The sequence below is a fragment of the Leopardus geoffroyi genome, chromosome E2 (genome assembly GCF_018350155.1).
Source record: "Leopardus geoffroyi isolate Oge1 chromosome E2, O.geoffroyi_Oge1_pat1.0, whole genome shotgun sequence".
Classification (NCBI taxonomy): Eukaryota; Metazoa; Chordata; class Mammalia; order Carnivora; family Felidae; genus Leopardus; species Leopardus geoffroyi.
In genome coordinates this window covers 14,625,527-14,901,147 of record NC_059335.1, presented here as the reverse complement: position 1 = coordinate 14,901,147, position 275,621 = coordinate 14,625,527, and the positions used below count along the sequence as shown (strand labels likewise).

Genomic DNA, 275,621 nt, shown 5'->3' with positions numbered 1-275,621 from the left:
TAACCGGCTGAGCCACCCAGGTGTCCTGAGCATCTGATTCTTGATCTCAGCTCAGGTCTTGATCTCAGGGTCATGAGTTCAAGCCCCCTGGGCATGGAGCCTATGGAGGGGGGCAGGGAGTGAAAAACTGGGTCTCTGGAAAACTGGGTAGAGATGTTCTGTCAACTGGACCACGGCCCTCAGGGCTGTAGGGTGGAAGAGAATTATACTTCCGTGGGGTTTTCTCATCCACTGGTTTTGAGAGTCTCTTTGTTACAGCAGCTCACCCTTTTATGCAAACTCTTTAGTATGAATTGTCTAGAGTTGTTCTCACTCGTGGGGGCATATCCAGGATTAAGTGGGGCTTGAAGCTTACGCCATTCAGGGGCTCCTTTTGAAAAACCGAATGGATGCAGCCACTATGGAAAACAGTATGGGGGGGTGTCCTCAAAAAATTAAAAATAGAACTACCATATGACCCTCTAACTGCGCTTTGGGTATTTACCCCAAGGATAAGAAGACACTAACTCAAAAGATATACACACCTCTGTATTTACTGCAGCATCATTTGCAATAACCAAGACATGGAAAGAACTTAAGTGTCCATCAACGGATGAATGGATAAAGAAGGTGTGGACTATATATAACAAGGGAGTATCATTCAGCTACAAAAACGAAGGAAATCTTGCCATTTGTGAGAACATGGATGGAGTTTGAGGGCATTGAGCTTAGTGAAACAAGTCGGAGAAAAGCAAACCCCATATGATCTCACTTATATATAGAAGCCACATATATCTATATCTATATCTATATCTATATCTATCTATCTATATCATCTACATCTGTATCTGTATCTAGCTTCTATATATAAACAAAAAACAAAAAACTCATAGACACAGAGAACAGACTGATGGTTGCCAGAGGCGGTGAGGGGGATGAAGGTGGCCAAGATGGGTGAAGGTGTTCAAAAGGTACAAACTTCCGGGGTGCCTGGGTGGCTCAGTCAGTCGAGCGTCCGGCTTCGGCTCAGGTCACGATCTCGCGGTTTGCGAGTTTGAGCCCTGAGTGGGGCGCTGTGCTGTCAGCATGGAGCCTGGAGCCTGCTTCAGATTCCGTGTCTCCCTCTCTCTCTGCCCCATCCCCACTCGTGCTCTGTCTGTCTCTCTCTCAAAAATAAAGAAACATTAAAAAAATTTTTTTAAAGGCACAAACTTCCAGTTATAAAATAAACAGCTATTGAGGGTGTGATTTACAGTGATTGTAGCTAATAATACTGTATTGAATCTTTGAACATTGCTAAGAGAGTAAGTCTTAAAAGTTCTCATCTCAAGAGAGAAAGTTATAAGTATATATGGGGATGAATTGAGGTGATCATTTCATAATGTATACAAATATCGAATCATTAAGTTGGACACCTCAAGTTAATATAATGCTATACATCAATTTTATCTCAATTAAAAAAAAGGAAACAGAAAGGGAAAATATTTTTTAATGTTTCTTTATTTTTGAGGGAGAGTGAAAGGGGGAGGGACAGAGAGAGAGGGAGACAGAGAATCCCAAGCAGGCTCCGTGCTGTCAGCGCAGAGCCCAACGTGGGGCTTGAACTCACAAACCCTGAGCCCATGACCTGAACTGAAATCAAGAGTCGGATGCTTAATCAACTGAGCCACCAGGGGAAAAGGTTTTATTTTGCTTATTTTACACAAACATGTGACCTTGTGAACCTGCGGAGAAGGCCCCGCCCCAGACTGAGAAGGGCCAAAGGCAAGGCCCTGAAGCTTGGGCTGTGTTGCGAATAGAGTGCCTGGTGATGCTCCGCCCACATCCCTTCTTCAAGACCAGGAGGCTCAGGCCCGAGCGGTTGGGAACGTAGCTGCTGATGGCTCCCTGCTGCACCCCACCCCCCACCCCCCACCAGAGGGGAGAGCTGTCAGCTCCAGGGAACTGCCTTGCCTCAAAATTAGTCCCTCTCCCAGGGAACTGGGCGTGGCCAATGGTTGGCTGACATAGAGATACCAAAGCCTGAGTCCCTGGCTTCAATTTGGGACAAGTCTGAGGGGCCATTTCGGCTGCAGAGCTCTCTGTAGGATAGGCTAACGTCTTGTGGAACTGCCTTGCCCCCCACAATCCTGCCTTCCTCATATTCTTACAGGTGCACCTCCCAAGAGCCCTCCCCTAAAAGCCTTCTGCCCAGGGGTCCCTGGGTGGCTCAGTCGGTTGAGCGTCTGACTTCGGCCCAGGTCCTGATCCCAGGCTTCGTGGGTTTGAGCCCCGCATCGGGCTCTGTGCTGACAGCTTGGAACCTGGAGCCTGCTTTGGATTCTGTGTCTCTCTCTCTGCCCCTTCCCCGCTCATGCTCTGTCTCTCATAAATATACATTAAAAATTTTTTTAAGATGAGGTCATTAGGTTTCGCCCTAATCCAATACAACTGGTGTGCTTATAAAAAGAGGGAGAAGAGACACAGAGGAAGAAGGCAGCCATGTGACAATGGAGGCCGAGATGGCAGTGACGCACCCCAGGAATGCCAAGGATTGTTGGCAAATGCCAGCGGCTGGAAAAGATGAGGAAATTCTCCTGCACAGGTTTGCAGATGAAAACCTGAATGGCCCTGCTGACACCCTGACTTTGGACTTCCAACCTTCAGAACTGTGAGACCACACACTTCTGCCATTTTTTTTTAATTTTTTTTAATGTTTATTTATTTTTGAGACAGAGAGAGACAGAGTATGAACGGGGGAGGGGCAGAGAGAGAGGGAGACACAGAATCGGAAGCAGGCTCCAGGCTCTGAGCCATTAGCCCAGAGCCCAACGCGGGGCTCGAACTCACGGACCGCGAGATCGTGACCTGAGCTGAAGTCGGACGCTTAACCGACTGAGACACCCAGGTGCCCCACTTCTGCCATTTTTAAGTCACTCGGTTCGTGGTGCTCTGTTATGAGAGCCCCAGGCAAGTAAAATATTATGTCTATTATTTCTACGTAGAAATACTAGATCATGACGTCCTGCCGGACATGTCTTCCAAACTCTGTGCTCAGCGATACCATGTTGGCAGCCTCTGTATTTACACCATCGAAACTGAAAATGCTACAAATTAGAGCTTTTCTTCTCTGAGAACCAGTCGGTAAACATTTACAGGAAGCCACTACCCATGGCCCTTACCTTGGTTAACAGGGCACTGGTTACAGGTGACAACTCAGACCTTTTGATGATCGTGGAACACAGAATCTGAATGAATATCGATGCCATTCTGGCCCTTCCGTTCGAGTGGGGGGGCATATGGAGGCAGGTGATTCATGGCATCCTGACCCAGGTCTCCCTCACAGAGCTGTTACAATGGGGAAGGGCTTCTTATAATAGAAATATCTGCAGCTGGCCCCTTCCCATCCTGATCATCATAACTAAGAAACAATCATCACACCCCCGAGGGCATGGCAGAGATCAGTGCCCTCAGACACGAAGAAGGCAAGAGTGGTGATCCCGTCATACCCTCACTTAGTTCACTTGCCTGCTCCCTTTGAAGCCCGTCTGGATCATGGTGGATGACAGTGGATGTGCACATTTAATCAGGCAGTAGCCCAAACTGCAGCTGCTGTGCTGGACAGGGTATCTTTGCCAGCGAGAATGAACCCAGCCTCACCGTGTGATATGTGGCCATTGCCCTGGCAAATGCAGTCTTTCTGTCCCTTATGGAAAGGAGAATCAGAAGCCGGTCGCATTTACTCAGGATGGCCAAGATGCATACTTAATCTGGCCCCAGGGATATGTTAGCCCATCCTGTCCTCTGCCATAACATTAACTGCAAGGACCTAGACCATCTGGACACGGAACGTCATGTTGGCCCACTCTTTGACAGCGACATGCTAATCAGATTGTAAGAGGAAGAAGTGACAAGTATGTGGAAGATATCCTCCCGGGGGTGGGAGGGAAACTCTTCAAAGGTCCGGGCACCTGCTCCACGAGTCAAGTCTTTAGGGGTCCAGTGGCACGGGGTATGTCAGGATGCCCACTTCAAAATAAACTATTGCAACTCACACCTCTTCCTGCTAAGAAAAAGGCCCAATGTCAGTTAGGCATGTTTGGACTCAGCAGACAGCATATGGGAATAATGCTCCAAGCCATAAATGTGAAACAGTGTCAGCTTCGAGTGGGGTACAGAGAAGAAAAGCACTGTGCAGCAGGTCCAGACTGTGATGTGAGTCCTCTGTCACTTGAAGCATATGATCCAACAGACCCTATGGAACTTGAGGTATCTGTGGTAAGAAAAGACCACTTGTGGCATTTACACAAAACCTCAATGGGAAAATCACAATGGAGCCCACTAGGGTTCTGGAGCAAGGTCAGGGCATCTACAACAAAGTACACTCCATTCATAAAGCAGTGTCTGGCGTGCTGCTGGGTCACAGTGGACAGGAAGTGCAATGTCTCGAGACGTCAAGTGACCCACCAAATCATAAGGCCAGGTGATCTAAGCAGCCATTCATTGTTAAGATCTAAGATCTAAGATGAGACACAGGCAGGGCCAGAGGACAAGTCTGCTTCATGAGCAAGTGGCCCAAGCTTCCATGTCATCTATTGCTGTTATATGGCTGCCTATTCCTCTGTTCACATGTATGGCCACACGGCAGGGGGTTCTTTGTGACTGGCCCATGAGAATGAAAGAGGCTAAGTTTGGCCCATGGATGGATTGGCTCAGTACTTGGGTCTAAGATGAAAATAGACTTATGTCTCATGACAGCCCATTCAAGGGTGACCCCGAAAGACAGCTTTGAGAGGAAACCTTGTCAATAGGCAGAGCTCCAGGTGGTAAAGCTGATCATCCAGTATGTGGAAACAGAAGTAGCCCAAGGTGACTATGCAAGAATTTATAAGCACTAGCAAATGGCCCTGACGCTTGGTCAGCAGCTTGAAATTAGCCTGAAAAAGACGAGATGACCTCAGATGGGGACATTTGGGATAGAGGTATATGGATGGACACAGGGGAATGGACACACAGCGTATTTTGGTTTTGCATGTCAACGCCACCGGAGAGCATCTACTACAGAAGTGACACTAATCAACCAAGGGGAAGTAATGATTTGGCCAGCTGACATCAGCCGCCTCCATCATCAGCCTCCCCAGATCTGCTACCATGCGCACATGAATGGGGGAGCCATGGTGGCAAGATGAAGGCCATGGATGGGGCCCAACAGCCTGAGCTGCTGCTCACAAAAACTCATCTGGATAATGCCACTGTTGAATGTCAAGCCTGCTAGCCAGAAGCACCGTGAACTAAGAAGACCAACCTGCCACTGGGTGATAAGTTGATGACATTGGATCCCTTCTACCCTGAATAAGACACTGATTCATCCTGATCGGGATAACCCAGCCAAGGGTTTGCCTCTCCTTACCTCAAGGCCTCAGCAAGAACTACCATCTGAGGGATATCAGAACTCAGATCCACCAACATAGGATCTTGCATAACACCCCCATGAATCAAAAGACTTCATAACAAAGGAAGCCCAGCAGTAGGCATGCAACCATGGGATCCACTGGTCCCATTTCATACCTCACTACCCAGAAGATTTGGCCTAATAAAGCTGTGAAATAGCCTCTTAAAGATGTAGCTGAGGCTTCCGCCTGCAATGGAAATTCTGCAATGGAAATTACTGAGTATGCAGCATATACCACAAATCAACCATCACCATATGGTATTGGGCCCCCAGCGAGTAGAAAAAATGAGTCTGGGAACCAAAGAGCGAATGCAAAAATGGCATTGCTTACCATCATTTCCACTGACCCACCTTAGAAAGTCATGCTTCCTACCAGAAAAATTTAGGTTCTGCAGAATGAGAGATCCTGGTTCCCAGTCAAGGGTCCCTTCCACCTGAAACTCAGCAAGAATCCCATTGAACCTTAAGTTCTGATTGTTACCCAGCCACTGCTCTTCTGTGAAGACACCAGTGAGCAACATTTTGGCAGGGGAAATTGACCCTGTTGTACAGTGGAGATGGGGAAGCATATGTTTAGCACTCAAGTGATCCACTGGATCTTCATTCAGTTAATCTGTTGGCCAGCTTTGATAGGGGAAAAAATGCATAGGTAGACTGCAGCCATAGATTGAGAAGGTCATGGTAGCAAGGGCCTCACACCACTCTGGGATAAGGGTCTGGGTTACCCATCCAAGCCAGTAGAAGTTCTAGTTGAAGATGAAGGGAATCTACAATGTATGGTGCAGGAGGGAATAATAAGTATCAGTAACTTGCCTGTGACCAGCTGCAGAAGCAGGATGTAGATCATCTTACTAAACCTTCTTTCTCCAGAAGACTGGACCAGCCAGAATCTTGGAAAAACTGTTCCCAGATGGGACAAGGTGAGTATATGGAGCAAGCGGCTTGACTAAGACAAGGGGTGGACTGTAGTGGACACTGTGGTGGTCAGAGCCAAGCTGCCGACAGTGCACAGCCAGGTCCCTCCATGGAAATTTCCATCATCCACTGGGAACCAGCTGGGACTATGTTTATACTCCAGTTCTTGGTGGGGGGGGGGGGTGTCCCACAACCACTAACTGACTGATATAGAAACAGAAAGGCCTGAACTCCTTGTGTCAATTTGGAACAATTCCAAAGGGCCTTCCCAGCTCCAGAGCTCCCTGTAAGACCTCGTTTTTCAAGTGTATGGTGGTTTAGCTTCCCCCTCTACCCAGTCCTGCTCTGCACACTCCCTTGTATGTCTATCTCCTGAGAATCCTCCCCAGTAAAGCTTGGGCTAGGAGGCTCTCATCTCATAATCTGTTTCCAGGAAATCCAACCAAAGGTGAACTTTGTTAGCTTTATGGCAAATCTGGTTCAGCCCCCTGGAATCTCCCCTTCCATTTCTTTTCTCCTGGTCTCTCCCTTCTTTCTGTCCTCCACGTTATCACCAGCCTGGAAGTGGCCTTTGTGGGAATGGTTGAATATCAGAAACTTCTTGATGAGGTAAGAACAGAGCCACCTTCCCTAGTAAACCACAAAAATCATAAAGCAAAAATGTTTGTAACTATAAAACTACCATTAGTACATGAATGATGTAAATGAAATATAAAAGTGGTAGCTTTATTTATTTTACCAATTTTTCATCAAGAAAGCAAGGAAAACAAAAAACTATGAGCATTTGTTACTTTTGAAAATGCTATTTTAAACTAACCTCTGTCTTTTTATTTCCATATGGCATCTCTCTCCTCCTCTACTTCATTGACCCCCATCTGTGTTCCTGTCTACCCTCATTCATAATTTCAGGGAGAGTCTGTACAGGGGTGTAAAGAAAACCACTGGGTTCTGTCGTGCAATAGTGTTGAAGAACCAGAAATAAGGATGGTCTCAGTAAAAAAAGTTTTACTTTTCACATTTACTTTTGTTGCCCATTTTCTTTTAGAGTCCATATATTATAGTGGTTAAGAGCACGGAGTCTGTCAACAATAATTTGTTTTGGGGCACCTGGGTGGTTCAGACGATTAAGTGTCCGACTCTTGGTTTCAGCTGAGGTAATGATCTCACAGTTTCATGAGTTTCAGCCCTGTGTTGGGCTCTGTACTGACAGTGTGGAGCCTGCTTGGGATTCTGTCTCCCTTTCTCTCTGCCCTCTCCCAGTCACACTGTCTCTGTCTCTGTCTCTCAAAAAAAAAGAAAACCCACAATAATTTGTTTCAAATCCTAACTTATTAGCTGTGTAACATTGAGTGGGCAATTTACCTCTTTGTTCCTCACTATTCCTGGCCTCAAAATGTATGTGGATAATAGTACCTACAACATAGGATTATTGTGTGAATTTAAGGACTTCACCTTGGGATAGTGCTTAGAATATGACCAGATCCATTGTGACCTGTCACCAACTTCTTGCTATTGTTATAAAACAGAATGGTTCTCTTTTTTCTATTATTATATTTCATGTCAATTTTTGCCAATATTGACAAGGAAAGAACATGCAATGTATGTGTGTGTGTGTGTGTGTGTGTGTGTGTGTGTGTGTGTGTGTTGGTAAAGTTGGACCATTCTCCTGCATGGCTTTGGGCAGGGAGAAATCACACAGATTCAGGACCACGGAGAGTGGTACTAATTGGTCTTCTATCCCCTAATACTAGTGTTAGACAAAACCTCTGGAGGTGTGCCAATTTTTTTACTCTCCAGGGCACTGGGCAGCCATGGACCCTGGGCAGACATTCACATTCATTCACACAGCATCGTACACACTTAGAGTATTGCATGGAGGGAAATTGTGTCTATTGTGGTCAAACTGTATTTTCCAGCAATCTCTATCTTATATGCTCTGCTGCAGTGTGGCACTTCCACTCCACCATCAAGACTGAGTTTTACTTTTCACCAGTCCCTCAAATCTGGGCAGGGCCTGAGACTGCTGGGACCAATAGAATTTAGTGTCATTTCTGGACATGGCCCTTAACTGGCCTCCAGCAATCACATCTTGTCCTTTAAACACCGTTTGGAGGTCAGCCAACCCCATTGTAAGAAGTTCAACTGCCCAAGGAGTGCAGTGCTGGGAGAAGTCTGAATCGCATGGAGAAGCCACTTACAGGTGCTCTGGTAACTCTCCTGGCCGAGCTCACAGCCAGTCATATGAGTGAGCCATCAATGGCATCCAGCCCAGTCAAAACTTCAGATCAATCAAATCCCAGCTGACATGTGGTCTGCAACCACAGGAGAGACCCTGAGTGGAATCACTCCCTTGAGATGGAACCAGAGAGGGAGAAGGATAGGACAAGGACAGGTGAGAAGGCCCTGACTACCTTCCCCACACACAGCAATTACCAATTCTGGACCAAAAAAAAATTTTTTTTTTTTAAATAACTATTTACAAGCACTGGAGAGAAACTAGAGGCAGGCAGAAACTTGGAGAGGATTCAACCTTTTAAAGACAAGAACGCACTGTATGAGATCTAAGTTTACATGGCTTTTCCCCTAGAGACGCATCTCTGTCTGTGCGGTAAGAGGCAGCTAGAACTCAAGCAGAAAATCGTAATCATTCATTTGAGGTGTCAGATGCCAGAGTTTGGGGCTTCCAGAGCAGGTAGAAATTGAGAGAAGAAATCTCAATATGGAGGGAGCTCCAGAAAGAAAGGACCTCGGTCTATATATAACTTACCCTGAATTTTCAATGTGCTGAAAGAAAAAAAGGCTGTCAACACAGAATTCTATAGCCACTGAAAATACCCTGGAAAACTGAAGGCAAAATAAAATGACTGTTCTCATTCTTGTCATTCAGCAAGAAAGGAGAAAGGAGAAAGAGACGGGCATTGCCATTTCCTTCAAAGGAATGACTCATGAGGTGCTCAGATCACTTTCACTCATATGCATTGGGCAATACCCGCTGCTGCAGTTGCAGGGAAGGCTGGAAAATGTCGTTAGTAGAGCGCTCTTGGATCCACTTAAAACTTAGTTTGTCTCAGTAAAGGAAGAAAGAGAGAATAAGTATAGATACAGCTAGCTGTAATCTTTGCCACTTCTGGTTTTTTTGTTTGGTTGGTTTTTTTGGTCCGTTATGTGATTGTGTGATGGCTGGATCTGTGGCAGCCATTTTATGATCATGATGAGAGACAGTACTGATACACTGAGGAAGGAGGAGCAGCCGGGTGGAAAGAGTCTAGAACCAGTAAGACATCATGCCCTCTAGACCAGCACTGTTCAATATAAGTATTATGTGAGACACATATGTAATTTTAAATTTCCTAGTAGCCACATTTAAAAAGTAAAAAGAAATATATGAAATAACATGTGACCAATAAATATATGAAAGAAAAAGAAAATAATAGAAATATTCATTAAATATATATTTAAATATATCATATCTGCAAATATAAATATTTATATTAAAAATATATAATTTCAACAGATAATCCGTGTAAAAAATTGTTTTAAGTTTATTTATTTGAGAGAGATAGAGCATGCACATGAGTGGGGGGGGGGCAGAGAAAGAGGGAGAAAGAGAATCCCAAGCAGGTTCCTTGCTGTCAGCACAGCACCTGATGCAGGGCTCGATCTCACGAACAGTGAAATCACGACCCGAACCAAAAGCAAGAGTCAATCGCTTAACCGCCTGAGCCACCCAGGTGCCTCCAGTGTAAAAGTTGTTAAGATTTTAGCCTTTTACGCTGAGCCGAAATTCTGTACGTACATCTGTCTATTCCCTGGCTCTGTCCCTCTGTCCTCAGAGAGAGTAGAAGCAATGGTGTTCCTGAAGCAATCAACCCACCTCGCACCCAGATCTCCGTCTCCAAACACTGTGCTCCACTGAAAATAACCAGATCTCCTTGGAGAAGCGGCTCTTTACAGACCTGGAAGGGGCGGGGGGATTACTAAAAATTGTATTCCAGAAAGCAAGGCGGTGCTCAAAGAATGACGGGAACACACACAAAGACACAGGCGCCCTCTTGAACCCTACTGACCTAATCCGGAACAACTGAAATACCAAAATAAAGGATAGCAAAGAATTACAATCCACTGAATAAAATAAGGAGTCATGAGTTTGTGCTGATGGAAATCCATCTGTAAATACACAAGTGAGGGAGGAGAGAAAAGCTCTTCCCAAGAGTAGAATGCCAGCGAATACGTGTAAAAAGAGAATCACTAGTCGGTAACTGTCCTAACAGTAGCCGTCAAATGACCACCGTCAATGGATGCCAACATGGACGGGTCAGAGGTAGGGAAGGAATACGCATTTACCTAGTCTCAAAGTCTCCTCACTTACTTGTTACAAAGAGAAAAAGAGTAGCTTTACAGTGGGGAAACTTGGCAGGCCCGATGTGAAAAAAAAATTTTTTTTAATAAAAATTCCTCAATTTCTGCAGAATGTTCTATACTTAGAGCAGAGCTCAGCTTGTACCAGCTACATTTCAAGTGCTGACTAGCTAGGTGTATATAGCCTGTGGACCACCCGGGTCAACACAGCTTCACACGAACCCTGCTGTTCCAGACTTCTCATTAAATACGATGAAAGAGGGGCGCCTGCGTGGCTCAGTCGGTTGAGCATCCGGCTTCGGCTCAGGTCATGATCTCACGGTTTGTGAGTTCGAGCTCCGCGTCGGGCTCTGTGCCAACAGCTTGGAACCTGTTTTGGATTCTGGGTCTTCCTCTCTCTCTGCCCCTCCCCCGCTCATGCTCTCTTTCTCTCTCTTAAAAATAAATATTAATTAAAAAAAAAAAAGAATCCTGATCTTAAGAGACAGAATCTTAATCTCTTAAGAGAAAATCTTAAGAGCCTGTTAAACTCAGCAGGGCTCAATCCCACGACCCTGGGATTATGACCTGAGCTGAAATCAGGAGTCGGACGAAATGTGGCGGAAGGGGAAGTCAGAGGGATTCGAAGCATGAAAAGGACTTGCCACATGCTGCTGCTGGCTCTGACATGTAGGGTCCCGTGAGCAAAGACCACAAAGAGGCCACCAACAGCTAAGGGTGGATGGGTGTTCACAGCCCCACGAGGGAGCAGGGATCTCAGTCTTACAACTGCCAGGAGCCGATCCTGCCAATAACTTGAATGAGCTCGGAGACAGATTCTTCCCAGGGCCCCGGATAAGAACCCAGCCAACCGCACTTTGTTCGGCCTCGTGAGACCCACGGCGGAGAAACTACCGAGCCCACGTGGATTTCTGACCCGCAGAACCGTGAGCTAGCAAATCCGTCTTGTTTTGAGAGGCTAAATGTGTGATAATTTGTTATGGCAGAAGAAAAAATATTTTTCTTTTTTTTTTTTAATTTTTTTTTTCAACGTTTATTTATTTTGGGGACAGAGAGAGACGGAACATGAACGGGGGAGGGGCAGAGAGAGAGGGAGACACAGAATCGGAAGCAGGCTCCAGGCTCTGAGCCATCAGCCCAGAGCCCAACGCGGGGCTCGAACTCACAGACCGCGAGATCGTGACCTGGCTGAAGTCGGACGCTTAACCGACTGCGCCACCCAGGCGCCCCGAAAAAATATTTTTCTTAAACAAATTTTTTAACGTTTTTTTCCTTAAATTTTTTTATGTAACTATTAATTTTAAAATTGGCATCCAAGTTAGCTAGCATATAGTGCAATAATGGTTTCAGGAGTAGAGGTCAGTGATTCATCCCCTATGTATGACACCCAGTGCTCATCCCAACAAGTGTCCTCCCTAATGCCCCTTCCCCATTTAGCCCACCGCCCCCTCCGACCCACAACCCCTCCAGCAGCCCTCAGTCTGTCCTCTGCATTTAAGAGTCGCTTATGTTTTGGGGAGCCCGGGTGGCTCAGTTGGTTAAGCGTCCGACTCCAGCTCAGGTCATGATCTCACGGGTCGTGAGTTCGAGCCCCACATCAGGCTCTGTGCTGACCCCTTGTTCAGAGCCTGGAGCCTGCTTTGGATTCTGTGTCTCCTCCTCTCTCTACCCCTCCCATGCTCATGCTCTGTCTCTCTCTGTCTCTCAATAATAAATAAACACTAAAAAAAAAAAAAACAACAACAAAAGAAAACAAAAAAAAAACAACTTAAAAAAAAAGAGTCGCTTATGTTTTGTCCCCCTCCCTGTTTTTATATTATTTTTGCTTCCCTTCCCTTATGTTCATCTGTTTTGTACCTTAAATTCCTCTTATGAGTGAAGTCATATGATATTTGTCTTTCTCTGACTAATTTCACTTAGCATAATACCCTCCAGTTCCATCCACGTAGTTGCAAAAAAAAAATTTTTTTTTAATAAAAATTACAAAGGGGCGCCTGAGTGGCTTAGTCTGGTAAGCATCTGACTTCTGCTCAGGTCATGATCTCATCGGTCGTGAGTTTGAGCCCCACATGGGGCTCTCTGCTGTCAACGTGGAGCCCGCTTTGGAACCTCTGTCCCCCTCTCTCTGCCCCTCCCCTGCTCGTGTGCACCACCCACCGTGCACTCTCCCAAAAATAAACATAAAAAAACCCTCACAAACTTAATCCATACAAACACACACACAGTCCCACACCACGAGGAGCGTTTTTTTTTCCTCATTTTTTATTTGCACCATGTTTATAAAAAGTGGAAAAATAAACATTTTATCAGGTCTGAGTTTGAGAATTCATGCACATGAATTCATAAATCATGATTTGGTGGCAATGAATTAAGAAAAGTGGTGGATGCATAAGTAATACCTAAGGTGTTGGGACAGGGTGCAGGTGGCTGTCAGGGGTCACACACACAGGTCTCCGCTGGCGACACATTTCAGGTCCCGGGTGAGGAGGCAGAAGAGGTTGAATAGAACAGAGGCCTCCAGGGGCGCCTGGGTGGCGCAGTCGGTTAAGCGTCCGACTTCAGCCAGGTCACGATCTCGCGGTCCGTGGGTTCGAGCCCCGCGTCGGGCTCTGGGCTGATGGCTCAGAGCCTGGAGCCTGTTTCCGATTCTGTGTCTCCCTCTCTCTCTGCCCCTCCCCTGTTCATGCTCTGTCTCTCTCTGTCCCAAAAATAAAAAAAAAATAAACGTTGAAAAAAAAAATTAAAAAAAAAAAAAAAAAGAACAGAGGCCTCCAGGCAGCCGAGGGACTCCGGTGGGGAGGAAGCGATGGGTCAGTGACTGCCTGTCATCTGGACTTCCGGTTGTGCTCAGACACCGGGTCACTCGCCTTCTTCGGGGCCTCGTGGAGACACTGCACCCTGTGATGGAGGCGGCCTTGGGGCCAGAGGCCTGCTTCAGACTGAGCCGAGACCTGGGGGCAGAGGAGGGTGGCGTGTGAGGCAGGGCCGGGGACAGAGAGGGACATTAGGGTGGGTGGTCAGAGCGCAGACACGGCCTGGAGCTCGGAGTGCATGTGGCGCAGTGTGTGAAGGGGCTGGTCCAGGATCCCCCCTGGGACCCGTCGGCCACGGTCCCCAGGACCTTCAGCGTCAGGGCCAACTCAGCCTCCAAGGCCACGGGGCGATCCCACACCTGGGGACGGGAGACAGAGGCAGGTGAGAGAGGACAGGTTGGGAGGGCGAGGAGAGAGGGGCGGTGAGAAGGAGAAGGGGAGGGGGCAGGGTGAGGGTGGGGGTGGGGGTGGGCCTGACTGTCCCCTTACCTGCAGCTGCCGCAGGTCCCAGGTCCTGGGGAAGAGGCGGGGGCGGGGCGTCAGGTCCGGGCCTGCAGGGCCAGTGACTCTTCCTGGAGAGCAGAGGCAGAGGTCGGCCTGTCAGCCCGAGGCACGGCGAGGAGACCACCCCAGTAGGACTGGATGGTGCTAACGACAGGAGGTTAAGTTGCAAAAGGACTGGCAGAGTCCCTCAGAGTCTGCCTACTGCAGGGCTGATGGGGGGGGGCGGGGGGGTTAGCCCAGGGAGGGAAGGGTGCAGGTCCCCCGCTGGGGGAGTGCGGAAAGGTAACCCACAGAGGGAGGGGAGGAGGTTAGCCCGCAGCTCTTGTGGGGACAGAGACTTGAACTGGGCCAAGTGGCAGCCCCCAGCATCCAGGAGGGCCCCGAGGGGCTGGGGGCCGGGCACTGCTCCCGTCCCGGTCTGGACCATAGCAATGAGCGCCAGCGTGCGTCCCACAGCCGGATCTGTGATACGGAAGGACAGAAAGGCGAGGGCTAGGGCAGCATCAGGGGCCGAGGGCGAGGGCTCTGGGGAGGGGAGGGTCGTGGACGGTGCTGTGGGGCTCGCCCGGCTTCATTCCTGGACTCTGGTCTTCCTCAGCAGACGGGGGTCTCCAAATGTCAAAGAGGCTGTCCCCCGGGGTCCTCAGTCTTGTCGGGCGTCCTCTCCCGGGTCCCAGCTGACTGTTCTGTCTGCGTCCCCGAAGAACGTGCAGCTCTGAGACGTGTCGTTCCTGCCTGAGCCCCATGGTGCAGCTTTTAACCTGGACAGATGGGCAGTTCCGGCTGATGTAGGAAAAGTGAAAACTTTCGCTGCCAGGGGAGGCCCCCAGGCCGGGGAAGCCCAGAGCCAGCAGAACATCTGCAGCGAAAGAGAAACCGGATTCAGTGTTTGCCTACGCGAAGGTGAGTTCCGAAGGTGAATCCTCAGGGCTGGGGCAGCGCCGGCCCCACCGGGAGGGGTCACGGTGCCCTGAAGGGACTAGCTTCAGGACTGGGGTGGGAGGGGACAGAGGGACTTGCCTTTCTACGGGACTCCCTAATATAGGGAGGGGAGGGGTAAGGCACCCTTGGTGGGTGGTGCCACAGGGAACTTGAGACTTCCAAGAGGGAGGCGGTTCAAGGGCGGGGAGAAATCCCAGGGAGAAGGCTGGCTGGACGCAGGCAGAGAGAGTCGAAAAGCTAAACATCCAAGAACAGAGAGGACACCAACCCTTCCCCACCTGTCCTCACCTGCCATTCATTGACAGAGAGCCCGCACGCACACCTTCCATCGTCCAGGCACAGAAAGACCCAGGGATCTGACGCTCTGCTAAGGAATGGGGGGTGGGGTGTGCCCAAGGACTTCAAAGGAACCAGCTGGTCACCAGTGGTGACAAACGCCTTCATGGATTCACCGGGTGCTTATTCGGTCCCCATTTTGTCAGGCACTGCTCAAGGTGCCAGGAATTGAGCACCGAAAACAAACAAACACAAAACGACCCTTCACAGAGCTTGTTACTAGAGAGGAGTAAGAGACAGTGTCCGGGGTTGGGGGTGGGGGTGGGGAGCGTGGCGTATGTATTACGTCAGGTAACAGAAAATGGGGGGGAAATAATGCCGAGATGAGAGCAGAGTGCGGGATTAATGAGGCAGCCTGAGAAAGTGACATGTGAGCAAAAGCCTAAAGGAAGGGAGGGAGGGAGCTATGTGAACATCTGAGGGTCGAGCCTTCTGGGGAAAGGCGGCAGCCAGTGCAAACGGAAAACAGAGACACCCCCCCCTCCCCCCCGCCTTTTGTCGAGCACTTCTGTGTCTCACCAGGTCACGGAAGCTTTGCCACAAGGCAGTGTTGAATGCCCATGAGAACACCAACTGCATATTATGCTTCGCCTGCCTTGTAAATAGGTAGTAACCTGCGGGGACTCAGAGAGGTTAAGAGACCTGCCCAAGGTCACACAGCACATAAGTAAGTGGTGAGGGCAGAGATTTAATGAACTTGGTCTGACACCTGGACAGTAACCACTGCAGTCTCTGGCCTTTGTGTAGCTGGAACTTCTGGACCCAGAAGGGATGAATTTTTTGGGGAGAAGGTGTTGGGTCCTTTCTGACACGTGATCCCCGCCTGCGGTCCTTTCCCTCATTGATAATTCCAGAGAAAGGGTAAACAGAAGTCCTCAGTTGGGAAAATCTTTGAGCTCTGATACAGAAAAATGTTTCAAAGCCAAAAGCAGGGATGTACCCCAGTCACCTACCAGGGCATTGTCAATTTCTGTCAATTGCAAGGGCCTTAATTCAGGGGAGAAGACATTGGATCAACAGCGAATTCTGAAAGTGGATAGAGTATCTCAAAATTCCTAAACTTCAGGCTTGTTTTTCTTAGAAAGGAAGTTCAGTGGGGGTGATTAAGAGCATAGGTTCTGAAACCAAAGGGTCTGGGGTTCAGACCTGGCTCTGACTTTCACTAGCTGTGTGACCTTGAGAATGAGGATCACAGTTAGCAACAAAGATCGCCAGCCCACAAATCTGGACAAGTCTGAAAAGCACAATTGTGTACTTCTCTGTGTGTGGTTATTTAATGGAGACCATTTACTAAGACCACACTATGACCTCACCTGGAAACTTTATAAACACTATTTCAAAATACATTACTCATTTGCAAGGACAGTATCATAATGTCATTGCATAGATGAGAAAACCGAGGCTCAGAGAGAAGCAATTTGCCCAGAGTTACTCCATAATTAAATGGCAGGGTCAGAACTGAAATTCAAGTCACCTGATCTCCCTGGTTCAGCATTTTTTTTACTGGACAGCGCACCCCAAAATGGTCACAAGGAAACAACCAATGCAAATGCAATAATATTTAATAATTGGCCATAAATGAACACCCGCAGACAGAATTGCAGATACACACAGGAATTTTGCAAGTGCAAAACATGCGTAAATAACAGAAATGAAAAAACTACAATAATTTAAGGCCTTTAGGCCTTTCCACTACCAAATCCCTCAGGGAACGTATGCCGCCTCCCCATTGGGGAGATTCAAGAATCACAGATTCAGACAATCCCAAAGTGGGCATTGAAGGTTCAAATCAGGGCCTGGGACCTGCCCTGGGAGAGGGCCGCTGGGATTCTGGGAACCACAGAAGTAGAAACTGGTACATGGCGCGTGGGAGTCAAGGCAGACTCCAGACTCAAGTCTCTTCCTGCCACACCAGGCGCCTGGAAGATCATGCGTCCCACGGAAGTATCGCTGCATCCCGGGGAACTCGTTCTGGCCTTGGGAAAAGCACCCGCACCTCTGGCACCCAGTGCCGGTGGGTCGAGGTCCCGCCAACCGAGGCTGAGGATCTCCCGAGCTGGCTGAGAGACCCGCCTGCTGCAAAGGACCCCCCAGAGGCCGGGGCCCGAAGCCTCCCGCCCGCAGAGCTTCGGGTCCCAGGCCCGGCCGAGCCCAGGCCGGATCACAGACAAGGCCCCCAGTCTGCCACCAGCCTCAGGTCCCACGTGAGCAGGCGCAGGAGGTTGAAGATGACGCTGGCTTCGTGGCACCCAGGCGAGTCCTGGAACCCGGGAAGGAGGCGGAGGCGGACTGAGCCAGGAATTCGCTTGCGGACCAACTCCCCTGCCGGTGCTCAGCGCTCCGAGTCCGAGCTCCCGTCCCGTCTCAGCCTCGCACGGCTCCCCCCCTGCAGACTCACCGCCTCCCCACCCGCGGTACTCGCAGCTCTGCGTGTTTGGGGACGCGTCCTCGGTGGCCTCAGGGACTTCCTCCAGGAGCCTGGCCGGACCAGCTCGAGCTGCAAGGGGAACAGGAGGGACGTGAAGACGGCGAAGAACCCAGGGTCCCTGGGACTCTGCCCGTGAGTGACTCTCCCACCGCAGACCAAAGCCCGGATCGGGGGACACTGAGACGACGCGAATCGTGTCTGGGCCGGCTTTTCGGTTCGGGGCACAGATTGGCCTCGCGGGGAGGCCCGGGGGCGCAGAGCGAGCCGGAGGGGCCGGGGGGCGCGGGCGGTACTCACGCAGGCCCCCACGTCCCGCCGCGCGGCCGCCAGCAGCTCCAGGATCGGGCCGGTGCCGGGGAACCGCTCCGGGCTCCGCCAGCGGCTCAGCACGGCCTGGGCGTCCTCGAGGCCCCGGGCCACCAGGCGAAGCCGCGCGCACGACTATGGGGAGCAGGCGGGAGTTAGAGAGGCCGCGCCCACCGCCCGCGCCACCCCCCGACGGCTCGCCCGCCTCACCCAGGGACGCGGAGGGTCCCTCCTTGGGCGAAAGGAGCAGTTGCGCGACCTCCAGCTCAGAGTCTCCTCCTCCTGTGGGACAAGGGTCGGGGTGAGGCTGAGCCTCCTCGCTGCGCTCCCCAAGCGCTGGGAAGGCGGGGATTCCTACACGTGGGACGCTCCCGGCCGGGGACGGTTGTGCGGATGGTGCACTGAGCCCCGTAGCTGTCGGAAGGCCTGGACGGTGGGCCGAAGGCACCCCGCGGTCGCCTTGCGAAGCCCGGCGCCCCGACGTGGAACCGAGTCGGCCTGGAGGGGGCGCCCTTTGGGGCCTGGCACAGAGGCTGAGCGTGTGCTGACCGCAGGGGCGCCCCGCAAGATGCCGCGGTCTGAATTCTGCCCTGAGATCCGAGGCGCGCCTGCTTGGGCGCTGGGGACGCAGGGGGCCCTCGGGGACGGGTGGAGAGGTCGGGGCGTCACTCACGTAGCGGTCCCTCAGCGCCTTGACCGCCGCCACCGCCCTGGGCTCCAGCGAGCGGTAGTGTGACAGCAGGCAGCGCCGGGGTGTCGTCACGCCAGGGTCCGCCGCCTCGCCCGCCGTCACCAAGACCCACAGCCCCACGGCCACCGCGGCTGCGCCTCTCGGCCCCATCTCTGCTCCTGCGCAAGGCGAGGCGCCAAGAGTCCAAGCCCCTGCCTCTGCTTGGCGTCGCGCCGGGACGGATGCTCAGGGCGCGGGCCCGAGACACGCCGCGAGCCCGCAGCCCCCTGGTGCCCTCGGCCCGTCTCCGCTCGCCGCTCACCTGCACGCTGTCCTCGGTGCCCCCTCGTGCTGCTGCAGCGCCCGCCTTCCGCTGTCCCCAGGCTGGAGCCCACCTTCGGCAGCGGCGCCTGCAGGGTCCATGCGGCTTTTATGTGCGGGGCTGGGGGACGGTGAGCAACCGGACTTCCCCGTCCCGAGCCGGCTAAGCTTTCCGAACGTCAGCGCTGGGGCGCCTGCCCGGGGCTGAGGACTTTACCCGCCTGTGGGCCGGTGCCAGCCGTGGCTCGGCCCCAACCCTCTGTCCTGAGCCAACCGCTTGGGTCTGTTTTCTGGACAGCTGTTTGTCTTGCGCGCCCGCGCGGGCCTTTCTTCTGCACTCTAGGAAGGAACAGAAAACATAGCTTTTCCTTCCCTTCCCAGGGACAAGAGTGGCAGGTGTCCCCACACCAGTGCCTGCCCTCAGGGAGCTCCTGGAGCAGGTTTGTAGTGCCCTGTGGTCAGCGGCTTCCTGGCTTCGCAGTCTTGTCTTCCTCTGTTTCTTTCTTTTTTTCCAAGAAAAAATTTATTTATTTATTTTGAGAGAGGAGAAAGAGAGAGCAGGGGAGGGGAGGGGCGGGTAGGGAGAGAAGGAGAGAGAGAGAGAGAGAGAGAGAGAGAGAGAGAGAGAGAATCCCAAGCAGGCTCTGAGCTGTCAGCGCAGAGCCCCACATGGGGCTGCAGTAGACAAAGCTGAGATCATGACCTGAGCCGAAATCAAGAGTCCGCACTTGACTGTTGAGCCACCCAGGCGCCCCTTGTCTTCCTCTGTTTATCTTTCTTGTCTCGCCCTGAATATTCCCCCTGGGTTCTCTTGGGTTTTCCTCATCCGGGTCTTTGACAAACTCTCTCTGGCTTCCTTGGCCTGTTCTTAAATATTTTTTTTTAAAGTTTATTTATTTTTGGGACAGAGAGAGACAGAGCATGAACGGGGGAGGGGCAGAGAGAGAGGGAGACACAGAATCGGAAACAGGCTCCAGGCTCTGAGCCATCAGCCCAGAGCCCGACGCGGGGTTCGAACTCACGGACCGCGAGATCGTGACCTGGCTGAAGTCGGACGCTTAACCGACTGCGCCACCCAGGCGCCCCCCCTTGGCCTGTTCTTAAATGATATGTATTCCTTTGCCAATTATAAATGTGCGTTTGCTGTTGAAAAGTGGAATCACGGGGCACCTGGGTGGCTCAGACCCTCGACTCAGGTCATGATTTCACAGTTGGTGAGTTCAAGCCCCACGGCGGGCCCTGTGCTGACAGTTCGGAGCCTGGAGCCTGCTTCGGATTCTGGGTCTCCCTCTCTGTCTCTCTGCCTCTCCCTGGCTCGTGCTCTGTCTCTTTCAAAAATAAAATAAACGTTAAAAAATTTTTAAAGGACTTAAAAAAAAAGAAAAGTGAAATTACATTTTTCTCAGTCATTGTTCATAATAATCGGAGCTAATTTATACTAAACACTTTCCCTGTGCTGGACCCTACTTGAAGCTCTTCTCTTGTATTTAATGCTTTATTCTCCCCAGCAGCGTTGCCACAAAGGTCCTCTTATTTGCTGACATTTTATCAGGGAGGAAGCTGAGGGACAGAGAGACCTAGTCCTGCCCGAGCTCGCATAGCTTGGAGATGTGACTTTGGGACTGCCGGTGTTATTATCGGTGATGCTCTACAATCTATATAGACTGGTCTGTGTGCAGAATAGCTTAGGTATGTTTTGGCCAAGTTCAACCAAGCTTCCTTCATGAGACTACCTCTAATTTATTATAATTATGTTCATTAATAAATATTGATAATTACAGGCAAGTTGTGACTCAGATGTAGGTCTTCCTCAGCATCAATGAGAAAATTGTTTTGTTTTTTCAGTGTTGATTTTCTTATTTAAAGGTGTAAAGTGTTTTTTCTAATTTTTTTTAACATTTATTTATTTTTGAGACAGAGAGAGACAGAGCATGAACAGGGGAGGGGCAGAGAGAGAGGGAGACACAGAATCTGAAACAGGCTCCAGGCTCTGAGCGGTCAGCACAGAGCCCGACATGGGGCTCGAACTCACGGACCGTGAGATCATGACCTGAGCCGAAGTCGGACGCTTAACCGACCGAGCCACCCAGGCGCCCCCAAAGGTGCAAAGGTTTTAAGAAACGTCTACATGGTTGATATGTAAGAACTCTGGGTGGTTAGGCGTCTGACTCTTGATTTCAGCAAAGGTCATGATCTCAAGTTCATGGAATCAAACCTCCCCCCACCCATTAGCTAGGAGCTTGCTGCTTGGGATTCTTGGGATTCTCTCTCTCTCTCTCTCTCTCTCGCTCGCTCTCTGGCTCTCCCCACCCACACATGCATGTGCACGTGCATGAGCACGCGCGCATACACACACACACTTTCTCTTAAAATAAATAAATACTAAAAAAAAAAAAAAAACAAGAAAGATAAGAACTCAGAAAAATCATGAGAGAAATTCTATGGAAATGTTAGAAAGGATCCCCCAAAGTGTCCATGCAGCCTGTTTTCCAAGCTTCCATTACCTCTCCCCCACCCATCCCCACATCCCCCATTTCAGTTGGAGATTTGGATAGTTCCAGAAGGTGACTTTTCCCCCTCCCCCATCCCTGGGATGGGATATGTGACCTGGCTGCAGCCCTTTACCACAGTTGTGCCTCTGGCTCCAGTGACTGGGTTTGTCGTGGATACATGACCTAAGCTAGTCCAATCAAAATCAGACATCTTGGGAGAGAGGCTGTCTTCGACCTCTACTGAAGAAGTTCGAGTGTAAAGCTGGGGAGCTCTTAGCACCCATCTCAGAATGTGTAAGGGGGAAGAGCTTCCCCACCTGTGGAAGGAAACCCGAAACATAAACAGAACTGGGAGGTTCATGATGTCCTACAGGATCAAACCTTACCCGAAGCCTTCCCTTAACTCCCGCATTCTGGTTTTATAAGTCCGTAAACTGTCCACTGTCCAAGGTGGCTTGAGTTGGGGTTTTGGTTGTTTGCCCCCTTATTAGTTAAGGTTATTCGTCCTTGACCAATATCCACTGTGGGGCTGAAAAGCAACCACATGTCTCCAAGGACCAAAGAAGTACAAGTAAGATTGGTAACAGCGGGAGGAGTGGAGCGCTGGGACGGACTCAGGGAAGCAGACTCAGATTCTGGACAATCAGGAATCCAGCCATGAGCCCCACCAGGCACGTTATTGAGCTGGAGTTACGTGCAGTAGAAAATAACATTTAATACTCTTGTACATTTGTCCCCTCAACATTTCTGTGTTGAAATCCTAATCAGCAAAGATGATGATATTGGTTGGTGGCACCTTTGGGAGGTGAGTAAGTCATGAATGGGGTTAGTCCGCTTGTGAGAGAGACCCTACGGAGCTCCCCAGCTCCCTTCTAGCACGTGAGAACTTTGCCTCCCAGCAGAGGGCCCTCACCTGACCAGGCACCTGCTCTTGGACTTCCCAGCCTCCAGCACTGTGAAAAAAATTCTGGGAGCACCTGGTTGGCTCAGTCAGAAGAGCATGAAACTCTTGGGGCGCCTGGGTGGCGCAGTCGGTTAAGCGTCCGACTTCAGCCAGGTCACGATCTCGCGGTCCGGGAGTTCGAGCCCCGCGTCAGGCTCTGTGGGCTGATGGCTCAGAGCCTGGATCCTATTTCCGATTCTGTGTCTCCCTCTCTCTCTGCCCCTCCCCCGTTCATGCTCTGTCTCTCTCTGTCCCAAAAATAAATAAATGTTGAAAAAAAAATTAAAAAAAAAAAAAAAAACTCTTGATCTTGGGGGTTGTGAGTTTGAGTCCTACGTTGGGTGTAGAGATTATTTCAATAAAGAAAATTTGAAGAAAAAAAAGAAAGAAAACTTAAAAAAAATCTGTTGTTTATAAACCACCCAGTCTGTTTTGTGACAGCAGCCAACCAGACTAAGACAAATACCAGTATAATAGCTTTCTTGTGACCCACTCACTGTGTGTGACCCATACTCTACTAAAAAAAAAAAAAAAACCTGCTTCAAGGGGCACCTGGGTGGCTCAATCGGTTAAGCGTCAGACTTCAGCTCAGGTCATGATCTCACCGTTTGTGAGTTCGAGCCCCACGTCGGGCTCTGTGCTGAGAGCTCAGAGCCTGGAGCCTGCTTCCGATTCTGTGTCTCCCTCTCTCCGCCCCTCCCCCGCTCACGCTTTGTCTCACTCTGTTTCTCAAAAATAAATAAACATTAAAAAATATTGTTAAAAAACGCTTCAAGCATTTTAGGAACAAAAACCAAAAAAGCTGTTTGTGAGTCCAACTCAAACATGATTGGGAAATCGGGTCAGTCCTATGTTGCTGGTAAGAACGTAAAAATGGTAGAACCACCCTGAAAAACAGGCTGGCGGTTTCCCATAAAACATGCAACTGATAGGTCCAGCCAGCAACTGCTCTCCTGGACCGTCACTCTGGGGAAATGAAAACGTATGTCCACCCAATAAGCTGCATGCAAATGTCCATAGCGACGTTAGGAAGAGCCCCAAACTAGAAACAGCCAAGGTGTCCCTCAAAGAGTAAAATGAGTTCTGCTACATAGATACCAGGAAGCAGGGAGGAATAATTGATACACGAAAATAAACCTGGATGAATCTCCAGGGAATTACACTGCGTGAAAAGAGCCATCCCAAACGGTTACAGACTGCATGATCTTACTTATAGAATATTTCTGAAATGACAATATTTTAGAACTGGAGGTTAGATTAGTGGTTGCCAGGGGTTAGGGACAAGGTGGGTTGTGGACAGGGACAGACGGGTGTGGTTATAAAAAATAAAAGCAACTTGGGGATCCTTGTGACTGAGTTGTTTTGTCTTGACTAGTGGTGGATACATGAAGCTACACATGTGATAAAATTGTGTGGAACTAAATGCACACACACACACACACACACACACACACCCTGTATATGAGTAAAACTGAGGCTGAGAGAGAGGGAGAGCACAGGGGGGTCAGAGAGAGAGGGAGAGAGAGGATCCAAGCAGGCTCTGCGCTGTCAGCATGGAGCCCAACACAGGGCTCTATCCCACGACCCCAATCATGACCCGAGCCGAAATCAAGAGTTGGACACTCAACCAACTGAGCCACCCAGGTGGCCCTAGGATCTCTCAATAAGAGGTGTGGATTGCATCAATGTCATTTGCCTGGTTGTCATATTGTACTATAATTTTGTAAGATGTTTTCACTTGGCGGGGGAGGGGAAAGAGTGCATAGGCTCTCTCTTGTATTATTTCTTACAATAGTATGCCAAGCTACAATGATCTCAATAACAATTTCAATGAAAAAATACGCCAGATAAAAATGAAAATTATCTGAAGCAGGTGACCTGCTCACATGTGCAATCTGGGCAAAAGTGGGCAGGTTAAGGGAACCAGCACCAAGGGGTGGTGTTGCACCCAGAGGCTAGCAACATGGAGAGCTCGTCTACCCATTGAGGGACGAGGCTGGGACAGAGGAACAGTAACACAACCACTGTCAGACATCAGTCCTGCACGGAGGGAACCAGGAGAATGGAGAATAGATACCCCAACCTTGCTCACCTCCCCCCTTCAGTCTCCTGCTGAACCCAACCTCTCCTGGGCTGAACCCAACCATGAGCCAGAGCTCACCGATGCCGTGTCTCAGGGCTCAGTACAGGCTGAAAATAGATCTGGTCAGTGGCACAGTAGCAGAAGGTTGGAGGGCCAGCCCAGCGTTTTACTCAGCCATATCAGCAAGTCTAGAGGTCAGATCAACAAGCTCTAACTCTTAGAAAGCTCTCAAATTTTTTTTCATCCTACCAGGAGTTAAATAATGGATGAGCTAGCATTTCCCCCATATCCAATGAATTGATTTTAGGTTTTTTTTTTTTTTAATTTTATCTTTAAGCAATCTCTACACCCAGCCTGGGGCTAGAACTCATGACACCAGGATCAAGAGTTTCATGCTCCACTGACTGAGCCAGCCAGGTGCTCCGAGTTTGTTTTAATTTTTAATTACTCAGGTAGATTTCCTTCTCCTTGTAAGGAATTAAAATATTACTGATAAGGTTAAATATTCCAAGGATTATCTCCTCAGTTCCCATGCCTTCCCCAGAGATACCCCACTATCTATTAATCTATTCGGGACACAAGTGCTTGAATACCTTTTTATACATTTTGAGGTACGTGAAATAGCTCGCAAGGCAATATGTAATATTTGTGTGTGATTGTGTTGATCCTTTTTATTTTCACATAATTTCAGATTCGCATGCAGTTGTAAGAAATAATACAAAGATCCTGTGGGTCCTTGACCCCGTTTCCTCCTGATGGTAACATCTTGCAAAAGTATAATACAGTGTCACATCGATACAGTTAAGACACAGAAAATTCCATCACCACAAAGGTCCTTCCTGTTGGCTTTTCAACAGTCACATTCAAATCCCTCCATCCACTCCTGAAGCCCTTGTAAACACTAGTCTGCTCTCCACTTCTTTCTTTCTCTTTCTTTCTTTCTTTCTTTCTTTCTTTCTTTCTTTCTTTCTTCCAGAGAGAGAACAAGCAGGGAGAGGAGCAGAGAATCTCAAAAATCCCAAAAGCAGGCTCCACACTCAGCACAAAGCCCAGTGCTGGGCTCGATCCCACCACCCTGGGATCGTGACCTGAGCTGAAATCAAGAGTCAGATGCTCAACTGACTGCCACCCAGACGCCCCTATCTGCTCCCCATTTCAACATTTCTGTCATTTTAAGAATGTTATGTAAATTGAGTCATGTCGTATATAATTCGGGGGGATGGGCTTTTTGCACTCGGCATAATTCTCTGGAGCTTTCCACAGATAGTTGCATATCAAGAGTTTGTTCCTTTTTATTCCTGAATGTTATTCCATGGTACGCATGTACTATAGTTTGTTTAACTGTTTAACTGTTCAAGGACATCTGGATTGTTTCCAGTTTGGGGCTGTTACAAATAAAACTGCTATAAACGTTCACATGCAAGATGTTGTAGGAACATAAGTCTTCATTTCTCTGGGATAAATGCCCAGGAATACAATTGCTAGGTCATGTGGTGGGTGCATGTCTGTTTTTTTTAAGAAACTGCCAACCCTTTCTTCCAGAGTGGCTGTACCATTTCTCCATTCCCGCCAACAACGGGTGATCAATCTCTCCTACATCCTCACCAGCATTTGATGTTGTCGTTATTTTCTGGTTTAGCCATTCTGAGAGCTGTGTAATGAGTGCTCATTGTGGTTTTCATTCGTATCTCTCTAATGGCTAATAGTGTGTCTTTTCATGTGCTGATTTCCCATCTGTGTATCCTCTTTGGTGAAATGTCTCTTCATGTCTTTTGCCCATGTAGACTGTTTACGTTTTGTTAAGCTTTATTTAAGTAATCTCTACACCCAACATGGGGCTCGAACCCACGACCTGGAAATCAAGAGCTGCCTGCTCCACTGACTGAGCCAGCCAGGCGCCCCTGGACTGTTTAATTTCTTACTGCTGAGTTTTGAGAGTTCTTTGTATATCCTAGATACCAGTCCTTGGTCAAATACGTGGTTTGCAAATATTTTCTTCCAGTCTTTAGCTCGTCTTTCCATGCTCTTGGCATGGTCTTTCCCAGAGGAAAAGTTTTCGATCACCTCCAGTTGATGAATTTTCCTCTTACAGACTGAGCCTGTGTCAAGTCTAAAAACTCTTTGCCTACCTCTGGATCCCAAAGATGTTCTTTGTAAAAAAAATTTTTTTTTCACTAAAAGTCTTATAGCTTCATAGTTTACATTTAAGTCCATGATTCATTTTGAGTTAATTTTTTATTTTAGGTGTGAAGTTTAGAGCAAGGTTCACGTTTTGGCTTATGGATGTCCAACTGCTCCAGCACTGTTGGTGGGAAAGGCTACTTTTCTCCACTGCACCGCTTTTGCACCCGTAAGTACTTCTGAACACAGTAGTGTATTGTTCAGCAGTGCACTTTTTTTTTAATCTCAACTCTGCTTCCACTTGGCTGTGTGATCTTAGGAAAGCTCTTCCCTCTCTCTCTCTCGCTCTCTCTCTTTCGAGTTTTTATTTATTTTGAGAGAGAGCGCGTGAGCATGTGTGCATGTGAGTGGGGCAGGGGCAGAGAGAGAATCCCAAGCAGGTTCCTCGCTGTCAGCGCAGAGCCCCACGCAGGGCTTGATCTCATGAACCCTGAGATCATGACCTGAGCCAGTATAGAGTTCGACGCTCAGCCAACTGAGCCACCCAGGCACCCCAGCAATGCACTTTTTTTCACTTTATAATATATGGTGAAGATTCTTCCACGTCAACACATATAGATCTACTCTATTCTATTTAACTGCTGCAGGCCTCGCTTACCCTGGAGTTCATGGACCCCCTCCCCCCCCCCCCACCACAGTAAGACTCAAGGGAGAGTTAATTTGCATGAGAAAAAGATGCATTTTCATCTTCACTAACCTCTGAGAGTATTTCTTTCCATTAGGAACAGGGAGGAGGAGGGGGGGAATAAAAGGAATGTAAGCAACAAAATACAATCGGATTAGCGGAACCTGTGACTTTGTTGCTAAAAGAAACCGCAGATATTTTATGGCACATTACAGACGGGGCACATATCTCAACTATCACATCCTCTCATTACTACCTCCCAAGTATAGTAGTCGTGAAACCTATTGCAATATCTTGTTACTTAATGCATTAATAAAGAGGCATGTGTATTATTGCAAACTTGTTCTTATGTTTTGGTAACTGTGTTTCAATATAATCAGTGTTCTTCATAGTCCTGTGTACTTATTTACTTATTTATTTTAGTTTTGTGTATTTAATGTTATGCATTAAAAACACATTTCTGAACCAAGGCGTGATTATAGCAAGGTTGAAGGACACAAGATTAATATACGAAAGTCTCTGGTTTTCTTGTATAAAAGCAATGAACAATTTGAATTTGAAATTTAAAACACCATTTATGTTAACACCCCCCCCCCAAAATGAAATACTTAGCTACGAATCTTTTTGAATAAAGCATGCAGCCCTTTCATATTATTTTTTAAATAATTTGTTAGGTTTATTTATTTTTTGAGAAAGAGACAAAGAGCGAGAGGACTTGAAGGAGGGGCAGAGAGAGAAGGAGAGAGAGAGAATCCCAAGAGGCTCCACGCTGTCAGCATAGAGCCTGACATGGGGCTCGATCTCACAAACCATGAGATCATGACCTGAGCTATGATCAACAGTCAGACACTTAACTGATTGAGTCACCCAGGCACCCCTTAGCTACAAATCTTAGTGAAATATGAACAAAATCTAGGTGAGGAAAACCACAGAACTCTAATGAAAGAAATCGGAGATCTACAGAGATATTCCATGTACATGGATAAGAAGACTCGATATTGCCAAGATGTCAGCTCTTCCCAAATTAATCTCTAGCTTCAACACAATCCATACAAAAATCACAGCAAGTCATTTGTGGGTATTGACAAACTGAAAATCCATACAGAGATTCAAAAGACCCAGAACAGCTAGCGCAACATTAAAGGAAAAGAACAGAGTGGGAAGACTGACACTCCCTGACCTCAAGGCTCCCTATAGAGCTGCAGTAATGAAGACAGTGTGGTGTTGGTGAAGGGCTGGGCAAATCAGTGGAACAGAGCGGAGAGCCCAGGAATGGACCCACACAAATACAGGCGATGATCTTTGAGAAATACTCAAAGGCAAATCAATGGAGACAAGAGAGTCTTTTCAACACAGGGTATTGAAACAAGTGGACGTCGCGTGCAAAAAAAAAAAAAAAAAAAAAAAAAAAAAAAACCACGGATCTACACACAGACCTTATATGTTTCACAAAGTTAACTCAATACGTGTCATAGAGCTAAATAATAAAATGTAAAACTATGAAACTCCCAGGACACCGCACAGGAGAAAATCTAGGGGACCTTGGATTTGGTGATGACTTTCTAGGTACTCGGCAAGCACAACCCACGAGAGAAAAAAATTGATGAGTTCATCTTTAGTCAACTTGAAAACTTCAGCTGGGAAGAGAATGAAAAAATTGCTCCCTCCCTTCTCCACCAGCCTTGAGAACCACGGCTTTAACAAAACCTGGAAATAACATCAGTGCCCACCAAGAGGGGATCGGTTATTAAATGATCCCCTTAGACTGGAAGCCTGAATAGTGGTCTGTGTGGGATGTTTTCCATTGCCACTCCAGCCTCACTCTTCCCACCTTTCCAACCTGTGCCAGACCCCAGGAGGCTGACCTTTGGCCTCAGTTGGGTTCAGCCAATTGGAAGCCTCGCAGTAAGGCCAGGGCGAGGAAAGGAGAGTATTCATCCTCTGAGAGGTGAGAGTATATTTTATCCCCAGGCTTCCTCCCTGCAGGGCCACTACGATTTGTTTATCTGTCCATCCTGTGAACAAGATTCTCCTTCCCAGGCCAGGTAACCACTCCCTCCTCTCCCCCGTCTTGTCCCTTCCTCCCTTCATCCCTTCGGGGCTAAGGATGACAGATCTCTCCCCCATCCAGGGCCCCAAGGCCGTTCACTACCCTTAGCCCTTTACTTTCACTCCCCAAACCCTTTGTAGATACTCCTGGTATTAAGCCCACCTCAAATTATCCTAAATTGATTGGGCCATCTGTTTCCTGCTGGGGGCCTGATACAGTATAATTAAAGATGCAGAGAAATGCAAATGACAGATACTCGTAAGACATAAAAAGCAGGCTACCAAACTGTACACAGCCTGGTTTCAATTTAGGAGAAATTACTCCTAGAAAGAAAGAAGAAAAAAAAAAAAAAAAGGAGGGGGGGAAAGGAAGGAGAGAGAGCCCTTCACAGAATTGCTACTAATTGATAAAAAGAATTACCTCCAAGAAGTGGGATTAAAGACTTCCTTTAACTCTCCAAGTCGTATGTGTTTGTAGTGATCAAATCCTTGAATGTGTTACTTTGGGAATCGGAAAACATATGCGCAAACAAATAGGCATACACTTTTCACCCACTGGAAACACGGTTCCAGAGCCCGGCTGAGGGGGAGAGGTAGGTAGTGAAGTTAGAGGCGGGAATTTTTTTCTCCTTTGTGCACTTCTGTATTTTCCAAGCTTTCTCCCATGAATCTGCATTGCTAATTTTATCAGAAAACAAAGTAGTAGATTTTAAACTAAAATAAGGAGATTGAGACAGACAGCGAAATCCTAGGCTGGATGTTTGTCAGCAAAAGGAATCAGAGGCATATGGAGTTAGACGAAGTCAGAGACACAGACAGGAAGGAGAGACAAGGGAGGCCTCTCCAGACGGGGGGAAAGAGAAATGGAATGAGATGAACAGAGATGGAGAGACAGGAGGGGACTGAATCAGATACTGCGGGGGGGGGGGGGGGGGGGGGGGGGAGGGAGGGGAGTGGGAGGGGACAGCAATTATGGCTTAGAGAGAAAGCCCTGGGGCTGGACTCTGGGTAGGCTCAAATCCAGCCTCTGTCCACTTACTGTGCATCTTGGGAAAGTTCCTTCACTTTCCTGTGCCTCAGTTTTCCCATCTACAAAATGGAGGCAATAGTAGGACAGCCCTTGCAGACCCACTGGAGCATTAAATGTGACACTTGCATAGCGATGACTTAGAACAGGGTCTAGTACACAGTAAGCGCCATATAAAGGCCGTTTAGTATACTAGAATGGAGATAAGGACACCCAGGCTGATGACAAGAGGAGAGGATTCAGGCGGGACAGAGACCAGAACTGGTGGCAGATCGTGGGGCCGAGCCACGGCTGGCACCGGCCCGCAGGCGGGTAAAGTCCTCAGCCCCGGGCAGGCGCCCCAGCGCTGACGTTCGGAAAGCTTAGCCGGCTCGGGACGGGGAAGTCCGGTTGCTCACCGTCCCCCAGCCCCGCACATAAAAGCCGCATGGACCCTGCAGGCGCCGCTGCCGAAGGTGGGCTCCAGCCTGGGGACAGCGGAAGGCGGGCGCTGCAGCAGCACGAGGGGGCACCGAGGACAGCGTGCAGGTGAGCGGCGAGCGGAGACGGGCCGAGGGCACCAGGGGGCTGCGGGCTCGCGGCGTGTCTCGGGCCCGCGCCCTGAGCATCCGTCCCGGCGCGACGCCAAGCAGAGGCAGGGGCTTGGACTCTTGGCGCCTCGCCTTGCGCAGGAGCAGAGATGGGGCCGAGAGGCGCAGCCGCGGTGGCCGTGGGGCTGTGGGTCTTGGTGACGGCGGGCGAGGCGGCGGACCCTGGCGTGACGACACCCCGGCGCTGCCTGCTGTCACACTACCGCTCGCTGGAGCCCAGGGCGGTGGCGGCGGTCAAGGCGCTGAGGGACCGCTACGTGAGTGACGCCCCGACCTCTCCACCCGTCCCCGAGGGCGCCTGCGTCCCAGCGCCCAAGCAGGCGCGCCTCGGATCTCAGGGCAGAATTCAGACCGCGGCATCTTGCGGGGCGCCCCTGCGGTCAGCACACGCTCTGCCTCTGTGCCAGGCCCCAAAGGGCGCCCCCTCCAGGCCGACTCGGTTCCACGTCGGGGCGCCGGGCTTCGCAAGGCGACCGCGGGGTGCCTTCGGCCCACCGTCCAGGCCTTCCGAGAGCTACGGGGCTCAGTGCACCATCCGCACAACCGTCCCCGGCCGGGAGCGTCCCACGTGTAGGAATCCCCGCCTTCCCAGCGCTTGGGGAGCGCAGCGAGGAGGCTCAGCCTCACCCCGACCCTTGTCCCACAGGAGGAGGAGACTCTGAGCTGGAGGTCGCGCAACTGCTCCTTTCGCTCAGGGAGGGATCCTCGGCGGCCCTGGGTGAGGTTGGCGAGCCGTCGGGGGCGCCCGATCCCCGAATTTCCCGGGCACCTGCGCGACCCTGGAGCTGCTGCCGGCCGCGCGGCGGGACGTGAGGACCTGCGTGAGTACCGCCCGCGCCCCCCGGCCCCTCCGGCTCGCTCTGCGCCCCCGGGCCTCCCCGCGAGGCCAATCTGTGCCCCGAACCGAAAAGCCGGCCCAGACACGATTCGCGTCGTCTCAGTGTCCCCCTATCTGGGCTTTGGTCTGCGGTGGGAGAGTCACTCACGGGCAGAGTCCCAGGGACCCTGGGTTCTTCGCCGTCTTCACGTCCCTCCTGTTCCCCTTGCAGCTCGAGCTGGTCCGGCCAGGCTCCTGGAAGAAGTCCCTGAGGCCACCGAGGACGCGTCCCCAAACACGCAGAGCTGCGAGTGCCGCGGGCGGGGAGGCGGTGAGTCTGCAGGGGGGGAGCCGTGCGAGGCTGAGACGGGACGGGAGCTCGGACTCGGAGCGCTGAGCACCGGCAGGGGAGTTGGTCCGCAAGCGAATTCCTGGCTCAGCCCGCCTCCGCCTCCTTCCCGGGTTCCAGGACTCGCCTGGGTGCCACGAAGCCAGCGTCATCTTCAACCTCCTGCGCCTGCTCACGTGGGACCTGAGGCTGGTGGCAGACTGGGGGCCTTGTCTGTGATCCGGCCTGGGCTCGGCCGGGCCTGGGACCCGAAGCTCTGCGGGCGGGAGGCTTCGGGCCCCAGCCTCTGGGGGGTCCTTTGCAGCAGGCGGGTCTCTCAGCCAGCTCGGGAGATCCTCAGCCTCGGTTGGCGGGACGTCGACCCACCGGCACTGGGTGCCAGAGGTGCGGGTGCTTTTCCCAGAACAAGTTCCCCGGGATGCAGCGATACTTCCGTGGGACGCATTGCTCTATAATCTTCCAAGTTTGTTGAAGAAGAAACTTCAAACCTTGGGCGACTTTGGGCACTGTCCCCCCCCACCCCCACCCCCCAACCACCTAGAGGCAGACTTACTTTTGTCATTGCCTGCGTTACTCTGACCGGAACAGGGCCGGGCCTCTGATTTGAACCTTCAACAGCTCCTCTGAGATTCTATGAATCTGCGTCTTGTATCTCCCCCACCTGAGCTGGTCTCATTTCTTGAGGGATTTGGGGATCGCAGATGTCAGAGCTCCCAGGTATTGTGATATTTTTGGATCTTCCTATTCATGTGGCCTTCTGCTTGTATGCGCTGTGTGCCTGTGGTGGTTATTCAGTCTCTCCTGCTGTTCACTTTCACTTATTAAATGGTGTTACACTTACTAGTGCAAGCAATCATTTGGAGATAGTGTGAGGCAGAGGAAACCAGACTTTGGACTCAGACCTGAATTTGATACCCAGATGGGATGTGTATTTGCCCAATGACTTTTAGTAATATACTAGCCTTTTCTGGCTTTTAGGTGTTTTTTTTTTTTTTTTAATGTTTATTTTTGAGGGAGAGAGAGAGAGAGTGGGGGGGCAGAGATAGGTGGGGTGGAGGGGGGGGTGGGGGGAACAGAGGATCCAAAACAGGCTCTGTGCTGACAACAGAGAGCCGGATGTGGGGCTGGAACCCACCAACCGTGAGATCGTGATCTGAGCCGAAGTCCGTTGCTTAACTCACTGAGCCACCCAGGCGCCCCTGGGGTTTTAGATATCCTCATCTGAAAATGACCTGGTGATATTTCCCTTTGAAAGGTTCATTTGTCATCCATCCATCCATTCCATCATCCACTCATTCCACATGGATGGTATTTGTTGGTTGCCAGTTATTTACTAGGTATTGGGGATATAGAACCACAGCCATGTTCTCAGGGAGCTTCAGACTGCTGAAGGAGCTGATCCTAAAAGTTTGAGCAGCAGAGAGGAGGCCAATGTGCTGGAGTCCAGAGCTCCACAGAAGGGCGGCTGGGAGTGAGGTTAGACAGGTTGGACAAGGGCCAGGTCTTATGGTGTCTGTGAGTCTTTGAAGTGCTTGGATTTCCGGGAGGATACAGAGGGAGGCCTTGCAGCGTTTTAAGCCAGGAAGCCACTGCTCCAATGTATGTTTCCAAAAGTTCTGGCCTCATCAAAGGAGAAGGGACTGGCTTGCCTAAGAGTGGTTGACGGAGTCTAGGGGGGATATGATGGTGAGTTAGACCTCAGCAGGGCAGGGAAGATGGTGATATGTATTCATAACTTTTGTGGATTTGAAATAATATATACAAAGCAATTAGCACCTGACCCGAGAGGTGGAAATATCTCCAGCATGATAAAGGAGACAGAATGGTTGTAGTGGTTAAAAACGTGAACTCCGAAGTCAGAGAGATCCTAGAATCTCAACTCCACCTACTTAGTTACCGCGTGATCTTGGGCAGATTACTTCAACTCTTCATTTCCAGTTGATAAAAGAGTTATGATATCTTTCCTCAACAGGTGGTTGTGGGAATTAAAAGTGTCCAATCATATCAACTGCTAAGGCATAGTCCCTGGCACAAAGTAAAGACTCAACATCAAGTCAATTTAACGTTACTTTTTAAAAAGCTTTAGGGGCGCCTGGGTGGCGCAGTCGGTTAAGCGTCCGACTTCAGCCAGGTCACGATCTTGCGGTCCATGAGTTCGAGCCCCGCGTCGGGCTCTGGGCTGATGGCTCAGAGCCTGGAGCCTGTTTCTGATTCTGTGTCTCCCTCTCTCTCTCTGCCCCTCCCCCGTTCATGCTCTGTCTCTCTCTGTCCCGAAAATAAATAAACGTTGAAAAAAAAATTTAAAAAAAAAAAAATAAATAAAAAGCTTTAACATGTAAACTGCCAAACAAGAGAGGAAGCATTATCCTAGGGTCTTATCTGTAAAATGGATAAAGGAGACATAGCTGTTCCCAGCCCCCCACAAATTTCTCATGTCTTTTTGGCAGATTTCTTCCCCCATGTTGTTCTTGGGTGAATCTTGATGGACCTAAAACCAATCATGGGATTCCCATTCCTCTAGGGATTAGCATAGGCATGACTATGTGCCTCTGTATATCAACCAGGTTCTCTGCAGCACACCAGTGTCATGGTTGAATGAGACATTTATTTAAGCAGCGATGTTCATGGTTAAAGGAAACCAACAAAGAGAAATATCCCAGGCCCAGCCAATGGCCAGAAGCTATTACCATTCCTAAATCAGAAAGGACATGGGAGGGAGTGATTATCAGTCCCTTGACAGAGAATCTGGAAACCTACTTCTGCCAGCACACAGCCCAGCAGAGTTGTAGACAGGGGAGTAAACACCCAACTGCTCTCCCTAGCCCCCACAACTCTCTACTGACACCTCCCATGGGCTAAACCCGGCTGGAAGACAGGAGGCAAGCGACTAGGTTACAGTTGAGGTAATCCAGATTCTGAGACCTAGAACAGAGCAGACAGTGAATCTAGATGAGAGAGGACATGTTGCGTGGTGATCCCTTTCTGGCAGATGATGAGGGCGATGTGGCTTGAGGGGAGACAGATGCTTGTATTGTTTCATGTGGCAGGCTGAAAAATGGTTCTCCAAAAGATATCCACACCCTAAAACTAATCCCAGGAACCTGTAAATGTGACCTTATCTGGGGAGAAAAATGGTCTCTGCAAATGTGATTGAATTAAGGAAGACGTGAGGTGAGATCCCAGATGATGGCGGGGGGGGTGGGGGGAGAGGCACTAAATGCCATGGCAAGTGTCTTAGAAGAGCAAGACAGTGGGAGATTACACACACGAAAGGGGAAGAGGCAGGGTGCCTGGCTGGCTCAGTGGGTAGGGCGTGCGACTCTTGGTCTCAGGGTTGTGAGTTTGAGCCCCATATTGGGTGTAGAGATTAGTTTTTTAAAAATCTTAAAAAAAAAAAAAAAAAAAAAGAGGAAGAGGAAGAGGCAATGTGACCACAGAGGCAGAGGCTGGAATCAAGGGATGTGGCCACAAGCCAAGGAGACTGGCAGCCACCAGAAGCTGGAAGAGGCAAGGAAGATTTTCCCCTAGAGCCTCCAGAGGGAGCATAGCCCTACTGATACCTTGATTTTGGCCCAGTGATACTGATTTCGAGCTTCTGGTTTCCAGAACTGTGAGAGATTGAATTTCTGTCTCACACCACAAAGTTTGTGGTAATTTGTTACGGTAGCCATAGCAAATTCACAGCATTCATTATAGAGACTAGAACCTAGTCTCGTTAATTTTTGCAAAAAGGGTTTTATTACAGGATGTTAAATGGCTGACAGAAATGTCAGGAAGGTTGAACAAATAGATTCTGTATGGACCATTCTGGTACCACTTCAAGAACCAAACCATAGATTGGGCTTCTCAAGGGCCCGCTTCTTTTCTATGATCAGGACCTGGACTGCTTCATTGGGAATTAGCTTCCACTGGCGTGTTCAGGAAGACAGCACAACCAGAAATCTGTCCCAGTGGGACAGCTGCCATCAGGAAATGCCTGTGATTAGAAAGACCACCACAGAACGGCATAGCCTTTCATGATGGCGGAGCCAGCGGGTGAGTGGTTTCTAGCTCATGTCCACCATTCAGATCTTGTATGAGGGCATCTGACTGGACAAACTCAAATGGAAGAAGGCAGACCCTGGCTGCAGGGGTGTCTGGGAAATGTAGTTTTTAAACCTTCTAGCCTCTGCAAGCATCAAGGCATACAAGAGGGAAGTTGAAATGGATGTTCAGCACCAACCCACCACATCCAAGACAGGTTTCCCAGCAATTACCAGGAAACACAAGGAGATCCCTTCTTCCCCTTCTTACCCTGAATGTCTCTGTGTCTCTATAAGATGCCTGGAACTTCAGCAGCCATCTTGAGACCATGAGGGTCTGAGAACAAGCTAATTCCCTTTAAAAAAAAAGCAGATCAGAAAGATGGAAGGAATCTAAGTCCTCCATACTTCCTTTTTTTTATTTATTTATTTTGAGAGAAACAGAGACAGCACAAGCTGGGGAGGGGCAGAGAGAGAAGGAGAGAGAGAGGGAGAGAGAGAATCCCAAGCAGGCTTTGCACTGCCAGCACAGAGCCCAACACAGGGCTTGAACTCATGAAACTGTGAGATCATGACCCGAGCCAAAACCAAGAGTCAGTCACTTACCCAACTGAGCCACCCAGGAGCCCCTATATACTTCTTTTTTAAAAATTTAGGGGTGCGTAGGTGGCTCAGTCAGTTGAGCATCCGACTTCGGCTCAGGTCAAGATCTCACGGTTCATGGGTTTGAGCCCCACTTTGGACTCTGTGCTGAAGCTCAGAGCCTGGAGCTGCTTCGGATTCTGTCTACCTCTCTCTGTCCCTCCCCCACTCATGCTCTGTCTCAATCTCAAAAATAGATAAACATTAAAAAAAATTTTTTTTAATTTATTATTATTTTGGGAGCATCTGGGTGTCTCATTTGGTTGAGTGTCTAACCCTTGGTTTCGTCTCAGGTCATGATCTCATCGTTCATGAGATCAAGCCCCGCATCAGGCTCTGCAATGAGAGCACAGAGCCTGCTTCACATTCTCTCTCTCCCTCTCTCTCTGCCCCTTCCCTCCCAAATAAATAAGTAAACTTTAAAATTTTTTATTATTTTTAAATTCAAGCATAATTAACATACAGCATTATATTAGTTTCAAGTGTACAACGTAGTGATTCAACAATGCTATACATTTCTCAGTGTTCGTCAAGATAAGTGTACTCTTAATCCCCTTTATCTATGTCACCCATCCCCCCCAACTCCTCCCTCCATACTTCCTTGACCTTCTAAAATGCACTATCCACCCCCCACCCCCACCCCAGCCACCTACATTTAGACTCCTTAATTGTGACAAAATACATTGTCCTTAATGCTTAAGCCCATGAAACAGGGTTTTCAGTTATTTGCAGTCTGGTGACCTGATACAGGCAAACTTTCTGTCTGGAAAGAGAAGGGCCTTCTAGAAGAGCACAGTTCTTTTATGTAAATATTTAGCAGTTTGCATGTGCTAGTCACTGGAGACAGTGTTGATAAGACCTTGTCCTTGTGGAGCTTTGGATTCCCCTTTTCATCCATTAAGGTCTAACTAGATCAGGGTGCCTGGGTGGCTCCGTCGGTTCAGCATCTGACTCTTGATTTCAGCTCAGGTCATGATCTCACCGCTCATGGGTTCAAGCGCCGAATTGGGCTCTGTGATGGTGGCTCAGAGCCTGCTTGGGATTCTCTCTCTCTCCCTTTCCCTCCAGGTCTCCCTCCCCCCTCATTCTTGCTCTTTCTAAAAATAAATAAATAAGTAAATAAATAAATAAACAAACATTAAAAAAAAAGATCTAACTAGATCACCTCTTCCTCTGAGAAGCCTTCACTGGACCCACTAGTAAGTCATTCTTTGTTTTTCTTCTTACACACTTTGCACATGACACTTACCAAGTTTATGTGAGCTCTTTGGTAATGTGGCCTCTGAGCCCTCAGAAGGCTGGGACAGTGGGCCACTTTGGATTCTAGTATCAAGGGCCAAGGCCTTGACTCTATAGCTATCTGGAACATATGATTAATGAATGAAGGAATGAACCAACAACTATTATGAAGTCATCACCCCTGAGCTGGGACATTACCTTGGGGGATCCCCTAGAAGACGGCATCCAATTGCATTGGGACTCTTTGTCATCATCAAGAAATGTCCTCTTGGGGCACCTGGCAAGCTTAGTAGAACATGCAACTCTTTAAAAAAAAAATGTGACTCTTGATCTCAGGGTTGTGGGTTCTAGCCCCACATTGGGCATAGAACTTACTTAAAAAATATGTCCTCTTAGGGGCACCTGGGTGGCTCTGTTGATTAAGCGTCCGACTTCGGCTCAGGTCATGATCTCGCAGTCCATGAGTTTGAGCCCTGCGTTGGGCTCTGTGCTGACAGCTCAGAGCCTGGAGCCTGTTTCGGATTCTGTGTCTCCCTCTCTCTCTCTGTCCCTCCCCCACTCACACTCTGTCTCTATCTCTCTCAAGAATAAATAAACGTTAAAAAAATTGAAAAAGCAAATATGTCCTTTTTTTTTTTTCAACGTTTATTTATTTTTGGGACAGAGAGAGACAGAGCATGAACGGGGGAGGGGCAGAGAGAGAGGGAGACAAAGAATCGGAAACAGGCTCCAGGCTCTGAGCCATCAGCCCAGAGCCCGACGCGGGGCTCGAACTCACGGACCGCGAGATCGTGACCTGGCTGAAGTCGGACTCTTAACCGACTGCGCCACCCAGGCGCCCCCAAATATGTCCTTTTAAAGTACTTTCTCCATTTAGTCAGTAAACATCTACTGAGTACCTACTCTGTGCTAGGCCCTGAACTGGGGGAAAATGGGACACAGTAATGACCAAGAGAACCGAGGTCCAGACCTCACCAAGTTCAGTTGATCTTTTATAGCTCAGGTCTTGATCTCGGGATCATGGGCTCAAGCCCTGCTTTGGGCTCCACGCTGGGTGTGAAGCCCACTTAAAATAAATAAGCAAATAAATAAAATATAGGTCAGTGGAGTAAGCATGGACAGCTTAACAGTTTTGAGTCTTCCAACCCATAAAAATGATACAGCTCTCTATTTTCTTTGATTTCTTTCATTTATCTCATTAATTAGTTTTCTGCACACAAATCTTGTACATATTTTGTTACATTTATTCCCAAGTACTTCATATTTTTGATGCTATTATATGTAGCACTGGCAAATTTTCATCATCTAATTGTTCATTGGTAGCATATAGAATTACAGGTGATTTTTGAATAATGACCTTGTTTCCTGTGACATTATTAAGCTTCTCAATTCTAATAGCTTGTGGTTTTTATTTTGTAGACCCCTCGGGATTTTCAATGTAGACAATCATGCTGTCTGTGAGTAAAGACAATTTTATTTCTTCCCTTCCAATATGTATGCCTTATCTTTCTTCTTCCTGCCTTTCTGCACTGACTAGAACCTTCAGCAAAATACTAAATAAGATGGTGAAACTGGACATCCCTGCTTTATTCCCAATCTTATGCAAAAATAGCCTTCCACGATTAAGTATGATACTAATTTTCCCTTATCTCTTTTCCCTTCCTCAGACGTGAAAATTATGCCTGGAGTTACGACAGCCATTTTGCCACTAATGAGAGAAAAGCCAAGAAAATCTGTTTTGACATCGTTGAGCCACTAAACTAAAGCAGTCATCTCTTCCAAATTGGTTTTAATGTGAGGAAAAGAAATCCCTATTTGGGGATATTCTGCTTCTTGCAGCCAAAGGTATTCCCAAGGTGATACAGTCAGTATTGCCCAGGATAGGTGTAGGACATTAACTCAGTGTCAGGTAATTTGTGGTTGACCAGATGTCCAGAATCGAGTGACTATTCCAAATTCTCAAAGTTTCCAACACCATTAGGCTCTTAATGTGATTGGAGGGGAAAAATTAAAAAGTAACCAACTTGGGGCACCTGGATGGCTCAGTAGGTTGAGCATCCAACTCTTGGTTTCAGCTCAGGTCATGATCTCACAGTTCGTGGGTTTGAGCCCCAAGTCAGGCTCTGTGCTGACAGTGCAGAGTCTGCTTGGGATTCTCTCTCTCCCCCTCTCTCTCTGCCTCTGCCCCCACTTGCTCTCTATCCCTCTCTCTTCCTCTCAAAATAAATAAATAAATAAAAACATTTAAAAAGAGAGAGAGATGTGAACATTAACTTATTCTGGCTACACGTGGATTGTTTTCTCGGAGGAAATTCTAGGGTGGACTGCCACACCCACCCTTCCTCCCAGTATCAGAAAAGGCAGGGCGTCCCACCTCTGTCTTCTCATCTACCCAACAATCTGCTACCCCTTCCGGGCAACCTGGATTTGCTGAAATTTACCTCAGCCTCTCAGTCTCCTACATTTGCCCCAGTCCTTTGCTCAACCCCTGCAATCTGGCGCCCAGCCTCCCCCGCCCACCACGACTGTCAGTGGTAAAGTTTGGGGAGCCTTTTATTTGATGGGATGAGGAGAGATAATTGGTGAAGCAGTATCCTTTCCAACCTCCTTGTACTGCTTCATGCTATATTATAGAAGCTGGAATGCCAAAAACATTTCCCTAACTCCCTTTCTGTTAGTTCTGGATGCAGATGAGGTTCTGCCAACTAGGTGCATTCACAGAGCTTTGAAAGGGAGAAGTGAAGTATAAACATTCTGTCCACTGCTTTGATTTTCTTCTACAGCAGCATCTCAGGTTTCAAGATTCACAGATGTCAAGAAACGGGGGACAACTTTATAATCGCTGAGCGCCAATCACAGGGTACGTTCCTGAAGTCAACAGTTCCGGTGATAAACTCATGACTCTGCCTCTTCTTTTACTTGTGGCAATGTTACTCATCAGAGTACAGTCAGGAAGAGAGAACCACTCTAGGTATTTCAAGTAACAGCGTTTAAATTCAGAGATTTGGTTGCATAGGTGTTTGGAAGACTAAATAAGCAAAAAAAGGAATATCAGAGTAACCCAAATATCAGTAATGGAATAAATCAGCTACCACCTCTGGGACTGAAGAAACAAAGAAGACAGATGGTGTTCCCAGAATCTAGGATCTTCGAGATAAAGCCCCACTTGATGGGGCTCTCAGACTATCAAGAGCTGGTGCTGGAAACCTCAAACCTCCAAGAAGGCACCATGGCAGCTCATGCTCAACTTCTTCTTCTTTTTTTTTAAGTTTATTTTTTTTTATTTTGAGAGGGAGAGAGAGAGAGTGCATGCACAGAGGAGGGGCAAAGAGAGGGAGATTGAGAATCCCAACAGGCTCCATGCTGTCAGCACCGAGCCTGCCATGGGGCTCAAACTCACGAACCGTGAGATCATGACCTGAGCCAAAATCAAGAGTAGGACGCCCAACCCACTGAGCCACCCAGGTGCCCCATGCTCAGCTTCTGAAGGGAGTTCCCTGCAGCAGGTGTCCAGGCTCTGAATAGAGAACTGTGAAGCTGATTCTCTGATCACCAAAGCTACATTCCATGGCGCTGGTTCTTTGACCATCCAGGGTGCATGGCACATTGGCCTACTGGTATACTTTAGGGGCTACAGAGCAACTAGTACTGGGAATACTGTCGTTTTCCAGCCGGAGCTCAAGCTGTCCATTGTGTAGTGGATGCTATGATAAATGACCCAGATCCTCATTCAAGAATGAAGAAGTTAGTTCTCTAGGTGCTGGAAGGGCTTAGCTGTCAGCTGTCTTTGGGAATTGCCTGAGTTGAAGAAAACTGCTTTGTCTAAATTCACACCTCCCTCCAGGGGCAGCCTGCATCCAACGATTGATAAATGTGGGGGTCTAAAGACCCAGATCGCTCACCCCAACTCAAGACAATTCTGAAGGGCCATCCAGAGCTCCCACAGGGTACAGGGAGGTCTTTGTTGGGAATACGTTAAAGCTCTGCTTCCCCCTACCGAATCCTGCGACATTCCCCTCCCCTCTACAGGTGTCAATCCTGAGAGCCTCCCCTGGTCTTCTTTCTGGGAACCTCAGCTATGACACACTGCTACTGGAAAGAGGGTGATCTGATCTAAAAGCAGAAAGAAAGCTCCCTTCTTCTCTCATTGGCAGACCTTAATCAGAAGATGGCAAAGGAGTTCAGGAAAATGTAGTTTGTAGGCTTTCAGCCCTATAATCATGGGGCAGGGTAGAGACACATGAGCTTGGGGCTGAGACTATAGATGAATGATTAGTCCTCCCGATTTGCTACTGAATTCAACAGCCCCACAGTAGTCTCCTGAATTCCCTGGTTGTGGGAGAAATAGCAGCTCCCTGGTGGGCAAGTTCTGCGGCATTGTTTGAGGGTCATTCCTGGAGACCAAGCCTACAGCTTTCTCCTCCAAGCCTTTGACTGATTTTATAAGTGAACTAGTCAGGGTTCTCCAGAGAAACAGAACCAATAGGAGATATATAGATATAGATATAGAGGTATTTAATATATATAATATATAATATAAACTATCATATATGGAGAGAGATTTATTTTAAGGAATTGGCTCACATAATTATGGAAGCTGGCCAATCCAAAATCTGCAGGGTGGACTGGAAAACTGGATACCCTGGGAAGAGACCAGGTTGCAGTTCAAGTCCAAAAACTATCTGCTGGAAGAATTTTCTCTTGCTCAGGGGAGGTCAGTCTTTTGTTCTATTCAGGCCTTTGAGTGAATGAAGCCCACCCACGTTATGAAGAACAATCTGCTTTACTCAAAGTCCGCAGATTTAAATGTTAATCTCATCCAAAAACGCCCTCACAGAAACATCAAGAATCACATTTGGCCAAATGTCTGGGCACCATGGCCCAGCCAAGCTGACATATAAAATTAACCGTCACAGTAAGTGCCTAAGTCTTACTATTAAGCCCCTTTTGTTTATAATAGCTAGAGTGGTTTATTCCTCCTACAAATGAACCCTGACTGATAAAAATATTGGTCTTTTCGCAAGATATCTGTTAGCCACTTCAAAGTCTTTCCCATTGCACAGTCTCTTTGTTGAAGTTGAAGAGAGTCAGAAAGATAACCTGGTGTGAGATCACTTGGATCCAGGTCCCAGATCTGCCACTTACTAGGTATATGTGACTTTGATCAAATCATCTCACTTCTCTGTACCTCACTTTCCTTTGAAATAAGGATAGGTAGAAAATAGTCCTAGCTCATAAGGTTATTGAAAATATAAGTATTTAATATATATAAACCACTTAGAATAATTCTTGCCACATCATCAGTGCTCAATAAATATTAGCTATCCTGTTCCTCCTCCCCCTCCTCCTCCTCCTCCCACTCCTGCTCCTCACTTTTCTGCAGCCCTGAAGCTTCATCACCCACTTAAGCTTAATGATTTCCCCAAACACTGGGATATAGGGACTCATGGCCAGTGTTTCCAAGGACTTCTGAGTCAGGGGAGGGAAAATAGGAATAAGGAAGGAAACAGAGACAAACAGACAAATAGATTCAGGCTGTGGGGGGATCTAGCTACAAAACTATTTCAAGAAAAAAAAAGCAAGAAAAATATATTTCTACATCGCTGTCAAAGAACACCAGAGAGCAGAAAATTTTTCTATCAGTGAAAATCCTTTGTTTATACTAGAACCGTAATTGATACTTCAAAATCTTGAAGACATTTGGGAATACCAATGGAATAATTGATTCAAATGAGGATCATCAATCAATTTGCAACCTTTGGGTGAAAAGTTGTTGAAGATACTCGCATAGCCTTCAGTATCATCCCACAGATGACTTCTTAAACTAGAAGGAAGGAAAGAAATCTTTACAAGGGCGAAATCTGACAGACTCCACCTTAACCCAATCATCAAAAAGGAGACAAACTGAAATCATGTTCCTCATGATGTGGTACACTGAGGATACAATGTCATCTCTGAGTCAATCTTGGCAGAAACGTTGAACCTGAATTTAAATCATGAAAAAACAATCAGACAAATCCAAGCCAAAATATTCTATACAACACCTAGCTTTGGACTCTTCAAAAACATCAATATCATAAGAGAATAAAACAAAACAAAAAGCCTGGGGAGATGCTCCAGATCAAGAGACAGAAAGAGACATGTCATTGACATCTAAATGCAATGCATGGTCCTTGGTTATATTGGTCCTGGATTTGAAACTATGTATTTTTTTAAAGAACAAAGATATTATTGATATAACTGGATAAATTTGCAAATGGAATGCATACTGAATAATATAGTGTTGGTCCTGTTCCCATAATGTTAACATTTTGGAGGATTGTGATTCGTGTCAGAGAATGTCCTTCTTTTGAGGAGATTCATAGGAGGTACAGTATTTAGGTATAAGGTATCGTGATATCTACTTTCAAGTGGGAGACAGAGAGAAAGGGAGACAAAGTGTTAACACTGGCAAATCTAGGTGAAGGGCATAGGAATGTCATTGTGCTACTATGACTACTTTTCTGGAAGAGTGAAAATTTTCAAAATAAAATATTGGAGGCAAATCAATAAGTATCTCTTTTTAAAATGTCTACCATGTTTCAGGGCACCTGCGTGGCTCAGCTGGTTGAGCGACCAACTCTTGATTTCAGCTCAGGTCATGATCTTGCAATTTCGTGGGTTTGAGCCCCACATCAGGCTCTGCATGCTGACCATGCACGGAGCCTGCTTGGGATTCTCTCTCTCTCTCCCTCTCTCTCTCTCTGCCCCTCCCCCACTTACGGTCTCTCTCAAAACAAATAAACTTTAAAATTTCTGCCATAGTTTCAAACAATTATAAGTTTTTCTCTGCCCCTTGAAGTATTAGCCAGAGGTACATTCATCCAACAGTTATTGAGTACCTACTATATGCCAGGCATTGTCTTAGGCACTGGGTAAGCAGTGCTGAACCAAACACAAAAGTCCTTGCTCTCAGGGGCTGGGTGGCTCAGTCAGTTAAGCATCCGACTTCAGCTCAGGTCATGATCTCACGATTCATGGGTTCAAGCCCCGCATCAGGCTCTGTGCTGACAGCTCAGAGCCTGGAGCCTGCTTCAGATTCTGCGTCTCCATCTCTCTCTGCCCCTCCCCTGCTCGCGGTCTATCTCTCTCAAAAATAAATAAAACATTGAAAAAATTGTTTTTAAATCTTTGCTTTCATAGAACTGATATTTTAGCGGAAAGTGCGTCTCAACGTGCCATTTCTGCTATTCTCCACACTGGCGCCCTCACCATCCGGCCATAGATGTGTGGCAAAGACCGCCTAGTGGCCCAGGCTGCCTCCATTCTTCGCTTGTTTAGTAACAGAACACTGATTTCATTGCTGGTGGCGACGCACCCAGCTGGAAGGTATTTGCCAGCCTTCCTTGAAGCTGGGATGGCTGAGACCAAAAACCCTCCAGTCAGTGGGTGGGACTTCCAGGAAAGTTTCCTGAAGGGGACAGGCAGCTGGCAGGTGACCCTCATCCCCTTTACTCCTCCCATGTCATTTTTGCTTTGAATATGGCCTGGGCTCCAGTAGCTGCAGGGAGCCAAGTGGTGACGTGTAGAACGGAACCCACGTGCTGAGACGGGCAGAGCAGGAGGCTGGAAGGCGCCGCATCCCCGACGACCCTGTGGAGCAGGAACACTCTTTGTCTCACGTGGGAGAGAAACAACCCTCTGTCCTGCAGGTGGTCTCCGTTCTAACAGTCAAACATAACTCACAACTGACGCGAGAGCACACAGGAACATCAACACACCAGCCACAGGGGACGGGGGAAAGCGCGGTGATGACACTGAGTGCTGTCCTTCAGCACTCAGCGCCCAGGCATTGACTAAGTATTTTGCAGGCATTCACTTACCTAGTCCTCACAACCCTGTGAAATGGATGAACATTGGCCCGTTTTACAGGTGAGGACAGTGGGACACAGAGCAGTTGAGTCACTGGCCCAAGGTCACACTGTTTAACAAATGGAGCCAGGCTACGAACCAGGCCATCTGGAGCCTGAGCTCATTCTCTTACAGCAAATTTTGCTGCCCTGTAAGCGAGGGGGACTCCCAAGGCAGGGCACTGGACTGACCTGAGCGGCAACCCACCACCCCAGGGCCCCTGTGCGGTCCCCTCCCGCACTGACCGTGGCTTGGTCACATGACTGGCTTTGGACACTGGGGCATTAACACAGAGGCGGGCTGCGAGCTTGTGTATTGGAAACCATCTTGCCACCTTGCCAGGAAGCCCAGTCTGGACTCCTGGAACATGAAAGACCTGCCCCACCCCCATGAAAGAAAGACCCACGCAGAGGAGCGTCTCAGCCGACCCCAGCCCCGAGCCAGCCCACTAGCTGACTGCAGTCTCGTGAGTGAGTACAAGAGAAAAACCGCTCAGCTGACTCTTAGAATCTTGAGAAATAATAAGTCGCTGTTGTTTTCGTTTACTATTTATTTATTTGAGAGAGAGAGAGAGAGAGAGAGAACATAGGAGGGACAGAGGGGCGGGGGGGACAGAGGATCCGAAGCGGGCTCTACCCTGACAGCAGAGAGCCCGATTCGGGGCTCGAACTCATGAACCAGGAGATCGTGACCTGAGCCAAATTCGGCCGCTGAAGCAACTGAGCCCCCCAGCCGCCCCTAAGTCATTGTTGTTTTTATCCACCAAGTTTGGGGATCATTTGTCATCTATCAGTAGATAACCGAAACAGGCAGACAGACATAGGAAGTGACCTGAGGAAACGCATAGAGAAGAGGCAATTCGATTCATCAGCCATTTATTAAAGCCCCATGTCCCGTAGGTCCCAGGGGAAGCTAGGAAGAGGGAAGAACGAAATCAGAGGATCAGACAGTCCCTGCCTTCAAGGAGCTGACATTCTCTGGTCCCAGAAGGCTCCTTCACACGAGAGACAGTATAGATTGGTTACGGGGCTCAGGAGCCTGTGAGTGTGGGTTTGGATCTTGGCGTCACCACTTCCCAGTTACATGAGCTTTGCAAGTTATTTCACCTCGCTGGGCATTATCCATTCATCCACAAATACCTGTTATTAAACCCTGGAAAACGCAAGCTAACCTATAATGACAGAAAGCAGGTCTCTCGATGCCTGGGGAAGGGAGTGTACAGGTGTATACAGATGTCAGGACGCATCAAAACATTTTAAATGTGTGCAGTTCACTGTATGCAAATTATTCCTGGACGTGATGGTTACTTCTGTGTGTCAACTTGGCTAGACTATAGTTTCCAGTTATTTGATTAAGCACTAATCTAGGTGTTTCTGTGAAGGCATTTTGTAGATGTGGTTAAAGTCTGCAATCAGTTGATCTAGGAGATAATCCTCAATAGTCTCAGTGGGCCTCATCCGATAGATGAAAGGCCTTAAGAGCAAAACTAAGTGGGGAGAAAAATTCTCCCACGAGGAAAAAGGAATTCTGCCTGTGGACCGCAGCATCACCTGCTGTATGAGCCAGTTACTTGTAATACATCAATCTCTAGATGATAGATGATAGATAAATAGACAGATAGATAGATATAGAGATATAAAGATATATATCCTATTGATTCTGTTTCTCTGGTAGAACCCTGAATGACACACTTGATAAATGTAAAAAAAAAAAATCTAAGAAATATATACAAATGAAAAAATAGCTACTAGTCTCTGTTGAAATAAAATTTGAAATTATGATTAAAAATGCTAGGCATGGGGGCGCCTGGGTGGCGCAGTCGGTTAAGCGTCCGACTTCAGCCAGGTCACAATCTCGCAGTCCGTGAGTTTGAGCCCCGCGTCAGGCTCTGGGCTGATGGCTCGGAGCCTGGAGCCTGTTTCCGATTCTGTGTCTCCCTCTCTCTGCCCCTCCCCCGTTCATGCTCTGTCTCTCTCTGTCCCAAAAATAAATAAACGTTGAAAAAAAAATTTAAAAAAAAATGCTAGGCATGGTTTTAAGTGCTGGGGATTCAACATAAACCAAGAACTTGCACTCTAGTGGAGGAGGAGGGAAAAAAAAATAAACAGACATACAAATAAATATATAATGTCAGGAAGTGAATAATACAAACTCTTGGTTTATGTCGAGGGAAAAGGGACAGAATGGTGGAAATGCTCATTTAAACAGGATGAAGTGAGGAAACAAGTCATGCAAACACCTGGGGAGAGAACACTTCAGGTAGCAGGAATTGCAAGTGCAAAGGCCCTGAGGTGGCAAGAGGACGTGTCATTTGTGTCTGCCCAACATGGATAGCTTGCTGTGTCAGTCCCGGTCCAAACAGGAGACAGAGATCACCCAGTAAGCTAAGTAGGGGTTGGGGCTGTGGACCTCAGAGCGGGGAAGGGACTTGGGAGGCAGCAGGATGTCTCAGACTTGCATGGGAGGAATGGGCAAGAGGTGGGGAGGAGGGTATAGAAAAGACTGTGTAAAAGATGGAGGTCCTCTGGGATTGGGATCTGGGGGTGGAATCTGAGGTTCTGCAGCAAAAGCTGAAAGCCAGGGAGCCAGCCCACCTCCTCTACCCTTAGGTGACCCAAAGTGCCCTTTTCTGCACATTTCCCACCCTCTGCCCCCAAGGAGGGTTCCCCTGATGCTGCAGTGGGGTCCCTGAGAGACATACCAGAGAATCCAAGGGGGCACTGTGTGAGGGATGGGCAGTGGAAGTGGAACCGAGATCCCACTGAGGGTTCCCTGGTGCAGTTCTGCCCACTCCACCTGCAACCTGTGCCTGGTAACTAGAACCTTCACCCAGACCTACCCAGACCACCCAGCACAAGTTTGGCCATTTTCAGGACCATTGCAAAGCAAGAAAAGCAAATTTCAGAAAAATGTATTCCATATGATTGGCTCTACTTTTGTAGAACTAATGACAAGAATATGTGCCACGAACATGCATTTGATATAAGTATACAGAAAGCTGAGTTAACGATGATTCTCTTAGGGGGTTCGAGTGGGAAAGGGAGAGGTAGAGAGGGAGTTAAGAATGAAAGGGGAATAATATAAGCTGAATGAAAAAAATAAGCATGGGATCATTTTTTCCTTTTAGTACATCTTAATCAACTTTAACTTCCATTTTTTTCTTGTTTTAAAATACTAGAAACTTACAAGAAGTTGAAAAAATACTTCAGAGAAGTTTCCCATACCCATCATTACATAACTATAGCACCTTCTCAAAACTAGGAAATTGACACCATCGCAATACGAATGACTAGACTACAGACCTTACTGCGACTTCACCGGCTTTCAAATGCATTCATTTTTTTTTTTTTGTATGTCTTTGTGCATGATTCAGTGACATTTTATCACATGTATAAATAAACACCATAATCAAAGATACAAAACTGTCTCCTTATCCCAAAGAAAGACCCAAGGGCCACCCCTTTACCATCACACCATCCCTCTGCTGTTACCTTAGACAACTACCAATCTGTTCTCCATCTCCATAATTTTGTCATTGCAAGAATGTTATATAAATGGAATCATATAGTATGTAACATTTTTGAGATTGGTTTTCTTCATTCAGCACAATGTCCTTAAAAGCCATCCAAATTGTGTGCCTCACTAGTTCCTTCGTTTTTATTGCTGAGTACTATTCCATTGTATACAATGGAATGGCTCCACCAATAATGGAATATTTAACCATTCACCTGTTGAAGGACATGTGGATGTTTCTAGTTTGGGATTACTACAAATTATTAACATTAAATAGTTTAGCTAGTACTAGTAGTTTAATGGGCTATTAAAAGTGCCATAAGGGGCACCTGGTTGGCTCAGCTGGAAGAGTCTTCAACTCTTGATCTCAGGGTCATGAATTCAAGCTCCATATTAGGTGTGGAGCCTACTTAAAAAGAGTTCAATGAATATTCATATCAAATTTTTGTGTCAACATGCATTTTTATTCCTCCATGATAAAATGCCCCTGAGTATGATTATAGCATCATATGATGTAAGTGTATGTTTAACTTTTTAAGAAACTGCCAACTGTTTTCTAGAGTGGCTATACCATTCTACATTCCTACCAGCAATGTATGAGAGTTCCAGTTTCTTTGAATCCTCACCAGCACTCGCTCTAATCAGTATTATTATAATTAGCCATCCTAATAGGTGTGTTGTGGTATTTCATCATTTAATTTGTTTTTCCCTAATGGTAAGCAATACTGACATCTTTTCTTGTGTTCATGTGCCATCTGAATATTCTCTTTAGTGAAATGTCAATGTCTTCTGCCAATTTTCTAACTGGATTTTCATCTTATTTTTAATTGATGAGTTTTGAGAGTTTTAAAAAATATTCTAGAGACTAGTCCTTGTCAGATATATGGTTTGCAAATATCTTCTTCTAGTTGGTTACTTATTTTCTTTTCCTCTTAACAGAGTCTTTCACAGAGTAAGTTTTTAATTTTGATAAAGTCCAATTGATCCTTTTTTGTGTGTGAGAGAGAGAGCACGTGTGCCAGAGCAGGGAAGGGGCAGAGAGAGGGGGGACAGAGGATTTGAAGCAAGCTCTCCTCTCCACTCAGAGTGAAGAGCCTGATACAGGGTTTGAACTCATGAATGTGGGATCATAACCTGAGCCAAAGTCAGATGCTTAATGCACTGAGCCACCAAGGCACCCCTATCCTTTTTGGTTTTTTTTTTTTTAAGGATTATGCTTTTGGTGTCAAGTCTAAGAATTCTGCCTAAACTACATATAGACCATTTACATTTAGTGTAATTATTAATATGGTAACACTTAAGTCTGCCATCTTTTTTTCTGTTCTTTTTATTTTTCAATACTTGCTTTCCTTTCTCCTTCTTTCCTGTGACTTATCTGAATGTTTTTCAGTGTTTCATTTGTTTTATCAATGGTGATTTTGCATATATCTCTTTGTGTCGGCTTTTTTTTTTTTTTTTTTTGTGGTTGCTCTCAGATTTCAATATACATATAAATGTAACTTATCACAGTGTAATACTACTGACATTTTACCACTTCAAATGAAACACAGAAACCTCATTGCTGTTTAGGTCCCTTTACCCTCTCTGCTTTATAATTACATCCATACCTTAAAAAATCTTTTAAAATACATTGAGAATAATGTCAGACAAAGTAAAGTGTACTTTGCTTTCAAACACCTAACATTATTTTTAAACTTCTGAAGAGGATAGTCTATCATATTTACCTACATATTTACTCATTCTATACTCATTTCTTCATTCCTCATGTTCTAAATTACTTTGGTTTTCCTTTGCTTTTTGCTTAAAGAATTTCAGTAATTCTTTTAACACAGGTCTGCTGGTAACAAGTTTTCTTAGTTTTCTTCACTTAAAAATGCCTTTATTTCACCTTCTTCCCAAAAGAATATTTTCGAGGCACCTAGGTGGCTCAGTTGGTTGAACATCCAACTCTTCGTTTCAGCTCAGGTCATGATCTCATAGTTTTGTGAGTCTGAGCCCCACGTAGGGCTCTGCTTAAGATTCTCTCTCTCCGCCCCTCCCCCACTTGTGCTATCTTTGTCTCTCTCTCAAAATAAATAAATAAACTAAAAAAAAAAGATTTTCACTGGATAAAGAAGTCTGGGACGGTAGTTCTTTTCCTACAGCATTTGGAAAATGTACCACTTTCTCCTGACCTCCATGGATTCTGAAGAGAAATATGCTGTCAGTCAAATTATTGTTGCCCCATAAAATGTAATGTGTCATTTCTCTTTCGTTTTTCTTTTCCTTTCTTTTTTTCTTCTTTCTCTTCCTTTCTTTCTTTCTTTCTTTCTTTCTTTCCCTTCCTTCCTACTTGTTTCTTTCTTTCTTTCTTTCTTTCTTTCTTTCTTTCTTTCTTTCCCTTCCTTCCTACTTGTTTCTTTCTTTCTTTCTTTCTTTCTTTCTTTCTTTCTTTCTTTCTTCCTTCCTTTCTTCCCCAGGTTCCAAAAAGGCTTCATTATATACAGAGGGGAGGGGTTCAGTCCTTTTTGAATGCCTCTTTCCTCATGACTACCAAAATATTGCTCAACTCCTCTCTCTCTCTGTCCCCATGGATGTGTGCCTCCATCCTTTTCTTGATGAACTTGAGGATGTGCTTGTCTTTAGAGACCATGAGTAACTCCATGGCTTGTGGCTCCTATGGGGTGAAGTCACACAACTGTCGGATCATGTCAGGTTATGTTGGATCATGTCGGATCATGTCACGAACTTGGTGTGCTTGGTGGGATGCCCGCAGCGGTGGCTGTGCCTCAGCTTGCTTACGGTCTTAATCAGCTTATGTCCTTTGTTGAGGCCTCCGGTCATAATGTATCACAGAGCCGTGGCAGCTGCTCCTCAGTGGCTCCTGAGGCAGAAGGCTGTTTACTTTCAAGATTCTTTGTCTTTAGTTTTCCAAAGTTTGATTACGATGTGCCTAGATACGGCTTTCTTTGCATTTATCACATTTGGGGTTTACTCAGCTTCTTGAATCTATAGGTTTATGTCGTTTACCACATATGTGATATTTCAGCCATTATTTCTTCAAAACTTTTTTTCAGACCCAAGTTTCTTTCTGCTTTTCTTCTGGAACATCAATGATATGAATGTTAGATATTTTGTTATTGTCCCAAAGTCCCTGAAGCTCCTTTTGTCTCAACAGGTACCTTTTAATTAAGAAAAAAAATCTACTTTTATTTTGTGTAGAATTCAATCTATTTACTCTCTGTTGTTCAGAGAGGATAATTTCTATTGGTCTATTATCAAGATCACTGACTCTTTCCTCTCTCATCTCCATCTTCCATGGAGAAGAGTGAGTTTCTTCCACTGAGTTTTATTTCAGTTACTGTATTTTCAGTTCTTAATTTTCTGTCTGGTTCTTTATGTCCTCTATTTCTTTGCTGAGACTCTATATATTTTTTAAAATATTTATTTATTTTGAGAGAGAGAGCAAGTGAGCAAGTGTGAGTGGGGGAGGGGCAAAGAGGGGGAGAGAGAGAGAGAGAGAGAGAGAGAGAGAGAGAGAGAGAATTTCAAGCAGGCTCCATGCTCAGCATGAAGCCCAACACAGGGCTAGAACTCAACACTGGGATCACGACCCAAGCCAAAATCAAGAGTTGGAAATTCAACCAACTGAGCCATCCAGGAGCCCCTGCCCTAGCCAGATTTTAAGCACTCAATAGCTGCATGTGGCCATACTGCATTGGACAGCACAGACATGGAACACTTCCTCCCTTGAAGAAAGTTCTATCGAACCGTGTTGACTAGACATTATAAGTTCAGGTATACCCTATGCCCCAGAAATCCTACTCCTGAATATATGTCTTAATCTGGAGTCTCCCAAAAGCATGGCTTGAGCCAAAGAGACAGGTGACTTAGTTGGGAGGTATCCCCAGAAAACACAAGTGAGTGGGGAAATTGGGGCTGGGGGAGAAAAAAAGCCAAAGTGATGAAGAATCTGGACTACAGTGAGGCAAGTAAGGCACCCAGGGCACTTGCCTGAATCTGAGAGTGAGTCCCTCCCTAAGTTTGTACCCCAGCTGCCTTGCTTCCCCACCCTAGTGCCAGCTCTGAAAGGGTGACTGCTGTGGGCAACTCAAGCTCCTTCCTAACCGGGGACCCTCCAAGGACATAAAGAGTCACACAGGACGCACCTCAGAATCGACCCACTGAGGAAAAGGGAAGCAAAAGTATTTACTCACTGCCTCCCAACCCTCGCTGGCGGAAGATTGCCCTGGAAATTAATCCTGGCCCTTCCAGGTGTATTCTGCATGCAGACAGGAAAAAGTCCTCAGATGGAGAAGAAAGGCACAGTCATATGAGGTGGGAAGCTGTCAAGGTGTTCGAGAACTGCCCACCAGGTCTCCGAGTGAGTGAAAAAATTAACTGAAGGGATATGGTGGGGCGCACCAGCTGGGGTGTTACGGGATATCCTAGAAGACCTCCCACAGAGAGGATCTGTATGAGCCTTATAGTGATAGGGAGCCAGAGACAACCTAAGTGTCCATCCCTAGGGGAGCAGATAAGTAAAAGTGTCGTGGGCACGTCACGGAATACAACGTGGCAGTTAGAAACGGAGAACTTGGTGTATACCTCTATATGGAGAGATTTCAGAAACAGTTATGTTTTTAAAAAAAAAGTGGGGGGGGGAGAGAAATAGAATGAAATTTATAGCACCATCCCATTTATGCAAATTGGAAATACAGATACACACACAAAATCACAAATTATAAAGATACATCTTTGCAGCCGTATATCAAGTGCATTAAAGTGGGTACCTGTGAGCGGGTGAGGTGGGAGTGGGGATAGAGTAGGGGAAGGGGGGTAAAACCTTAGAGAGTCTTTCATGGGCCAATTGTGATTCTATGTTATGATCTGAGGAGTATGATTAATAACTTTCTGCACCTAAGGGCCAAGAGAAAAAAAAAACAAAGGAATGAAAAATATGAAGTATCTGCACATCAAAGCAATTCCCTACCTGCTACACAATTATTATTACCGCAGGGGGATGAGGATAACAAAGCAACCAGACTCTGCCTGCCTTCTGGAAGCCCTCCTCTCTGCCTTCTCCCCAGGCAGCCTTCTCCCCAGGCAGCCCCTCCAGTCCCCAGCAAGTTCTCTTGCCCCTGGTAAAAGAGGAACTCCCTACCCTTTCATGCTACCTAGAGGGAGAGAAAGGAGAGCTGGCTGGCTGCGAGTCCCAAAGATTCCCATCTTCTTTGGTTGTATGTAGAATAGAGGGTGAGCTCATGAGGCGCTGTTCAAACCCCAGCTGTGCCTCAGTTTCCTCACCAGTAAAATGGGGATGATCATAGGTGTAACAGCTCATAGGAATGTTCAGAGCATAAAATGAGTTCCCAGAACAAGCTTGAATGGGCAAAGCTCCCTCTCTACCACTCCAGCAGCCTCCCTGCACGTACCCTGCCCAAGCCCCTGCTCCGCTGTGCCGGCTTCCTGTCCCTCTACCTGCCTGGGTCTCAATCGGGGCATTCTCAAAGCTCCAGGAATTCCTATACTAGGCTCGGGAACTCCTTAGGTTCCTCTTTGATATTGAATTTCAGTTTCTGTTTCCATCTTAGCTTAACTCTGGGCGCTCACCTGGCCCCACCCACACCTGTGAGCTCACCTGGCTCCACAGCTGGCCCCACCCACTCATCCCTTTTAAGCCATTGCGACTCGCAATTTCCATTTGCCTTTTCACTTTACACACATCAGCATGATTGCTCACTTAGCCGGGCTCAAAAGCAGAGCCATGCAGTCAGGGAAGCAGTCACAATTTGGCCATGGCTGCGGCACGGGTCCTGGTGCTGGTGGCTGCAGGGCTGAGCTTGGCCAGCGCGGGCCCCGTCCCCACTTCCAAGCCCACCACAGCCTGGACGGACTGTGACTTTGGCAGGTTCAAATCTCTGTCACCAAGGGAGCTGGAGGCCTTCAAGAAGGCCAGGGATGCCTTGGTGAGTCCCCATTGTTGTGGGCTAACCTCCAGCCTCCTGCTATGGGCTAGCCTCTCACTTTCCAGCCATGGTTAACCACTGTCCTTTCTGCCATGGATTAAACTTCAGCCTTCCTGCGGGGCCAACCTTCATCCTTGCTGCTTCGGGCTAGCCGCCAGCCCTCCTACTGGGGGCTAATCTCTGCTCTTATTCTCTAGGAAAATTCGCTGAAAAGCTGGAGTTGCACCACCCGCCCCTTCCCTAGAAACCGGGACCTGAGACAGCTACAGGTGAGTTGGAAGTGAGGCCACCCTTACTGGCACCTGGCCCCTCTCCCTGACTCCTCAAGGGGCCCCTCACCTCCTTTATCTCACCTATCCTTCCCTGTCTCTGGTCTCTCCTCACCTGTCCTGTGCTCCCCCCAGGCCCCCCCCTTCTGCTTCAACTGCTCCCTTGACCCCGTCCCTCCCTTGGATCTCTTTCTATCACCTCTCTGCCTGTCCCCACGTCCCTATCTCCTTCACCCGTCCCCGTCACTTTCACTCTTACCCAATTTCTTCTCATTCCTCTCTTCTTTTCACTCCCATCTCCTCAAGCTTCTGTGACCCCCATGAGGTCCCCTTTCACTTGTCCCATTTCACTTTTTCACCCGTATCTTCCCTTATGTTTCTGCCTTCACCTGTGTCCTCTCTTCATCTGCATCCTTCTCCTGCCTCCCTCTCACCTGGCCTGTCCCTGATCCCCAACCTGTGTCACAAACCACCTGCCTTCCCTCTCTGCACTCCCGGACCTGTCCCCACTTACCTAGGCCCTCTTGCCTACGCTTCCTCTCCTCGCTTCCTCCCCTATTCTTTGTCACCTCTCCGCAGGTGTGGGAGCGCCCCGTGGCCTTGGAGGCTGAGCTGGCCCTGACGTTGAAGGTCCTGGGCACCATGGCTGACACGTCCCAGGGGGACATCCTGGACCAGCCCCTTCACACACTGCGCCACATGCACTCTGAGCTCCAGGCCTGTGTGAGTGCTCGGGGCACCGAAGCCGTGTATGTGGGTTCTCCGCTTATGGGACCTCTCCTCTCTGCCGCGGGCCCTGCCTCACGTGCCACCCTCCTCTGCCCCCAGGTCTCGGCTCAGCCCACAGCAGGCCCCCAGCCTCAAGGCCGCCTCCACCACTGGCTGCACCGGCTCCACGAGGCCTCGAGGAAGGTGAGTGACCCGAGACGGGGACGGATGCCCAGGCCCTGTGTAAGGGAGGAGGTTGGACACCCCAGCAAGGGCAACCGTGTTCTCCTCTCGCAGGAGTCTCAAGGCTGCCTCGAGGCCTCTGTCCTGTTCAACCTCTTCCGCCTCCTCAAAAAGGACCTGGAATGTGTCGCCAGTGGAGACCTGTGTGTCTGAGGACGCAGACCCACCCCCAGCCCACGTGGGACCCCAGACCTTATTTATGCACGAAGAAGCCCCAACCCTGCCTTAAGTTATTTCCTCTCGCCCCTTATTTATGGAGCCGTGGCGTTGACCTAGATCCAAAAGCAATGCTTGTTTTTCTACTTTTATACAATATGCACAAATAAAGCAAAGGGTGGGACCCTCCTGTGAGAGTAGATCCTTGAGCGCGCGTGTGACTGAGTCTGTGGCTGCATGTGGACGTCTGTGTGGTGCGGGTGAAATGCGTGACTTCTGCGACTGTGCGTGTATGGATCTAAGCGAGTACCTGCCTGAACCTGAGTCTGACTGAAGATGTACAACGGTTCATGCCCACGCGTGCAGGGGTGTGTGCATTTAAGCGCATGTTTATATGTCTCTCTGTCTATCCCTGCCTGTGTGAACTGGGCATCCCTCTCTTCCTTGGGTACTTAAGACAGTTGGAGGTCCAGCTCAATCAAGATGCTTTATCCTATAATAAGTATCAGAAAGCTAACTCAAATGGGGAAAGCAAAAATGAGTTTATTATCATACATAACAAAAAGTCAGCTGCCAGGGCAGTTCTAGGACTGGTTGACTACTTAATATTCAATAATGTTATTGGGGAACCAAATTCTTTCCGTTTCTTTTTTTAAAGTTTATTTATTTATTTTGAGAGAGAGAATGTGCGCGTGGGCGCAGGGCAGAGAGAGGGAGAGAGAGAATCCCAAGCAGGCTCTGCACTATCAGCACAGAACCCGATGTGGGGCTCAAACTCATGAACCGTGAGAGCATGACATGAGCCAAAGTCGGACGCTTAACCGACTGAGCCACCCAGGTGCCTCTGTTGGCCGATTCTTACTCTGGCTACCTCATGGTCTCAAGACGGCAGCCACAGCCCCAGCTGTCACACACAAACAATATCCTCCAACTCCTAACCAACCGCCTCAAGCTTAATGGAGTAAAACAACAACCATTTTATCCTGCTCACAGATTCTGTGGGTCACGAATTTGGACACGGCCCAGTGTGGGCAGCTTGCCTCTGCTCCACAATGTCTGGGGCCTTCACTCTTCTCCCACAGTTTTTAAAAGCAGGGAAAGCCTTCCAGAGAAACTCCCTGTTGGATGTGCATGCTTGTCTCCTTGGCTAGAATTCAGTCACATGCCCAAGCCTACAGCAATCGGTGGCAAGAAAGATACAATTGCAAAGATAGTGTTGGGGTTGGGGGGGGGGGGGTCTGGCTGACTCAGAAGAGCATGTGACTCCTGATCTCAGGGTCATGAATTCGAGCCCCACATTGGGTGTAGAGATTACTAAAACAAAATAAATAAATAAACTTAAAAAAAAAAAAAGATGGTGTTAGACTAATCAAGATTCACCCCTGATACTAGAAAGAAGGCCTTTCCCTGAAACATGCCCCATGGAGAGGGGATACCAGAACAAACTTAGAGCTCGACCAGCAAGAAGAAGGTAGGAGATGGAACCAGGTAGCAGCCTATATTGGCACATGGAGGTTCCAAGTCATGAATCTCTTGCAGGACTAATACTCAGTGGGTCCCCAATGGTAGCACTGCTTCTGTTGTGGAAAATATTGAAAACACTTTCAAACTAGTTGGCAAGTAGCTATTTCCCCGAGATCCCCCTAAACAAACCAGCCCCATCCATTCCATCCTAGGCTGGCCCCTGGAATCCCTAGACCTCTCCACAATTCAGAATTGTGCCCCAAAAGAATTAGGGGCACCTGGGTGGCTCAGTCGGTTAAGCGTCCGACTTTGGCTTGGGTCATGATCTCAAGGTTCGTGAGTTCAAGCCCCCCATCAGGCTTCGAGCTGATAGTACAGAGCCTGCTTGAGAGATTTTCTCTCTGTCTCTCTTCCCCTCCCCCACTTGGGCATTCATGCATGTGCTCTCTCTCTCTCTCAAAATAAATTTAAAAACTTAAAAAAAAAAAGAATTAGTACCTGCTGCAGAAGGGATGAGGGGGCGGTTCCAGGATCTGCTCCAATGTGTGGCCAACATGCATTTTGATTCCAATAATGCCAGATATTAACTAGTTCCCTGGCATCTCCAATTTGTGCATGGTATGTGCTGTGACTTTTAAAAAGTGGCCACAGATTCTCTGACCTTCCTCCCTTCAAGAGGTGGAGTCAATGCTCCCCCCTCGTTCAACTTGGACTTGCGACTTCTTCAACCAATAAAGTACAGTGGAAGTCAAGACGAGTGACTTCCAACACCGAGTCCACTTAGCACTCTTGGATCATGAGTTCTCAGACTCTCCCCCTTTGGAACCCATTGGAACCCAACTGCCACGACGCAAGAAGCCCCAACCACGTGAAGAGGCCACATGTACATGCTCTGGTTGACAGTCCCAGCTCAGCTCAGCTTTGAAGTCATCCCAGCTCAGGAACCAGACGTGCGAGTGGAGAAGCGTCCAGATGGTTTCAGCTCCCAGCTGGGGCAGAGACAAGCCATCCCTGATCCCCACTGTCCCACGATCAAGCTCCTGGAGGCCCACCCGATCTGGGAGCATAACAAAAGAGTTTTTGTTTTGTGCCACTAAGTTTGGTTTTTTGTGAAGCAACAGATCGTTGGAACAGTGTGACAGCCACCGGCCCATCACAATCATTGTGAGGTGTGTTACAAGAAATTTCTTACCAAGCGTAACTCACTGAGGTTTCCGACTGGTTGAGTTTTTATCACGTTACAGGGGTTTCAGAATTATCCCCATAATTTCTAACTCTTACTTCTTTGCGTGCTCAAGGGTTTTCTCAGGAGACAAAGGGCTTGAGTACAGCCATCTACCAGAAATTATACACAACCCCTTAGCCACTTCTGCATTATACAGTGTGTGAGTGACAGTGCTCCAGTTTGGGAGGGGGCAGCAAGTTGCCCAGCCCATGGCATGAGTTTCTTTCCCCTTGCCTGACACCTGCCTCCCAGGACTCCCTTGCAGTTTGGAATGGCCCTCCGACTGAAGGGCTTCTTAAATTATTTAATTTATGTAAAGAGTTTAAAACAGTTCTTGGCACAGGTTAAGCCCCATATAAGTGTTTATTGCTTTTACTTTTGTTATTTTAGGTTTTTTTTTTCTTCCCTGAAACAAAGAAAACTCTTCCATTTGTTCCCTTCCTTCCTGCTTAATTCACTAGTATGAGGACGTGATGTCTGGAGCTGTGGTAGCTATTTTGTGACCAAGAGGCAACAAACCCAGCATATGAAGCTATTCTTCTAAGGAAGGTAGAATGGAAGAGTAGGAAATTGGGTCTTTGGTGATATCAAGGAGCCATTGCGTCAAATCCCCAAACCTCCTAACTCGAGACTTCTTATTAAATGAGATTACCAAATGTCTTCAGTCGTATTAATTGGGTTTTCTGTCTTCCGCAGCCAAATATACCCTCACAAATCCATCTCTGTATGCCCACCATAGAACCTAGAGAAGGTAGTCAATTAATATTTAATACCATGGGGTGACTGGCTGGCTCAGTTGGTAGAGCACGGGACTCTTAATCTTGAGGTCATGAGTTCAAGCCCCATGTTGGCCATAGAGCTTACATAGACATTTGGATCATATAGGAGATACCTAAATTCTGACATATGACCCTCCTCAGTGCTGCAATGGAAATAAGGTTGCAAATCCCTTCTCGGAAATGCCAAGGCCTAACAAAAATTTTTGACCTGGACGTATTTTGGTTTTGCCCTGTTCAGCATCCATTTCTCCTGGTAAACTCCTCAGTTTTCCTTTGAGGAATGGCCCCGTCTTCCGATTCCTTCATTTGCCTGGACACAGGACTCAGGTTTGCTCAATCATCTCCAAAGCACGGTGGCAAGCCTTCCCTTGATCCCCTCCCCCCCACCATGAGAGCCTCTGTATCAGCTGTTCCCTGCGCCCGGGACATGCTATTACTTTCCTGCCATCACAAAGTCTTCACCTGGCCAGTTCCCATTCATCCCTTACGTTTCACCTAATATCACCTTCTCCTTCAAACACCCTTCTGCATGGGGCACTGGGCATCCTATTGCTTTTATCTGTGTAAAAACGTCCCCATCCTATTTTTCTGGTGACTATTTAGGTTCAACCATGTGAAATTGCCAATGCTCTGCCATTTCTAACCTACAAAACTGGCAATTCCATATGGTTCAACCTAATTATTATTTTGGTAATCCCCAGGTCACACAACCCAGACCCACAACCCCCACCTGGCCAGCCAAAACATTACATTTCTGGGGTGTCTGGGTGGCTCAGTCGGTTAAGCATCTGAATCCTGGATTCAGCTCAGGCCATGATCTCACTGTTGGTGAGTTCAAGCCCCACACTGGGCTCCATGCTGTTAATGCAGCACTTGCTTGGGATTCTGTCTGTCTTTCTCTCTCTCTGGTCCTCCCCTGCTTGTTCTCTCTCTCTCTCTCTCTCTCTCTCTCTCTCTCTCTCAAAATAAATAAATAAACTTTAAAAATTATAGTCCCTTGGATGCTACAGTCAGTGCTGGGGTGGTACGTGACTCTGGTCAGACCAATCAGAGCCCTTCCCTGATTTTTTTTTTTTTTTTCATTTAGGATTGGAGGAGATTTTTGCCATTTTACCTTTAGGCTATAGGGCTAGAAGCATCCAGTCTGTGTCTGTAAATAAATGGCCATTGCCCCCACCACATGTGGTTGAAGAGGACGAATCTGAGCTGGGAGAAGCAGAGAGGAGAAATGAGTGAGAAAAGCGTCTGGGTGGAATTGAACCTGGGTTCCAGTCTCTGAGGCCAAGTTCCTTGTAGCTCTACCCTTCGTCGTCTGCTTCCCACATGTATAAGCCAACAGTGCCCACTTTTTATGTCTAGTCCAGGGAAGCTGAGCTCCTATCACTTGCTACCCAAAGACTCAGACTAATACACATGTCCTTGAACCTCTGGTCAGGGTCAGCTCCGTTACAGCAATATGGCTGCAGTTGCCCTGAGCCCCAGGAGGGCAGGGACTGGGTCTGTCTTAGTTGCCGCTGGGTCTCCAGTGCCCAGCACAGGGCCAGGCACGGAAGAGATCATCATTTCCCTTGGATGATACTATGCCCTCTCTCACCTAGTGTGCCTGTTCCTTGGGTTTAAAGCTCTCGACCTTTTTATGTTTATTTATTTATTTTTTGAGAGAAAGAGAGAGAGAGATCCAGGGAGGGGGCAGCAATAGAAGGAGAGAGAAATCCCAAGCAGGCTTCGAGCTGTCAGCACAGAGCCCAAGGTAGGGCTCAAACTCACGAACTGTGAGATCACGACTTGAGCCGAAACCAAGAGTCGGACGCATAACTGACCGAGACACCCAGGTGCCCCTTAAAGCTCTCGATTTTGAAAACCAAGCATGGCATTGACATTGATAAATACATCTCTACTAAAATGAAGAGGTTACAGGTGAAGGAAGGTGGATGGAGTGTCATCCAAAGGGCCGAACCGGGGATCATGTTGGCCCCAAATGTGTCAACGGGTAGATGCCAAACTCTGAGATGGCAGTTGCTGATTCAGTTTCTAAGGCACGCACACCCCACCTCAAAGCTGGGGTCTCCACAAAAATCAGACCATATACTGCCTCTACAGAAATCCCTCCATTGGCTTCCCGTAGCTCTGAGAGTAAAATCTTGACTCTTGACCCCAGTCCACAAGGCTCTTCAGAATCTCTTCCTGCTCACCTCTCCCGCCTCCTCCCCTCCCACTCTCCCACTCACTCCAGCCCAGACATAGTACCTCCAGCACACTGAGCACCTGTTTCCCTTAAGGGCTTTGCATGTGCCATTCGCTTTGCCTAAAATGCTTTTCCCTGGCTCTTCCTACAATGGATTTCTTCAGCTCCGTCACCACACTCCTTGACCCCCCGATCTGAAGCAGGCCTCCCCACCCTCCCACCCCCATCAGTCCTTGTCCTCTTCCATTTTCATTCTTCATGCGACATTTATTTGCCACCGGACAAGGCGTTTACTGTCACTCCCTCCCTCCCCTGGGGCATATAAGCTCCATGGGGCAGGGGTTTCTTGTTTTGTCTTATTTAACTATTTTGTTCACTGTTGTATCCCCTGCACAGAGCCAGGTACACAGTACATGCTCGAGAAAGCTTTATTGGGTGAATCAGAGACAATATAGTCAGCTGGTTAGGTGTGCAGGATTTGGAGGCAGTAAGCTTTCCGATCGTGGCTCTGCCCTTTGGTGGTTGTATGGTCTTGGGCCAGCTCCCTTAACCTCTCTCAACTTCAGTTTCCTCCTCTAGAGAATCGGATGCACATGCTACACACATCTGTTGCGGAGCATAAATGCGATCGTGCTGAGTAACTCCATTTTGCTGGGCACTGGCTTGCATGCTCTCTGCTTGCATCAGGGAGGGTCTGTGAGCACAGCGCCTGGCATGTGGGAAGCCCTCAGTAGCCAGGAGTCGTGATGACTGAGAGAAGTGTGGCTGGGCCACTGGGTGAGGGAGCCTCATGGCATGTGAGTCGCTGGTGCTTCTGTCCTTGCTGCTTCCCACCCTGTCTGCCCAGCTCCATCCCCCTCCCTCCTGCTTCGTTTCTATTTCCGTCTTTCTCTCCTCCTCTCCAGGCCTCAGGGGGCCCCTGGCTGGCAAGAAGCCTTTTTCCTCCTTCTCCAGGATCCAGGAGTACTTTTCACTGCAGGCCAAGCCCTTCTCCCCAAGGGCTGGGGCACCCCCATCGGACCAACTTCCCTTCCCCAGCCATAGCCCTCAGCCCCCCCTGAGAAACTCTTCCCCACACACCGTTCTCTGTGTTCCCAGCAAACTCTAGCACCTAGAATCCCTCAAATTCCAGACAGTGACCAATGAGCATTTTCCCTCATCCCCTCCCCCAGGTTGACTTTGGATACCCTCAGCTAACCAAGGTCTTTGGGGCCATTCCCTGGCCTCCAGATGGATGCCAGAGGCAATCTAGTGTAGTAGAGAGGAGTCGATACTGAGGTCAAACTGCCAGCTACCCTATTTCCTCAGCTGGGGGCCTTGGGATAGTGCCTTTCATTTCTCCCTGGTTCAGATTCCTGACTGTAAAATGGGATTAAACATATCCACTTCAAACAGCTAGCGGTCTGACCTCAGAGAGCTGAGCTGTGCTTAGCCCATGTGCAGAATGAACATCCACCAAGCTGCTCAGCAGTAGAGTTCTATGGTTAAGAATACAGACTCAGAAGTCAGGCTGCCTGCCTTTTTCAATCCCAATTTTGCTACCTTCTGTTCTGGCTATGTGACCTTGGGCAAGTTACTTAACTTTTCTGGGCTCCATTTCCTCATCTGCAAAACAGGATAACAGTGCAGGTGTACTAGGGTTGTTCAGAGGATTAAATGTCTTAAGTGCTTGGCACATAGTAAGCACTCACTAAATGTTAGCTGTTATCATTTTTATTATTCCCCACCTCTAAGCCAGAGGACGGGAAACTATCTGCAAGTATCCCTGGTCCCAACTAGCCATCCTTCCTTCAGTCTCACTTGAGTCGGCACGCTGTAATTCAGATCACACACACATATCCCCCCAAACACACGGACACACAGAGGTCAGCAGAGCGGCCTCAGACACAGAAAAAAGTTTAATTCTGCTGCGGCGGAGGGTCCCGGCTCCGGCAGGGAGGGGAGGATTTGGTTTTGGATCTTGTTCATGTGGGGGTTTATTTGGGGAAAGAGGAAGGGATAGGGGAGACTCTGGTCCTTCCAGTGGGACCTGCCCGGGAGAGTGTGTAGTGGGGAAGAGGTAATCAGGAGAGAGAGGGAGACTGGACAAGATATGGGAGGGAGAAGAGACGGCGGGACAGAGAGAGACAAATAGGGAAGGGCAGAGACGTAAGACAAAGACGACATAGGGCGGGACAGAGAGGAAGGGAACAAAGGGGGACCCCAAGCCAGACCCTACGGGACCAGGGAGGTGAATGGGGTGGGGGTGGGGGCTTTGGAGGCCGCCGCGGGACAGAATAGGATCTAGTCCAGCCAGATACAAGAAATGGGCCCCTCGCCCCTGCCCCGGTCCCGGTCCCGGGCGGGGGGAGGGGGCTCGTGTCTCAGTGCTGCAGTGTCGGGGGGGCCCTGCCCCTCCCCGCGCTTCGCTGTGTAAGGCACCGGCTCCAGCGAGGTCCGCGAGCGCGCGGGGGGAGGGGCAGGAGGGGGACGAGGAGTCCTTGGAGGAGGGGGGCCCGGCTGCCCGCCCCCTAACTCCCCCGGGCCCGGGGGCGTGGCCAAGAGCTGCAGACGAGGCAGCCTCGCCCCCTTCAGGGAGGAGAAGGGCGCGTCTCCCCCTCCAGTCTCTGACCACTAGGCGCCGTGCTTTCGCCCCCGAGTCCTGCCCCAGCGTCCGGGTGGCTGGGCGTTTGTCCGCGGCACCCAGGCGTCCCGGCGCCCGCCCGCCGCTCAGACGGTACTCTCCAGCATCCACTCGGTGCTGGTAAAGGCCAGGCGTGCCCTGGCGGAGCCCAGCCCCAGGTCTCCGTCCTCCCCGGCCGCGCCCCCTCCGGCCCCGTCCAGGTGCGGCGTGGACCGGTGGCGCTTTGTCCGCCGGGCGCGGCGCGGGTAACTGTGGCTCTGGAAGAGTGCCCCGTAGTCCCGTCGAACGAATAGCGCTGCTGCGGCCTCGGCCGGGCCGGGGCCCCCCCAGGAACCAGAGCTAGAGTGGGGGGCGCCGAAGCTGGCGGCCCCAGGGCCCCGGAACGGCTCCTCCGAGGGCCCGCCGTGGCCCGAGACTCCTCCCCAGAGATTTCCTCAGACGGCAGCAGGCACAGCGAGGTGGCTGAGCCGCCCAGGGAGCGTCCAAGGACGGCCTCTGGCTCGGTGGAATCCATCTCGGCGGCGGTGGCCTTCGCCTCGACCGCCAAAGCGGCAGCAGCTGGGGACGTCACCTCGCGCAGCGCCTCGTAACGGTCTTGCGCCGGTGGGGGCGGGGCCTGCGACGCGCCTGCGCCGTTGGTCTGCGAGCACACGTGGCTGACCCGCGGAGGTGACCTGGAGGTACCCTTGACGCGGCGGCCGTCTCCGTCGCCGTAGACCTTATAGCGGATCATGAGCAGAACGATGAAGACGAGGACCGAGGCGACGATGACGCCCCCAATGGCGATGATCATGGTGCCACCCAAGAAATGGGCCCTCAGTGGGCGGCAGGGCGCGGGATCCCCGGCAGTGGTAAACTGCACACAGCCCACCACTCGCGTGGCCGGCAGTGCAGTGGCCCCGTCGTCGTAGACTGCCAGCACGCACAGGTCGTAGGCGCGGCCTGCTGCCAGATCATTCACCAGGAAGGTCTGGCTGGTGGATGGGATCATCCTGCAGGAGGGGACGGCATCAGCACTGGGTTAGCTCCACTATGAACGGTACCGCTTCATTTGCGTGTCCCATCCGTGGTGACCAACAGGGAACAAACCGTGCATTCCTACCGATATTTCACTCTCTATGGGACAACAGCAGCCATTCAAGCAGCAAATGTACATCCTCTCAGGACCACTGCTACAGGCCACGCCCCTCATCTGCAAGCCCAGACCTCAGAACCACTCCCTGTGGTGTTTCATCACCTGCTACGATAATATCTGCCATTCGTGTTCCCTCGTCTACATATCCTGGACACTGCCTGGGAGGAGTACTACAGCTTTTAAATCCTGCCCTTAAGGAACATGCCTTTAATTTGGGTCAGCTGCCATTCAGAGTCTCTGATCTATAGATTTCCATCCTTGAAGGGGCCCCAATACTATATCCTGCATGTCCCATCCTCCCTCAAGTGGACACCGAAGTCAACTCACACCCGCTGTCTTACTCCTACTGGGACAACGGATGCTCTTCTAGTATTTTTTCTACGTATTCCCATCCTTTCCGGGAAACCATGATACAGGCCACGCCCCTCATCTGCATGTCCCACCTTGGGTACATACATCTAGCCGCCTCTATTTCCAAGCCCCTCAACTACATATTCCCACCCACCAAGGGGACCTGGCTATAGGCCACTCCACTTCTGATTGACCAATCACTTCCAAGCCACACTCCACAGGGCCTACTACAGATGGTTTCCCTACTGTGCCTGGGACCATGTCCGCTCTTTGCATGTCCTGCAATATCGATCACCTTGTGTTCATGCTGTGCCCCATACCACCAGAGGTCGTGAAATCATGCCCCCAGGGTAAATTTCATCCACAATCGGGTCAAAGGTAACCAAGCAAGCATGCCTCTCTCTTGCTATAGGCCCCTGCCTTCTAATGAGGGACAGTGCAAAGAAGTGGTTATGCCGACAAAGCCTGGGGGCCTGTGTTTGAGTCTCTCTGCTGCCCCTTGCTAGCTCTGTGACCTTAGGCAAGTTTCTTAACATCTCTGTGCCTCATTTCCCCAAAATGGAGACAGTAAGAATTCTTCTGTCTTCTTCATAGAGAAAGTGTGAAGTATGAATGAGTTAACCTACCTATAAAGCCTGGCACTGGATAATTTCATCATGATTAGCTTGCATCCCACCCAGTGCTGGCCAGTCACCCTTTGGCTCACACTTTACTGCCAATGGCACTCTTCCCCAGCTGGAAGAGCATTCCCACTAGGCCTTGACCCTCTTCTGTTGGGCACATCTCTTCTGTGCTGTTGGCCACATCCAGCCTTGGCTAAGCCAGGACTGCCACATCCACATGGATTTGTATGCCCAGCACTCAACCTCACAAGCTCCCCTCACCTAAAAATCTCATAATGGGTCACCAGAGACAAGGACTGTTGCCCAAGACCATGTGGCAGGAGCTCCATCTCCTCTGAAAGGCCACGCCCCCCCCCCCCCCCCCCCCCCTCTCCACAGGCCTCTAGCCCCTCAGCAACTTCACATTCTCTCTAACAAGCCACCTCTGCCATCTCTGGTCCTGAAGCCCACCTCAGCTCCCTTATAGCCAGAGCCACCCTTCAAACCAAAAGATTTCAAGTATGGTCCCCATCCCCCCCCCACCCATAAAGGCCTACCTGCTTTTCCAACTCACCCCCTGCCTGCCATTTCACACACTGCCCCCCACCCCTTCCAGCCTTGGGCCCCTGGCTGTAAGTCTTCCTCCTCCTCTCATCTCCTCTCCCAAAGAGCATTGGATTCCTCTTGCTCCTTTCCCCCAAAGTAACCAGTTGCTAGGGGCTCCCCACTTTTCAAGGACAGAGGCTGGCTCCTTAAGAAAGCTTCAGCCCATGTGTCTCTAATTGGCTGCAAGACGCAAGCAAGCAGCAGAGCAGGCTTCTGGTTGGATGTCACCTCCGCCCGTGGCAGCAGTGAGGAGGTTAACCCCTGCAGCACCGTAGCACAGGCATCTGCAATGGGGGACAGAGGACTGAACTGTGGCCTTGAGGGGAAAGGAAGAGAACAGGGGTTTGTTGCCCTGCTGGGGACACAGGGCCACCAACATCTGCATACATGCACGGTCTGAGGGTCTGTGAACCTCCCCTCACCGCACCACACAGAGGCTAAGAGTTAGAGAAGAAGAGAAACAGAGAGGTGGAGAGACACAGAAACTAAAAGCTATTGACAGAAATGTATTATCCTTCTCCCCTAATCCCTGCCTGGCAAAAAGTAGGGGCTCGATAAATGTGTGTTCAATGTATAAAGGGCAAGATTAGGAGTTAGAAGGGTTAGGGCTGGAATCCTGGTCACTTCGTCTGTGACCTTGAGCACGTGATTCCCCCCACTGAGTCTCAGTTTCCCTGTCTATAAAAAGGGAAGGGGGATCATGACTGCTTCACGGCAGAGTTGGGAAGCTCAAATGAGATAGCACAGGGCCTAGCACGGAGCAGGGGCTTGGTGCCTCATAAGGACAGGAGGGAGAGACGGGACAGACAGAGGCAAAAGCAAGAGAATTGATAGGAGAAAGTAGCCCTTTAATGCCTGTCTATGCTGTACAGATCTGTCCACACCAGGGCAAGGGCTGCTAACCCAGTGGATGGTGGAAATAACTTAGGTGTGTCTATAAAATGGGAGGGGGTATCATCATTGCTTCACAACAAAGTAGGGAGGATCAAATGGTCATTTATATATTTTTCTCATACTTTTCGTTCCCCGTTCTATAATGTACCTGATGTGTTGCTAACAGTAACACTGGTATGGGTTAATCATAAGTGTGTGAGAATATTTCATGTTCCAAAATGTTTAACTGACAAGGTGCAGAATCAAGCACCCTCGGCCAGCAGTGACGTAGACCATGAACCCCAGAGAGCAGGGATGCTGCTGGGCACGTTCACTATTATAACTCCAGTGCCCGGCCCTAGTCTGGCTCGTGTGGGTCCTCGACGAAGATTTACTAAACGCAGGAAAACCAGAAAGAGATAGGGAGACAGAACTAGAGAGGAGGAGACAGGGCGGGTGAGGGCCCAAGACAACTCCGCATGTCCATCTAGAGAACCACAGCTGAGCAAGAAGGCCAACGGAGTGGGCAGATGGGAGGGTGGGCCCCTGGAGGAGGTAGAGGTCCTGGGACTGCAGCACCCACCTGTAGACAAGGGAGTCATCTGCGGAGCTGTTGTACTGGACCTGGTACATGCGGATGCCGGGCACGGGCCTCTGGGCCGGCCAGCGGATGAGCACCGAGTTCGAGGTGAGCTCGGCCGCCACGAGCCGGCGCTCAGCGGCCGATTCGTTGGCACCGGGTCGGCCGGGTGTGGCGATGTCTGAGGAGCCGGGCTCGGTGAGGGGCGGCGGGGCGGCCGGCGGGGGCGCCATCAGAGGCAGGGGTACCACGCACACCTCCACGGGGGCCGTCGCTTCCCCAGCGGCGTTGGAGGCGATGCACGTGAAGGTGCCACTGTCCCTTAAGGTGGTGATGGTTACATCCAGTGTCCCATCCCCCCGAACCCGGGTCCGGCTCGAGTTCCCCAGCAACCGCCCATCGGGTGCGACCCAATGCACCACGGGCTCAGGGTCACCCACAGCGCGGCACCGCAGGCTGACCGCCTGGCCCTCCACCACCAGGGCCCGGCCCCCCGCCTGCCGTGTAATCAGCGGGGGTTCACACAGGAACTCCTCCTCGGGAATGGACCAGAAGTAGCGGTCGGTGAGGTGCTCCGGGGTGGCGCACGTCTCCAGGTCGTCCTCTCGGGTCAGCCGCCGCAGCCACAGCAGCTCGCAGTTGCAGTGCAGAGGGTTGCCGCCGAAGCTGACCGTGAGCGGCGTGGGCGGCTTCGGCCCCGAACCTTGGGACCTCAGGAAGAGCCCATCGGGGGGCAGTTTATGGAGGCGGTTGGAGGTCATGTCCAGGCGAACCAGTTTGTGCAGCTGCACAAAGGTACCTTCAGCGATATGGTCGATGAGATTGTGGTCCAGCGTGAGGGTGTTCAGGTTCACCATCTGGCCCACAGCCTCCCACGGCAGGGCCTCGAGATTATTGTAGGACAGATCCAGGTCCTCCACGGTGGACAGGAAGGCGTCGAAGGCAGCTGACTCGACCCGGCGGATCTGGTTGTTGCCGAGGATCAGGTGGCGAAGGTTGCCCAAGCCGCGGAGCTGGTCGCCACGCACCTCGGCCAGGCGGTTGCTGTCGAGGTGCAGGGCGCGGAGGGCGCGGAGGTCAGCGAAGGCGCCGGCGGCCACCTGGCCGATGGTGTTACGGGACAGGGTGAGGTGCACCAGGCTGGTCATGTTGGCGAAGTCTCTGCGGCGGACGGCCGCGATGAAGTTGTCAGTGAGCCGCAGCTCCACCACGCGCCGGTCGATGGCCGGCGGCACGAAGAGCAAGCCGGTCTTGGCGCACAGCATGGTCAGCGTGGGCGCCACGTTCTGGCAGATGCAGCGGCCGGGGCAGGGCTGCCCACGGGATGCCCCGGCCCAGAGCAGCAGCAGAAAGGGCAGGGCGGCAGGTGGCGGCGAGGGGAGCGCCGAGGAGAAGGGGCCCGGAGCCATGGTGCAGAGGGAAGGCAGGAGGAGTGGGGCGGGAGACCTGCAAGGGAACGAGACGGGTTACCCAGGCACAGGGCTTGACCACCAGCCTGGCCACCCACAATGTCCTGCTAGAAGTCTGCCTCAGGTCCCTGCCTTCCTGACATCCAGTCTGAACAGAGGCAGGACTGATCATCACCTGGCATGCATTTGTTGTTAACAGACAATATTTCCATGCTGGTTAGTAAATTACACGGCCCTCCACCCCCCACCCCCAGGGTCCTAATCCCATCTCTGACCTTCCCCTAGGAGGCCCAGACTTCTCATGATTTTCCAACCAGAGGGGTGCGGTGACACCTGGCCCAGTCTGGGCCTTCCAGTACCCACTAAATATTTTTAAACATCAGGGTTGACTAGGGTTTAAGGTTGTGGATTTCAAAGCCATAGTCCCCGGGTTCAAATTCCAGCTCTGACACTTACTAGCTGTGTGACCTCGGGCAAGTGTCTGAACCTCTCTGAATCTCGGTTTCTTCATCTGTAAAATGGAGATAAAAACAGGCCTTACCTCTGTGAGGATTAACTGGATCAATGAACATAGTGTACTTAGAACCGTGCCTGGAACATAAAATGTGTTCAATACGTGTTGGTAATTATTCTCATCATGATCATTGAGGGCCCAATATATGCCAGGTACAGAAGTGTGCACTATTATTAAGAGTAAGTGCTCTGAAATCAAACAGACTCAGGTTCAGTCCTGGCTCCCCACTAGCTGGTTCTGTGACCGCAAACCAATGATTTCCCCTAACTAGGCCATAATTTCCTAATTTGTACAACGGGATGACAATCATACCATCTTTGTGGGGTTGTTGCAAGGGTTCAGTGAGCTCATTCATTGGGGCCACTGAGCACAGGGCCTGACACACAGTAAGTATCCAGTAAATGTTAAGGGGAACCAACACCACCACCATCCCCACACACACACACCCTTGGGAGTGGCAGAGGGAATCTGAAGTTAGGAGGCGCTGAGAAAAACACAGCAGTCTCCGTCCCAGTCTTGGGAAGTCCTTCTCTGAACCTGGCTTCATCCTGGGCTCTGGTGAGCTCCCAAACAGCGGGCAGACTTCCACGCTCACATCAGCGGGCACATACAAGGCCCCATACATGCCCACACTCACACACACCCTCACACACTCACGCTATGCCTCTGCTCCAGGCAAAACCTTCCGGCAGGGATTCCCCTGCGGCGGCTGCAGCCCACGACATGTCAGTTCCCATCACAACACCGGGTGGGTGGGGGGGTGAAGAGGGAAGGATGGGAAGGGGGCGTCCCTGAAACTGTTTTCACCCCACCCCGCACCCAGTCCCTTGCTGGCCCACCTCCTAGGGATCTGCAGTTTGGAGCTGTGGCCTGCGGTGGCCCTGATCCTTCAGCCTGTGGGGAGGGGGACCAAGAGAGTCAGAGAGAGAGGGGCAAAGAGACAGGGAGAGACAAGTGGGCAAGGGGGGAGATGCACTGGCAGACACAGAGACACAGAGTCAGAGAGAGAGAGACAAAGGGACAAAAAGAAAAAGAAGCTGAGGGGCGCCTGGATGGCTCAGTCAGTAGAGCATGTGACCCTTGATCGCAGCGTGGCGAGTTCGAGCCCACATTGGGCAAAGAGCTTAAATAGATAAATAAATAAATAAATAAATAAATAAATAAATAAAGAAGGAAAAGAGAAAGACTCTGAAAGAAAGGTGCAGAGGCAAGGAGCCAGCCTGAAACCAAGACAGACTGAAGCACTAAGAAAGGAGGAAACAGGCAGAGAAGGGCGTTGAGCCCAAGAGATGGGGAGAGGAAGAGTGAGGGAGAGGCAGGAAGTGATCCTAAGAGATTACAGAGAGACCAAGATGGAGGAAGAGATAGAGACAGAGGGACAGCGCCCGGGCTGGAGAGAGAAAAAGAGGCAGAGGCAGGGCATCCCACCATCTCTGAGCACCCCCTATTAATTTGTCTTGCGATCCTCCTGGGATAAAGCTCTGTATGGAAAACCTGAAAGGCGGCACTCCTGAGTTGGGAGGCCCAGCTCTGCACCTGCCTGCCTGTGGGGTCTCTAAGGCTCAGAACCCCGATCTATGAAACAGAAGTGCCCAGTTTTGCCTTCCACAGCTGGGGTGGGACTCGAGTCGAAGGGATAATAACAGCAATGAAAATAGCTAACATTTCTTGAGAGGTAGTGCAGCATTGCAAGAAAGAACCTGGGCCTGGCCGCTCAGGTTCACACCCCAGTTCCCCGTTGCGCGACTTGAATCAAGTGACTTCCCCTCTTTGTGCCTCAGTGTGCTCCTCTGTAAAATGGGGATAATGATAGCACCTACCTCATGGGGTTGTTATGAAGTATAATACACTGTAACATGTTCAGAATAGTTCCTGACAGACTAAACACTACATAAGTGTTACCAGCTATTATTAACATCATCACCATCATCATCATCATCATCATCATCATCATCATCATCATCATTATTATTGTATCATTTTCTCTGCCTCTCTCCCAGCCACTAGCCGATCAGTCTACCAGGAGATCTTCCCACATGCATGCACGCACACACACACACAAAATGGTAAACCATGTCGCTCTCCAAATGCAAGGTTCACTTCATGTCACGAAACTCTCTGTACCCCCTACTGATATCATCAGGAGACTTCCTTGTCCCAACCACCTGACCCACCCAGAGAGGGGATGCTTCCAGGCCCGAAACCCCCACCTACCACCCGTGCCCTGGCTCTACCACGAGCCCTGATCCAAACATGATGCTCCTGATCTTGTTGTCATGGCCGCCCCCTCCCCCCGCCCCCCCTCCCGCCCCGGGGCCCTTTCGACACTGCCATACCCTGCCCTGAAATCCATACCAGGCAGGGCTCCAGGCCTCCAGCTGGCTCAGAACAGGCCCAATCACTCCACATCTCTCTCCCCAGCCTGAGGGACCCCACTCACCTCTCTGCAGGGAGTTAGGGCCTGGGCCGGTACCTGCAAAGGAACAAAATGACCCTATTAGCATCCTTCTGGCTCCTCTTTGAAGACCTGCCTCAGAGACCATCTCAGCCAAGGAAGTCCCTGGTGTGATCATTCTCTCAGCCCTCCTGCTGCAGGCTCTGCATAGGCTCAGACAGACCCAGTGAGTTGTTTCTGGAATCCAGGGAGTCTGGGTCTCAGGACTGTTCACCCTCCAAAACCCAGAAGTCCGGGGCTTTAACTGTTTGTCCTCTGTGGGCCCAAGAGGCCAGGAACCCCAGCCCCTTCCCCTTCCTTCCACCCTGGTGTCTACAACCCCAGCTTCCTCCTCCTTCAAACTCCAGAGTCCAGGTCTAAGTTTCTTCCTTTCTCAAGACCCAGGAATCTGGCCTCCCAGCAGCCTTCTCAGATGCAGGATTCCAGGCTTCCAGTCTCCTCCTTCCAGAGTTCACATCCTAGTCCTCCAACTTCAAAGAGCTGAGTGGTACTGGGGGTAGGAAAGAACCAGCGGTCCCCATCCTTGCCATTACACCATTGTCATACCAACATGTGTGGACATGCCAAAACCCACGTGGGCCCAAGTCTCTACATCTGGATTTCCATGGACCCACCAGCATGATGTGTGCCCCCCACCCTCCATGGCCTCTTAGCCCAGCATGTGGACGCCCTTGTGTCCTTGGACCCCCTGGATGGACCCCAGCATACCACGGGTCACACCACATGGGCCCAAATCTCACTGGGCCAAGAAGTGGTGTCAGCCTTATGCCAGGAAGACAGGCACATGTGTGCATACGCCCTGCACATAGACCAATCCCCAGAGACCAACACTGACACATAAATGGACTCACAACATAGACCCACACCCTCAAGGTTGACACAACCTGCACACAACCTGCACACAACCACACATGTTCAACATTGACTTTCCCTTGCACATTCATATATACATATGCACACACACAACAGAGAAACCCGTGCGCCTTCTTGCAGACAATCGGATACACGCACCTATAAGAGAGAAACACGTGCACACTAGCCAACACACAGGGGCACACACATATAACATATACTCACTTGCACAATCAAAGATACACAGGTGCATGCTTTTAAACGTCCAAACACACTCATACACACTCATACAACTTCACATATCCCCATGATGCATGGTCACAAAACTGATATATCCCCACACCAACAGATGCCCAAATGCACACCCTAGCTGATACACACCTCACACACATGACACAGAACTACAAGCACACACAGACACACAAAACTGATACACAAGCACACAGGCACAAAAAGATTCACCTTGCACAGACATTCTGAGATGTTCACTCATAAGACACATGCTCACACAACAGCCCTGTGAGGGATTTACACACTTCCAAAATGCATACAAAATATTGAACCACGGTAGCATAGTCAACAGATAGGCATAGATTCACACTCACATACAGTCATGAACACACATCCCTCCTGGCCCTGAGGTGCCCCCACCCCACCTACTTCCCAGGCCAAAGAAATCCTAGCATCCTTCCCTCCCAGCACATCCCCCCCAACCCCCAACCAAGGCACAAGCCAGGGCCTGAGGTCAGAGTTCGGCAGGTGGAGTCTCAAAGGGTTGGGGGACTGAGTCCCAGAGCCCCGCCACAAGGCAGCCCAGAGGTCCCCCGGCCTGGCCATCTGTATGCCGGCAAGTGCGGTCCGATCTGCGGAGATCTGGCGGGAGGGGGGGATTGGGGTGGGGTGGGTGGGGAAGGGCTGGGTCTGTGCCCCTCCCCTCGGGCCCATCTGTCCATCCCTCGGCCTCTCATCCCTCCATCTGTCCACCTACCGGCCGCCCATCCCCCCCACCCCCAGCCACCGGGAAGGGGAAGACATGGCCGTCTCCCCCAAGGACCGCTGAGGACCCCCCAATTGACATAGACCGAGGGAGCGGCAAACTCCCCTCCCCCAAAGCCACACAGAGGCCTGGTCCCACAAGGAACGAGCCCCAGCCCCCGGCCGGGAACCTGACGTGGACGCACAGACACACACCCTCGGAGACACACAACCCGCAGACACACACATACACACACACAAATGGACACCAGGACGGGCACACCCGGCTACACAAACCCTCGGATGGACATCCAACCTGGACACAAACACCCAGCGCAGCCAGCCCCGCGCACACACTCGTGGGGGGGGGGGGGGACACACACCTGGGCACACAACCCACGCACACACACCTGCACACAGCCCCTCCGATGGGCGCGCGACAGCCCCCCAGACACACAGCCAGAGGAGCAGCCGCTCGGGGGACACACGCGCGCGGCCGGACACAGCACCTCGGCTCGACACCCAGCACACACCCGGATGGCCACACAAGCAGGGCGCCGCACACGCCGGCGCCGGGCACACACAGGGCCGCGCGAGCGCACGCCGGGCCCGCCGCAGCGCCGCGGACACACACTCACACGCTCGCACGCTCACACCCGCGCTCCCACCGGCGCCCCCGCCCGCCGCCTCCCCGGCCGCTGCGGGCCGCGCTCACCCAGCCCGGGGGGGCCCCGGGCCCGGCCCCGCCGCCGCCGCCTCGCTCCGCGCCATGGTGGGGGGAGGGCCGGGGGAGGGGGCGCGGTGCCGCGGGGCCGCCTCCCTCCCGCCTCCCGCCCTCCCTCCCGAGCCGCCGCCGAGCTCCGCCCTCCGCGCCGCCCGCCGCCGGAGCCCAGCCGCCGCCACCGCCGCAAGGGGGGAGGGGGCGCCGACCGGAGGGGGCGGGCGGGGCGGCCGCGCAGCCCAGACCCCCGCTCCGGGGCCCGCCGCAGACCCCTCTCCACTGCGGAGCCGCCGGCCCGCCCCCGACCCCTCCCCAGCCCCACCCCCAGCCCTGCCGGCTTCCCCAGAGACCCCCAGACCACGCCCCAACTGGCGTGGGGACTCGGCGGAGATCTCGGGGAGCGTGTCCCAATACCCAGGGGAACCTCAGGCCATGCCTTACCTCCTTGGAGGACCCAGACCATGTCCTACAGCCACCCAGGACCACAAACCATGTCCTACTCTCCTTGGTGACCTCAGACTCTGCCCCATACTCCGTCGGGGACCCCAGACCATATCCCAGCACCTAAGGGGATTCGGAGCACCCCCATCAGGGACCCTAAATCATACCATAACATTCAGGTATGAATGTTACCACGCCCCAGAGAGGATCCAAACCATATATCAATATCTAGGGAGACACCAGATCATGTCTTACTCCCTCTGGGGACCCAAACCATATCCTACTGCTTCTTGGAGACCCCAGCAGTGTCCTTCCACACACCATTCCTTGACCCCCAATAGGGACTCCAGACCATGTCTAGTTTCTAGGAGGACCTCAAAATGTCTCTTATTCCCCCTAACTTTCCTCATTACCCCCAGTTAGACCCCAGACCATGCTCCCCTCTAAGGCACCCCTTGGTTTCCAGAACCAACCCCTGATTTGCCCCAGATTCTTTCCCTGCATCTTTTCTGTTCCTATTCTCTTTTTTGGACCCGGGAGACCCTTCCCCTTCCCTGTGACTTCCATGGATACCAGGATTCCTTACTCCCTCCTTGGTTAGACTCCTTTCTTGCCCAACTCCTATTCAACAGCTGACCCCTAGCCCCTCCCCGAAATCCCACTGAGTGTCTCTGGCCACTCTCCACCTCTTTCTGAGATACTCACCAGACCCCCAAACCCAGCAAGGCCTCCCCTCCAAACCCACCTTATTGCAGTCCCTGGCTCCCTGGCACCTCAACCCCTTCCAATTTTGGATCCTACTGTATCAAGGTCCTCTGCCAAACCCCTTCCCTAAGTTCTTCCTAGTCACGTCATGGCACAAAGCCTGCCTGCCCTCCACCCCCAGATCAAGGGCACCTCTGCAGAGCCTCCCCTCTAGTAAACCTTGACCCCACTCATAACCATTAGATGCCCCCCGAAGGACTCACAATCCCCCCCTCAGTCTTCAGATTCCAACATCACCACCACTACCACCACCGCCACCTCCCACCCTGGTTCCTGGTGCTCCCTGATGGGATACGGAGGTCCAGGGCTGGGAGCACGGAGAGAGAATAGTAACAACAGCAAAAGTGGACACATGTCCAGCACTGTTGTGCGCCAGGAATGGTTCTATGGGCTTCACATACGTGACTTCAGTTAATCCTTCCAGGAGCCAGACGAGGAGGCCCCATCACATCCTGATTTTACAGATGAGGAAAATAAAACCACAGAGAGCTTAGGTAACCTGCCTCAAGTCACACAGATAAGGGAAAGGAAGGGGAGGGCGGACCTGGGATGGACAGGAGGGAAAAAGACAGGATGAGAAGATAGATGAAAATTAGAGAGACAGAGATCCTCAGAGATAGGGAAACAAAGAGCCTGAGCCCAAGCAGAGAGCCCCACCCCCACCCCACAGACTGAAACTCTGGCCCCGCCCACCTCTTGACCTCTTCCCAGAGCTCTGGTTTCCCTGTCCCAACCAACCATGATCTTTCTACTTCTCCAGTATATCAGTTCATCACAGCTCCTGGGGTCTTTGCACTCTTTCCCCCACTGTAGTGATTCCTCCTTTTCAACCAAGTCTTAACTCAAATGCAATCGCTTCAGAGAGGCCTTCCTTTCCCAGCCCCAGTTCACACCTGCATCCCTACCAATTGTCCTATCTGCAGATTACTCTGAAATACATAAAAAATAAGATGGATTGACGGAAGGGTTGATGGATGGGTTTATGATAAAGCAAGTAAGATAAAACATTAATGGTAGAATTTAGGTGGTGGGTATATGGGTGTTCACTGTAAAATTATTTTCAACTTTGCTGCCTGTTTGAAATCTTTCATAATAAATGTTGGGAGGTGAGCCAGAGGACTCTCCTAGAGACTAAGGAGGCAGCAAAAGCATAGTCTCAACAGGTCCCACTATTTCTATCTGTCACATCACTTCATTTTATTTCCTACATGGCACTTATGCTTGTTAATCATCGTGTTTGCTTCTTCGCCTCTTTACTGTGTACTTATCTGTTTATTGCCTATTGTCTAGTCATTGATCTATAAGCCTCCTGAGGGGAGTGGCATGGGCACCACTTTTCTCCGGTGTCCACAACAATGAACCGCACCCAGGAGGTGCTCAGTAAAGACGTGTTCTTGAATGCCTCTTAGGAGAAGGCCTGGGAGCCGGGCCCACTCCAGACTCACTGCAGGGGCCACACTCAGCAATAAACATAATGCCCCAGCCTGGGGTCACTGGAAGGGAAGGAGGATACCCCGGGGGGTGGGGGGGGGGTGGGGGAGGGGAGGCGGGTAGAGAATGTCCCCTAAGGTCAGGGAATGTGAATTGGCCTGAAAAGAGGGCAACAGGTAGAAGTTTCCCTCTGCGTTGATTCCTGACCCAGATTTTCTAACGGAGACCCAAAACCATTCTCACACTTCCACAGTTCGGCCCCGCCCCCAAGCCTAGGTCCACCCGGTCTCCAAGACTCCGCCCAAAGCAAAACTCCCCAGCCCTTTCTGACCTAAGTTTGCCCCTCAGGCCTAGGTCCACCCACCAATCCCCCCACACTTAGCCCCTGCACTCCCCCCTGCACCTTAAACTCCACCCCAAAAGCATCTAGCTTTCAGGCCAGGCACTGGTCCCTTTTGCCTAGTCCTTTTGCCATTCTCAGTTCTGCCCTAAATCCCGTTTCTTCCTCTCCAACATAAGCCCTACTTTCCTTGAAGGTTAGCAAGAAGAAGTGCCCCCAGGGAAAACCTACAGCCTGGATTTAAAAATTACGCAGCCTGGATCTGCGGAAGCCCAGGAGAAGGTTGGTGGAGAGAAGGTGGTCCCTAGTTTGTTTGGGGGCCCCTTGAAGGAGTGGCCCCAAAGCTAGAGCCACGCCCCATTGTGCTGACTCTCCATTGGATAGTGTATTCTGTTATGGCCTCTCTGATTGGTTCCCCCACAATCCCTCTAGCCAAACCTACTCTGCATTGGGCAGTCCCTAGAGCCACCCTCTCTGATTGGTCCTTGCTTTCCAAACTCCCTGCTCCTGATTGGGCAACTCCTCGTACATGCTTCTTTCTGATTGGATTGTTTGCAATCATGAGCCTGGATGCCGACAGAAGTTCAACTACGTGGGAAGGAGGAAGAGCTGATTCCCTAAACCCCCTGCCTGAGAAAGGGAGTGGCCATTGACCACCAGATAGCCTTGAGTTGGAAGTTTTAACTGTACAAACCACTACCAGTGGGACTTCAGGCAATTACTTTTGGCTTTGCCAAAATTTTTGCCTCAGTTTACTCATCTGTAAATTGGGGATAATAAGGATGCCATCTTCATAGGGTATTGTAAGGATTAAATGAGTTAATACCTATAAAGTGCTTTTGGAAGTACCTGGCACATAGGAAGCCCTCAATCAGAGCGTTAACTGTTATTGATCACGTAAGTGCATGACCTTGGACAAGTTCTTTTGCCTCTCAGACCTCTGCAGGACGGCAGTTGCTTGGCCTCTTAATTGAACGGCCCCTCCTATCCCCAGCCCTCTTCTTCCATCTCTAGCCATCAGAGACTGAGGCTATGATCAGAGGGAGAAGTAGAGACGTGCCTGGCCAGAGATGGGGTGGGGAGGGCACCAGGACTGGTGTCAGAGAGGCGCTCAAATCCGCCCCTCCCCCAAATGCTGGCAGGGGGCGGAGAGAGGGGGGCGACTTATCTTTGCAAAGGGCTGGTCCAGTCTGGAAACAAGGGGGGCAAGTGTTGAGTTGAGCGGAGTGGTGAGGGGGATGGTGTGCTCTGGCGGGGAGGGCTGGGGAGGGCTTGGAGCTGGGCTTGTGGACCCTCCCCCAGGAATGACAGGGCTGGGGGAGGGGCTGCCCAAACCCAAGGTCATTGTGTCATTGTTTCCATGGCAACGAACACCTCTCAACAGGGAACCTGGAAGGGGGGGGGCGGTGTGTGGGGAGGGAGCTCCCAGGTCCCTGGATCTGGGGACAGAGGGAGGAACAGAGACCAGGAGGAGAAGCAAAGAGAAAGAAAGGGTGATTTATCTCTGTGAAGACCTGCCCATCTCAGAACTCTCGGAGCCTGGTACACCGTGGGTGCTCAATAAATGTCCCTCAGGGACAAAGAGAGCCTGAGAGAGTCAAAGGCTCAGAGATGCCAGAAGAAAGAAAACTCTCCACACTGGGGCGGGTAGGGTGTCCCTTTCCTGCCCTTCAACCTCATACCCCTCAGGGGTCCACTGAGAGTCCAGGATCCTCTCCCCTACCCCAGTCTGGGGCCCCCAGGCCTACCTAAGCACACAAACCACTCACCCCAGCAACTCCCTTGAAGCAATTACATTTGATCCTTTAACAACTTTTCTGCCTTTAAATTCTTCCTGCCTGGGGGCTCACTGAGGAAAGTAGCATTCAGTGCAGGCTAATGTCTGGTGCCCCTAGAGCCGGGGGTGGGAAAGTGGGAGGAGGGGAAATGGGCCCTCGGCCTCGTTTTTCCTCTCAGGAATTCAGGTGTCCTTATTCCCCTTGGGAGTGGCCCCTCCCGGATTCAGATATTTTCCCATTCCTCCAGGAAACCTAGCCCCCCTTCCATCCTCCCACCCACCCACACACCCACACACCCTAGAAAAACCTACAGGCCCCTCCCTTTCTGAGAAATCGGTATCCTCTTTTCCTCCTGGGACTCACGGCCATCCACTTGGTCTGCCTGCCCTCTGCTGGCCCAAGGCCGGTACTGCAGGGACTGTCGGCTAGGGCCCACAATGAGAAACAAACTGAGAGCTGAGGATCTCTTGCATTTTAATTTCTTTAAATTAAACTCCTCCTGCTGAGGAGTTCTTGCATTTTAATTTCTTTAGGGTTTCGGATGTTCAGGTCCTTAGGGGTCCGAGTCCCCAGTCTCTTCAGGAATTCAGACATGAGGATTTCAGTTCCCCAACCCAGAGGTCAACGAAAGAAAGACAACTTCTCTTGGAGCCAGGCCTCGGTGAGGTCTTCAGTGGTGCGGATTTCAAACACCTGGGCGGGGAGAGGTCTCAGCGTTGAGATCCAATCAGGAACTCAGAGGGCGAGCACGCTGGCCCCTTCCTCCCTCAGAATTGGAGTCCCGGACCCTCAGCCCATCCTCCCTCAGACCTGGAAGCCCAGACCCTCCCCCTCCTCCTCCCTAACACTGGGGAGCCCCAGGCCCAGACCTTTGTGAGCTCCGCCGTCTGCACCAATCTGTTTTTACTCCCCGCATACATCATTTGTTGTTCAGGCTTGCAGCCTGCATGGGAAAAAGGAGAAGGGAGCATAACTGGGGGACCCCGGTTATCACTAAGGCCCTAGCAACGTCATACAGGCTCTGAAGTTTTTCTAAGGGTCTTGGGAGCTGTTCCAAGGTGGTCTCTTGAAGCTCTACTCAGAGTTTTGGGACTTGTTTGGGGGCTTGCTATTCCGAGGGTTCCTGGAGGTGGTTTAGAGGCCAGAAAGGGCTTCTAAGGAAAAGGAAGAGGCTAACTTGCTTATACACCTTGGGACTGAGGAGGATGGGTGGATTCTTAAAGAATCTGAGCCCCCACCCCCACCCCGCTGCCCTCCCAACCCCCACACACACGCACACACCACATGCGCCACACGCTCCCGTACTCACCAAGTCACGTATACACACATTCACACAGTGCCCGGTCACATGTACCTGCACCCACATACACACTCTCGCATGCCGCACACACAGCATCTAAGACCCCCCCTTATCAGGACAGGTGTCAGCTGTGTCTCACCCACGGGGCTGGAGAAGATGAAACACAAGGGGTAGGACACTCGGCCGTCCTCGTGCACATACTTGTAGCTGTAAACCACGAACCTACACCAGTGAAAGGGGATTCAAATTCAATACTTCGGCCTGGCGCCCAGGTCCAGGGCCCATTGCCGGAGCCCACAATCTTGAAATCTTGCCTGAGTCTGAGAGCCTAGGGTTAACAGATGAGACCCAGGATGCTGGCCTCAAATGCAAAATGAAAATCAAATAGGAGGTGCTTGTTCGATTCACAATAACCGATGACATAAGTGCTATCATTATCCCCATACTACAGATGGGAAAACTGAGGCCCAGAGAAGTAAGGTCACTTACCCGAGGTTCTGTGGACAGAGGAAAGATTTGAGCCCAGGAAATTCAGTGCCGGAGTGTAAGGGCTCAAGCACTATGCAGTACTGTCCAGAGCTCTAGATCTCTGGCCTGAGACTAGGGCCAGCCACATAACTTCCAAGCCCAGCGCAAAATGAACACATGGGGCCTGTTGTTCCAAAGGCAGGAGAAAGGCTGTTCTTCTTCTGCAGTCTGTCTCCAGACTGACTGTGGTCTTTCTGTTTTTTTAAAGTTTACTTTTTTTGAGAGAGAGAAAGCATGTGTGAATGGGAGAGGGGCAGAGAGACAAGGAGACACAGGATCCGAAGCAGGCTCCAGGCTCTGAGCTGTCAGCACAGAGCCCGATGCGGGACTCGAACCCACAAACGGGGAGATCATGACCTGATCTGGAGTTGGATGCTTAACAGACTGAGCCACCTGGGCGCCCCGTGATGACAGTCTTTTCACGTTTGCTACCTAAAGTCAGGCTCTCTTGGGCATGAGCACACACGCAGGGGAAGTACAGCTGCTTGCAAACCCTGGAACTTGTCATGCAGGGGGTGTGTGCCAACCTTGACCCTGACTCTGACCCTCCCCCAACATGTGCACTCAGGCCCCTGACTGGGGCAGAGGGCAGCAGCACTCACTGGGTGGCAGTGACCAGGGGAGAAGCTGTCCAGGGCCAGAGGAGGGACCATGTGTGAGCCGGAGGAGGCTCCGAGCCCCCAGCACATGCTCCGTTGCCCTATCAGACCCTTACACAAAACACAAGGTCAAAGATAAAACCATAAAAAATTTCCAGATGGCAGGCAGCCACAGAGCATTAAGCTCTGTGTTCGAGGGGCACCTAGGTGGCTCAGTCAGTTAAGCATCCAACTCTTGATCTTGGCTCAAGTCATGATCTCACAGTTTGTGGTTTCGAGCCCCACATCGAGCTCTGCATTGACAGTGTGGAGCCTGCTTGGGATTCTCTCTCTCCCCCTTTCTCTCTGTCCCTTGTCTACTCTTGCTCTCTCTCTCTCTCAAAGTAAATAAACTTAAAAAAAAAAAAAAAAAAAAAAAAGCCCTGTGTTTGAGGCTTCCCTTCTGTGGATGAGGCCCAATGTGACTATACTTGTCAGATACCTAGGGAGCTGATCCTGGCTGAGATCTAGAGCCTGAGATTGAGGGTTGCAATCCTGGGGCACCCAAAATTCACCCCAGTGGAGATGAAAACTCTAAACAGACTAGATTTCATAGAAGGGTCAAAGAGCTCCTCCATACAAAAAGCACCAGCCTCGTGTGGCTTCGCACAGGATTCCCTCCAATCGTTAAAGGTCAAATAACTCCTCTGCTGCCCCAAATATTCTCGTGCGTTGAAAAAGGAAATTTTTGGGGCGCCTGGGTGGCGCAGTCGGTTAAGCGTCCGACTTCAGCCAGGTCACGATCTCGCGGTCCGTGAGTTTGAGCCCCACGTCGGGCTCTGGGCTGATGGCTCAGAGCCTGGAGCCTGTTTCCGATTCTGTGTCTCCCTCTCTCTCTGCCCCTCCCCCGTTCATGCTCTGTCTCTCTCTGTCCCAAAAATAAATAAACGTTGAAAAAAAAAAATTAAAAAAAAAAAAAAAGAAAAAGGAAATTTTTTTCATTTTTTGTTTAATGAAATGCAATAAGGAGACCAAAATCTAACAAAGTTTGTACCCAAAGGAAAAAATAATCCAGCTCTAATGTCACGTGACTGTCAGTATAAACCTCTGCAATAAACAAAAGGTCCTGGGGTGTGAATTCGTGGCCTCAAACACGGATCAGAGCCCGTGATTAAGACAGGAATCCAAGGGGCGCCTGGGTGGTGGCGCAGTCGGTTAAGCGTCCGACTTCAGCCAGGTCACGATCTCGCGGTCCGTGAGTTCGAGCCCCACGTCGGGCTCTGGGCTGATGGCTCAGAGCCTGGAGCCTGTTTCCGAATCTGTGTCTCCCTCTCTCTGCCCCTCCCCCGTTCATGCTCTGTCTCTCTCCCAAAAAATAAATAAACGTTGAAAAAAAAAATTAAAAAAAAGACAGGAATCCAAGGGGCTCCTCTGTCTGTTCCTTCATCATCACCCCTCTCCCCCTGGCCTGACCCTCCCCTTCCTTCCCCCACAATACCTCGGCTGTCTCTCTGGCAGCTCTGTTTTTAGTTCCTCTGGAGAAATGTTCTGGGGGGGGGGGGGGAGAAAAGACTGACATTAAATAAGCACTTCCAAGCACTTGCCAAGACACTGGTCTAAGAAACACACACAGATCAACTCATTGACCTTTCCCCCAAGGCTGTGGGGTAGGTTCTGTTATTACCCCCACTTTACAGGTAAGCAAACTGAGGCCCAGAGTTGTTACGACACCTGTTCAAGGTTGCAGATAGCGAGCAGCACGATTCAGATTTGAACCTGGGTTCAAATCGTAACCATTTGCTGCCCTGCCTTTCAGAGGACCTGAGAGAGCCCAGCTCCTGGCCAATCCCCCTCCCGTCGATCAGCCCCAGCGTCAGCCTCCGTGGGCCACCCTCCCCCCAATTCTTACCACGATACTATGAAGTAAGCTTTATTATCATCCCCATGTTACTGATAAAGACAGTGAGGAAAGAAAGGGTGGGCTCTACCCTTTTACAGGATTTCCGCTCGTTTTTTTTTTTTTTTTTTTTTTTTCACTTCTCTGGAAACTCCCATTTAAGTGCCAATAAAATATCGTCACCGTCATCATCATCATTTCACTGAGCCAGGCCTTCTTCTAAACCCACTACAAGGATTAAATCATTGAATCCATAGACAACCCTGAGAGAGAGGTACCGGTATCCCCATTTCACAGATGAGGAAACAGACCCATGCAGGTGAAATCTCTTGCCTCGAGTCACAACTGAGCGGGAACTTGACCCCCAGGCCTTTCTGGCCCCCGGGGTCAAGCTCTGAGCATCAGTTCCAGCCCCCTGGCTCTCCCAGTCCCACCCTGCACTTCTGGGGGGGGGGGTCCCATCCCTCCCAGCCCCTCACCTGAAATTCTTCCTCTAACACCACCATCTGCCGGTCTTTGTCCACCTTCACTGGGGAGGGATGGCACACAGGGGTTAGACGCCCCTTCCATCCACCCCCCCCCCCCCCGTGACACTGGCGCAGACTTCCTTGTTTGTCCCCACCCCTTCACCCATCCTTCCAGGGGAGAAGATGACACTCACTTATTATGGCTGCGTTGTCCGTCTCTTTTCGGAAGCGGAATTGCCTCAGCTTTTCCTTTAGCTCTGGGTCCACCTCGCACACCACCAGGGAATCAGACTGCCAGGGAAGCCCAAGCATAGCTGAGCTGACCTGGACCCAGCCCCTGCCCCCTTCCCCAAACCTCAGTTTCTCCACTAGTAAAGAGGAGGGCCCTGACGGCTCATAGGATGCTTCTGTGAACATTAGGAAAAAGTGCCCTTTCCTTAGGGCAGACACTGTCCCTTACCATGCACACCCTTGGGGTGCAGAGTAGAGGCTAGACTCCAGCCCGCTCAGCAGGCACACTTGGGGAACGGTCAAGGGGACCCAAGGATCTGCCTGCCTGCCTGGGGCTAAACCCGGAAACGGCATCTCTCTTCCCCCCAGCCAGGCCCTTTGCCACAGGGGTCACCCTCCTAGCCCCTGACCTCTATCCCACAGCCTGACCTTCACCCAGGCACTCTCCCAGCCCCCAGCCCTTCCCATACAACCCCTGGCCCCCTGACCATGACTTGTCTGTCCACAGGCCTCTTCTTTTCTCAGTTCCGCTGTCTTCTAGGGGTGGGGACCAAGGCTTCAGGGGGCGGGGTGTGGGGCAGGGGAAAGGTTTCATCCACCACCACATCCTGTTTATGCCCATTCTGGGACAACTGTCTCAGAAGGCCCCTCCCCTTCCTTCCTTCCCCTCATCTGCCAGGACCTCCCAGGCTTTGCAATCACCTAGACCTGGGTTCGAATGCTGCCTTGCTGTGTGATCCTAGCTAAATAACTTCGCCCCTCTGGTTCAGGATTCTTGTGAGGATAAAATAGCTTCACATACCTCCTGGTATGGTGGACATACTCAATACAGAGTAGATAACAATGAGCTCTTTAACTCCTCCCCTCCTCCAGGAAGCTTTCCTGGATCTCTCCCATCTGGAATATTTTAATTCTGGAGCAGAAAAGGGGGAACTTAGGGATGTTTGCTAATCAAACTGTCATTTGTTGTGCTGATGGGGAAATGGAGGCTCCACAGAGCCCAGGTAATGGTGAATTTTTTGCCTGCCATTCAACCTCAGGGGCCTAATAATCGGCCCTACAACAGTGGTGTTCAATTCTGTCAGACTGGTACCCCCTTTTTTATTAAGTGCATTTTGTGTTGCCCCTTTCCCACTCTGAAATGAAATTCCTGGGTAATGTAACCTACTTATGTACATAAATTCCTCCCCCCTGAATCAATATAATGTCCTGTCATACAAAGGAGAAATAAAAGGGAATGTAATGTATGGGAAAATTCCATGTATTTCAGTGAGAAAATATAAGCAAACCAAAGAGACTCTTCATAGGGGCACCTGGGGGGGGGGGGAGGGTTCAGTCGGTTAAGTGCCGGACTCTTGGTTTCATCTAAGGTCATGATTTCTCAGTTCATGGGTTCGAGCCCCGCATCAGGCTCTGTGTTGACAGCGCTTAGCCTGCTTGAGATTCTCTCTTTCTCTGTCCTCTCCCTCCACTTGCTGCCTCTCTCAAAAATAAACAATCATTAAAAAAAAGAATCTTCACAGGTCCCAGCTCCACGTTGGCTGGCCCGCTGTGCTGGCCCCATGGACAAGTGTAGTGAACAAGCTTTCCTCAAGCCCCTCCATGGGCACTGGTTCCCACCCTGTCCCATCTGCTTACAGGTCTCACTGTTGCTGTCCTCCCTCTCTCTGCATCACCAATGTTCCCACCCCCACTGGATCTTTCCTCTTGGCCTCCATGTGGGGTTAGGTCTTCCTTTTAAAAATTTTTTTTTTTTTAACGTTTATTTATTTTCGGGACAGAGAGAGACAGAGCATGAACGGGGGAGGGGCAGAGAGAGAGGGAGACACAGAATCAGAAACAGGCTCCAGGCTCTGAGCCATCAGCCCAGAGCCCGACGCGGGGCTCGAACTCACGGACCGCGAGATCGTGACCTGGCTGAAGTCGGACGCTTAACCGACTGCGCCACCCAGGCACCCCAGGTCTTCCTTTTTAAACACTAAGAATCCTATCTTCCATCCAGCCACTGCCCATTCATTTCCTTCCCTTTTAGCAAACTTCTAGAAGGAATCGTCTACGCTCACTGCCTGCAGTTTCTCCTCCCAATTTTCTCTTCAACTCTCTCCCAGCAGATTGTCACTCCTGTCCCCATTCTCTGACATACCCTTGTCAGGGCCACCAATGACCTAACGGTCAATTCTCAGTCTTCATCTGTCATGTGCTGTCAGCTGCATGTGACACCGTCCATCACTCCCTGTGCCCTGATACACTTTCTTCACTTGGCTTTCAGAACAACACCCTGGCCTGGTTTTCCTCCGAGTCCTCTAGCTGCAACTTCTTGGCTTCTCTTGCTGATTCTTCCTTTTGACAGTGGGGTGTTCTAGGGGCTCCGTCCTTTGTCCCTTTCTCTTTTCCATTTACCTTCCTCGCCTCCTGATCTCATCCAGTTTCTCAGCTTTCAAAGGGGACACCCTCAGTATTTCTCCAGCCTGGGCCTCTCCCTGAACTCTAGACTCCTACATGCAGCTGCCCAGCGGATGTGTCCACCTGGATCTCAGTCATATTTAAATTTTTTTTAAATGTTTATTATTGGGGAGAGAGAGAGAGAGAGAGAGAGCAAGCAGGGAAGGGGCAGAGAGAGAGGGAGACACAGAATCGGAAGTAGGCTCCAGGCTCTGAGCTGTCAGCACAGAGCCCGATGCGGGGCTCAAAGTCACAGACCGCGAGATCATGACCTGAGCTGTAGTCGGCCGCCCACCTGACTGAGCCACCCAGGCGCCCCATGGATCTCAGTCATCTTTAACCCAGCTCAGCATACATCAGAACTTCCTCGTTCTGAAATTCAAAATGTAACCAGAACCTGCCCACTTCCCACCCTCCCCACCACCACCACGGCCTGTACTCTGGTCCTGCCCAGCAGCCTCCTCCCTGTCCTCACTCTCCCAGCAGCCTCCTCACTGTCCCCGCTTCCCCTCACACAGTCTACTCTTCTAGAGTACTCTCTAGGACTGCTAGAGGGATCCTAATAAAACCCAAGGCATACGACATACTTCCTCTGTCAAAATCCCCCTATGGTTCCATATTGTTTGGGTAAAAGCTAAAGTCCTTACGGTGGCCTTTATCTGCCACCACCCCTCTTCAATTACCACTTGGACCTTGTCTTCTATTACCATCCTCTTTGCTCACCCCACTCCAGCCACGTTAGCCGCTTTGTGGTTCTGCAAATAATCCTGCCACTGTACCTTTGCATTTGCTGTTCCTTCTCCCTGGAACCCTCTTCCCCTTATGGTTTATCCTTTCATTTCCTTTTTTTTTTTTTTTTTTAATGTTTACTTATTTATTTTTGAGAGAGAGAGAGAGAGATTAGGGGAGGGGCAGAGAGAGAATCCCAAGAAGGCTCTACACTGTCAGTGCAGAGCCCAATGCGGGGCTCAAACCCATGAACCGTGAGATCATGACCCATGCCAGAATCAAGAGTCAGATGCTGGGGTGCCTGGGTGGCTCAGTCGGTTAAGCATCCGACTTCGGCTCAGGTCATGGATCTCACAGCTCACCTCAGGTCAGAGATCTCACGGATCTCTGTGCTGACAGCTCAGAGCCTGGAGCCTGCTTCAGATTCTGTGTCTCCCTCTCTCTCTGCTCCTCCCCTGCTCCGCCGTGTCTCTCTCTCTCAAAAATAAACAAACATAAAAAAAAAAAAAAAAAAAAAAGTCAGACGCTTAACCAACTGAGCCACCTGGGTGCCCAAACCCCTTCATTTCTTCAGATACCTGTTCAAATCTCACCTGACCCAAGAGGTCTTTCCCCACCTAAAATAGTGCTGACCTCATCACTCCATCCCCTCAGCTTGCTTTATTTTACTCCATAGTACTATCACTGAGTCACATTGTATTTATTTATTGTTTGTGTCCCCTCAACCAGAACGTAAGTGTGGGGTGGAGATATTTATGTGCTTTGTTCCACTGTTGAATTTCTAGAACCTTGAACAGCACCTGACACATACATATTAGGTACCTAAGTATTGTTGGATGAATAAATGAGTCTTTGTGTGTCTTTCAAGCACAACTACTCTATAGGGTGTGAAAGTTTTTGCTTAAATGTAAGGGTAGTGGATGGGGTTTGTGATATCCCCCACCCTGGCATGAAATGACCTTTTCTCACGCCTTCCTTTCTGTCTGGCTGCTCCTTTCCAATCTTCGAGACCCTCGATTCCTTTGCTTAAACCTTAGGTGTCCCCTTCTGTCAGGGTTCTGTTGGGTCCTTGTCTCCATTCACCCTCATACCCTCTCCAGGCTAGATCGCTAACACCCACAACTTCAGTCACCACCTCTGGTGATCCTCAAATCTTGGTTCCCAGCCCCAATTTCTCTCTTAAGCTCCAGACCCAGAGCTATGCAGCCTCCTGGCCCCTGCTGCTAGGTGGCCTGCACTGGGCTGAGAATCTTCCAGACCTGTTCTGGGAGGCACCACCAACCCCCAATGCCCCAGCCAGGGACCTTTTCTTGGATTTCACCCTCTCTCCCCATCTTCAGCCAGTCAGTCCCAGGGCAGGTTCACTCGGCCTCCTGGGCGTCCCCCCCCCCCACCCCGGCCACGTCCACACCCCCTCCCTTTCCCAAGGTCCCCCCTGGTGCAAACGCCCCAGTCCCACCCCAATGGCCTCCCTGGACTGAAGGCCCCCAGTTTTATACTTCCTCCAATCCATGCTCCATATGAAAGCCAGAGCCATCTTTCCAAACCCGCAACTCACCATGACTCTCCCTGGCTTGAAGCCCTTCCATGGCTCCCTAGTGTCCTCAAGACAAACTCCCTCAAGCGGCCAAACACCTGGCCACAGCTCATTTCCCACCGCTCCTTGCTTGGAGCTCTACACTCCATCCACCCCGACCGCATTTTCTTTGAGTTCCACTAACAAGCCATTTCTCTGTCACCTTCTGGGTGAGGGCCCCCGCTCCGCTTAGTCACCAGATCCAGGAAAGTTTGTGGAATGAACAGATTACAATAGTCAAAGCAACAACTCCCATTTGTTGACGGCCTCCATTGTGCCAAGCGCTTTCTACGCATCGTCTCTTTCAATCCTAGTCCCAATTGAAAGACGAAGCAACAGGTTCAGAGAGGGCTGCGGTGGTAAAAGCTGAGACTCCAGAAACCTGAGCGCCAACTCGTAACCTGGCGGCTCGGCCCAGCTGGGCCCAGGCCTCAGGCCGGGCGTGCAAGAACGGCGGGGAGGCCCGCCCGATCACCAGGTTCAGGAATTGTGACTTAGCTAGCGGCTGCTGAGCGAGACGCGCGCGAGACTGCCCCCTGCGGGCCGGGAGGCCCAATCCCCGGCTCCGCCGCGCCCGTTGCCCGTGGCAACGCCGCGCGCGCCCCGCCCCCTCCCCGCCCGCCAGCCCCGAGGCCCCGGCGGGGCCGCCTGCCCGTCAGCCCCGCGGCCAGCCAATCCCACCGCTCAGGGGGCGGGCCTCTTGGGCCTCGCTCAACCCCCGGCGCTCCCCTCTCCGCCGGGACCCCGCCTTTCTCCGCGCACACCTCCCGCCCTTCGGGCTGCCCTCGCCGCCCGTTGGCGGGCGCGCCGCTCGTCACCGCGGCGTGAGCTAATGCCGGCGCGCGGCGGCCCCGGCGGGGCGGGGCCAGGGGCGGTGACGCACGGCGCGGTGACGCAGCGCGACGGCGGCGGCGGCGGCGGCGGCGGTGGTCGGTGCGGGAGGAGGGAGGGGAGCTCGCGGGCCGGAGAGGGGGCGACGGCGGCGGCGGGGGCCCGACGAGGCCCGAACGGCGGCAGCGGCGGCTGAGGCCGAGGCGGTGAGTCGCGGGCAGGGCCGGGCGGCGGCGGGGCGGCGGCGGGTCGGGGCGCGCCGGGCTCACCTCAGGGCGCCCCAGGCCGCGCGGGCGGCCCCGCCCCCTCAGGGACCCCGAGCCGCGGGGCGGCGGCGAGCGCGGGCCTCGGGGGTCCCGGCCCTCGAGAGAATCCCCCAGCCCCGACCCTCGAGTCGCCCGCCGGGGCCGCTTGGGACGCTTCCCTCCGAAACCCTCCTCACACCCTGGGGACCGCGAGGGGCCGGGCCAGGGGACCTTCCCCGCGACCCCCACCCCCCGCAGGTCTGCCTCGGACACCTCCCAGGAGGGCGTTCCCACGGCGCCCCGAAACCTGCCCCCGAGCCCCCTGGAAACCCGCACCCCTCCTCCGGCCCGGAATCTTTCCGAGAGACACCCCCCCCCCCTTACCTCCCCACAGTCCTGTCCACACACCGGCCTAGGTCTTGGAAATCTTCCTCAGCGAACCCCTCCTCTGGCCCCAGATCCCCCATCCTCCTCCTCCGTCCAGAAATATTCCCCGGAGGCCACTCCTCGTCTATTCCAACAATGTGTGTCATATCTCCTCCCCGAGCCTCCCTCGTAAGCCCTAAAAATCTCCTGCAGTCTCCCGGAGAGCCCCTCCAGACCCCGCACATTCCAGAAATCTCCTCCAGACACCTACTTCGCATATCCCCACAATCTGCCCGGACTTCCCTGTCACACGTCCCCGAGAATTTTCCCTCCTACCTACCTCCGTACCAGAAATCGCCTGGGAGACGTTCCTCTCGTGGCCCCCCAAATCTCTGAGCCCCCCTCCCCGCCACCATGTCCTTTGGAACGTCCCCAGTGTACCCTGAAAGACTTCCTCAGAGACTCCCTGAGATGTCCTCAGGTCCCCAAAAGTCACCCAGACGACTCCCCCGACACACACACACACACACACACACACACACACACACACCCCAGCCATCTCTCAGACACACTCCCCCTTTATGGAGTCGTCCCTTAGGATCCTTCCACAGATCCCAAGGGTTTCTCCCAAAGACCTCTGTTCCCCCAAGTCTCACCACCGCGAAATGCCCTAGAGATCACCCTCACATACCCTACGAATCTTTCCCGCAGACCTCCCTCACTTATCCCAAATATCTCCTCCAGAGGTTCACTGAAATCTCTGTGGAGAATTTCGATCCCATGTTCCAGAAGCCTTTTCCACAACCCCTTTTATGTATCCCAAATCTTTCCCAGTAAACTACACCACGTGTTGCAGAGATTTCTTCAGGATTCTCAAAAAGTCCCTTGTAGTTTCTGATCTTCTCTAGAATCCTCCTTAGAGAACCCTTAAAAATCCCCCCCCGACCTCCTTGAACCCCTTAAACCTTAAGACCCTCTTCATGACCTCTGTGAGATTCAGTTTTTCAAGACCTCCTCACATCTTCTCAGAGACCTCAGCAGCCCCTCAAGCCCTCCTATTGAGATAAGCCCTTGAAATCCCTCCCAGAGACCCTTCTAGCACCCCCCTCAGAAGCCCTTGAATCGCTGCTCCAAGACCCCCTGCCTTCTACTAAGACGCTTTTCCTAGAGATTTCCCTCCCTGAACTCTTCCTCACAGGTTCTCTCAGGTCCTTTAGAACCCCCCTCCCTGTTCAGTCTTCCCTCAAAATAGCTGAGCTCCTGCTCTTAGGAAGTCCCGGAATTCTTTCTGAAAAGCTCTCTGCCCTGACAGTCGCCCCTTCCACTCAGAAGACCCACCTTTCCCATATTATACCCTTTCGAAGACTTTACTCAGAGGGTTCTCCTCATCTGAGTTCTCTGAGGAGTTCCTGAAAAGACCCCTGTCATCGTGCTCCGGTACATCCAAGATCTCTCTGAGAAAGCCACGCCTCCCACAGACGCCCTTTAGTCGAAATTGCTCTGTATTAGCAACCTTATCCCCAGCACTTTCTTCGGACTTCTTTGGAACATCCCTTCGTTTTCCTTCTGTGGCATCCCCCTTCAGGACCCTATCCGATTTAGCATTTTTAGAATCCCTGTTTGCACCCTCTCGTCTCCTCCGTTCTCTTTCCTCTGAAATCAACTTAGAGGTCCCTCTCAGATCTGAGCCTCCTTGTCTCCTCCGAGGCTGCCGACATCCTCTAGTCCTCTCTCCTCCAGGAGCCTCCATGTCTCCTTTTAATAAAAAGATCCTCAAAGACAGCCTCAGGTCTTGAAATCCCAACCTTCAGAGACCTTTTTTCTTAGGTTTCCTCCTCACAGACTCCTCCTTTTGGAGACTGAGCGACCCTTAACACCCTCCTTAGAGACTTCCTGAGGACTCGTCCCATTTTCCTTTCAGCAGCCTTCTCCTTCCTTTCCCCCTCTGAGGGCCTCCTCGCTAAAGAATCCCTTCCCCTAGGGGCGCCGGGGTGGCTTAGTCAGTTAAGCCTCCAACTCTTGATATCGGCTCAGGTCATGATCCTCTGTTTGTGAGATAAGCCCCACATCGGGCTCCACGCTGACAGCACAGAGCTTGCTTGGAAGTCTCTCTTTCCCTCTCTCTCTGCCCCTCCCCTACTTGTACTTTCTCTGTCTCTCTCTCTCTCTCCCTCTCTCTCTCTCTCTCTCTCTCTCTCTCCCCCCCAAAATAAACATTAAAAAAAAAAATCCCTTTCCCTATAGCAGTGGTTCTAAAAGTGTGGTTCTTGGACCAGCAGCACCGATATCACTTGGGAACTGGTTAGAAACACACATTCTCAGGTCCAGCCCAGACCTACAGAATCAGAAAACTTGAACGTAGGACCCAGCAATGTTTTCAGGAACCCTCCTGGTGATTCTGCTGCATGCTCAAGTTTGAGAATGATTGTCCTGTGAGAGGATTTCCCTTTCCCCCACAGAAAGCCCCCTGAAAGAGGCTTCCGGGTGTGCCTCCGAACTGCTGCCCGTCCTCATTTTCCCAAGAGTCGCCTGTGGGAAATATCCGCCGTCCAGGAAGTCTTCTTCCCCTCCTTGGAAGGATTCTGGCTACCCTGAGAGGTTACCCCATCCTCTGAGCAATTACTTCATATTCTACCTTTGAATAGTTTCCTTTCAGGTCTTCCTTGGCACTTTCACCTTCTGGCTTACCCTGCACACCATACCCCAGCCTTTGGTGTTCTCGCTTCAGATTGCTGTCTCCTTCAACACATGTGTCCATCTCCAATCTTCCATCTGTTCCTCACCGCATAGGCACCTTCCCTTAAAGGCACTTTCAGGTCTTTTCATTCTGTGTCTTACTGTCCGGAGCCCTCCCTTCTAGAGCACTACTCACCTTCTCCCTTTAGTTGTTCATGTACTCGTCCACTCACCCTCATTGGGCTGCAAGTTTAGAAAGTACTGGGATGTGTCTTGTTTCTCTCTGAATCCCACAAAGTGGGATCTGCCTTCTGTAAGTTATTGGGAATCATTAGAGAAGGGTAGCTCTTTCTTCTGCATTTGGCCAGAAATCTCTAAGTTTTTCAGATCCCACTCCCCATTCAGGCTGTATACACCTTCCCCACCCCCTCCTGTCTTCTTCCTGTACCCAGCGCACATTGCCTCTCCTCCTAGAAGAAGCTCTGTGCCCCACCCACTGCTATCTGAGGGACTTTTCTTTGTGCTCCCTCCTGATTCTGAGCTACCTTAGGTCCTATGCTTGGTGACCTGCCTCACCCCATCCTCATTGGCCTGTCAGCCTCCCTCAGCCTTTATAAGTCTTTATAAGTCTGGGGCTCTCAGCTTTCTCCAAGGGATTCTGTTTCTCTCTGGGGTCAAGAAGGGGAAATGGAGATCACAGGATAAACACTGGGGCCTGCCTTCAGTGAGCTCACAGTACATTAGAGGGGTTGGGCAGGTACACAGGGCAGAACATGAGGTACAAATTATATGCTGTGGAAATTTGGCAGTGAAAGAAGGAGCCCTTTATCTGGAAAGACACGTCATGGAAAAGGTGGTATTTGGGCTCGGTGGTGTTCCACAGGAGTTGGGACAATGATGAGTGGTCTTCCAGGCAGAGGTAACAGCTTTGCAATAGGTCAAAGATAAGAAGGGCTTCTCATCTCCCACTCATGGCATCTCTTCTCTTCACTTAAAGGACAGAGATAAAAGAAAACAGATCTCTTCCATCTTTATTATATTTGCCAGCTATACTCTTGTGACCCGTAGAGTGATAATATCGATGATTACTGTTTATTGAGTAATTATTTGCCAGTTACTGTTGAAATGCTTCACATGTATTCTCATCTCATGCTCCTCATAGGGAATCCTCTGAGCTAGGTAAACTACAACTAATCTCATAAATGTTGAGGACAGGTGGCACAAATAGAAGGTTTCTGGACCCTGTCCATCCCAAGATGATAGTGCCATGAGTCATAGAGTTGGATTTTCTGTTCAGGTAGGGTTGGGTGCAATGAGGAGGCATTCTAGCATAGTATAAGTTAAGTATGCAGACTCTGGGGCCGGACAGGATTTGTGTCCCGCATTGTCACTTACCAGTTTTGTGACCTAGACAACTACTTAACTTCCCTGGCTCTTAGTTTTCACAGCTAAAAAATGAAAGTAATAATGGTATCTTATGTTCTAGAGTTATTATAAGAATTACATAAGTTAACACATGAAGTAGCTAAAACAGTGTCCTGCGTATAAGTGCTCAGTGTTATCAAAAATAAAGGGTGCGGGACACCTAGGTGGCTCAGTTGGTTAAGCGACCGACTTCGGCTCAGGTCATGATCTCGCAGTCTGTGAGTTCGAGCCCCGTGTCGGGCTCTGTGCCGACAGCTCAGAGCCTGGAGCCTACTTCAGATTCTATGTCTCCCCTTCTCTCTACCCCTCCCCTGCTTACGCTCTGTGTCTCAATAATAAATAAACGTTAAAAAAAATTTTTTTTAATAAAAAAAATAAATGGTTCATGTCAGCCAGGACTCTAAAGACATAAATGACAGAACCTTAGTTCAAGCTAGTTTAATCAAAAAATGAAGTAATTGTGTTATTAAAAAGTCCAGAGCTAGGATGACTTCAGTCTTAGCTTCATCCAGGAGTTAAAACAATCTTCTCAGTAATCTCTGCCCATTTTTACAAGGAGTGTCTTCATCCTCAACAAGTTTCTACTTTGTGGTGACAGAGATGGCCTTCAGCAACCCTACGCTTTAATCCTACCTCAACACCCTTAGGGGAAAGAGAACTCTTTCCCTAAAGCCCCAGTTTGAAAACAATTTCTTCCCTGAATAAGTGTGAAATACTAACAGAAGATCCTCAGGGACATGTTTGGAGTTCTGTACCCTGGAATTAATTCTCTTGCTAACTGAGGTTGCTGTGATTCCATCCCATGAGCTTTCTGATATTGGTGGCCGTTTCCTTCCTTGCTTGTTCTCTAGCCTCAATCATTCTCCAGTCTGTGATCGTTTGGATCCAGAGAGAGTTTATGGCTAATCCCATCCAACCAGACTTTCCTTTGGGATCCCACTGAGAGAGAGAGACAGGGAAGAGGTGACTGGCCAGGTTTGGTGGTAGCCTCAGGGTAGGGTAATGGAATCCAGGAGTAGTGGTATTCAATCCTGTACCTCAGCTTTGGGTTTTCAGGACTCTGAACTTTGAGAGAGTTAAGTAAATTACTTTGGGTAGAGTTTTGTTTTGTTTTATTGTAGTGTAAATTTGTTGAACACAGTCTGATTGAGAGCAAGTTACAGAACAACAGTATATAGAGTATGCAAGTCTCAACTCCAGCAGTTAAACAATTTATGGAGGCACTTTTTTAGGTTCTGGACATAGAGCAGTGACTGAAACAGTCAAGGTCTTGGAACTCATGGCCCTTACCTTCTGATGGGGGTGGGTGGAGAGGATACACAAAAGAAATCAGTGATCCATGCTATGAAGGAATTAAAATAGTATGGAAGAGAGGGTGCCTGTGGCCACTATACTCAAGGTCAGAATTGGCCTCTGAGGAGGTGACAATCGAGACTGATAACCTGAAAGATGAGAAGGCACCAAGTTGTGGGACGATCTTGGAGTAAGGCATTTTAATCTAAACATTGTTTTAGATGGAGAAAGGACTGCTGCAAGGTGGAAAATTTTTTCACGGATATTTTATTCAGGATGTGCTATGTGCCAGGTGCTAGGTTAGGAATTGAAAATGTAATGGGGCGCCTGGGTGGCTCAGTCGGTTGAGCATCTGACTCTTAAATTTTTTTTTTTTTTTCCCCAACGTTTTTATTTATTTTTGGGACAGAGAGAGACAGAGCATGAACGGGGGAGGGGCAGAGAGAGAGGGAGACACAGAATCGGAAACAGGCTCCAGGCTCTGAGCCATCAGCCCAGAGCCTGACGCGGGGCTCGAACTCACGGGCCGCGAGATCGTGACCTGGCTGAAGTCGGACGCTTAACCGACTGCGCCACCCAGGCGCCCCTGAGCATCTGACTCTTGATTTCAGCTCAGGTCATGATCCCAAGATCATGGGATTGAGCTCCGGGCCCCACGCTGAGCATGGAACCTGCTTGGGATTCTCTCCCTCTCACCCCTACTCGTGTGCTCTCTCTTTCTTTCTCTAAAATAAAATTAAAAAAAAAAATTTTAATATATGGCAGTGAATAATACAGTCACAGTCTTTCCTTCCCCCATGGATCTTACAATCTAAGCGTTTCTGGAAGAGCTGCAGCCTTTGATTTCAGTGTTTCAGACCAAAAACTCTTTACTGGGGAGATGAGGAAGATTGGGGCACACAGGAATCCAGATTTAATTGAAGACAGGGAACCAGCCATGTGATGATCTGGGGAAGAACTTCAGGTAGAGGGGTTAACAAGGGCAGAAGCCCTGAGATGTGTTCAAGGAACAACAAGGAGACAAGTGTGAGGGAGAGGGGACAGAGGCTAGATCATGTAGGGCCTTGTAGGCCATGGTAAGGAATTTATATTTTCACTTAAGAGACTTGGGAAGCTGTTAAAGGGTTTTTAATTTTTTTTTAATGTTTATTTATTTTTGACAGAGAGAGAAAGAGACAGAGTATGAGCGGGGGAGGGGCAGAGAGAGAGGGAGACACAGAATCTGAAGCAGGCTCCAGGCTCTGAGCTGTCAGCACAGAGCCCGACGCGGGGCTCAAACTCACAGACTGCGAGATCATGACCTGAGCCTAAGTCAGATGCTCAACCAACTGAGCCACCCAGGCGGCCCTGTTAAAGGGTTTTTAAAGCAAGACAGTGACATGATTGGATTTTTTTTGTTTTTTTGGTTTTTTTTGTTTGTTTAAGAATGTTCACTGGTTTCTGCAAGGAGAACAAGGGTAAGAATGGAAGCAGGAGGTGGATTAGGAGGCATTACATTGGTCCAGATGAGAAAGGATAGACTTGAATATGGTGATGGTAGTAAAAAATAAGAGAAATAGATATGTTTGGTGTATAGAGAAAACAGGACTTGATGGGATTGGTGACAAGATGATGATAATAGCTAACAACTCTATGAAAGTAGGTAGTGTTATTAAAACCATTTTACAAATGAAAACAGACACAGCATGGTGAAATCATTTGCCCAAAGTTACACAGGTAGTAAGTGGTAGTATTCTGTTTCCAACCCAGACAGTCTGGTCCCAGAGCCACTTGAGTTTTGGGAAAGAAAAAGGATAGCATGTTTAGCCAACGTTAAGAAAAAAGAATTATCGAGACCAGATGACTAGATCGTATGGAAGAAAAAAGAGTCAAAGATGACCTAAGAAATTTTTTGTTGTCCACAGAGAGATGATAGTTGAATCTATAGGAGTTGATTACATCCAAGTGAGAGGATACAAGTATAGAGAAAGGGAAGAGCTAAAGATAGAGTTTTAGTGGGGAAGGGTCAACACCTGTAAGCGTGGGATGAGTGAAAGGGAGCAATACATGGGGGTAAGGGGAGAGGGAACCAGCTTCTCTACTCCAGGGTTTCCCACAGCTTCCTAGGCTATGCTTATCTTCCAGGAGGCCCCCCTGACTTCTCCACTCCTCTCCCTCCCTTCCCCAGGACTGTTCATACAAAAGCCTCATTCTTAGCTGAGGCAATAGTATGCATATTTTGTGTACATATTTCAGGAGTTTCTGAAAATAATGGTTAGTTTTTACAAAAGAGAAGTTGAGCTCCCTTGGCATCTGACATTCTCTTGTTCTTGCTCAGGTCAGGATGGTGAGTTAACCTTAGGTAACTAACCTATTACCTTGTTCATGAAGTATGAGTTTCTCAAAGGCCTAGGCGTGTGCTGTAGAAGGGCTAGGAATGGGTAGGAAGGCTAATAGAAACCCCTTATTCATCCAGAGATGTTGGCATTAATGGGTGTACCTGTTACCCAACTTTTCTAGGCAATGGAAGGGAATTTACAGGAGGCTATAATATTCTTAGGAACAAGCAAGGGTTCTAAAACCAGACTGTGTGGGGCGCCTGGGTGGCTCAGTTGGTTAAGCGTCCGACTTTGGTTCAGGTCATGATCTCGTGGTTTGTGGGTTTGGGCCCTACATCGGGCTGTGTGCTGACAGCTTGCTCAGAGCCTGGAGCCTGCTTCGGATTCTGTCTCCCTTTCTCTCTGCCCCTCCCCCACTCACACTCTGTCTCTGTCTCTCTCAAAAATAAACATTAAAAAAAAAAAAAAAAGAATAAAAAAAATAAAAATAAAAAAAAAATAAAACCAGACTGTTTGGCCTTGAAAATCTCAGCTTAGCTGTGTGTAGGCTTGGACAAGTGACTTAACCTTTTCTGTGTGTCAGTTTCTTCATTTATAAAATGAGAATAGTGTTATACATGTATATGTGCATATGTGCATGTAATATATGTGTATGTCACGTATATGTGTAAGGTATAGCATATGTATTATTTTCAGAATTAAATGAACTCACCCACAGAAAGCTGTTAGCATAGGGCCTGGCACATGACACGATATATGGTATATGAAGACATGCCAAGCATGGTAGGTATTTTTACGTACATTGTTTCACTTCATTCTTATAACCAGCCTCACTGAGGAAGAAACTGAGTTACCTGCCAAAGGTCAACACAGCAAGTAAGTGTCAGCAGGAGAAACCCGTTTTCAGCTACATCTGACTCCACAGTGCTGATTCCAAGTGAGGAGAGCTGGCTCCAGAGGCATCTCCTATCTGTGGGCTGCTTCTTCTTTGAAGCCAATGAAGGGAGCCTAGTGAGTAATTTTTCCTAAAACCTCTTAGCCAATTTTGGCTTTATTTTCCACCCTCCAGGATTGGTAGATGCTTCCACAGAAGCTTACTTGGTCCCTTAGAGAGCAAATATGGCAGCAGTAAGTTGGGCTGTTTGAGAACTTTTCCGTTGGAATTCCCCTCTAGTGTCTTTTTTTTGTCGCACAAAGACAAAGAGATCAGAGCATTGGTGAATTCTGTTTTTGTATGGGAGCAGTCAAGGCTCTTCCAACTTCAAGTGATAGAAACACAAATTGGCATCAGCCCAAAAGGAATTTATTGGTCCATATAACTGAAAAGTCTGGAGTGAGGTGGCTTCAGTCTGACTAGGTTGGATCCAGATCTTCAGATGTGAACAGGTCTCCCTCTTTGTCCCCTCATCTCTTGACTCTGCTTTCATCTGTGTTGGCTTCATTCTGAGGCAGACTCTCACTGAGGTAGCCGAAGGGGCAGCCAGTAACATCAGGAGATGTATAATCTCAGCAACCCTAATGGAGAACTTCTTTTCCTCAATGGTTCCAGCAGAAGTCCAGTGAAGACTTTCCTTGACCTGTGGACTTGCCATGTCTACTTCTGGAGCCAAGGAAGACAGCTAATTTTCCAAAGGGAACTCAGGGGCTGGTATCAGAAGATGTGCATGGATGGTTGGCAGCAGATCCACCAAAATCCATCACAATGTAAGGTGCCTTGGAATAGTCAGCGTGATGCCTCTTTCCTGGCCCATGTCACTAACCGAGGTCTCCCCTTCTCATTGCTGCCAACCACCCAGGAAAAGAGGTAGCCGGGGACCTCTGGCCCTTTGACAGAAGAAGCCATATCACTCTCCTCTCTAGTCACCATCCAGAACAAATACCCAGCATCCTTCTCCTGTCCTAAAAGCAACTGTTTGTTTCTCTGAAGCCCCCAGTGTTTACTGAGGACTGTCACAGCCATTGTTGGGCACCAGATCCTCTCTGCCAATCATGTTCCCTGAACAACTGGGCAGCTTGAAGGTATAAACCAGAGAGGCCTGAGGGAAGGACAGTTCACAGACTTCTGGTCTTTTCCCAGTGTGTGTCCATCTGGTCCAAAGACTGCAGGCCACGTGCTTTGTTTGTTCCTCATGGTGGTTCACTGTTGCTGTTTTAATGTGAATTAGTTTCCAATATTTAAAAATAGGGGAAATTTTATTTAAAAATCCAGATTTCCAGTTCCCCTTTAAAAAAAAAAAAAATCTAGGGGCGCCTGGGTGGCGCAGTCGGTTAAGTGTCCGACTTCAGCCAGGTCACGATCTCGCGGTCCGGGAGTTCGAGCCCCGCGTCGGGCTCTGGGCTGATGGCTCGGAGCCTGGAGCCTGTTTCCGATTCTGTGTCTCCCTCTCTCTCTGCCCCTACCCCGTTCATGCTCTGTCTCTCTCTGTCCCAAAAATAAATAAACATTGAAAAAAAAAATTAAAAAAAAAAAAATCTAAAACCTAACAACACTGGACCCACATTCCCACATGGCAGCAGTTGATTAGAGCTAAAATCACGACTTCTCCCTTTAGATAGGGTATGTGCTTTCTAACTCACCATAGTCCTCACCAGCCTGCTTCATTCAAAACCTAGACTTAATAAGTGTCATATTTGAGACCCCGCTCTGTCCCAAACCTTTGCTTATAGCATTTGGCTTGGGAGAAGATTCTGGTCGTCAGCTTATTTGGGAGGCACAGTGCTGTTGCTTTGGAAAACTAACAACCCAGAAAAAGTTTCTGGGAAAGAGTGTGCACAACTTTGGTCTCTTTGTGGATTTGGTCATCTTTTTGCCGTACATGTTGTTGGCATATCAAACCTCTCGTCACAAATGTTCTGTCTGAAATAGTAACATGTCCTTCTATCCTATGAGTTGCCACCCAGTGAAGGAATCCCTCCCACTCCCAAGGGATGTTCATGTAGCCTCCACTTGACCACTTCCAGCAGCCAGGGAGCTATTACCTCCTCACGTGGCAGCCAGTTCCATTCTTGGATAGATATATTATTTTAAAATTCTTCCTTATGTTAAGGCAGATGCTGTCTCCTTAGGGCTGAAATCCACAAAATGTTGGAGGTAGGAAGAGAAACTGATTTTTCAGGCATGTGAACTACCACTCATCCATCCTGCATCCAGGGCAAACATTGATAATCAGTCACAGTATTCTTTCTCACTGAGCCAGATAGTAGAATGCAGCCTTAAAAAAAATTTTTTTTTAATTCTTTAAAAATTATAGAAGTAATACGTGTTTACTTGCAACTAGTGAAGTGCTACGAAGTTACATAAAGAGACTGTTAATAATTCCTCCTCTCCGAGGTAAACCAGTGCGAACGGCCTACGGTGTGTCTTTATACACATTTCTCTATACACATACACATGTAGATATAATGAGGTGTGTAAGGATTTTTGTATGGTTTTTTATCTTTTTATGAAAATGGCATTGTATTGTATGTATTACCATGGAGCTTATGATCAGCCCTGCAGGTTGGTGGTGAAAGATCAAACACTATATATAGATGTAAACATGATATGTTTTTTGTATGCTATCAGAATCAAGCATGTTTTTTTTTTTTTTAATTTTTTTTTTTCAACGTTTATTTATTTTTGGGACAGAGAGAGACAGAGCATGAACAGGGGAGGGGCAGAGAGAGAGGGAGACACAGAATCGGAAACAGGCTCCAGGCTCTGAGCCATCAGCCCAGAGCCCGACGCGGGGCTCGAACTCCCGGACCGCGAGATCGTGACCTGGCTGAAGTCGGACGCTTAACCGACTGCGCCACCCAGGCGCCCCAAGCATGTTTTTAATAGCTACGTAATATCTCTTTGTATGAGGTGTGCCCCAATTGGTTAATCCTTGCCCTTTGATGGATACTCCTGTTGCTTCATTTCTTCTGGATCCTTCACACCATAGTGCCCCAACCAGCCACTACCAGTCGTTGGGAGTTAGCCTGTGAGGTAAAACCCATTTGTCGTGTCTGATCCAGTCTGACTCCTTATCTTTCACATTGTAGAGAAGGGAAGCGGACTAGCTCCAGGTCAAAGTGAATCAGTGTCTAGGGCAAGACTAGAACTGAATTTTCTTGACTCTCAACGTTTCCCGTGTCCCCTCTCACTTAGAGCCATCCACCCTGGTTCTCCTCTGGAGTAAAAGAACAAATCTAATTCCTCTCCTGTGTGCTACCCCTTCAGATATTCAAAGTCCGCTATATCATTCCTTCTAAGTCTTCTCTTCCACCGGGGAAATTTCCTCAGTGCCTTCAAACTTCTCTTAGGACAGAGTTTCCAAGTCTGTTTCCCATCCTATGGGCCATTCCTTCTGTCATCTTCTCCGGGGCTGTAGAAATCCCAATTATGGCTTCCATGCTCACCTTATTTATTCATTCTTTCAGCAACTACATACTGAAAACCGTCTGTATGCCAGTCACCATTCTGGGCACTGGGTAACCATATAGCTTGCTTTTTGGTGGAAAGAGAAATAACAAACATAAATAATATCTGAGGGTGTCAAATTATATAGAAGAAGTAGCCTAAATAGTGTGACAGACAGATCCCTTAAATCCTATAGTCAGGGAAGCTCTCTCTGAGGAAGTAACATTGAGCTGAGACCTGAGTGACAAGTAGGGGCCAACCATAAATAGGTCTGAAGAAAGAGTTCTAGTGAATAGAAAACTTGTACCAGATGAAATTGGAGAGGCCACAGGAGTCTTGCAGGGACCTGTAGACCAAGATCCATTCAGTTTTAGTTTAGGTTTAGTTTAGGAAATCATTGGAGGATTTTAAGCCAGGAGCAACATTTGATTCCTTTTTAAAGATGTCTTGGCGCGCCTGGGTGTCTCAGTCTGTTAAGCGTCCAACTCTTGATTTCAGCTCAGGTCATGATCTCCCAGTTTGTGAGATCGAGCCCCGCATTGGACTCTGTGCTGAGGGAGCCTAGGGAGCCTAGCCTGCCTGGGATTCTCTCTCTCCCTTTCTCTCAGCCCCTACTCTGCACATGCATGCTCACTCTCTCTTTCCATCTCTCTCTCTCAAAATAAATTTAAAAAAAATAAAAAATAATAAAAAGATTTCTGGGGCACCTGGCTGGCTCAGTTGGAAGAGCGTGCAACTCGATCTCACAGTCTTGAGTTCAAGCCCCGCATTGGGTGTAGAGATTAATCAGAAAAGTAAATAAACTTAAAAAGATTTCATTTTCCCCTACACTTGCCCTTATATGCAAGGGGATTGACATCTGGGTCAGTTTGCTTTGTTCAGGTGTCCCACAGAGGATCTGCCAGGTGAGTCATAGCCATTGTCAGATGCACCTCACAGCGCTCTTCAGCAAGAGGATGGAAGTTCAGGGAGGTGGCAAGACATGAGCCCAGCAAGTTCAGTGGGTCTTTGTGTGGAGTTCTCAGTCCGTGGAGCCAAATGTGGTTTGGGGATAGAGCCAAGGCACTGGTTGTGGGACAGACCAGGAAATGCGAGTAGAGACCTGGAGCTCGAGACACTTAAAAAAAGGCTTCGGAGTAGTGTCCAGAAATCAGTCAACTGAAGAATAGGCCTGTTGTCTGCCCAGTTAACACAGCTCCTGTGTAGTTCCCATCCAAGAGAGGAATTTGGACACTTTCTAGCTTGGGAGTTTTTTACTTTGGATGTGACCCTTCTCAAGTTGGCATCCTCCGTGCTCTTAGGAGTCTGGATGACAGGCATCTTTGGAAGCCAGGGGACTTGGGTCAGGAGTAGCCTTCAGAGGAATGAAGAAGAGGTCTGGGGGAGACTCACCTCAGAGCAGAGATGAGTGGGATCTTAGAGATCAGAGCTGCACCTTTTCCAGAGTGGCAGAGCTGGGTTGAAGGAGGTAAGATTCTCCCAAATCTTTGAAAAAGGCTTTGTCCATGCCCCTACCCTTGGGCACCCAGGCAGTTACTGATCACTTAGCTATCTGCATACTCGAGATCTCCACTGAGGTCACCACCCACTCACATCCTAGCTTTATGAGTCTTAGATTGACATACATAAACTCCATGGAGTCCTCTTAGCAGGTGAGCAATCACTCTTTCCCACTCTCAGAAGAGGTAGGTCAGGGCATGTGCTGGGGGTCACGTGTCACATAAGGCCAGGTTTCCATTAATTCAGATCTTTCCCTGTAGTGTGCAGCCTCTCCTATTTCCCATTGCTGGAAAATCCTACCAACTTAATTCTGCTTCCTTTGGCCCTTTGATAGCTAGGACTGAGGGGCAACCTCTTCTCCTTCGTCTTGCTGAGTCCCAATCAGGTGTTTTTTCTACATCTGGAGATTGGTGGGAAAGTTGGTTTAGTGTCTGCTGTTGGCTTCCTCTTTCTCCCAGGAGCTCAGCAGAGCAGACACCCTAGGAGAGGAAAGCATAAAGCCTCCTTACCCTCTCAACCTGCATTCACCAGGCCAGTTCCAGCCCTTTCATTCTGTCTGACCACCTTCCTTCCTTTTCTAGGAGCCTGGAGAGGTGTGGCTGGACCAAGACCTCCCCCCATGTGAGCAGGTTTCCTCCTCCCCCCACCGCCCGTTGCCACCACGCCAGGGAACGTCCTCAAGCCCTGGCCCTCAGGGGAGAGGTAACAGGAGCTCTGAGCCGAGACCATGTGACGGCGCTGGCCCTCGCCACCGCCGTCCCCCCCACCCTGGCCCCAGGCCCGGCACCATGATGTTCCGCGACCAGGTGGGCATCCTCGCTGGCTGGTTCAAGGGCTGGAATGAGTGTGAGCAGACGGTGGCCCTGCTGTCACTTCTGAAGCGGGTCACTCGCACCCAGGCCCGGTTCCTGCAGCTCTGCCTGGAGCACTCACTGGCGGACTGCAATGACATCCACCTGCTAGAGTCGGAGGCCAACAGTGCTGGTGAGTCTCCACCCCGGAACAGGAGCAGATATCGGAGGGCTGAGGAGGCCCACCCCACAATGTGCTGAGAAATGTGGGTTCTCAGCTTGTTGGTGGAGGGGGAGTCCCTGACCTCCCAAGTCATCATCATTGGTCTCCTGGGGCTTTGTTGCCAGATATCCTCAGGCATGAAATGAGGGGCTACTGGCGGATGGCAGTGCAAACTGGAAACAATCTATAGCAGAGGAAGAGCTATGTCGGGTGGCTTGTCTGGGCGACTGAGAGGAAGGGACTAAGGTCATTACTTATGAAAGGGGATTGGAAGCTGAACAAATAAGTCATTTCTCAAGCTCTGGGACACCAGAGCTAGGAGAGAATTTTAGAAATTCACAAGTAATCTTAAACTGTTCTGTAGGCGCAATGGTAGGCTGGACTTAAGGCATAAATAGCTTCAAGAGAATTTTGAATTTAGGTATAGTCCGTATCAGTTCCCTAAGCACTCAGTAGAGTGTGTACCAGGAGCCTGGTGAGCCAGGCTTCTCTAGAACTCTCTCAGGGGCCCCAGTCATAGACAGGAGTCAGGCCAGAGAACCCTCTCAGGACACACTGCTGAAGCCATTCTGGCCTCTGGGCTTCCACAGGGCGGGATGGAGAGCTGTTGACCTCAGTGATGGGTGAGAGCGATGGCAGAGAAGAGGACATTTCGTGCGTACTTGAAGCTAACTGGAAAGGGGACCCAGGGGCTCTGTGTCAGTGCATCCAAACCCTTCCCACCTTCTCCCCCATAATAATAGCTCACATTAAGCCCTTACGACACACCAAGTACTGGCTGTACTTATATACTAACTTGGAAAGCAGTGTTTTTTAGTGGCTCTAGGGTCAGACTGTCTAGGGTTAGATCCCAGGTCTGTCATTTGCAATATAACAAAGTAACTTTCTGAGCCTTAGTTTCTTCCTCTCTAAAACCAAGATAGTAACTATGCTTACATTTTAGGGTCGTTGTGAGCTTTGAGAACAGTGCCTGGCAGGTAGTAAACACTCAGTAAATGTCAATTGTTTTTATTGTGAATAACTCATTTAGTCCTCACAACAACCCCATGAAATTGGTACCGTTATTTTCCCCATTTCATAGGTAAGGAAATCCACATGGGCTGCTAGGAGCCACAGAGTTGCCTGGCTTCCCTCATCTCCCCAGGCCCATTGCCTTCGTAACAATCCCCTTTATTTTTCCGAATATTTACGTATAAGTCAGAGAAGCACCATGGTTATAGGGTGAGGTGGCTCCTCGGGCCAGGACTCACACCGGCTTTAAGTCCCAGTTCTGGCAGACAGTGAGAGCAAGAATCTAGCAAGACTACAGCAGGCTCAGAGCTCAGTAGCTTCACACCCCTCCACACCAGGGAGGGCTCATCTCTGCTCTGACATCGGTGGCAGGAGTTCTTGGTTGTGGTATGGCTGTGCCCCTAAGTAGGGCTTCTGTGGGGCAGGCCATTTTCTTATGCAGCTTTGTCACACTTCCCTACCACCCCATCCTGTGAAGGCAGTTGGATGAGCACTAAGTACCAATCTTGTCTGTATCTCAGAATCACCAGTGGTGTTTATTCTATTTATTAGAGCATGTTTAATTTTTGCATTTGTTTTCAAAACTTGTAAAATCAAACCCTATGAAAAGTAAAAAGTGAGATCTCCTCCCTTCCATACTTCCATCTTCCCAATTGGTGTATGTTTTGTGAGAGATTCTGTGATGTATGAGTATGCACAGTCTCCCTTCAGCTTTTTCATTATTTTGATCATTTGTTTAAAATGTTTTAATGTTTTATTTATTTTTGAGAGAGAGAGAGTACGAGTTTGGGAGGGGCAGAAAGAGAGGGACACACAGAATCTGAAGCAGGCTCCAGGCTCTGAGCTGTCAGCACAGAGCCTGACATGGGGCTCGAACCCACGAGCCTGAAGATCATGACCTGAGCTGAAGTCGGATGCTTAACTGACTGAGCCACCCAGGCACCCCTGTTTTGATCTTTTTTTTTTTTTTTTTTTTAAGTTTATTTAGTTATTTATTTTGAGAGAGAAAGAGCATGTGTAAGGGAAGGGGCAGAGAGAGGGAGAGGGAGAGGGAGAATCCTAAGCAGGCTCCACGCTGTCAGCGCAAAGCCCTGAAACCAAGAGTTGGCTGCTTAACCAGCTGAGCCACCCAGGCGCCCAGATCATTTTAATATATAGAGTAGAACACTGTGCATATTAACCAATTTCATTTAACAGTGTAACTTGAAGATCATTTCGTATTCAGCACACATGTATATGCCTCATTGTTAATGGCTGCATAATAGGAAGAATAGGTATTTATAGAGGCCTACCTCGGTATCAAACAGTTCTTTACATTTATTACTCATTTAGTCTTCACAACAGCTCTGTAAGGTAGTCTTACTGTTCCCTCATTTTATAGATGAGTAGACTGAGGTCTGGAGAGGTTTAGTGACCAGGAGACTGAGGTCTGGAGAGGTTTAGTGACTTGCCCTGGGTCATACCACTGGTCACAGGTGGAACTGGAATTTGACTTTAGAGCTCTTGCTCCTGACCAGTAGGCTCTACTTTATGGTCTGTTTGGTCTCGCTCATACAAACAGTGCTGCGATGAGTACCCTTTAAGCATCTCTAAGATAAATTCCTAGAATTCTGTGGAACTGCTAGTTTGAAGTGATGTGGATGTAAAAGATTCCTGGTTACCACATCGCCTTAAAAAGACACGGCACCCTTTATACCAAGAACCTGATGCTCATCCCAGATGGTTTGCACTGGGATTTGGGGGTAATGCCTAGCCAGGGTTGAGAATTGATGTGGAACGAATTCACTGATGAATGAAAATAGGAATCAAGGTCTTCAGCCGCAGCCCCAGGTCAGATGGCAAGAATATATAACAAGCTGGTACTTAGATGGAGAGGTAGGGAAAACTTAGAATGAGAGAAGGAGGGCTATGGTGTATATCAGAGTCAGCAGGAAACCTGCCAGGACTAGAGCAGAGCATGACTAGAGAGAGAAGTGGTCACAGAGGCAAATTCTACAGACTGTTAAATGACTCTTAATGGACATGGGGACTCTGGGGCACCTGGGTGGCTCAGTCGGTTGAGCATCTGACTTCAGCTCAGGTCATGATCTTGGAGTTTCTGAGTTCAGGCCCCACATTGGGCTCACTGGTGTCAGCACAGAGCCTGCTTTGGGTCCTCTGCCCACCTCTCTTTGCCCCTGCCCTGCTTGCGTGCACACTTGCTTGCTCTCTCTCAAAAATAAATAAACATTAAAATAATAACAATAATAATAATAATAATAATAATAATAATAATAGACATGGGGCTCCAAGACTAAGGAGGCGTGTGTCTCCTGTCTCGGTCCCTCCCTCAAGTAGAACAGCCCCCTTGCCTTATTTGTGAAGGAAGTAGCTTCTTCCTGGGCCTAGAGGCCTACCTTGTGGGAGGAACTGTGCATCCTCTGACTTTATCTCTTCCCTTGTTTGTTACAGGCTTCCCATTCCCTTGTGTTTCCCAAACTTGCGTCATTGTCCACATCACCTGGTGGGAGGGAAGTGACTCTTAAAATCCAGCCTCCCCACCGCCCCAACCCTGACCCAACCCCTGAAATCAGAATCCTGAGGGGATGGGCCTGGGAACACATATCCAAGTTCTTCTGCTGAGTAGACAGTTTGAGAGATGATGCTCTGCTGGATGATTCATTTGTTACAGGACATGAGAATAGGAATCAGAACATCCAGGAGTTCTAGATCCAACTCTGCCACTAAAACCTCTTGTGCATTGGACCAGTTCCACCCCTCTTGAGCCTGAGGATCCATATCTGGACAGTGAGAGGCTTGTTCTAGATACTCTCCAAGTGCCTCTTGGGCTCTGAAATAATGTACCAAAGAAGGTAGAGCCACAGCCAAGCATATAACTTTGGGGGCTCAGCACATTTTTCTAAAGGAATAGCTCTTAATATTTTATGAGATGGGGGGTGCCTGGGTGACTCAGTCAGTTGAGTGTTCCACCTCTTGATTTTGGCTCAGGTCATGATCCCAGGGTTGTGGGATCGAGCCCTGTGTCAGGCTCCGCACTTAGCGTACAGCCTGATTAAGATTCTCTTTCTCTCTCTCTGCCCCCTCCCCTGTGCTCACTCTCTTTTGAAAAAAAAAAAAAAAAGTGGGGGAGGGGCGGAGGGAGGAAGAAAGGAAAGAAAGAAATGGGCAGATAGGAGACCTGGTGGCTAGTTCGATAAGCATCTGACTCTGGATTTCGGCTCAGGTTATGATCTCACAGTTTGTGTAATTGAGGCTTGCATCAGGCTCTGCGCTGACAGCACAGCACGGAGCCTACTTGGGATTCTCTCTCTCTCTCTGCCCCTCTCCTGCTCATTGCATGTTGCACACTCTTTCTCTCCCTCCATCTCAAATAAAATAAACTTAAAAAAAAAAAAAAGGGCAGGGAGTACAGACGGCTTGATCTAGGCAAGTGAGTCCCAACCCTGGCTTCATGTCAGAATCACTCAGGGACTCTATAAAAATAATCTGAGGCCTGGGTCCTATCCCCAGCGAGTCTAATATTTTTTAAGCTCCCTAGTTGGCTCTTGCGTGCATCCAGTGGAGAACCACTTGTCTTGATACTGACGCTGATGCTGGGTGGGCCCAGGAAGGTGGTGACCTGCTGGGAGTGGGGAGTTGGGGCTGTAGAAGGGGAATCTGGTCTGGGCTCTTCCTCTCAAGCAGTTGGGAGGGTTTAAGGAAGTCCCCCAAACCCAGGCAGCCAGCATTGGTTTCATAGAAGCAGAATCTGAAACAATACCCAGGAACAGAAAAGCAATACCCTAAGGGTCTGTGGAACAGGAAGGAGAGGCCCCAGGTTTCCCCTTGTTGTCATCCCTGTTGCATCTCCCAGTGCTGTCTGTTTGGAGCTGTAACAGTAACGCTAGTCCTCTCTTTCCTCCTGATGCTGACTTGGACCAAAAGAATAGAGCCAGGGAAGCTGAAATCCCCTTCCCTCCCAGGTCCTTCAGCTTCCTAGGCCACATTTCCTGCATTTCTTTCCTCCTCCTGTCCTCTGAGTCAGAGTCCCTGTATCCAGCAGGTTTAAGCTCCTCCCTATCTGGCTTACTGAATCTGGGTGGGGAAACTGAGGTCAGGAGGGGGCCGTGGCTGAATGAGTCACCAGAGCTCAACTCTCATGCCTCCACCCTCCCTTTCAAGCTCTACTGACACAGTTCATCAAACAAAAATGTGAGCCCCCTGGCCCTCCCCCATGTTTGTGTGAGCTGGGGTGAGATAGAGAAGGGCATGTTTGCAGCCAAACCCCAGCCCCTGTGACTAGTGCCTGAGGCTGCCACGATTATTGCAACAGCCCAGCACGTAAAAATGGATTTGCTCTGTGGCAGTCTCCAAGATATATTTGGCTCCTATGATTTGCCAGGACCCAGGGTCATGACCTATTTAGCTTTGGTCACCTGGACAAGGAGGGTACTCGTGCACAGTGTCTCTGGTCCTCTCCGTGCCTGCAGAATCCAGGTTTGCAGCTTGGTGAGAAGCAGCCATTGGCATCATGGCATTCCCAGCCCCCTCCCCCATCCACCCACCTCCAGAATTTCATCATTGCTTGTTGTACGTCTAGCTCAGAGGAACCAGAGATATGTCTGTTTTTGGTAAATAACTGCACGAAATCCCCCATCCCTGTTGGGAATCTTAAGGGGGAGTCCCAGATGTGCCCTCCCATATTACTTGCTCCCCACAGCCCTGAAATAGCGTGGGCTCTAGATCTTCAACCAAAAGCAATGACAATAACATTTATTTTTATTTTTATTTTTTTTAATTTTTTTTTCAACGTTTATTTATTTTTGGGACAGAGAGAGACAGAGCACGAACGGGGGAGGGTCAGAGAGAGAGGGAGACACAGAATCGGAAACAGGCTCCAGGCTCCGAGCCATCAGCCCAGAGCCTGACGCGGGGCTCGAACTCACGGACCGCGAGATCGTGACCTGGCTGAAGTCGGACGCTTAACCGACTGCGCCACCCAGGCGCCCCAAATGACAATAACATTTAAAATGACAGGAGTACTTAACACATGTCAGGTGCTTTGCATGATTGTCTCATTGAACCTTTACAACAACCCTGTGACATAGTGGCTTTTACTACCCCCACTGTACAGAAAAGGAGACCAGGCTCCGAGAGGTTAAAGGACTGGCCCACAAATATGTTGACCTAGCTCATAGAAGCAGAGGTAGATTTTGAATCCAGGCAAGTTTGCCTGTTGAACTTGTGCCCTTACTCAGTATACTCTGCTAGGATATGAAACAGGGTCATCTGAGGTCAGGGGATCCTCGAGAGGGCACGCTATACACACATAGACACCACTACCTTCTAGGAGACCATCTGGGTTCAATTCTGCAGGTATTCATTGGGCCCCCGCTGTGCCCCAACTCTGGGCCAGACTTTTCTGATCTGAGCAGGAAACGAAGTTTCATCCCCACCCATCATCTGCAGCCCCAGCTGGGCTCACCCCAAGGGGCCTGAGGCTGCGCAAATTCCTTGGACCAGATCCAGTGCTCACTGATGCTTCCCAGTCATGGGAGGCCCGCCCTCCCCACCACACCGCTACACAGACACATGAGCACACATTTCCCCAGGGTCAGCCTCCAGTCGTCCAAAACCACTCTCTCCTTTCTCCATGGTAGAACAAGGTCCTTCATTGAGCCCAACCCTTGGGGCTGTTCTGTCACGTCCCCTGGCAGTACCAGAGGAGAAGCTGTGTCCCTTAGCCCTGGGGTCCTGGCAGTATCCTGGGGTGGGGGAGGGACTAGACAAGGCTTCTCTCTGTCCCAGATGCCTCTGGCTACTCTGTAAGGCCTAAACAACAGCGATTGAGAACATCAGGGTAGGGCTGGAAGGAGTAGGCTGACTGTTGGAGGAGAAGGGAGAAAAACACCAATCACTGAGTCATACTGAGTGCTTACTGTGGGCAGACTCTGTCAGGTGCTTTACATGCACTGTCTCCCTAAATCCTCTCAGCAGACCTGTAATCCCTCCTTTCCAGGGGAGGAAGTGTATTGCCCAGGCAACTGCATAACACAGCTGGGATATAAGTCTTTGACTTTCTGTCCCTAATCTTCATCACGCTATTTCTCCTCATTAAGAGCCAAAAACTCAGGGATTAAGCCAGGGGAATGGGGTACCAGGGTATTCATTCCTATATGATCTAGTGCCATGTGGAGGTGGGGGGGTGGGAAAGGTGAAGGCTTCCTCAAGTCAGGAAGGCCTGTCCCACCTTGGAAACATCCTTAGATATGGAGATGACCTAAGAGACAGCCTTGTAGTCATGGGAAGCTGGTTCAACAAGGTTTCCTAGCCTTGAGTGGTAGGTCCTGCATGAGATCAGGAAAGCCAAGGATGGCGGAGGGGGAAGGGGGTGGAGAACAAGAGATTTGGCATTGAAGAACCAGTATAGTGTTGTTGGTAAATGTTCCTCCCAATTCTAGAAGCTGACAGACCTGGGCTCAGGTCTTGGCTCTGTCTGTTTGAGAAAGTGATTCCACCTCCTGAAATTTAGTCCCTCATCCATAAGATGGCAATGTTTTTTGTTTGTTTGTTTAATGTTTATTTATATTTGAGAGAAAGAGAAAGAGCATGAGCAGGGGAGGGGCAGAGAGAGAGGGAGACTAGACTCTGAAGCAGGCTCTAGGCTCTGAGCTGTCAGCACAGAGCTTGATGTGGGCCTCGAACTCACAAACTGCGAGATTATGACCTGAGCCGAAGTCAGACGCTTAACTGACTGAGCCACCCAGGTGCCCCTTTTTTTGTTTTTTAATTTTTTTTAATGTTTATTTATATTTGAGAGAGAGAGAAAGAGCATGAGCGGGGGAGGGGCAGACATAAGATGGCAATGTTAAAAAGAGTTGAGGTGAGGTTCTTAGCATAGTGTCTGGAATATAGTAAGTGCTCAATAAATGCTATTCATTATCATTATTATTGTGTAGTATTACTGTTCTATTTTGGCCAGTACTATGGGCATAGCAGGAATTGATGACTCTGAATGAATAGATGAATCCCTGGGCACTTAAACAGAGGTTCTTTTGTTTGTTTGTTTGTTTGTTTTTTGTTTTTTATTTTTTTTTTTTAACACTTATTTATTTTTTTTTTCAACGTTTATTTATTTTTGGGACAGAGAGAGACAGAGCATGAACGGGGGAGGGGCAGAGAGAGAGGGAGACACAGAATCGGAAACAGGCTCCAGGCTCTGAGCCATCAGCCCAGAGCCTGACGCGGGGCTCGAACTCACGGACCGCGAGATCGTGACCTGGCTGAAGTCGGACGCTTAACCGACTGCGCCACCCAGGCGCCCCTCTTATTTATTTTTGAGACAGAGAGAGACAGAGCATGAACGGGGGAGGGTCAGGGAGAGGGAGACACAGAATCTGAAACAGGCTTCAGGCTCTGAGCTGTCAGCACAGAGCCCGACGCGGGGCTCGAACTCACGGACTGCGAGATCATGACCTGAGCTGAAGTCGGCCGCTCAACCAACTGAGCCACCCAGGCGCCCCATTAAACAGAGGTTCTTTAGGCAGCTTAGAGCAGAGAGTCCCAGGCCAAGAGAATGTGCAGTTATATGGTGAGTTGGGAGTTGTGTATGATTCATTTTCTTAGGGCTACAGATGTTAAGTGTTTCCTTTGCCCTGTAGCATTTTCTCCCATCCTGCAGTCCATTGAGCTAGTCACAGAAGTGGTAACAAGGTTTTCAAGGAAGACCTGTAATAGCTCCTTCCCAAGGCCGCCTTTATGTGGCTGGTCTGGGGCCTTATTACTTAGGGAGTGACCTTCTGGGTCAAAAGGGGAAACCTGGCTCATCTCCATGAGACAGATTTAGGCCCTCACACTGTGGGATGGGAAGGAGATGTCACCAGATCACTGTGGCATGGACTGGCCAGTGAGGCTTCCTGGAGGAGGGCAGGTTTAGGCAGTCCATTAAAAGACAGAATTCAAATGGGAGGAAAGATATTATTGTAGGTTCAAGCCTTGGATCTCAGTGTAAGTGTGGAAACTTGGATGAATGTGATGTGGAGAGAGCCCCAGGGAATGTGGGGGTATCCCACATCTTTGGAGGAATAGGAGGTGGTGAGTGCCCTAAAAATGAAGGTGCTGTTGGCTAGGAGTTCCTGAACTTGAGTCTGTTGGTTGCCATTGGAAGCTCCTGGTCAGGAACATGACATTTGGTGTGCTTTTGAGAAGACAAATCCGTCTGGGTGAATGGGACCAATTGGAAGAGGAAAATCTAGAGGCTGGTCTCTACCACTTAAACAGCAAGCATTTAGTAAATATATTCTTTTATATGCCTGGCCACTTTCCATTCTTTATTAGCTTATTGGATCTCAGAGGAACACTGTGAATTGGGTACTGTAATTATCCCCAAAACTCTTCAGGTTAGGAAATCCGTGTGCAGTGAGGTTCAAGATGACTTGCCCAAGATCTAGCTAGTAAGTTGGAGTCCAAACTGTCTGATTCCAGAGCCCAGACTTTTAACCATCGTATTCCATTGTCATCCACTGTCAGGGAGGAGGCTCTTCTGATAGGGGAAAGGAGATAGAGGCCATGGAGATAAAGAACAGGGATAAAACAAGAGGGGCAGGCCTGGGGACAGCAGGAGGAGCTCAGATTCCAGAGTAGCAAGTTTGGCTGATTGGGGGGCCACAGCAGGTATTGGAGAGTAGGAGTGTTGGAACCAGGAAAAATTACTCTGGAAGTAGGGTGTGTGCATTTGGTCTCACCTGTATGAAGGACAAGCTCAGAGGTCAAATGGTCATGAAGGGAGAAGGGAAAGGAGATTGGACCTGAGGGAGCAGGCTGAGGGAGTCCCCTACCCTGGCTTCTCTGACATTCCCTTTTGTTCCCTCTGTAGCCATCGTCAGCCAGTGGCAGCAGGAGTCCAAAGAGAAGGTGGTATCCCTCCTGCTGTCCCACCTGCCCCTGCTTCAGCCAGGCAACACGGAGGCCAAGTCGGAGTACATGAGACTGCTGCAGAAAGTGCTGGCCTACTCGATCGAGAGCAATGCCTTCATCGAGGAGAGCCGCCAGCTGCTCTCTTACGCCCTCATCCACCCGGCCACCACACTGGAGGACCGCAATGCACTGGCCCTCTGGCTGAGCCACCTGGAAGAGCGGCTGGCCAGCGGCTTCCGCACCCGGCCTGAGCCTACCTACCACTCACGCCAAGGCTCAGATGAATGGGGGGGCCCTGCAGAGCTGGGCCCTGGGGAGGCAGGGCCAGGCTGGCAGGACAAACCACCCCGGGAAAATGGACACGTGCCCTTCCACCCATCCAGCTCAGTGCCGCCAGCCATCAACAGTATTGGGAGCAATGCAAACACAGGTGAGGGAGTGGGGGTCCCAGGAGGCCATACCTACTTGAAAAAGGTCAAACTGGGCTCTCTCTCTTTACTTGCTCTTTGGTCCTGGGCAAGTCTCATAACTTATCTGGGCCTCAGCTTTATGAGGCAGTGCAGAGGTTGTGAACTGACATTCCAGAAGCCATATCTGACCTACAGACTTGTTTTGTTGAGCCCAAACACATTGAAACTTTGGTTTTGTCTTATGCTTTAAAATAAATTTGGTGACATAAGAAGTTGAGAATTTTCCCCTAAAACCCCAGATTTCAGCTTCTCTTAAGAAGGAAAAAAAAAAAAAAAAAATCTGAAAACTCAAAGCTTGTATTCCTATAGCAGCAGTAAGATGGGGTTGAAGGATTAAATATTGTCCACCCACTTCAGACCCTGCACATGTACCCCAGTTGGCCTCTGGCCCCACCACCTCCCTTTGGGCATGTCTGACACCTGCTTGGCCTCTGAAAGTATTGAGTTAATGGCCAAAATCTAAGGTCCATTCCAGCTTAGACATGGTGGATTTGTGGATGTGGTTTCAGCTAATAGCATTGTTTCTGAGAAATCTGTGTCTGTAAGCCTGTTTATATATAAGATGTAATTCACTCTATATGGTAGTAGTAACGGTAGGTAGTGTTGAGCATTGACTGTGCTGTGAGCACTTTTCTGACATGATCTCGTTTAATCCTGGTCACAACCTTATCATCGGCCTCATTCTATAGATGAGAACACTGAGATTCAAAGAGGAGAAGTCATAACAAGTAGTAGAACTGGCCACGGTTCAGACTTGGGAAGTCTGACACCAGAGCCTGCCTCTGGCCACAATGCTGTTCTCCAACCAAGTGGTCTAGAAAGGGCTATCTTGGTAAGCACCCCAGAGGCTGGGGTGAGCAGTAGGAGCTGGTATTCTAGTGAGTTTTTGAAATACTAGTGGAAATGAACAAGGTAAGGGAAAGCGGGATTTCCAAGACTTGCTGAGATAATATTACCTGACTCCAGGTGAGAGGTTTCCAAGATTTCACCTCAAGATGGCTGGTCCCCTTTGGCTGGCTGGTACTGGCTAAAGCAAGTCAAGAGAGTGGCAGTGAAATGTCATCCATGCCAGTGGGCGGGGTGAACCCTGGGTCTCTGGTACCCAGCTCTGTGGCACCTGGTACACACCCTCTGTCCCCTGAGTATCTTTCTTTCCCCAGTTTAATATGGGTGTCCTGGCCACCTGCCTCCCTCCTAGGTGTTGGTAAGAATCAGGGAAAACAGGGATGGAGGGCATTTCTGGCAACTCTGGCAACCCAGAGGGTGTTAGACCTTGTTTTATAGTCTCAGAGCATCATAGTTTCTGGGTCCAAATGGAGAAAATATACTAATAATGATAATTCTAGCTAAGATTATTGAGCATTCGGTCTTTTCCAAAAGCTGTTTTGAGAACTTTATACATACAGATTCTTTGGCTGAGTCACAGAAGAGTCACTTGCCCCAGGTGGTATAGCCAGCATTGAAATCCATGCAGTGTGGCTCCACAGCTCATACTTGTAACTACTCTGCTACATTGCCTCCACCTAAAAGTGACCCTCCCATAGATGCTCAGACCTCCTCAATGGGAGGGGTTACCATGCAGGGTGCCCATACATTTGTTCCTCCCCCCAATAGGAATAGCAGCTATCAAAGGACTAAGCAAGAACATTGTCAGAAAGGGGGTGTGAACCAGAAGAGAGAAAGGAATTGGGCATTCCAGGTAGAGGACATAGCATGAAAGGAAGGCACGGGGTGGCAAATTGGAGTATGCAGACATGTCTGGCTGGGATGGAGAGGTGCAGGGATTTAAATGAGTAATTGCAGTAGCCAACATCCATGTTTACTATGTGCCTGCCCCTGTGCCAAGGACATTACTTGGAAACAGAGGGAGAGGGGGCAAATAAAGTGACTTGCCCAGGATCATAAAGTTAATAGGTGGTGGAGCCAGAATTTCAGTGCAGATCTGTCTTGACTCCCAGATCTCGGTATATTAGGGCCACATTCTGGGGGTCCTTAAAGGATAGGGTGAAGCTTTTCAATTTCAAGCAGTTGCAGGAAACAGGAAACCGTTAAAATATTTTTGAGTGGGGAGCAGCAAGGACTGGCCTGTAAGGGCAGGCAGGGTGGGTTTGGGGTGCTGCCAAGGACAGACCAGGGTTTCTCGGAGAGTGTGAGGCCCTGGATCTCCGGCCGGCATTCCTGTTTTTATAGCCCTCATGCTGTGGCCAGCCTCCACCCCAGTGCCTGGCCAAGCAGCACTCCTCAGGAACTGCACGATCATTCCAATCAAGATAATTTCCTGCCCTCTCAGCCTTGCCTGCCTTCTTCTTGGCTGAGAGGGAAGGAGGAGGAAGCCATAGGCACCAAGACAGGCCACAGAAAAAAAAGAAAAACCTATACCAAGTCCCCTAGGGCCTAGAAGGTGCCATTTTCTGGAAGGCCAGAGCCTTGGAAGGAGCCCTGAGCAGAGGACCCCAGAGGTCACAGCAGAGGTGGAGGCTAGCCTTAGGGGGCTATCAGTGCACTGCCCTTTCCCTCAGGTGATTTCCTGGCTAGGAACATAGATATTGTCATAGATGAGGGAAGGTGCTTTGGAGCCTGTACCAGGCTGGTTGTCCTTCCTGGACTGAGTTTCAGTGGAGGACTGGCAGGAATTCCAGCCTTTCCATCAGAAACAAGGCTAGAGTTCTTAGGTCTGTGCCTCCCAAACTTGCTCTGGGAACTGGGGCAAAGGGCTTCTTCTGTTCCCTGAGCCTTGATGTTCTCACCTACCCAGGGTGAGGTTTTTTGGCTTCGTTTCCTTGTGTTTTTTTTTTTTTTTTTTTTTTTTTTTTTGACTTTGGGTACTTTTGGATTCCCTATGCCAAGCTTAGAGGCACCCTCAGGTCCATAGGTGCCCTCTTTTTGGCTTTTATGAAACTGAGGGCTCTTGTGTATCATAACCCTGCACCTGGTCATGGCAATACAGAAATGCATGGGTGGGGTTGCTGTTCTACATGAGCCCAGAGTCCAGTGCAAGAGGCAGGCTAGTGATGGAGGCAGTAAATGCTAGGCTTGAGGCAGTAATACAGGGCCCCAGGGAATGCAGAGGAAGGAGTCATAGAAGAGGTAACACTTGAGTGAGGAGCGAAGGCTGAAGTGGCTGTCAGGGAAGGGTGGAAGAACAGTGAGCTAGGCAGAGGGAATAGCTCCATGTGAAGGTCTGGACGCTCGTGGAAACCTGCCCTGTCCTGAGAATGGTTCAAATCAAGTTGAATCCCTTTTCCTACCTCAGGAATGGGATGGATGGAGGGTGTGAAACATCCTGTGGAAGAAGGCCTCGATTCACCCTGAGTCACTGGGCCTCATGGGTGGCTGATTTTAGCTCAGTACCAGAAAAAAACTTTGGCAGGTGGTAAGACCCAATGACAGGGATGTTGAGGAAGCAGTTTATCTCGTTCATTCATTTACTGTACAAATACTAATGAAGCAGCTCCTCTGGGCCAGGCTCCACTGTAATTACTGACGATACAAAGATGCTGTCACAGATCTTGTATCGTAGCAGGGGGGGTATACAGTTAATAAGCAGGTAAACAAATAACTAGGTAAGATCACTTCAGTTTGTCATGGGTGCTGTAAAGAAGATAAGTAAGTATCCTATGATGGAGTAACCAAGATTGGTGGTGGGCAGCTAGTCAGGGAAGGCCTCGGAAGAGATGTCATGCTTGCTTGAGATGAGATTTGAGGAAGCCAACTGCCAAGATCAGGAGGACAAGAAGAAAGCAAGTGCACAAGTCTGAGGTTGGACACCTTGAGTGTTCCAGGAACAAATGGGGGGTGGGGGTGGGGGAGTAAAAGCTAAAAAGGCTTGAACTGACAGGTGAGCTGTGGGAGGTGAGAGGGCAAAGGGTCCAGGTCCTGCCAGGCCTTGTAGGCATGTGGAAGAGTTTGAATTTTATGCTCAGTGTGAAGGGAAGGGATTGACTTGGTCAGATTTGCATTTTTAGAGGGATCAACATGGCTTCTGTGAGGTGAATGGGGCTGTAGGAGGCAAGAAGGAAGGCAAGAAACCAATAAGGAGGCTGTGGCAGTAATTCCAACAAGGGACACCAGTGACTAGGACCAGAGTGCTGGAAGAGGAAGTAGAGAGATTCAGAGATGTGGCGGAGAGCTTGCCGATGGGTTGAGTGTGGGGAGTGAGGGAACGAGCACTATCTGGGAGGTGGTTCCCCTCACACCCCAGGGTCCCTTCCCCTTGTTGGATTCTGGGGCTGAGCGGCCATCCATGGCACCAACCAGGGGGGCACAATCTCCTGTGGTCAGATCTCCAAGCCTGACCTCTTGCCTCTCCCCCTCTGGCCAGGTCTCCCCTGCCAAATTCACCCCAGCCCGCTGAAGCGCTCCATGTCTCTCATCCCCACGAGCCCCCAGGCCCCTGGTGAGTGGCCGAGTCCGGAGGAGCTCGGGGCCCGGGCTGCTTTCACCACGCCCGACCACGCACCCCTCTCACCCCAGAGCAGCGTGGCCTCCTCTGGCAGTGAGCAGACGGAGGAGCAGGGCTCCAGCCGGAACACCTTCCAGGAGGACGGCAGTGGCATGAAAGGTATGACAGGGGAGGGCAGCACTAGGACCCTCTGAAGAGAGGCTTCTGCATGGCTTAGAGGACAGAAGGGAGCTGGAAGCTTCCAGCTTCCACCTTCCTGTCACCCTCTACCCTGCCCTAGGCAGGGACAGGTCTGAGGGGAGGAGAGAGTCCCTGCCCTTAAGGCTCAAGACTGAGCAGAGAGATCCCCACAGGCCCTAGTCTGATGTGGGAGAAATCCGTGCCCTCAGACACCCTAGCCTGACAAGGAAGCCAGGACAGAGTGGTAGCTGATGGAACAGAGCTTCTAGGAAGACTTTTAGGGACATCGATGAGGCCATCCTAGTACATATCCAGTCGAACAGCTCAGGAGGGTCCGATGTCCGGCTGTCAGGGAAGGCCACCTACAAGGGTGTGGCTGGGCAGAAGTGGCTTTTGGACCCTTGGCTTCCGCTTACTCCTCCCAGTTTTCTGCATCTTTAATGTTGCCTCTGGTTTATTCCTGGTTCCTCCCCATGGTCCTCCCTCTGCCCTGGTCACAAGGGCCGGACTCCTGACCTCTTGCTCTCCTTTTCCACAGATGTACCCTCATGGCTCAAGAGCCTCCGCTTGCACAAGTACGCAGCCCTCTTCTCACAGATGAGCTACGAGGAGATGATGACACTGACTGAGCAGCACCTGGAGTCTCAGGTGAAGCCAAGGGGACCCTCAGGGAAGGTGTTGGGGGTGACACCATTTTGACAGTACTCTTGAAGCCCAAGCCTCTTGCATCTCCTCAGGCCTTGTTGGGGCACCCCAAAGTATCTATCCCCTTCTGCCCCTACCACAGAATGTCACCAAAGGTGCCCGCCACAAGATAGCCCTCAGCATCCAGAAGCTGCGTGAGAGGCAGAGCGTCCTCAAGTCCCTGGAGAAGGTGAGGACCTGGTATCCCCATCTTCAAGGCCAGCCGGCTGCCCACTGGCTCTGGGTAGCCTCCCCTTGGGGCCTTCACAGCCCTCAGGTCTGATGTCCAGTGGCCCCAGCCCTAGGGAGGGAGGCCAGGAGCAAGTCAGATCACCGGGGTCACTTGCTTGTGGCTGAGAGGCTCCCCTTTTTGTCCTGGTCTTTGTCTCCAGACTTTGTTAACTCAGTCCCTTCTGTGCCCTCTCTTTTCCATTTCTTAGTGGTATTTCTGGTGTCTGATGTCTGAATGTCTCCCTGTGTGCATGATCTCTCTTTCCGTTTGGTTCTCATCCACTCGCTCCCCTTCCGTATCTGCCTCAATTTGCATTCCTTGTCCCCTTTTCCTGCTACTTGACTTCTGCTTCCCACCCCCACCCCCAGTGTCTTGATCTGAATCTCTGGGTCTGAATCTGGTCCCATTCTTGGCGGGACCCTGAGACCCCAGCATCAGACCTCCTTGAGCCCCATGGAACGTCACCTCGAGGGGGGAAGAAGGATATGCATATACAGATGTGTACGTATGTGTGAGCGTGTAGTGCCCTTACTTCCTTTCTGTAAGTGCTAGGACCCAGGGTTCCACCAGCCCTCTCCGATCTCTGTCTGACCTCGCTTGTATAGTCATTCTACGTAGCTGTGGGGGTCAGCATGTGACCCTGTCTGTGTCCTCCCTACTCAGGATGTGCTGGAAGGAGGGAATCTGCGAAACGCTCTGCAGGAGCTGCAGCAGATAATTATCACCCCCATCAAGGCCTACAGTGTCCTCCAAGCCACCGTGGCTGCTGCCGCTGCCGCCACCCCTACTGCCAAGGATGGGAGCCGGGGGGAGCCACCACTGCCAGGTGCTGAGCCTCCCCTGGCTCACCCCGGCACAGACAAGGGCACTGAGACCAAGGACCCTCCAGCTGCAGAGAGCTACCCCCCTCCACCAGCTCCAGCTCCCACTGATGGCAGTGAGCCAGCCCCGGCTCCCGTCGCCGACGGAGACATCCCCAGCCAGTTTACACGGGTGATGGGCAAAGGTGAGACCCCCCCCCAAGGCCCCTCAAGAAGTTCGGGGACAGGGAGCCAAGTGAACCAGTCGTCAGGGATCCAATCCAAGTTAAATAGTGGGAACAGCTTTTTTAGAGTACCCTGGGAACTAGATCACTTCAGAGAGTAGCTGAGACTGAAAGTAGCAAGTGTGTCCAGAGCAGAACGTCTGCCCTCAGGTGTGTCCAGGTTGATGGTACGAGACAACTTTTACTTACCTTCAGAGTGTCTCCAGCCCGAGCAGGAGACCAGACAGTGTGTCGGCGGAAGTGGTGTACAGTCGGTGCGAGGCAAACCCACGGCTTCTTTCACAAGGAACTAAAGTCCACAGACGGATATGTTGAAACTCATAACGGGCTCAGCCTTTCCTAAGGCAGCATGGCATAGCAGATTTTACACATGGGTCCATATCATTTTAGCTGTGTGACCTGGGGCAAATGATTCAACTTCTCTGTACCACTCTGGTGGGCTTTTATATCCTAACGATAGCCAGGTGCTGTGCTTGGCACATAGCTAGAGCTCATCCAGCCTGAGTTTCCTCTTCCTCCGATGCTGGCCGGCAGGGACCGGGGGAGCTAGACTATGGCAGGGGGCGTGCTGGGGCCGACCTTCCTCTCCCCTGTCCCACAGTGTGCACCCAGCTGCTGGTGTCCCGACCAGACGAGGAGAACATCACCAGTTACCTCCAGCTCATTGAAAAGTGCCTGACTCATGAGGTGAGGCCTTCTCTAGAGTCCCAAGAAGGGAAAGGCTGTCCTGTCCCTCTCAGGATCCACATCCCTCATGTGGTCCTCAGGGCCTTGCCCGGCTGGCACCCACCCTCGTCTCTCACCAGTGTTGGCTTCAGTGGGTACCCTGTGCTCTCCTTCTCAGAGCCTTAATACCTATTCCTTTTTTGGGAGCCAGTTTCCCCTCCCTGCTGCTGGTCCCTCGGCTCTCATTTCCAGCGTATACACCTCAGGAACGCCTTCACTGGGCCTTTGCGGCAGATCAGTCTTCTGCTCCTGGGCTTCTCCCTCACAGGGCTCGTCACAGTTTAGATCACGTGTGTATTATCTTCTCAACTAAACTGTGAGCTCTGTGTGCACAGGTCACCCCTGCGTCCCAGCATTGCCTGGCACCGAGCAGGCAGTCAGTAAATGAGTGGGTGAGTGGAAGGCAGATCTGAAAGCGTACCCTCCCTGCCTCGCCCTCCCAATCCTAGGCGTTCACGGAGACGCAGAAGAAACGGCTGCTGTCCTGGAAACAGCAAGTGCTGAAGCTCCTGCGGACCTTCCCGCGCAAAGCCGCACTAGAGATGCAGAGCTACCGGCAGCAGAAAGGGTGAGTGGGGAGTGGGGGCTGGGGCGCAGGGACCTTCCTTCCCTGGGCCCTCGTTGGTGGATGGAGAGCGCGGAGAGGGTCACTGGCGTGGCGGGCCGGGAATTGGTTGTCCTCATTCAGTCCGCTGAGTGGCCTTATACGAGTCACTCAGTGAAGACTCTCCCAGAAGAAAATCAGGGTGTGTTCTGACCACCAGAACAGGGTGCCGAGCTGGCAAAAAGCAGCACCCGTCCCTTTGCCTGTCCCTTGTTCTCACCTGCGTGCAGGGGCTCTGAGGTCCCTTCTCACCCCAAATAGTAAATATCGCATTTGAGAGTTGAAGTTAGGAGAAGTGCTGTAAGTGGATGTGAGGAGACCTTTGTTTGCTCCTGTCTCCATCCTGGGGGTACCTTGGGGCAGGAGAAGAGAGCGTGTGTGATGCAAGGGCTTGGACGGGGAGCCCTTGCTCGGAGCAGGTCTGTGTTCTGTCCTTCCCATGGGGATTGTAGGGGGAGGTGAGGAAGGGACGGACAGAGGGGCCCCATCCCCATCCACCTAAACTGACACCCTGCCTTCTCTCTCACAGCTGGGCGTTCGGCTCCAACTCGCTTCCCATAGCTGGCTCTGTGGGGATGGGGGTAGCCCGGCGGACCCAGCGGCAGTTCCCCATGCCTCCCCGGGCCCTCCCGCCCGGCAGGATGGGCCTTCTGAGCCCTTCGGGCATTGGGGGCATCTCCCCGCGACATGCCCTCACTAGCCCCAGTCTTGGGGGCCAGGGCCGACAGGTGAGCCCGTTGGAAGCAGAGGACGTGGCACTTCTGGGTTTGGGGTGGTGGTGCCTGGGCTGTGTGTGTCCATATCTCTGCATCTGGGCCCGGCGTGGAAGGGAGAGGCTCCTTTGCCAGCTCCATGGCGCCTGGGCCTGGGACTCTTCCCTCTCAGCTCACCACTTTCTCTTTTCCCGTGCCCCGTGCAGAACCTGTGGTTTGCCAACCCCGGAGGCAGCAACAGCATGCCCAGCCAGAGCCGCAGCTCTGTGCAGCGCACCCACTCCCTCCCGGTCCATTCGTCGCCCCAGGCCATTCTCATGTTCCCTCCAGGTAAACTGCCCCTACCCATGGGGCTCTGCCTCAGCGACACCCTAGGTGGCCTTTCTCTCAGTCCGATTCGCACTATCCTTTCTCATCTGCTCACCTCTCCTTGTACCTCCTGCCACTCTGCACCCATCTTCCCACATCGTGGGTTTTCTTGTACCCTCCTCCATCCCACTTCAATTTTCTTTCTCAGATCCTGTCTGCTTTCTCTCAGTTTTTCTCTCCCCCTACTCCCAGCCCTGCATCTCCTCACTTCTCCCTCCCTGTGTTGCAATCTTAAGGTCCTTCTTGGTCTCTATCACCATCTCTTTAGAAGTTCATTAAATACTCAGTCTGGAAGGGGTGGAGGGGATGAGACAGAGCGTCAAGGCCTCTATGGAGAGGAGTCCTCCCTGTCAGTGCACTGGGAACCAGTGGGAATTCTTTCAGGCAAGAACCAGGCAAGAGTCAGTTCTTGGATCAGGTCTACACTAAAGGATGATGTAAGAGAGCGGTTTTCCCTCTGTTCACAGGCCAGCCTAGAGGTGAGAGAGCAGAATGAGGTGAAGTGGGCAAAAGGGAGGTTAGAGGAACGCTAGCCTTGCCTTGCTCGTCAAGTGGGGGTGACCCCGCCCTGGGCCGTGCTGGGCCTGCTGCCGGCCATCGAGGCCGCAGAGGCAGATGCGGCTGGTCTGGAAAGGGCTGCCTCTGGAGAGATCTTACGTTTGCGGCTGAGGGTGGCTCCTGGCTGGCTCATCAGTAGAGCATGCAACACTTGACGTTGTGGTTGTGAGTTCGACCCTCCACATTGGAGGTAGAGTTTGCTCAAAAAAAAAAAATTTGTTTTTTAATGCTTTATTTATTTTTGAGACAGAGAGAGAGAGAGCATGAGCAGGGGAGGGGCAGAGAGAGAGGGAGACACAGAATCCGAAGCAGGCTCCAGGCTCTGAGCTCTCGGCACAGAGCCTGATTAGGGGCTCAAACTCACAAACTTTGAGTTTGTGAGATCATGACCTGAGCCGAAGTCGGACACTTAACCAACTGAGTCACCCAGGCGCCCCCCCCCCAATTTTTTTTAATTAGATTTGCAGGTGACCCTAAGCTCCTTGTGTCATAAACTGCCAAATCGGTGGAGATTTTTAATTTAGGAGATTACATGAAGTGCCATCTGTCATAGGCAGAGGCCCTGCCATTGTGTTCATCTTAGCCTAGGACTTGGCACGTGGTGGGCCTCTGTAACTGGTGCTAAATGGCTGGATGGATGAAGTGCACGAGCAAAAAATTGAAACCGTTCTTTTTACGGGCGTGCTCTGTGCTGCGCTGTGTGTCCAGCAGCTCTCCTACGCTGGCAAATCAGAGCCTCCCGGCTGCACACATGAGGGCGCTGGTGTTATTCTCATCAGATCAGTCGTGAATCTGACACTCAGGTGACTTGCCCAAGGTCAAAACATTTTTTTGTTAAGGAGAGACAATTAGGTGTCTTGACATGGTCTGAGCTCAGGGTTCATTGGGAATGTGACGACAGGTGAGGCTGGAGCCGGGAGCAGGTCCTCTGAACTCAGGCAGAAAGCTCAGGCTTCCTCCCTGTAGCAGTGAGGAGCCAAGGGAAGGGTTTTAAGCACTGCGGGGTGGGGTCAGGGCGGCTCAGGGAGGTGGGTTGTTTCACCCGAACAGGAGACCCTTTTGAGAGGTGGTTTGAGGACAAGCCCCATGGCTGCTGTCCTGATTTGCCCCGCCTGCTGGGCCTGCCCAGATGACATCCAGCCCAGAGAAGCAAGTCCAAGTGGGGATGGGAAGGGTTCTAATGAAGCTTCTGCACCAAATACAGAGTCCAGGAGCCCGGGGCTGCCCAGTGCCTGGGGCAGATGCCCAGACTGTGCCTAAGGCAACATGTAGCGTGTGGCCTCCAGGAAGCTCCCTCAGCTTCACATCACTTCCTCGGTCGGCTGATCAGGCTTTGTCTGCATTGCTAAGCCTCTGCCTGCGCCATGACACACCCAGGCCCGTCTGTGTCCTTCATCTCTGCCCGGTCATACTTTCCGTCTGGTGTGTGCCATGTCTCACGCAGTTTTTCGGTCTCTTGCCACTCTCTCCCTCCCTCCTTTCCCTCTTATCCCTGTCAGCCTCTCCCCCATGCCAGCCCATCCAGTCCTTTGTCTCCTGGGTTCTGCTTCCCACCTCAGTTCAGTCCTCACGCCTCCCTTCTCTCTCGCCCTCAGACTGCCCGGTCCCTGGGCCTGACCTGGAGATCAATCCCACTCTGGAGTCTCTATGTCTGAGCATGACAGAACACGCCTTGGGTGGTGAGCATTTCCTCTTTCCCTGACCCAGCTCCCACCTACCCAGCAGCGTCTCCACCTCTGAACTGAGCAACTCAGAGCAACCTGAGGGGTCCCTAGGGGAGGCCAGCCTCCAGGGAGGGCCTGACTGGGATGACAGGCTACCCGAGCGCCTTTTCTTGGGCCTCCCGCCAGTTCCTGATCTTCCTCCCTTCCTCCCTTTCTTATCACAGATGGGACAGACAAAACCTCCACCATCTGACGGGACCCACAGCCCAGCGCACCCATAGGCTCCCTGGGCGGCGGGCGGGGGCCAACCCCCAACGGGCTTCTCCGCGACAGCGAGAGGGTGGGCTGGCTCAGCTATACATTCTAGTATTTTTCTACTCTCTCACCCTTTTAACTTTTGTTTAACATTGGCACACGCCTTGCTCACTCCCAGGCCCGTCAAGGGGTCTCTGCTGAGGCTCAGGGAGGTAGGGGGCAGCCAGGATAAAGGGGCAGGGACTGGCCAGCCCGACTGCCCCTGCTTCCCTCCCTCGTTCCCCCACCCGGCCCCGTCCCACCCCTGCCTCCTCCAGACTGCCGGCCCCCTGCCCCTCCCAGGGGAGCAGCTCCCCCCTATCTTGTGGGGCCTGCTCAGAACCATCTGACATTTGTGGAGAGAGAAGTGGGGTACATAACCTGCTCTCCTGGATGTTATTTGGGAGGGGCTGAGGTGAAGGTGGTGGATGAGTGGAGGAGCCTCTTTTCCTCTCCTCTCCACCTTCTTCCCCATTCTCGTCATTCGCAAGGACAGGAGCCACCCTCCTTTCCCTCACTTCCTTTTGCCCTGTTTATCAGAGGTTCTCTACAATTAATTTCTTAGGCCTATTTAAGATGCATATTTATATAGTTCTTAACGGTTTTTCTCTCTGATCATTCCCTCTCATTTTTAGAATCCCCAGGCCTCTGAGCCAAGAAAGTGGCAGGGGGAGCCTGAATTTTACAAGGGGAGAGGGCAGAGCCCCCTCCTCCAGACCCCCTAGCCCTTCCCCACTTCCCCCCAGCCCGGGCTCCCCAGATGCAGTGGTTGAAGGCCGGGAGCCAGGGCAGCGAGTGAGGTCAGGAAGTCTGTTGCCTTAACATCCCCTTCCCGCAACCAACACACCCTTGTCCACTCCCGGGTCTGGTTGCTAAAGACTTGGGGGTAAGGAATAAGGGAAAGGGGATTGTTTGGTTTTTGGTTTCTTTCCCCACCCCGCTTTTTCTTTCATCCTTCCCCTACCCCCCATTCTGTCATGACCTCACTTAAGTGGAACACTATATCATAACCCAGAGATTTGTCCCAGCCGTGGAATCATACAAACCCTCTGGTCTCTGTTCCTGCTGAGGGGTTGTGCTGGGGCCCAGGTGGAGGGAGGGGATTTGGGGGTTCAGGCTGTGGGGAAGCCAGGGTCCCCTATTCCAACCCCCTCTTCCTACTCAACCCACCCCACCCCCCTCACTGGGACATTCTCAAGCTTTTCACACCGAAAAGGAAAAAAAAAATGTTATTTTTAGATACATTTTATGAATAACTTTTGTTATGAATATGGCTGGTAACCATTGTGTATGTTATTAAAGATACAAAATGTTGGGAAAAAACAAAAAACCAAAAAAAAAAAAATTTTAAAACCACCGCCCTCCCTGCACTCTCACCCCATTCCCCAGACCTTCTTGCCTCTGCCCTCCTGGTCTGGCCCTCCCTCAGCTCTGAGCCCAGGGAGGGGGAGGAAGCCAGGGGGGAGGGTGGCCCTGGGGATCTGCTAAGGTCCCCACCTCCTCTCCCAGTGCCGGGCTGGGTGGGGTGTCAGGTTTATTTATGTACCTCTTGCACACTCATCAACCTATGCAAGTCCCCACCCCGGCCCCGCCATGTTTCTGTGCCTTTGCTCATTCCCCTCAAGCTCCCAGGGCTTCTCCAGTCCCCCTCCCAATAGCCCCGGGAAGTGGGATGGACAGGGGCCACCTCGTTTGGAATCAGCAGGGTGTCCCTCTTACAGGACCCTCACCGCCTCCCAGCCAAGTCCTGTCTTCTTTGCTACCCATCAGGGTGCGCAGGCTCTGCCTGGCACTGGGAGGTGGTGAGGGACACCCCCCCACACACCCAGCGGGAGGCAAGAGCTGCCCCCCCCCCCCCACACCTGACAGCAGAGTGTGCAGGACGCAGGCGGCCCCACTCTGACGGGCAGGACCCTGACCCTCTTCTGCTCCAGCCCCTCCCCAGGCCCCTACGCCCCCCCCCCCAACCCCACCACCATGATTTCACCCTCCCTCCTATCCCCAGCCCCACTGGCAGAATCAGCTTTGAGTAACTGTACAGTTTTTCTCGCTGTTGGAGAAGACTTACTTGTTGGAGTTTCACTTGTTTAATGGTCTGGGCTTATTTTGGAAAAAAAAAAAAAAAAAAAACAAGAAACAAAAACAAAACAAAAAAAAAGGATTCTGACCTTTGTTATGCTACATTTCATGGAAAACCTAGTGGCCTTGACCTGAGGCCTTGGAGCTCCTGGGGTGGGGGGGAAGGAGAGGTGTAAGCCCAATGAGACCGTAGGGCTGGATGGGGGAGTAAAGGGAAAGACATTGGCTTTATTAACAGCAAGGCTTGCAGAGGAGGGAAATGAACAAAGCAAAGGGCTCGCAAATAGACCACCCGAAGAAAAGTGCCTTCCTGCGCATAATAATCGCATTGTAATCGTGTCTGCACCAACCCTGAAGGACCTGGGACTCAGTCACTGTCACTATCGGCTTCACTGGAATCAGAAGCTGCTGCTTCACTGCCATCCTCCTGGGCTGAGTGCTCGCTGCCACTGGGGAAGGGACTGGCGCTGCGGCTCCGGCTCCGCTGGCCACCCCCATCACTGCCGCTGTCCGAATCATTATCACTGCCACAGGCCTGGCCTCTGTCCTCATCATCAGAATCCGCATCGTCTTCTGAATCCGCATCGCTGCCAAAGATCTCCTCTTTGTCCCGAGCGGCCCGGGCCTCATCCTCACTGCTCTCGTCCTCGCCGCTACCACTCTTGTCACTTGCCTCGTCCCTGTCACCCTCTTCCCGTTCGCTCTCACTGCCTGAGCGCTCATCCTCGCTGCCTTCCTTCTCACTGCTGCTGCCCTTCTCTCTCTCCTCATCTGTAAAGGAGCAGAGAGAGGTGAGACCCAGTTCCCAGTTTCCCACCCTTCCCAGGGCTCCTGGGGTTCGGCCTGTCCAGCCTTACCTGAGCCCCCAGCTTCTTTCTCTTCTGTCTCCATCTCTTCTTCCTCTTCCTCCTCAGGTTCATGGTTCTCCAGCTGGGCCTTCCGTGCTTCCTGGAAGCAGCATGGTTGAGGGGAAGGAGGGTGTTCTGTCAGGCCTCTGCGTCTCTCCCTACCCACCACCACTCTCTACGGGTGCCCTGGGCCAGTGATGTTTGTTACCTGGGCTTCTAATTCCTTCTCGTTCATGTCCCGGTGCTTGACCACAAGCAGGGCATTGGTACCCGACTGAACCCCAGCCTTTGCCCGGCGTTTACTCAGGCGGACCCTGCAGCGGGCACAGTGGTGGAGAGGTGTGTGTAGAAAATGCATCTGAAGACCCCACTCTGGTATCTAGTCTGACTTGGTTCTTCCTTCCTTACCGCTTACTCCAGAACAGACCAGAATAAATGCGAGTTCGATAAGGGGACTAAACTTAGGGGTTGGATACAGGGGAAAGGAAGGATAATAGTTCCACAATCTCCTGTACTTCTAAAACGTCTACGCGCGCACGCACACACACATACACGTATAGGAGTATCCATAAGAGATTTTTAAGGTGAATTCGTTACCAACACTTAAAGCACAGAATCTAGATTGGTGGCTTCTGGAAAATGTTAATCTATGGCCCCACTGGGACTTCCCCTCCCCCAACCCCCATAGCATAGTAACAACAGGTTGGAGCCCTTTGCCGGGCTAGGTCATGGTGCCTCTTGGAGGTTGCCAAGAGCTCCAGGTCACCCAGAGCCCACCCAGCCCACTGTGCCACCTTTTACATAGGATCAGAATTTGTGACCTCTGCTTTCAACAAACCCAGGATCACACTTCCTTTCCCAACCCTCAAATTATACCAAGGGCTCTAGCACAGGAATAAACTTAGCTCTCAGGGGAGTTGGGCAGGAGGTCACATTTTTAATTTGGGAATCTAGGATTTCACTTAAACTATTTACGCTCATTTTACATATTACTCTGTATTTTGCCTACGTTTACTTTCACGTGCAGTCTCTTACTGACATCAGAAGAAACTTGGCTATCTACCCTAGAAAAAAGCTCAATCTTGACATTTCTTTCTGGGCTCTCATGTGAAAACCAGGCCCGGGTCACATGCTTGAGCAGGCTTCTGCTGCTCTTACTGAAAATGCACACAACCAGTCCTTACGTACAAATGACCTCCAAGGTAGTTCCCACATACCCCAGGACCTTGATTCAAAAGCACAGGCCCAGGCTAATCCGAGGGAGGAGTGTGCCAAGTACCTGGTCTCCAACTCGTTGTAGTAGACCCCATCACCCTCCCGGAAGATGAAGAAGTAGTTTTCTTCGTAGCCCTTGCTAGCTTTGTTCTTCACGTTCCAGTTGTACTCCCGAGCAATCTTGTAGTCATACCTGGTGAGGGGAACAAGGTCAGCTCCATTTCTTCCTTATGAAGGAGAAAAGAAGACCCAATTCTCAGTCCCCAAAACCCCACACCCCACGCACACATCATCTGGCGCATAGTCCATCTCCTCCTCCTGGTCCCGCTTTCGCTTCTTCAGTGTCTCTTCCACAGGCAGGAAATAGGCCACAAACTGGTTCCCTTCCTCATCCATCATGCCTCTGGTTGGGAGAAGAGCAGTGAAGAGTGAGGACAAAGGGGCAATGAGAAGCAGGTCAAGGTGGGCAGTGGGGCCACTTACTTACCTGATCATGGCCTGAGACATCATCTCCAACGCAGCTGCACCACTTGTGTCCTTGGGGGCTGGGTCTGAGTCAAAAATTACCTGAGCGCATGGGTTGATCCACATCTGGGGGACGGAGAGCACTGGGATTAGACTGGGACGAGCAGAGATGGCAGGCTACCTCTCTCTGCCTCCTGCCCTGGATCTGACCTTAAAATCTGGGAAGACAGGCATGACCTCCACCGGTGTCACTCGGGGCTTGCTGTAATGCTGGGAGATCTGGTGGGGTCAAAAACAGGGTGAGGAGGAGGATGCGGAGCTCTGGAGCTGCACCTCGGTCTGCCTCCCACCCCCATCCCATCCCGGTCCCTCAGTTAACTGATTTCTGGGCGTCCTCAAAAGTCTTCTCAATGGCTGTGATCTGGCTATCTCTGTCTTTGTATATTTCTTCTTCAGTGAACTGTTGCTTCACAGAAACCCCAATCCTAGGAGTAAAGAGAGGCTTTTAGGAGTCACTGAACACACCTGAAATCACTTTTCCCTTCCTACCCACCACAACTTACTTGACCTCAGGCTTCTCATTGGAGATGCCATAACGATTGAACTCAGTGGAGATGTACTCTGTCTTCCGCATCCATGGCACCACCTTCGCATGCTGCTGGGATCTGGGGTGGAGTATTAGGCACCAAGGACCCATCACTCTCCTCCCATCATAGATCCCCCGTATCTCCAGTCCCCCCTCCACACACACACTCACCTCTTGGAGCTTGTGGGAGCTTGAATCTCCTCTTCCAAAAGCTTCTCATCAGCTGGATCTAGGAGTACTAGAGGAGAACAAGGGGCCAGGAAGACTATGAGGGAGGTCCTAGCCTTTGCTGGCCTAGTGCAAGCCCTCCCTGCCTTCTCACACACCATTTGGGTCAATGCGGTAGGTGTCAGGGTTGATAAGGTCAATGGTGACCCCCAAGTCTGGCTCAGTCAAGAGGTCGTGTTTGTGCTGTTTTTCCAAGGAAGTTGCTTTGTACTGGACGAACCTGGGTGGGGAAACATACCCATTATGGTTTCCTGATTCCAGCTTTACCCTTCATATCCCTGTTTCCCAGAGCCCAAGCTCCTCCAGGGAAGAACTCAAAACGCAGTGTCTCCCCCCCCCCCCCCCCCCCCGCCATGTCAGAGTGAGAAGGCTGGCTCTTCAATGGGTAAAGACTTAGACACCGATGGTTTCATTCATTAAATATTTATAGAGCACCTACTACCATATGCCAGATAGTGTCCTAGGCTCTGAAAAAAGCGGCCAACAAGAGAAGCAATTCTCTCTCTCAAGGAACTCCTGTTCAAAGTGGGTTGTTTCACCATCCTCCATGTCAGTCTCACCTGTTCTGGTCAAAGGGGTAGGTGATGAACTTGGGGTCGAAGGGGATGTCAGGGAGGCTATTGCAGTACTTGACTCGGCAGACCACTCCAGACCTGGGAATACAGTAGCTTAAAACCTAGCCCCTGCTGCCCCACCTCTGCTCCCAGCCCCCACGGGCCCATCCCTCTGAGAAAACACAATGGGGCTCACCTCTCAGGCAGAGTCCGGTGAGAATTGGGCCTGGTAGGTAAGAGAGAAAGACATTGACAGAAAGATGAACAGGATTTACAGAAGGGAGGGTGGGGGGGGCTCCAAGCTTTTAAAAGAGGGGAGAAGGGGGTGACAAATGCTAATCCCTTTTGGGAGGGGTGCTCCAAGTACTTTAATGGAGGGAGTCTAGTATTTTAACTCCTTTTAAAAACAAGTGTCTGCAGATGCTTCCATAAATGAAGCCAACTGCTCAATCCCTTTTGGAAGGGATGTCTTCAGGTGCTTTAATACAACTACGTACTCAATTGATTTTGGAAAAGGGGGTCTCCAAACGCTTGACTGGAATCTTAAAAGCACAATCCCTTCTACTTAGCCTCCCAAGAGTCTAATCCCTGAACTCCATGGCAGGGAGAAGGGAGCAGCACCCCACCCCTGAAGGAACCTACCCCCCTATGTCAAAAGTGAGCGCTCGGTGACGTCACGGCGTTCGCGGGAGGGGCATGACATCACGGACAGACCTAGGGGGCTGTTGACGTTGTAGGAGGATACCCGAGCCCGACCCCCCGCCTCGCCGAAACCTGAATAGACCCAGAAGAAAGCGGTGCAGCCAGGTGGCGTGGCGCCTACCTGTGGCCATCCTCCCGCTGGGCCTGGGTCTGGATGGTGGGCGCCATGGCGACAAGGCGAAGGAAGCCCGGACGGGGTCCTTGCTGAGCCGCGGGGAGAGGCGGAAGGGTGTACCGACGTCGGCGGACGCCTAATCCGAGGGAAGGCTCGGGTTGGCGCCGCTCTCTGAGGAAGCAGGGTCGGAATGATGTGGGCTGCTGAGAAGAGCTCCTGTAGAGACTCAGGTAAACGCGCAGGCAGCGCCAAAGACGGACTCGCAGCTCCGTCTCCACCAACTGCCGCCAAGACGCTGAGGACCCGACAAGTAGCCTCAAACTGCGAGGCCTTCTGGGAAATAGAGTCCGTATTAGACCCACACCCGGATTGGTAAATAGCTGGGTAAAGGGCGGAGCGAAGGAGGAAAAACCTCTTGTGATTGGTGAATCGGTATCTCCGTATGACGTTTTATTTGAGCGTCAAGTGCGGGTAGTCATTATTTCCCCCCATTGGCTGACTTGCTTGGGAGGAGGAGCTAACGAGCAAACAAGACCTGGAAACGCAGAAGCTAGAAAGAAACCGGGAGAGACACGCCTGTGGCGTATTTCCGGCGCGCTAAGCGAGGAAGATGGCTGCGTCCCAGCAGCAGGCTGCTGCGGCTTCGTCCGCTGCAGGTGTGTCGGGTCCGGGTTCGTCTGGTGGCCCGGGTTCCCAGCAGCAGCCGCAACCACCAGCACAGCTAGTGGGGCCTGCCCAGAGCGGGCTTTTGCAGCAACAGCAACAGGACTTCGATCCAGTGCAGCGTTATAAGATGCTCATCCCGCAGTTGAAGGAGAGCCTGCAGGTGATTGGCTAGGAACGGCGAGAAGATTGCGGGGTTTGGTTCTCTGACTCCAAGGGGGACAGGGGAGGGCAGAGGGACTCTGTAGTGTGGGAGAGAGCAAAGGAGCGTTAGGCAGGGAACGGGAATATGAGTTGGCCCTTTTGATGAGGCCAAAGCGAAGCTCTGCTGATTTACAGTGTGAGCGGGATAAGCGCGAATGTTAGGCCTGGGAATGGCCGGAACTCGAATGGGAGGGAGTTTGAAGGGGCAAAAAGGCTCTGGTTGTTAAAGCCTGAGGAAGAGACCAGCCTGTACAGAGATTCTGCCCGTGATTGGTGGGTGAGGGAGGATCTAAGATCAGTCGGGGAGATTACTGGCGAGAACCCTGGATGAGAGCGGGCTTCTGGGAAAATACAGATGCTACTCTGGATTGACAGGAGGAGACGTGCCAAGTGAAGAGAAGGCTTGAAATTGAATAGATCTTAAGGAAGACTGTAGATCTACCAAAAGCATCCCCCTCTGTTTCTCCATTTCGTGCATTTTTATTTTTTTATAAACTAGACCTTGATGAAAGTCGCAGCCCAGAACTTGATTCAGAACACTAACATTGACAACGGACAGTGAGTACAGTCCCCTTTTCCTAGTTTTAGAAACTCATACCCGGATTCCCATCCACCTCCCCCCACCTTCCTTCTATTTTCAAGCCCCACTCCTTAGCGTCTGGCCTTGCTCTTTTTGCTTCTTCTAAAACAGTCCCTTAGGCCCTGCCTTGGGGCTTCTGGGCCTAAACTTGGTTTCCTGATGGATACTTGGTTGGGTAGACACTGACATCCCAGAGATTGGAAATCCATTCTCCAGTCACCTTCTTCTCCTGGACTACAGAAAGAGCAGTGACGGACCTATACAGCGCTTTGACAAGTGTCTGGAGGAGTTCTACGCACTCTGTGACCAGCTGGAGCTCTGCCTGGTAAGGGGCCTTCTAGACACTGGGGCACCACAATCCTGCCTCAGTCCCCAGGTCGTCAGGAACCCTCATTCAGCCAGTCAACACACACACACACTGAACACCTCCTGTGGGCCAGATGTGTGCATGAGCTGATGCTGGGGACACAGTGTTGTCCTGATCCTTGCCTTCACAAAGCTTCCAGTTCACTGGGGTGACATATGTCCTCAAACAATGACAGCTCAGGGTGGTCAGGTCTGTGATAGGAAAAGCCCAGCCCACACAAGTCAGGGCTATGATGGGGGAGGCACATAGCCTGATATGATAGGGGAGGTGTCAGGATTAAAATGAGAGAAAAAACAAAAAAGTAAAGTGATGGAAGCTCAGGGGAGTGTAGAAGGCCAGAGAAGGATCCTGACTCTGCCTAAGGTAGGGTAAGGAGAGGGGGCTCAGAGAGGGCTACTGGTGGAAAGCTATCTGAGCTGAGGCTGAGACATAAATGGAAGAGGCATAGGAGTTTTGGGGAGAGTGGGTGGCTAAGAGCAAAGCCTCTGGAATCAGATAGACCACCAACTGCCACCTGTGAGCCTTGGGTTTCTCCTTTGAGAAATTAACTTTGGGGAAAGACAGCAAGATCACATATGTAAAAAGCTGAACGTGGTACTAAGCACGTGGCAAATGTTTCCTGTAGTGTCGTCGTCATCATTTTGAACTAGGTTTTGAAAGAAAAACCAGAATTTGAGAAGCCTGGTGGTGGTAGAAAGGTGTTCCAGCCAGAAGGAACAGGCTGTTGCTTTAACTCTCCTTTAGGAATGTCATGAAACTTAGTTTTGCTACTGAGGTGTAGGAGGCATTAGGGCTTGTTGGGTTTTGAATATAGCCCTGTGGGCGCTGGGGAGCCATGGAGGGTTTTAAGCAGAGAAGACCGTGGACCTGCTTGCTGGCTTCTTTAGGAATATGCCTCTGGCTGCCCAACGAAGGATGGGTTCGAGGAGCCAAGAGTGGAGGCTGGGAGCCCCAGGAGGCAACCATGGCAGGACTCAAGGGGGCTAGGCCACACCAAGACAGGCTCCTGAGACAGGGACCCAGGAAGAGGAACATTTTGGTGGGGAGGGTATGAGAGCTCTGGAATTCCAGGGGAGGCCGGGGACACAGATGTGGTGTCAGCGCAGAGGTGGGAACTGAGTGGTGCCTGAGGGTGGGAGAGGAGACGGGACCTGGGAATTACCCCCATTTAAGGCTTGTGTAGACTAAGAAGTGTCTATCTAGAGAGAGCAGCCAGAGAAGAAGGAGGAAACCCAGGAGCAGGTGTCATCGGAGAAGTCACTGCCAGTGCCAAAGGCTGCAGTTAGGACAGTCACAGTAATAGCTGGCCGACATTCATCAGTTAGCACTTAAGGTGACGTGCTAGTGCCCGTGGCTCTCACACTGTTCTCGTGTTCTCTGTTCACACGCGTTCTCGTCCTTGCCTGATGAGGTAGTGAAGGAAACAGGCTCCGAGAGGAGCAGGCTGCACACCGGAAGTCACCCAGCAAGTGATTCGCAGGGGGGCCAGGCTCTGACCCCAAGACCCTGGGAGTCCGGAGGCTGAGCAAGCTACCCCAGGCTGGCCCTTGGGGTGGGGTTGGGAGTAGGCGGGGCGAGCAACACTGATGCCGTACCTTGCCTACCTGCCCACAGCGCCTGGCACATGAGTGCCTGTCCCAGAGTTGCGACAGCGCCAAGCACTCTCCAACGCTGGTGCCCACGGCCACCAAACCGGACGCTGTGCAGCCTGACAGCCTGCCCTACCCGCAGTACCTGGCAGTCATCAAAGCCCAGATTGCCTGTGCCAAGGACATTCACACCGCTCTGCTGGACTGTGCCAACAAGGTCACGGGCAAGACACCTGCACCACCTACAGGCCCTGGGGGCACCCTGTGAGCTGGCAGGGCTGGGAGTGGGGCAGGCCGTAGGGGAAGGGGACCGGAAGGGAATGAAGAGTGACTTCAAAGCCGCCTTGTCTTTGACTTTTCTTCCCGCCGGAGCACTGTGGCCACGGCCAGCAGGGGGCAGCAGAGGCTAGCAGGGAGCTTGCAGGGCGGGGCCTTGCTCGCCCAGGGGCCTGCTGTCCTCCCTAGCCCAGGATGCACTTTGGACTGCTTGTTGATGATCTCTTCCAGGGGCTCTCCCCCAGCCTGGCCTGGGCGAGGATCCCTGACCTCTCCCTCTCCTTCAATCCTTCCTGCTTCTGTCCCAGTTTCGGGGTGGTCTCTCTGATTTTGTTCCCTTTTCTAGCTGTTCTGTATGTTTCTAAGGCATGTGTCTGTTCTCTCTCTCTCTCTATTTTTTCACTTTCTCTCTCTCTTTTGGCCATTTTCTCTCTCTCTTTCTCTCTCTCTCTGCGCTTCTGTGTTCCTGTCTCCCTGTCTCTGACCATCTCTATCCTAGCCCCCTTTTGCTGTCTTCTGCCCCCAATTCCTAACTGGGACTCTGTCTATTATGAAGGAGGCCAGCTTCTGGGAGCCCTAGGTTAACTGGGGCTAGGGGAAGTAGTTTCATTTCCAGGGGCCACAACCAAGTCCAGGGATCCCCAACACTTCCAGTGTCAACCCAGCCCCCAGGGTCCTCAGCCAAGGAAAGGGGAAGTGAAAGGGTTCTAGGCCCTGACCTCAGCATGCCTGGTCTGGGAGCAACTCACTCCCCCACCCGAACCTGGAGCCTGCGTCAGCACCACTCAAACTAGGAGCGTTGTGCAATCCGTGGTGAAGCCTGGTCCAGCTGGATGCCTGGGTCCCTGTATTTTTAGCCCCAAAGGAGAAGTGAAAAGGGCCCAGTAGGGGTGAATCATCAGTCCTGGGGAAGAACCCAGGCGCCTGGGCCCCAGCTCCGGGAAGCAGGCCTTGGGGAGGGGGCTTCAGGGAGGGAGGAGCCCACCAGGCTCTCCACTTCCCCAAGAACGAGAGCTTCGAGAGCTCAGCCATGGCTTTCAGGCCTGGGCAAGCCCAAGCTCAGCTGTTGGGGTGTGAAAGGCTCAAGTGAGTCAGCCGGGTTGTGGGACTGCCCCACCCAACACCTTCTGTGCCCTGGTTCTTGTGTCACTGCCCAGATGTGTCCTAGACCCCACATCTGCAAGGAAACCCTGGGACTGTGAAGACCTGTGATTCACCCAGAGCCCAAGTCCCCACACTAGAGTCCTGGGAAATGGCCAGCCCTGTGTGTGTGTGTGTGTGTGTGTGTGTGTGTGTGTGAACACAGCCTAGAAAGTTCCTTTCTTGAAGTGCCTGGCATGTCGGGCTGACCCTCAGGAAGGGCAGTGGAGGTCTTGGGCACTAGTTGATGATGCTATCTACAGGAATAAATCTAACACAAATGCAAGATTTGCATATGGAGAATTATGTTACTTTACTAAAAGACATTAGTAAGACATTAGAGCTTAGATTGGGTGGTGGGTCATGGGTACTCATTATTATTATAGCCTATAAATAGATGTTATACGTATTATTTGTTAAATAGATGATAAGACTTACTTAAAAAGTCCTTGACAGAGCTCACGAAGGCCTCGCTGAGAAGGTGGTATTGGAGCGGACTTGAAGGAGAGGGAATAGGCATGTGGGCATTTGGAGAGAGAGCAGCACCGGGAGAAGAACGGCAAGTGCAAAGGCCATGAGGCAGGAATGTGCTGATGCGTTTATGGAACAATGTGGAGGCCTTGACCACAGGGCACGGACAGAAGCTGAGGCAGGTCATGAAGGACCTTCATGGAGATTTTTACCAGATTATTAGACCCAAAGGGAGATTATAGAGGCTGGTGCACAACCACAACTCCAGGGAAGGGTGTACGTGAGATGCACAGCCACGTAGAGCAAAACAGACCATGGGGACACGGGCGCACATGACACCCCTCCTCCAGAGCAGAGAACAGCATAACCCACCATCCTACAATCATAGAGTCCCCAGGCTCTCCGACCCAGTGACAGTCCCACAAACACACTCTAAAGGAACAATCCAACCACATGAATATATAAACAACTCTCTAATCACCACTTAACCCACTATCTTTCACCCCATCGCAGACTTTGCCCATCACAGGCTGAGTCAGCCCTACACTCAGCTCAATATTATCAAAAGCAGCCTTAGCTGGGGATACATCATGCTTCTCAGGTAGAGAAGGTTGTGTGTGTGTGTGTGTGTGTGTGTGTGTGTCTGCTGTGCCCCCGGATGTGGCAAACAGTGACCAGCCACCCTCCCCATGATGTGCGATACAGACGTCAGGAACCAAAGGTCACCAGTGCCACTACCTTGTGACTGGGCCTCAGAGGAACCTCGTCCAGATTCTAGCCTCCCCTGTTCTCAGCCTCACCCCCAAAAAGGACACAGACACCTGGGAACACCATCCACTACACAAAAGAGCTACAGAGAGCTGGCACACAGCCACGGCCACCTACGGTGACACACAGGTGGCTTTACACACACACACACACACACACACACACACGGCTTTCAAGTGCACTCCTCAAGGAGTTACACACCCTTGGTGACTCCAGACCCCGCTGTGGTTCAGAGCGACGACACACAGATGTGCAGGTGGGTGTGTGGGTCACACGTTCTTGCGAATACACCTCGAGGACAGCCGCAGTGGAGTACACACTCCCTAGAGCCAGAGGCCGTTAAAGTCAACAGCGTCGTCGACCACAAAGGCACGGGTGGTTTCGCACCTTTATACACACAGCCGTGGCAGGCGGGGCCGTAAGTACACAGCCCTCACACAGGAAACGGGGCGCACACTCTCGTGTCCCACACCTACTTCTAACTGCGTCCCCGGGCACATCAGGGCACACACGTTCGCGCCCGCAGTGCACACACCGTCACGCTGCGACGGCCACGGTCCGCCCACCGGCCGCCCCGCTCACGCCCAGTCACACCAGGCGCGCACACGTGCCGCGGGTACACGCACCCCTGCTCGCCCGCGCACTCGCACCGGCTCTCACACCCCCGCGTTTCCCGTCCCCGCTTGTTTTTCTGGAAACTCTGCTCTTCGTTCCCCTCCCCCTAGGCCGGAAGTGCTCGCCGTATTTTTAGCCTCGCTGGTTTCCGCCCCTTCCCTCCTCCTTCTGCCCGCCCAGGACCTGCCCCCCTGCACCCCGCGGGGGACCCCGGCCATCCCCTTCCCCACCGTCATTCCAGAGGGGATTCCCGGCCGCCGCTGGGGCCACGGATTTTCCCGTTGGCTACGTGGGGAGCGGGGAGGAGGCCTGCCTTGAACTTCCTCCCGGGCTGGGGCATCTGGGGCGACTGGGGCCTGGACGGGGTGGAAAGGGGGATGGGAGCCAGACTCCCAAATCGGAGGAAGGAGGGGCTGGGGGCTCAGACTCAGGCTTGAGAGAACGGAGGGCTAGGCGCCCGAACTTGTGGGTCTGTTGTAGGAGGGCCTGGGGGGCCTGGTCTGCATCTGAGCGAAGAGGTGGTTCGGAGACCCGGACCCCTAAATCTGAAAAAGGAGGGGCCGAGGCCCGAGCCCTTGGCTGCCACCCGTCCGTGTTTCGGTGGATGGTCGGCCCTTCCCCGCGCAAAGCCCCCTCTCCAGCTTCTTTGAGCGTCTTCCAATCCCTAGCGTCCTGGCTCTCGGGGCCGATGACTCAGCAGATAGGGGAGCGGAGGGGGGGGTCCGTCTGACTCAGGGATGGGAAATGCTCCCTGTCTCCAGGGAATCGAAACTCCTCCAGGATCGCGGCCAGAGCCGAGCCAAACTCCGGGGACCCCAGGGTATCCCCCACCTCCCGTTTTCCCGCCGCCTCCGTCCTACTAGCGGCACTGGGATTTGGAGCCCAGCGGGGAGGTGGGTGCCAGGCACCTCCCCTTTCCCTTTTCCCCGTTGTCCTCCAGGCTGTGTTTACAGGCGACAGAAGCCCTGGTTACGAGAGAGGAACCCGGGCGTCCGGGTCGAGCCTCCTCGTCACGGCTTCCAGGAAGCCCCCTTCCCCCGCCCCTTGCGAGTGAGTCACGGGCAAGCGGGAGGCTGCAACCGTGCCAAAGCCGCCCGCAGCCGCCCAGCTCACGGGACCGGCCGGGAAGGCCCCTCAGCCCCAGAAAGCGCCGCACCAGGGATTCCCCCGAGCTGGGTCCGACGAGGCAAGTCGGTGTGCCTGGCAGACTCTTCCCACCTCAACACAAGCCCGCGGCCACAGCCTGCAACAATGAGCTTGCCACCCTCATGACTGCACGCTATGGCTATGATTTCTACCCCCTTGTTTTCACTCAGGGCGGCCAGCTCACCAAGACCCCCTTTAAGAATAAGTTTTCTTCCCAGGTCTTAACAGATTGTCACTCAGGGCACCCTCCTGACCATCAAACACTTGCCAATGTGGGGAGGAATCCTCGCAAATTAAGAATTCTCTCAAGGCACACCCATTCAAGAGAGACCCATCCGACCATCAGTTGGGGGATGACCCGTTTCTTCCACCTCAAAACAGCTTTCCTTTCTGTCGAGGCAACCCTCCACCACAAAATAAAAGATCTCCTCCTTTCCAATCTGGAGGCTTCTCAGGCGGCACACTCTTTACATAATTCCAGACCCTGATGTTAGATTGTTGCCACTTACTAACACGCACTTGGGACAGTAACTTGGCCTCTCTGTGCCTGGGTTTCCTCGTGTGCAAAACGGGTGTATAACCTCCTTGAGTTGCCGTCTGTAAAGCACTTTCATAGAACGGTGCTTAGCCCAGAGGAAACGATCTGAAGTGCCGTGCTCTGCGTGAGCAGGAGAGGCTCCTTTCCTGCCTCGCCAGGTATCCGGGACCCTCGCCCCCGCGAGTGGGGGTGGAGGGGACGGCGATCAAGCTCGCTGAATCTGGGCTGTTTGGGAGGGAGACCGAACCAGGCGGGCAGGTCTCAGAATCCCCCACCTGGCCTGTTGGTCCCCTCTCCGTTCCCTACGGATTTCTGTATGTAGGTGTTTGTTTCTGCTTGTTTTTCTCCCTCTTTTTCTATTTCTTTTTGTGACCCTCCCTCTCGCTTGTCTCCTTGCGTTTGTCTCTTTGGGACGCTCTACCATGTCTTTTCTGTCTCCCAACTTATCCTCCTCTCCCTGCCCTGTCTCACCCTGTCAGTGTACGTCTCCCAATGTGTGTCTCTCCCTCCCTGTCTCTATGTTTTTCTCTTCGGGTCTCTCCATTTCTCTTTCTCGCTCTGCGTCTCTCTCCCCCCCCCCCCCCCCCCCCCCCCCGTCGTCTCTCCCGCGCACGCCCTCTTGGCCCCTGCCCAGGTCAATTCCCCCAGGAGCCCTGCCCCCACCACGGCTCAGTTCGATTCTCCGCGCCTCAGTCTCCAGCCTTGAAAACTGGGCCGACACCCCTCCCCCCGCCCCCCACCGTGGGCACTCCCCGCCGGGTCGCGGGCCCGCCTCCCCGCGCGTCCCGGCGGGGTGCCGGGCGGGCCTTGCTGGGGGCGCGCGTCCGGGAAGCGCCCCTCCTGGCCCCACCCACCCGGGCGGGCCCCACTGGCCCCGCCTCCTCACTTCATCTCTATAAAAACACCGGCTCCACCAGCCAACCGCAGCCTGACTTCAGCGCTCCCACTTTTGGCCGACTTCTCAGCCCATCGGCCGTTCGCGCCGCCATGGATCTCGCCGCCATCTACGAGGTGAGCCCCCGCCGACCGGCACCCCCAGTGTCCGCATGCCTGACCCCCTTCTTAAGCTAGGGCTCTCCAGCGCCGAAAACTCTGGCCCGGGACCTCCGGCTCCTTTCTCAAACTGGAGCTCCATAGAGCCTCACACTCCAGCCCGGGGGCCCTGCCTCCCTTCTCCGACCTGTGCGATCCTCTAGAGGTGAAATGGAGCCTGCGACTTTCGGGTCTCGGCCCAGACATTGGTGGAGTGGCCCTTGGAGGTGGAAAAGTGGAAGACTTTTCTCAGACTAGGGCTGTCTGGAGGCGGAAATGGCCCCACACCTGGTTTTACCCCCTTAGTAGTTGCTGAGGGCGCGGTTTTGCGCGGAGGCGTTTCTGGGGCTGGAGTCTCGGGGTGAGGGGAAGCCGACTTCTGTCTCTCCACCCCTTGACCCAGCGGGGAACTCTGGGAACTCGAAAAGCGACGAGATCCCAGCCCCTGCCTGGGTGAAGTTTGCCTGCTCCTCCAGTTGTGAAACTGGAGAACCCGAGGCGCGGGGGTCAGATCCCGAGAGGCCCAGAAGCTCAAAACTGAGAGGACAGTGGCGTGCCTGTCCTCTTCAGGAAGGCTGGGGTCTCCTCTTGATCCAGCCGGGGGAGCCGGAGTGCCTGGGTGCCTCGGGAGTGGCTTCCGTCGCGAGTAAACTCAGAACCTCCAAATCGGGAGCCCATGTTTTAACGTGGGCAGGTGGGGCTCGGGCCGGGAGCCCACAAACCGGACTGGCAAGCTCGTAGGTGCCCTGCAGCTGTGGTGGGGCGTCACCCAGCATTTTCGGTGTCTTAACCGGTCCCTGTTCCCACAGAGCCTCCTGTCGCTGAGCCCTGACCTGCCATCTGACCACGGAGAGACTGAGTCCAGCCCAGGCTGGGCCTCCTCCGGGCTCTGGAGCCTCAGCTCACCCGACAACAGCCCGGCTGGGGTCGGTGCCCGTCTGCCTGGCCGCTCCACCAGCCTGGTGGAGGGTCGAAGCTGTGGCTGGGTCCCGCCACCCCCAGGCTTCGCACCCCTGGCTCCCCGCCCAGGCCCTGAACTGTCACCCTCACCCACCTCACCTACTGCGACCCCCACCACCTCATCCCGCTACAAGACTGAGCTATGTCGGACCTTCTCAGAGAGCGGGCGCTGCCGCTATGGGGCTAAGTGCCAGTTTGCCCATGGTCTGGGCGAGCTGCGCCAGGCCAGTCGCCACCCCAAGTACAAGACAGAACTCTGCCACAAGTTCTACCTCCAGGGCCGCTGCCCCTACGGCTCACGCTGCCACTTCATCCACAACCCCAGCGAGGATCTGGCTGTCCCAGGCCACCCCCATGTGCTTCGCCAGAGCATCAGCTTCTCAGGCCTGCCCTCCGGCCGCAGACCATCACCACCACCAGCGGGCCTGGCAGGCCCTTCCCTGTCCTCATGCTCCTTCTCTCCCTCCAGCTCCCCACCACCACCACCTGGGGACCTTCCGCTTTCACCCTCTGCTTTCTCTGCTGCCCCTGGGACCCCTGTGGCCCGAAGGGACCCCACCCCAGCCTGTTGCCCCTCCTGCCGAAGGGCTACGCCGGGTAGCGTCTGGGGGCCCTTGGGTGGCCTGGCTCGGAGCCCCTCTGCACACTCCCTGGGATCTGATCCTGATGAATATGCCAGCAGTGGCAGCAGCCTGGGGGGATCCGACTCACCCGTCTTCGAGGCTGGGGTTTTTGGGCCACCTCAGCCACCTGCAGCCCCCCGGCGCCTCCCCATCTTCAATCGAATCTCTGTTTCTGAGTGATAAGTGCCTGCCCGGTACAGATCAGCTGGATCTCAAGGGGGCCATTTCTGTTTTGTTGTGGGCTCCACAGGGGCCCTGGGGCTGTGGGGAACTGGGGGACTCAGTCAAGTAGACTCCCCCCCCCCAACTTCCAAAGTGCATTAACCCACTCCCCTGACCCCACGCTGGGGCAGGTCCCCAGTGTGCAAGCTCGGTGTTCATGGTGTTGGGGGCAGGAATGTTTTCTGGGTCCTGTAAAAAAAAAAAAATGTAGCAGATTTGAGGAAGGCAGTGAGCCCTCTACCCGCCCCTCTTTCCCAATGCTGTGAATAATAGGCTCCTACTGCCCCCCCCCCCCCCATTTCTCCCAGACCCTGAGGTTCCAGTGTCTGGTGGTGACTGGAGCCTCCCCCTGAGGGGGAATCCTGGTGCTCAAAATTTCCCTCCAAAAGCAAGTAGCCAAAGCCATTGCCAAACACCCACCCTGCCCCATCCCCCCAGCCATTGGGCCCTTTATTTATGACGACTTTATTTATTCTAATAGATTTTATAGTATTTATATATATTGGGTCGTCTGCTTCCCTTGTGTTTTTCTTCTTCATTTTTGTAATATTGGAAAAGATGGAATAATTATTGTTATAAGTATACTATAATAATATATTAAGTAATATATATTGTTAAAAGTTTATTTTTGTGTTTTTTGGAATTTTTAAATAAAAGGAATCTGTGTGTAAACTTGAATCCTGGATTTTGTGCGGTCTCGAAGCAGTAAGAGGGGCGGGGAGGGTGGCGGGGCACCTTTTTTAGGGATAGACAGGGTCAACCGAAACCCCGGCCGACTGAGCAGCCAGCGGCGCTTACCTGGCAGGAAGTGACGTCACCTGGCTCAGCCGTCCACCTGAGAGGGCGGGGCCAGGTGAGGTCACCTCAAGAACTCGGAGAGCCAGTTCCCGGGGCGCGGGGGTGCAGGCGTTCCCGTCTAGCCGGGCTCCTCGACCCAGCTCTCGCCCGGGCGCGGGCGGGGACGGCATGTTTCCGTCCCCACGGGGCCGAGGGAGGAGGGCGGGGCGGGGCGGAGAGGACGGAATGTGCCGGGGCGCGAGCCCAGGGCGGACGGGGGCGGCCGGGCGCGGCGAGTGGGGGAGGGAGCGTCCCGAAAGTCGGGGCGTCCTGGGATCCCACTACCCGCCGTTCCAGGACGTGAGAGCCTGGGGGACTCAGCCTTTCGGAACCCCCTGGGGGAGGCAGCTTGAAAGCCTCAGGATTCCAGAATCTCAGAGGTAGTCTGGGCGACTTAGAATTCGAGGCCCTTGGGTGTCTCAGAAAACTTTCCGGGATCCCAGAATGCAGCATTCTGGCTTTCCGGGCCCCCAGGTCCTCGGAATTGCAGAGTCTTGGCCCGACCGGGCCCGAAAAGTTCGGCATTGCGGGATCTCGGCATTTGGGGGTCCTCGGAAGCTCGAGGTTCCGTGCTCCAGGCGGGGCCGAGCCGGGGGTCGGGCTCGCCGGGCCAAGAGTGTGGGTCGCGGCCGCGTCGGGCGGGGCCCCGAGGACAGCGGCGTCCTCGGACCATACAAGGCAACAGGCGGCGGGAACCACCCTGGGGCGGGGGAGCCGGCCGCCCCGAGCCCGGAAGCCGCCCCGCGTCAGCGCCGGCGCCCCGCCCCCCTTCCGCCGCCGCCTCCGCCCCCCCTACCCCTTTCCCCCCCGCCTCGCTTTCCTCTCCCCATCCCCACTTCCCTCTCCTCTCCCGCCCTCCCCCCCGTCAGTTCCTCCTCCCTTACCCTCCTGCGCCACCCTTCCCCCCTCACCCTCTCCAACTCTTCCTCTCCCCTTTTTATTGTGTTGCCCTTCCAGCCCCCACCCCCTGTCCCTTTACCCCCTTTTCTCTTTCCTTCAGTTCTCTTCCTCTCCCTTCTCCCTTCTTCCTGCCCTCTCCACCCTTTCCCCCCCTGCCTCTCACTCCTTGTCGCCTCGGTTCCACCTATCCTCCCCACCCCTCTGCTGTCTCCTGTCGGGGTTCTCCCTCTCCAGACGCTTCCCCTCCTCTGCCTTCTCCCCTCCCCTCCTCTTGCCCTCCTCTTTGGCTCTCTCTCCTTGCACACTGGCAGGCCCTGACCATTGATCTCCTCTTCCAGGAAGCTGCCCCCCCCCCCCCCCCCCCCCGCCGCCTCAGTTTTGGGAAAGGGCTCAGATCCCCAAACTTAGAAGAGGGTTGGAAAAAAATATATAGAAATGCGGAGACCCAAAGACAGTGGGGAGGCAGAGAGCAAGAACAAGCCATGAGGAGACATTTACAGACACTTGAGGTACAAGAAACTGACATCTCTGGCCCCTGCCTTAGCAAAAACAGTCTCTGCTGGTAAAAACAAAAGCGAACCTCATTTGAGAAAATGGTCCCTACCAGCAGCTACCGGTACCAAACACCTGGGAGTCCCCTTGACTCTTCGTTGTCAAACTCACACCCCAGTCCAACAGCAATTCTGTCTGATTCACCTTCTAAATATATCTACCTGCCTCCTCCTGTGGCCCCCACCCGTGGTCCTATCCAGCATCATCTCCCACCTGAACCTTCATAGCAGTCCCTTCCTGCTTTCCTGGCCCAGGACCTGCCCTCAGTCTCTCCCCATTCCCCAACAAAACAACCACAGGGAACTTGTCCTGACACCTGAGTCAGAGTCCCATCACATAAAAGGCAAAGTCCTAAGACCTCACCAGCCTACGTGGCCTGACTCTTACCTTTGGCTACTCTTGCTCTAGTCACACTGGCTTCCTAGCTGCTCCACCATTATACCTGACCTGCCTCAGCCACAGGGCCTTTGCACAGGCTGCTATGGCTACCTGAAATATTCCCCAGTTATCCCTATGGCTTACTCCCCTCCATTAGGTTCCTGCTCAAATGCCTTCTGAGTGAGATGGTGTTTGACTGTTACTGCAGCCCACACCGAACCTCCAACACCCCATCCTCTTTCTCATTTGCTCTTTCTCCACGACATTCACCACCACCTAACATATAAAATATACTTAGTTTTCATGTTTATAGAAACTTGTCTCTCCAGCTAAGAATGTCAAATCCTCAACGGCAGGGACTTTGTCTTGCTCACTGCTCTATCACTCACACCTAAACCCTAAACAGGAGTCAGTCACATAGTGCATGTTTAGTATTTGTTGAAAGGAACAAACCAACTCAGAAAGAGGGAGGAAAAGGGAAAGTGAAAAATCCAAGACACAGGAGAAAAAAAATATGTGACGTGACTGATGTCAACTAAACTCTTTTTCTCAATTTATACATATATTGAATCATGTACACTTTGGACTAATACAATGTTATATGGCAATTATATCTCAATGAAACTGGGAAAAAAAAGAGAGAGAGAGAGAGAGAAGATGGAGAAGAAAAAGTAATGCCTTGGACAATTTGCGGAGGAGAACCCGACACATCTACAGAAGTCTTAAACTGAGATTTGCAGACCCAATTGAATTCGCAGGCATATAAGAGGCGATACCACCCTCTGGCGGCCAGGATGGAAAGGGCACCTCCCCACAGTACACAACACTCCCGGGCAGCTGCCTTAGTTCCAGGAGTCTTTCTAACCCAAAAACTCCGAAGATCGCTCCCCTCAGTGGTGATGTAGATGTTTTAGTTCACTTACAAGACGTGTACATTTGTAAAATGCTGGTAACAGAAAAAAAGGTGCTCCAGGTGAGGATCGAACTCACAACCTCGGCATCGCTCCGCTCGCACTGTCGTATAAGTACCGCGCGCTAACCGATTGCGCCACTGGAGCTCCGGCCGCACCCTCGCGCCGCGAGGTCCTTCAGTCGCTTTTGGACACGTGACCCTCCCCGCTGGACAGCTCCGCCTTTACTGCATATGCAAATAAGAATTGTTCGGTTGACCAATGGGAGAAAGTGCGTTACCAGTTCCGGATTCTCACGCCCTGAAGGCCCTTGCTGTAAAAGGGAAAAGTCAGAAGCTTTTGGAATGTGGGGGTGTAGCCTTTCTGGGACTCGCCTTCTCATGAATATTCAGAATCAGGGGGGAGGTGTCTTAACCCTTTACCGGCTGGCTGGCCGGAAGGCAGCCCCTCCCCCCCGCGGGCGGGAACAGGATGTGCGCCGGGGCGGCTCGGGGGGGAGGGGAAGCCCTAGGCGACCGCCCCCAGCCTCACAGCTGGGACCGGACTCTCCCGCCACAGATGTGGCGCTGCCGCCGCCGGAGCCCCGTGGTACTCATCCCAGAACCCGAAGGGTCCAAAGTCGTGGACTCTGGCGTCGCGAGTCTGTGCACCGCTCCCTGAGAGACCCCGAAGCCCGGGACCCCGCGTCCAGGCTAAAGGACCCCAGATATCCAGGTGCCCAGCGCCCCCTCCCGGAGGAGCCGGGAGTCCGGGACGTCAGCCCCGCGCGTTCCTGGAGGCCGAGCTTTCTGCACCCCGTTTTAAAGAACTTAGGATCCCAGATCGGTGATTACCTCCAACGGTTCCCAGATATCCGAGCCCAGCATCCGAACTTGGCAAACGGACTCCCAGCACCCCGGCCAGTCTTGTTTAGTGCTGAAACGCCCACTCCTTCCAGGGGACCCAGGAACTGGGGACTCCCCTGCGCTCCCGCCTGGAGATGGTTTAATCCCTGCTCCTAGAGTTAGGGGAACTCAGGAATCCGGTCGCCCCACGGCCCTATCTAGAAGACTTAGGAACTTGGGTCCCCAGCACCCCATCTGAGACCCAAGAGTCGAGACTCCCAGCATCCCCCATTGAGAGGACCAGGAAATTCGGACCGCTGCATCCCACTCTCCGAGAGACCTCGGATTCTGGTTCCCGGGGGCTGAGAGCCCGAAGTTCACGCCCCTGACTTGCAGAGACCCAGGAGTCCGGCTTTGCGTCTCCCCGGGGACCGTGCTAGCGTTGAACAGGAATCCGGCAGCCTCGGCTCGGGGCTGGAGACTCCCTGGGAGGTGAGGGGGGAGGCGAGGGGCCCCGACGGGCTGGGGGAGGGGGCGGCGCCGCTGCCGCTGAACAATGAGGGGGCGTGCCGGCGGGGGGCGAGCGGAGGCGCCGGCGGGAGTTTGGGTCTGAAAGGGTGTGGGAAGGCGCTGGGGACCCTCGCTGAGGCGGTGGGGACAGTAAGCGGATCGCGGAGGGACTGGCTGGAGAGGGGAGTGGGTCGAGGGCTCAGGGCCAGCGCCCCAACTCGCAGCCCTGGGCGGGGGAGGGAGCCGTCTGCAGGACCCTGGCATCCGGTCCCCCAGCCTCCTCCGCCCTCCCCAGGGACCTCCCGGCCTCCCGCCCACGGCTTTTCCCAGCCCTGCCCCTCGCCCTCGGTTCCAGCCAGAGCCCAAACGTTCCCAGGATCCTTGAGCCTCCGGCCCCAGACAGACCAGACTCCTAGCTTCACTCTTCTTTGTCTCAACCTTTCCATCTTTTTCTCTGTGCTATCTCTCCCGGTGCCCCTCTTTCTATCACTATGCCTCTGTCTGCCCCATTATTTACTCTCCGGTCCCTCCTGGACTTAGATCACACTCCTAATTCTCTGGCCTAATCTGTGAGTGTGGGCGGCGGGGAAGCCGATGGGGTCCTGATATCCGAGAAGGGGGTCTTTCCGCAGAAGCCGCTGAGCCACTCAGCCATGCCCGAGGGAGCCCGCGGACCGAGCCTGTCCAAACCCAGCCCTAGCCTTGGCCGTGGCCCCACAGGTGAAGTGTGTGACTGCGCAGCTGTGTGTGAGACCCAGACAGGTGAGAGTCCAAGGGAGGGTGGAGCTTGCTGGGCATTTGTTCCTTCATTCAAGACACTGGCTGGCTCAGTGCTGGCCACATAGGGTGACCAAGACAGTCCCAGCTCTGCCTACACAGAGTTCCCAAGTCTGGTGGGGCAGATGGAACCATCCCTAGATGGTGACAGTCCGGAGGCGGACACCCAGAGTCCAGCGGTCAAGCCTGGGCAGGGGTGGGGGTGGGGGTGATAGCCCTTTCCTCTCACTGTGGGAGCCCAGTATGGGAACTCAATGGAGGCTTCCTGGAGGAGGAGACATAATAGAATTAAAAGATAAGCAGCAATGAGTTGGGAAAAGCAAGGAAGAGTGTTCCACACAGAGGGAAAAGTATGTGCAGAGGTGAGAGAAGGCTGTGTTTTTGAGTAACTGAAGGCAGCCGAATACGACTGGAGTCTGGAGTGTGAGAAGTGGTGTGTCTGTGGGAAGAGAACAGACTGGAAAAGTCTCTGATGGCCACGTTGCATAGGGCAGTGTGGATCTGAGGAGTTTGGACTTTCTCCTGAGGGCATGAAGGGGTTATACTTAAAGTGACAGGGTCAAACGGGCAAATTAATAAAGATCTCCCAGGCTGACACACGGAGGTGGATTAGAAAAGTGGAGGTCGAAGCCCAGAGAAGATCCTGATGGGAGAGAACAGGACAGGACCAAGGCAGTGCAGTGGCAAGAGGAGAAGGGAGCCCCTGGAGGAGGGGAGCGACAGATGCTGACCTGGGGTGGGTGAGTGTAGGGCTGCACTCATTCAGCTGGGGAGACGGCCTGATCTCCTGCTTCTCACCCCTGGCAGCCCCTGCAACCCCTGCCATGGCCTCCCCCCGAGGTTCTGGGAGCTCCACATCCCTGAGCACGGTGGGCTCCGAGGGGGACCCGGCTCCAGGGCCCGCCCCAGCCTGCTCAGCCTCTAGGCCAGAGCCCCTTCCAGGACCCCCCATCCGCCTGCATCTGTCACCTGTGGGGACTCCGGGTTCCGCCAAACCCTCGAGGCTAGAGCGAGTGGCTCGCGAGATCGTGGAGACAGAGCGGGCCTATGTCCGGGACCTTCGCAGCATCGTGGAGGTGAGGCAGGCGGGTACCCGAGCACAGTGGGGACCCAGGCCAACCCTCCACCGCCCCCCATAACCCCAGTCATCCCCACAGGACTACCTCGGTCCTCTGCTGGATGGCGGGGTCTTAGGGCTGAGCACGGAGCAGGTGGGCATACTATTTGCCAACATCGAGGACATCTACGAGTTCAGCAGGTCAGAGGCGGGAGGGACGGGCAGGGGCACCAGCTGGTAGGGCTAGGGGAGGCGGGCTGTATCCTAACCCAAACCTTGGAGTCCCACGACCCCCTCTCCTGACTGGTACATGGGAGGTAGTGACATTGGGCAGGGATCATGATGGGGAGTGAAGGAACCAGAGTGGCGGAGGCAGAGTTGGAGAGGAGCCCGAGGACCCAGATGAGATCTAAGTACGGGGATGGGTCTCAGCACTAGGTCAGGTCTGAGATCACGGTGAACCCACGACTCGTGTGGGGGGCCTAAAGATCATGATAGCGTGAGCATTCGCGTGACCACGTCGTCCCGAGAAACCCCTCAGTCCCAGACAAACCAGATGGTTGGCCTGGACCCAGTGAGGAAGATGCTGGTGTCCAAGGATCGTGACCCTTCTGAGCGTCTTGATGAGATCGATCTCCACGTTACTGCAGGAGCTCTGAGATGATGTGACGAGATGTCAGGATCACAGCAGCCTCTTAAGACGATCCCAGCTTTGAGGGCCATGACACCCTTCTCCCTGGGTCATATCACGAGACCCCTAGGCTCATGGCAGCTGTGACAAGATTTGGGGCTGAGGAACGGGACGCTGTCCATGGACAAAGTCTGAGCGGGGTTGTGATCTCCCCACGTAGCAATCAGAAGACTCCCTTCGGATACGATAGCCCCTTGAGAGATCCTGGCAGCCACCAAGTCCCCAGCCTCCTGGAGTCGTCCCACGGGGGGCTGTGGGGACAGGGCAGTCCCTGACCTCGCCCTCTCCCCCACAGTGAGCTCCTGGAGGACCTGGAGGGCAGCAGCAGCGCAGGGGGCATTGCCGAGTGCTTCGTGCAAAGGGTGAGTCAGGGTGGGGGCTCTCAGTCCGGGATGGGGCTGGGGTAAGGCGGGGGGTCCCGGGGAGTTGGGACCTCAGGTCTCCCTAACTGCTGTGTCACCCACAGAGTGAGGATTTTGACATCTACACATTGTACTGCATGAACTACCCGAGGTGAGGAGTGAGGAGCCCCCGCTGGGCCCCAGGCCTTTGCCCGCTGAGTTGATGTGCCAGCCAACCTCCCTCCACCTCGACCCATCCAGCTCCAGCCCCTGCCAGCCTATGACCTTAACCGAGCTCTCCCTAAGCTGCCCCTGACCCCTGCCAGCCCCTGAAACCCTGACCACGCCCCGCCGCGCCCTCCCCGCTGGGGGCTGCCAGCCCCCTGACCTGTGCCCCGCCCCCAGCTCCCTAGCCCTGCTCCGGGAGCTGTCGCTGTCCCCGCCCGCAGCCCTGTGGCTGCAGGAGCGCCAGGCCCAGCTCCGCCACTCGCTGCCCCTGCAGAGCTTCCTGCTGAAGCCTGTTCAGCGCATCCTCAAGTACCATCTGCTGTTGCAGGTCAGCCGTGGCCCTGGGGGTGCTGCTCGGGGAGGGCAAGGTCCTGGCCGTTGACCGCCCGGTGGTACAGCTCTAGGACAAGTCCCTAGAAACTGGGCCAGCAGTCGGGTGCAAGTTCTTGCCACCAGTGGGGACTGGCTCCAGCTGATTCCTCTTTCTGTCTCTGCCTGTTTGTCTCTGTCCTCCTCTGGGTCGCCACCTCTGTCGCTGCCTTGGTATCTGTCTGTCTCCTATCATTACCATCCTTTTCTCTTGTTTCTGATCCTTCCCTGGGTGCCTGCCTGGCAGGAGCTAGGCAAGCACTGGGCAGAGGGCCCGGGCGCCGGGGGCCGTGAGATGGTGGAGGAGGCCATTGTGTCCATGACCGCGGTCGCCTGGTACATCAATGACATGAAACGCAAGCAGGAGCATGCGGCGCGCCTCCAGGTGACCCCAGGGTGGGCTGGGGCTGCTGGATGGGGGCAGTGGGCACGAGGGCCTTTGGGGGGGGTGGCCTCGGAGGACGGGCTGGGGTAGTGCAGCCTGGTTGCTAACCTCCTGGTCTTGGTGTGTGTGCGCGCCCCTGTGCCCTGCGCACCCGGCGGGCCCGGCAGGAGGTGCAGCGGCGGCTTGGCGGCTGGACTGGCCCGGAGCTCAGTGCTTTCGGGGAGCTGGTGCTAGAGGGCGCGTTCCGAGGTGGCGGAGGGGGCGGCCCCCGACTTCGAGGGGGCGAGAGGCTGCTCTTTCTCTTCTCACGGATGCTGCTCGTGGCCAAACGCCGGGGGCCGGAGTACACCTACAAGGGCCATATCTTCGTGAGTTCAGGGTTGGGGGCAGGACCAGGATGTCACCTGCAAGGTGTATTCTGTATACCTACACCTGTGTACCTACAGGATAGCTGGGGGCAGGCGGGGTCTGCCAAGGAGGAACAACCCAGCCTCAATTTGAGGGCCGTGTTTTCTTGAGTCCAAGGATGGGGGTGAAGTTTAATGAAGGGTGAGGGCATCAGGATACAGGTGAGGGCCGGTGGTGGTGGGGGGGGGCTGGATTTGCCCACCAGGCAAGCATCTTCATGAGGGGAGCACATCTGGACCCAGATGAGGGCGAGGGACTGGTGAGGGAGAGCAGAGCCCAGCCTGGTGGGGGGGCTCCACAGGGGGGTAAGGGGACCCGCCCCACAACCTCATGGGGCACATCTTTCTAGGAGGTAGGAACCCAGATACACACTGAGTCTCGGGGCTCTGAGCTCCCTGCCCCGTTCTGTCCCCCTTACCCAGTGCTGCAACCTGAGTGTGAGCGAGAGTCCTCGAGATCCTCTAGGGTTCAAGGTGTCCGATCTGACCATTCCCAAACACAGGCACCTGCTCCAGGTGAGTGCAAGGTGGGGCTGGGCGGTCAGGGTTCCCCTCAGCCCCCAGACCTTCCATCTGGCTCCCGACTCCCTATCCCACCCCCAGGCCAAGAACCAAGAAGAGAAGAGGCTGTGGATTCACTGTCTCCAGCGCCTTTTCTTTGAGAACCACCCCGCCTCCATCCCCGCCAAGGTACAGCTCCTGCCATATCCAAGGGGCTTCGGAATGCGGGAGGACCACCCCGCCTCCCGTAGTGCTACGAGACCCTGAGTGTAGGGGGCTCGCTTAGACCGTGATCAGTAAGTTGCATTTTAAAAAGAAACGGAGGGGGGCGCCTGGGTGGCGCAGTCGGTTAAGCGTCCGACTTCAGCCAGGTCACGATCTCGCGGTCCGTGAGTTCGAGCCCCGCGTCAGGCTCTGGGCTGATGGCTCAGAGCCTGGAGCCTGTTTCCGATTCTGTGTCTCCCTCTCTCTCTGCCCCTCCCCCGTTCATGCTCTGTCTCTCTCTGTCCCAAAAATAAACGTTGAAAAAATAAATAAATAAATAAATAAAAAGAAACGGAGGGGGGCACCTGGGTGGCTCAGTCAGTTAAGCATCTGACTTCAGATCTCCCGGTTCATGAGTGTGAGCCCCACGTTGAGCTCGCTGCAGTCAAGACAGAGCCTTCACGGGATCCTCTGTCCCCGTCTCTCTGCCCCTCCCCCACTAGCACTCTCTCAAAAGTATTTTTTGTTAACGCTCACTTATTTCTGAGACAGAGCATGAGTGGGGGAAGGGCAGAGAGCGAGGGAGACACAGAATCCGAAGCGGGCTCCAGGCTCCGAGCTGTCAGCACAGAGCCCGACGCGGGGCTCGAACTCACAAACCATGAGATCATGCCCTGAGCCGGAAGTCGGTTGCTCAACCGACTGAGCCACCCAGGCGCCCCTCTCTCAAAAATATATAAAACGTTAAAAAAGTAAGTAAGATGCATGCCAACTCTTTAAAAAAAAACAAGTAGATAAAAATAAATTCCTGCCTGGGTTTGAATCCCAGCTCCACCACGTCGCTGCTGTGTGACTTTGGGCAAGTGACGCTACCTCTCTGGCCTCGGTTTCCTCACCTGGAGGAGTCAGAGCACCGAGTTCGCACACCTGTGGTGACTACTACTAATCACCAGTCGTGTGACGTGCCTCATACAGAGTAGCACCCGTTAATAGGACTGTGACTGGGGCGCTCGGAGGCAGCCCCCGGCGACGCAGCCCCTCACCCTGGTCTCTTTCAGGCAAAGCAAGTTCTCCTTGAAAACAGCCTGCACTGTGAGTTGGGGCCTTGGGTTGGGAGGATGTGGAAGTAGGAGGATGACTTCCAAGGAAAAGTAGATCACGGGGTTCCCAATGTCTCCCCGCAGGTGCTCCTAAAAGTAAGCCCATCCCAGAGCCCCTGACACCCCCTCTTGGGTCTCCCCGACCTCGGGATGCTAGAAATTTCACCCCTGGACGAAGGAACACAGGTAAAGAAGATGAAACCCTGAGGTTCCCCCAATTCTCCCCCAGGAATTGTACCCCCGGCCTGTCCCCTCCAGCCTGGAGCTGGGCTCATCGTGGGGTTCTCCTCTGCCTCTCCCACAGCTCCGTCTCCAGGACCCTCTGCTACCCGCCGTGGCCGCAGACAGTCTGGTGAGTGTCCTCTGCCTGAAAGTTGACGAGAGAACGCGGGGGGAGCTGGGCCCCTGACGTTCCTGTGTCCTCTCCCCAGAGCCAGTAAAGGACCCGTATGTTATGTTTGCACAGAATGGTAAGTGGCCACCCTAGCCCAGCCGGGTCCATGCCTCTCTGTCTATCTCTTCCCGAGAGATGCCCCGTGTGCGTGGGGGAGGGCTGATAGGGGCAACGGATCGGCTGTAAGGAATCATCCAGATTCTGCATCTCACTCTTCTCTTTCTCATCTCTCCATCCCAGCTAAGCCTAGACTCAAGGTAAGAAATACCCTAGCACAGGGTCTGGGGACCCGGACTCCTGAGTCTGGGAGGAAGAGATGGGCGGCCCTCGACTCTTGCCCTCCGTCCTCTTTCCTTGCTTACAGCATGCTGGCAGTGAGGGGGAGCTCTACCCCCCCTTGGAGCCTCAGCCACCAGTTCCAGCTTCCGGACCCCCTGAGGACCTAGAGGACACTGGCCCCCCCACGCTGGAACCCTCCGGGACCTCGATCACGGAGGAGATCCTGGAACTGCTGAACCAAAGAGGCCTCCGGGATCCAGGGGTGAGCTGGGTGTCACATCAGGGCGTCCTTGGGATTTAGCTCGGTCAGGCACAGCCCGGGGGGGCCGGAGGGCCAGCCCACCATGGTATCTTTGGCCTCTTCCCCAGTGCCCACTACAGCCGCCCCCCCACGACATCACCACGTTCCCTGGAGACTCCCAGGTGCCAGGCGACAGTGAAGCCCTCACATTCCAAGCCCTTCCCAGCCGGGACTCTTCAGAAGAGGAGGAGGAGGAAGAGCTGGAGTTGGATGAACGGGAGCCTTCCCCACTCCATGTGCTAGAAGGGCTCGAAAGTTCCAGTGCGGCTGAAATTCCCGACGTTCCCAGCCGTACCAAAAGTCCAGACGTACCCAACCTCCCTGAAATTCCCAGCCTGTCTGAAATTCCCAAGATTCCCCACCTTCCCAGCCTCCCTGACATTTCCAGTGTTTTTGAAATGCCCTGCCTTCCATCCATACCTAGTGTCCCTGACATTCCTAGCCTTCCCAGCACTCCCGCCCTTCCCTGTGATTCCTGGCTTCAGGGAGCTCTGCGGGAGCCCGATGAGGCTCTAGCCACGAGGAGAGAACTGTTTCCCGGAAGCAGTTCCACCAAAGGAGAGCGGTCCTCTGGGGGCAGGGTAGGGCAGCAGCTTCCTGAGGAAGGGGAATCCTTCCCAGATTTCCAGTCCCAGGACGTCACCCGAGACCAGGGATTCTCAGATGAGCTGGGATTCCGCTCTTGTTCAGAAATCCGGAGCGCCTGGCAAGCACTGGAGCAGGGGCAGCTGACCCGGCCCGGTTTCCCAGAGCCACTGCTCATCCTGGAAGACTCGGATCTGGGTGGAGGTGGCGGGAGCGGGAAGGCAGGAGCCCCGAGTTCGGAGAGGACAGCTTCCCGAGTGCGCGAGCTGGCCCGGCTTTACAGCGAGCGGATCCAGCAGATGCAGCGGGCGGAGACCCGGGCGTCGGCCAACGCGCCCCGCCGCCGGCCCCGTGCTCTGGCCCAGCCGCAGCTGTCCCCCTCCCTGCCCCGTGAGCAGGCCGAGCCAGGTGAGGTCCGGGTGTGTGGTCAGCAGAGACGGCCCACACCGAGATCGCGGTCCTGACTCCGTTCTTTCTGTGCACACAGGGCCCCTGCCTGCCTTTGGACACGTGCTGGTATGTGAGCTGGCCTTCCCGCTGACGTGTGCCCAGGAATCTGTCCCCCTGGGTCCCGCCACCCGGGTTCAAGCTGCCACACCTTTGTCTAAGCAGGGAGGCTGCCTGGGTGGCCAGGGTCTGAATGTTTCAAATTTGCCTGAGCAAGACCGTCTGAGCATCCAGGTTCCAGCTGCTACCCCTTTGCCTGGGCAAGGAGGCCTCTGGAATATACAGAGTGTGGCTGGAGCCCCCACACCCTTGCCCGAGCAAGAAGACCCCCCACACGATCAGGTTCCAGCTACAACTTTACCTGATCAAGAAGGCCACCTGGAAACCCAAGTTCCAGCTACCACGCCTTTGCCTGAGCACAGAGGCCACGTGGACATCGAGGTTCCGACCAGCCCAGCTGTACCCAAGCAGGGACGCGGTTCTGATGCCATGGGTTTAGCCACCACTCCTGTGCTCAAGAAAGAAGGCCACCTACAGAGCCAGAGCCCAACCACCACCCTGTCAACGAAGCAAGGCGGTTCCGGGGATGTTCAGTTCCCAGCTGCTGTTTGTGAGCAAGCCGTCAACACTTTGCTTACGCCCGGAAGCAGCCCGGACCATCAGATCCCAGGCAACACTCCGCTGCCCTTGCGGCGTGACCTCCCAGACGTTCAGGTCCCAGGTACTTCACCTGGGCCTGCGTACGGAGGCCGCCTAAGCCACCAGACCCCAGCCAACGCCCCGCTGCCTCTGCCCCAAGACCTCTCAGACATTCAGGTTCCGGGTACCTCACCTGTGCCTGCACACGGAAGCTGCCTAGACCGTCCGATCCCAGCCGACGCCCCACTGTCCTTGCCCCAGAACCCGAATGTCCCAGCTGCCGCACCTTTGCCCCGGCGACAAGGCCTCATGGACACCCAGGCCCAAGCCCTCCAAGCCCTCCCGCCTTTGCCCAAGCAGGGAGGCCTCCCAGACGTCCAGGGGCTATCTGCTGCACCTCTGCTTCAGGAACAAAGCTTCACAGACCTCCACGTCCAAAAACTTACACCCTTGTTGGAGCAGAAGAGCCTCACGGACACTCACGTTCCAGCTGCGACCGCTTTGCCTGAGCAGGAAGGTTCTCGGGACAGTCAGGGCCTGTTACCCATCCCGGTTCCAACCACCGTGGTTTTCTCCAAACCAGGAGGCCACCCGGTGTCTCATGTCGCCCGGTCAGAGTCTTCAGAGTTGACCCCACCCCACAGTCCCCCTCCTCCCACCCGTCAGCTCCTGGGTCCCAGTGCAGCTGCCCTCTCAAGATACCTGGCAGCGTCCTACATCAGCCAAAGCCTCGCTCGGAGACAAGGGCCTGGGGGAGAAGTTCCCCCAGCCTCCCGGGGTCCCTGGTCCTCCTCTGCCCCGGCATCACGGGCACCTTCACCACCACCCCAGCCCCAGCCCCCACCACCCCCAGCCAGGAGGCTCAGCTATGCCACCACGGTCAACATCCATGTCGGGGGCGGTGGGCGGCTACGGCCAGCCAAGGCCCAGGTCAGGTTAAACCATCCTGCTCTCTTGGCCCCCACCCAGGAATCTGTGGGCCTTCGTAGGGCCCAGGGAGCTCCCGATGCCCCTTTCCACATGTGAGCCAGGATATCAGACTTCTTGAAAAGCAAGGACTTCAACCAGATGCCACAGACCCTCAGAACTTCACCCAGATGTCCAGACACTGAACAAAGGTGTAAAAATTGCCGCAGCTTTCCAGCAACTGGGATCTGCTTTGGCAAATGGCTCTCCTTACTTACCTTGATTAACTCAACAGGGATGGGGGAAGGGGCTGTCATTAATATTTTGTTCATTCATATTTTGAAGTCCTGTATCTTTTCCCATTCCGGAGGCAGTGGGGGAGGACCAGACAACGAATGGGAAGGTCTGACACAGCACGAATCCGTGGCTCAGAACGGGGTGGGGGCGGATCTCAAACTTCTTTGAGGGTTGCCGACAACCACCCATTAGAGTTTGGTGTGTGCTGTTTCAGAGTTTATGAACGGCTTGATGCCATCTAGGAAAGCCAAGTTAAGCAGCTCTGTCCCAGGCGGACGTAGAAGTCCGTTCCCTCCGCGATTTATCCAGTTCATGTGTTCTGTCCTCTCTTCTGCTCAGCTATCCCTGGGTCTATCCATCCGGTTGTCTCCCCAGCCCTCTCCTCCCGTCTGCCTGTCCGTCTCCAATCCATACAGCATGCTTTATTTAACCATCTCTATCCTATTCATCCATCATCACCCTACCCCTATCGCATCTAGTATCCTTTCTAACACCAATCCATTCCTCCATTATCCCACCTGTTTTCTCCAACCAGCCCTCTCCATCCATCTGTCCCTTCACAATGTCACCTCCAGCCGCTCCTACGTCTCATTCACCCAACCATCTAATCCAGCAGGGCAACCATCCAACGTTCTCTATCGCCATCCCATCCCTCCTTAGATCATACTGGGTCTTGGGACTACAGAATTTCAGAGACCAGTCCATGCGGACACCAGAATGAATCGTGTTTGGGATTCTGGAAGTCTGTTCCACATCTGAGTTCTCTGGACAACCACTCCCCAACGTCATGAATGTTCCAATTCTTGTGCCCACCTACACACACTGGATCTCTTCACCCCCTCGCTCTAGTTTGGGGCCTCTCTCTAGAGTGCCTCGGCGTGCCCCCACACCCCCCAAAAAAGAAATTCAGGTCAGAGACAAAGACTTTTATGTTAGAATCCTTCTGCCTCCTCCCAGCAATGGCATGCCCAGCGAGCTGCCTAAGTTAAGCAGTTTCTTTGGAATACTAGCTTTGTTCATTGAATGCTAAACCTCTTGTGCTTTTAGCACATTGTCTTACTTATTTTTTCCTGGAATTCCCTACGGCTTCAGTGTCCTAGCTGAGTTCCAAGTCCTGACTTTTCTAGTTGGTGTATAACCTCCCTTGGGAGTCTGGGTTTTCTCAATTGTATGAGGACAACAGTACCTGCCTTGTAAGATCGTTGGAAAGATACAGTGAGCATATCCTCATTTCCCAAATGTATCTGAGCCTGACTCATCGGGGCATTGTTCAAATTAACAGATCCCCCAATAGTCCTAACCTATGGAATCAGAACCTCCAGGGCAGGAGCCTAGGAATCGGAAGTTTTAACAATCAGCTAACAAAAAAAGTGGAAATTTATGGAGTGCTAACTGCATAGCTCAGGCATTAGTCACTTTATGTGAACTCATTCACTCTGAATCCTCATCTCTAAAAGGCACATGAGGATGGTTTCTTTAAGTTTTTATATATTTTTTTTATTTTGAGAGAGAGCAGAGAAGTCAGTGTCCCAAGCTGGTTCTGCACTGTCAATGTGGACCCCGACGCAGGGCTCGAACCGACGAACCAGATCATGACCTGAGCTGAGATCAAGAGTCACATGCTTAACCAAGTAAGCCGCCCGTGTGCCACAAGGATGGTTTCTGATCCTTATTGTGGAGATGAGGAAACAGAGGCATAGAGAGAATAAGGGATTTGCTCAGTCGCATTGCTAAGGGACACAGTTGGAACTCAGATCCACACCACGTAGCCCGAGTCCATGCTCTGAGCTGTTGAGTGTCTATCCTGTGCCAGACCTGGTTTAAGAAAACCCTTCCCTACCAGAACAGGGCTTGCAGCCTAGTGCACCAGGGGTTCTAGGTGATTCTTGGCAGAGTAAAGTATCCCAAACAGAGCCTGGCTCAGTATTAGCTGCTGGCTTCTGGTATTTATTTATTGGATGGTTACTGGGCCATACACTAGGGCCTGGGCTGAGTGGCCTGGGCCTACTGCACCGCAGCCTCACCAGGGTCAGGACTCTGGCCCTCCCCTCCTCCACCCCCAGCTGCACATTCCCAGCTGAAGGAAAGTTCTCAGCCTGGCCTGGGCTCCCAGTGGCGCCGGAATTCCCGGTATTTGAGGAGGCGGCAGGGAGGGAGAAAGGGGCCGTCTCCTCCAAAGCCTGAAGTGGGGAAAGAGAGGCGAGCCCCCTTAGCATTTCCAGATGCAAGATGCATCCCAGCTGTGCCTCTGGCAGGGAGCCAGGAGTCTTGTAAGGGGGTCTCTGAACCCTGTAGGAAACCAGGGACACCAGGCTTAAGCCCCACCTGACCCCTCACCCCCACCCCCCACTCCATTACTCCCACCTGCCTGACTCCTACCTGCTTCACAGCCCCAGTTCCAACACCTCCTCAGGAACACCTTCCTTGCTCGTCCACTGCAAGCCCAGCCGTCTTTAGAGCTACCGATCAGGCTCAAAGTGCAAGGGTAGTGGCCTCCTGCCCTCTCCAGCACATTTAGGTTAATGCCATCCAAACCCGTTAACTACAGCTGCAATTTAAACTTGATGAGCTGCAGTTACATGGCCACTAGGCTAACCTTCTTACCTAACATTTAGACACCAGCCTGTCAGCCACCTCACGAGGACGTCATCAAGTATACCTAACAATGCTCAGCCTGGCGCTTGGTTGGTACCAATCAACCCCAGCGTCCATCTGTAAGAAACGCTATTTGCATACGCTCCCCACACATCAGTGCCGTGTCCAGTCCAATTTTCCTCAACGGCGGCAGCGTCTCTCATCTGCGCTGCCCAGTTTGCCAGCTGCACGTGACTACTAGATGGAGTGGGACACATACCGAAAAGACAACTGGTCAATAAATTTCAAGTTCCTTCTTTCATGAAAAAATTGTTAAAATTTTCCCCTCTCCATCAATGTCCAGATGCCATACGCTGTTCTCGCCAGTACCCCCAGCAGGGGGAGCATGTGGGACCCTGCCTGGGGACAGATGGCTGAGGTGTCCACGTTGGCTGCAAGGGCTGATGGGGCAGAGATGCCCTTCCCACCCAATGAAGCTCATTAGCTTCACTGTAAAAATGGGGAGGGAAAACCAAAAGTAACTGAATCCACAAGCAACATTTTAATTCCTTAAACATACACCAGTGCTGTCCACAGAACTTTCGACAATGGAAATACCGTGTAGCCCAGTGGTAGCAATGGAGAGCCTACAATATGTTGGCTCTTACTACATGGCAGGCACAACAGATGAACAAGTCCTCAGACCCACATTCTGAGCCCAGTAAAGGCAGTTGCTGCAATGAGTGTAATCGGGACCTGCTTTCAAGAGGCCACAGGGGGCCCTTCCCCGGGAGGTAGTATTGACATCCTGAAGGATGAAGCTAGTCAGAAGGATCCCACCCCTCCCACATCTCGAGTCTATCTACCTACAGACTGGCATTAGGAAAGATCCCTTCCCAATCCAATCACGGCCCTACTAGTTGACTTCAGGCTGCACCCAAGTTTCTATTAATGTTTACTGATCTTACACATTTCCCCCTCTATTCCCTGACACGCCATCACAATAGCAGCAAAAGGACTAAAAAAAAAAAAAAAACAACTCATGAGGACACCCCACACAACCAATGACCTAGAACCACCCCGCCTCCACAGTGCCCACGCGCTGGACTCTACTACAAGCGCGGGGAGACTGGGTCTCAAGCTTGCCCCCCCCCCCCGCCTCCCCACCCACCCACACTAACCCAGGCGTGGTGTCTTCTGAAAACGCTGGGAAGCCTTACAATCCAGACCGGCAGTGAGCCGGGCTGTTTCTCGCATTTCTTTTAGTCAAAGACCCACCACAAAACGACCACAGCACAGTCCTTGAAACCTGAAGTCCCATGACAATTGTTTATTATAAAGGTGAACCCTAATCCTCACAATTGGTTTATCGGTAGGATTTCTGGTAACGAGCACGGGCACCAGGACCACCAAACTTTTTGGATTCGCAGCGCCGGGGATCAGCTACCAGCAGGGTCCGGTCGTACTGGATGAGGATGTCTTTGATCTCCTTCTTGGAAGCCTCATCCACATCTGGGGACGAGAGGAGAGTGAAGACTGAGACAACCCTGGAAGCACCCTCCTGGTCTCTGGGGCTAAATGCGGGGCTGGTCCTCCACTTGCCCGCCACCCACCCGATGGGAAGGAGCCACTCTTACTCACATTTCTGGTAATAGGCCACCAGGGCTTTGGAGATGGACTGGCGAATTGCTGTGAAGAAGACACACAAAAGGACGTATCAGCTTTGGGAAGCCCCGAGAGTAGGGCTTTGCTCTCAGAGCCACCTCCCACCGTATGCCCCGTTCCGGCGACTCACCATAAATCTGGGCTACATGACCGCCACCCTTCACTCGGACTCGGATGTCCACCCCAGCAAACCGCTCCTTGCCCAGAAGCAAAACAGGTTCCAGTAGCTGGAGGAACAAGGGACATGACAGGATTTTAGACCACAGGCTGGGCAGCTGAGCCACCGCACCGAGCACCCTACTTCTCTCCAAGTAGCTTCTGCCATCGCTGACCTCTCTGCACGGCTAGGAGAGCAGGGACGATTTGAAGACAGATGACAGACTGCTGAAGGGAACCCAAGCTGGGCCCTCCCATCTGTGTCCCTCTGGGCCTCAGAGTCCCCATCTCCAGGACCAGTTCTGGCACTTTAGCTCAACAAGGAAAACCCCTACAGCCACCATACCTGCCTGGAACAGTGAAAAACCACTCCTGGGCCATGTCAGGTGCTTTCTCTGGATTTCCCTCCCTTGGGCTCTCCACCCAGCCCTTTGAGCCTCACATTTCCAAATTACAACTACACTACCTGTGTGCCCTGCTCTCCCCTTACCAGCTCTACACCTTTTGCACGTGCCCAGAATCTTTTATTTTACCTACTTTATTAGGTCTTAGCTCTCAGCTCACAGATTCCCATCTCCACCTCCCCCTGCCCATCCCTCCGACCCCCCCCCCCCATGAAGCCTGTACTTATCCTCCCACCCAGGTTCGAGCCAGATGCCTTCTCTGGGCTCCCCCATCCTAGCCCGGACTACTCTGGAGCAGGGTCTGATACTAGGACCAGTCTGCCTCCTCCACTAGACTCGGAGCTTTATAAGGGCATGGGTTCACCTGGGTCACTGCTGGGTCCCCAACACCCAACACCAGTTACATAACAAAACTTTCATAAAACTGACAATCGAGAAGACTAAACCACAGCACTTGGTATCTGCTACACAGAAAGATCTCAAACACTGTCACATGACATTCTAACTAAGCCTGGAACACATAATATTCTTCACGTTTAAAAGTAACACTCTTGGGGCGCCTGGGTGGCGCAGTCGGTTGAGCGTCCGACTTCAGCCAGGTCACGATCTCGCGGTCCGTGAGTTCGAGCCCCGCGTCGGGCTCTGGGCTGATGGCTCAGAGCCTGGAGCCTGTTTCTGATTCTGTGTCTCCCTCTCTCTCTGCCCCTCCCCCGTTCATGCTCTGTCTCTCTCTGTCCCAAAAATAAATAAACGTTGAAAAAAAAAAAAAAAAAAAAAAAAAAAAAAAACACTCTTATCACTACGTTGTACACCAGAAACCTATCATTGCGTGTCAACTACACTAAAATTTAAAAAATTAAATTAAAAGGTGCCTGAGTGGATCAGTCGGTTGTGTCAGACTTTGGCTCAGGTCATGATCTCACAGTTCCTGAGTTTGAGTCCCACATCGTGCTCTCTCCTGTCAGGGCAGAGCCTACTTCAGATCTTCTGTCCCCCTCTCTGCCCCTCCCCCGCTTGCACTCTCAAAAATAAATAAAAAGGTCAAAAAAAATTAAAATAAAAATTAAACACAAAGCAACAAAATTTAAAGAAGAAACAAATGCATTCTCATACATGCCCAAGAAGTTTACCCGGACAATCTAACTTACCCTCACAACAACCCTTCAAGGGAGAAATGATCCCCATTTTATGGATGACCCAAGGGAAAAAAAAAAAAACAAACACCGAGGTTACATGCCTCAAATTAACAACACAGGTAAGAGAGGCAAAAAACAGACTCCACTCATTCCATTCTGAGCTGAAAAAACCGAGGCTAAAACAGAAACAAGCAGGCAAGGAACTCTTTTCACAGCAAAGCACAACAAACAGAAATTCTGGTCCTGTTCTCCCAATGCTTTTTAAAAGCACCTACAATGTCCAAACCCTACCTTTAGGCCGTATCTTTTAACAACTTAATTCCTGTTCTCGAAAAACGTATACACACTCTACCAGTTAAAACAAACGTTAGACTGTATACAGAATACACGACCCCATCAACTTGCCACACAAACTTCTCTTGCCATTGGGTCCCCAACTATCACTGAGCTTCCATATCCCACTTTTGAAACCATCCTCTTAATCTGCAACATCCACGTTTTCACTCTCAACTCAAGCTTTCAGCACAATATCTGAAACATCCGAAAACGGCTCCATCTCCAAACGCCCCATTTTCTCTGCCCCCAACTCCCCCTTCTATACAACCCGTTGTTGATACCAGATCCCTCAGCCTCCCAAGACCACTTCCAGGAATCCACTTAAATCTCTCTCTCCAGAGCCCCCCTACTCAACCCAAACGCCCACCCTCAATCCCAGCACCTTGTATTGCAGCGTGCGCGGCTCGATCATCTCCAAGGGCCGTCCATTCACCTTGATGAGGCCGTTGCCCCGTTTGCAATGCGCCACGGCTGTAGCCGTCTTCTGTGGAAAGCGAGGGAGAAACAGCGGAACCACGTGAGCTTCGGCCCCCGGCTCCCATGTGGACCCCAGAACCCTCCCCACAGGCCTCTGCAGACCCCGGCCTCCCTCCGCCCCTCCCATCGGGCGCCCGGCCCACCTTGCGGCCGAAGACCTGCACAGACTGCAAAGGACCCTTGGACGGCATGGCTGCAAACGTAGACGAGATCCTCACCGCGCGGCGCCGCAACCGGAAAAGGAAAGTGCGGGGCCACCCCGGCCGCTTTTCAGGGTCTGCGCAGGCGCTTTGAGTGCTGGGTCGCGACGGGAGAGAGCTTTACGGCTCCTATTGTAGCCAGGGGCGGGACTTCGGATTCGCGGCGGGAAGGTGGGCCCCCGAGCGGAGGAGGAGGGACCCGTGAGTGGAAGGGGCGGGGCCTGAAATGTGCCGGGTGCAGTCGCGGAAGTAGAGCGAGGACAGGCTGTTCTTCCTATTCTCGGTCCTCATTGGTAGCGGCCGGTTCATTTGCATTTCGGCTGTGCAATACTCTCCCTCCACTTCCTCCACCCAAAATGTCGCTTTTCACCCTCTGGAAAGGGCCCTTCTTAGCCCCTCATCTCTAGCAATCATCCTCCCCTGTACACTCCATCCTGTCCTCTAGACACTCTTGTCCCCAAATCCTCCTCCATCGGAATCTCACCTACGGAACCCACAGCAGGAAATCCCAGGATTCCCAGATTCAGGATTCAGAACCCACCTCCTTCGAGAATTCTCTCCCAGAATGTTTATAATCCTTTTAGAGCCCTTCCCCCAGAATCTACCTTTCACCAGAATTTCCTTCCGTTTTAAGTTTCCGCCCCCAGAACTCTCCTCTTCAGAGCCCTCAACCAGACCCCCCCCCCCTTTCTCTGAATCTTCCTCCACTCAAGGGCCCCAGAATCTCCCACTGCCCGCAGTCCACTTTTCCCAGAACGTCCCCGCCAGAATCTCCTTTCACAAGTTTTCTCTCCCTTTCAGAGCCCCCTCCTTCAGAATCTACCTTTCCTAAGAATTCCGTTTCTTTCAGAGCGTCCTCTAACCAGCAACTGCCTCCCCTGGCATTTCCCTCTCCCAGAATTCTCCACTTCTTAGAGACCCTCCCTCCAGATTCCCCCTCTTCGAGGTCTCTACCCTAAAATCCCTCTTTCTCTGGGGTCCTTCAAATCATCTCTTCACTCCCCCAAATCACCCAACTCTCCAGGCTCCTTCCCCACAGTATTCTCCATCCCCAGTCCCCCCAATCCCATCTGAGGAATCTCAGGATTGGGTTCCCCTTGGCTCCCCCACACACACAGGATACTCCTTTCCCAGTCAAAAGGGTTCTTTATCAGGGCTGCAGAGAGCCCACAGTTTCTTCAGTTTCCCTGGCAGCAGAATCCGAGGTTCAAGGTTCAAAGGGGTGTGGTCGCTTACCTAGTGCCTGGAAAATGGAGACAGGGTGGAGGTTGGTAGGTGGGTCTGTGGCAGGAGGGAGGATCCTTCAGCCCAGAGTCCAGCTCCAAAAGGGTGGGAGAGGGGAGAGGTGAAGGAAGGGTGCATCCAGAGGCTGACCTGGGAGGACACACACGCAGATACACAGCACAAGAGAGAGACGGGCACACATGAAGGAGAATGACAAAGAAGGGGCCGATGGAGAAGAGGAGAAAGAAGACAGACAGAAGATCAATTACAGATGGACCCAGGAAACACAAGTGACGGCGATTCGGAGGCAGAGAGACCAGCCCTCAGAGAAAGAAGACAGACAGGTACAGACAAGCATGGAGATTTCAAGATATTTGAAATACAGAAATACAGTACTTGATACAGAAATAGAAGTAGAGGGGCACTGGGTGGCTCGGTTGGTTGAGTGTCTGACTTCAGCTCAGGTCATGATCTCACGGTTCCTGCGTTCGAGCCCTCCATCAGGCTTGTGGCTGTCAGCACAGAACCCGCTTCAGATTCTCTGTCCCCCTCTCTTTCTCTCTGCCCCTCCCCCTCTCATTCTCTCTCCTTTGTCTCCCAAAAATGAATAAACATTTATTTAAAAAAGAAAAGAGAACTAGAAGTAGAAAAGAGAGCAAGGACACCCCCCCCCCAAATATACACCTGCAAATATGTCTAAAGCCTAGCATAGGTGTTTCCCACTGAGAAGACAGGCCACAGGATTCACACGCACTCACACGCTGTACTGCCTGATGGATCTCTTGGGGCGGTGGGGAGAGTGGGGACGGGACTTCCCAACCCTCCAATCTCTCTAGGCTGATCCTCACACCCTTGCTCAGTCTTAGATCTTCCTGTGGGGAGTGGGGGAGAGGTGTCAGGGAGGCCTGTGACCTGGGGCCTACTCTAGGGTCACCATCTTCCCTGGCCTCTTGAAGAACGTTCCCTGAGTACCTGTGGGTTGAGCGGAGATGGAGAGGAAGGGGACAGGACACTTCAGTCTTCCAGCTTGCTCTATCTCTCTGTACTTCTTTTTTGTTGTTGTTGTTTATTTCTTTTGCGAGAGACTGCCTGTGCACACGTGCGTGGTGGGGGAGGGGCAGAGGGAGAGGGAGAGAGAGAATCCCAAGCAGGTTCCGAGCTTGTCAGCGTACAACCCAACACTGGCTCTGTTCCGTGAACTGTGAGATCATGACCTGAGCCAAAACCAAGAGCCGGACGCTTAACCGACAGAGCCACTCAAGTGTTCCTGTGCTTCTTGCTTCCAGGACCCTGGGCTGGGACCAGAAAAGGCCTGGGGGGTGGGCAGGGTGCCCATGTGGCCTCTCTGGACCATCCTTCTGCTGGTACGGCCCTTGGGAGGCCTAGGATCACCCCTCTGCCCTCGGGAGCCTTTCTACTTCCTTGTTGCCATCATGAAGATGCTGGTGAGGAAGATGGAGGGGAGAGCCAGCAGACAGGCAGGGAGGCGGTAGGGTGTGGGGCACGTCTGAGGAAAGGTCAGGCTCTCCTTTCCAAGATCTGATTCTGTTCCCTGCCCCCAATTGTAGGGAAACAAAAATGATGGCACTCTCTACACCCCTGATGATCTCTCGGTGAGTATTTCATGAGCTTTTTACTTGGAGTTGGAAATTTAGGGAAATTCCACTAGGCTGAGAACACATGTATGTTTGGGGCAGGAGGCAGCAGGCTGGTGTTCTGGCTGTCCAGCTGCTGACCCAGCTCCCAGCCATCACAAATACATTTCGTTCACTGCTGTCTCCCACGCCGAGAACAGCAGCTGGCACCTAACAACAGATACTGATGATGATAGCGACATTTTTAAATTTTTTTTTTTTTTTTCAACGTTTATTTATTTTTTTGGGGACAGAGAGAGACAGAGCATGAACGGGGGAGGGGCAGAGAGAGAGGGAGACACAGAATCGGAAACAGGCTCCAGGCTCTAAGCCATCAGCCCAGAGCCTGACGCGGGGCTCAAACTCACAGACTGCGAGATCGTGACCTGGCTGAAGTCGGACGCTTAACCGACTGCGCCACCCAGGCGCCCCGATAGCGACATTTTTAATAGTGCTCACTCTGCCAGGTACTGGTCTAAACACTTTAACCATATTAGCTTACTTAGTCTTCACACTGACCCTATGAGGTAGATAGGGCCACCATGTATGGATGTGAAGGATGTACGCTGCACAAGAATCTCACAACAAGGTCAGCATCCACGTCCTGGATATTTTTGTCAATTTCTGGTAGATGGCAATGAAATACCTTGTTCCGACAAAATCAGCACTTGGAAGGGTTTTAAGGAGTATTGTTTTATTTTTTAAAAATTTATTGTTTTTAATTTCTTTTAACGTTTATTCTTTCTTGAGAGACAGAGCACGAGTGGGGGGAGGGGCAGAGAAAGAGACACACAGAATCTGAAGCAGGCTCCAGGCTCTGAGCAGTCAGCATAGAGCCTAAGGCGGGGCTCGAACTCACGGACCACAAGGTCATGGACCTGAGCCGAAGTTGAATGCTTAACCGACTGAGCCACCCATGCGCCCCAAGAAGTGTCATTTTCTAACTTACACAGGCACAGACAGTATAGGCTAGCATCATCCCTGAAGATAGGCATTATTCAGAGTTCTGTTTTACAGATGAGGAAACTGAGGCCCAAAGAGGTGAAGGGGCTTATGCCAGGACATAATTCAGAAACCCTAGGTTTGGGGATTTGGGATCAGACCCTTGCCCAGAGACACCAAGGCACTCTGTCCCCACAGGTTTGTCCTGCTGAGACTCTGGGATGCTTCCGGCTGGAGCTTTCTGTGATCCAGTTCGAAGAGGGCCGATCCATGGGGATTGCTGTGTTCCGGCTACAGCGTCTGCTGGATGCATTGGGGTCCCGGCTGTGGGTGACTGGCCAGGGTCCTTGTCCACCCTGTGAAGGACATCCCCAGAGACCCGTCCCCCTCTTTCTGGCCAAGCTCTTAGAGTTATTACAGGGGGCTTGTGCTAGGCACCTGCCTTCAGCATGAGCCTGGGAGGACACAGACGCCCTAGTACTGCTGGAGGGCCCGGGAGGTGTGAGACAGAGGGCACTTGGTCTCCAGCCCCAGCTGCCAATCCAAAGCCTTCTCCTTCTGGGCCAGAGGCTCCCATCTGGAGCCCATGGAACCAAGGGGAAGAGAGAAGGAGGAAAATAAGATCTGAAGCCTGAAGCCTCTGACCTACAGGGGTAGGGGGTTAGGTAAATTGGCCCCCACCTGCCCCTCTTCTCCATCTGAGGCACTCCCTCCTCTCTCCTCTTCCAGGAAGGGACAAAGCATTGCACAGGTGTCTTCCAACCTCACGCCACCCCTACAGGACAGGGAGAGTCTTGTGCCTCATGTCCCTGGCTGCAAATAATTACCATCTGGAGAGCTTTCGGGTGACACTGATGGTTAGGCTAGATGTTGATAATTGGTCTCTGGTGCATCCTGAACAGCTATAGTTGGAAAATCAACTTTATTGAAAATAACAACTTTATTGATGTGTAATTTGTATACAGTAAAAAGCATACGTTTTAAACGTGCATTTCAATGAGTTCTGACAAATATATACACACAGCCACATTTCCATCACCCCAAAGCATCATCCCTTATGCCCCTTCCCAGTCTTCACATCCAGTCGTAGACATCCATTAATCTGCTTCCTGTCTGTATAGAATTAGCTTTGCCTCCTCTAGAGATTCATATGAACGGAATCATACTATACATATTCTAGTGTCTGGCTTCTTTCACTCAGCATGATCTTTTTGAGATTCACTCATGTGCATATCAGCAGTTTGTTACTATTCCATGGTATGAATGCACCCGAATTGGTTTATCCATTCTCCTCATGGTGGACATTGGGTTGTTTCCACTTTGGGGCTATCGCACATCTCTCTTCTATCTTCTTACATATTCTTACATAGTGGTAGGGTTGAGAACCACTGAGATACCAAGGAAGAACCTTCTACGAGGAGAAAATTACTGCTCCCTCACTTTCCTGGAGTAAATAGCTTTCTGCAGCAGTGTCAATAGGCATTTTATATGTGGGATCCTATTTTAAAGAGCTGGTGTTTAAAAGAATCAGGGGCGCCTGGGTGGCGCAGTCGGTTAAGCGTCCGACTTCAGCCAGGTCACGATCTCGCGGTCCGTGAGTTCGAGCCCCGCGTCGGGCTCTGGGCTGATGGCTCAGAGCCTGGAGCCTGTTTCCGATTCTGTGTCTCCCTCTCTCTCTGCCCCTCCCCCGTTCATGCTCTGTCTCTCTCTGTCCCAAAAATAAATAAACGTTGAAAAAAAAAATTTAAAAGAATCAAACTTGGGGGCACCTGGGTGGCTCAGTCAGTTGCATGTCCAACTGTTGATCTCAGGGTCACGAGTTCAAGCCCTGCATTGGGCTCCACTAGACGCATGAAGCCTAATTATTAAATATGTATAAACATGTGGGGACCAAGCTCATAGAAGGGAAAACATTTTTATAGAATGACCAGCCCCTCCCCAGTCTGTCTTGGGTTCAGGCTGAGATTGTTGGATCAAGGAGTGTGTGCTCACACAGACACACCTGTGGTGTATTCATTCCCTGATAGTGTCTTGTGAGCCCACTGTTGGCCTGACCACACCATCTTACTCTGTAACCAGGTGCATATTAAATTTCTGTCAACTGAATCCAGGTGTCTCAATGCTTATGCAAGAAATTTTAGCAATGTGTTTTAAAAGTTTCTGATTGGGGGGGGGGGGGGCGGTGCCTGGGTGGCTCAGTCGGTTGAGCGTCCAACTTTGGCTCAGGTCACGATCTCCTGGTCGGTGAGTTCGAGCCCTGCATCCGGCTCTGTGCTGACAGCTCAGAGCCTGGTTCACACTTTGTGTCTCCCTCTCCCTGCCCCTCCCCCACTCATGCTCGCTCGCGCGTGCTCTCTCTCTCTCTGCCGAAAATAAATAAAAACACTTTTTTAAAAAGTTTCTCATTTTTCCCCTCTTCATCAAGTTAATTTTTCTTATCCTTGTCTCATCATGCCTGGTCCTCTTTGCCATCTGACAAATAATTACTAATATGTAAATTCACATTGATCTAAACTTCGGGATTTGTAAAGGAAAACAAGAGTTTTAAGAGTCACTCAAACTTGAGGGAAGGAGTCTTAGGTCTGCCCCTGTCCAGTTTATTTTCTGAGCTTCAGTTTCCTTGTCAGCAAAATGGGGGTACTTACCTCCGAGGAATGTTTTGGAGGCAGGAGATAAAGTCTGATTTATTTGCTAACTCATTGTTATTTGGTCATTCCCTGCCTCTTCAGGGCTTGGCACACCACACTATTAAATTCAAACACGAATTCCCGGTTGGAAGTGCCGTCCAGAAGGGGAGTAACCATCCTTCCTCTTTGACCCTCCCAAGATGTCGACTCCATGCTCTACATTGAGCCGGATCTGCCACTTTCAAGATGGCGTCCTGGAAGTGCGTCGCCGGGGACTAGCCCCGGAAATCTCGCGTTAAGCGAGGTCGACGCGTAGGTTCTCGCGAGAGGGCACATCAGTCCCAGCCAGGCGTCGTGTGAACAGCTGCTGGTACCGAAGGTTGAGGTGGAACCGGAGCGGTGAGGGGTGGGTAGGACGCCGTGGTGGCAGGACCGGGGGTCGCCGGGGCATAGGGAGGCTTTAGAGACCGGATTCCGGGACACGGAAGGTGTAGCAGATAGCTTAAGGGGTAGCCTTTCGGGTTCACCCTTGCCAGAACCAGGCTGCCGGAAGTGCGCTGAGGGTTTTTTTTTTTTTTCTCTCTCCGGGAACCGGCGGGGAAACCGAGGCAGGGGTGGGGCTGCTGTTTGGGGACGCACTGAGGCCGTCTTTTCCTGCAAGAGCAGAAGATGTCGGACAGTGAGGACAGCAACTTCTCCGAGGAGGAGGACAGCGAGCGCAGCAGTGACGGCGAGGAGGCCGAGGTGTGTGGCTGGGACGTTGTGGGGAGGCATTGAGCCTGGGGACAGGACCGGGACAGAAAGGCCCCTGTGGGAGCTCGGAGGGTATCAGAACGAGCTCTGGCCTCTGGGAGCCTCCAGATTGTTGGTAGTGACAGAGAGGTAGGCAAGCCTAAGTCAAGCAGAAGGACAGGTGCGAGAGGCCAGGGATGCTCCAAATACAGTGAAATAACATGTGATGTGTTTAATTTTTTAAATGTTTATTCATTTTTAAGAGAGAGAGCGAGCATGAGCTAGGGAGGGGCAGAAAGAGGGAGACATACAATCTGAAGCAGGCGCAGGCTCCGGGCTGTCAGCACAGAGCCTGACGCGGGGCTCAAACTCATGAACCATCGGATCATGACATGCGCTGAAATCAGAGGCTTAACCGACTGAGCAAACCAGGAGCCCCACAGGTGATGTGTTTAAAGGACCTGGCATGTAGGAAGCACCCACTGTTAGCTTTTATTTTGGAGTATGCACGGTCATTTCAGAAATATATTTTTAGTAGTGCCTACTGTGTACTAGGCACACTTTTTTGCCCTTGGGCTGCACTAGTAAAACATTTTGAAAGTCTTTGCCCCTGTGAACATAAACAAACGTGACTGATGTGTGTATCATTTAGTAAAGCAGAAAGTACTTTGGAGAAGAGCAGGGAAGGGGAATAGGGAGCCTTGGGTCAGTTTTAAATAGGGTGAGCCTGAGAGAGTGATATTTGAAAAAAGACGTGTTGGAGGTGAGAAAGTGAGTCATGTGTGGAAGAAAAGTGTTCCAGTAAGGGGGGAACAGCAAGTGCCAAGTTGGGAGCATGTCTGTGTGTTCAAAAAGTAACAAGGAGTCAAATTTGGCTGGATCAGGGTGAGCGCCACAAGAAAGTGACGGGAGCCAGATCATATAGGATCTTGAAGCCTCTGGTGAGGAATTTGTCCTGATTGAGTGCGACAGAGCCTTGAGGTTTTGAGCAAAGAAGGGATGTGATCTAATGCTTTAAAAGGATCACTGTTTCAGGAATCAAATAAACATTTCCTGGGACATAACTGACTTTAAATAGTCTCCTTTTAGCTATTTTCCTTGTCTGTTTATTTCTAACTTATTTATTGAGCAAATGAATGTTTGAGCATCTACAACTTTGTTCCAGGTTCTTCCTAGGTGTTGGAGAGAATAGAACAAGGCAAATTTTTGCTTTCAGGGAGTTTACACTTAGTAGGCAACAGTTACAAACTAACAGAGATGACTGGATGATTATAGATGTCTCCTTTAACCTACAGAAACATAGATCAGTTTTTCTAAAGGTAGTTGCCAACACTTGCAAGGGCGATTTCATGTAAAAATCATGATTTTTTTGGGGCGCCTGGGTGGCGCAGTCGGTTGAGCGTCCGACTTCAGCCAGGTCACGATCTCGCGGTCCATGAGTTCGAGCCCCGCGTCGGGCTCTGGGCTGATGGCTCAGAGCCTGGAGCCTGTTTCCGATTCTGTGTCTCCCTCTCTCTCTGCCCCTCCCCCGTTCATGCTCTGTCTCTCTCTGTCCCAAAAATAAATAAACGTTGAAAAAAAAAATTTTTTTTTTAATCATGATTTTTCTGCTTTTCTGGGAAAATTAGAGGAGCCAGCAAGCAGCTCTTTGCTCAAGAAATGGCAGCCTGCTTTAAAATGGGGAATTTTCTCCAATTCCTGGGATATATCAGTTGCCATTTATCATGATGCCTGCCTTGTGGCAGAAGATTTAGGTAAAAGGAAGTTTTCCTTTACTTGTGTCCTAGGAAACATCAGGTAGATGGAGAGTGCCACGGGTTTCCTTTGAGCTGCCCCATTTATTTTTGTTCTCTGCTTGCCCTCGGTAGGCATTTGATTGTCAATCCTTGTGCCCTGTGGGGAGTCCTCAGCTTCCAGTGAAGAGTTGGAAGAGTCAGGAAGGCATGGTGGGGGTGAGGCAAGTGGGAGGATGCTAGGAAGGGTTTTTGCTTCGAGCAGCAGTACTGGGTTCTTGGTCTCCCTGACTCATGGCTTCAAGGCACTTTGCTTGTGGTTAAAGCCTGGTGGTAATGAGGCCAGGATCCCTGGGTCCTTTTCCTGGCTGGGACATCTGGTTTGCTCTGTGCAAATCTCACTTCCCCAACACCACACCAGGCTCTTGACTCACCTGCTCACTTGTCTCCCGTCACTAGATGAGGCAGGAGGACAGTGAGAGGCCAGCTAGAGATAGGACTAGATAGGCTTTTTGGATAGTCAAAGGTTAGCATGGTCCTTGAAGGACCAGGTCCCGTGGTTAGAAGGTTGGGATGGCAGATGATGAGCCACTGTTGGGGGAATCAGCGGTTTCCCCATTCTCAGCCACAGTAACCTGCCCATTCATTCATTCATTCAGCAAGTGTTCCTATCAGGCTGGGATCACAGGCTCTTTCATGGAGCTCTCTGTCCTGGAGGGGAGATAGTTTTATAAACCAGCGGTTACTTCAGGGGATGCTGAGGACAGACAGTGTAAGAGCACGTTCCGGCCCCAAGATAACACAAATAGTAATGGGAGCTCTTTTCCTCAGGGATCAGGGAGCCAGGTTTGGAAAGAAGGCTTTGCTGGGACTGAGCCAGGGGAATGAAGACAGGGTTCCTTGAAATCAGGCTACTCAGAGTAGTTTGAGTTGTTAAAAGGCGGGACATTGTGGATGAGTCAGGAGTATGTACTAAACAAATGTTTAAGTTGTCTTCTGTTCCCATCCCTGAACTGGGTAATGTTGGGGACCCAGCAATGCCTGAGATAGCCTGAGAGAGCTCACAGTGGTCGGGGCTGTGATGGAGGAAGCTCAGAAGATGTGCCTGACTTTGCTGGGGTAAGGGGTAGGCATGACTTCCTAGAAGGGGGAGTATTTTGATTGAAGTATGAGTGAGAGGCAAAAGAACGTTTTTTTGTTTTTTTGCAGAGGACCAGCACAGATGATACTAGCACTGAGAGAGCATGGAACGAGTGGTTCAGTGTGGCTGGGACCTAGCACTTGGGAGGGGGAGCCCGAAGAGGCAGGATAAGAAGGAGAGGCAGTAGCAGAGTGTGTGCTTCTAGTCTAAGCTGTTAAGCAGCTGGTTCTTTACCTGGGGGCAGTGGGGAGCCCTGGCCCTGTTTTAAGCAGGGGACCAAATGATCAGTTTCATATTTTAGATCATAATTTTTTAATGTTTTTATTTATTTTTGAGAGGTGGGGAGGGGCAGAGAGAGAGGGAGACACAGAATCCGAAGCAGGCTCCAGGCTCTGAGCTGTCAGCACAGAGCCCGACACGGGGCTCAAACTTGTGAACCGTGCGATCATGACCTGAGCCAAAGTCAGACGCTTAACCAACTGAGCCACCCAGGCGCCCCTGTTTTGCTTTTATCTTTATGGTTACTTTTTACTTGTAACAAGCTAACTTTAAAAATGTTTTTGTTTCTGAAATATTCCAAAGTTTGGAAAAGTTTCTTTGTTAAGTTAAATAAAAACATGAGTGAATTTAAAATACCAGATAAACAGGTTGAACTGATGTGAACTTGGCAAGAAGACGTGTAGTTAGTGCGGAAAAGATTGAAGTTTGGGGAACACTGTTTTGTCTGGGTCATTTCCTTTTGTGACTGGTTTGGAGGCTAAGAGACCAGAAAGGAGGCTGGGCAAGGGGCTAGGTTTTAGAGGGCAGTGATCTGGCCTAGGCTAGGGCTGTAGGGATGGGGGAGAAGGGACAGCTTGGAGGGACAATGTTCCAAAAGCAGAAATGTCAGGAGTTTGGTGCCCGATGAGAGCTAGAGGGAGCCAGCACAGGTCTAGGGGAAGACGTTGAGGTCGGTGTGGGGCACGGTGGGCGTGAAGGGTTCAGAAGACATCTAAGGGAGGCATCTGTGGAGGCTGCTGATATATGGGGGGCCTCTAGTTCTGGAAGAAAGTGGGGAGCTGGAGACAGATGAGGTATCACCTGCAGAGACAGGAACTGGGACTGGAAGGTAAAGTGGCCCAGTGGGAGAGTGTATGCAGGGAGAAGCAGAGCGGGCCCCTGACTGAACCCTGGGGACTGAAGCCAGCACTTGAGGGGTGAGAGAGGAAGAGGGGCCTGCAGAGGGCCAGCCAGAGAAGTTGGAGAAAAGCTGGGAGAATGTGATGTGACAGATGTCAAGGGAAGAGCATTTCTTTAGGGAGGGAGTAGGCAGTGGTGTGAAGTGTCTCGTACGTAACAACTGAAGATTGTCCTCGGAATTAGCAACAAGAGGCAGGCAATGACCTTGGGGAGCAGTGTAGACTGGAACCGGAGATCTAGGAATCATAGTCACAGAGATGCCCACCAGCTGAGGGAGTGGATGAGGCGGCCTGGGGAGTTGTAGAGTGGAAAGAGACGAGGGCCAAGGACCGACCTCATGGAGCTAAAACATTTACGGGCCAGGTGGAGGCTAGCAAGGAGGTCTAGTGGAGCAGGGAGTCTGGGTCAGCTCCCAGGTATTGGTTGACTGGGTGGCAGTGCTGTCACTGAGGTAGGATGGCTCCCAGAGAGGCTGGGGTGGAAGGGAGGGTATGCAGAGCAGAGGGGCTTATGACTAGCCAGCCAGAACTAAGGTCAGATTTGGGGTTGGGGAGCTTGGTAACTGGATTTTGGGGTACAGAACCCTGGTGCCCCAGCCTTTTGTAACCCTGCAGGTAGAAGAAGAGCGGCGGAGTGTAGCAGGCAGCGAGAAGGAGGAAGAGCCTGAGGAAGAAGAGGAGGAGGAAGAGGAGGAAGAATATGATGAGGAAGAGGAAGAGGAAGATGATGATAGGCCTCCCAAGAAACCCCGCCATGGCGGCTTCATTCTGGACGAGGCTGGTATGTCACAGGGCTGGCAGGTGCTGAGCGTTGGCCGGACTTGTACCTTCGGTTCTATTTCTTGAGTGAGTTTTTCCAAAAGGTTTTTCTTTTGGTAAATGTCAAACACACACGGTAGTAGGATAGTGTATGGAACCTCCATGTCCCGTCACCTCGTGTCAACACTTAACACCTTAGTACCGATCGTTTTGCTTCTTCCTCATCATTCCTGCCCACTATTGGATGATGTGGCAAATCCCAAATACATGATTTTACCCCCAAGTATTTCTTTATATATTCCCCAAACATCAATCCTTTTAAAACAGTCACAGTAGTATTATCATCCTTTAAAAAACTGAAGTCCGTGCTTCTCGTGGGAAGCTGAGACGACCTCGATGTAGGCAGGACAGGGTGGTGGAGGCCAATAGGCCTGGGTCCCTTGTGGCCTGGCTCTGCTCTCTTCTCCATGTGGCCCTGGGTGAGTTGCTGTTTGGTTTCTCAAAGAAAGTTTCCTGAGCAACGTATGGCACGTAAGTGTTCATGCTGTCATCGTCCTCATCCTTGAAATACCCGTTTGTTTCCCAATGGCTGCATAGTATTTTTTCCATAATCTGTTTTATGTAACCAATCTCTTGTTGGACATTGGAGTTTGCGTTTTTCATTATTACAAGCAGCACTGCTGGGAACACTCTCATACGTGTTTAGACTCATAGACACAAGGTATTGCCTAGACCAGGGGTTCTTAACCTTTTTTGTGCTGTGGCTTCTTTGGTGTCTGGTGAAGTCTGTGGGCCCCTTCTTAGAATTGTGTTCTGAAATGCTTAAGGAAAAAATACATAGGATTCCAGAGAGAACAATTATACTGAAATATGGTACGTAAATACTCAAAGAACATGTGTGTTTCGTTAGGAATGCGCTGAAATAACAAGATTTAGTGGAGGGTCTGATAAGAATCTAATTTTGAAGTAGCAATGAGTGCAAATGATATTTTGAGATATCTTCAGCTGTATAACGTGCCATGAAAATATCAGAGTTCACTGCTAACATTGCCGTGATTTGTTTCCATTGTTCGTAATTGATGTAAATACTAAATTTCAGTTAGAGATTAGTGAAAATGAAGATGTAATATTTTTAAGTTTTTTTTTATTTTGGGGGAGAGAGAGAAAGAAGGATGAGTGGGGGAGGGCAGAGAGAGGGGGACAGAGGATCCAAAGTGGGCTCTGAGCTATCAGCACAGAGCCTGACGTGGGGCTCAAACTCATGAACCGTGAGATCATGACCTGAGCCAAAGTTGGACGCTTAACCAACTGAGCCACCCAGGTGCCCCGAAGATGTGGTATTTTATCTGACGTGGACCCTGAAGATTTTTTACGTGGCAAATCCGTATGGGTCATATTACTGGGCAAAGGGAATGTATATGATTTGAAAGCCTTTTGATGTCTGTGGCCGAATACTGGCCCCTGAAAAGATCATACCAGATACTCCCTCCAGCCATACTCAACAGTGCCTGTTCCCCACGTGCATGTAAGGGAGAGCTACTTGGAATGCCATCCTCCCTTTCTTAGGACCCTCTTACCTGAGGGAAAACCAGGGAGCAGAAGGGCAGGAAATGCTCAGAACACTCCTGTTCTTGGAGAGCTTTGGCCCTTTTCCTAACAGCTGAGGGAAGCGAGTTCTTTCTTAGAGAAAAGATCTTAGGTAGCAGAAGTGCCCAGATCAAGAGAATGGATAACATGCCGTGTGACATGGACGTGGACTGCTGGGGACAGCCATGTGTTTTCTGGGGTGTCATTGGGCACTGCCTGTGGGAAGGCTATGTGGCAGGGCCCATTGATACTTAACATGCAGGGACCCTTTGATCCAGCAGTTCTTTTTTAGGAGTTCGTCTGCCAGTTAAACTCGAATAGGTGCGTAAAGATATGAGGCCAAAGATAGTTGCTGCAGTCCTGTTTGCAGTTGTAAGTGTTCGGTGATCTAAATGTCCGTTGATGGTAATAGCCTGGTAAAATGAGTTATGAGGCAGATAGTCGGATAATAGTAAATGAAGCATGCGCTGCTATGAAAGAGTTCCAAGGTAATATCATTGCTTAGAAAAAGCGGAAGGTACAGAACAGTGTGCTAAAAAGTTGCATTGGGAAAAAAAAAAAAAAATGGGGCAGGTAGTGGGGGGGGTTATATGCATTTCTTCTTTAAGTACAGATTATTTCTAGACAAGAAACTGGTCATAGAGTTGCCTTTGGTAAAGGGGACTGAGCTAGGGTTAGAAATGGGAGGGAGACTTACCTGTACCCATACATCCTCTGAACACTTTGCATTTTTCATCACGTACAGATACCACTTTTCAGTTTTTAGTGTAACATTGGCTACATACAAAAGAGGATGTGTAATGTAGTGAAGAGATTAGGTGCATGGACCCTGAAGCCAGATTGTTTCTCAGGTACTAGCTGAGAGTCTGGGCCAGTGAAGTCACCTCTCTGGGACTCAGAGCCCTCACTGTAAAATCAGAACGGTGGTGTTACCTCCTTCAGGGTCACCAGGAGAATTAATGAGGAATCTGTGGCAAGAACTCACAACAGAGCAGGGCATACAGTACACTCGGTAAGCAATAGTGTTATAAACCGAAGGGAACAATAAACAAAACCAACAGATCACGAATTGTGTCTTTAATGGGGCTCTGGCTGTCTCGGTTGGTTGAGCGTCCGACTTCAGCTTAGTTCGTGATCTCGCTGTTCACGAGTTGGGGCCCCACATCCGGCTCTGTGCTGACAGCTCAGGGCCTGGAGCCTGCTTTGGATTCCGTGTCTCCCTCTCTCTCTGCCCCTCCCCTGCTCATGCTGTGTGTGTCTCTCTCAAAAATAAATAAATGTTAAAAAAAATTTTTTTAAACTATATATTGGTTTTGATAGTTTGGAGGGAACTTTTCTGCTTGCTTAATTTGATCTGATTTTTTTTTCTTTTGAGAGAGAGAGTGTGTGAACGTGTGCGAGTGAGTACGAGGGAAGGGCAAAGAGAGGGAGAGAAAATCCCATCATAGAGCCTGACACGGGGCTCGATCCCACGAACTGTGAGATCATGACCTAAGCCAAAATCAAGAGTTGGATGCTTAACCGACTGAGCCACCCAGCACCCCATCTGATTTTTTTTTTAAGTTTATTTTTTATTTTTACGCCCAGCATGGGGATTGAACTCATGACTCCAAGATCAGGAGTTACGTGTTCTACTCAGTGAGCCAGCCAGGCGCCCCTGATCTGATTTTTGAAATGGGCTCCTGGATGGGGTTAGGGGAGGGATGGCTTTTAGAGCCAGGTGGCAGCAAAGCTGCAACGGAGACTCGATCCTGCGGCTTGGAGCAGCTCCAGGGCAGCAGGTGAGAGCCTCACCTGTCTAGCCCTGAGTCCTGATCTGCAGGGTGGATATTCGTAGTGCCTGTCCCCCCCAGAGATGTTTCCTGGGAACCACTGTCGCGAAGTCACCTTTGCTGCAGCTGCCTCCCTGACCACGTGGCTTTCTTGTTGCAGATGTGGACGATGAGTATGAGGATGAGGACCAGTGGGAGGACGGAGCAGAGGACATTTTAGAGAAAGGTGTGTGTGGGCCCCACCTCTGCAAGCCCACTTTGGGGTCTTGGGTCTTGAGAGCCCATCCCCAACCCCCATGCCCTGCACCACCCCAACTCCCACCCTCCTCACCTCGCTTCTTTCTGTCGTTGCCAGAGAGACCAGCTCTGTACCCTTTTCCTTTTAGGCCCATGAGTTGGGGGGTGGGGGTTGTGGGTGGTGGGTGTTGTGGGAAGAGGACTCTGGGGTCCCAGGGCCCCCGTGAATCCCTTATGGGGGTTGTAGGGTGGGTGGGCTCTGTCCCAAGATAACCCCCCACTTCCTGGGCCAGTGCCCCCACTTCCCTGTTATTTTCCGTTTTGTGCGCCTCATACATTTCGGCTTCTCCCCCAACCACCTGGTGCCTGGCCTTTACTTTTGATTTTCAACCTTCCTGTGTCCCTCCCTTCCCCTTCCCCCAACCCATTGGTTGATTTCGCTGCTATAATTTGGCTCATACTTTGTCTGCCCTCGCCCACCACCACCACCACCACCACCACCACCACCACCTCCTCTTCCTCCAAGTAGAAGAGATTGAAGGTAAGAATCTGAAAACTGTGATTTCCCGACCTTCCTCCCATATCCTGACATCTCCTTCCTGCCCACAGTACCCTCCTTCCACCCCTGACCCCTGTCTGGCCCTGGGGGCTCTGACTCATATAGGGTCCAGAGTTCAGGGGGTTTTGAGGCCAGGTATCCAGCCGTCGGCCTGGGGAAGCGTGTGTGTTTATGTATGCGTGTGAGCGTTGTGGCAGCAGGGATAAGTGGTGGGGGGTGGAGTTCAGGGCATACCTAACGGCTGTGAGATGGGGAACGGCTGGATGTCCCCACCTGTTGGACCCTGTCCCCAAGTCTTCTTCATGAGAAGCAAGATGCTGAGCAGGACAGAGTAGAGGGTGAGGGTTGGGGGTTCCTCAGTGAGGTATCTCCTGCCCCAGGGCCCAGCTCCGGCCCTCTCAGCCCCCATCACTTCCTCCACGCCCTTGCCCTTCACCTCCCCTTACTTACCCCATCTGCTCATTTTTTCGCAGCCTCCAACATCGATAATGTCGTCCTGGACGAAGACCGTTCTGGGGCTCGCCGCCTACAAAACCTCTGGAGGTAAGCAGCGGGGGGTGGGGGTGGGTGAAAGGGTGAGACTGGCTTCCAGGGGGGGACTTGGGAGCAAGTCAGCCCACCCTCCTCTCCACAGCCTTTCATTCATGTTTACTTTCCCCTTCACACCCCAGGGACCAGCGAGAGGAAGAACTGGGCGAGTACTACATGAAGAAATATGCCAAGTCGTCTGTGGGAGAGACGTAAGGGCATGGGGTGGGGGCAGGTGGTCCCTTCTCGGAAAGGGTCAGGCTTCTGACAGAGCATCACCCCTCCTTCCCAATTGCTGTCCTCTCTCCAGGGTGTATGGAGGATCTGATGAGCTCTCTGATGACATCACTCAGCAGCAGCTGCTTCCGGGAGTCAAGTAAGGGGGTTGGGATGGACGGGCTGAGATGGGGGAATCTTGTATTGGGGTGATGTGCCTATGCAGACACCGAGTGGTGGATAGTGGGAACAGGTGGCATGTTGGCGCTTGCCCTCTTCTGCTTCTGGAAGGAGGGATGGAGGAGGAGAGGGTGTGGAGGGAGAGCAAGAAAGATGGGTGTGGGGATTCAGGTCTTTCGTGATGAGGCCATTTCCCTGAAGGGTTTCCTTTTCTTGTCCTATCTAGGGATCCAAATCTGTGGACTGTCAAATGTAAGGTGTGTGCTCCAGGATGCAGGGGAATGGGGGAAATGACCTTGTCAGGGAGAGCTCCCAGCTTTCTGTCCTGGGTCTCCTTGGCACATCAGTCTCTTAGTCCTGTCTCTGCTTCTTCATCCCCCGGCCCCTGGCCCCTCCTCACTCCTCCGTCACTTAATTCACTGTCTCCCACCTTTGTCTTTCTTACCATCCATTCCTCTTTCTCTGTATCTGTCCATCTTTTTTGTTCCTCTCTCTCTTCCATTTTATCTTTCTTGCCGGATTACTCTGCATTGCTCTTGTCTTCTGTCCCCTTATCTGTGTCCGTCCCTCACCTTGTCATCTCCATCTGAAGTCTGTCTCTCTTCCAGATTGGGGAGGAACGGGCCACGGCCATTTCCTTGATGCGCAAGTTCATTGCCTACCAGTTCACAGACACGGTAAGTCAGATAGGCAGGCACCTGGGAAATGAGATACAGAGCAAAAGCCCAGAGGGAGGGACAGTATAGGTTCAAGGGTACCAGGTGCTCCTTACGGTCAACAGCATTGTCCGTTACATGAGCTGCTTTAGCTAGAAAACAACCACTCCCTGGATTGAAGCATTCTGTGCCTGACAGAGGTATTGTCTTTGTTCTTTCTGCATTCCTGACAGGGTTCAGCAGCCCCCTGTAGCCCTCCAGAAGTCAGCCTTTAGCTTCCTTTTTTGTTTGTTTTAAACATCTTTTTTTTTTTTTTTTTTTGATAATGTTTATTGGGGGGGGGGGAGGGGAAGTGGGGGAGGGGCCCAGAGAGAGAAAGAGACATAGAATCTGAAGCAGGCTCCAGGCTCTGAGCTGTCAGCACAGAGCCTGAAGCAGGGCTTGAACTCACAGACCATGTGATCATGACCTGAGTGGAAGTTGGACGCTTAACCGACTGAGCCACCCAGGCACCCCAGCCTTTAGCTTCCTGAATCTTTTCTGCCTGAGTGAGTTTTGCCTGTTCACCAGCCCTGTTGGGCAGCTGTTCCCCTTTTACTGTTTGGGAGGAGTCCTGGGATAGGACAGTGTGGCTGAGTGTGTCAGGGGACAGGCCTGTCAGGGGGAGAATTCCTTCCTTCCCTCTTCCGTGCAGTTTTCACACATCTGCTGAACTCTTCTGTGGTCAGGTCTCTGCACTGGGAGATGCTGAGGATACAGCAGTGACTATGCCAGGGCTGGTCCTGTCCCTTCAGGGCTCACTCACAACACACAAAGCATGAAGGTGCTGCTCTAAGTTCACAGATCTTTCTTGGGGCACCTGGGTAGGCTCAGTGGGTTAAGCGGCTTACTTCTGCTCAGGTCATGATCTCACATTTCGTGAGATTGAGCCCCACGTCAGGATCTGTGCTGACAGCTCAGAGCCTGGAGCCCGCTTCCGATTCTGCATCTCCTCTCTCTGATCCTCCTCCCCATTTGTCTCTCTTAAAAATAAACATTAAGTTCACAGATATTTCTTTGGACAGCTGGAGTTTGAATCCTGTCCCTGCTGCTTCCTACCTCTCTGACCTTGTTCAGGCTGCTTCCCCTTTCTGGGTGCCTTGCTTGCTCCTCAGCATTGCTAGGATTAAATAGCTTTGGACATGTCCAGCTTTCATCTGGGACTTGGCCTGCAGCTTGTGTTCAGTAAATATAGTTATTGTCAGAGGCATAATTGTCAGTTTTGGAACAAGGGCAAACCCAATGAAGGGTACGCTCAAAATTCATGAAACATGGGGCTACGGCTAACTCTGTGCTAGCCGGTAATGTTCTTACTTAATATAGTCCGTGTCAGGCTGAGTACATTGCTTGTACCTGCTGAAGCAGTGGGTGTATGTCAGCGGGCCCAAGTGGACAGCTGGATTTGCAAATCATTTCAAGTGTACTCAGACCTCAGTCATGTGTCCTGGGCAAAATTCTGGTGATCACTTGAGTTATGACTGATTATTATTTTTAATGACCAGAATAGTACATGTGTATTGTAGAAGCCCAAATCTCCGTCCCTAAGTCCCATTTTTCAGAAGGAATTCTTGTTGGTTTATGTCTTTCCAGATCATCGTCTGCACGTTGAAAACTTTGCCCTGTTTTTAAAACAAAATGGTGTTAGGCCGTGCATGTGTTATTCTGCAGTGACCTTTTTGCCAAGACCTTAATTATCTTTCCATGCTCAGTAAATACAAGATTGTTTCCATTTTTTGGTATCGCAGACAATGCTGAAATAAATGAGTAGTTTTTTTTTTTAACTGAGATATAACTCACATAACATAAAATTCAAGGTCATGGTGTATGATCCTTCTGATAGGTTGCTGGATCCAGTTCTATTTAATTGGAGATACTGTACCTGCATCTGTGTTCATAAGCGATATTGAACTGTAGTTTCTTAAAGATGTCTTTTTAGTGTCAGGTTAGTGAGGTGCCTGGGTGGTTCAGTCGGTTAAGCATCAATTCAGGTCTTGATTTCAGGGTTGTGAGTTCAAGGCCCATGTTGGGCTCCGTGCTGGGTGTAAGGTGTTGGGTAGAATTCACCAGTGAGACTGTCTAGTCCTGACACTGTGTGTGTGTATGTGGGGGGGGGGGCAGGGGCGGGTATTTTTCCATTACTAATTCAATATCTTCTTGTAGGTCTGTTCAGATGTTGTATTTCTTTTTGAGTCAGTTTTGGTAGTTTCTGTTTTTCTTCGGGAAACGTTCATTTCTTTGAGGTGATCTTATCTGTCGGTGTGCACTTATTTGTAGTATTGTTTTGTAACCCTGTAAGATTGGTAGCAATGTCCTTTCTCTTTGAGTCTTTAGCAACTTGAGTCTTTTGTCTTTTTCTGGGTCAGTCTGGCTGTAGGTTTGTCAAATTTGTTAATCTTTTCAAAGAACGAGCTTTTGTTTTGATGGACTTCTCTATTCTCCCTCTTTTACTTGTTTCCATTCTGATCTTTATTATTTCTTTCCTTCTGCTTGTTTTGTGTGTAGTTTTCTTTCCTTTTCTAGTTTCTTCTGTCGGGTTTTGCCTCGTGTACCTTGAGGTTCTGTTGTTACATTCATATATGTCTGTAATTCTGACATCTTGAATGATTGACCCTTTTAGCATTCTAGGATGCCCTTGTTTGTCTCCAGTGACAGGTTTTGTCTTAAAGCGCGTTCTGTTTGCTTTTAGTGTAATTGTTCCATTTCTCTTCACTCTTGTTGCTTTTTACACATAGTGCGTGTTGGCTACCTGTCTGTGTCACTACATAGAGATTCATTCCTTTTTAAGCAGTACACTATATTTCACAGAACATTTGTGACACAACAAATCCCTTTTGGGGGCATTTAAAAATTTGCAGTCTTGTTTGTTTGCTGTAATCAATAACCCTGCAGTGGACATCCTTATCCCTGGGGTCGTCGCACACACTGTGGGATGAATTCCTAGAAGAGAGAGCACTGTAGTGGCGGCCATTACCATTAGTAGCAGTCGCGTCTCACTGTTTCCCTCTGCCGGCGTGGCCCCACAGCCCCTGCAGATTAAGTCGGTGGTGGCACCAGAGCACGTGAAGGGCTACATCTACGTGGAGGCCTATAAGCAGACGCACGTGAAGCAGGCCATCGAGGGCGTGGGCAACCTGCGGCTTGGCTACTGGAACCAGCAGATGGTGCCCATCAAGGAAATGACAGATGTGCTCAAAGTCGTAAAGGAGGTGGCCAACCTGAAGCCGAAGTCCTGGGTCCGCCTCAAGAGGGGCATCTATAAGGACGACATCGCCCAGGTGCCGGGGGTGGGGATATGGCAGGGCGGCTGAGGGGCCAGGGCCTGTGTTCACGCCCCTGCTCCCCTGTTCTGTCCTCCTCCCTTTTCCTTTTGTCATTCCCAGCCCTTTCCTAGTGCAGAGGGCAGATTAGGTGATGCAGAGCCTAGATTTTGTTGGACGCACACATCCAGGGGAATGGATGACCATCTCCTGTGAGAGTTCAAAACACACTGAGTAAAGATCTGAAGGCGGTGAGCAAGGGGGCTTTGTGGAAATCTTGGGGAAGAGTGTTGCAGCGGAAGGAACAGCATGTGAACAGGGCTGCCCTGGCTGAAGCAGAGTGTGTGAGGGTGAGAGTGGCCGGGAGTGGGCTCAGGGAGGGGACTGCACCTGTGGCCTGTCGTAAGGCTTTGGCTTCTTCCGGAGTGAGGTGGAGGGACACGGTGTGATGTGGATTTTAATAGGATTACTCTGGGAGCTTCATCGAGGATAGACTCCTCGTTCTCAAGCGGGGACAGTGTGGTCCCTTTTCTTGGTTCTGTCAACTGAGGGGGGAGTTGCTCTAGCATCTAGTGGATAGAGGCCGGGGATGCTGGTAGCACCCTACAGTGTAGGGGACAGCCCCCCACAACAAAGAAGGACCTGGCTGCCAAACCCCAGACTGGACCAGATGGGGCTACAGAGACCAGCGAGGGGACTGTGTCACCATAGTCCTGGGTTGCCCAGGGTTGTAGGAGAGAGGAGGGGGACGAGGTCAGGGGGGACGAGGGGTTTAGAAGGCAGAGCCCATGGGAGTTGCTAACACACCGAAGATGGGCAGAAGAGTAGGGAGGGAGTCCAGAACAATTCCCAGGTCGTGTGCCAGACCAGAAGGAATGATGGAGTGGGAGAAGGCTGGCAGGGAGCAGGTATAGGGGGGTGACTAAGGTTAGTTGTGGTTGCACTAGGTTTGAGGGGCCTTTTAGACATCCGAGGAGAGATGGACAGTCTGCTTCGGGGTTGAGGGGAAACAGGACAGAGAGAACTTGGGGGATTGTCATCAGTGTGCTTTCTTTCCCATCACCCCCTGTCCCTGCTGTCTCCATGCCCTTCCTGTGTCTGGGGTCAGAGAGGGAGGGCCAGGGCCCTCCTGACCACCCCCATCTCCTCAGGTGGATTATGTGGAGCCCAGCCAAAACACCATCTCCTTGAAGATGATCCCACGCATCGACTATGACCGCATCAAGGCCCGTATGAGCTTGGTACGAGGGGGCACGCCGCTGCTCATGGGTGGGCGGATGCCTGATCCTTGCGGGTGGCTGGGCCCTCCTCCTTCACCCTTCCCACCCGTGCCACCTTTCCTCCACAGAAAGACTGGTTTGCCAAAAGGAAGAAGTTTAAGCGACCTCCACAGAGGCTGTTTGATGCCGAGAAGATCAGGTGCATGTCCTTGGGGACCAGCTGGGCTGGGTCCCCACAGCTGTGACGTAGAGTGCGTTCTGCAGGTTCCCCCCATAGGAGTGGGTCCCCCGACCCATCCATGGTCTACTTTATGAGTGGTTAGCCTGCCAGCAGTGCCTCAGCCAAGTTACTTAACATCCCTGGACCTCTGTTTCCTGTGCTGTAAAGAACAACACTTGCCTGCTGGGACTGTAGGGAGAATCAAATGACTTAGTAAGCGTGTGGACCCAGAATAGCACTTGACTCCTAGTAAGTGTGATTAGTGGTATCACACGCTGAAATGGGAGTTCTCGACATGTCAGGCCTTACAAGGTCTCTTTCACTGATCTTCTGGTGCCTGGGCACCTGAGGTGGGTGCACAGAGCCCTTCCCATTAGGATGTGTCCCTCGCCCTCCCCAGCTGGAGGGAGCTCTGGAGCTCTGCCCAGTGACCCCAGCATTTCAGGGCTAGCCAGAGGGCTTCTGATGCGAAAGGCAGGAGAGGAGGGGGAGAAACAAGAGGTGCAGTGACCCTTTGCCACTGGTCCTGTCCTGGAACCCACTGTGAGCCGCCAGCCCGTTTTCAGTTCTGTTAAAGGGGGATTACAGAACTCCTTTTGAGCTGCATCCCAGGACTTGGCTAATACTTGACATGCCTAGATTGGACCCACTTATCCCACTGCTGTCCACTTGACTGGACCTCCTTTTACTGAGTGCCCTGACCCGGCCTGTAGAGCTTGTTTGGGCCTCCACCAAACTCAGCACTTGAGTGAGAAGAGGATTGAGTGAGTGGCAGGGGGAGCTCAGCTTGCTCCCCTATGCTCCCTTTTTGGGAGTGGGGTGGGCTTTCCCTCCTCTCTCTAGAAGCGTGGGCAGGGACAGAGTGTCCTCCTGCCCCACAGGCAGGGCCAGTAGAGTTAAGGCACGGGTTTGGGAGTCCCACCACCCCCCACATTTGAGTCCTGACTCAGACCACTCTCCCTGGGAGATGTGCCCTATGTGAGTCTCACTCCCTCACTTCGCTAGGAAACATAGGTCACGTTAGTGATGTCCTAGGCTTTGGGGAGGACTTGTGGAGGTGTGTGGCCAGGCCAGGTGCAGACCGGGGCTCCGTGCATGTGAAGGTTTGGCGTGGTTCAATACTTTGTCCAGCTAGTGTTCACCGAGCGCCTCCGGGGTGTGAGATGCACGCTGCTCTAGGGGACATAGCAGTGAGTGAAAAACTGCTCTTTGGGAGTTGCCATTGGTCAGGGAGACGGATCAAACGGTGGCTCATTTTCAGAGGGCGATGTGGGCCGTGGTGAACAATAAAGCAGGGGAGAGAGCAGCAGAGTGCAGGGAGGAGCCTTTCAGCTTGGGATGGGTTGCTCGGCCAGCAGGGCGCGGCGGAACGGGACGGGTCAGTCGTCCTGTGATCCTCTTCCCCCCTCACCAGCAGAGGAGCCTGAGATTCACTGAGACTCTCTTCTTCACCCCCCTTCTAATCTTCTCTTTCCCCCCAAAATCCCAGGTCCCTGGGCGGCGATGTTGCCTCTGATGGTGACTTCCTCATCTTCGAGGGGAACCGTTACAGCCGGAAGGGCTTTCTGTTCAAGAGCTTTGCCATGTCTGCTGTGGTGAGGGTCCTGGAGGGCCTCTTGCTTATGACGGTGGGGAGCAGGGAGGCCAAGCTTTCTCTCCCTCCTTCAGTCCAGGCCCCAGAGTGGTGGGTTATCTGGATCTGTGCTGGATTGCCTTCCAAGTCAGGAGTATCCCCAGGGCAGTCACTCTACCTCTCCAGCCCGTTCAGCTGGGCTGTGACACTGACCTTTCTCCTCTCTCCTTGTCTCAGATCACGGAGGGTGTGAAGCCCACACTCTCTGAGCTGGAGAAGTTTGAGGACCAGCCGGAGGGCATTGACCTTGAGGTGGTGACTGAGAGCACAGGTATTTGGTCCCTGTCAGTAACTCAGGCCAAAGAAGAGGGGGTGGCTCTTGGCAGGCAGCTCCCAAGTCAGCCCTGCATCTGTCCCTGTAGGGAAGGAGCGGGAACACAACTTCCAGCCTGGGGACAATGTGGAGGTGTGTGAGGGCGAGCTCATCAACCTGCAGGGCAAGATCCTCAGCGTGGATGGCAACAAGATCACCATCATGCCCAAGCACGAGGACCTCAAGGTGGGTACCGTACTGCCCATACCTGTGGATAATCTAAGATGCCTGCCTGGTTTTCGTTTGCTTTAAGGGCGTGTACGTCTGTCCAAGGGTTTGTCCAGGCTACCATGATGTGTCTGGGGTGAGGCTGTCTCCAGCTAGGCCTGAGGAAGAGTGTCTAGTCTGGCATTCTACGTCTTGGGGACAGGCTTTGTGTGTGTGGAGTAAAGGGGTATCCTGACTAATACCTTGAGTCTGAGGTCAGCTGTCTCCAGGGCAGGTGGCCTAAAGAATCTGTGGTTGGGTGGTGTGAGCCTGGGTGGGTTTTGGCAGGAGTCTTTTCTGAGGACATGAGTGGCTTCTGGAGATGGGGAAGCAGGTGGGTTGTGGTGGCTTCCCTTCCCCTGCTCAGTGTCCCCACACCCAATCCCCAGGACATGTTGGAGTTCCCGGCCCAGGAACTTCGGAAGTACTTTAAGATGGGGGACCACGTGAAGGTGATTGCTGGCCGATTTGAGGGTGACACAGGCCTCATTGTGCGAGTGGAGGAGAACTTTGTTATTCTGTTCTCTGACCTCACCATGCATGAGGTAGGTGGTGGGGGGGAGGGGGGGAGGGGTGGAGCACGCCAGAACAGAGACCCAGGCCGATGAGCCACCAGGACCCTGCTTCACCTGTTTTCCATTTCCCACAGCTGAAGGTGCTCCCCCGGGACCTGCAGCTCTGCTCAGAGACGGCATCGGGTGTGGATGTGGGGGGCCAGCATGAATGGGGGGAGCTGGTGCAGCTAGACCCCCAGACCGTGGGTGTCATTGTGCGGCTGGAGCGGGAGACCTTCCAGGTGTGTGTGTGGCGGGGCTTCCGTGTAGGGGTCTTCCTCTCCCTCGAGCTCCTCATCCTGGGAGGTGGCTAAGAACCCAGACTGCTCTGGGTGGCAGATCTGGCTCTGTGAGCCATGTTTGGCTGTGTGGTGTTGGACAAGTGACCTATTGTTTACCCTTTCTGTGCCTATTTTGTATCCTCTAAAATGGAGATAATGGTAGCATCTACTTTAATAATTGTGATTGAAGCCCTGAAATCGTATATGTAGACCCAGGTGCTTGCTCAGGGGCTGGGTGCTGCGGGTGCCCTCCTCGCCTTCACCCCTACCTGGCGATGGGAGAGTCAGAGCCTAATGCTTAGGACCCTGGACTCTGGAATTATATCTTGGCCCTGTTATTCCATGCTGTGTGACCCTGGGCTAGTGACTTGTCCTCTCTGGGCCTGAGATTCCCTTTGTGTAAAATGGGAATCATGACAGCATTCATCTCAGAGGGAAGTTTTGAGGCTTCAGTGAAATCTTGTGTGAAGAATTTAGCATGGAGCCTGGCACAGAGTGATGGGTAGACATCAGCTGTTATGTTAATATCTACTCTACCCATTCCTCAGGTTCCTCAGTCAGGATGGAGTCTCCTCCTGAAGGGTGTTTTGGAATGATTGGGAGCATTTTTGTTTGATCCAGTGCCTACAGGGTGGTGCCCTGAGACTGCGTGCCCCGGGGCTGGGGAGTCTAGACTTCCTGCAGAGCTTGGGACAACCTCCCACAAGGAAGGATCGTCCCACTTTAGGAAGGTCCTGCTCCACGTCACCCCTTTCTACTCTCACCCCTCAACATCCCTCCCCTCCCTCCATAGGTACTGAACATGTATGGGAAGGTGGTGACTGTCAGGCACCAGGCTGTGACCCGGAAGAAGGACAACCGCTTTGCCGTGGCCCTGGACTCAGAACAGAATAACATCCACGTGAAAGACATCGTGAAGGTCATTGACGGCCCCCACTCAGTGAGTATAAGCTCCTGCCCATCGGCCACGCCTGAAATTGCTGGGGTGCGGCATGGCCACAAGAGTGATCATCCTTTCCTCATCCAGGGCCGGGAGGGCGAAATTCGCCATCTCTTCCGCAGCTTCGCCTTCCTGCATTGCAAGAAACTGGTGGAGAATGGGGGCATGTTTGTCTGCAAGACCCGCCACCTCGTCCTGGCAGGGGGCTCGAAGGTGAGGTGGGTGTGGTGGCGCCCTGGCTCAGCTCCCCAGCCTTCCCTGGCCCTGGGAGCGGCAACAGTGGGCTTGTGGAGGATTAGGATGGCAGATGTCAGTGTCGGGTCCTTGGCAGAGTTTATTGGGATTCAGAGCTTTTCACCAGATCATTCATCCACTTGGTTTTATTGTGCACCTGTTGGGTCTCTGACACTGGAGATACAACAGCGAGCAAGATGCAAATTTCTGTCCTAGAGCTGCTAGAAGACAGACAGATAAATACGTACGTACACAGTACAGTGTGAAGTGACACTATGAAGAAAAGTAAAACAGGACTGGGAAATAGAGAATAATGGGAGCTGCTGATTTAGATGGAGAAGGTTAAGGAAAGGTTTCCTTGAGGTGACACTTGAGCAGAGACCTGAATGAAGGAACGCAGAGCTATGTGACTAGCTCAAGGGAACAGCAGACGCAGAGGTCCTAGGACTTGTAGGAAAGCTGTATAGAACCACGTATCAGAAGGGAAATCGGGCCCAGGATCTGGGTAGCTGGGACCAGGAGGTGATTTCCTTATGGTCCTGAAGGTGGGGGTGATGAATTCTCCCAGCTATGCAGGGTTATAAAGTCCTGGCCAGGGGAGGACCAGGCCTCTTGATTGACAGGCCCACAGTGGCGTTGGGGAGACAGTGTTCTCAAAGGGAAATGGAGGCATTGTCACCAGAAGGAGAGAGGGATAGCTGCTAGGCCAGTTCAGGCAGGAACTGTTCCCAAACGGAGGCAGGCAGTGACATGGGGGCCAGGAGCCGGCCCTCCAGGCCCTGCCTGCTGATTGACTTCCTGTCCCTTTCCTAGCCCCGAGATGTGACCAACTTCACAGTGGGTGGCTTTGCCCCTATGAGTCCCCGGATCAGCAGCCCCATGCACCCCAGCGCTGGAGGTGAGGGGAAGTTGGGTGGGGATGTGTCTGGGGGATGGAGGAGGGAGGTTATTCAGCCCATACTTCCTGAGTGCCTGCTCGGCTGGCCTGGCCCTGATGGGGCTCTGAGCCCATGAAGACCAGGACCCTCCCCCGTCACTGCTCCTGGTGGCAGCCCGCAGTGGTCACAGCTGTGCCCGAGCTCTGGTGCAGGCCACCCAGAGGAAGCTTCTAAACCAGTGTGGGTGTGTGGGGGAGTCAAGCAGGTGAAGAAGGGGCTTGAGGTTGCTCTGTCTGTGGACGCAGCATGTGAGGGGAGGGCATGGCCCGGGGGACTGGTGATCTTCTCCTTTCTCCCCAGGTCAGCGTGGTGGCTTTGGCAGCCCTGGTGGCGGCAGCGGCGGCATGAGCAGGGGCCGAGGGCGGAGAGACAACGAACTCATAGGCCAGACTGTGCGCATCTCCCAAGGGCCCTACAAAGGTGAGCTTTGAGGCCATTTGGAGGCCTGGGGAGGGGCATGGTAGAGAACCCTACCCAGCCTGACCTCCTGCCTCCTCACCAGGCTACATCGGTGTGGTGAAGGATGCCACGGAGTCCACGGCCCGCGTGGAGCTGCACTCCACCTGCCAGACCATCTCTGTGGACCGTCAGCGGCTCACTACGGTGTACGGGCTGGACCGGGGCAGGAGGGGGGTTGTTGGGTGGTGAGAGGGTCCTTCTCACCCATCTAGTTCTCTGTGTCCACAGGGGCTCACGGCGCCCAGGTGGCATGACCTCAACCTATGGGCGGACACCCATGTATGGCTCCCAGACGCCCATGTATGGCTCTGGCTCCCGCACACCCATGTATGGCTCTCAGACACCTCTCCAGGATGGTGAGTGTGCCCAGGGGACAGGGATGAGGGGCGATGTGGGGGAGCTGCAGATAGGACAGAGCTGACAGACACACCTCTCCTACTCTCCCATTTCAGGCAGCCGTACCCCGCATTACGGTTCCCAGACACCCTTGCATGACGGCAGCCGCACTCCTGCTCAGAGTGGTGCTTGGGACCCCAACAACCCTAACACGCCATCACGGTGAGAACTGGGGTGGAGGACAGGGTTCCTTGAGTCTGCATGTATGGGTGGTTATGCTGGGTGTCTGCGGGATAGAGGGGTCTGTGTGGCCCTCCCTGAATTCTCTGCTCCTAGCCCCAGGCTGGTCATGTGCCAAGGGCAGGTGGGGCTGGGCTGGCTATAAAATGGTCTCTCCAGTCCCCACCATAGTAGGCTGTGGTTAAGACCTGGGCTTGGAGAGGCGCTTGGGTGACTCAAGTCAGTTCGGCATCTGATAGTTGATTTCAGTTCAGGTCATGATCTCACAGTTGTGAAATTGAGCCCTGAGTCAGGCTCAGTGGGGAACCTGCTTGGGATTCTCTCTCTTTCCCTCCCTGCTCCCATGTGTGTGTGTGTGGGGGTGGGGGGGGGGGAAGGGGAGCGGCGCACGCATGCACGCTCTCTCAAGATAAACTTTAAAAAAAAAAAAAGACAAGACCTAGGCTCAGAGACAGATTTTTGTGACCTAGGTCATATGACAAGTGTGTGACCTTGGGCAGGCAGCCTCATTTCTGCCTCCCAGTCTCAACTGTGAAATGGAGGTCTCTGATGGGGCTGTTGTGAGGTGTTCAGTGTAGCTCGGGAAGCATTTGTTACGTTGTTGTGATTACCACAGAGTTGTTCTTTTTTTTTTTTAATTTTTTTTTTTTAACGTTTATTTATTTTTGAGACAGAGAGAGACAGAGCATGAACGGGGGAGGGTCAGAGAGAGGGAGACACAGAATCGGAAACAGGCTCCAGGCTCTGAGCTGTCAGCACAGAGCCCGACGCGGGGCTCGAACTCACGGACCGTGAGATCATGACCTGAGCCGAAGTCGGCCGCTTAACCGACTGAGCCACCCAGGCGCCCCTACCACAGAGTTGTTCTTAACAGACTTCTCTGTCCAACAGGGCTGAGGAAGAGTACGAGTATGCTTTCGACGACGAGCCCACCCCGTCCCCACAGGCCTATGGGGGCACCCCCAATCCCCAGACACCTGGCTATCCTGATCCCTCATCCCCACAGGTCAACCCGCAGTACAACCCACAGACGCCAGGGACGCCAGCCATGTGAGTCCACTGTGGCCAGCCCTGATCAACCCTTGCCCAGACCTTCTCCACTGCCACTACCTTCTCCTCTTCTCCATCATCCCCAGCAAGTGCTCCTTTCTGTCTTTGACTCTGCAGGTACAACACAGACCAGTTCTCCCCCTACGCCGCCCCCTCCCCACAAGGCTCCTACCAGCCCAGCCCCAGCCCCCAAAGCTACCACCAGGTGGCGCCAAGCCCAGCGGGCTACCAGAACACCCACTCTCCAGCCAGCTACCACCCCACACCCTCCCCCATGGCCTATCAGGTATTGGTGAGCTTGCATGCCCTTGAGGGCGGTGGGCTAGAATGGGCCTTGGGTCTATAGGGACAGCCAAGCTTGATGACGTGTTTCCAACAACACTCTCTTTCACTTACAGGCCAGCCCCAGCCCGAGTCCTGTTGGCTACAGTCCGATGACACCTGGAGCCCCCTCCCCTGGTGGCTATAACCCGCACACACCAGGCTCAGGAATTGAGCAGAACTCTAGCGACTGGGTAACCACTGACATCCAGGTGAAGGTGCGGGACACCTACCTGGATACACAGGTGGTGGGGCAGACAGGAGTCATCCGCAGCGTCACGGTAAGTGGAGCCCAGGCTCGTGGGTGGGCAGGCATCCTCTCCTTTGGGGTCCCCAGTCTCTCTGTTGTTACTGGTTTTTTTCTTTTTAACCATCTAACCACATTTTCCAGTGCCTGTTTGTACCCGGAAAAGCAGGTACAGAAGGTGTGGCCTGTAGGCTCCACAAGGCGGGGGTTTCTGCCTGTCCTGTGCATGGCTGGGGCCCCTGGCCTGGAGCAGTGACTGGTACCCAGGAGCTGGTTACATTTTAATATACTCCTCTGAGATCAGTTCAGTGACATGGACTGAGCGCTCCTCTGTGCCAGGCTTCAGCTTAGTGCCGGGCACCACTACCCTTAGTGCTCCCCCTGCTCCAGCATTACCAGCCTCTCTGTTCTTCACGGTCACCAAGTTCCCTCCAGCCTCTGGACCTTTGCTCATCGCTTACCTTTTTCTAGGATTCTCTTCCTTCCATCCTTTGTCTAGTAAACTGCTATTCATCCTTCAGGGAAACACCTAAGCTGTCTCAGATCTGTCTCTTGTAAGCCCATGTAACTTTTTTTCATGTTACCTACCTGGTGCCTAAAAGCTTAAAGTTTATTCTGGTGTGATCCTTTGATTACTAAGCCTGTATTTCCTTCCTAAGTAGCCCTAGTCCCTAGATGAAGGACCAGCACCTTGTTGGCCTTCTAGTAAACATTACTTGAAAATACCAGAGACCAAAACAGCTCCCGGCCCTGCCTTCACAGATCTCGCATTCTAGTGAGGGAGGCAGACATGTCCCCAGACAGGAACAGCCTGAGTGGCCAGAGCTGGGGTACAGGAAGTCCCAAGGGCAAGAGGAGCTCTGGGAACCTAGAGGAGGCATCTTACTCAACTTTGGAGGAGGGTTCAGGGGGGTGCTTCCTGGAGAAGGAGGTATCTGCACCAAGTTCTGAAGAATGAATAGGAGTAAGCCAAGAGAAATGGTTGGGGAAAGGGTTAAGTGTGTTCCAGAAAGAGGGGACTTGCAAAGGCCTGGGGGTGAGGAAAAGGCTGGCACATCTGGGGAGATGAAGTATGTTCATTGTGGCTGGAACACAAAGAGCCAGGGGGGAAGGTGAGTGACAAGGCAAGAGAAGTGGCTGGGCCGCCTAGGGAACTTGGACTATGGCCTAAGGAATCTGAGCAGGCAGGGCGGTGGTGGCATCAGGTCTGTGGTTTGGGATTAATTCAGTACGTTGCTCTAGCAGGGATGGATTAAGGTGGGGAGACTGGGGGCTGGGAGCCTAGGGGAGGTCAGGCTTCACTATGAGGCTGTAGGGAAGAGAGGAGAGGGGGAGGTGGCAGAGACTCTCGGGAGGCCAGTGAACACACCTCCGAGCTGGAGATTTTCAGTGAAAGAGCTGGCCAACCTGAGGTCAGAGCTCTGGCCGGGGCCTGGGGGCTGTGGGGCCATCCCTCAGATCTGGGCAGGTCTAGGAGGAGGAGCAAGTGTGAGAAAGATGATGAGGCCCACTTGGGACATGAGGGGTCAGGTGTCTGAGCAGCGGTCTCTCTTTTGGCCTAAGTTGGCTTCATTCTAATGTTTCCCATGCTGATCTGATCACCCTGCCCCCACACACCACAGGCCCAGGAACTAGGCCCAGCTTTTGGCCTTTCCTGCCCCTGTGTCACCTTGGGAAGGTGATTTTTTAGAATGAGCCCTGAGCCTATAGTCCTTGAATGCGGGCATCAGTCCTATATTGGAAACAGGCCAGGCTGACCAGGCTGTCCCTACCCACAGGGCGGCATGTGCTCTGTGTACCTGAAGGACAGTGAGAAGGTTGTCAGCATCTCCAGTGAGCACCTGGAGCCCATCACCCCCACCAAGAACAACAAGGTAAGGGGGGGCCAAGGGGACGTGGGAGCCTTGGGCTGCTGACACAGACCCTGACCCTGTGCGCCCCCCCGCCCAGGTGAAGGTGATCCTGGGTGAGGATCGGGAAGCCACAGGCGTCCTGTTGAGCATCGATGGTGAGGATGGCATCGTCCGCATGGATCTTGATGAGCAGCTCAAGATCCTCAACCTCCGCTTCCTGGGGAAGCTCCTGGAGGCCTAAGGAACGCAGGGCGGGTGGACTGTGGCAGATATCTGGCAGATGGAGAGTGTCCTCTTTCCTTCTCCGGCCCTTGGCTCTGACAGGTCTGGGGCAGGTTTGGGGCCTGGACCAGGGCTAATCTGATTGTTCAGGATTTCCTTTATTTTCCTTTCTGGGTTCCTATTTCCCTCCCTGATGTTCATGGGAATCAGAGTAGAGTCTGGGGGAGGGTCCCCACCTTCTTGTACCCTCCCTTCCCCAGCTTGCTTTTGTGTTACGGTCTTTCAATAAAAAGCTGTTTGGTCAAAAGTGTGTGCATCTGTGTTTTCTAAGCTGGGGTCATTTGCAGACCCCACCTACTTCCTGGGCAAATAACTGGATGATACCTAAGCCTCCAATTCCCCATCTGGAAAATGATGCTGTCTATTCCAGACGGAGGGTTCTCGGGATGAATGTATGAGAAGACACGAGATTATTAGAGCCTGCCACGTGATTAGTCACGTCGTACTGTTGCTCGAGTTATGTGAAGTGAAAATCTGTAAACCGCCTGGAAAACCTAAATTCCTCCTGTGGTGCGGGATACAGCTGTTGATGGTCCTTTCTCTTGAGCCCACAGAGCAATGACCCCAGAATTGCTGTGGCTTGTCTGGTGGCTTGGGGGTGGAGAGGGGGAGAGAGAAGGGGGCTTGGTACCTTGACCTTCCTTCACCTTCTTCATTTGATACCTCTTTTTTGTAATAAATGTGTTATGAAATGTATTCTAAAATGTTACCCATGTTCAAAAAGGTCTTAGGACACCCTGAGCGCCCATGTCCCCAGCACCCAGCTTCGGGAACAGTATGTGCCAGATAGAACCCACTTTAAGCAGCAGCCCCCAGACCATTCCCCTCCGAAGGTGACCATAATCCTGAATTCCGAGTCTTCTTGCCTTTGTACTTTTACTACCTTAGTATTTATCCCTAAACGTTACAAGGTCGTTCTCCACATTTTGAAAACTTACATAAGCTTACATAGACTTTTTCCCCTCGTTTTAAAGAGATTTTTAAAAATTTTATTTTTGAGAAAGCACTAGGGAGGGAGGAAGAAAGCGAGGGAAGGGACAGAGAAGGGGACAGAGGATACGAAGCAGGCTCTGTGCTGACCACAGTGAGCCTGAGGTAGGGCTTGAACCCCGAGATTCTGACCTGAGCTGAAGTCGGGCGTTCAACTGACTGGGCCACCCAGACGCCCCATGGACCCTTTTACTTCACCCGTAGCCCCTTATTCATTGATTTCTGTCCCAATAAGCCTGACCCCAGAGAGCCGGCCGCCATTCCTTTGGCTGAGCCCTCGGTGAAATGGCTGGCGTTCCAGGCGCTTCCTTAGAAGGTCACCAGAGGAGGAGCAAGAAAGGACTCTGAGGACGGGAGAGAAGGCAGATTCGGCCTCCGGGCTCCACGTGAGGGGAGGGAGAGTCTGGGAGGGCTGGCGGGCAGCCCGCTTTCTGGGCGGACCCCCTCAGGGCGAGACCGTCTAGCTCGCGGCTTCAAGGTTCCTTCACGGTGGCCTCAGCTTTACCCCCCGGGCACTGGGTGCCCCGCTCCGTGCTGCTGCAGAGGCGGGGGAGCGCCCCAAGGCCCGAGGGAGACTCGGGGAGGACCGCGGACCGCCTCCCGGTTGGCGTGCCCTGCGGGCCCCAGGGTAGCACGCCCGCGGCTCCCCGGCCGCAGGGCTTTGTCTCTCTCGGGCTCCCGTCCGCCCGTCCGTCCCCCGCGCCCCCATTGGCCGCGGCCCCAGCCGGGGACGGGAGAGGAGGGAGCGAGTGGGCGGGGCCGCGTGGCGTCAGCGCAAGATGGCGGCCTCGGCGGCGCTGTTCCTGCGCTTGTGGAGCGAGCTGCGGCTCGGCGCGCGGGGGCTGTGCGCAAGGCTAGCGACGCCGCCCCCTCGGACCCCGGACCAGGTGAGCCGGACGGAGGTGGGCCCCGAGTCCGGGAGCCCTTTCGTGGAGTTCTGGGCGGACCGCCGCCGCACGGGGGTTCCGGGACGCAGCACCTCAGGGTGCTGAATGGAACGCCGCCCGCGTTTTGGGGAGTTTCCTGCCTCCCGGGGTGGGCAACGCTTGCGCCCCCGAGCTAGATGCTGTGGGCTCAAGCGCGTCCTCAGAACACCACCTCCTCTGGACCCCACGTGGGCGCCAGGGGAGGGGAGGTCACCTGTTCCCTGTTTCAGTCACCGCCCAGGTAATACTTGAGGGGGAGGAGCCCGGGATGCTGGGGTGCCACTGCGGCCTTGGGGGTATTTTCCCCGCGCTGGTGGTGATGTTTGCGCTTTTGATTCAACCTGCCTCTACACTGACAGAGATCCAGCCATTCTGACCTCCGGGCTGATCACTTCGTGCCCTTACAACTCCGATGGCCCCTCTGCCCTCGCTTTCATCCCTTCCCTTCTGTACCCTACTGCTGTGAGCCCCGGGCATCCAAATGCCATGCCTACCCGTCCTATCCCTTTTTGTGCCCTCTGTTGCCTTGCTCCTGGAAGCCCAGTGTCTTGCCAGACTCCCTGATCTCGTTTCCCTGCCCTACAGGATCCTAGACACCCGGCCTACCAACTCTTGAATCCCTGGGGCCTGGTCCGGGGCAGTCTAGTTTTTGACTATTCTAAGAGATCCAGTCTCCTGGTTGCGCCTCCAGAGACACCACACCCCGAGGCTGTGTGGTTGTCTGCTTCCTGGCTTCCGACCTTGATTCTTCTCCAACCAGGGTGCCCCAGTCATCCTGACCTTTCTTCTCTTTCAGCTAACCTACCTCTTTCTCGATTGCAGGCCACAGAGATTGGGAGCCGCACGGGCACTAAGGCCCAGGCTCCGGGTCCACAGCAGCAGCGAGGCACAGAGGGTCCCAGCTACGCCAAAAAAGTCGCACTCTGGCTTGCTGGGCTGCTCGGGGCCGGTGGGACTGTGAGCGTCATCTATATCTTCGGTGAGGGGCATATGCCTGTTCCCTAATTTTGTTCCCTTGGCCCTCTTTTCCGTAGAACCTCTTTCCCCTGAGGGTTTCACCCACCTTCATCCCCTGGCTCCTCCCTGCATAAGGCAGCCAACTAGAACATCATCTACCTTGGAAATGGGAGAAGTGACCTTTCTTCTCCTTCTACCCACTCTGCTGAAGGTTCTAGTCTTAGTTCTGCACTAGGATATAGAGAGTCAGTTGGAAGAGGGAAAGATGAGGAGAGGACTGGACCAGCCTCCAAGCAATCTGTTCCTTTAGCACCCAAAACTCCAGCCCTCCCTCTAGTCCCTTCTTCCTTCAGAGACTTAGGAGGCCCTGCCCCAGTCCCTCTTCTCTCAGGAACCCAGAATCCTGACTACCAGTCCCCTTTCTCTCTTGATCTTAAGAGACCATGCCTCTTTCTTCTTTCCTCAGACCCAGGAGTCTAGGCCCCCTGCCCTCTTCCTCCCTCAAGACCCAGGAGACTGAGCCCTAATTTCACTCATTCCTCCCTGTCTTCCTTGCAGGAAACAACTCTGTGGATGAAACTGGCGCCAAGGTGAGAGGGAGAGAGACCCAGAGGCTTTGCCAGGGGTCCCATCCTGTGTGTCCTCTCCCCTTTGGTCTGTTCGGGCTCATTTCTTGTCTAGGGGTGAGCCTCTCCCTCCCAGGGACCTTTGCCTACTCCCAAGGTCCCGGAGATTCCTTTTTTGGGTTTGATGGGGTTCTGCCCCTGCCATCCCAAATGCTACATTTTTGTCTCTACCTTCCAGATTCCCGATGAATTCGACAATGGTGAGTAAAAGCACAGATTCTGAGGTCCCCTGAACCTTTCTACTCTGCCATTTATAGGGATGTTGCCCTTCCCATCTGGTGCCCTCCTGCTCCACCTCCTTCCATTGGGGGGTAGGGGAGTCAGCCGCTGGATGGCTTTGGGGGGAGGGGCATTACAAAGCCCCAGTCCTCTTGGCTGGCCCAGGAGCAGATGGTCAGGGACAGATGGGGGAGGGGAGTCCATGGTGGGAATGCTTGGGAAGAGGGGCCTGTCTGCCACCAAACACATGGCTTCCTGTGCCTTAGATCTGAGTGTCTGCACCCTTAATCCCCTCCTCTTTATGACAGCCTCTTGTTCCTCCCAGTCCCCCACCCCATCAGGCTCCTCATTTCCAAAACAATGTCTCTTTCCTCCCTCCCTCTTTTAGTTAACCAGCTTTTGGTGGAGAGTTTCTAACAAATTGGATAGTAAAGAGTAGTTGTCAGTTCTGTCCCACTTGGCCCTTCCCCGGAGAAAAACAGAATTGGTAGGTCCAGAAAGCCACCTGTTTGTGCTGGGGAAGTTTGCAAACCCACATGTTAACACATTGATTATTTAAGCTGGGCAGGTGGGTAAGCATGAAGTTTTAAGTGGGTAGTCTTCCTGGATTAAACAGATTAGCGTACTGATTTAAATTGAGCAGGTGAACATGCATTGTGTGTGTTTATTAACATAACTGGTTTCAGTATTTTTGGTTTTTTGTGTTTTTTTTAATGTTAGCGTGCACACACGTGTGCACAAGTGGGGGAGGGGCAGAGAGAGTAGGGGGACAGAGGATCCGAAGCAGGCTCTGGGCTGACAACAATGAGCCTGATGCAGGGCTCATACCCAGAATCCCTGAGATCATGACCTGAGCCGAAATTGGATGCTCAACTGACTAAGCCACCCAGGCACCCCGGTATTTTGGTTTTGAAAAGGCAGGTCCATAGATAGTGGTTTAATTAGAGTAAAAATGCTGTAATAAAGCAGGCAGTCATGTAAGTTCCCTGCTTTAAACCGGATTCAGTATCTTCGCTTGAACCAGGGTTTTTCGGGGCACCTGGCTGGCTCAGTCAGAAGAGCATGCAGCTCTTGATCTCGGTGTCGTGAGTTCAAGCCCCGTTTTGGGTGCAGAGATTACTTAAATAAACAAAAGTTTGAAAAAATAATAATAAAAAAATAAACCAAGATTTTTTTTATTGGTACCTTGGAGCAGGTAGTTCTTTGTTGTGGGGGAGTCCCCTGTGCATTGAAGGATGTTTAGCATCATGCTGGGCCTCTGTCCACTGGATGTCAGTATGTTGACAAGCACATAGGTCTTCAGACATTGCCAGAGTTCCCTGGAAAGTGGCAGACGAGATGGCTCCAAGTTGAAAACCATTAGTTAATATGTATAGCTGTATGTATATACTTAGTGTAGTTTAGATAGGCTCGGCATACTCACTAAAAGCAGGCATACCTGGAAACCTAGTGGTTCAAAATGAGCTAAACACGTGACGGCGTAACGTCAGCACAGTTGTATGTGGGTTTTTTTTTTTTCCTAAAAAGAGTAATTTTTTTTTTTTTTAAGTTTATTTATTTTGAGAGAGAGAGAGAGAGTGAGCAGGGGAGGGACAGAGAGAGAGCAAGAGAGAATCCCAAGCACTATCAGCATGGAGCCCGATGCAGGGCTCAGACTCATGAACCGTGAGATCGTGACCTGAGTTGAAACCAAGAGTTGGATGCTTTACAGACTGAGCCACCCAGGTGCCCCATTTGTGAGTTTTAAGCGGGCAGATGTGTAAACATTCTGTTTTATATTTGGGGTGGTGTGTGGGGATAAGTATTCACGTTCAAACTGGGCAGGTGAATAAATGTATTTGTTCCTGCCTGGCGGTCACGTCATTGCCTTCTACCTTCGGACTTAGAAATGAACTTGTTCATACCAGGTGGGTATGTAGACCTGTTTGTGTCTGGTAGGGAAATAAAGCTCTGGTGTGTCCAGGAGGTTGAGCAGTGGCTCATCTTGGAATCCCTTTGTGCCCCGGTGTCCTCCTAGATCCAATTCTGATACAGCAGTTGCGCCGGACTTACAAATATTTCAAAGACTATAGACAGGTGAGCAGGAGTCCTGAGCCCGGTCCCCATCCCTCTGGCACCGGCTCCTGCCTCCTTGTCTGAGTGTTCCCATTCTGTCCTTCTTCCACAGATGATCATTGAGCCCACCAGTCCCTGTCTCCTCCCTGACCCTCTGAAGGAGCCATATTACCAGCCACCCTACACACTGGTCTTGGAGCTAACTGGCGTCCTCCTGCACCCTGAGTGGTCGGTGTGTCCCGGGGAAGGCAGCGGGCTGGGGACACTAGATAGACATGGGTGGCTGCGTTGTGATGACGTGCTCGGGAGCAGAGACTCCGCAACCAGCTCCACTGTCACCAGGGAAGAAGGTGTCACTCTCATTGCCTCGCTTTTCTCAACTGCGAGACTCCCCACCCTGTAGGTTGTTGTAAGTGTGCCTCGGCGCCCAGTGTGCGCTATGGAGGAGTCTGCTGTTACTCTGAGACCCAGACCCTCGGTCACAGCCATGTACTCCTGAGCCCCCAAGAACTACAGAGATGGGGGAGAGCCCTCCAGTTCTGGGAATCCCCCCAGGCTGGGGGGAGCTTTATCCTGTTGGGGGCTTCTGGGTCTTGGGGTTTCACTGTCCTCACTGCTTTCACTGTCCTCACTGCCTCCCCAGCTGGCCACTGGCTGGAGGTTTAAGAAGCGTCCAGGCATCGAGACCTTATTCCAGCAGCTCGCCCCTTTGTATGAAATCGTCATCTTTACGTCAGAGACTGGCATGGTAAGGCCTCAGGACAGGGGAGGGATGGTCAGTGAGGTGGGAGATGGGGAGGGTCAGGGCTCAGCCTGACCTTGTTCTCCCTCCCATCCCACCCCTAGACTGCATTCCCACTCATCGACAGCGTGGACCCTCATGGCTTCATCTCCTACCGCCTGTTCCGGGATGCCACAAGATACATGGATGGGCACCATGTCAAGGTGCCATGTGGGGGCTGTGGGCAGTCTTCTGGGACTTGGTAGGGGGCTGGCACTTCCTGAGGGAGAGAGCTCTGACCCCAGCCTCAATCCTGCTTCTGCCCCAGGTCTGGTTCTGACAGGACTTCAGCTTTCCCCCAGCACAGGCTGGGCCTCGAGGCTCTTCTCCCTTCCCCCTGAATCTGGGAATGGGAGTGGGGGTAGATAGGACCTCTCCAAACAAGACAGTTGGGGGTAGTGCATGGATATAAGGTTTGGAAGCCGTCTCTTGTCTCTGCATTCAGAAGTGAGTGTTTTGGGGACTGTGTAATTGTAACCATTATATTATATGAGACTCAGCCTCGTTTGCATTTCCAGGACATTTCGTGTTTGAATCGGGACCCTGCCCGCGTAGTAGTCGTGGACTGCAAGAAGGAAGCCTTCCGCCTGCAGCCCTACAATGGCGTTGCTCTGCGGCCCTGGGATGGCAACTCTGATGACCGGGTCTTATTGGACCTGTCTGCCTTCCTCAAGAGTGAGGCTGACCCCTGACCTCCTGGCCTCTGACCCTGGAGCCCATGACTCTCAAGAGGACTGATAGATGCTTAATTCTGGCTTTTATTTACTTATTTTTCCATGTAAAATTGGGTATATTTGAGGTGTGGAGGTTCACAAGCATCTTGCAGTCTTTAGAAGCTTCTGAGAAGGTTTAGAGGTGCTCTGGGGTATTTAGGGGATGTTCAAGGGAGCCCTTTTAGAGTGTTGAGAGATGTTCCAGGTAGCTCTGATCTTTATCCTTCCCTGCGGCCTTTCTGCCTGGCTGACCCCTGCCTTCTGTGCCCACAGCCATTGCACTGAACCGCGTAGAAGATGTCCGGACTGTGCTAGAGCATTACGCCCTGGAGGATGACCCACTGGAGGCTTTCAAACAGCGGCAGAGCCGGCTAGAGCAGGTGGGTGCTCAGATCTGCAGTTGCAGGTGGGGGAGGGGGGCATCACGTCAGTTCCCGAAGCTCCCAGGGGAGGAGCCGTGGAGCAGCCTGTCTCTGTCTGGCTGTAAGACCTTGAGTGTGGACCTTGTCTTCCACACAACCTGTCTGGGAGGGCTCTTGATGGGGGAGGGGCTGGTAGATTCCACAGCCTGCTTGAGAACAGGAGGCAGGAAACGCCAAGCGTGGTTCTTGGAGAAGGGTAGTTTGTGATAGCTTTGAGCAGATCTGAGGGCCCAGGTTTGGTGTGGACAGAGGGTTTGAGTCAAGCCTGGGGAGAGGGATCCCCGGACACTTGGCGGAAGGGATGGGGCAAGGCGTTCTGGTGGTCTTGATGTGATCCAGGTAGTTTGGAAGTGAGGCTAAGAATACGGATGGAGTTTGGGAAAGAGATTCTCAGGGGTCTAGATGGAAGTTGACCAGATTTCGGGTTGGGTGCCTGGGAGTAGGGCTGGAGCTCCTGAGTGTCCAAAGGACAAGGCCCTGGAGATTTAGGCCTGGGATCCTTCAGCATCCAGGCAGGGCTCGTACAGATGAGGGCTGGGCACTGGGGGCCTGGGGAGCAGGACGGTGCAGTCTGGTGAAGGGCCTAGGGTCTCGGCAGCATCCAGGTTAGGATAAATAGGATCTGGGATAGGTTCGCAGGGTTCAAGGGAGGGGCTTCCTGGGACCTGGGGAAGGGGATCATGACAATCCCTGCGATTTGAGTCTGGGCTGGGTGTTCTAGGGGGTTGGGGAAGGGGTTTGGGCTGGGTAGAGATTTAAGGAAGGTGGCCTCTCGGCTGGCGGAGGCTGGGACGAGACTGCCGGCCCCAGGCTGACCTTGCTCTCTGTCCCTCACCCCAGGAGGAACAGCAGCGCCTGGCCGAGCTCTCCAAGTCCAGCAAGCAGAACCTTTTCTTTGGCTCTCTGACCAACCGCTTATGGCCTCGCTCCAAACAGCCCTGACTTCTGAGGCTCTGCAGACTCACTGCCTAGGTCCTGGGCCCTAGGCCCCAGTGCTCCCAGACCATGGCTCGGGCAGCCACATCCAATAAAGTCCATCCCAGATGCCACAGTCCTGTGTCCGGAGAGTCTTCAGATGGGGGCATCAGGGTGAGGTCCGGGTCACTCTTGGTGAGGTCCAGGGTGACTCTTGGGTCATCGTCCCATGGGGGCTGATCGGCTGCAGAGCACGGAGTAGGTTCTCTGGTGGATCAGGACTGGTTTTGAATCCTGGCCTGGGAATCCGAAAACTTGAGTCCCTCTGGCCATGTCTTCCTATGTGCTGTGTGACCCACAAAAAGAGCATCTGCCTCTTTGACCTCAGATTCCTCATCTGTGGAAAAGGGAAGAGAGGGCGGCACTGGGGCTTTTAGAGACAGGTCGATGCCAGGCTGCTGTGTGTATGTGCCGAGTGTGGGCTCAGTGGGGCTCTGGGAGCCCGGAGACCCTCCTGTCTCAGGAGGGCAGCTGCTGTTCCCTCTGCCAGCCATGGCCCTCGGGGAAGGTGGGCCTGGAGTTGCTTGAACTGCTTTCTCAATAGAAGCCAGAAGTTGGGTGCCTGGGTGGTTCAGTCAGTTAAGGATCTGACTCTTGTCATGACGTCAGCTCAAGTCATGATCTTAGGGTGATGAGATCAAGCCCTACGTCAGGTTCTGCCAGGGCATGAAACCTGCTTAAGATTCTCTCCCTCTGCCTCTCTTCTGTTCGCACACTTGCACTCTCTCTCCAAAAAAAAAAAGCCAGAAATTCGGATTTTTTTTTTTTTTTTTTAATGTTTGTTTGAGAGAGCGAGCACACAGTGTGAGCGCACACGAGCAGGGGAGGGGGAGAGAGAGAGAGGGGGAGAGAGAGAAGCCCAAGCAGGCTCCCACACTGTCTTTGTGGAGCCCCGCATGGGGCTCAAACTCGTGAACCGTGAGATCATGACCTGAGCCGAAATCAGGAGTCCAATGCTTAATGGACTGAACCACCCAGGCGCCCCCAAATCTCCCAGTTCTTTTTTTTTTTTTTTTTTTTTTTTTTAATTTTTTTTTTCAACGTTTATTTATTTTTGGGACAGAGAGAGACAGAGCATGAACGGGGGGGGGGGGGGGGGGGTGGGCAGAGAGAGAGGGAGACACAGAATCGGAAACAGGCTCCAGGCTCTGAGCCATCAGCCCAGAGCCCGACGCGGGGCTCGAACCCACAGACCGCGAGATCGTGACCTGGCTGAAGTCGGACGCTTAACCGACTGCGCCACCCAGGCGCCCCTAAATCTCCCAGTTCTTAAATGTAGGCCCCTAAGTAGGATAGGCAGACTATAGTGCTTCTCTGCAGTGGGGCTTTCTGTGATGTTTATTCCGTGTTCCGGATCTGCACTGGCCAGCACAGCAGCCAGTGGCCATATGGAGCTATGGATTCCCTGAATTGTGATGACAGTAACTGAGGAATAGAGTTTCTCCTTGTTTCATTTTAATTTTAATTCAAGCAGCCACATGTGGCTCCTGGCTCCTGCAGCGGACAGTGCGGTTGTGTATCATTCCACAGTGTAAGTCCCAGACTGTCCCAAGTTCACATCCCAGCTTTACCACTTCCTGCCTTGTGTGGTCTCAGGCAAGTTACTTCACCTCGCATGCCTCCGTTTCTCCATCTGTAGAGATAACGGTACCTACCTCGTCGGCTGGGCTTGAGGGCTGAGCGAGACGCTCCCTGGAGGCCCTCAGATGGTAGCTGTGTCCCTTGGGCAGGGCATCTTTGTGCCTCCACTTTCTCGTCTCTCGGATGGGGGTGATGGTAGGAGCTGTCTTAGAGCAGTTGTGAGGCGTAAACAGGACAGGCCGTGCTCAGGCTGCATCTATATTCCTGTGGTGCTTCTTAACCAGGTGCCCATACTGACTCTTCACAGATGAAAGTATCCTGGGCCGATTTGATGGCGCCCAGCCCCGGCTGTCCCAGCCTTTCCTCCAGCCAGCATTTAGTGCTAGTACCAGTTCAATATTTTCAAAAGACGTCTGCTGGTGTTACAGTAATTAAAATGTAACTGTGTGGGCCAGATTGAACCCCTGAACTATAGGTTTTTTTTAAAGGCTCACAGATGTCTACGAAGAAGTATTTGCATGACCCCGCAGTCCCAAGGTGTAGTATCTGTAACCCCAGCAAAGTCTCAGGGGTCTTGGTTTACTCATTCATAGGAGGTTAATAGTGGTACTTCCCTCATTCATTCACTTACTCAGCAAGTGTTTCCTAAGTGCTGGCTGCCCAGCCTTGTTCTAGACACTAGGGTGCATCAGTGAGCAAATTAGACCTAGAGCTCTCCTGTTCTCACAGACATGTTCTTATGGAGGAGATAATGGTCAGATATTTCTCAAGGTAATAAATGCATAAAGAAAAATAAGGGGAGTGGGTATGCTAAGGAGGTAGAGCGGTTTGGAGACTTGAGGTGCTGTTTTATTTTTATTTTTTTTAATGTTTACCTGTTTTTGAGAGAGCGTGTGCAAGTGCATGAGCAGAGGAGAGAGAGAATCCCAAGCAGGCTCCACACTGTCAGCGCAGAGCCCAGGGTGGCGCTCAAACCCACAAACCGTGAGATCATGACCTGAGCCGAAGTCAGATGCTTAACCGACTGAACCACCCAGGCGCCTCTATTTTTGTTTTTTAATGTTTATTTTTGAGAGAATGAGCACAAATGGGGGAGGGGCAGCGAGAGAGAGAGAGGGAGACAGAATCCAAAGCATGCTCAAGGCTCCAAGCTGTCAGCGCAGAGTCTGATGCAGGGCTCGAACTTATGAACTGTGAGATCATGACCTGAGCTGAAGTTGGGTACTTAACCAACCTAGCGACCCAGGCGCCCCTGAGGTGCTGTTTTGGATTGAATGGAACAGTCAAGGAAGGCCTCCTGGGAAGGTATATTTGACAGACCATAATGAAATGAGAAAAGCCATGGGGATATCTGGGTGTGTCAGGTGCAGTCACCTCAGGACCTTTGTACTTGCTGTATCCTCTGCCAGGAATATTTCCCCAGGATCCTTATCACTTCCCTCTCTTCCCCCCACTTATCCCCCCCCCCTCCCCCACCTTATGTCTTTGCTTGGATGTCACCTCAGCATGACCTGTGGGCCCTAAGGTTGGCAAATAAGGAAAAGTTCTGAATAGCCAAAGAGGCTCATGGAAATCTCTTAAAGTATACTTTACACACAGACATGACAGAATTCACCTGAAACACTATCCTGTCTGGCACAAGCCTTCAATAAAGTCTGGTTATTTTTATGATCTTCAAAATGAGATATCTCAGACCTGGAATCTGTTATCTTCCCAAGTTATTATCCAGGATAGGAATCTGCCTTCTCCCACAGCAGTTTTTAAGGACTGTCCAAATTCCATTTGAATGTCTTCTGTGATGGGAAGCTCACTCCTCCACCTGCCCCAGTAAAGGGTCTAATTTGCCTCCTGGTAATCAGTCCATGAGGTCTGGCTCTGTGTTTAGGGCTACAGAGCCAGTCTGAGTAGGGGGAGGGTATGTGGAAGGAGGGCCTCACGTGTCAACCTTAGAGTCTCTGTATTTTTTTTTTTTTTTTAATTTTTTTTTTTTCAACGTTTATTTATTTTTGGGACAGAGAGAGACAGAGCATGAACGGGGGAGGGGCAGAGAGAGAGGGAGACACAGAATCGGAAACAGGCTCCAGGCTCTGAGCCATCAGCCCAGAGCCTGACGCGGGACTCGAACTCACGGACCGCGAGATCGTGACCTGGCCGAAGTCGGACGCTTAACCGACTGCGCCACCCAGGCGCCCCGAGTCTCTGTATTTTGAAGGCACAGGAGAGCCATGCAAGAGCCTGCAGGAGAGGGACACGGGTCAGATTTGTGCTTAGGCCCCCTGAGCCAGAGTGGTCACAGCTGGGAGAGAGTAATCTGGGCTCTGGGGCTCAGAGGAGGTGCCTGGCCACCTTGGTGGATGTGAGGGAAGGCCTGCAGGAGGGGAAATCTGGTGAGAGCAATGAAATAGAGGAGGGAGTGGAAAAGACACAACCAGAGGGAAGACCTGTACAAAGGAATCTGGGTAGTGTGCACAGTGACCACGGCTCCCCTTGCTCACAATCCTTCCAAGACCCCAGGCCTCAGGAGAAAAAAAAAATTAAGATTTTATTTTTAATCTCTATCTCCACCCAACGTGGGGCTCGAACTCAGCACCCTGAGCTCAGGAGCCGATCGCTCCACCGACTGAGCCAGCCAGGCGCCCCTAAGAACAAACTACTTCGTCATTAAAAATTGCCGCGCGCTTGTGTGTGCCTGGTTCTGCTGGACTATGCTTTGTTGATCGTTCTGTCTTCTCCAAAAGTAAAATTTGTAAATGGAACCTGTATTCCCCCCCATAATTATTAGCCTCCAACTATTAAAACGTGTTATTTGCGGGGAGTTCACGTCATCTAAGCGCTTCACTCGGCACCTGGCACAGAACGATTACGGCCAGAGAAGCCGGAGCATCTGCTCCTAACTGGGCTTCCCTTGCCGTGGTCCGGGAATACTAAGGGGCTTCTGGAGGGCCCGGGGGTGCCCCCTCCCCCCCACTGTGAGGGAGCGGGCCCCTGATTTGTGAAGACGGAATTTCCTGCCCATTTGCTCCTCACACCTTCCGGAGGCCAAACGGGCGGCCCAGCTGCGGCCCAAAGGGGGAGGGGCGCGGCCGTCCGGCAGATGGCGGCATTTACATACAGCTGGAGCCCCCTCTCAGGCGGGGGCGCCTCACCCCGGCGTCTGGTGCATCCGCGAAGCGGGGGTTGGAAGGGTGGCTTTGTCTTCGGGAGGGGAGCACACACCGCGCGTGTACACGCACATGGGGGTCCACAAAGAACCCTGGATCTTCGTCGCGTCCACGCAGGGCTACAGCCACGGACTTCCCACACCTAACCTCTTTCACACAGGGACGCTCGGTTATTCACAGCTTACGCAGACCCTCCGCCCCACGCAGCCACCCAGAGGTGCCTGCACAGACCAGAGATTTAAAGGTTCATATGGCTACACACAGTGTTCAGGATCTCACATTTACGCAATGATAGGCATGTCCACAACAGCCGATCTCAAGAAGTCACACAGTCAGGAAATCAGGTACACCCCTGTTTTCCCACGCTGGTGCACACGCGTACACACACACACACACACACACACACACACCACAGAATCTTAGAATTACAACCTCACAACCTGTCTTCACCATATACAATTTTAGGCACACAATCAGTCACGTGCAGCCTCCACCCGGTAACTCTTGATCACACCACACACGCACAGAATTTAAAATCGTACATAACTTTACACACTGGCTGCACCTAACCCCACCTCATCTTCAGCCACACACAAAGTCGTGCCCACAACCACACACAAGATCACACGCTCGCTACATTGCTTCTGCCCATATTACAATCTCACGGTTGCTCCAGCAAGCTCCCCTTCCCCTGCGATCTCCTCCCCTAGGGTCTCCTGGAGCGGGGCTGCTGCCTGAAGGGGCGGAGCCGTCCCCTCAGATATAAGGCTCGGGAGCCAGCAGCTGCGGCTCCCGGCACCCCCGCAAGGCCATGGTCAGCCCGCAGATGGCCCAGCTCCTGTCCCGGACGGTGATCCTGACGCTTCTTTTCCTTCCCCAGGTCAGAGCAGGAATAGAAAGGGGTGGGATGGGAAGGGGTGGGACGCAGGAGTCGTGTGGCGGGGGCGCGGGACAGACGGGACGCCTGGGCCCCCACGCCCCCTCACCCGGTACTCCTTTCCGGCCCCAGGCAGGGCCGGCAGGCGTCTTCGAGCTGCAGATCCACTCTTTTGGGCCGGGACCAGGCCCGGGGGCCCCGCGGTCCCCTTGCAGCGCCCAGGGCCCGTGCCGCCTCTTCTTTAGGGTCTGCCTGAAGCCAGGGGTCTCCGAAGAAGCCGGCGAATCTCCGTGCGCCCTAGGCGCGGCGCTGAGTGCGCGCGGACCGGTGTATACCCAGCAGCCTGGAGCGCCGGCACCTGACCTGCCGCTGCCCGACGGCTTCATGCGCGTGCCCTTCCGGGAAGCCTGGCCGGTGAGAACCCGCCCCAGGGCACCCCTCCCCCACCCCCACCCCCTCCGGTGCTTGGAGGCCTTACCCAAACCTCTATGGCCTTCTGCCCGCCAACTTCCAAGACCCCAACCTTGCCACCTAGGGACCCCAGATTTCCAGACCAGTAACTATCATCTGGAATCCCACATTCTTAGACCCGTAAATCCTACTCACAAGGTACCGGAAACTTCTGACTCCAACTTCCCCTATGGAGATCCCAAATGTTCTGACCCCCGCCCTGCATGTTTGAGACCCCAAATTCCCAGAACCCCAAACTTACCTCTGTAAATCTTCAGTTCACAGAATACTACCCCTCTTCCTTGGGGATCCCTAAACACTTGACTCCTTACCTTTATCTCCAAATCTCCCTGCACTTGGAACCTTCCCATACCCTGTCTTTGGGACCCCAATCTCCTCTCACTTTATCCCTTCTCAGATATTCCGGTTGGGGCCCATATGCATGAATTTTACCTTCAAAATCCTATCTCCCATCCCACAGCCCCAAAAGTGGAGAGGTGAACAGACCTGTGTATGAATTCTAGACCCCTTGGCCTTTTGGGCAAGGTGACTTTCCCTTTTCCCGCCTCAGTTTCCTCATCTATAAAATGGGATCATCATGATACCTCACAGGGGTCCCTTTTGAGGGATTCAACCAGGTATCTCCATATAGTTTTTATCTGCATTAAGTGCTCAATAAAGGAAGCCCAAACTGTCATTCCTTCCCTGGGACAGTCCCTCTCAGAACTGTCCCTTGTCTGCTTGGTCCCTGGAATGACCATCACCCCTAAAATCTGGCCTTCATCAAGTACCCCCCCCCCGCCCTGACCACTGTCTTCCATCCTTTCCTCCTTCCTCCACCCAACCAGGGCACCTTCTCTCTCATCATCGAAACCTGGAGAGAAGAGTTAGAACAGATTGGCGGTGAGTGTCTTTAGTCATCAGACTGAAGTGTAGAGTGTGGGGGCTCTAGGGAATTGGGCCCGATGTAAGTTCCAAGATAGTGACATGGGGCTATCTGTAGAGTGGAGCGTTCACGGGATCGCTGGACCCAGGAGGTCCCCACGGCTCCCAGAGTGTGGTGCTGGGTGTTAGTAGCCCCGGGGCTCGTGGCGTGTCCGTGTAGAAATGTCCTGGTTCTGGATGTAGGAGTCTCTGGCCGGATCCCAGGTGAAGTATGCCAGAGGGAAGCTCTCGTAGTATCTTAGAATCGAAGCCACCAGAGCAGGATATAGCATCTCACAGTTCTGCTGTATCGCCATCTGAATATGATAACCCCGGGGTTCAATATGGGTTACTTCCTGTTCTCCATTCAGAGTTCTGTCATGGTGTCCCTATAGAGGTCCCCGGAGCCCTAATGGGATGTCAGTTTCACCAGAGAGACTATTGAGCAAAGGTTTCAGGGAGGGAGATGGTATTTTATCCTTAATCTGACGGGGATTTGGGTACCATGTAAGGCCCACAGTGGGGGTGTGCTGTCACCGTGTAGATATAGAAAGCTGTGGCACAATGTTGGGGAGGGGGTGACAGTTTTGCTGGGGAGAAAATGCCACTGTCTCGGTATCCCAAGGCTTCAGGCAACGAGGGTCATTTGTGGTCTAGTAATTGGGATCTCTGTCACCATTTTGCTCTAGGAAGATCCTGAGACACAATTTGGGGGTGTTACGACTTCAAAAGACCTGCCGTTGCCCCTTGGACATATAGAGACAGCAGATGTCACAGGGTGTTAAGAGGTCTCATTACTGCCTTAATATACACAGATTCTGGTGCAAAATATAGGGTTATTTCGGCTTCTGTGGGAGAACTGTTCTCATCATGATGGTCATAGGGTACTAACGGGATCGCGACAGCAAAGGTCCCAGGGCACATTATAGGAGTTTACAGCCTTGCTAAGGGTTGAACCGCCATTCTCAGGGCTCTCAAAGCGGCGTTTGGGCCTCGCTAAGAGGGGCAGGGAGAGTACAAGCCGGGAGAGTGCAAGCCCCATCTGTATTGCGAGACTGAGTCGGGTCGGCTCCGGCCCGGCCCCCCACCCCAGCGCGGCTCCCTTCTTCCCGCAGGACCCGCCTGGAGCCTTCTGGCGCGCGTGGCCGGCCGGCGCCGCCTAGCGGCCGGGGGCCCGTGGGCGCGGGATGTGCAGCGCGCAGGCGCCTGGGAACTACGTTTCTCCTACCGCGCGCGCTGCGAGCCGCCCGCCGTCGGGGCCGCATGCGCGCGTCTCTGCCGCTCGCGCAGCGCCCCCTCGCGGTGCGGCCCAGAATTGCGCCCCTGCGCGCCGGTCGAGGACGAGTGCGAGGCAGCGCGTGAGTCCTGTGTTCCACCCCACCCCATCCCCGGCCCTTCCTTAGCTGCACTCGCGGCCCCCACGCCCCTTGCACAACCTCGTTACCGTCTTCAGGGAACTGGGGACCCAAGAGCTCAGCCCGGGGACCGCAGACATCCCTCTCCAGGAAACTAGGGAATGCTGCTCACCGCTGGCCAAGTACCCCACGCCCCGCTCCAGCCCCACTCGCGGTTCAGCCCCCTCCCCACGATCCAGCTACCACCTTCGGGGAAACTGAGGACCCTAGACTTCTCTCTAGCCCTGCCTGGGCACTCCACCCGCTTCTCTCTTCCTAACACTTTTGTCTTCCCTAATAGGAGCCCACACCCATTTCCCATGCCGGTACCCACGCCCGGTTCCACCTCTAACCCATGCCACACCCCTTTCCGGATGCTAGGACCCTCTAAACTCTTCTAACGCTTGGGGCCCTTCTTACCCCCCACCCAGGAGCTTTGGAAACTCCTCGCAGTTTCCCACAACCCCCTCATTAAAGGATTCTTTATCCTCTCTCCTTGCAATTGCGGGCCAGATACCATTGCTTTCTAAAGCTTGGATCCCTGACTTTCATTATGGGTACCCTCAGACACCCTCCCCAAACGTCTGAGCCCCACGGAAGCCCGTAGGACTCCCAGGCTTATCCAGATTCTCCCAGACCTGCCCAAATTCAAGACCTTCCCAATTCCCCCTGAAAGGCCAGGGGCCCTTCCCCAAGCCCCAAGCCCCTTCTCTCACTCTCCTCTCTCCAAGCTCAGACCCTGGAGCCCCCACTCCATTCTCCTTCTGAGAACACAGACTCTGGAGCTCAGGGACCTGGGTTCACATCCTCTGCTACTTCCTGTCTTCCTTTCTGGGCCTCAGTTTCCCTGTTTGGAAACTGAGGGGAAGTTACAATACCATATAGCCCAGAGGGTTGTCTGTCACAAGGATGAAACGAGGTGGTGCACACAGGGCGCCCAGACACTTGTCCGGTTCCTGTCCTCCTGACCCTGCTCTCATCAATGTTACTCTTCCCTCTACCTCTTCTTCCCCCGTAGCGGCATGTCGGGCCGGCTGCAGTCCAGACCACGGCTTCTGTGAGCAGCCCAATGAATGTCGATGCCTGGAGGGCTGGACTGGGCCCCTCTGCACCATCCCCATCTCCAGCAGCTGCCTCACTCCCAGGGGCCCATCCTCTGCTGCCACTGGATGCCTTGTACCCAGGCCTGGGCCCTGTGATGGGAACCCCTGTGCCAACGGGGGCAGCTGCAGTGTCAGTATCACCCCCTCCTACGTCATCCTGATCTGTACTTTACCCCCATCTGGGGCTGTTTGAGATCACACCCCGGGAAGGGCTGGGGGTAGCTGTCAGGGGAGGGCTTCCTGGGGCTGTCCAACCTGCATCTGGGGCCATGAGGTGGAATTAGGTGATGGGAATCGGATTGGGAAGAACAGGCCCAGTGGGGGGCACCGAAAGGTGCAGGCACGTGGATGATGAGTCCTGTGGGGCTACCAACTTTCCCCCCACCCCCAGAATAGAGAACAACCTGAGGGCTCAAAATGGGCAGCAGTGGGGCCAGGTGAGTTGGGAATTTAGGATGAGGAGCATTAGAGAAGGCTTCCTAGAGATGGGCCCAGGGCTGGGGGCTTCTGAAGTCCAATTTGGCTGAGGGGGCAGTGGAGTGGGTAGACCAGCTGAGTGGCCTGGGGAAAGCAAACATGTGGCAGTGGGCATGAAGCTGGGGTGTACTGGGATAAACTGGAGCCCAGCGTGGGCCACCTGAACAGTGCCACCAACGGACCGTGAGAACAGTCAGGGTTCAAGGTAGGGGGAGGGACTGAGAAGGGGAGATCAGAGAAGGCTTCATGGGGGAGGTGGTCTTAGGGCTAGGACCTGGAAGTAGGATTTGGCTCTGCGGACAAAACCGGGAGGGCAGACCAGGCTGGCAGCATTTGTAGGTGAAGGTGTACAAGTGGCAATGGGGGCTCTCCGGGCCTCCAGAGCCCCCCCTCTGTGGGCTTGGATGGGCGGATCCAGAAACATGGAGTGCAGCGAGGGATTGTTTCATGGGGACTTCCCAGGTGAGGCAGGACGGGACAATGAGCAGCCCCCCCATGTTCGAGGTAGGAGGGGGGATGGGATTTTGCTCCCAGGAGACCCTGTTCTGAAGCCCTCTTGCTGCTACCCAGGAGACAGCAGGATCCTTCGAATGCGCCTGTCCCCGCGGGTTCTACGGATTGCGGTGTGAGGTGAGCGGGGTGACATGTGCGGATGGACCTTGCTTCAATGGCGGCTTGTGTGTGGGAGGTGCAGACCCTGACTCTGCCTACGTCTGCCACTGTCCACCCGGTTTCCAAGGCTCCAACTGTGAGAAGAGAGTGGACCGGTGCAGCCTGAAACCGTGCCGGAACGGTGAGGTGGGAGGACAGATGGTGAGGGATGGTGTGTGGGGGAGATACGGGGGGGGGGGGGTCCCCTGCATGGTCAGTGGGCAAAAGCAGGGCTTGGCTCAGACAGTCCTGGGTGGGAATCCTAGCTGTGCTCTCTCTAGCCTGTGGCCTGGGGAAGTGACCCTCCCCCTCTGCCCAGCCTGTTTGTTCTGTAAAATGTACAAGGTGGTATTCCTGTCTCAAAGATATTGGAGTAGGGGGCACATGGCTGGCTCAGTCGGTGGAGCATGTAACTTTCGATCTCGGGGTTGTAAGTTCAAGCCCCATTTTGGGTGTAGAGATTACTTAAAAAAAAAAAAAAAAAAAGAGTATCTACAGTGTTCCAGGTCCTGTTCTAGGCACTAGGGAAACAGCAGGGAGTGAGATAGACAAAAATCCCTACCCTCATAGAGCTGATAAACTAAATAAATAAATAAATTATATGGGACGTTAGATGGTGATAAAAACTAGGAAGAAAAATAAAGTTAGAGTGGGGTGTGTATGAGCTGGAAGGTTGACACTTGAGCCAAAGTGGTTAGGGAAAAGCTTGCTGAAGGTAGTGAAGGAGGGAGCCATGCGGGGATCTGGGGGAAGAGTATGTTCCAGGTAGAGGGAACAGCAAGTGCAGAGGCCCTGAGGTCGGAATGTACCTGGCTGGTTAAGGGTCCCAGGGAAGCTGGTGCAGAAGAAGCAGGGAGAGTGGTGAGAGATGAGGTCAGGGAGGTGACAGACCCGGTGGGACTTCATGGGCTATGATGAGGAGTTTTGGTTTTCCCCGAGGGAGATGGAGCCACAGGAGTCTTCTGAGCAGTGGAGAGACCTGATCTGATATAGGTGTTAGAAGATCATGAGTGTGAAAACTCTCCAAAACCCTGAGTGTTCACTCTGGGCTGAGTGGTACTAGGGACGTGGCAGTGACCAGAACAGCTCTGGGCCCCGCCCTCATGGGGGTACCAGTCCAGTGGGGGAGGGCACACTTGTCCTCGGAGCCCAGAGTTGTCCCGGTTGTGATGGGGGAGCGCAGGGCTGGGATGGAGTCAGGGAAGGCTTCCTGGAGGAGACTGCAGAGACCTGAAGGGTGAGCTCAGGAAGAGAAGAGGTGAAAAGAATGGGAGGAAAGGAGGAAGTGAAAAGGGAAGGGGCATCCCAGGGAGAAGGCACCGGCAAAGGCCAGCTGGCTAAAACATGGTCTGCAACTGCCATTTGAGAAGCCGAGAGAAAGATACAGGGACACAGGGCGCCGAAGAGGTGAGGCCGATTTAATCCAAGACTTCACCGGGAGAAAAGCGGGCTTGCTTTCCCAGAGGGCTGGCCCTAGAGTTAGATGGAGGGAGTGGAGACCCAGAGGAAAGGGCGGGCAGGGGTTACAGAGCCGAGGAGCAGACGCCCCGCCGAGGAAGTGCCGTCCGGGCCTTGCTGCTGACGCCCCTTCCCCACAGGCGGGCTCTGCCTGGACCTGGGCCACGCCCTGCGCTGCCGCTGCCGCGCCGGCTTCGCGGGGCCGCGCTGCGAGCACGACCTGGACGACTGCACCGGCCGCGCCTGCGCCAACGGCGGCACGTGCCTGGAGGGTGGTGGCGCGCGACGCTGCTCCTGCGCCCTGGGCTTCGGCGGCCGTGACTGCCGCGAGCGCGCCGACCCGTGTGCCGCGCGCCCCTGCGCCCACGGCGGCCGCTGCTACGCCCACTTCTCCGGCCTCGTCTGCGCCTGCGCGCCCGGCTACATGGGCGCGCGCTGCGAGTTTCCGGTTCACCCCGTCGGCGTGGACGACGGCACAGGCGCGTTACCCGCGGCCCTACCAGGCCTGAGGCAGGGGGATCCCCAGCGCTTCCTTTTGCCCCCGGCTTTGGGACTGCTGGTGGCCGCGGGCTTGGCCGGCACTGCGCTCTTGCTGGTCCACGTACGACGCCGTGGTCCTGTCCGGGATACTGGGTCTCGCTTGCTGGCGGGGACCCCGGAGCCATCGGTGCATGCGCTACCAGACGCACTCAACAACCGGAGAACGCAGGAGGGTTCCGAGGATGGCCCGAGGTGAGGGACCGCAGACGTTCGCCTTGTCTCTCCTGGCTGCTTACCTCAGCCTCCATAGCGCAATTGGCTTGCTTCCTCGATACACCTTCTTGATTGGTTCCTTCGTCTTATCTGCCCGAGACCTCTTTGATTGGGAGGTTCCTTAGCCCCCTTAGTTGGCCTTGGGTGCTCTCCATGGTGGGTGGGGGAAACAAGAACTGAGAATTTGAAGGGTCGAGATCTCATTCTTTTCCTCCCGCAGCCAGCCCGCGGACTGGAGTCACCCTGAAGATGGAGACTCTCGTGCGATTTACGTCATATCTGCGCCTTCCATCTATGCCCGGGAGGTAGCTACCCACCTCTACCCGCTCCGCGCACTTTGGGCACGCTGGGCGGAGGCAGCCCCTGCATTTCCCGTAGCCCTCCTTTACCCTATCTGTAAGCTGAGGAGGGTAGAGTCTCTGGAAGGTCCTTAAGCCACCCCTCAGTTATGGCTTAACTTAATTCTAGTTTGCAGCCCTTTTGCTGTCGTTTGGAGCTATTTGCCATCTTCTCTTTGGCAGACCTGTGGCCTTCGTGAGGTCACAGTGGGAGCCTCAGCCAGAGCTTCACTGTTTTCCCCTCCCTGGGGAGAGGGAGAGGAGGCAGAGGGGCAGCCCTTTCTAATGCCACCTACTCATTTCATTTCTAGGCCTGACCTGCCCCTTCTCCATCAGCGCCTGGAGACAGGACCCGGATATTTTTGTATTTACTTGGTGGTGCCCAATGTTCTGCCTTAGACACTTTGGAGCTGGAGGGGGTGGCTGGCAGAATTTTACTGTTGGGAGTTGTACATAATGGTTATTTATATCCTATTTTCTCCTCTCTCCATCTCTCCAGAGACCTCTATAAAGGCTCTTACTTTGATCAGCTTTGACTCACTGGGCTAAGTGCTTTGTACTTCGTGTTGGGACTGAGGGGAGAGATCGTGTTTCCTGGGAAGCATACCAGTTAAGACTGCTGGAGGGATCAGAAACAACTCAAAGTGGCTTAAATAAGGAGGAGAACGTATTAGTTCATAAAAATGAATGTTGTAGTGGGTGTAGTTTCAGCAGAGCTGGATTCAGGACCGGGAGTACCCCTCCCCCCCCCCCCCCCCCCCCCCCCCCCCCCCCCCCCCCCCGCGTCTTTCTCCAGTTGTGTCTGGGAACGACTTCATTTGCAAACGGGGCTTTCATTGGCTCTGGCGTGTCACGTGCCCCCCCCCCCCCCAGTATGTTTTATTGTGATTTCGTAAGTCTTGGTTATTTGTCTAGCGTGTGGCGGGAAGTGAAGTGAGTCAGGCTGTCCGAGTCAGGTGGAAAATGTGGCTAGAGCAGCGTCCCTCCCTCTGCCTCAAATCGGGGTTTGTTACTAGACCTGAGAGTATTGTATCAGGCAGGCAAAACAGCTGAGTAAGTTTGAAGAGCTAATTGGCTTTATAAAGGGATTCGTGAATTGGGCAGCCTCCTGTCTGGTGAGTAGAGGGAGTCTTCCGAGGAGTTGCACAAAGTGGAAGGTTTTTATAGGAAGGAGAGGGGGGCAAGGAAGTTATCAAAGAAAGGATTGTTCCAGGCACTGTCACCTTCCTCTAGGGGAAGGGCAGGGGGTCTTATTGGGGACTTAACCTCAGCTTGCTTTGGGAGATGGAGGGGGTCCATGTGACTGATCACCTTATGGGTGCTGACCAGAAAGTTCCTGACTGACCTGTGAAGACTTACATTTTTTTCGGCGAAGTTGAAACTGCAAATTGGTTGGGTATTAAGCCCCAGTTTGGTGACTTCGCCCAAGTGACGTCATTTTGAGCCTGTACTTTTTTTTTTTTTTTTTTAAGATTTTATTTTTAAGTAATCTCTACACCCAACGTGGGGCTCTAACTCACAGCCCTCAGATCATAAGTCATACGCTCCATCTACTGAGCCAGCCAGCACCCGCCCCCTCCAGCCTGTGCTTTCTTTTTTCTTTTTTTAATTTTAATTTTTTACATTTTTGAGAAAGAGAGTGCAAGCAGGGGAGGGCAGCGGGGGGGGGGGGGGGCGGGACACACAGAATCCAAAGCAGCTGTCAGCACAGAGCCCCACGCAGGACTCAAACTCACAAACCATGAGATCATGGCCTGAGCCGAAGTCGGACACTTAACCGACTGAGTCACCCAGCACCCCCCCCCCCCCGTGCTTTCTTTTTTAACACAACAGAACCAGTCAGTGAGAGGAGAAGGGATCCATTTTATAGAAGAGAAAGTTGAGGCTCAAAGAGGGAAGTAACTACTGCGGAGACAGAACCGGCAAGTGAGGGGTTTGGGATGCAGCTGTCCTTCCTGACGCCTCGGTGCTAAAGAGCTATAGGGTTTGTGTGGACGTGGTTGTGCTGCTTTGTTTCTAAACACCAAGAATGCAGCTGTGTTGGCTGCCTCAACACCCTGATGTTTATGACGTATCACACAAAACATCAGAAGGGTAATTTAATATAATTTCTAAAATGAAAAATTCACGGGCGCCTGTGTGGCTCAGTCACTGAAGCTTCCAACTCAGGATTTCGGCTCAGGTTGTGCTCTCACGGTTAGGTTCATGAGTTCAAGCCCGGTGTCAGGCTCTGTGCGGACAGTGTGGAGCCTGCTTGGGATTCTTTCTCTCCCTCTACCCCTGCCCCTCCCCTGCTTGTTTCCTCTCTCTTTCTCCCTTAAAATAAATATGTGACATTAAAAACATGAAATGAAAAATTCACATTCCCTTCAATTTGGTGGTTTCGTGTCTAGGATACGAATTACGCGTGAACTTTCACTTGTGCACAAAGGTGTCTGTATTGCAGTGGTTGTTTGTAGTGTTTTTATTTATTTTAGAGAGAGAGAGCACAAGCGGGGAAGGGGCAGAGAGAGAGGGAGACACAGAATGTGAAGCAGGCTCCAGGCTCTGTGCTGACAGCTCACGGCCTGATGTGGGGATCAAACCCATAAACTGTGAGATCATGACCTGAGCCGAAGTTGGATGCTTAACCGACTGAACCACCCAGGCACCCCTGCAGTGGTTGTTTATAATAGCGAAAGGCTGTGAACACCCTAAGTGTCTGATGAGGGGGGACTGGTTACATTAATTAGGGGCCATTTATAAATTGGATATTACACAATTGTTAACAGGACGAGGCAGATATCGATGTGCTAATATGAAATTACCATCTATGCATTTTGTCCAAGACTGGGGGGGGAGGGAGGGACAAGGTGCAAAGGAATGTATAGGGTGCTACCATTTGTGTTTTAAAAATGGACTGTATGGAGTTCACCTGGCATTCACCTCAGGAGGAGCTCGGCAGACCTGCTTGCCGGCAAACTGGTGCAAATTATAAAAACAAAATGACAGATCAACTGTTTAAAGCCTCTGGGAATGATCCTGAAGGCACATAGCGAATTAATAACCGTTCATTTGAGAAAATCTACTAAACGTTTGGTGAGAACCGGGAGAATCAGTAACAAGTAAACCAATACCCTCTCTCCCCACCCCCTCCCCACCCTGCTCCAGTAACACCCCCCTCCTCCATTCCTGCCTGGGCTCCCTCCCCGCCCCCAGCTCCAAGCTGGAGGCTGTCCTCCGGGGAGGGGCAGAGCGTCAGTCTCTCTCGTCCTGCCACCAGCTACTTGTTGCTGAGGCTGAGTTCTGGGGGAGCACCACCAAGAGGTGGGGGCTCCCTTCTCCAGCCCAGCCCGTACTTGGGGGACTCTGTGTTCGATGTGTTGTGGCCAAGAATGCCGGAGCCCTGACTGTCCCTCCCTGGCTCCTGGGGCAGGGGGTTCACATCCAGAGGGCAAGCTAAGAGACCTGGGGCTGCCGCCTCATTCCGCTGAGGACTCCGCTCCTAAAGTGGGGTTACTCTGAGCCAAGTCTACCATTGTCCCCCTCCCCAGTATCAGAGCTGTGGCTCAGAGATTTTGTCTGTTGGGAAGGCAGGCTGCAGAACAGAGAGCTCCCAAGTCTTTTCTCAAAGGAACAGACTGTTCACAACAGTGTGGAGTTCAAGCCTGAAGGTGCCTCAAAAACAGCGGAAGTTGTGCTGGAAAGCGATGGAAGGAGATGGGTAGGTTCTGGCTAGTTTGCTGGAGAGCTAAGGAAAGAGATAGCTGGGAGGAGCCTTCTTGGGGTCAGAACTAATCTCAAACTGACTCCGGGAGCTAACCATTCAAAGGATCCCTAATTTGATTGGATCTGTCTCTGAAAAAGTTGATGCCCCCATGGTGTTGAAAACAATGAGGACTGTAGAGCAAACAGCTGACAGTTGGTGGAGCTTCCCTGCCCGGCACAGTCAGAAAGACCCAGAGAACCTGCCCAAACCCACCAGCCCAGGGTGACTGGGCATATCTGAGTCTGTGTCCCCATCCACCCTCCCCCCTGCTCTACACTTGCTGGAGAAAGGAGAATAGACTTAAATCACCTAGCCAGTCACTAACCAGGGAAACAAACAAACCCCAGGGAGTCGGGCCAGTGCCCAGAGTTGCCATAATGTGCTATCTGAAATGTCCGGTTCCCAACAAAAAAATACGAGATAGGTGTGGAAGTAAGAACGGCATACTGGAGGGGGAGGGAGGCAAGAGAAACTGCCCACCCCGGGGAGAGTGACCACATGTTGGAATGAACAAAGCCTTCAAAGCAGCCATTACAAATATGTTTGGAGAGCAAAAGGCAACTATGATTAAAGAAGTAAAAGCAAGGGCGCCTGGGTGGTTCAGTCCGTTGAGCATCCGACTTTGGCTCAGGTCATGATCTCAAGACTTCTGAGTTCCAGCCTTGCATCAGGCTCCCTGCTGCCAGCGCAGAGCCCGCTTGGGATGTTCTGTCCCCACCTCTCTGCCCCTTCCCTGCTTGCACTCTCTCTCTCTCAAAAATAAATAAAGCTTAAAAAAAAAAAAAAAACCCTAAAAGCAATAAACCATGTGGCACCAAATAGAGACTATCAACAGAGAAGTTATTTTAAAAAGAAATGGAGGGGCACCTGGGTGGCTCAGTCGGTTAAGCGTCCGACTTCGGCTCAGGTCATGATCTCGTGGTCTGTGGGTTCGAGCCCCGCGTCGGGCTCTGTGCTAACAGCTCAGAGCCTGGAGCCTGTTTCAGATTCTGTGTCTTCCTCTTTCTCTGACCCTCCCCTTTTCATGCTCTCTCTCTGTCTCAAAAATAAATAAATGTTAAAAAAAAAAAATAAAAAAAAAAAGAAATGGAAATTCTGGGGCCGAAAAGGAGGATATCTAAAATGAAAAATCCTCCAGAAGAGCTCAATAGTAGACTTGAATTGTCAGAAGAAAGAATTCACAAGCTTCAAGAGTCTTGAACTAGAGAGGGAAAGAAATGAAAAATGAATGGCGACTTGGAGACACGTTTTAAATATGTACAAAGCATTTTGTATCAGAGGCTGTCAGATAATAGACGCTCAGTGTTAGTTCTCAATATTATGTGATAAGAGGAAAGCCCTTTTCACAAGGAGGCAAACTGAAGCCCAGAGAGGGGTAGAAACTTGCTTAGATAGAATCACACAAAAAATTCGATGTCTCTCAAGATTTTCCTATTTAAAATTTAAAAAATTTTTAGTTTTGAGAGAGGGAGAGAGAGCGTGAGCAGGGGAAAAGGGCAGGGGGAGAGGGAGAGAGAATTCCAAGGGGCTCTGCTGAGCATGGGGCTTTATCCCAGGACCCTGGGGCTATGAACGGAGCCAAAATCAAGAGTTGGACGCTCAACCAACTGAGCCACCCAGGTGCCCCATGACTCTTCTTTTAAAACTCTTCCATGATTCAACATAAGGTCTGTACCTGACCTAATAGTATTGGACCAATGTCAGAGTCCTGGTTTTGACAAGGTACTGTAGTTACATATGATGCTATTGGGAAAGCTGGATGGAAGTTAATACAGGATTCTTAAAAAAAAAATTTTTTTTTTATAGCTTATTTTTTGAGAGAGAGAGAGAGAGAGCAGGGCAGGGGCAGAGAGAGAGTCCAAAGTAGGTTCCACTCGAGAGCCCAATGCAGGCTCTCACGAACCGTGAGATTGTGACCTGAGCCGAAATGAAGAGTCAGATGCTTGACGACTGAGCCACCCAGAGACCCCTACAGGATTCTATACACTGTTTTTCCAATTTCATGTGAGTGTTAAAACTTGTTTTTAAAAAGGTAAATATTTATGAAACACCTACTGTGGACCTCCCATGAACATGCCAGCTCTTATTCTGGGAGCAGGGGACTCAGCAGTGAATGAGGCAAGTAAGACCCCCCCCCCCCCCCCCCCCCCCCCCCACCCAGGAGCTCACAGTGCGATGGGGCCATTTGCAGAGTGGTTAAGTACCAGCATTCTGGAGCCTGACAGTTTCCATTTGAATCCTGGCTGTGCTACTTACTAGCTGTGGTTATTTATATGTGTAGCACTTAGCACTGTGTAACTGCAAACTCTTGTTATTTTTGCTAGTTATTATTTTTAGTTTTCTCCTGACCACCCAGTTATTTTTTCAGGGAGCCCCCTCCGCCCCAGGCTGGTTCTAGCACCTTTTGGGATTCTGCAGGCTCCTGTGCCTCTCTCGCCTTGTCTCTGACCCCTCTGCCTGTGCCTCCCCTACTCCAGCCCCGGCCACACTGGGCTGTTGTTGGTTGGTGATGGCTATGTTTCCCCCACTGGACAGGGAACCTGATCACTGGACCAGGGGTTTGCTGATCAGGGCTCTGTTCCCAGAATCACTCGGCACAGGACCGTGCACACAGCAGGCACTCAAGAAACACACTGAAGGCCTGAATGTTAGCGACAGTGAGAGGAACGCTGGAGCAATCTCTGTGTTCCTTGCCTTGAAGGTAGGGTTCAGGAATTAGGTGAGATCTGGAGGCCCAGCGCAGTAGAACCTGTGTACAGCGTGGAACACCATGTAACAGTGCCCCCTTGTGGTCTTCTCCCATTTTAGAACCCTGGTGTGCGTGAGGCTCTCCCCGCCCCAAGGAAAGAGGACGGGGTGGGATCCCAACCCCGCCCCCCCGGCCCCCTGCTGCCCATGAACAACCAGGCGCGGGCCCCAAACCCCTCCCCGGCCCGGGTCTTGGCCTTGGTCCGGGCTTCGACCCCGGTCAGGTCCTCGATCCCGGTCCGCATCCCAACTCCTGCCCGGGCCTCGACCCCAGCCCGCACCCGGAATCCCGCCCAGACCCCGGTCCGGGCCCCGAATCCCGTCCAGATCCCCAATCCCGTCCAGATCTCAGCCCGGGCCCCGAATCCCGCCCAGACCCCTGTCCGGGCCCCGCGTTCCGTCCAGATCCTGGCCCGGACCCCAAATCCCCCCCAGACCTCGACCCCGGGCCGGGCCCCGACTCCCGTCCGGATCTCGGCCCCGGCCTGGGCCCAGAGTCCCGCTCAGACCCCGACTCCTGTCCAGACCCCGGCCTCAGCCTGGACCCCCACTCTCGTCCAGACCCCGACTCCGGTCCAAACCCCAACCCCAGTCTGGACTGAGACTCCTGTCCAGACCCCGATTGCCGTCGGGACTCCGACCCGGGTCCAGACCCTGACTCCGGTACAGATCCCGACCCGGGTCCGGACGCCCACTCCGATCAGGACCCCGACTCTGGCCCGGATCCCAGCGCCAACCTCATTCCCAGTCGGGGTCCCGATCACAGCCGTTGCCCCTGCGTCGGAATCCTTAGGGAACTCAGCCCCACCTTTGGATCCACCCTCAGAATCTGCTCCGGAGCCCCCTGTGTGGCCGGACAAGGATCTTTCACCGACACCCAGTGTGAAGCACTTCCCATCAGTCGCCAATGGATTCGGCTCTGTCACCCAAGAGTCCCTTCCTGCCCACACTCCAACGGCCGCTGATTTCCTGGGGCCCACCCTTGGGTCAACCTCGAGGGCAGACTCATCAGCCACCAAGTTGATGGATTCCACTCCCGATTCTATTCCGGCGCCCATCCTGGAGACCGACTCCTTCGCCGCCGCTTTCACCTCCACCTTCGAGAACTTACCGGAGGACAGCAAGATCCTGATTCGAGTGATCTACTGGTGAGGGGCGTCCCCGCCCACACCTGCCTTCCTCCCCTTGGGGAAAGCCCAGAGGGGGTGGGCGCTGGGGCTTCCGGGATTTGAAGATAGGGTGAGGGGAGGGAGTCCCCACTCCCAGTTGGACACTTGGCTCCACCTATCATTTTCTCTGGGGCTGGGGAACTGTTGGCTTCAAATCTCTGCTCTGAGCTTCATTCATTCAGTCTCATTTACTCATTTTGGAGTGTGCTGCCCCCCACCCCCAGGGCCAGGCCTGCTCTGAGGATGGATGGAGTGCTGACAGCGCCACCTGCTTTTCTCGCCAGGCCAGGCTGGGCCATGCAGATCCAAAGCCAGGCCCCGGAGGGGTGGGGGAATGCCAGACTGGGTGGTCAGGGATGGCCTTTCCCAGGTGGTGATGAGAAGGGGGCCTCCACGTGAAAAGCTGGGTGTGGGGAGGGCAATCGAGGTGGCAAGGGGAGAAAAACCGCAAGTGCAGAGGCGGAAGGAGGCTGGCTTCCGTTCTCTTTGGTGGTCCCAGAGCTGGGTCTTCTGGGTCCACGACAACAGTAACAGCAGGGACCTCCCCCAATCCCCATGTCTCTCTCCTGCTTTAGAACATTCTCTCCCCCTTATCTCTCCCAGTCTCACTCCCCCCACCCCCCATTTTTTCTGCCCAGGTGGTCTCTCCTGCTCTGTCTCTCTCCCCAACTCACTGTCTCTTTTCTTTTCCCGATGTAAATGCCTCTCTCCCCTTCTCCCCACTTCCTCATCTTCCCCTCTTTCTCTGCCCTTCTCCTCCTTTCTAGCTTTCTTTGACTCCATGGATTCATTAATTCATTCATTCAACCACTATTTATTAAGCACCTACCTTGTGCCAGGCCCTGTCCTTGGCACCAGGGACACAGGAGTGCGTAAGACAGAGATCTCTGTCCCTTGTGGCACTCACGTTCTGGTGTGGAGGGGGCTGGAATGAACAATAAATATGGCACACAGTACATTATTTCGCATCGTAGAAGGTGATCAGTGCTGGAGCACCTGGGTGGTGCAGTCGGTTAGGCTTCCGACTCTTGATCTTGGCTCGGGTCATGATCTTGCAGTTTGTGGGTTCCAGCCCCACATTGGGCTCTGCGCTAATGGTGCAGAGCCTGCTTGGGATTCTGTCTCTCCTTCTCTCTGACTCTCCCCCGCTTGTGTTCTCTCTCTCTCTCTCTCTCTCTCTCTCAAAATAAATAAGTAAACTAAAGAAAAAAAAGGCGATCAGTGCCAACGGCAGAAGGAATGGGGGGGGGCGGTTCACAACTTTATGGGGTAGTCAGAAAGGCCTCCTTGAGAAGGTGATATATGAGTAAAGACCTGAAGGAGGGGAGAGAGGGAACCATGTAGATAAGAGCATTCTGCAGAGGGAACAACCAGTGCAAAGGCCCTGTGGTGAGGCATGCAGTGTTGGAGGAGGAGTTCTGAGGTAGGAGGGGTGGAGGCAGGGCTGAGGGTAGTCCCAGTCCTAGCTCAGCCAGTCCTCCCTGTTAAGATTGGGACAGGTCACCCACACCCTTTTCTCAACCTCAGTTTTCTCATCTGTAAAATGGGGTTGTTGTGATGATTCCAGGAGATGCCTCATCTAAGGTCATAAATGTACATGGCTCAAAGAAGGGCTCAGTGTATGTCAACGAAATTTTTTTCAAAAGAGCTTCCTCCCTCCCTCCTTTGCTGGAGCAGTGGGCCAGGGAGTGAATGGAGGCAATGGGGCAGATGCCGTGGGGGCTTGTGGACCATACAGAGGACTGTTGTGGGTTTTTTTTGCCTTGGGCGAGCTAGCAGTATGGGATGGAATCAGAGTCCGGTGTTCACAGGCTCCCTCTGGGCCTGGGGAGATACTGATTCAGTATCTTCTCTCCATCTCTCTCTTGTGTCCCTTCTCTTTCCCTCGGCGTCCAGCGGCCTCTGAAGCTACAGCCTTCGGGTGAGTAGTTTTGACTTTGGAGGTGGGGGGAGTGCTGGACAGGAAGTCTGGAAGGAGGTCCTGTTTCCCCTCCCCTGACCCCATGACCCTCTGATCCCGGGAACCCATGATCCCATCTCCTCCCTGCAGTACATTCTACTGAGAAAGAGTCTGGAGCTGCAATTTCCAAATTGTCTACGCTTTGTGAGTGTGCCAGTGGCCTGGGGGAGTGAGGGGGGTGGGTAGTTAGGGTCCCTAGACCCCAGGGGCTTGGAGAGGAGCTCTCACCTTCCCCTCCACCCCCAACATTCCCTCCGCAGGAGGAGGAAAGATCTGCCCAGGCTACAGGGGAGTTTGAAGTGTTTGTGGATGGAAAACTGGTCCATTCAAAGAAGGTGATTGTGATTGTGTGTCCCAGACCGGGAGGGAGGGCGGTGCTGGGTTGGGGGGGCGGCGGTGGAGGGGGGTGGGAGACATACATGTCCCTGCTCTTTCCCCTCTGTGCCCAGAAAGGCGATGGCTTTGTGGATGAGGCCAGGCTGCAGAAGATTGTGAGCATTATCGATGAGGAAATTAGGAAAAGGTAGCAGGCAACCGGCCCCGAAGGTGAGGTGAGGGAGGCGAGGTGGGCGGGGCGGAGGCAGGGCTGAGGGGGGACAGCACGCAGGGCGGGCGCTGTCTAGGAGTCAGAAACAACCTACTCCCAACCTAGCTCAGCCAGTCCTCCCTGTTAAGATCGGGACAGGTCACCCACACCCTTTTCTGAACCTCAGTTTTCTCATCTGTAAAATGGGGTTGTTGAGATGATTCCAGGAGATGCCTCATCTAAGGTAGTAAATGTACATGGCTCAAAGAAGGGCTCAGTGTATGTCAATGAAATTTTTTTCAAAAGAGCTTTAAATTTCTTCCTCCCTCCCTCCCTCCCTTCCTTTCACTTTCAGTTGTAAAGCTGTACCACCCAATAACAGCCTACGGCTTTTCAACTTACGGTAAGTTCATTAAAATTAAATACAATAAAAATTCACTCGTTAGCTACACTAGCCACATTTCAAGAGCTCTATAGCCACATGTTGAGCAGTGCAGATGTAGGACATAGAACCCATTACTGCAGAAAGTTCCATTGCTAACGTTGTCTTAAGGTATTAAAGCATATGCACGACCATTTATTGGCCACTGATACTGGATTCTTATTTTTTATTTCTTTTCTTTTTATTTATTTATTTTTTTAGAGAGAAGAGAGAGGGTGAGTGGGGAAGAGGGGCAGAGGGAGAGAGAGAATGAATCTCAAGCAGACTCCGTGCTCAGCACAGAGCCCTCCTGGGTGCTCGGTCCCACGGGATCATGACCTGAGCTGAAGTCAAGAGTCAACCAGTCAACTAACTGAGCTGCCCAGGAGCCCCTGGATTTTTAATTTTTTAAATATTTACTTAATTTGAGAGAGAGAGAGAGAGGGAGGGAGGGAAGGGCCGAGAGAGGAGAGAGAGAGAGAATATCCCAAGCAGGCTCTGTGCTTGGAGTCAGAAACATCCTACTCCCAGTCCTACCTAGCTCAGTGAGTCCTCCTTGTTAAGATCAGGGAGGACTGTGCTTGGAACACAGAGCGTGACTCGGGGACCGATCCCATGAGAACCTCGAGATCACAACCTGAGCCGAAACCAAGAATCGGCCGTTTAACAGACTGAGCCACCCAGGCGCCCCTTAGTTTGCATTTTCATTTCGTTAATGTATTTATGTCATCCCCACACCCAGCGTGGGGCTCGAACTTACAACCCCGAGCTCAAGAGTCACGTGCTCTTCTGATTGAGTGCCCCAGATACTGGATTTTTAAGACCACCGAGAGGGCGCCTTCAGCAGTTTCTCCTGCCCTCTGCCCTGTCCCCGGCCACCCCTGATCTGCCTTCTGTCCTAGATTAGTTTGCACTTTCTAGACGTTTACATAAAGGGAAGCTATGATTTTTCTCACGCTTTTTTGGTGGAAAATTTTAGACACGTACACTAGTTGCGAGCCCAGTACAGTGAGCCCCAGGTGCTCGTCAACCAGGTCAACTATTGTTGCCGACTTTCTCCTAGTCCATCTATTTTCCTCTCCACTTTTTTTTTTTTTTTGGCATGTTAGCGTTTGCAGGTACATTCCAGACCTCACGTTATTGCACCTGTAAATACTTCAGTATGCATCTCTAATAAATAAGTTTTTATTTTATTTAAAAAAATTTTTTAATGTTTAATTTTGAGAGAAAGAGGGAGAAAGTGCAAGCGGGGGAGGGGCAGAGAGAGGGAGACACAGAATCTGAAACAGGCTCTAGGCTCCGAGTGTCCGCACAGAGCCCGACGCGGGGCTCGAACTCACAAACTGTGAGATCATGACCTGAGCCACACAGGCATCTCTTATTTTATTTTTAAAGTTTATTTTGAGAGAGACAGCGTGGGAGGGGCAGAGAGAGAGGGGGAGAGAGAGAGAATCCCAAGCAGGCTCCACATTGCCAGCCTAGAGCCTGACATGGGGCTTGAACTCACAGTGGGATCATGACCTGAGCTGAAATCAAGAGTTGGATGCTTAACTGACTGAGCCACCCAGATGCCCCAACAAATTAAGTTTTTAAAAGAAGTACAAGACCATTTTCACCCCCAACAAAAATTTATTGATTTTTTTTTTCAACGTTTATTTATTTTTGGGACAGAGAGAGACAGAGCATGAACGGGGAAGGGTCAGAGAGAGGGAGACACAGAATCGGAAACAGGCTCCAGGCTCTGAGCCATCAGCCCAGAGCCCGACGCGGGGCTCGAACTCACGGACCGCGAGATCGTGACCTGGCTGAAGTCGGACGCTTAACCGACTGCGCCACCCAGGCGCCCCTGATTTTTTTTTTTAAGTAGGCTCACACCCAATGTGGGGCTTGAATTCACAATCCTGAGACCAAGAATTGCATGCTGCATCACCTGAGCCATCAGGCGCCCCCACCCCCGACAAAAATTTTAAAATGTCTTAATGGCATCTAAGATCTACTCAAGTGTCTCAAAAATATCTTTTTAGAGGTAGGTTTGGAATTAGGATCCAGACAATGACCACGTTATATTAGTTGTTTTTAAAAAATTACAGACAGTATTTTTGGAATGCCTACTATATGCCAGGCACTTAGTAGGTCTATTTTCAAGCAGCCATGCTGGGGATGGGGGCAGGGGAGGCAGAGGAGACGTCTGTTTCTCACACCTGCCAATACGCAGAATACCAGAATAGTTATGCATGCAGCTTCCAGGGTCACAGGAACTTCGGTTCAAATCCTGGATCCCCCAGCCAGCCACACACGGCTGAAGCTGGTGATGTTAGATGTGAATTAAGAGCTTGTCAAAACCCTTCTTCAGTAAGTGAACAGCAGTTGTTATTGGAGTAAGTCATGAATGTTCTTATTGCAGCAGAGAACCCAGTTCAAATTGGCTTAACAACAACAAAAAAATTGGCTCACGAGAATAAAAGTCTAGGGGCTAATGAGCTTCAGGAATGGCTTGATCCAGGCAGCAAAATGTTGTCATTGAGAATCTGACCCTCCCTTACTCTGTGTTCTGCTTTTTCCCTGGGCTAACTTTATTCTCAGAGAGGCTCCCTATCTTGGTGGCATAAATTCCTATTGGCCTGGATTAGGTCACATGTTCATCCCTGAACCAATCACTGAGGCCCAAGGGAACACGGAGCTCTCATTGGCCAGTCTTGAGTCATGTGGCCATTCCAACTCGGAATGGAGTTGGTCTCCCTAAGCCCATGGGGAGGGATGATGGGGAGAGAGCTTTGGGTGGACAAGAACGACAATCAACTGTATTAAAAAACGGAAGGATATACAATGGTTACGTCAGTATTGTCTGGCTTCAAATCCCTATTTTACTGGCTGTGTGACTTCCGGCAAATGCCTTCACCTCTCTCTGCCTTGGTCTTCTCCTCTGTCAAGCAGAAACCATGATAGCCGTTACCTCCTTGGATTTCACTTTATCCAACAAATACTTGCTGAGTACTTACTCTGTGTTGGATACTGTTCTAGGTCCTGGGGATGATACGGCCATGAACAAAACAGATGCGAATTCCTGCCCTAGTGAAGCTGACATTGTAGTGGTGGGGACAGACGATGAACAAGACACATAGGCAAATAGAAGGTGGAAATAAGTGCTGAGAAGAAAATAAAGCAGGAAAGGAGTGGGGGTGGGTAGTGCTGGGAGTTTTTTGCAATCCTAACTTGAGTGGTCGGGGAAGACCTTATTGGGAAGATGGTAAGTAAACAGTTGAAAGAAGGAAGGGGTTGAGTCGTGCGGATATCTGGGGTTATCTATGGAAAATATAGCCGGCAGAGGGAGCGGCAAGTGCAAAGGCCCTGGGGTAGGAATGTGTCTGGCGTGTTTGAGAAATGGCAAGGAGACTAGAGTGGGGAGCGTTGGGATGGTGCCTGACACATAGTAAACACTGTATAAATGCTATTTTTATAGTGTTGTTGTCATCGCTCTTGATGTTTTAAAGTATTTCTCTCTCCTCTCCATTTCAGGAGCCTCAGCAGGATGCCGAGAAGGGCTGAAATGTTGCCAAGTTAGGTCCTTTTCTGATGGTAGCTGGGGCTGGGGCGAGTCAGGGAGGGGTAAAAACGGAAATAAATACAATCTGCCTCTCCGTTCTGGCCTGACCTCGTCTAATGTTGCCACACTGTCTCCTGAGGTGAGAGGGAAGGTGGTGGGGAGGGGAAGGAAGGGCAGGTTTGGAGAGAAGCCTAATCCTGGGCACCAGGGTGGCTCAGTCAGTTCAAGTGTCCAGCTTCGGCTCAGGTCCTGATCTCGCGGTCCGTGGGTTCGAGCCCCGCATGGGGCTCTGTGCTGACAGCTCGGAGCCTGGAGCCTGCTTCGAATTCTGTGTCTCCCTCTCTCTCTGTCCCTCCCCTGCTCACCCACTGTCTCGCTCCCTCTCTCAAAAATAAACATTAAAAAAAGAAGAAGAACACTCTTGAAGAGAAGCCTAGTCCTGTTTTCCTGTTGCTCCCCAGGTTTGCTCCTGGTTGGCTAGCCTCAACTCCTGGTGCTGTTGAGTCACTTTCTTTTTAATGTTTATTTATTTTTGAGAGACTGGGAGAGACAGAGCAGGAGTGGGGGAGGGGCAGAGAGAGAGGGAGACACAGAATCCGAAGCAGGCTCCAGACTCTGAGCTGTCAGCACAGAGCCCCAGGCAGGGCTCGAACCCACAAACTGCGAGGTCATGACCTGAGCTGAAGTTGGACGCTTAACAGACTGAGCCACTCAGGTGCCCCACTTTCTTTCTTTCTTTTGTGGCATCTTCATTTCCTATGCCCTGGTTTGGGATACCTTTTTTTTTTTTTTTCAATTTAAAAATTTAATTTTTAGAGTGTGAGGGAGGGGGGCAGAGCGAGAGAGCGAGAGAGAGAGAGAGAGAGAGAATCCCAAGCAGGCTCAGCATGGAACCCAATGCAGGGCTTGATCTCATAACAGTGAGATCATGACCTGAGCCGAAATCGAGTTGGTTGCTCAACCAACTGAGCCACCCGGGTGCCCCAGGATACGTTTTGACAGTTTCTCATTTTATTGGCAGTTTTAGGGGGTGGGACGGAAATATGGACTGTGGCAAGTCTCCAACCCTTGACAACCCAAATTTCATTACACCCTGGAGCCCACTTTCTAAACCCACAGGTCCTAGAATCCCAGTGTTGGGGGGGCACCTGGGTGGCTCAGTCGGTTGAGCGTCCGACCTCAGCTCAGGTCATGATCTCACGGTTTGTGGGTTCCAGCCTCACGACGGGCTCCGTGCTGACAGCTCGGCGCCTGGAGCCTGCTTCGAATTGTGTGTCCCTCTCTCTCTGCCCCTCCCCTGCTCGCTCGCTGTCTCTCTCCCTCTCTCAAAAAGAAACATTAAAAACAAAATTTAGAATCGCAGTGTCAGGAGGCGAGTGTCAGTAACCTGGGGGAGGGTCCTTTGGGGATTCATCGGACCTTGATGGGCCGCCTACTCTGCACCTGGTGCCGTGGGGTCCCTGGGCACCAGCCGGGAGGTCACCGCAAGGTGTGGGAGTCAGACCTTTGCCGTGTAGTGGCCGTGACCTCCAGTAAGGGACACCCCCTCTCGGAGCCTCAATTTCCTCCTCTGTCAAATGGGCGTGGTAACACTACTTAAATGTGGAATCCCCAGGGCCAGGCACAGAATAAGTGGGTTTCTGTCAGGGGTGCTCCTCTCTGCAAGTGACCGCTAACCGGGCCACCGGTGGCTTCCACCATCCAACAAATACACCGTTTTTCTCGTGTGCTGGTGGGACGGGGCTGGAGTCGGCTGGCGGTCCGACGATGCCGTCAGCGACCCAGAGTTTTTCCGTGTTGCTTTCCTGCCATGGTTAACACACGTCGTTTCATTGTTGCACCTCCACCCCTGGAGTCCTTATTGCAGGCGGAAGAGGGTTCCGTGAGGAAGGACCCGCCTGCTGGGTCACTCTCTTTTTGCTAGGGAGGCAAGATTTTCCTGGCAGCCTCTACCCTGTCTTCCGCTGTGATGCCAAGCCCGCGCCCTGCCCCCCGTCCTCTGCCCCCCCACCCCCTTCACCTCACCTCCAGCTCGCCGGCCCACTGCCTGTTACCTGCTCTCCTCGCCGATGATGCTCACAGTTTTCTGCAGCCTGGCCTCACCCACAAAGCCATCACCTTTCTGGGCACAGTCTGTCTGTCGGTCTCCCCACCCCACCCCCAGGGTCCCAGCACCTTCTTCAAACGGACCAGCTGTCCATTCACAAACGCTTCAAACTCCCCTGCAGCCTGGGTGGATCTGTCTTCCTCCTGGGGAGGGGATGTCGGGGGTCGAGGTGGGGAGGACGAGGGCTCGTGTTGGGCTCAGCGGAAGAAGAGGTGATGGGTATCGTGCAGGTGGCACAGTGGGTGCTACGTGATCGTTGGAGAGCGAGATCAGACACGCTGCCCGGGCTTCCAAAGCCAAGCTCTGCACGTTTGCCAAGAGCCTGGACTCTCTTTCTGTTCCTGACGACGAGGAGCAGGTGCAGATAACGGGGCAGACCCTGGAACCTACCGACCGAGAGCACAGAGCCTGGAGCCAAATCCCTGCCGGGATTCCACTCCCGGTTTTGCCACTTCCCAGCTCTGGCAAGTGACTCTACCGCTCCGTGCCTCAGTTGCTCCCTCTGTAACCTGGGGAGGGGAACGTAATAGCACTTCACTCGGGGCTGCTGAAAAGAGTAAACAAGTTAAATCTGTGAGAGTCTCGGGAGAGGGCTTTCACAGCCCAGGAGCTGCGTGAACGTTAAACCTCTTAGGGCTCATCTGCTCGCCGGAATGGAAGCCGTGCAAGGACCCAATATCTTATTACGTCGCCGAGGCTATTTCTACTTTGAACCAGAGAATCCAGGCGCGGTCTGTCTGCACAGCCCGAGTTTCCCCACCACCCTGCGTGGCCCGGGCAGGAGCACGGGGGGAAGGCAGGGTTCAGGATTGGTGCTTCGGTATTTTCTCACGCCGTCCACAATCTCACACCCGGACGCTAGATCCCCCCAGCACTTGTCCGTCAACTGTATGCATTTCCCCACCTTCATTAAATGCCTCTTACCGCATCAGTGATGAGATATCAGCTCTTCGGAGCTGGTAAAAGCCCTGGTCTTGGGCTATGATACAAGGAGGTTCTCCTCGCCGCTTTCCGCCCTTGATTTATCCATCGCCTTCTGGTGACGTCGGCACTCTGAGCTTGGTGTCTCCATCTGCAAAATGAAGACACAGGCTTGGCCGCTGGGGCAGAGGCACTACCTCATGACAGTCCCCAGCCGAAGACTACATTTCCCAGCCTCCTTGGCTGCTAGGTATGGCCGATAGGACGTGAGCAAAAGTGACGCCTGCAGTTTGGGGGGTTGTGCCGTCCATCCTGGTGTCTGGAAGTGGGATTTGATGGTGCGCCATCTTGGTACGAGACAGAATGATTCCATTGGGGGTTGAGTAGGGAGGATGGGGCAACAATAGGGAAGGGGCCTGGGGTCCTTCGGTAGAACTGCCAGAAATGGACAGGCGGGAAAAGCAAGCTTCCCTGTTTAAGATGCTGTTATCTTGGGTCTCCGTCATGTGCCGTCAAACCCAAATCATAACAAATACCCCAGGATTGGGAGGATGTGATGAGTGGGTGAGAGGAGTGAGCCAGAGGCTTTAACTATGGTTTTTTTTTTTTTTTTTAACTATGTCATAATATGATAAAGCATAATAAGGTAGTAACTACTTAAAATTATTTACTTTTGGGGCGCCTGGGTGGCGCAGTCGGTTAAGCGTCCGACATCAGCCAGGTCACGATCTCGCGGTCCGTGAGTTCGAGCCCCGCGTCCGGCTCTGGGCTGATGGCTCAGAGCCTGGAGCCTGTTTCCGATTCTGTGTCTCCCTCTCTCTCTGCCCCTCCCCCGTTCATGCTCTGTCTCTCTCTGTACCAAAAATAAATAAACGTTGAAAAAAAAAATTATTTACTTTTTATGGTAGGTAGAATTCTAAGGTGACCCCCCAATGACCCACACCTTCATATGATCCCCCTTCCCTCGAGTGTGGGTGGGACATGTGAATATGATGGGATAGCACTCCCATGGCTACGTCACATTAAATGACAAAAAAGGATTTTGCACGGGCTTTGAATGAATCAAACTGAAGTTAATCCTGAATGAGCCTGACAACAAATGTGTGGGTTTTATCTACACCAGTAACCAACTCCCTGGACACTGGGTGGCTGTCCTACAATTCAGTGTTGACACTCTGCCCTGGAGTTAGCGTCAGCTCCCACAATTAAGGGCTCAGCCCCGGGAGACCTGCCTCCACCTCAGATGCCACTCCAAATCCCCGGTTGTCGCCGCACTTCTGACCAAGGAGCTATCAACTCAGGGGTTCTCGCAGCCCCCTCTTCGAGTTTGCGAATTCATTAGAATGACTCTCAGAACCCAGCAAAGCCCTTTACTATTACTGGTTTATTATTAAAGACACAAGAACAGCCACATGGGAGAGAGACATAGGGCCCAGCCTGCGGGAAGGGGGGGCGCCACATCCCTGCTCTCGCTGGGGGCACCGCTCCCAGTAACTCAATGTGCTCCCCAACTTGGACTCTCCCCACACTGTTGTTTAGGGGTTTTATGGAGGTTTCATTATGTAGACATGACTGATCAAATCGCCTGCCATGGGTGATTAACACCCTCCAGCCCCTCCCTCTTCCCCAGAGGTTGGGGGTGGGGCCGAAAGTTCTAAGCTTTTTTTTTTTTTTAATTCAAATTTTTTTAATGTTTATTTACCTTTGAGAAAGAGACAGAGAGAAAGAGAGTGCTGGGGAGGGGCAGAAAGAGAGGGGGACACAGAATCCGAAGCAGGTTCCAGGCTCCAGGATCCAAGCTCTCAGCACAGAGCCCGACGCGGGGCTTGAACTCACGGACCGCGAGATCATGACCTGAGCCCAAGTCAGTTGCTCAACGGACTGAGCCACCCAGGCGCCTCTTTAGGTTTATTTCTTTTTAGTGATCTCTACACCCAACATGGGGCTTGAACTCATGACCCTGAGATCAAGAGTCCCATGCTGTTCCAACTGACCCAGCCAGGCACCCCATGTATTCAGATTTTCATTAAAAAAATCTTAATTTGGTTTCCATGACAATATTTACATATTCTAAGGATGTGCGTTGGTCTAGGACTCTAGATTCTTGTGTTCCCCTCCTCAGAAATTCCAAAAGCTTATATATTTCACCTCTATTATAAGATTCCATCAGTCAGAAAGATGTAGAAGGAACAGGGTGGCATAAACTTACGGGAAACCGGGCATTGAGTAATAAGCCTGGGGCCTCACAGATGGATGTCAAAATCGGAATTTGATCCCAAGACACCTGGCACCACGAGTGATGTTCTTCATGTTCACCCTCCTGCCCCCGGTCCCACTCCCTGCCCTCCTGAGAGGCTAACGCCCGGTTAGGTCACTGCCCCTTGGTGTGATTTGGAGTCAGATGGATCTGGGAAAACAATTTGACCTTCTAAGCCTCAGCGTCCTTTTCTGGGCAAACTAAGGGACACAACGTTTGACTAAACAGCTTAGAACTGTGGAAACCTGAGTTATCACAATGCTTACTGTTTGGGCAACAAACCTCGTTTTTCTCTAAACCCCAGTTCAGCTTCCCTGCGGGGCAGAAACCTACAATTTCTGTCTCAGGCCAGATCCTGGAAGAACTCGGGAGAATAAGCAGCCTCTGTGGGTAACCTGATAAGCAGAAACTCCAGGCTGACTTCCTGAACCCAGAGAGACGGTTCCGACCTTGCGATCCCACCACATGCTTCTCGAAGACTATTTTGCAGTTTTACAGGTCACGTGCTTCTATTTATTGCATAACACTCTCCAAGTTCAGCAACTCCCCTCTGTTACCGCTGAGGGTAAAGAAAGGCATTTAATTAAGAAGGTCAGGAAAGGGGCCCCTGGTGGCTTAGTCGGTTAAGCATCCCACTCTTGGTTTCGGCTCAGGTCATGATCTCACCATTCGTGGGATCGAGGCCCTTGTTGGGCTCTGCGCTGATGGCGTGCAGCCTGCTTGGGATTCTCTCTGCCCCTCCCCTGGCACGTGCCCTCTCTCAAAATAAATAAATGAACATTAAAAAAAAGAAAAAAAAACTTACATTAAAATAAAGTCAGGAAAAATGCTACATTCTGACTCAGTGTGGACACTTTTGTAATTCTAAGTACCTCAAAATCTACTGCTCTTACAACCGGGGAAAGTAGGGAAAGGGACATCAGGACTCTCACCCTCACTGTCCCCAATCACCAGCCTGGACAGTCCCAAAGGAAATGCTATCAAACCTTACCAGGACAATTCCAGTGGATTTTAAGGTGTTCCAGAACTTAGGAAAGGAAAAACTTCCAAATTATTTAAATGATGTTATAATAACATTAAAATTTAAAAGTAACAGGGCCGCCTGGGTGGCTCAGTCGGTTAAGCGTCCGACTTTGGCTCAGGTCATGATCTCCCAGTTCCTGAGTTCAAGTCCCGAGTTGGGCTCTGACAGCTCAGAGCCTGGAGCCTGCTTTGGATTCCGTGTCTCCCTCTCTCTGCCCCTCCCCTGCTCACGCTCTGTCTCTCTCTCAAAAATAAACATAAAGAAAAAAAATTTAAACTCTAAAACTAACAAATAGTGCACAAGAAAATGACACTTAGGGAACACTTATACGATCATCCTTAAATAAAAGCTGGGGGGGGGGGTGGCGCCTGAGTGGTTCAGTCAGTTAAGTGTCAGACTCTTGGTCTCAGCTCAGGCCTTTTTTTTTTTTTTTTTCTTAAGTTTGTTTATTTGTTTTGAAGAAGGTGAGAGGCTGAGGAGGGGGTGGAGGTGGGAAGAGAGAGAGAAAATCCCAAGCAGATTCCTTGCTCAGCTCAGAGCCCGATGTGGGGCTCGATCCCACAACCCTGGGATCATGACCTGATCTGAAATCAGGAGTTGGGACACTGATCGAGCCACCCGGCCACTCCTCAGCTCAGGTGGGCTCTGTGATGGGCAGGAAGCCTACTGAAAGAAAAAACAAAAAAGACAGACATCCAGAAGCACATCAAAAAGCTTATACCTCATTTGTAAATAAGGATCACTCGAGGCACACGAAGATCGTGCATTATCAGTAACTCCTTCATCATGGTGGGGACTATAAAAATAACCGTAGGAGGGCGTCGGGGTGGCTCAGCGGGTTAAGGTCCAACTTCCGCTCAGGTCCTGATCTCGCGTCAGCACAGAGCCCACTTCAAAACCTCCACCCCCCTCTTCGGCCCCTCCCCTGCTCACGCTGGCTCGTGCATGCTCGCCCTCAAAAAAATAAATATTTAAACCAAAAGAATATTGTTTGCCCCTAAATGAATGTTCTGAAAGTAGATCTCTGGCAGATCTATTTATTCCTAGCTACTTTATCTTTCCTGTTTTTTCTGCATAAATGAGGATTCTGTTACATTTTTTTCTAAAAGTTTGCCTGTGTGTTTGAAAATAATGCATTTCCGGGCACCCAGCTAGCTCAGTCGGTTCAGCGCCCAACTCTTGACATCGGCTCAGGTGGTGATCCCAGGGTTGCAGGATCGGGCTCAGCGCCGAGCGTGGAGCCTGCTTGGGATTCTCTTTCTCCCACTGCCCCTCTCCCCTGCTAGCACTCTCTCTCTCTAATAGAAAGAGGATAATTGATTTCAAAAAAATGTAATGTCTCCATATTTATTTGATAGCCTGTTAACACACCGAATTCTCGTTTATAGTAGTTTTTCCTGTGGTTCTTAGGTTGAAGAACAGGTCATATCAAACAGTGAAAGTAATGCCTCTTTACAACTTTCCTACCTTGAATTTCTTTCTCAATTCCTGGGCCAGTGCCTTCTGTCTCCTGTAAAACAATGTGAATGATAGTCAAGCACCCTTGTCTTGTTCCTGATTTTGTGGAAGTTCTTCATATATGTGTCTGTTGCTCAGTGGGTGTTGATCAAGAATGATTACTGAATTTTGTCAAAGGCCTTTGCGGAATCTTCAGTGATCCTAGGGTTCTTTTTTTAAAGTTTACTTATTTGTTTTGAGAGAGAGAGAGAACCAGCAGGGAAGGAGCAGAGAGAGAGAAAGGGACAGATCTGAAGCAGGCTCCGTGCTGACAGCCACCAGCCCGATGTGGGCTTGAACTCACAAACCGCGAGATTATAGCCTGAGCTGAAGTTGGGACGCTGAACCGACTGAGCCACCCAGGCGCTCCTAACACTCTTCTGAAGGACACAAAGGAAGTTTGTTTGTTCTTTTAATTGAGAGAGAGAGAGAGAGAGAGAGAGAGAGAGAATATCTCAAGCAGGCTCATGAGGCTTCATCCCAGGACCCTGGGATCAGCACCTGAGCCTAAATCAAGAGTCAGGTGCTCAACTGAGCCACCTGGGTGCTGCATTTTTTTGGGGGGAAGTCTTTTAAAAAATGGGAAAATAGGGGTGCCTGGCTGACTCAGTCTGCAGAGCACATGACTCTTGATCTCAGGGTTGTGAGTTTGAGCCCCACGTTGGGTGTAGAGATTACTTAAAAAAAAATTTTTTTTTTAAAGGGAAAATAGACCATTGGGATAGGAAGACTCAGTATCTTAATGATAAATTAACTGTCATGTGATTCTAAAAAAAAAAAAAAAAAAAAAAAAAAAAGCTTTGCTTGAGAGGCACCTGGGGGGCTCAGTCGGTTAAGTATCTGACTTCAGCTCAGGTCATGATTTCACAGTTTGTGAGCTCGAGCCTCGCATGGGGCTCTGTGCTGATAGCTCAGAGCCTGGAGTCTGTTTCAGATTTTGTGTCTCCCTCTCTCTCTGCCCCTCCCCTGCTCGCGCACTCTCTCAAAAACAAATAAACATTAAAAAACTACCAGATTTAAAACTACGTAGTCACAAAATCAAAAACACAGCTTAGTATATGACGAAGAGGCATCTTTAAACAAAGTGAGCAGGGAAAAGAAGGACTAGTTGGTACTGGTGCTGGGGCAACTAGTTGGTAACTGGTGCTGAAAAATAAATTTTGAATTCTTACTGTACATCAGGATAAATTCCAAGTGTTCAGAGACTCAAATATGCACAAACTACACACACGCACACACCCCCCCCCAAGAAAATCTTGAGATTCGATACCTTACTGGTTTAAAAGAAAACAGCAAACAAAAACCAAAGCAAAACCTGCCTGCCCAAAGGCTTTCAGGAAAACCAGACACAAGTGACTAACTGAGGAAAGATATCCATAACTCACATTACAAGCTATTATCCTATCTCACACATTACACCACCAGCTACTGGAATCAACAAAGAACACCAATTCTTCAGGAGAGAAATGGATAAAAGATACGAACACAGGGTTCAGAAAAGGAAATATACATACAATTTCCAATGAGTACCCTGGCCCAGAATTCTCACTTCTGGAAATTCACACTATGGATGTTACACATAATAAAGAATCTAAGAAGCTGCTGATTAGAAGATGCCCCAAGGAAAAATGCCGTATTACGCTATGCCCCATTGCACAGATGGCAAAACACGACCAGAGCATTTCCATCAAAGCTTTTGCGCACAGGCCCTGTGATATGCATACAAGGTTACCTTTCACAGCCATTTTTTTTTTTTTTTTTTTTTTTGCCAATAGAAAATGGGTGAAGCGATAAAAGGTTAAAAAAAAAAGGAAAATTTGTCGGATCAAAAATTAGATTTTACTAAGAATTATCTTCCAAAATAAATGATGAATTTCTGACATAAAAAAATCTAAAGACAAAGATGGACAACGTCAATGCCCATCGACATGTTCCTGGATAAGTAAATTACAACATAATCAACCACAGAATGAAACAGAACGCAGCTCTGAAAAAGAACAAAGAACGAGGCAATGCAGTGGTTTGGAAGGATCTTCAAGGTACATTCTTACTGAATAAGCAACGTGTAAATCAGTAAGTATGCCCACTCTTGTGAAGAAATGAAAAAAAAAAAACCCCAATTTGCATTTGCTTGTGTGTACACAAGGCAACGACAGGAGAGGCACCTTGCAGATGTGGGTTGTGGCGGGGACTGGATGGAGGGGACAGGGATGGAAGAACTTTCGGTGTATATTTCACATTTTGGGGGTTTTCTGAATAGATTTACCAAAAAAAAAAAAAAAAAAAAAAAAGCTTAAACACATTAACAATGAAAGAAAAAAAATTCCAGAATCTTCAGATATTCTCGAATACAAGGTTTATCAGGTAATATATACAACAAGTTACACTGCTTGCCGTTTGAAAAGCTTCACAAAACACAAAGTCGATCTTGTGCTAAAACCTTCTGTTGAACCTGACGTGAACAGAGCACATATTCGGACAATGTCGAGTTCTCGCCATAGGCTTCCAGTCTCTCCACGGCATACCTCCGCCGTGGCTCCTTATTCCTCCCCATCACGATTTGAGAGTTTCTTTCGTCATCACGGGCTCCGATACTGGCCACAGTTCTTCATCGGGTCTCAATGTCCTGAAAACTATCCTTCACTTTTCAGTGAAGCAATTTTGAAAGTCATTTCCACAACACAGGGAGAAGGCTCTGTATCAACCCCCAACTCAACAGTTACAGGAGTCACAAGGCTTTGAATTTCTTTTCTGAGGCTTTGTCGCGATAAACGTCCTTCCCCCCCGCAACTATGCCTCGCCTTATCTCATACTTTGACCTTCTAAAATCAAGGGACAGGACTGGCGTGAGACTTGAAAACAGAGGCTCCCCTCTGCAGTGGTTTCGCCACCAGACTATTCTCTACTTATGTACTTGTCACAACCAAGTTCCTCTATCAGAGGATTGATGACCTCGGACGCAGTGAGGGCTACCGTAAATGTCAAAATGTCAAAATCCATCCTCTGGGGATTCCGCTGGTACTCGGCATCAAACGCTGCTTCCCGGGCTCTGCAGGCCTCCACAAACCTCCTGCGGCGTTCTCCCAGCTCCTGAATTCTGCCCGGAGCGATCGGGTAGTGTTCCAGGTAGTGGCGCAGGAACTGCTGGTAATTGATTCCTAAAACGCTAAGTGGGTGACGGAGGCGGAGGTACGGCAACGCAGCCAGCCCCGGGCCGTTCCCGGGCCGGGATCGGGGTCTGGCCTGCGCACCCTCTTCCTCCGCTGGCTCCGCCAACACTCGGGCTACCTGTGCGTCGCGGGCCTCCCCGGGCGCCGCCACCGGACCTTCCTCGGGCTCCGCAGGCCCCGCCGGGGCCGGCTCCCGCCTCCCGCCGCCTACCTCCGCCCGCGGGGCGTCGCGGTGGCTATTCGCCGCGTCCGTCTGCCGGACACCGCTGTCGGGGGGCAGCTCGGACATCTCAGACCCCGGGGTCAGCTCGGCCGCTCCCAGAAAAATTGGAAAAACGGGACGTCGCGACTACGGGCGGGCGCGTAAGTGCGTGTGCGCGAGCGCTGTGCGCACCGGTGAACGCGGCGCGTGCGTTTATCCTACGGATACACCTAGGAGCGCTGCGCACGCGTCATTCCCGGCGCCCGTGCCCCGCCAGGCGCCACCTCGCGGCCAGAAGCGTCATCACAGCCGAAACGGCCCCGAGCGGGCAACGGCACGTCGAAGGGCGCGTCCCTATTTTCCGTTTGAGTCAGTTTAACGTTTACCCCAGGAGAGTCTTACAAGGTTGCTTCTTGTTGGCTTTCCCCAGGTTCCACCCAACATGCTCCTCTCTACGCTTCTTGTTCTCCGGTGATTATAATGCCACATCTGCAGTGCGCCCGGCGGTCTGCTGGATCTGCCTCGTGCTTCAACAGAGCTTGGACTGACCAGACCCAGGGACACCCCTTATTCCAGCCTCAGACCACCCTCCAGCCGCCTTTAAAGTCTCAACCCCCGGAACCACCTTCTCAGCCACCCTCTGCCTCTGGGGCCAACCAACACCGTTTTTTGAGCTTAGCGCCTTGTTGCCGACCAATCATGAGCTCTCAGGGTCGTCAGAATTATTCCCCCGAGGTGGAGGCCTCCGTCAACAGCCTGGTCAACATGCATCTGCGGGCCTCCAACACCTACCTCTCTCTGGGCTTCTATTTCGACAGCAGCGATGTGGCTCTGCAGGGCTTGGGCCACTTCTTCCGCGAGTTAGCCCTGAAGAAGCGTGAGGGTGCCCAGCGGCTCTTGAAGTTGCAAAACCAGCGGAGCGGCAGCGCGCTCTTCCAGGACGTGCAGAAGCCGTCGCACGACGAGTGGGGTAAAGCCCTGGACGCCATGGAAATGGCTCTAGTCCTGGAGAAGAACCTGAATGAGGCAATTTTGGATCTGCATGCCCTGGGTTCTGCCCGTGCCGACGCTTATCTCTGTGACTTCCTGGAGAACCACTTCCTGGGCGAGGAGGTGAAACTCATCAAGCAGATGGGCAGCCACCTGACCAACCTCCGCAGGCTGGCCGGCCCTCAGGCCGCGCTGGGCGAGTATCTCTTCGAAAGGCTCACCTTCAAGCTCGACTAGCAGCCTCTGGAGCCCAGCAACCTTGGAGGGGCCCCTCTGGCATCCCCTTAGTGCCAGGGCTTCTGCCTGGGCTTGTCTGAGCAGCTTTTTAACCACGACGGAGCCCTCTCCCAAACTGTTGACCCAATGGAAACAATAAAGCTTTTTGCAATGAAAAACAGAAACGCTGCCTGTATTATACACCAAGAAACCCTAGATTCTTGGTTTTTTGTTTGTTTGTTTTGCGGGTGGGTGGGTAGGGAGGATGTTCTTTATTATTTTCCATTTATTTATTTGCCTATCTTCCCCATAGCAATCCTCTCTCTCTTTTTTTTTTTTTTTTTACATTTTTAATGTTTCTTTTTGAAGGAGAGAGGGCGCGCACGAGTGGGGGAGGGGCAGAGAGACAGGGAGACACAAAATCCCAAGCAGGCTCCAGGCTCTGAGCTGTCAGCACAGAGCCGGACATGGGGCCCAGGAACTGTGAAGTCGGAGACTTAAGGGACTGAGCCACCCAGGTGCCCCCCCCCCCCCCATAACAATCCTCTTAACAATTAAAGCTTTATAATAATACCCCCTTGTTATCTTTAAAACTTCTTTAGCTACTCTTGGACGGTTATGTTCTTCTAAATCTTATTTGTGTGACATAACCTATATGCAGAAAAGTATACAAAAGTATACAGCGGAATATGTATATCAGAAAGTGAACAGCCATGTAACCACCACTGGAAATTGACTCTCCATACTCCCAAAACCTTCCCCCTTCACAAGAATCTCCTTTCTACCGGGAGGTAACTACTAGCCTGGTATTTATGGTCATTGTTTACTTGCTTTGCTTTTTGTTCTATTCCTGGGGGTGCATTCCTGTATTTTAGTTTTGCTTATTAAAAAAAAATTTAAGTTTATTTTTGAGATAGAGAATCCCAACTAGGCTTGCCCCCTTAGTGCAGAGCCCCGATGAGGAATTAGAACTCACGACCTGGGCAGAAATCCAGTGAATTAACTGACTGAGCCACCCAGACCTGCCAATGTCGCTTATTTTTTGAAATTGTATACCCTTGTGTCTGGTTTCTTTCACACACTATTTTTATGAGATTCACCCATGTTTTCCATTGTGGTTATAAATAGTTAATTTTCTTTAAACATTTTTTAAAATTTTAAGTAAACCCTAAGCCCAATGTGGGGCTCGAACTCACCAAGTGGAGATCAAGAGACACATGCTCCGTGGACAGAGCCAGTGAGGCACCCCAGTAGTTCATTTTCTTGATAGGTACATAGTCATTGCTATTTTTGTTATGTGTCTCATAATATTACAACATCTTCAATATTGGTTCTCCAATTACGTTCTCTTTATTCTAATTAATGGAAAGACTTCAGAGAGGGAAATTCTTTTTTTCAACTTATTTTTTTAATGTTTATTTTTGAGAGAGAGAGACAGAGGGTAACAGGGTCAGAGGAGAGAGGGAGACACGGAATCTGAAGCAGGCTCCAGGCTCTGAGCTGTCAGCACAGAGCCCAGTGCAGGACTTGAACTCATGAACCTTGAGATCATGACCTGAGCCAAAGTCGGACCCTTAACCTACTGTGCCACTCAGGCGCCCCAGGAAATTCTATCTTTGATTTTGCTGGTGGTGACTCCCATCATGATGGCTGTGATTCCCGGGCATCAGCAAGTAACGTTTACGACTCACTGCTCTCTGCCCTATCAGGAGTAGCTGTTCTGGGGGCACTTGACTGGCTCAGTCAGGAGAGTATGTGACTCTTGATCTCTGGGTCATGAGTTCGAGCCCCACGTTGGGTGTAGAGATTTCTTTTTTTTTTTTTTTTTTTTAATTTTTTTTTCAACGTTTATTTATTTTTGGGACAGAGAGAGACAGAGCATGAACGGGGGAGGGGCAGAGAGAGAGGGAGACACAGAATCGGAAACAGGCTCCAGGCTCTGAGCCATCAGCCCAGAGCCCGACGCGGGGCTTGAACTCACGGACCGCGAGATCGTGACCTGGCTGAAGTCGGACGCTTAACCGACTGCGCCACCCAGGCGCCCCTGTAGAGATTTCTTAAATGAAACTTAAAAAAAAAAATTTTTTTAAAGGAGTAGCTATATGTTCTCATTTAATTTTCCTGGTCCGAGCATCGCATTTATAAAACACAACATTCAGCCTTCTTGCTGCTTCAAACACAGCTCTTCACCAGAATCTCTGCCATCACTCTAGGCGTGGCTCTTTTTTTTTTTCTTAAGATTTTATTTTTAAGTAATCTCTACACCCAGTGTGGGGCTTGAACCCACAACCTCGAGATCAAGACTTGTGTGCTCCAGTGACCTAGCCAGACAGACACCGCACGTGGGGCTCCTTCAAGGCAGCTCCCAGGCTGGGCTGGAGACCCACAGGTCCATGCTCCCACTCTCAGGCTGCCCAGAAAATCACAAATACTTAACAAAAGAGTTCCCAGACGTAGGTAACAACATATATTATTAGGGGAGGAACTAGAAATTGTAGTAATTTTGCTATAATCCTATGGAGGCACATATAATCCTGCCCTCTGAGGCCCCAAATGACCTTACAGCAGAAGTTGAAAATCCTTCCTATTATCTGGGCACAGGAATGGCTATAAACAAAATTATAGTGTCCTAAACAGAAGTGCTCACGTGGAGAGATAAAAGCAAAACTTGGAGATGGATTCCGGGTTGGCTAGTGCTCCCAAGACTGTACTTCCAGTGGCTGAAGCATCTTTGTCTCTGACTTGCTGCCACTATTTCTGGATCATTTGAGGACAGTGTCAATCACGCCACAGACTAAACAATTAAAGGAACTCATATTAGGGGATTCACAGTTTTGTTTTTTGTTTTTTTTGTTTTTTTACAGGACAAAAATGAAGAGAATGTTTTTTAAAGGAGATTTAAAAATTAAAACAAATTTTTAAGTTTATTTATACTGAGAGAGAGAGAGAGAGAGACAGTGAGAGAGGACACGCACGAGCAGGGAAGGGGCAGAGAGAGAGCTTTGTACTGTCAGTGGTGTGGAGCCCAATGTGGGGCTCGAACTCACAAACGGTGAGGTCATGACCTGAGCCGAAACCAGAAGTCAGGTGCTTAACTGACTGAGCCACCCAGGCGCCCCTACAGAAACAAATGTAAAAATGTTTATTTATGTTGAGGGAGAGGGAACAGGGGCAGGGGAGGGGCAAAGAGAGAGGGAGACAGCGAATCCCAAGCAGGCTCCGTGCTGTCGGCACAGAGCCCGATGCAGGGCTCGATTTCACAAACCATGAGGTCACGACCTGAGCCCAAACCAAGAGTCAGATACCTAACCGACTGAGCCCCGCAGGCACCCCATGAGGAGACACTTTTTCAAGGGGGTATCTGGTGGGGGGTTTTCATGCGACCGCCCCAGACACTTGCTCTGTTTTCGGAGCCTTTCCCCTCTGTAACCGAAGACTTCTCGGGAGCCTCCTTCTGGTGCCAGGGTGTGACACAAACGCTTCATTTTCTTCATCCTTAGTCTAAGAATACCCGCACGGCTCCAAATGACCCGAAGCTACAGCTTTCTGGAATGCGGCTGGATGGCCTAAGACACTTGTCTTGTTGCATCCACACGACTCCTGAAACAGAATGCTACGGGCACCAGTGACAGTCACAACAAAGGTTATTTCAATGAGAGGCAAGGCCGACCGATCGGGACCAACACTCTTGATAAGAGTGCGGCCTTGAACAGCCGGGGTACAGAGTTTTTATAACCGATCACATCGTTTTATCATTGCCTGGGAACAGAACAAAGAAACAGTTTCCAGATGAGTTAGAAACAGTTGCCTAATGAGGTGTTTACTTTAGACTTTCTGCCTCTAAGTTGCAACCAGTGGATCTCCTTGACCCTGCCTCTGATGCTCTTTTCTTTGAACTTTTGTTCCCTTAATTGGTGAAGCCTAATTTACAAGAGTATGAGGCGTAATTTATAAAAGTAAAGCAAGGCTGTTATCTCTGAACCTTCAATGTCAACACAAAGCTGTTATTTTTCAAGCTAAGCATTAGCCCTACGCTACAATTTAACCCTTACAGTCTATACAGGACGCTTGTCCTGTTAGCCAGAAACATGAAGGTCGTCTTAACCTCCAGCTTCTCCTGGGCATGGCCTGGGTCTGTATCATCCCCTTTTGGGGGCCGTTCAACAAAAATGCCTCACACAGGGGCTTGGATAAATTGGTCATAGTTCATCTAAATGACGGGTGCTTGTTTGCGGCGATTACAAATCATGTAGAAAATACCCAAGGGCATGATACCGGGCTGTGAAATTTTGTGTCGCATTAAAATTGCAGGAGGGTAATTCGTTTTTAATTATTTAGTTTTCAAATATTAAAAAAAGTTTTTTTCGTACTGTAATTTTTTTTAATGTTGATTTTTGAGACAGAGGGAGACAGCGCGCAAGGGGGGTAGGGGCGGAGAGAGAGGAGGAGACACAGCATCCGAAGCAGGCTCCAGGCTCTGAGCTGTCAACACAGAGCCCGACGCGGGGCTCGACCTCAGGGACCGTGAGATCGTGACCCGAGCCGAAGTCGGATGCTTAACTGAGCCACCCAGGCACCCCTGTCCTTTTTTATTATATGCTGTTGTCTCCGTGCCTAATTTACAGATTTTTCTCAGAGGTATGCATACATAGGAAAAAATACAGCGTTCATGTTGGGTCTGGTATTCACTGTTTCAGGCATCCACCGGGGGGGGGGGGGCGAGGAGGCCTTGGAACGTATTTCCTCGCAGATAAGTTGGGGGGCTACCGTCTTTTTAAAAATCAGGACATTCTCTTGTTTCAAAACTGGGTTGGGGGCGCCTGGGTGACTCAGTCGGTTAAGCGTCTGACTCTTGATTTTGGCTCAGGTCGGGATCCCACAGCTCAGGAGATTGAGTCCCGCATCTGCCTGTGCACTCACAGTGTGGAGCCTGCTGGGGATTCTCTCTCTCCCTCTCTCTCTGCACCCCCCAACCCCCCAAACAGATAAATAACCATTAAGAAAAAGAATAAGACTATTTAAAGACAACAGCAACAACAACAACAGCGTTTTTCCCTGGGGATGTTTCCCCTTTTCATGTAGTCAATGCCGGAGACCTACCCATTCCAGGAGAGGTGGAGGCCTGTGTTGTTTTTCTTGCCGGAGACGTGGGAGGAAATGAGAACCTTTTAGCTAATTTTTTTATTAGCCAAGGGGATGAAAGAACATCCTTTTCTCTCTTTTCCGTCTACTCTTCCCTTTCCCTAGTGTGTTCTTGTCGGTCCCGTCTGGAGCTGGCTGTCGGCTGCCTTCTCCACGGAAGTGCTTCTCCTGCACGGGCCTCTGTGCGGGGCGGGGCTGGGCATCTCTCCAAAATCCGCTGAGCCCGGAGCTCAGATGTGAGTGGACGGTCACCATCACCACCAGGGGAGCTGATAACCTTCCCGTTGGCATGAATTCCCTGAACCCGTGTGTGAGTCTAGGAGCCCCGGGTTCTTTCGTTCCTTCTCTCACGGCTCTCAAAGGCCTGTACCCGCCACCCCCACCCCCTGCCAGCCCCCATCTAATCCTGCATCGGTGATAAAGCAGAGGAGAGAAAAAAAAAATGGAGAGAGGGTTTAGGATACACCTGTGAGGCACCCAAGGGGCCAGAAATATGGCCAGGCTCATGCTTTTGCCAATGTCAGCATCGGGGTGTGAGCCCACGCAATCGGACTCTAGAGGCCGTGCCCTTGACCGCTCTGCTCTACTCTGTGCCCTTGACTTGACTGCTTTGTCCTCTCGAGGGCTGACGCTACCCGAGGACGGCATGCTACAGAGGACAGTGCAGAGAGCAGTCAGACAGACCCGGGACGACTTCACATTCACTTCTAGTCCCTCCTGAGCAAGCAATTCACGTGACCCAGGGAGTGACTAAGCTGTGGACGACCCGGGGGCATCAAATTCTCACCATCCTTGTTGTTGGGCAGCCAGGACCTCCTTCTCCAGCTTGGCCCCCTCACTAGGGGGCAGATACGCCTCTCCAGTACACGTGGCCCATGGGGTCCCTCGGCAGCCCTGGTGAAGGAAGATTCCCGGCAGGTTTCTGAAATCTGAGGAAATTCAAGGAAACGCCACGAACCTTTAGATGTCCACCTGCACTGTCGGAGCAGGAAACGGTGAAGTGCAAATTGAACTTACGGGAGCGACTGTTCAAATGCTTTTAACGCAGGGGCACCCGGGTGGTTCGGCCGGTTGAGGGTCCAACCCTTGATTTCAGCTCAGGTCATGATCTAAAGGTTCACGAGTTTAAGCCCCGAGTCGGGCTCTGCTCTGACAGCTTGGAGCTTGCTTAGGATTCTCTCTCTCCCTCTCTCTCTGCCCCTCTGCAACTCGTTCTCTCTCTCTCTCACTCTCAAAATAAATACATTTTAAAAATGCATGTAACGTTAAGATCTACACATTACCCATTAAAAAAAAAAAAATAGGCTGGGGCGCCTGGGTGGCTCAGTCGGTTGAGCGTCCGACTTCAGCTTGGGTCATGATCTCACGGTTCATGGGTTCGAGCCCCGCGTCGGGCTCTGAGCTGACAGCTCGGAGCCTGGAGCGTGTTTCAGATTCTGTGTCTCCCTCTCTCTCTGCCCCTCCCCCACTTGCACTCTGTCTCTCTCTGTCTCAAAAATAAATAAACATTAAAAAAAAAAAAGATCTACACATTACCTGATGATTCAGCTAGGTTAGCAAAGCCTGCTGCTACCCTAAGGCTGTGAGACAGGCATGGAACGAGTAAGTTCGAGATAAACAATTCAGACAGTGCGATGTTCTCAATCGGCGTGTAAATATTTTTCCCGAAGCAAAGAGCTCACCTTCCAAAAGAACCATTCCAAATGGTTCCAAAGGGAAATCCTACTAAGTCCCCCAAAAAGGACTTTGTCTCTCTCCGTCCATCAGCTTTTGCTGATAATATACATCACCACAAGCTCAATCGTTTAGGCCGGTTTAGGAAGTTTAGGGCCCACTTGCCCTGGGCCCGCTGTGGCTCCGAGCTGTCAGCACAGAGCCCGATGCGGGGCTCAAACCCACGAACCTCGAGGTCACGACCTGAGCCGAAGTCGGTCGCTCAACTGACTGAGCCACCCAGGTGCCCCCAAACTTCTGTTCAGAAGTGACATTCATCATTAGTGCTCACACTTCACTGGTCAAATTAAGTCAAACTGGCCAAGCCTGAGGTCAGTGGATGGCAAGTCTATTCCTCTCTTGGGATCCATAATATAACTTGCCTCCCCAATGCATTTTAAGCTGTTTCAGAGCATAAAAAAATTAATGGAACATTAATTGATTAATTAATTAATTAATTAATTAATGGAACATTAATTTTTTCTTAAAATTTTTTTTAACGTTTATTGATTTTTTTTTAATTTTTTTTTTCAACGTTTATTTATTTTTGGGACAGAGAGAGACACAGCATGAACGGGGGAGGGGCAGAGAGAGAGGGAGACACAGAATCGGAAACAGGCTCCAGGCTCTGAGCCATCAGCCCAGAGCCCGACGCGGGGCCCGAACTCACGGACCACGAGATCGTGACCTGGCTGAAGTCGGACGCTTAACCGACTGCGCCACCCAGGCGCCCCTTTATTGATTTTTGAGAGAGACAGAGAGAGAGAGAGAGAGAGAGAGAGAGAGAGAGACAGAGCGTGAGTGGGGGAAGGGCAAAGAGAGAGGGAGACACAGAATCCAAAGCAGGGTCCAGGCTCTGAGCCGTCAGCACAGAGCCTGACGCGGGGCTCGAACTCACGAACGGTGACATCATGACCTGAGCTGAAGTCAGACACTCAACCCACTGAGCCACCCAGGCACCCGCCAAAAATAAAATCTTTTAAAAAAAAAAGTTAAACAAAAACACGTCCTTCCCATATTTCATGTTCCTGAAAACACTAACACATAATATATGTGATACATGCTTTGTTGTACTTTTATTTTACCTGTCGTCTTAAATACCTTGAAAACATCAAATTAATCTTCCACTAAGCAATTGTCTTTGTTGACTATGACACGAAGAGATTACAAATTCTGAAATTTCGGAGGTTTCTCAAAAGTCTTCCAGTCCTCATTTTCCAGATAAAAGTTTAGAAAGTTGGGGCTTGTAGTCACTTCTTTCCTCATCTTGGTTAATATCACATGGCAAGTTGTTGAGTCAAGTTTTATTCTCACAAAGCCAAGCTGCTTTGCAGGGAGGCAAACAGGAAAGATACTTCCTGCAATGCAAAGAATCTGCATCACTCAGGATTTTTCTGAAAACAGGCTTCAAAAGACCCACGAGCATTCCACTGTTTTCTGTCGTTTCTGATGCTACTCTTCTTCAGTTGTGTAAAAATTGTTCTCCCTTAATCGAAAATATCCCCCGCCCCCCACCCGCCCAATAAAAACGTTCTAGTTGTAGGACTGGCAAGCAACTATCTTTTTCTTTTTCTTTTTCAAGTAAGTTCTATCTCCAACATGGGGCTTGAACTCATGACCCCAAGATCAAGAGTTGGGTGCTCTACTGACTGAGCCCGCCAGGAGCCCCTGGCAAAAGCCAGGGGTACCTGGGTGGCTCAGTGGGTTGGGCGACCCACTTCGGCTGGGGTCATGATCTGCAGTCTGTGGGGTCAAGCCCCGCGTGGGGCTCTGTGCTGACAGCTCGGAGCCTGGAGCCTGCTTCGGATTCTGTCTCCCTCTCCCTCTGCCCCTCCCCCACTCACGCTCTGTCTTTCTCTCAAAAATAAACAAACATTTAAAAAAGGAGAGAGAGATGGTCTTGAATCTAAAAGAAAATGGCACGGTTCCCGGAAGGTAGCTTCCTTCCCTGGTGATGTAAAGGGCCTCGCATGTGACTATTCCCTATCTTTGAGCCTATCACCAGCCGAGTTCTGCAGCCAGAAACTAAGCCACAGACGCAAAGAGACCTTCGATAAATGTAAAATAATCCAGATAGATGCTGGGAAAACGCGTTCGCCAGCTGGCATCCTGGGCTGCTTCCTTTCTCTGCACACACCCAGGAACACTCAGCGGGGTTGGTCAAACCCTCTTAACTGGTTGCCGCGGGTGTTGGGCGTCTTTCCCCCAGAGGCTGCGCTTGCCTGGGGGTCTCCCGAGAGTGCAGCAGAGCCAGATCCGGACCTCTGCCTGCAGGACGTCGCGGTCGTCATTTGCTGCATTTGTCCGCGGGACACTGTTGTCCGCGGGCAGCTGGGGCACCTCAGGCCGCTGGGTCCGCTGGGCAGCTCCCGAGAAGACCAGAAAAACGCCACGGCGCCATGGTGCGTGGGAACACGTTAGCGCGTGCCTGTGCGCCTGCGCGCGCGTGCGTGTTTAACCCTTGCGCCCTCGTGGAGACCATGCCTGAGAGACGAATCCGCACGTGGACAACATTCCGGCCAGGCTCTAGTTGTCCCCAGCCCCCAAGGAAGGACAAAAGTCGCTTCGTATTTTAAAACCTAGCCAAGTTAATTCTTTGTAAGACACACCTACACGATCGGATCTCAGTCCCTAGCTTGGTTTAGAAAGCTCTGTAACTTTCCATGCTGGAAACCTAAAAGTGTCCCTCCACGGCTACTGTTGTGTGACATGCTCTCCCCTTTTTCCTGTTCTCCTCCTGCTTTTCTCTTTCCCTTCCCTCCTTCCCTTCCACCCTCTTTCCCTGATCCTTCCTCTCCTCCCCTAGCATCCCCTCCTCCAACCTCCTCCATCTCCTCCTCTTCCTCTCTGCCCCTCTGTTCATCCTCTCTCCTTCTCCCAGCCTCCCTCCTTTCTTTTATCTATCTCCTCCTTCCCTTGCCCTCCCTCTTAACTCTAAATCTCTAGCAGACTTCTCTGCCTACCCTCCTGTTGTAACCCCACCCCCGCAAAGTTCCAGCCCCAGCTGCTTCTAGGGGATCTGTCTTCCAGGCCCATTTGTAATGCCACCCCTCTGCTTGGTCTGTTTCGGACCCTGTGTTCTCTTGTATTAATGTATTTGCTTATCTACCCCAATGCAAATGATCCTACTATAATTATATCAGGCACTTTTACACATATGCTTTGTTGACATCTGAGAAGGCTGAGTCCTTTTCCCTCGTTCTTCTTCCAGATGGTCTTAACTGTTCCTGGCCTTTCATACTGTGTGTGAATTTTTGAGTCAGTTTGAGAATTTCCATAAAAATCCTATTGGGATTTTGCTTAGAAATGCATATTCTTGGATGAATTTAGGGGGAGAACTGGCATCTTTAAAACGGATTCTTCTCCTCCCCTAATGTGCTATGTGTGTCCACTTATTCAGGTCTTCTATTACATGAGTTTTATAATTTTCTTTATCATTGTTTTGCAGACATAGGTAGGAACACTCTAAATAAAAATATCCTGATAAATTCAGGGTGTAGTTTGCTTGGGAAGGTCAGTAAGTGGGAGGCAATGGGGAGTGACACTTATTTTTGATATTTGGGTTATTTCTAGTTTGGGGCCATTATGAATGACATTTGTATGAACATGTTAAAAAATTCCCTAGGGATATATATCTAAGGATGGAATTTGGGGGTCAAAAGGAATACATATCTTCAACTTTACTAGCTAATGTCAAAGTTTTCTAAAGTAGTTGTATCAACTTACACCCCCTCTAGAGTGTTTCATTTCTTCACGTGCCAACAATTTGTTTCCTGAGTTTAATTTTTTTCTAGTTGTGGGGTGTAATATTATGTCGCTGCGTTTTAACTTCTATTTCAAGGATTACTAAGGTTGAACAGTGTTTTTTGATATACTTTTTTGTGAAATGTTTGCTTAAGTCTTTTCTCAATTTTTATGGGGTCGTCTGACTTGATTATTGATTTGTAGGAGTTATAAAAACATATCCTATACACGAATCCTTTTTTGGCACCCCACAAGTTTTGATATGTAGAATTTTTGTAGTTTGATTAAAACTATTTTCTAATTTCAATGTATGTTTCTTCCCTAACTCATGCATTATTTGTACATTTGGGGGGAGAGAGTATGCTCTAAAAATTTAGACTCTAGGGGCGCCTGGGTGGCTCAGTTGGTTAAGCGTCCGACTTTGGCTCAGATCACGATCTCCTAGTTCTTGAGATGGTGAGTTTGAGCCCCGCGTCGGGCTTTCTGCTGACAGCACAGAGCCTGGAGCCTGCTTCAGATCCTGTGTCTCCCTCTCTCTTTGCCCCTGCCACACTTGTGTTCTCTCTCTCTCTCATAAATAAATAAATAAATAAATATTAAAAAAAAAAAATTTAGACTCTAAATCATTTTGTTACTTTGAAATTTGTTGATATATGCTTTATAGCATATAGCATATATCGTATATATGCTTTATAGCATATAGCAAAGCATATATATGCTTTATAGCATATAGCATATAGCATATGCTATATAGCATATAGCATATGGCCAATTTTTGTGACTATTCTGTGTACGTCTGAAAATAATACATATTCTATCTTCTCTCTGTAGACTGGTTGGATAGAACAGTATTCTGCGTAACTTTCTTAGGCCAATTTCCTTAATTGTTTTGCTTAATCATTTTATATTTTTACATGTTTGAGCTATCAATTTATAAGAGAGATGTGTTAAAATTGTTCACAGTGTTGGTGGATTTGTCCATTTCTCTCTGTATTTGTGTCCTGGGAAAATATGAAGATGTTTAGCAACTAATGTGCCTGGATTGCTGTACTCTGTCAATGGTGGCACTGTATTACTGGGAACCCCTGCGGAATATACTGTTCCTTTATTTCCAGGTGTTTCAAGCTTCAAGAAAGAAGCTGTGATCATTCACAAAAGCACCATTCAAAACAAACCCAAAAACCCAGACGTTTCAGTTGTGTTAACCCCACTTCCCTGTGGGGGTTAGTCAACTGGAAGAAGCAAGAAATGGAGGAGACTGGATAGCATATAGGCTCACTATGGTAGAAGCCAGTCACCATTAAGTCCAGAAACCACGAGATCCTTGGGATTTGAGGAAGTCTAAGACAGCCGTGTTCTAGCCATACCAAGTGAAGTGTGAGACGTGAGCAGACACATCCATGTGGAAGCCCAGCCTGGTGTATCCTTCCGAAAACTTGAGTCCCCACTGTGATCTGATAAAAACCACACGGTGCACGACCCATGGCTGTATTACACCTGCAAAACTGGACGAAGGAATCATAAATTACTGTTTGAAGCCAATACATTTTGGAACGCTTTGCTATTTTGTTATCTCGAACAACAGCAAGACAAGGAGTCTGGTCACTGTTATCCATGTGTATGAATTGCGTTTGTTCTAACAAATGCTATTCTCCTTGGTCTAAAACCCTGACAATTCATTTCCAAACTTGTGTCTGCCCACAGAAACTGGAAAAGTCTCGCAAATAAATCTTTGCCTACGGGAAGGAAAAGGCATTCTTTGAGGGCAACTTTTCACCTGACGTTCCTCAAATTACAAAGTAACCCTCCCTCCCTCCCCCCTCCCCGCCCCCCACAGCCACCATTATAATTCTGCGGCAGTTGACAGATACCTGACATCTTTGGTTTAGCTGTCTGAAATTGGGAAAGGATTTTGGCCATGTAGTAAGTACTATGTAAGGATATTGTTAAAAATGTCTTTTAAGATGTGACCCTGTCACTCACTCCTTGTGTCTGATCTGGGTGGTGGGTGTGACCCTTACTACTGGAGTGTTGCTACTTTTAGGCCCTCTGAGCTGATAAAGCAAGGAAATATCACACTGGCATGTGATGAGAGGGTGTGACATGCTTCGATGCGCATTTGAAAGAAAACCTCTTACTACATCCTGGAGAATGGGGTGTTGGGGGGCAGGGCACTAAGTCCTGGCTCCCACCACTGGGAGACGTTGAGAACTGGGTCTAGGATCTGACAGAGATGGGGAAAAGGCCAGGCCTGACCTACCTGGAGGGAAGGGGCCTGGTTCCCCGAGCAAGCGGGACTTTGACTTTGGAGATTTAGTGACCCTTTGAGATAGTCACGATGAGATCAGAAGTCGAGATGCACAAGCCTCAAGATCAGATGACAGGCTGATAACAATGAATACCATTGCAATTAAGGCGGGAAATATTGGACCCGGATGGGCTGGATTCAGAACCTGATTATGCCACTTGTTAGCTCAGGGGTAGGAACCAGTTCCTTGAGACGCCTGTCCCTTATGGTTGTCATCTGTAAAACCAGTGCCAGACCTGCATTACAGGGTTTCTGTGTAGATTAAAGGAAATAATATACGAAAGCACCTTAGAACCATATCTGGCATGAAGTAAATACCCAATGGGTGTTAACTCTTGTCACGGAGCTGCAGGCATAGTTCCAACTTGAAAAGGTATTATCTTTGTCTCAAGTGGATCAGGTTCTCACACAGTGAGAATGGGGGGGTGGGGGTGGGGGAGGCAGATTCTTTTAATCCAAATAGTGTCTGCGCTGATCAGGCTCAGTCTTTGGTTGCTCTGAGAGCTGATTGGTACACCCCTTCCCCTAGGGTGTATCCCTCTGGGGCTCCGACTTTAGCTGAAGGTGTTAACCAGATCCCCTCCCCTTGGCGGGCACTAAGCTCCCATTGTTGTCTCTTCCGTAGCCCTTCTGCTCTGAGGCTGCTAAAGAATTAGAGACAAATACACAGTCTGCATTTAAATGTCTCCAATTGTCAGCACCTGGGTGGCTCGGTTGGTTGAGCTTCCGACTTTGGCTCAGGTCATGACCTCGAGGTCTGTGAGTTTGAGCCCCTCGTTGGGCTCTGTGCTGACAGCTAGAAGCCTGGAGCCTGCTTCGGATTCTGTGTCTCCCTCTCTCTCTGCCCCTCCCCCACTCGTGCTCTGTCTCTCTCTGTTAAAAATAAATAAACATTAAAAAAAATTTTTTTTTAATGTCTCCAATCATCCAAAAGCATTTCCTTTATAGCAGTTTTATTTTTAAAAAAATTTTAAAGTTTATTTATTTTAAGGGAGAGAGAGAGAGCGAGGGAGCGAGTGCTTGAACATGAGCAGGGGAGTGGCAGAGATCAAGGGAGAGAGAGGGAATCCCAACCAGGCTCCACGCTGTCGGCACATGGAGCCTATTCGGGGCTGGATTCCACGAAGCATGAGATCATGACCTGAGCTGAAACCCGGAGTCAGATGCTTAACTGAGCCACCCAGGAGCCCCCTTTTATAGCAGTTTGAAAACCCAGAATCCAATCAAGTGCCGGGCATTCCGTAAGGTTGCTCTCTTTAGTCTCTTTTAATCTAGAACATTCTCCCTGCCTTGTTAATGTCATTTTGGGAAGTTTCCAGGACAGTTGTCATGTGAAAGGCTCCAAGCACAGGAATGAGCTTGGTGTGACTAGGAACTGAAAGGAAGCCAGTATATCAGGCTTTATCTGCATCCCGTTATAACCTTGGGCTCACCTTTACAGCACTGTTACTGCTTTACTGAGGCGACCAGGGCCGCACAGATTTCCTGCTGGCTTCACGTGGGTGTGAGCCGACAGCCCTTTCCTCAGGACCTTTCTCTGCCTGCCACTGGGCGTCTTTGACTTTTGGCCCAACACCCCTGCGAAGCCCTCTCAGCACCCATACACTCGCAAACCCTCACTGCAGGGAAATTAATGCCAAGAGGGTGGCTTTTTTTTTTTTTTAAGTTTATTTATTTATTTTTGAGAGAGAGAGAGAGAGAGAACATGTGGGGGAGGGGCAGAGAGAGAGGGAGAGAGAGAATCCCAGGCAGGCTCCAAGCTGTCAGTGCAGAGCCCTATGTGGGGCTCGAACCCACAAACTGTGAGATCATGACCTGAGCTGACAGACTTAGCTGACATGCTTAACAGACTGAGCCACCCAGGCACCCCAAGAGGGTGGCTTCTTAACATGAGGGATGAGAGAAGATGAAAAAATACTTTCTTTTCTTTCCTAGGCAGAGAGTATGAAGAAACACTGCACAGCTAAGAGGGAAGGGTGGAAACCAAGCGGATGCTGGAAAGATCCTAAAAGGCAGCTAGACCCTTATTATGGGAAATTTTATTGCTCTGGTCTCAATAAAGACCCTTGCTAGTGGTAAGTGGGGTAGTGAAAACCCATGACAGCATCACATTAGTAAGAATTTTTTTTTTTTTAATGTTTAGTTTTGAGAGAGAGCACGAGCGCTAGAGGAACAGAGAGCGAAGAGGACAGAGGATCTGAAGCGGACTCCGCCCTGACATCAGAGGGCTCGATGCGGGGCTCGAACTCACCAACCCTCAAGATTGTGACCTGAGCCAAAGTTGAACGCTCAACCGAGTGAGCCACCCAGATGCCCCCTAAGCATTCTTATCTGTGTTTATTGACTCAAATCAATAACCTTGCTTTATGCTAAGGGGAAATAGAAAAAGAAGAGCACACTAAACCCAAAGCTAGCAGAAGGAAGGAGACAAGATTAGAGCAGAGATCAATGAAATAGAGACAACAAAAAAGAATAGCGTCAATGAAACCAAAAGTTCGTTCTTTAATAAGATTGACAGGGGCACCTGTGTGGCTCAGGCAGTTGAGCGTCTTACTTCAGCTCAGGTCATGATCTCACGGTTTGTGAGTTCCAGCCCCACATTGGGTTTGCAGCTGTCAGCGTGGAACCTATTTAGGATCCTCTGTCCCCCTCTCTCTCTGCTCCTCCCCCTGAATGCACTCTCTCTCTCTCTCTCTCAAAAATAAGTAAACATTTTTAAAAAATTGACAAAAGTGACCAACTGTTGGCTGGACCGACTTTGAATAAAGACTCAAATTTCTAAGATCAGAAATAAAAATGGTGACATTAATACCAGCTTTAACAAAATAAGTAAGGTTATACCAGAATATTATAAACAATTATATGGCTATATTAGATAAGCCAGGGGAAATGTATAATTCCTAGAAATGTACAAATTACCAAAACAGGCTCAAGAAGAAATATAAAATATGAATAAACCCATAAAAGTAAAGAGATTGAATCAGTCATCTCCCAACAAGGAAAAACCCTAGACCAGATGGCTTTGTTGCTGAATTCTACAAAACATTTTTTTTAGGCCATGACCCTGCTACCAAAGCCAGATAAAGATATCACAAAAAAGGAAAGGTATAGATCAGTATCCCCATGTGTCCTTTCTTTCTTTCTTTCTTTCTTTCTTTCTTTCTTTCTTTCTTTCTTTCAAGATTTTTGTCATAGACTCTGGGTCTAAAGTTCTTTCTTGTCCAGCAAAAAAGCAGACGCAGGATTAAAATGTGAGAGATGGCTAATGTCCGGGAAAAGATAAGAGCCCCGAATAAGGATCCTTGCTCTGTATTTATTACGATCAGAAGGCTTACAAACGTGATGGACGTGCACAAAGAGACAATGAGTCTGTGAACATGAACTCATGGGCATGAGGGAAAGGGGGTTTGAAGATATATGGTGTTAGGGGTTTGGGTCAATATAAACCAAAATCCTGGCATTGGGTAGATGGATGTTAATGGCCATGTCTGTTTATCTTAGCCAGCCTAGGGGATAAGACAGAGCATGTAACCTCAGGATTAACAACGCACCTTTCTTTTGCTAATTAGCTCCACTCTGGGCAGCTTCACCCGAATTGGTCTATAGACCTATTTGCCTGTTTATCTAATTTGGTCCTTCCTTCCTGTGAAAACAGCTTTCTACTATAGTACTAAATTGGGGGGTGTATGTGCCCTGAATACCTAATCTTATTTACCTCATATACCTTTGTGCTGGGGCCTTTGCCCCACCCTCTCTATCCTGGAGGCCTTTGTACCCCTCCATCTTGGGGGCCTTTGCCCTCCCCCCCCTCCCCCCACCTATTTATCTATACTTGTTTACCCAAACTTGGGTATGAGCATTCTATGGCTTTGTGATTCTTTATGCCTTGTTAACCCATCAGTGCAGGCTCAGGGAATTCCTAAGCTTAATTCCCCACAGATTTTATCTTTTAAGTAATCCCTATACCCAACAGGGCTTGAACTCACAACCCCAAGATCAAGAGTTGCAGGCTTTACTGACTGAGCCAGCCACGAGTCCCCCATGCCCATGTATTTTTTCTACATGCTTGGAAAAGAGTAAATATGATGGGTGAAGATCTAGCTATCCTCTCCCGTGGTGTGACTCATCTGTAATTTTTACAGGATTATAAATGACCTCTATTAAACCAAATTCTCTCCAAATTATGGAAAGAACACAATTTCAGAAAACATTAAAAATTAAATTAAATCTAGGGGTGCCTGGGTGGCTCAGTCGGTTGGGTGTCTGACTTTGGCTTAGGTCATGATCTCACAGTTCGTGAGTTTGAGGCCCATGTCAGGCTCTGTGCTGACAGGTCAGAGCCTGGAGCCTGCTTTGGATTCTGTCTCCATCTCTCTCTCTCTGCCCCTCCCTGCTCTCACTGTCTCTCTCTCTCTCTCTCAAAAATAAAATAAAAAAATTTTTAAATGAAATTAAATCTAGGGGCACCTGGCTGGCTTAGTCAGAAGAGCTGCAACTCTTGATCTTCGGGTTGTGAGTTCAAGCCCTATATTGGGTGTAGGGATTACTTAAATAAATAAAATTTAAAAATTAAATTAGAGGCACCTGGGTGGCTTAGTCTGTTAAGTGCCTGACTTCGGGCTGACCATGGGCTGGGTCCTCTGCAGGGCTTTGAGGATCTCTGGGGAGAGAAGGAGTTATCAGAACCCATGCAAATCAACCCATCAAGTTTATAATGAAGAACAAGAATGTTGGCAGCATAAAACAGAGGTCCTGACCTGGCCCAGGGGGTCAGAGAGGGATTTATGAGAAAGTAGTGAACGGGGCCAGGGAAGCTGATGCTCAAAGCAGATGGAACACGAAGAGAACATCTTGAGGGAGGGACGTGAACTTCAAACTCTTTCCAGCCCCAACTGGACCCAGCCTATCAGGTGAACCCCTGGCACCTGTGTAGCCCTGTCAAATTGAGGTTACTTTGTCTCTCACTTCTCAAGTACCTCATGGTAAGAGCATGGACTGGTGTCTTCTCGATCTCCAGAGGCCCCTTAAATGGTGTTCTACTTCCCGGAATAAAGTCCAAACTCCTTCACCGTGACCTGGCCTTGGTCTGCCTCTCCAGCTTCATCTTCTCCCATGACCCCTGTCTCCACAGCGCCCTTCTGCCCTCCCCCCCCAGACATCAACAGGTTTTCCATGTGTCTGAGCCTTCGAGTTTGCTGTTCCATTTGCTTAGAATGCTCTTCCTTATCCTTCAGTAAAAAAGACACTTCATCAGAGCTGTCTTGCTTGGGTCGCCAATCTAATGTGCTCTAACCAGTGCCGCTGGTGGCCTCCATAATACCAGTACCTATCACGACCAGAAACTATTTATTGGTTTGTTTGCTCATTTATTTTCTGCTTCCCTCCCTAGGGTGCCAGTGCTTTGAGGGCAGGACAAGCTCTATTTCTCCAAATCCTGATTTTTCTATTCACGAGAACAAGACATGGCAGAGTAGTCACTTGAATAACTATTAGGTAAACAAATAAAGAAGGCGCAGGATTTTATTTTTTATTTTTTGAAAGCTTATTTTACTTATTTTGAGACAGAGAGAGAGAGAGAGAGCACAGGAGGGTCAGAGAGATAGGATCCAAGCAGGCTCTGCGCTGTCAGCATGGAGCCTGATATGGGGCTTCAACTCACAAACTGTGAGACCATGACCTGAGCCAAAATCAAGAGTTGGACGCCTAACCAACTGAGTCACCCAGGCGCCCCTGTTTTTACTATTTATTTATTTTTAATGTTTAATGTTTATTTATTTTTGAGAGAGAGAGAAAGACAGGAAGGGGGAGAGAGAGGGAGACACAGAATCCGAAGCGGGCTCCAGGCTCTGAGCTGGCAGCACAGAGCCCAATGCGGGGCTCAAACTTGTGGACCTCAAGATCATGACCTGAGCTGAAGTTGGATGCCCAACTGACCGAGCTGTCTATGCACCCCTGTTTTTAAACATAAATACCTGCAAAATCCTCTGCTATTTTGACATTCATACCCTTTGAATACACCATGCTCTTTTATCCTCATTGGCTTCTCAAGGAGATTCTGGGGATCAATTCTAAAATTTACATGGAAAATTCAAGGCCTGCTTTTACCCTTTTGAATAGATATTTGGAAGGTGTTTCTACCATTGATCACTTCAAAAAGGTTCCCTGAATTTTCTTCTTGTATGAGACACAGTTGGGTGCTTCAATCGTTTTGGGCTACTGACAATGTTTCCAGAGTCAGTGTTCTTGGGCTCTTTCAAGACCTCTCCAAGCCAGGCTGATGAGCATGTGGAGATGAGGGATGAGGGTGGAGTGGGGGGCAGGTGAGATGGGCCAGGGCCAGAGTCCCAGCTCCACTTCAGAGCTGTTGGGTCCACAACGGGTGCGGGGCCTCCAGGGCGGATGACTAGGAACTAGAGCCAATTCTCCTATCAAGTGAGACCCCCCTATGAAAATGGCCTGTCTTGGAGAAGAACACCATGGGGAGGAATAAATAAGCGAGCAAATAGGTCACCTGAGAGGTGAACAAAATGCAGAACCGAGAAACAGGGAAAGGGAAGGTAAGAGGCAAGAGGGAGGCATGATATTTTTAAAGTTTATTGTTTTTAGAGAGAGATAGAGATCAGGGAGGGGCAGAGAGAGAGGGTGGGGCAGGGGAGAGAGAATCCCAAGCAGGCTCTGCGGTAACAGCTTCCACTGCACTGATGGATGCGGGGCTCAAACCCATGGACTGTGAGATTATGACCTGAGCCCAAATCAAGAGTCAGATGCTTAGCCAACTGAGCCACCTAGGCACCCCAGGAGGCATAAGTTTTTTAAAAATGCAATGTATCGGTTAAGTTCCCTTGCTCAGAATTCTCCCTGGGCTTTCAACCATCCCAAATCCAAACTCTAACAGAAGTTACAAGAATGTCTACCATTTAGGCTCTGCCAAGATCTTGACCCTTGCCTGCTGCTGCTTTGTTTGAGGGGCTTCCCCATGCACCTCCCATCCCTGGAACCTCATCCCCACCCTGCGAGGTCTCACCAGTAGCTGCCCAACGCACAGAGCCCATCCTTCAACTTCTGGATTCAATTGCCTTCCCAGTTTACTGTTTCTCTCTGTATCCTGCGTGTTTTCTCTTTTTCCCAGAGTGAAATTTTTGAACATTTTATCCATTTTGACTTCCATTTGTTTTCCTCCACCATTTGAGGTCAGAGATGAAGTCTGGAATCACCGCTTTATCCCAGGGCCCTGCACAGCATGGGTCACAGAACAGGTTCTCAAGGAGCACGTGTTGAATGGATTACCAGAGGGTGTGACATTAGGGCGGGGTAGGGCAGGGACTATAAATGGGAGTCCTCAAACCCAGCAGATACATAGACTGAATTCAGGAGTTCAGCAAACACACGACAGACGGAGTCCTTGCATTTCAAAAGGATATTATGGCAGGTAAGCTGGGGCAAGGGCAACAAATGCTTGCAGTGCTAGAGGTTGAGCAGTTGGGCTGTGGACAGGCCGAGGCAAGATGGTGAGACTTTGTGGTAGCATCTTGCCAACACCAAGTGGTCAGTTTTGGGAACCACTGGGTTATACCAACAGGAAGCATTGGAACACATTTTGTAACTGGACTCCACCATTACTGTGTACCATGAGTTTTTGTTTTTCCATGTTCTTTTAAAAAAAATTTTTTTTAAGTGTTTATTTTTGAGAGAGAGAGACAGAGATAGAGCACAAGGGGGGCAGGGGCAGAGAGAGAGGGAGACAGAGAATCCGAAGGAGGCCCCAGGCAATGAGCTGTCTGCACAGAGCCTGACGTGGGGCTCAAACTCACGAAATGTGAGATGATGACTTGAGCCGAAGTTGGATGCTTAACCAACTGAGCCACCCAGGTACACCCCCACTGTCCTATTTTCAGCAGTGGAAACAAGATAGTACTTAATATTTGATCCATATTCCATTTGTTTATTACCTAGTGAAATTGAGACTCTTTGCTCTATTTTATTAATTTTTTTTATGTATGAAGATATATATATATGTGTGTATATATATATATATATATATATATGAAGAATAAGGGCCCCCTACATAAACAGAATCTCCTATGGAAAATGGATCGAATATTGCTAGATGCCATGGTTTTACATTTATATTTTGAACAATAAAACAACTCCTACTCTGCACCTATTATACACAGAGGCTGTAATTAACAGACTTGCTTTCTGGATACTCAGTTCTTCCCCAAAGCAAGTGAACTATGGGACCATTTTACTGGTAGAGAAAAGGGGCAAATAATATAAGTGTAGTGATACTCCCAGAGAGAGCTAATAAATGGGAGAATCAACATTCATTCTCAGGTCACTAAGCTCCATACCTGCTCCTCTCACTGACCTCATTGATAAATGGCCAAATCAGCTTCAAGATCTCACATGCCGACCAGTGTAGATGGCAGTGACCCTGAGTCTATGGCTGATTAGGGCAACAGAGTCTCAAATACTCTATGAATCATATGAACTCAAATGAATCTAACGTTGATAATCATGTCACTACCCTATGTTATTCCAACTGTCCTCACAGATATCTTTTCTTTTTATTTTTTTACATTTATTTATTTTTGAGAGACAGAGAGACAGAGCACAAGTGGGGAGGGGCAGAGACAGAAGGAGACAGAATCAGAAACAGGCTCCAGGCTCTGAGCTGTCAGCACAGAGCCTGACGCAGGGCTTGAACTCACAAACTGTGAGATCATGACCTGAGCCAAAGTTGAGCCGAAGCTCAACCAACTGATCCATTTGGCTATGAGTTTCTAGTATATTCTTTTTTTTTTTTTTTTTTTTTAGCGTAGGTTTATTTATTTATTCATTTTAATTTATTTATTGTTTTTATTTATTCATTGTTATTTATTGTTTGATTTACATCCAAGCTAGTTAGCATATGGTGCAACAATGATTTCAGGAGTAGATTCCTTAATGCCCTTTACCCATTTAGACCATCTCCCCTCCCACAACCCCTCCAGCAACCCTCTGTTTGTTCTCTATGTTTAAGAGTCTCTTATGTTTTGTCCCCCTCCTTGTTTTTATATTATTTTTGCTTCCCTTCCATATGTTCATCTGTTTTGTATCTTAAATTCCTCGTATGAGTAAAGTCATAGGATATTTGTCTTTCTCCGACTGACTAATTTCACTTAGCATAACAGCCTCTAGTTCCATCCACGCAGTTGCAAAGGGCAAGATTTCATTCTTTTTGATTCCCGAGTAATACTCCATTGTGTATATATACCACATCTCCTTCATCCATTCATCCTTAGATGGACATTTGAGCTCTTTCCATACTTTGGCTATTGTTGATAGTGCTGCTATAAACATGGGGGTGCATGTGTCCCTTCGAAACAGCACACCTGTATCCCTTGGGTAAATACCTAGTAGTACAATTGCTGGCTTGTAGGGTAGTTCTATTTTTAATTTTGGGGGGAACCTCCACACTGCTTTCCAGAACTAGAATATTCCTCTAGAACAAGTGGACAGTTAGGACAGTTACTTGCTCTTAAACCAGGCTTGAACCATTTTCGCATAGGGGAAACAGAATTTCAGTGGTGCAGAGCAATCCCAGCAAGATGGTGAAGAGTGGGTTCCATGAGTCAACTTTTAATTAATTAATTAATTAATTGGAGTTTTCCCTATATTTTTACCTCTTGAATTTTTTAAATGAAATTTATTGTCAAATTGGTTTCCATATAACACCCAGTGCTCATCCCAACAGGTGCCCTCTTCAATGCCCATCACCCGCTTTCCCCTCTCCCCCTGTTCCCCATCAACCCTCAGTTTGTTCTCTGTATTTAAGAGTCTCTTATGGTTTTCCTCCCTCCCTCTTTGTTTGTGTCTTTTTTTCCCCCCTTCCCTTCCCCCATGGTCTTCTGTTAAGTTTCCCAGGATCCACATATGAGTGAAAACATCTGGTATCTGTCTTTCTCTGCCTGACTTATTTCACTTAGCATAACACTCTCCCGTTCCATCCCCGTTGCTACAAATGGCCAGATTTCATTCTTTCTCATTGCCAAGTAGTATTTCAGAGGATATATAAACCACATCTTCTTTATCCATTTGAGTCAACTTTTAAGACCAAGCTCTTGGCTCTCGGGTCAGGCTCAGGTAAGAAGTTTATCTTTGAATGTATTTTTTTTTTTTTTTAATGAAAGCCTTGTGTCTATTCCTTTTGCAGAAGAGCAAAGGTATGCTCGCCGGAGGCGCACACACTTTAGTGCAGAACAGCTTCAAGCACTGAAACAAGTGTTCGAAGAGACCATGTACCCAGACTGGGTTACCATGACGGAACTTATTTCATCTACTCAGCTAGACGAATCCGTGATAAAGGTATGTCCCTAAGTGTGTGTCTACACAGAACACCTAACCCAGAGCTTCATATACACTTTAGTCATCATGTAATTCCTATTTATTGAACAACTGGTATGTGCGCAGACAGATGTCTTATGGTTTTATTCTTATGACCATCCATTTTATTAGGGAACACTAAGCTCGCAGAGAATCCTCCAAGGATTATAAACATAAGAGCTAGAATTTGAACCCAGACCTTTCTGACTCCAGACGCATAATGCTACACAGCGATGGATCTCAGATAAGCCCATTGGAGTCAGCTCCTGTTTATGTCTAGATTCTCCCTAATCAGACCATTCGGTCATTTAGATACCTTGCAACTAAGTTGCCACAGAGTATTCGGGGTATGAGAACCCCCGAATGAATCCCGAAGACACCCCAAGCTAGACTCCCACTCCAAATTCTTGGTCTTCAGAAGTCTGTCTGAAAATGCTGAGCATCCACCAAGACAGAAGCACCTTGCCTTAACCCCTCCTGATCTAGGGTTTGAGTGCTCTGTCATGATCTTACACTCCCTTTGCCTTCTGGAACTCAGGACAGCAGAGGATAGAAGGAATGTCCCTTGTTTAGATAACTATGAAGAGATGAGACACTAGCCTTCTCATGCCAAAAGAAACTAATTCCTGAGAAACATGAGGATTTCCCTTTAGACCCGCCCCCCCCCCCCCCCCCCCCGTATTAACCTGCTCACCTCCTCTCTCCCCAGACTTGGTTTAAGAACCAGCGCGTGAAAAGGAAGAAAGAGCAGCAACAAACTGATTCAAATTCGTCACTAAAATCATCAAACCAGACGATTTCAATCAAAGAGGAGCAACCTCCCTTACCTGTAACTTCAGCAAACACTCATCCCGGGCGTCCCAGCATTTTGGATGCCTGTGACCATGAACTACCTCAGTCTCCTGATAGCGTGCAATCTGCAGGTGCTGGTCCCTCCAAGTGGAATTCGTCTTGGGATTCTCCACCTCATGATCTCCAACAGATATGTCTGGGGGACCCTGATCCTCCCTGGGCCTCCATTCCCTATGACATAGATCAACTTATACAACTATATGCCTTACCTGGGGATGATGATCTAGATCAGTACCTCTCCCCCAGGTGTCCCAGTTCAGGAGATATGGCTGACATACCCACCCTTATTGAGAAAGATCTATGATCCAAATCCTGACCAACTGAGAGACGTTTCCAAAGGCCTTTCATGGGTCAACGAAGTCTAAATGGACCAGAGCCCAGGAATTTGCCTTTTTCTGTGAGAAGAAAGAAATCCAGGATAGCCTGGGTGGCTCAGTCAAGTGTCTCTTGATCTTGGCTCAGGTCATCATCGTGAGTTCGAGCCCCACATTGGACTCTGTGCTGACAGCACAGAGCCAGCTTGGGATTCTCTTTCTCCCTCTCTCTCTCTCTTTCTCTCTGCGCGCTATCATGTGCGTGCTATCTCTCTCTCTCTCTCTTTCTCAAAATAAATCAACTTAAAAAAAAGAATCTACCTTTTAAATTTTTTTTAGTGTTTATTTCTGAGAGAGAGAGGGAGAGAGAGAGACAGAGCATGAGCAGGGGAAGGGCAGAGAGAGAGGGAGATACAGAATCTGAGGCAGGCTCTGGGCTCTGAGCTGTCAGCACAGAACCTGATACTCCATTGCTGAGTGGAACCTGAGGCTCCATTGCTGACAACAGAGAGCCTGATGCAGGGCTCAAACTCGTGAACTGAGAGATCGTGGCCTGAGCAGAAGTCGGACGCTTAACCGACTGAAATACCCAGGAGCCCCAACAATCTACCTCTTATCATTGCCTGTGTAACTTCTGTACTCTGAGTACCGTCTCAACCAAATTTCAGTATTAAGGGCAGTCATAGGTGCCTTTAGAATGGTAGTAGAAACCAGTTAGTTTTCCTTGGGTGCTAGCTTGTTGCAACTGACCTAGCTCCACGAAAGCACTCCAACTAAAGTCAATGCCATATAGACGAAGCTCTCTTGCACCTGTTCCCCATGGACCATCTTTATCTCTTTAAAAAAGTCACAGGGACATTAGCAAGGTGGTGGACTAGGAGGTCGCAGCACTTGTGTCTCCACAAAACAATGATTTAACAACTAACTACTCACTGATGAAAATAGCTCAGAGAGAGCTCTGGAGTATAAGCAAGAAGCACAGCAACCCAGGGGAACATAAAACCTGAGGCCTCATAGAAAAGCATAGGAGGCATTTTACCTGTGTCATCTCATCCCCAGTTCTACAGAGTTTGTCGCCAAAGAGGGATCTCCTTGGCTGTGATGCACTGACCCCCGACCCTCTCCACCCATCCCACTTCAAGAAAAAGAGAGTAGGGAGACTCCAGCAGCTTTCACCACGAGGATTCAAGTGGCCCTTGGGGCCCTCAGGGACACCTGCAAATTTTGCTACTGAGGACTCACCCAGTGTTCACCCATGCTGATCCCAGCTGATGGAGTTGCCTAGAGTCCGTGCCCCCAAGCCCGTGTTGGAAGAGGTTATAGAAAGGATAAGACTGCTGGTTGACCCATGAGCTGGACATTGACAATCAGAGGCTCCTTACCCCCTCCCCTGTCCCTGGAACATGCATTCCACTTGACTTTCCCCACAGCCAATGTAAATTCCCTCATTATTAAACTTGCTATTTACCAATCTGGAGTAGTCTGCTTCTTCTGTCTCTTCTTGCCCTCTGTACGGTGGCTGGTTTCAAATCATATCTGGCAAGCTCCTGGGTAGCTTGCAAACCAACAACCCCTGGAACAGGAGCTGACACTTCAGCCCCATCCACACTGGCCCTGACCTACCACATGAACACCCACATCCTTGCTGGTTAGGTGCTTATTAAGAAATGCGATGAGGGGCGCCTGCGTGGCTTAGTCGGTTGAGCGTCCGACTTTGGCTCAGGTCATGATCTCACAGATCGTGAGTTCAAGCCCCACATCAGGCTCTCTGTTGTCAGCAATGGAGCCTGCTTCAGATCCTTTGTCCCCTTCTCTCTCTGCCCCTGCCCCACTTGCTTTCTGTCTCTCAAAAATAAATAAATGTTAAAAAAAAAAGAAAAAGAAATGGGATGAATAAAATGGATATTGATGGAATTCAAACAAAGATTTTAGTATAGTACTACCCAAGATCGGGCAGGCCAAAAGGACCCCCTATTGGCCTCCCAACATTAAAGAGCCCCAAACAAGTTTGTTCTATTTACCTTAGTTTGGAGAAATTTTAAAAGCCAAGAGTCAAAGATGATAATGAGAAACCTGCCTTGCAATCGCCTCAGGCAATCATTAGGCAGATTAATTAAGAGGAAGATTGACAAAAGGTCTCTTGGCTCAACCTCTTCCTGGAAGCCCAAAGTCTCTTGCACAAGAGCGGTTAAAATGGTTAGGGGGTGGAGGAGTTTCCAGACCTCATT

At 51.2% G+C, this 275,621-nt stretch overlaps 18 protein-coding genes, 1 non-coding gene and 1 pseudogene across 36 annotated transcripts; 12 read left to right on the top strand and 8 right to left on the bottom strand.

Annotated features, from left to right (window-relative positions):
* Positions 1–3,814, bottom strand: part of LOC123578516 — a 6,376-nt pseudogene extending 2,562 nt beyond the window's left edge.
* Positions 3,815–17,440: 13,626 nt separating this feature from the next.
* On the bottom strand, positions 17,441–19,072 carry LOC123578515 (interferon lambda-4-like). Its single transcript, XM_045441373.1, has 5 exons — positions 18,687–19,072; positions 18,224–18,295; positions 18,005–18,148; positions 17,678–17,776; positions 17,441–17,539 (listed from the first exon to the last, which is right to left on the bottom strand). Exons 1-5 carry the CDS (start codon positions 18,852–18,854, stop codon positions 17,441–17,443), a joined length of 582 nt encoding a protein of 193 aa, XP_045297329.1. The 5' UTR covers positions 18,855–19,072.
* A 36,095-nt stretch (positions 19,073–55,167) lies between these two features.
* Positions 55,168–56,909, top strand: LOC123578378 (interferon lambda-1-like). Its single transcript, XM_045441307.1, has 5 exons — positions 55,168–55,414; positions 55,612–55,683; positions 56,263–56,406; positions 56,512–56,595; positions 56,689–56,909. Exons 1-5 carry the CDS (start codon positions 55,244–55,246, stop codon positions 56,785–56,787), a joined length of 570 nt encoding a protein of 189 aa, XP_045297263.1. The 5' UTR covers positions 55,168–55,243; the 3' UTR covers positions 56,788–56,909.
* An 8,118-nt stretch (positions 56,910–65,027) lies between these two features.
* Positions 65,028–73,609, bottom strand: LRFN1 (leucine rich repeat and fibronectin type III domain containing 1). The gene is given in 5 exon segments (XM_045442376.1): positions 65,028–65,346; positions 65,349–66,058; positions 69,217–70,659; positions 71,079–71,133; positions 73,492–73,609. Coding segments are annotated over 3 exon segments (2,310 nt in total). The 5' UTR covers positions 70,623–70,659; positions 71,079–71,133; positions 73,492–73,609; the 3' UTR covers positions 65,028–65,152.
* Positions 73,610–81,351: 7,742 nt separating this feature from the next.
* GMFG (glia maturation factor gamma) lies at positions 81,352–91,110 on the bottom strand. 4 transcript variants are annotated; one of them, XM_045442382.1, is made up of 7 exons: positions 90,625–91,110; positions 85,859–85,955; positions 85,677–85,726; positions 84,799–84,848; positions 82,334–82,416; positions 81,764–81,837; positions 81,352–81,587 (listed from the first exon to the last, which is right to left on the bottom strand). In XM_045442382.1, the coding sequence occupies exons 1-7, from the start codon at positions 90,625–90,627 to the stop codon at positions 81,516–81,518; spliced, it is 429 nt and encodes a 142-aa protein (XP_045298338.1). In that variant the 5' UTR covers positions 90,628–91,110; the 3' UTR covers positions 81,352–81,515. The 4 variants fall into 4 exon arrangements, with proteins under 4 accessions (XP_045298338.1, XP_045298341.1, XP_045298339.1 ...); XM_045442385.1 differs by having other exon boundaries at positions 90,806–91,106; XM_045442383.1 differs by lacking the exon at positions 90,625–91,110 and adding an exon at positions 86,384–86,509.
* Positions 91,111–91,558: 448 nt separating this feature from the next.
* On the top strand, positions 91,559–131,838 carry SAMD4B (sterile alpha motif domain containing 4B). Of its 3 annotated transcripts, none has more exons than XM_045442379.1 (13): positions 91,559–91,679; positions 106,262–106,664; positions 116,560–117,030; positions 121,392–121,631; positions 122,191–122,300; positions 122,440–122,526; positions 123,232–123,574; positions 124,215–124,300; positions 124,789–124,907; positions 125,473–125,671; positions 125,863–125,986; positions 128,179–128,262; positions 128,472–130,683. In XM_045442379.1, exons 2-13 carry the CDS (start codon positions 106,469–106,471, stop codon positions 128,498–128,500), a joined length of 2,088 nt encoding a protein of 695 aa, XP_045298335.1. In that variant the 5' UTR covers positions 91,559–91,679; positions 106,262–106,468; the 3' UTR covers positions 128,501–130,683. The 3 variants fall into 3 exon arrangements, with proteins under 3 accessions (XP_045298335.1, XP_045298333.1, XP_045298334.1); XM_045442377.1 differs by lacking the exon at positions 128,472–130,683 and adding an exon at positions 131,535–131,838 and having other exon boundaries at positions 91,562–91,679; XM_045442378.1 differs by lacking the exons at positions 91,559–91,679; positions 128,472–130,683 and adding exons at positions 94,420–94,682; positions 131,535–131,838.
* Positions 130,829–135,420, bottom strand: PAF1 (PAF1 homolog, Paf1/RNA polymerase II complex component). The gene is made up of 14 exons (XM_045442380.1): positions 135,340–135,420; positions 134,713–134,742; positions 134,523–134,615; positions 134,061–134,182; positions 133,906–133,972; positions 133,712–133,813; positions 133,528–133,633; positions 133,359–133,427; positions 133,171–133,274; positions 132,970–133,086; positions 132,748–132,876; positions 131,677–131,782; positions 131,478–131,568; positions 130,829–131,391 (listed from the first exon to the last, which is right to left on the bottom strand). Exons 1-14 carry the CDS (start codon positions 135,384–135,386, stop codon positions 130,988–130,990), a joined length of 1,587 nt encoding a protein of 528 aa, XP_045298336.1. The 5' UTR covers positions 135,387–135,420; the 3' UTR covers positions 130,829–130,987.
* A 240-nt stretch (positions 135,421–135,660) lies between these two features.
* On the top strand, positions 135,661–140,438 carry MED29 (mediator complex subunit 29). The gene is made up of 4 exons (XM_045442381.1): positions 135,661–136,159; positions 136,700–136,758; positions 137,021–137,105; positions 138,762–140,438. Exons 1-4 carry the CDS (start codon positions 135,944–135,946, stop codon positions 139,002–139,004), a joined length of 603 nt encoding a protein of 200 aa, XP_045298337.1. The 5' UTR covers positions 135,661–135,943; the 3' UTR covers positions 139,005–140,438.
* A 4,137-nt stretch (positions 140,439–144,575) lies between these two features.
* On the top strand, positions 144,576–147,199 carry ZFP36 (ZFP36 ring finger protein). The gene is made up of 2 exons (XM_045442375.1): positions 144,576–144,701; positions 145,532–147,199. The coding sequence occupies exons 1-2, from the start codon at positions 144,678–144,680 to the stop codon at positions 146,483–146,485; spliced, it is 978 nt and encodes a 325-aa protein (XP_045298331.1). The 5' UTR covers positions 144,576–144,677; the 3' UTR covers positions 146,486–147,199.
* A 2,960-nt stretch (positions 147,200–150,159) lies between these two features.
* On the bottom strand, positions 150,160–150,252 carry TRNAI-UAU. The gene is given in 2 exon segments: positions 150,160–150,195; positions 150,215–150,252. It is a non-coding gene; the product is annotated as a tRNA-Ile (tRNA).
* A 280-nt stretch (positions 150,253–150,532) lies between these two features.
* On the top strand, positions 150,533–161,384 carry PLEKHG2 (pleckstrin homology and RhoGEF domain containing G2). Of its 7 annotated transcripts, XM_045442372.1 has the most exons (19): positions 150,539–151,421; positions 152,072–152,201; positions 153,024–153,292; positions 153,374–153,474; positions 154,260–154,326; positions 154,431–154,477; positions 154,711–154,861; positions 155,150–155,287; positions 155,455–155,655; positions 156,118–156,210; positions 156,298–156,384; positions 157,458–157,491; positions 157,584–157,685; positions 157,804–157,851; positions 157,931–157,969; positions 158,134–158,150; positions 158,258–158,434; positions 158,542–159,466; positions 159,546–161,384. In XM_045442372.1, exons 2-19 carry the CDS (start codon positions 152,093–152,095, stop codon positions 161,168–161,170), a joined length of 4,230 nt encoding a protein of 1,409 aa, XP_045298328.1. In that variant the 5' UTR covers positions 150,539–151,421; positions 152,072–152,092; the 3' UTR covers positions 161,171–161,384. The 7 variants fall into 7 exon arrangements, with proteins under 7 accessions (XP_045298322.1, XP_045298325.1, XP_045298323.1 ...); XM_045442366.1 differs by having other exon boundaries at positions 150,533–151,421; positions 152,057–152,201; positions 156,118–156,384; XM_045442369.1 differs by having other exon boundaries at positions 150,534–151,421; positions 152,072–152,159; positions 156,118–156,384.
* Positions 161,385–165,223: 3,839 nt separating this feature from the next.
* Positions 165,224–168,372, bottom strand: RPS16 (ribosomal protein S16). The gene is made up of 5 exons (XM_045442374.1): positions 168,239–168,372; positions 168,001–168,102; positions 165,717–165,813; positions 165,563–165,610; positions 165,224–165,433 (listed from the first exon to the last, which is right to left on the bottom strand). Exons 1-5 carry the CDS (start codon positions 168,284–168,286, stop codon positions 165,288–165,290), a joined length of 441 nt encoding a protein of 146 aa, XP_045298330.1. The 5' UTR covers positions 168,287–168,372; the 3' UTR covers positions 165,224–165,287.
* Positions 168,289–173,084, top strand: LOC123578964. The gene is made up of 5 exons (XM_045442373.1): positions 168,289–168,396; positions 169,536–169,863; positions 170,806–170,964; positions 171,088–171,132; positions 172,294–173,084. The coding sequence occupies exons 2-5, from the start codon at positions 169,720–169,722 to the stop codon at positions 172,546–172,548; spliced, it is 603 nt and encodes a 200-aa protein (XP_045298329.1). The 5' UTR covers positions 168,289–168,396; positions 169,536–169,719; the 3' UTR covers positions 172,549–173,084.
* A 1,909-nt stretch (positions 173,085–174,993) lies between these two features.
* SUPT5H (SPT5 homolog, DSIF elongation factor subunit) lies at positions 174,994–200,871 on the top strand. 5 transcript variants are annotated; one of them, XM_045442363.1, is made up of 30 exons: positions 174,994–175,128; positions 175,389–175,466; positions 180,122–180,287; positions 183,785–183,850; positions 184,391–184,402; positions 184,894–184,963; positions 185,092–185,160; positions 185,259–185,324; positions 185,571–185,601; positions 185,953–186,021; positions 189,063–189,314; positions 190,448–190,537; positions 190,645–190,715; positions 192,226–192,331; positions 192,547–192,640; positions 192,732–192,868; positions 193,279–193,434; positions 193,539–193,685; positions 194,518–194,664; positions 194,752–194,877; positions 195,712–195,796; positions 196,137–196,256; positions 196,339–196,441; positions 196,524–196,651; positions 196,748–196,853; positions 197,763–197,921; positions 198,039–198,207; positions 198,320–198,523; positions 200,268–200,363; positions 200,440–200,871. In XM_045442363.1, the coding sequence occupies exons 2-30, from the start codon at positions 175,392–175,394 to the stop codon at positions 200,581–200,583; spliced, it is 3,264 nt and encodes a 1,087-aa protein (XP_045298319.1). In that variant the 5' UTR covers positions 174,994–175,128; positions 175,389–175,391; the 3' UTR covers positions 200,584–200,871. The 5 variants fall into 5 exon arrangements, with proteins under 5 accessions (XP_045298319.1, XP_045298316.1, XP_045298320.1 ...); XM_045442360.1 differs by having other exon boundaries at positions 192,708–192,868; XM_045442361.1 differs by having other exon boundaries at positions 175,002–175,121; positions 192,708–192,868.
* Positions 200,872–202,050: 1,179 nt separating this feature from the next.
* Positions 202,051–209,364, top strand: TIMM50 (translocase of inner mitochondrial membrane 50). 3 transcript variants are annotated; one of them, XM_045442358.1, is made up of 11 exons: positions 202,051–202,501; positions 203,363–203,519; positions 204,056–204,087; positions 204,302–204,323; positions 206,360–206,418; positions 206,510–206,629; positions 207,041–207,145; positions 207,244–207,342; positions 207,697–207,853; positions 208,165–208,271; positions 209,154–209,364. In XM_045442358.1, exons 1-11 carry the CDS (start codon positions 202,394–202,396, stop codon positions 209,253–209,255), a joined length of 1,068 nt encoding a protein of 355 aa, XP_045298314.1. In that variant the 5' UTR covers positions 202,051–202,393; the 3' UTR covers positions 209,256–209,364. The 3 variants fall into 3 exon arrangements, with proteins under 3 accessions (XP_045298314.1, XP_045298313.1, XP_045298315.1); XM_045442357.1 differs by having other exon boundaries at positions 202,088–202,516; XM_045442359.1 differs by lacking the exon at positions 202,051–202,501 and adding an exon at positions 202,759–202,781.
* Positions 209,365–213,537: 4,173 nt separating this feature from the next.
* On the top strand, positions 213,538–229,090 carry DLL3 (delta like canonical Notch ligand 3). Its single transcript, XM_045442354.1, has 10 exons — positions 213,538–214,910; positions 215,040–215,321; positions 216,206–216,260; positions 217,397–217,639; positions 218,694–218,908; positions 219,826–220,048; positions 221,505–222,096; positions 222,338–222,422; positions 228,236–228,325; positions 229,012–229,090. Exons 1-9 carry the CDS (start codon positions 214,842–214,844, stop codon positions 228,272–228,274), a joined length of 1,803 nt encoding a protein of 600 aa, XP_045298310.1. The 5' UTR covers positions 213,538–214,841; the 3' UTR covers positions 228,275–228,325; positions 229,012–229,090.
* SELENOV (selenoprotein V) lies at positions 228,849–236,665 on the top strand. Its single transcript, XM_045442355.1, has 7 exons — positions 228,849–230,099; positions 232,017–232,041; positions 232,171–232,224; positions 232,341–232,415; positions 232,530–232,626; positions 232,962–233,009; positions 236,544–236,665. Exons 1-5 carry the CDS (start codon positions 229,099–229,101, stop codon positions 232,605–232,607), a joined length of 1,233 nt encoding a protein of 410 aa, XP_045298311.1. The 5' UTR covers positions 228,849–229,098; the 3' UTR covers positions 232,608–232,626; positions 232,962–233,009; positions 236,544–236,665.
* A 10,051-nt stretch (positions 236,666–246,716) lies between these two features.
* Positions 246,717–247,950, bottom strand: LOC123578957 (EP300-interacting inhibitor of differentiation 2-like). Its single transcript, XM_045442353.1, has one exon. It carries the CDS (start codon positions 247,834–247,836, stop codon positions 247,273–247,275), a length of 564 nt encoding a protein of 187 aa, XP_045298309.1. The 5' UTR covers positions 247,837–247,950; the 3' UTR covers positions 246,717–247,272.
* Positions 247,951–248,091: 141 nt separating this feature from the next.
* On the top strand, positions 248,092–249,136 carry LOC123578956 (ferritin light chain-like). The gene has a single exon (XM_045442352.1). The coding sequence runs from the start codon at positions 248,230–248,232 to the stop codon at positions 248,974–248,976; it is 747 nt and encodes a 248-aa protein (XP_045298308.1). The 5' UTR covers positions 248,092–248,229; the 3' UTR covers positions 248,977–249,136.
* Positions 249,137–271,452: 22,316 nt separating this feature from the next.
* Positions 271,453–273,500, top strand: LEUTX (leucine twenty homeobox). The gene is made up of 3 exons (XM_045441372.1): positions 271,453–271,466; positions 271,909–272,209; positions 272,919–273,500. Exons 1-3 carry the CDS (start codon positions 271,453–271,455, stop codon positions 273,381–273,383), a joined length of 780 nt encoding a protein of 259 aa, XP_045297328.1. The 3' UTR covers positions 273,384–273,500.
* Positions 273,501–275,621: the final 2,121 nt, after the last annotated feature.

Bases quoted from the DNA above. Each gene is read 5' to 3' on its own strand.
- LOC123578964 (XM_045442373.1), top strand. From the start codon at position 169,720: ATGAAGGAGAATGACAAAGAAGGGGCCGATGGAGAAGAGGAGAAAGAA. The intron at 169,864-170,805 runs GTACAGACAAGC...TCTTGCTTCCAG, and splicing joins CAGAGAAAGAAGACAGACAG to GACCCTGGGCTGGGACCAGA. The intron at 170,965-171,087 runs GTGAGGAAGATG...CCCCAATTGTAG, and splicing joins TTGCCATCATGAAGATGCTG to GGAAACAAAAATGATGGCAC.
- LOC123578957 (XM_045442353.1), bottom strand. From the start codon at position 247,836: ATGTCCGAGCTGCCCCCCGACAGCGGTGTCCGGCAGACGGACGCGGCG.
- LEUTX (XM_045441372.1), top strand. The intron at 272,210-272,918 runs GTATGTCCCTAA...TATTAACCTGCT, and splicing joins TAGACGAATCCGTGATAAAG to CACCTCCTCTCTCCCCAGAC.
- MED29 (XM_045442381.1), top strand. From the start codon at position 135,944: ATGGCTGCGTCCCAGCAGCAGGCTGCTGCGGCTTCGTCCGCTGCAGGT. The intron at 136,160-136,699 runs GTGATTGGCTAG...TTTATAAACTAG, and splicing joins AGTTGAAGGAGAGCCTGCAG to ACCTTGATGAAAGTCGCAGC. The intron at 136,759-137,020 runs GTGAGTACAGTC...CCTGGACTACAG, and splicing joins ACTAACATTGACAACGGACA to AAAGAGCAGTGACGGACCTA.
- LOC123578515 (XM_045441373.1), bottom strand. From the start codon at position 18,854: ATGGGGCCGAGAGGCGCAGCCGCGGTGGCCGTGGGGCTGTGGGTCTTG. The intron at 18,149-18,223 runs GTGAGGCGGGCG...TGCTCCCCATAG, and splicing joins GGGACCCTCCGCGTCCCTGG to TCGTGCGCGCGGCTTCGCCT. The intron at 17,540-17,677 runs GTGAGTCTGCAG...CCCGGGTTCCAG, and splicing joins GTACCGCGGGTGGGGAGGCG to GACTCGCCTGGGTGCCACGA.
- SAMD4B (XM_045442377.1), top strand. From the start codon at position 106,469: ATGATGTTCCGCGACCAGGTGGGCATCCTCGCTGGCTGGTTCAAGGGC. The intron at 117,031-121,391 runs GTGAGGGAGTGG...CCCTCTGGCCAG, and splicing joins TGGGAGCAATGCAAACACAG to GTCTCCCCTGCCAAATTCAC. The intron at 125,987-128,178 runs GTAAACTGCCCC...TCTCGCCCTCAG, and splicing joins CATTCTCATGTTCCCTCCAG to ACTGCCCGGTCCCTGGGCCT.
- LOC123578956 (XM_045442352.1), top strand. From the start codon at position 248,230: ATGCCACATCTGCAGTGCGCCCGGCGGTCTGCTGGATCTGCCTCGTGC.
- PAF1 (XM_045442380.1), bottom strand. From the start codon at position 135,386: ATGGCGCCCACCATCCAGACCCAGGCCCAGCGGGAGGATGGCCACAG. The intron at 134,616-134,712 runs GTGAGCCCCATT...CTGTATTCCCAG, and splicing joins CACCGGACTCTGCCTGAGAG to GTCTGGAGTGGTCTGCCGAG. The intron at 132,877-132,969 runs GTGCGTGGGGTG...TCCCCTCACCAG, and splicing joins GACTATGCGCCAGATGATGT to GTATGACTACAAGATTGCTC.
- SUPT5H (XM_045442360.1), top strand. From the start codon at position 175,392: ATGTCGGACAGTGAGGACAGCAACTTCTCCGAGGAGGAGGACAGCGAG. The intron at 186,022-189,062 runs GTAAGTCAGATA...GTGGCCCCACAG, and splicing joins CCTACCAGTTCACAGACACG to CCCCTGCAGATTAAGTCGGT. The intron at 197,922-198,038 runs GTGAGTCCACTG...TTGACTCTGCAG, and splicing joins ACGCCAGGGACGCCAGCCAT to GTACAACACAGACCAGTTCT.
- PLEKHG2 (XM_045442366.1), top strand. From the start codon at position 152,093: ATGCCCGAGGGAGCCCGCGGACCGAGCCTGTCCAAACCCAGCCCTAGC. The intron at 156,385-157,457 runs GTACAGCTCCTG...GGTCTCTTTCAG, and splicing joins CCGCCTCCATCCCCGCCAAG to GCAAAGCAAGTTCTCCTTGA. The intron at 157,492-157,583 runs GTGAGTTGGGGC...GTCTCCCCGCAG, and splicing joins CCTTGAAAACAGCCTGCACT to GTGCTCCTAAAAGTAAGCCC.
- LOC123578378 (XM_045441307.1), top strand. From the start codon at position 55,244: ATGGCTGCGGCACGGGTCCTGGTGCTGGTGGCTGCAGGGCTGAGCTTG. The intron at 55,684-56,262 runs GTGAGTTGGAAG...ACCTCTCCGCAG, and splicing joins GGGACCTGAGACAGCTACAG to GTGTGGGAGCGCCCCGTGGC. The intron at 56,596-56,688 runs GTGAGTGACCCG...CTCCTCTCGCAG, and splicing joins TCCACGAGGCCTCGAGGAAG to GAGTCTCAAGGCTGCCTCGA.
- DLL3 (XM_045442354.1), top strand. From the start codon at position 214,842: ATGGTCAGCCCGCAGATGGCCCAGCTCCTGTCCCGGACGGTGATCCTG. The intron at 216,261-217,396 runs GTGAGTGTCTTT...TTCTTCCCGCAG, and splicing joins AGAGTTAGAACAGATTGGCG to GACCCGCCTGGAGCCTTCTG. The intron at 222,097-222,337 runs GTGAGGGACCGC...TTCCTCCCGCAG, and splicing joins GGTTCCGAGGATGGCCCGAG to CCAGCCCGCGGACTGGAGTC.
- ZFP36 (XM_045442375.1), top strand. From the start codon at position 144,678: ATGGATCTCGCCGCCATCTACGAG. The intron at 144,702-145,531 runs GTGAGCCCCCGC...CTGTTCCCACAG, and splicing joins ATCTCGCCGCCATCTACGAG to AGCCTCCTGTCGCTGAGCCC.
- GMFG (XM_045442382.1), bottom strand. The intron at 85,727-85,858 runs GTGAGTGTCATC...ATCCCTCCCCAG, and splicing joins GGACAACGCAGCCATAATAA to TGAAGGTGGACAAAGACCGG. The intron at 84,849-85,676 runs GTGAGGGGCTGG...CCCCCCCCCCAG, and splicing joins TGTTAGAGGAAGAATTTCAG to AACATTTCTCCAGAGGAACT.
- RPS16 (XM_045442374.1), bottom strand. From the start codon at position 168,286: ATGCCGTCCAAGGGTCCTTTGCAGTCTGTGCAGGTCTTCGGCCGCAAG. The intron at 168,103-168,238 runs GTGGGCCGGGCG...CGCTTTCCACAG, and splicing joins TGCAGGTCTTCGGCCGCAAG to AAGACGGCTACAGCCGTGGC. The intron at 165,611-165,716 runs GTGAGTCGCCGG...TCTTCTTCACAG, and splicing joins TCATGTAGCCCAGATTTATG to CAATTCGCCAGTCCATCTCC.
- TIMM50 (XM_045442357.1), top strand. From the start codon at position 202,394: ATGGCGGCCTCGGCGGCGCTGTTCCTGCGCTTGTGGAGCGAGCTGCGG. The intron at 204,324-206,359 runs GTGAGTAAAAGC...GTGTCCTCCTAG, and splicing joins TCCCGATGAATTCGACAATG to ATCCAATTCTGATACAGCAG. The intron at 207,146-207,243 runs GTAAGGCCTCAG...TCCCACCCCTAG, and splicing joins TTACGTCAGAGACTGGCATG to ACTGCATTCCCACTCATCGA.